Source organism: Perognathus longimembris, chromosome 11 (genome assembly GCF_023159225.1).
Source record: "Perognathus longimembris pacificus isolate PPM17 chromosome 11, ASM2315922v1, whole genome shotgun sequence".
Classification (NCBI taxonomy): Eukaryota; Metazoa; Chordata; class Mammalia; order Rodentia; family Heteromyidae; genus Perognathus; species Perognathus longimembris.
Window position 1 is genome coordinate 21,703,238 of NC_063171.1, and position 287,829 is coordinate 21,991,066.

Here is a 287,829-nt window from a genome sequence, read left to right on the forward strand (position 1 = left end):
TAACATGTAGATCTTAAAAGCAAGGACATTCTCTTACATTATTGCAATGAAATATTGAGACAAGGTTATCATCTAATTTAAGAACAGTAGTACAGTTTTTACAATGGATACCAGTAATGTCCTTTATGAGTCCAGAATTCAATCTAGGATCACACAATTAATTTGGTTGTCATATCTCTCTATCTCTTTTAATTTGTGGAAGTATCTCAGTCTTTCCTTGTTTTGCATTTTTCAAAGAATACAGCCAATTCTTTTGTAAAATATTCATCAAATTGGGCTTGTTTGATGTTTCCTCATGTTTGAGTTTAGGTCATACATTTTGGCCAGAACACTACAGAGTAATATTTTGTTCTCAGAGGTCATTTTATCCCCATTACTGGTGCTATTAAATTTGGTTACTTAGTTAAGATAATTTTTGATAAGTTTCACTACAGAAAAGTTAATTAGTAAGTGTTTAGTTCTCATTAGTAAGGAATTGCTAAGTATATTATAAATATCCTTTCTCATCAAATTTTCATCTACTAATTTTTTAAATCATTGAGGGTTTCTGCCTCAATCAATTTTCATCAAGATGACTGACAAAAGCATGATTTTCTAATTCCATTATTCTTTTTATATTATTATTTGGCTTATATTGTGGGATAGAATTTTCTCATATATGTATATTTCATTTATTTATTCATGTAAACATATTTGTATTACTATGGACCATTAGTCATAGCAGATAATACCATTTTTATATTGATGTTGATACTTAATTATCTTCTATATGGCCTATGTATATATGTCCCTATATCCTTCTGACCTGTCTTTAGCATTCTTGAGTACTACCTTATTTTTTTTGTAAAACAAGAAGGTCTAGGCTCAACTTACACATTCCCTACCCCCAGCCTGTATATTAGCTTCCTAGGACTACTGTCACAAATGATCACAAGTTCAGTGGTTTAGAAGAACAGAAATGTACTCTCAAAACATTGGAACTAGCTGGGCTGGGAATGTGGCCTAGTGGCAAGAGTGCTTGCCTCGTATACATGAAACCCTGGGTTTGATTCCCAAGCACCACATATATAGAAAAGGCCAGAAGTGGTGCTGTGGCTCAAGTTAGCAGAGTGCTAGCCTTGAGCAAAAAGAAGCGAGGGACAGTGCTCAGGCTCTGAGTCCAAGGCCCAGGACTGTCAAAAAAAAAAAAATTGGAACTAGCATCACTGAGCTGGCATTTAGGCATTGGCAGGAGCATGCTCCCTGCCAAGGGTTTAGGGAAAACTTGTTCTTTCTCTCTACCAGCTTGGAGCCACTGCCACATTCTTAGACTTATGGCGGAATGACTTCAACCTCCATATGCATATTTGTAGTGATTCTACCTCTTTTGTCTAGATTCTCCTCTGTCCTCTTATAAGGACACTTATAAGGACATTTAGAAAGAGACGGGATAATCTCTTCATTTTGAAACTGTTAACTCAATCATTTCTGCAAAGATCCTTTTTTCTAAGTATAGTTTCATTTACAAGGTTCAGGGATTCAGACCTGGATGTCGTTGAGTGGACCAGTTAAAAAGCCGACCACACCTGGAATCTGCCATGTCTTAAAGGAGTCCTATCTCCTTTTCCTATGGTGAATGACAGCTAAAAGAAGGTAAGGTGTGCATTCTGGGTATGCTCATTGATAGTTTTCTGTCTTTATTTGCAGGGTCTCTGTGCAGATAGAGCTAAGAACTTAAATAATAGATGGCAGATACAGCTACCTGTAATAATGTGTGTATATCTAAATATATCACATGCATAAGAATAAATGTGTAAATTTATGTTGAATTACCTAATCACATTAAAAATAAGAAGTTCCTTTCACACTGATGCCTTTAATTCTAATGCAACACCATACAGTTTATTCCAAACTTTCTCAATTTTTCTAGTTCTAACTCAGCTGTAGATCTCTCCAACAGTGAAACATGATGACTCCTATTACTCTCAATGTTTATTATTTGTTCAATTTTCTGATACCCAGTGTCCTAACCTACCACTAAGTCCACTTTGTCCTGTTACTACCAACCATACTGACAGTGGGGATGAATCTCATCAGCCCCAGAAAAAGGGAAGGCAGACAGTACATTCTAGTGTAAAGAAGAAAGAAAGATCTCCTCAGGTCTAGAGATGTCTAGAGATGAGAGAAGGACTTTCTTAATCCAACATCCTCAAGAGCTTCCATTGTGAAGGCTTCAACAAGACAGTGAGAGGCTCTAGCATCCCCTGCAAGCATACATATTCATATTTCATGCTGCATTTTCTCATCTTTTAACAAACTGTGAATTCCTAGACATGCTGAATTTTAAATTGCTTATAGACATAAAATGTTTTCAGTTGGATGAACACCTTTATACTTAAAAACCCCAGGAGAGCCTGGGGGAAGCAATTTTAAAAACCACTTCGAGATAATAACAGATGGCTTTGCCCCTCACTAACTCCCTTTCTGATGCTGTTCATGGGAGGAAGGGTGGAGTTCAGCCATATCATTTAAATTATTCCAGGCAAACGCTGAATTTCTATTTCTATTGTAGAATATCATTGTCTAAGCCCTGAAGTAGTTTTCCTATGGGAAAATAAGAGACTAGAGAAATAGAAACAGCATGGTGGGGTATCCAGCAGAAAGAAATTAATTGATAGAATATATTCAGATGACCCTCTGAGGTAATATTCTCTTTGCTTTCTAGATTGAAGAAGCATGAGGGGCGGGTGCAGGGAGTGTGGCTCTCTATCTTGGCTGTTGCAATCCCTGGGCTGCTTAAGCATTAATATCATTCCAGAAATGCAACAGACTTTGTTTTTACTGCTATGGTGTATGCCAGGCATCTGGGGTGAGATGAGGAAAATGGAACCTGAAAGCCCCTGAAACCTGCAAGAATCAGACAAGCTTCTGTTAGCAGGGACTGAATGTAATTTTCCTGTGTCAATTACAAGGATTCAGAATTTAAAGGGAGGAAATGAACAAAGGGAAAATGTGTCTCTGATTACCAGACACCAGTGTTCAAAAAGGGAAGACATGTATCTGAATCGGGAAGTGAACAGGCAGATTTGCAACAATTCAAGACATTTTTCCAGGGTACCATGTATGTGTGGTGGTAAAAACAAAGGGCATTTCTCTAACACCAGTTTATTGAAACATTCCAAGGAGTGGAATCCACTTCAAAGTGACCACCCAGCAAACTCTTGCACAATTCCAAGGACAGTGGGTCCTTTGGAACATTTTAGAAATATCTTTTGGAGTTAACTTCAGAGTCACTTAATGAACTGCAAGCAATTTTAGGCTCGTGACTATAGCAACGATTTCCCCCTCCTAAAATTAAAATTGTCAACCCTTTATTACCCACTTTTACACTCCCGATTTGACTTTAAAAGAATTAGAATTTTTATTTAAAAAATCACTCACAAAGATCTTTCAGTGCAATTCAAAGAGGACATATCCTGAGTAATAGTTATTAAAGTAATGAGTAGTGGCTGGGCTATCTGAAGTGTGGAAAGATTCTGCATTCATTTTCTCTTGCTCTCTTTCTTATTTTTCCAACTAGAAAACTAAGGTTTAGGAAAGGGTTAAGCACTTGGTCAAAGAAATAACCATCTAAAAGTGACAAAACTTTGTATCAGGTCAGATACCTCCAAGATTGATGCTTTCTTTATTTTCATACACTAAAAAGGCTTCCCAGGATTTATTTCAACAACATTATTAGTCCTTGAAGTGTGCTTTGACCCGGCCACCCCCAACTGCTCTGTAACAAAACCATTTCAAGGAACAGTACTCATTTGCTACATAAATTGCTGTTTTGTTTGTTTAAAGCCTACACCATTCTTTCATTGGTCACAGCCCATATTTTATTTCACAGGGAAAATGTTTACAACCCCAAATGCAAATGGAAAATTACCCATGAGTGACTGTGGTAAATGTTAATATTACCATTTAGAACAATGATTCTCGGAATTGGAGTTTGGACATCCATGTACACACACTCCAGAATCTTAAGGTGGGGCAAGCTCAGGGGCCTGGCTTGAGAACAAAGGAATTCTTTCTTTTTTGTGCTTTCTGCCTCCTGATATTTAATTTATGTTGAATTTCAGAATATGAAAGGAAAGCATAGGATGTCTGAAAGTTTCTCAAAGGACACTGGGGTTTTAAAAGTTGTAAAATACAATATTCTTACACAATCTGCCTTAGTGTTATACATCTCTTTGCCTTGGTTACAAGAAGACTCTAGTTAGTAAAAGCTAAAAGTACCAAGGTCAAAGAAAATGTAGCGTGGAATGCGCATTGTTTAATAATTCAATGCAAACCCTCCTTATTGTGCTTCAAAAGATCATTACTGTTCAGAGAGGAGAGCTGGGGAGAAAAGTTGCTGCCTCTGGGCACAGACTGGAGACGCAGCATGAGAGGCCGCAGGAGCCCACAGACTCTGAACCTGCTCTTGTCTTGACAGCAACGCTGGCTGTGAGACACTGTGCTCCGGCGCAGCTGTTCCATACACATTTGTGAATGGTGGAGATGCTTTCTGATTGGTAGCTACCATGTAAACAGTTGGGTGAAATGGCTCCATTTGCGCCAGCCTATTGTTTGATTAAGGAATGTGAGCGTGTGGCCTTGTACCTTAGGAAGGTCAGGGGCACTGCTTGCTGGCAGAGTGAAAGGCTATGTTTAAAAAGCACTGGGCCTTCAGGTGCTTGAATCTCACTCATTCTCTTCAAGTATTTCTACCCATTTTCCTCCTTATTGTTGTGGTTTTCAATTCTTTGTGACAAGCTGTTAAGATTCATAGGCTCTGGGGACCTCATCTGTTTGATTGTCTGTGGACACTGGTAGCAGCACAGAACATGGCACATGGTTGCTACTCAGTGAAGCCAAAAGCTCTGGCTGTATCCTGCTGGGGCTCTGAGCTGTGGACATTGCCCAAAGGCCATCTGAGTTCACTGGGTTGAATTACAAAGGGAGCTGGAGAGACTGTTGTCAGTGATGTGTAGGGAGTGCCTTTCCAGGCACTTCTGACTACTATGTGGAAGCAAACCACTGCTCGTCCCTTCTGCTGCCCATCCACAGAGCCGTCCCAGCTGGGTGGGAGGAGATTGGCACTGACACATAACCCTGGAATGATTTACCAGTCCCTCCTCTTAGCAAGCAAAATGTGGGGTTTTCTCCTATAGCAACATGCCTGGAGCTTGGCACTTCCTCCAGCCCCACTCCACCACGAGGGCAGAAGCCAAAAAGAAGTGGAACCCTGAATAGCAGCCAAGACCACCAGGATGGCTTGTAGAGGCAGTTCTCCAAGGGCAAGGATGCCAGCTACTGCAAGAAGGAGCCAGTTGACAATGGGGACTGATGTGCTGTGGGTGAAGAGTAGGAGAAAGGAATGCCAATGTTATAGACTCATGGAGCAAAAGGAGGCAGGATAGATCCAGCCAGCATGAGACAAGGTCCTGGATGGACAAAGAACCCTTCCTATCCATGCAAGCATTCTAGCAGGGAACATGCTCCAATCCTATTTTCTGAAGTGTAAGGTATACTGTAGGGAAAGTATATTTGAAGGACAGAAATCAAGAAAGCTGAACTGGGGCCACTGGTGTCAGAGTGAGGGCAGAGGACCATGGTTCTCTTTAGAATGTGCAAATCACTTAGGGGCTTTTGAAACCAATGGAGGCCAGAGCCCATCCCTAGAGGTCCCCATTTAATTAGTCTGGAGGAAGGCCCAAGTACCAGTGGTTTTTCAGATTCCCAGGTGATTCTAATGGCAGACAAAGGTTAGAACTATTGGCTTGGAGCGCCAAGCAAAGGTGAATGAATGTCAAGCCTGAGTAAGATGTATTCACTTGGTTGGCTCCCTGTCCCCCAACAAAGACTTATCTGCTGGCTCAGCTCATTCCATATCCTGGACTCTGGCCCTGCCTCTTTGTAGTCCAAAGAACTTTAAAGAAGCTGATTTTAGTAGCTTGAATAACTAAGCTAATTGAAACATCTCTCTCCTCTTCCTAGTTTTGACAACCAGACTATGCCCTAAGTCAGTTCAAGATGGAAAACATTACATAGTAAAAATGATGCTTTATTTTATTATTTTTAAGTAGTTGTACAAAGGGGTTGCCATTTAAGAAAGCAGTTTATATATCTTGATCAATGTCACCCTTTTAACCATCCCTCCCCACTCACCCCTTTCTTCACTCTTCTTAATTTTATAGGATATACATTGGATTCTTGACTGCATTTTCCTCCTTGTCTCCCCTTCATTTGTCTTTTTCTTTATCTTTTCCTTTGTCTTTTTCTTCCTAGGAGTACTGAGGTTTCAACTCAGAGCCTTGTGCTTGCTAGGCAGGTGATCTACCATTTGAGCCATGCCTTCAACCCCTTAGGAAAAATTTAAATTTCAACAAACAATGAAAAGACAATTTTGTTTTGGTGGAACTTGGGTTTGAACTCAGCGCTATGTTTGCTAGACAAGCCCTCTATCACCTAAGCTATACCCCATCACTTTTTTTGCTTTAGTTTATTTTTGGGGTAGAATGCCCTATTTGGTCTTGTGAATTTGGTCTTCCTGCTTCAGCCTCTCTAGTTGCTAGGATTGTAGATATGAACTATCACAGCAGGCTTGTTTTTCCTGGGAGTGTCTTGCTAACTTTTTCGCCCTTGACCTTACATCATCTCATTTCTACTTCCTGGTAGCTGGAATTACACTCAAGCATCATCACTCCTCAAAACAATGACATTTTTAAATATTTTTTTTGGTGCTAGTATTGGGGCTTGAATTTAGGGCCTGGGTACTGTACTTTAGCTTTTTGTTCAAGGCTAGCACTCTACCACTTGAGCTGCAGTTCCACTTCTGGCTTTTTGGTGGTTAATTGCAAATGGAAGACTCACAGACTTTCCTGCCTGGACTGTGATCGTCAGATATTAGCTTTTATTGTATCCTGATTTGCACTCTTTTAGATAGATGCCCAAGAGTGGTATTTTGAAAAACTACTCAAATATGGTGTTTGAATTTAAGAACATGAATACTTTGAAAAAACAGAGTAATTGGAAGGATTGACTCACTGTCTGAGCTGGGGGCGGGACATACATCTTCATTGTCCAGAGGTGTACAGTTAACACTTGTTTCACTAACAGCACTCTCAAATGTGCTCAGTTTGAATGGTAAATAATGTAGTCATCCTGTATATGATGACGCAGACTGTGGATGCATCATTAATCCTCAAAAAGAGTCTTAGTAGTTTTCATACTAGAAACCTAAGGTTTCCTGGGTTCTTCCTGTTAAACTGTTGTAACTTGCTGGCTTGAACTTCCCTTCTCTGAATCGAGGAGGGGGCCCAGGCTGGCCAGAGGCCAGCAAGAAGCTGGAATGGCAAATCCTCTCTCGTTCAGAAACATGCTCACTCTGATGGGAGTGGCAAGTACTGTAAGCCTTCTCTCTTTGGGGTTAGGGGACTCCCCTTATTTATACACCAGGGACTAAGGGACACAGCATTGAGGCACAGCTTGCATTGGCTGCTGACTGTTGACTTTAATCTAAGGGACTACTTAGCTAGAAAATAAAAAAGGCTGCTCTCTCAATTCCATTTTGGGAATGGGAAAGGAATCTATCATCAGATAAAAATATAAATATTTAGTCCTAGATTGACTCTGGGTTTCATTCCATTTGTTCACTCTGTCTGTCACAGGCTGTCCATTACTTAGAAACATGTACTCCCTTTAGGTCTCTTTGGACACTCAGTCCCTAGTCTCAGCCTCTCAGTTGCTCCTGGCTTTGGTCACCAGACTTTCTTCTCTGGTTAATACAACTTGCCCCTCCCCACTTTACCTAGTCCTCTGATTTAGGACTATTTGTAGATCCCTGAGCTATGGCATTCTCAAAGTTTTAAGAGGCAGATGAGATATTTTCTTCCTTATCTGTGGTCCCACATAACACCTGAGTCCTCAGTGCTCTAGTTCCCTTCTGTCATGCAATTGGGTACAACATTCTGTCTGGGTAATGTCATTCCCAGCATCACCATATTACTCAAGCGTTGCAGACCTCACCAGCTTTTGAGCACCCTATATAGTAATAGCATTCAGGTCTGCTTCCCTGTCAGGTGCATCAGCCTCCTGAATGAGAATATGAACTCTGATGAGTCCTTGCAGGCCACTTTCTATACCTTCAGATCTCCACACCACACAGACAGCCTTTTTGCCATGGTTAAAGAGACAAATGGGCTTGCTGTTGACACATGGGTAGTCTAGGAAAGCCAAAGCCAGAGGGAAAGAACCCTCATTCAGTAAGGAAATAAGTTATTATATCTATACCCATTTGCTGGTTTTTTATTTACTGAACTGACTTGTGATTTCATCTTTCTCCTTGGCCATGGGGGCCACCTGCAGCTCCTCATAATTCTGGAGGACAATGACAGGGAAGGACATCTCAGAAAACTTCCACCAGGCTGAGTACCCTACAATTTCATGTGGTCTGTGCAGAGCTCCTGCATTGAGCTGCCAATCAACTTGATGCTGACAACTTTCGACATGTCTGGATCTCCATGGATCTCTATTCCCCAAAGCCCTGCTGTTTACTTCACCCACCTTCTGCTACACCACCTGTTACCCTGGCTAGATTATCCTGATAGTGAATATTAGATCCCTGGGGCCCACTGCATTCTCTGTGATCAAGGAGACAGTCTAATGTGATCTTGTTCCTTGCCATGCCTGCAGCAGGAACTGACACTAAGAACCTGATCACCACTGAAGTTTAGGTGTGGCCTTGCAAATATCCCTTAGCCAAACACCTTCTGAACTCCCATTTCAGCAGTATGCTGGAGGAGGGGACAGAAGAGAAGAGCAAGACAGATAGGAAAGAGGAGGAGCAACAGCCAGAGGAGAGCAGAGCGGATATACTAGATAACCTTGGCTCCTGATAATCTCCCCTCTGCCCTTTCTTCTTGTTACCAGTTCATTGAACCTGGAACACGATAACTCCAACTTCTTCGTAGAAATGGAAATAGGAAAGCTAATACACATTTTTCTGGCCTCAAGTTGATTCACAAAATTAAGCCTTAAAAAATTAAACATTGGGGCTGAGAATATGGCCTAGTGAGAAGAGTGCTTACCTCCTACACATGAAGCTCTCCGTTCGATTCCCCAGCACCACATATATGGAAAATGGCCAGAAGGGGCGCTGTGGCTCAGGTGGCAGAGTGCTAGCCTTGAGCTGGAAGAAGCCAGGGATGGTGCTCAGGCCCTGAGTCCAAGGCCCAGGACTGGCAAAAAATAAAAAAATTAAAAAAAATTAAACCTTAAGTTTTTTCATTTCACTCAAGAGCTGAGTTGGACTAGGTACATATTTAAAATATAACAATTTACCAAAATGTTAGTATACACACTTTCAAAAAGGACCTTAACTCTGAAAGCTAGCTACTAGTCTAACTTGTTAGAGAGCAGAATTATATCTTGTGAGATAAGTAAATGGAAAGTTTAGTGAGAAGAATGTCCGTTCTGTATTCATTGGGCCTATATTCTGAATTCAGACAACAACAAATGCTGGTGGGGATGTGGAGAAAGAGGAACCCTACTGCACTGCTGGTGGGAATGCAAACTAGTACAACCACTCTGGAAAGCAGTATGGAGGTTCCTCAAAAAACTAAACATGACATACTCTATGATCCAGCCATACCACTCCTAGGGATCTATCCTGAACAACAGGAACCAGCATATGACAAGGACACCTGCACCTTTGTGTCCATTGATGCACTATTCACAATAGCCAAGATATGCAAACAACCGAGAAGCCCCACTACAGATGAATGGATTTTTAAAAATGTGGTACCTTTATACAATGGAATTTTACACTAAGATTAGAAAAGACAAAATAATGGAAAATGGATGGAACTAGAACAAATCATGCTGAGTGAGACAAGCCAAGAACAGAGACAAACATCATATGTTCTCCCTGATATGCGGGTGTTAGAATTAAAATGCAAAGGGATAGAACGAAGTAAACAGGTCTAAAGATACCAAAATACAAAAAAAAGAAAAGAGGACACAGAATGAGTGGAAAGTGTGTGAGAAAAGTAATAATAACAACAACAACAATAATATAGTAGAGGGGACCATCGCTACATTGGACACAGATGAAAGGGAACTAAGCAGTCATGGGTGGGAATAGGAAGGAAAGAATGAGTGAAGGAGGGAACAGATGTTGCTAAACAAAAGGAAAGTAACATACATATTATCCAAAATGGAGAAAGTAGTTTTATTGTTAAAGTTTATAGATTTCATAAGCTATGTAGAGTAGAATGACAATTTTCATCATTGTGAAAGTTAAAATGTATACTGTGAAATATATGTAATAACTTAGACCCAATATAAAAACAAAATGATTCTGATGTATGTCAGCCATGCATAACTAAAAAATGAAATCATTTCAGTAGTTGTTGGGCCATGAAAGAGCATACCTTAATTTCTTTCAGACTCCGAAGTATATAGCCTAATATCCAAATGCCAGTTATATGTAAATGTAACTTCCAGTATTTCTTTTCTTTTCTTACATGCTGGTACTTGGGCTCAAATTTAGAGTCTCAGGATCTTGAACTCGCACTCAATTATCTTGCTCATAACAGGCTAGTTAGTACTCCACCACTTGAACTTGCCTCCAGTCCAGAACTGTGCTGGTTGCTTGGAGACAGGATCTCAGACTTTTTTGTCCAGACTGGCTTCAAGCCATGATCATCTGAACTCAGCCTCTTGAGTATCTAGGATTATAAGTCACTGTGCCCAGCTCTAGTATTTTTTCTTCTTGGTACAGACCTAGAGGAGCACCAGGCCACACTAACCCATATCTACTTTCTGCACAGTCAAAATAGGTGAGTCAAACGCTCACATGACAATAATCATTGCCTTGGAATCTTTCTTTGATGGTGTCACTAAAGTTAGAAATTCTACCCAAGCATTAAGTCTTGGTTTTATTTTACTATTCTGGTAAAGAATGGATACTCTGAGATACTCTAATTAATTTATTATAATAGCCAACACTCCATCTGCCAGGAAGCCAATGTGACTTCTGTCAGTAGCCTAGCACCTCTACTCCAACTAAACATTCAGGAAGTTGGAGAATAACTACATGGGAGTAGGTATCCAAAAGCCTTCTAAGCTCATTCCAGGACAGATCTGGTGAAAATATCCTTTACTGCCTGACCTCCATAAATAACCCTGGTGAGTTTTTGTGTCTTCAGGGACTCACATCAAGTTGGAGTCAATATTAATTTCCTAGTGTTGACATAAAAAATTACAATTGATTAGGTAACTCTAAACAATAGAAAGATATTTTCTCATAATTCTGGAGGCTAACAATCCAAAATTAAGGTATTAGCAAGACTACTCTCCAACTGAAGGCTCTAGGAGCCTTCCTAGGAGCCTTCAGTTTTCTTCTTCACCTTTTTCTAGCTTCTATTGGCTCCTTGACTCCTGGTGCTCCTTGGTATGTGACTGTATAACTCCAGCCTGCACCTCCATCTTTACATAGTATTCTTCTCTATGTCTTATAAGGACATTTCGACTGTTGGGTTCCATCCCAACCTAATATGAGCTCATCTTCATCCTTCCCTTATAGTTACATCTGCACAAAATCAATTTCCAAATAGGTCACATTCTGAGATTTCAGATGACTGTGAAGGTAGGGGGATATATATCCAATATCTTACACTGTAGTGTCTCATAAGCCCATGAAATTGTGGCTTTTTCCATTTTTCATATGTACAGACAATCTAGTAAATAAATGTACATTCTTTATGGAAGGCTTACAGGCAGATTTATAGTACCTCTTTGTTGCAGTACTGTAGTGTTCTTTGAAAGGGCTTGATCTCACTTTCACGCCAAGATACTATGGGCCTTTGAATTGGTTTAGATAGGGAACTGACTGAGGAAGCTTATAAATCAACTCTGTGGGACCAAACACTAAATAACTGTAACATGCATCTAAATGACCTTGAAAAGGAATTTTCTTTAACACAAGCCTGCAGAGTTTCCCGGTATACTTTACTGTGATCATGTTAGCTACCATTTTTGGTATGAAAAAGATACAGGTACAAAAAAAAACCAGAATAGTTAAAACAGCATTAGAAAAAAATGAAAACAATAACAGAAGCAAAAACAAGACGATAGTTCTTTGGTCCCATTCTGACCTCCCAATTACAATTTCCTTTATCCTGATCAAAATCTGGATTAAGGAGTGTACCAGCTGGGTAGATGCCCAGGACATCAATTAATAAGTAGGCAGTAAGACATCAATAGAATACATTGCCTATATGGTGTCAATTAATGCAAATCTCCACAAGGAAATTATCTATAGAACTGGCTAAAATGTGATGTAGTTGTGCTCTCATCAAACTAGATAGTCTCAGATGGGAATTTTAAAACATTCTTTTCCCACTAGATATACACAGGATAAATATTTAAAGAGTATTGGTTTGAAGAAGGGCTAAATTATTAGCCTTCCTGACCTGTCTTGGACTAATCCTGCCTACCTATCTTTGTCCATACCATGGCTCTCAACTGATTTTCTCTTTGTCTCAGCTAACAGCAAATTTCCTCCGAGTTTATCTCTTTTTCATTTTCTATCTTAGTTAATAGCAAAGAGATATTTTAAACTAACAGGGTATAAAACACGGAAGTAGATGAATTGAGCACCCTCCTCACTTTCTAATTAATTTGCTTGCAGTTATCTCATGGGCTCAATCACCTGCTTTAGGACGGGCACAAAAAATAAAGAGTTTATGTTTCTAGGGTTTTATTTGTTTGTTTGTTTGTTTTTGTCAGTCTTGGGGCTTGAACTCAGGGCTTGGACACTGTCCCTGAGCATGTTTGGCTCAAGGTGAGCACTCTACCACTTTGAGCCATAGCACCTCTTCTGGTTTTCTGGTGGTTAATTGGAGGTGAGAGTCACACAGTCTTTCTTGCCCAGCCTGGCTTTGAACTGTGATCTTCAGATTTCAGCCCTGTTAGTAGCTAGGATTGCAAGTGTGAGCCACCAGCACCTGACATTAAGTTTCTTTAACCCTATCATTCTATGTTATATTTTGGGGTGTTTACTTGTACTTAAAGTTGACAAATTGTGAACTAGGATAACTGCAAGCTATAATGCTGTTAATAGTAAAAATTTTAGTTCAGGCACAAAGCTTATTACTGATCTTGAATATTTGTACATCTAATACACTTTTTATTTTTTATTATTTTAAAACTTAAAGATGAAATATGATAGCAAAAAGTACATTTTTGCTTTATGTCAGTAGTTGCCTCAATTGGATTTTTGTAAATTAATAAAAAGTGAAGTTTTATTACTAGTCAGTCACTATTTATCAGACATTAGTTACTTCACTTATTAGTTACTGTACATAAAATAATATCATATCAGACTGTAACCAAAGGATCAAAGGTCAAACTGCTAGGAAGATATAAACACTATAGAATAAATAAATTATGTCTTTATCCTTTCTAGGACTATATTTATTTATCTTAACTAATTACTTTTTGAGATGGAATTTGATCATCTTGTCCAAATTGGCCTTGAACTTCTAGATTCAAGAGATTTCCCCTGTTTCAGACCCCAGAGTACCTAGGTGGATCATGCCACTATACCCTGCCTTTTTTCTTTTACTTCATAATTATATGTAGGAGGGACTGGGAATATGGCCTAATGGCAAGAGTGCTTGCCTCATATACATGAAGCCCTGGGTTCAATTACTCAGCACCACGTATATAGAAAATGACCAGAAGTGGCTCTGTGGCTCAAGTGGTAGAGTGCTAGCCTCGAGCAAAAAGAAGCCTGGGACCGTGCTCATGCCCTGAGTTCAAGGCCCAGGACTGGCAAAAATAAATAAATAAAAGTAATTAAGTGGGGCTGGGAATATGGCCTAGTGGTAAAAGTGCTTGTCTCGTATACATGAAGCCCTGGGTTCGATTCCTCAGTACCACATATATAGAAAAAGCCAGAGGTGGCGCTGTGGCTCAAGTGGCAGAGTGCTAGACTTGAGCAAAAAGAGGCCAGGGACAGTGCTCAGGCCCTGAGTTCAAGCCCCATTACTGGCAAAAACAAACAAACAAACAAAAGTAATTAAGTAATTATATATAGAAAATACTTTTTCCTATATATACTTGATATTGAACCCTGGACCTCAAGCATGCTAGGTAAGCTCTTTACCATTAAGATACATTACCAATCCTGTTTCAGTTTTGTTTGATTTTTTGTTTACTTTGTTCTTGAACTGGGGCTTAAACTCAGGGAGTGAGCACTGTCCCTTAGCTTTTTCATTTAAAGCTGGTGGTCTACCACTTGAGCCACAGCTCAAGTCAATTAGAGGTAAGAGTCTCATGAACTTTCTTTCCCAGGCTCGATTTGAACTTCAGTTCTCAGATCTCAACATCCTGAGTAGCTAGGATTATAGGCATGAGCCATCAGTGCCTGACTCTGTTTAGGTTTATGAGGTAGTATCTAATTGTAGATACCCAGGCTGGTCTTAACTCAAGATTCTCCTGCCTCAGACTCCTAAGTACTGATATTATAGATATCCACCACCATTCTCAGCTTATATATATGAAGTTCAACAAAAGAAAATTTCACCTTAAGCATTTCTATTGTGACCATGATTACTTTCATTTCACAAGTATAAGCAAAACTATCGTTGAAGAAAATAAATTTTTAAATTTGATATTCAAATATAGTTTGACATCAAATAAATTGAAATGAGTAAGACTTGATGATAGCTACTAGGGGTTTTAACATATTATCCTATCTATTTCTATAAATTTTTCCATAATAAGTTGTTTAAAAGAAGTGATAAATGTCTGAATGATGAACACACTAGTTACCCTTTCTAGTCTTTTTGTAGTGAGGTTTGAACACAAGGCCTCACAATTGCTAGGTAGAAACTTTACCACTGAACCAGTCTGGTTTGATCATTATACATTGTATATATGTATTGAAATATTGTGTTCCACCCCATAAATCTGTACAATGACTAGAAGTCAAATATAATATGTGTGTGTGTGTGTGTGTGTGTGTGTGTGTGTGTGTGTGTGTGTATACATACATATTCTGTACTGGGGCTTGAAGTTGAACCCAAGTCTTGATACTTGTTGGCATCCTGCCACTTGAGCCACAGCTCAAGAGGCATACCACTTCTAACTGTAATCCTTAGATCTCAGCCTCCTCTGTGGCTCGGATTACATTTGAAATGGTGAAACTTACATGCAAAACATAACATGCTTGTATCTGGAAGGATTGGAGGCTTAGGATTATAAAGGTAGCCAGTATGGGATGAAAGAGAAAACAAAGATTGGACAGGTGTACGTAAATTCCTGTACAGGAGTCACTTCATGGACCCACTTAAGTGTAGCAATGTGAAGATAGCCACATTCATAGGCTCAGGGATGGGACAGACAGGGAAATTCATAATAATCAACACGAATTTTAAACAGCAAAATAGCTTTCAGATCTTTACTGCTATTGTGCATTCCCTTGGGGACCCTACAATAAAAGAATGTAAAATAGACTATATACTGTTATTTTCCTTTGTGGACTATATTCAAGAAATTAATTGGGGTAAAGGGAATAGCAATAATTGAGGTCCATGAGTAACAGCAGGAACTAGAGTTCTCGTGGTAAATAATCTTTCTCTAGAGCCTGCTTCAGTTAATAAGATTCTTTATTATCATTGGAGTTATCCAGTCCTGGGAAAGTAGAATTCCTGGATCTCTAAATGAAAGAAGGACAAGGATGTAGACATCAGAGTAAAGGTGAAGGCCCATCCAAGACCAGTGAGATGTTTCTCCTTCTCTGCATTTTCTTATTTTGTGTGTGCCTATTCTGGGCTTGAAGTCAGGCCTGGGTACTGTCTCTGAGCTTTTTTGCTCAAGGTTAGCACTTTACCACTTGAGCCACAACTCCACTTCTGGCTTTTAGGGTGGTTAATTGGAGATAAGAGTCCCATGGGGCTTCCTGCCCATGCTGGCTTTGAACAGCAATCCTCAGATCTCAGCCTCCTGAGCAGCTAGGATTATAGGCATGAGCCATCAACATCTGGCCTTCTCTGCATTTTTTAAGTGCATTTGGGATGTGGTCATAACTTCCAAGATTGTGCAACACTTGTTTGCTAGATTCAAGGTTCCTCATTGAGAGCTATAGAAGTGTAATATTTTTTCAGGAGAGGACCAGGAGAGAGGAAATGAGGTATTTGTGAATAGGTTTAATTTAATGGGTTTTTGAGTGGCTTTCTAAGGAACTACTTTCTAATGTTATATTTTTTGACTTTATGGTTGTCTTTCCTCCATGAGGTTTGTGGTCAAAGAAGTCATTTGGTCATTGGCCAGCCCTTTGAGCATCTCCTCCTGGCCACTTTTCCTCTCTGAGTCCCACTTGGACCTTTCTTTGTATCTTTTCTTTTCCCATTTTCCTCACTGCTTAGCACTCTCTTATTGTGTGCTAAAACTATGCTTTAGAGCTAATTTCACATAACCCTTTCATTTGACAGATGAGGAAACAGAAGTCCTGTGAGGTGGAGCAATTTGCCTGACACATCCCAGCAAGGCCATGGCAGACAGAGCTGGGCCTGGAAATGAGCTTTTTGCCTCCTAATCCAGGACTCTTGCATGAAACTATGCTGTTGCTATGGCTGTATTGGGAGAAAGTCAGACAGATCTGATGAGCTTCTGGGTGGATGAATGTAAAGCACTAAACAATAGCTCTCATGATGAAAAGAAAACCTGGCTGGTAATTGAGCCCTCTCAACCACAAGAGTGAAAGAAGCAAAAAGACACTGTAGATTGCTGTCCAGCTTGGGGAGGGGATACTCAAGGTAGAGAGTGGCTAGACAGAGACTTGGGTGTGGACCTGGCTCCACTGTGTCCCAGATGGATCATGTGGGAAGTTCTTTGGATGACACTGTTGTAGGCACTCTGTGGATTTTACATCACCCATAGCTATAAATGGTTTTGCATGAGGAAAAAAAATTACAGGTCTCCCACAGCCCACAAAAATATGCTCCACCTAAAAAGAAGCCCATAATTTGGCTGCATCCAGCTGGGTTAAACAAAATTAGAGCCAAGGTTGCCCAGTATTGTCCTGAGAGGTGGCCTAGTGTTAGCAGGAATGAAAGAAATGTGAAATTGCTCACAATGGGCTAGATTCTCTTCATCGAGAAAGCTCTAACAGCTACACAGTAAGACCTTGGCATCAACTAGGCTGGGTTTTCTACCTACGTTAAAATCACTTTGCAGCTATTATTTATAATTTTATAGTAGCTCACATTTGCAAATTGCCTAGTGATGAATTGAAGCCATTTCTTACAATTCTGAGTAGGAGGCTGAGAATTTTAACTCTTCTTTAACTATCACCTAAAGAAATTGAGACAGGTAATGTACAGAAATCAATTTTTAAAATAACAATAGACAGTCTATTTATTTTGACGATGGCCAGAGATCTATGACATGGTTCACTTTCGATTTAGTTTACCTGCAATGGAGGGGTTTCCTGGGACATGGGATTTTCAGGGCTAAAATCTAGATAGTCCTGGGTAAGGCAATTGGTAGCCCTCCAACCTGTGCATCCTGCTAATTTTTTTATGACTTCTCTCTAAGATATTAAATTAGTATAGCTCCTCTCCTTAAAAAAAATCCTAGTTTGGTTTTTCTTTTGTTTTTTGTTTTTTATTTTTTGGTTTTTTTGCCAGTCCTGGGCCTTGGACTCAGGGCCTGAGCACTGTCCCTGGTTTCTTTTTGCTCAAGGCTAGCACTCTGCCAGTTGAGCCACAGCGCCACTTCTGGCTGTTTTCTATATATGTGGTGCTGGGGAACCAAACCCAGGGCTTCATGTATATAAGGCAGGCGCTCTTGCTACTAGGCCATATTCCCAGCCCCCCTAGTCTGTTTTAACTTGCTGTATTTTAGAACACAGAGCCTAAAACTGAACTTTGTATTGTGCTTTCATATAAGAATCCTCCAAACCAGAATTTATTAGCTGACTATTCACCTTTGTCCCATTTCAAGGAATTTAAATGCCTCCTACTGACTTCTGAAATGTTTTTCAGTAGTATGTGTCCAAAAGGTTGCTTAAAGCAAAATACGAGTAAGAGAATATGATTTTCCTTTTATATGAAGTAATCAACAGATACTATGGTCTATTTCCCCAGTATACTAGGCCAAAGGTCACACTTTCTATCTAGTTTATTTTATTTAACAGGAGAGCATTTACCCATATAAGATTTAGATGGCCATCAGGACAGATAAAATGAAACAATTTGCCTCTGGCTAAGAAATTCCTTGTGTCAAAATCATTCCCAGCTAGAATCACTGATTATTTTATCACCAGTCCAGAGGATAAGAAAGCATCATGCCAGCCAACATGTTTATAGGAGGATGTCATAAATCGGTTAAAGCTTTCACTAGCCTTAAGGGATTAAAAATCCAGAAGGGTCTAAGTAAGGCAGTAGAACCACAGAGTCTCATTATCCAAGGCCTCAAAAGACAAGTCAGTGGACAGGCACGCTCCAAACACACTACAGGTAGCAGTGACAATTGCAGATTGGCTTTATCTTCAGAGTACTCTTATTAATACATTCCATTGCCCTCTGGTGAGAGATAGTATGACCTATTTAAAGAAGGTTGAGGAAACCCAAGGGCACAAAGGAGAAATCACACAAATGCAGAGCTCGATTAATGAGCCGGCCAGAGAGTGGCTTGGGTACCAATTTCTAAACAGTACTTCCAAGAATAAAACAGCAATATGGTGCCAGATAAGTTCAACCTAAGTCTCCCCATAGAACTGGTGAAAGTGTATACCGACTTTACTCCAGGGAAAGACTACATCTTTCAGCAAAAATAAAGTAGCACCCTTCCAATTGTCACCTCCCACCAGCTCTAGGCCAATTTGAAAGGCACTAAATTCCCAACCCAACTGGGATGCCCACACTTCTTGTTCTTCTTCATTGTATTTTTTTTTTTTTCGCCAGTCCTGGGCCTTGGACTCAGGGCCTGAGCACTGTCCCTGGCTTCTTCCCGCTCAAGGCTAGCACTCTGCCATTTGAGCCACAGAGCCGCTTCTGGCCGTTTTCTGTATATGTGGTGCTGGGGAATCGAACCTAGGGCCTTGTGTATCCGAGGCAGGCACTCTTGCCACTAGGCTATATCCCCAGCCCTCTTCATTGTATTTTTAACATCAAATACATGCTGGTCTGATGTACCCTTCCTCCACCTCTGGACAACAGGTTGTCTCTCATGGAATTTATTTTCTGAAGCATTCACATCTCATATAAATAATGGAGATAAACACTGTGGGCCTTACGAGAGGTAGTTAAAAGTTGTGACAGCCTAACCCAAGTCTGGAGGTGACTACAGGTCATTGTTGTCCTCTCTGGTTTTGTCCCTCCAAGGGTAGTATTTCTTACCCTGGGGATTAATATGAGTCTCTTCATGATCTGTCAAGGCCAATCAGAGTTACATTACCCTAAGGAGCTTTAGGTCTTGACACAGAACTCAGATCTCCAGCCCCAAGCTGACTCTGTCCTGGGAAGTTTTTCTTTACAGACTGTATAGTAGTAACAAATTGGTTTTTTTTTTCTATATCCACACTGAACACAGAACACTTCTGATAATAGATTCTGAGATTTTTCTTTCCTACACCAACCAATTCCACATTTCTCAGCAGTCACTGAATGTCACTCAATTCTAGTACTACCTACCTGGAGTTAGCACCAGATCATACACATTAATAGCTTGGGACTGCTCTCTGCTTTAGATGCCATTTCCAAATGGTAGATAGATCCCAGGGCACCTACAACTTCAGACTGACTTGGCTACAAATCAGAGTTTCCCATGACCCAGTCTGAATCATTTGTTATAATACCTTGAATAACTCAGGAAAATAGCTTGCTTATTAAATTACTCTATATTTGAAAGGACTGTATTAAAGAATATAAATGTATGGCCACATAAAGAGACACACAAAGCAAAGTCTGGAAAGGATCCCGAGCATAAGAGATTTGTCTCAGTGAAGTTTGGGCTGTGCCACTCTCCTCAGTACACTAGTGCATTTTTCTTTCCTTCCCTTTCCTTCCCTTCCCTTTCCTTTCCTTTCTTTTTTTTTTTTTTTTTTTTTTTTTTTTGGCAGTTGTGGGGCTTGAACTCAGAGCCTGGGTTCTGTCCTTGAGCTCTTTGGTTCAAGGCTAGTACTCTACCACTTTGAGCCACGGCTCTTCTTCCTATGAATGCATTCTTGTTCATTAAGCCCTTCAAACCTCACATTTCAGTCATTTTTTATGGAGACTTCATCCTCTAAGAATGACTGACCATTAGCACAGTCTTATGCTCTTCTTTCTTCTCCTCCCTTGAGGATGGGGTGTGGGGCTGACAGTTCTAACTTTATAATCATGGATGGGCAACAGAGATTACTTATATGCTCTTTGCAAGTCGTTCTCTTCTCAGATGGATTTATTTATCCTTCCTTTCTCACAGCCCCAGAAATATTGTATGAGGCTAGTTTTGACAAACCACAGGAGGTTCCACTTCTCTGGAGCTTTGACTATGCTCTGATTAACATAGGACCCAGGCAGGGAAGCCCTCAGGATATAACTGCCCTGATTGGACATGAGGAGTGTGACTGTATCTAGAAGCCAGGACAGGGCTCATAGCATCAGGGATCTGAACCAGAAAGAACATTGCTGCCAAGAAAACTGGCCCTGTGAGATTGGGCAGTGCCAGCTTTGGACAGCCTGCTTACATTGTTTGCCTCCTTTGGAACTAATGACAATAGTCAAAATAATAATGCATATGCCCTGACCAACTTGACTACTATGATTGGCAGCTCCCTCAGGACCTGGAAGATAAAGAAAGATGAATCTCTAAAACAAAGACTAGGGACCTTGACCATGCACAAGGCCTTAATTCCATCTTCAGTACCACAAAATTAACTAACTTCTACTTCTGGGTGAAGTCTTACCCTTTTAATGTTCTCTTACTGCCTACATAATAGATGAGCATTTTTTCAAGATTCCCATTTCTTGTAGCCAGGGTGATTTGTTCCTCCTTGTTTCATGTAAACATTAGCATTATTTTACTACAGCTCACTTGGAATGCTGTTCTGCTGAACTTCTAGTAGAAATACAACCAGCTTTTCTGTAAACAGCTACTGAGTCAGAATATAATAGAAATGACTAATATAGAAAGAAGACTGAATTACTCCATGCTTCTCAAAACCAAGTGATTTATGGGATAGATAACTAAAGAAAATAGGTAAAGAAAATGGCCATCATTCCTGTTACATATAAAGATGTCTTTGAGCCCAGCACTAGTGTTTCATGCCTGTAATCCTAGCTACTCAGGAAGATGAGATCTGAGGATCATGCTCCAAAGCCAGCCCGGGAAGGAAAGTCCATGAAACTCTTATCTCCAAGTAAATCATTAGAAAACCAGAAGTGGAGTTGTAGCTCAAAGTAATAGAGTGCCAGCTTTGCTCAAAAAAGAGATCGGAGACAGTACCCAAACCCCATGTTCAAGCCCCATGATTGACAAAAAAATGTCTTTGTCTGGGGAAGCTAGTATAATTGCTATTTTATTGTTATTTTTTTTAATTTCCAGGTTTGGCAAAGGTAAATGCAGAAGTATTTCTCTTTCTCAATACATTTCAGAAATTCAGGAACTGGGGCAAAGGTGGCACCTTTGATTCTTGGTTGCTATAAAAAATGGATGCATTTGACATTGCCCTCCAAGAGAGAAAAGGCACTTGGGAAGCCTAAGTCACAAATGAACTCTTTAAATAGTGTTATTTTTCCTTTTCTCTTCTTTCTTTCTCTCCTCCCTCCCTCCTTCCCTCCCTCCCTCCCCCTCCTTCCCTTCCTCCCTCGATCACTCCCCTCTCCTTCCCTCCCTCCCTCCCTCCCCCCCACTCCTTCCCTCCCTAGCCCCCCCCCCCCCTTTCTTTCACTAGTACTGGGACTTAAACTCAGAGCCTTGCACTTTTACTTGGCCTTTCCACTCAAAGCTATGTTGCTCTATCACTTGAGCCAGGCCTCCAAATGATGTGTATGTGTGCCCATTCTGGGGATTGGATTCTGAGTCTGTGCAAATTCCCTTAGCTTTTCTACCCAAGGCTGGCACTTTAGCACTTAAGCCATGCCTGCCTTGAAATCTTAGTGTTGTCTGAATGTGGCTGCTCTCTCTAGCCACTGCCATTTATCCAGTAGACTTAGCCACACAATACTCAGACACATTTTGAAGAAAATTTGTAAGTTTGTCTTCAACTTCTCAGTGCCAGGACCCCACCTCCCCCCGCCGCCCCCCCCCCCCCACACACACTGCTGTTTCTTTTCCCCAGCAAGAGAAGGAAGAATGTAGTTTGGGGCTTTTTCTACTTTGTGTTAAATGAATTGTAGTCACAACCTGAGGATTTTAACTGTAAATGTAACTCTAAAGACAGGAAGAGCTTGGCCTTCTTATAATTTGGGATAGAAAGAGAGGGAGGGGAACCTCTGCAGGAGTGGAGACAGCTTGTCTTGGTCTCCCACAGTCACACTATGCCTATACCCAAAAGGCATTGTTAAGGGAATCTTGTTATTGCAGGGCATATGAACTTAGGGGGAAGCAATAATTGCTAATTTTTCTCCCTATGTATTTTCCAGAGAAAAGACTAGTCAAAGACTCATCCCACTCTGCTACCAAGAGCCTAGCACATTCCTAGAAATAGCTGGGTGACAGCAGCCTCAATGCCACCTGCAATCTCCTATCTCTTTCCCTATCCCTTACTATACTGCCGAACTACTCTCTTCAGCAATCTAGAATTCAGTCTCAGCAAAACTTCTCACTACCTGCAACCCTAGGATTTTTCTTCTGGTGCAGGTTTCAACCATTTTTTACTGCACCTTGTGCTAGCTGCTCTTATGCCCAAAGCTGCTTCATCTGCAGTTGCTTTACCTATGGCATCTCCATCCATAGATCCTCCATCTATAGCTGTAGCACCTATGGATTCTCCATCCCTAGCTCATCCATCTATCCATGGCTGCTACATCCATGGCTCCTACACCCCATCTATGGCTACTCCAATTATGGCTGCTCCATCATGGGTCCTCCATCTTCTGTTCATAGACTCACAGCACTGGACTTCCACATTCAGCAACAACATTTTATGCCTGAAGGCCAACTCAGTAGTGAAAACAATATAATAAACCCACATTCAATAACTAACAAGTATTTACTACATTGGTGACATAGCTCCTTCACCCTTCTTGTTTTTATTTGCTGAGATGCTTTCAAACCAATCCTAGACTTATTATTTCACCTCCAAATCTCTGAAAATATTGACATTTAATAAGACATAACCATAACACTATCATCACACCTAACAAAATTAACAACAGTATTTTGGCATCATTGACTACTCAGTCTATAATTAAGTTTCCCTGATTATCTCCAAACTATATTTCAATAGTTGATTTTCTTCTATCAGGAACCCAAACAAGCTCCCCACAATATATTTGATGAGCACTGGGATTTAATATCAATTTCCCTATCCCTGCATAGTTTTGTTTTGAGCTCCCTTTGAAAAGCAACCTAAATAACATACCAGGGCAATGTTTGATTAAATGCTTGGTGTGTGTAGGGGGAGGGGGGTTCATTGTGGTGAGACCAGGTGGGGTGTCTGGCAAAGGGAAGGGAATAAGGTATTAGCATCTGAGGAGACAAAGGACGCTGGCTCAGAGAGAAACATAATGTTTATAGCTAGTCCATCCAATGATTAGCAGATGCCAGGTATTATTCTCAGGCTTTACATGTAATTTTCTCATTTTTAAAGGATAACTTCATTGAGAGATTATTGAGTACTGGGAAACAGAAATGAACTGGTAGAGATAGATAGATAGATAGATAGATAGATAGATAGATAGATAGATAGATAGATAGATTTTTTTTTTCAGTATAGGAGGAAAGGAGGGGGGAACGTTATCTAAATGGGTCACAGAGCTTGCAATTGTGTCAGGCAGCCAGCTGAATTGTCTCCTCGGCTGCCAAATATGAATAATGGGGAGGGGGGTTGTGGCTGTCACTGTCTCAGGAGGGGAAAAGTACTGGTGACCCTCTCTTTCTTTGTTCTGGGCAAGTCTATGTCTTTCTCTCTCCCGTGCCCTAAGTCACATGTGCATCATCTCGAAATGCCACGTTGCTGGCGGTGGCCTCTGATTCATCCACGGTGGTGGCAGCAGAAGCCTGCTTGGAGTTACCGGGCCCCGCAGCTCCTGTAAGTGGGACTATTACTCATCGGCTGAAACAGTTTTGGTTTCTGATCCCTGAAATGGGATTGCAGGGCATATTGCAAAGCTTGGAAGGCTCCGTGTTGTTAAATATTGCTTTTTACACTCAAGGTGCTTCCAAGTCTGACCTTGAAAAGATAGATGATGAATAGACAGCATTGCCTGAGATGCTTTACCGACTCCAGACAGAAGCACGGTGGGAGATGGGCATGCGCACAGAAAAGCTCTGAGATTGAAGTGCATCAGGGTAAAGAGTTTATGGGGAACACTGACTAGTAAGATACTATGGATATAAAGCTAGGGACAGACTGACTGGTGCTCAGAAAATGTGGGGGCTGGGTGGCAGAATGTCTAGACTTTGAAACCAAAGTAGAGGTGAGATACTACAAAGTCTGATATCTGCTTAAATTTGAATCTCACCTATAATATATCAAGGTATGTCTGAGAACCAAGCTGGAAGATATTAAGAAGATCAGACATAAGATGGCTACAGTGGCTCATGCTCGTAATCTCACGAGACTGAGATAAGGACTATAATCTGAGGCCAACCTGGAAAAATTGGTAAGGAGACTCCTGGGAATGGTGCTATGTGCCTGACATCCCAACTATGCTGGAGGCTATCTCAGGCAAAATCCAAGATTCTAACCAGAAAAGCAGTCTGCAACAACAACAACAACAACAAAAGGCTGGGTGTACAGCTTAAGGGGTAAGAATATCTGCCTAGCAAGCATGAGGCTTTGAGCTCAAATCCTAGTACCCCACCATAGCATATATAGTTTAAATTCTCCTCTATTTGGGCCTTGTTGTAAACCAGAGGAGCTGATGCCATAGTGAGTGTACATCTACGTTAAAGGTCATGAATCAGTGGCTTCCTCATCGAACTGCCTTTACCAAGCCTCCCACTGCCACCTACTCTTGCTCTAAATGTCTAAATGGAGCTGAACGTTGCAGTGTGCCCTAGTGGCTGAATATGAAGGAAGAGTGCTTCCTTAAGGCAGTCCCAGTCACCTTTAATAACTGAGAAATAAAACAGAGTCATTCATTAGGTAAAATATTTGTCTATGAACTTTCACCACTTATTGCTGCTCTAGTTAATCTATTTAAATATTTGGAAAACATAGTGTGATGTGTGTGTGTGTGTGTGTGTGTGTGTGTGTGTGCTGGGACTTGAACTCAGAGCTTGAGTGCTGTACTTTAGTGCTCTACCTCTTGAACTGCAGCTCCACTTTTGGGTTTTTGCTGGTTAACTGGAGATAAGAGTTTCACAGACTTCAAACCATGGTCTTCATATCTCAGCCTCCTGAGTAGCTAGGATACCAGGCATGAGCCACCAGCTCCAAGAAGAAAACATACGTTTTTAAGATTCACTGGGCTAGGGATGTAGTTCAGTGATGGAATACTTGGCTGGTATATATAAGGCCCTTGGTTCAATCCCCAGCACAACACACAGACACATAAACACACATCACAAATGCCATTATCTCCTTTTCTGCATTAGGTACACAAATCTATTATATAGAGACCCACAGCCAAAATAAATAGAAATTTAAATCCAGTGGGCTTGCCCCCACTAATGACCTCCTTCAGTGGTAGAAATGTTTAATGATAGTGCAGGTTATGGAAACCCCAGCGACCAGGTTCCAAACAGTCTCAACTGGGAAACCTACATCTTTTTCTTTTGGAAATTCTCAATGACAGGTTTGCAAAGCAGCTGATAAAACAGTTAATTACAGTGAGGTGCTTGACTCCTCTGTAACATACACTTTCTCCTACTCTATGATTGGAGCCTCTTGTCCTGTACCCTGAGCAAGGCTTGCTAATGCTACTATCCATCCTCCACTTTGGACAAGAGCCTCCGTAAATTACAGCATAGGTAGAACTAAGCATCAAAATGCAAAATCTAGCATGAGAGCATTCAGGTGGGCATTCCAGGGCCTCACCTCCTTTACTCCTCTCCCCCTGGCTCATTTCATGATGGCCTGGCATATTTGGCAAAACAAAACAAAACAAAACACCCAAAAAACTAGACCTTTACTCTAGCTCAGAGGATCTCCAATCTTAGGGAACATCACAATGCTCAATAGGCTGTGGAACTACTGGAACCACAAGAATTGTAAATGGATATTTACAATGGATATTCATTTTAAAAATATTCCTTCAAAGTGGAGCTATGGCTCCAAGTGGTAGAGCACTAGCCTTGAGCACAAAAGCTTTGGGACAGTGCCCAGGCCCTGAGGTCAAGCCCCATGACCAACAAAATAATAATAATAATAAAACTATTCACAGCTGATGCTATTGCTACTGGGAGAACCCACACTTTGAGAACTACCATTCTAGCTATATTTAGCTAGCTATATATAGCCCAGATCTCTGTCTGCTTGACTCACTCCATTTAGCCTTTGTGCAAATGTTACCTTGCCAATATAGCCACCTGCAGCCACACTCAATACCTTATCCTCTATCTTTTTCCATAGTACGTGTTGTCTTCTAACTTTCCATATAATTTATCAACTTACTTTACCGATCAGCAGTCTCACTCACTAGAAATAACCCCCTTAACTTTATGTGTGTCTGTGTGTCTGCTCATATGGGACTTGAACACAGGGCCTTGTTTTCTTGCTTGACTTTTTCACTTAAGGGTGAAGTTCTACCATTTGAGCCACAGCTCCAATTTCAGCTTTTTGGTGGTGAATTGGAGATAAGAGTCTCATGTACTTTTCAGCCATGGTTGGCTTTGATCATGGGATCCTTAGGTCTCAGCTTTCTGAGTAGCTAGAATTACAGGTGTGAGCCACCAGCACCTGGCAAGCTCAACTTTTCAACTTGCTCACAAATATATACCAGCACCTGGAACCAGTGCCTGGCACACGGAAGAACTCTGAATATTTGCTGTGTGCATAGTTCAGTACTTCATGTTCCTGTAAATTACAAGGCAAGAAGCCTAACTTTTTTTTATAGGCTTCAAAAATATTTTTTCCTGCTTCAGTTCCTATTTTCTGCCTCTGTTCCTATTTTCTGCCTCTGCTCCTTTTTCCTTTATATAAAGCATTCCCTCTTTTCTATCTGTTCACCTTAAGTCCATCTCTTAAGAAAGTGTGTTCTAACTCCTTTCTAGTATAATGGCAGTTCAGTGTTTTCTATTCCTGATAATTTCCTGGGGGTTATTTTTGTGTCCAAGATTATAAAGCCATATTCTGAAGAAATAGTAAAGTAGGGGAACCTGAATAAATGCTTGTGGAATGATTTAAATGTTCTTTTCACCCTGTAACAAAGAAGGTGCTTCATTAGAGAATAGCTATTAAATTCACATTTGCAAGAAAATTGACAATTTGCAAAGTCCTTTCACATTAAATCCTTATAATCCTCATAAGAATTCTTTTAGCTAAGTAGGAAAGGTATTATTATGTTCATTCACATCTGAGAAAAATGAATTTAGGATAAATTTCAGTATCTGAAGCTGTTTCACTAAGATTAAATGATAAAGTCCAGGAAGTTTCTGACACAAAGCTGGAACTCAAGGTATGTTAGCTCCCCCTACCTAAGAGAAGAAAGCCACTGAAATTATTTAATTTCAATAAATAAACTGCTTATTGTATTCCTATACTCTGCCAAGAACTTAACAAACCTTAAGCTCTGCGTCACTAAATCTTAATGTATCATCTTATGAAGCATTCTCTTACTGAGGTAAGATACTCAGAAAATCAAAGAAAGTTTCACAAAGTCACCCAGCTAGTAAGTGGTAAAGTCTAGATTTGAATTCATCTCCAAAATCATGTTTTTTTCTACCTCTGTAGACACAATGCCAACCCTCTATTACTGTGACAAGATCCATTAGATAAACAGTGTTTTTAAAACGGAAAGATTTTGTGTTAGGGGTCTGTAGAGGAACAGAACTAATAGAATATACATGAATATATCTGTTTATATATTTATAAAAGGTTATTTATTGAATTGCTTATATGATGAGAGGCTGGACTGTTTAGCAGTGGCCACCTGCAGCTGGAGAGCCAGAGAACCCAGTAACTGCTTAGTTTAAAAAACTGTAAACCTCAGAACAAGAGGACCAATGATATAGTCACAGTCTGAGGCTGAAGGCCTGGAGGCTCCCTGGAGTGTAAGTAGCTGGTGGCAGTTCCTGTTGAAATGCTAACAGAAGCTGGTGATTAATGACAGAAACAGCAATAGACATACTGGCTGGGGGGGGGGGATGGAGCATGTATGAACTGGCTGGCTTTCTCTTTTTCTACTTTTAGTCCATCTGAGTCTCTGGTCTATTGGATGATGATGCTCATATTAGGGGTGGACCTTTCTCCCTCAGTTTCAACTCCACCTGTCAATCCTCTCTGAAAATGCTCTCACAGATGCACCCAGCAGTGTGCTTTATTAATCTCTTAGGCATCTCTCAATTCAGCCAAGTACAGATGACAATCATGATTAACCATCACAGGTTTGTTTTGTTTCACGATGGCCAAGATTTCAGTCCATGCTCACTTGGCCCCAGTTGCATTGGGCCTGTAGCAAAGCAGTACATGTATGGGAAAGGGAGCTACTCATATCATGGTGGTCAGGAAGCAAAGAGAAACTGACAGGAAGATCCAGGGTCCCACTAGCTCCTTCATGGGCACACTCCCAAAGATTTACTTCTTTAGACTAGGCCTTACCTCCTAAAAGTTTGCCACCTCCCAATAATCCCTCAGCCTGGAGACCAAATCTTCAATTCCCAGGCCTTGGAGCACGTTTGGGATCCAAACCACAATAGGTGGTTTAGAACTCATGTCTTTTGATCCCAGGACTTCTCGGTGTACTTACTTATTATTACACTGCCCCTTTACTAATTGCCTGAAAACTATTAACATTGATTTTCTTGGTTTGGCTTTTACATACACAGAATCCTAAAAGTTAGAGCTGAAATGGACATTATAAGTGATTTATCCTATCTTTAAAAAAAAAGAAAAAAAGAAAGTAAGGTTTACTTTTGTTTTCTTCTAGGTAGAGCAAAGCAGAGGATTGCACAGAAAGGGAGGGAGGGTAACAAATGTAATCATGCTATTCAGTATACACCTATGTAACTTGTGGACAGGGATGGGAAGGAGAAACTGGGGGAAAGTAAAAGAAGAATGACATTGTCCAAAAAAAAAAAAAGGAATGTACTCATTACCTGACTTATGAAATGGTATCCCCTCTGTACAACACCTGGCCAATTACAATAAAATCATTTCTTAACAAAAGAAAATAAGGGGGAAAATGAGGGAAGAGGTAACAAGTTGGATAAGAAATGTACTCACTGCCTTACATATGAAACTGTAACCCCTCTGTACATCACTTTGACAATAAAAAGGAAAATAAGAAAGGAAGGCCCAAAGAAGCACGTTTTGTTCTCTGGGTAGAACTTTCTCTTTCAGGGTGCTTTTTGAAAGCTGGAGAGCAAAGGTGCATGGTCGCCTTTGTGGGGCTCTCATGTAAAGTTGCTGGGCACTGCTGGTGTGTGTAGCAACTGAAACCCTTGCTTTTTCCTTGGTCAGTGGCTGCTGCAGCTTCTGTAATCTTCTGTCATAATTGCTCCACGATGGTGAACAGCTCTGGATCTGCATCATAGGACAAAGCTCATGCCTGGAGTACAGATGACTGGAATAGTCAAGTCACTCATAGAGTGAAGGATCAAGACCAGAGACCACAAGCTCTCCTGCAGATGGTTTCATTTGAGAGGAAACGCCTAAGACTTTAAGGTGTTCATAGAGGAGTGGCTCCTGGAGGTATAGCCAAGGACACAGAAGCCACAACCGTGATGCTAAGGATATTTCAGTTATTCAGATTGCATAGTATAGACAATGGTTAATGTACCTCCTATTGACCTAGCCATTTCACACACTGAAATGAAATTAATGAGACTTAGAGCAAGTCCTAGTTTGTAGAATAAGTCAAATGCCTAATTTGTCAAAAATCTGAGATGGATACTTCCACATCTGTCCTATCCTTTAAAAAAAATCCTGTGAATATTTCCATTAGTGACTTGAAACAATTGTACTTAATCCAAACTTTCACACTGAGTAGGACCTTGGCAACAGTTTTCAAAGTAGGTGCCCCCACATTCCATTTGCATTTTGGTCTGACCTTGATGCTGTCAATAAGCTGTGGTTACAAAGCTATTTCCTTACATTGTCATATCAGTCCTATAATTTGGAGCCTTGAAGCTTGCCATGTATTCCTACTGAGTTGAGTAAAAGCTCAATATGCATTTGTTAAACAACTTCTATTATAAATGGCTTCCTTATTTGAAATGGAAGCATTATTAAAGGCACATTTATCTCTTATTCTCTTAGGCGCTCAGTGTTGAGTATAAAGAAACAGAGTACATTTTGATGGTTAATAAATGGGTTATGGATACAGAAGAATCAGCCATGAGTACAGCCTGGCTCTCACAGGTCTGTGTTCCTCTGCTGTGTCTTCCCTCCCCACTGAGAAATTCACATATCACATCCACCTTTAACATACACCCTCTGCCATCTACCCTGTGTCCTGGCACAGTAAAGGCAATCTGAGTCTTTTTTCAACGTGGATTCTTCCAAGGGCAAATCTCTGCCAAATAATTACTTTCCAGGAACCATACGATTCTGTTCTGTTTCTGTAACACAGCCAGGGTGAAGTGCCAAAGAGCTATGTGAAATGATAGATCTTACTCATTCCATGCCATTGTATCTGAAAAAATTCACCATTGGGCTGTTTGCCCATTAATTAAATTGCCTAGTGAGGATGGAAGGGAGGGGAAAGGATCTCTACAAGCTGTTTGTTCCCATGTTTAAATGAATTTATATTAAACTTTGAAAGAACATTACGTTTTTTCCCTTCCTTTAGGTTGAAATCATTTTATGAGTAGAAAGAGGAAAATAAATGTGATTATGTGATTTCCTTTTCTATCAAATTATTTTTAGTGCTATTTGTCATTTTGATGTCTTCATTAAAAGATGACCAGCCTTCAGAATAAAGGCTGGATCTTATTTCAGGATAATTAGAAGAAAGAGCACTGGCCAAGAAGCAAACGACCTGCCATTTCAGAGCTATTACAGGTTGAAACATGGAATTCATCCTCCTAAGCCATGGTGTCTGTGCTAAGAATTTTGATGGTCTTGTCAGCCCTTCTACCTTCTGAGGTACTATGTCCCAGTCTTCTTGTGAAACTGCAATGCAAGATTTTATTTCCAATGTACTTTTTTAAAAATGAGGCTCTTTGCCTTACTTTTGAGAAATTACTGAGATTAGTCATGAGCATTCTATCATAAGAAAGGCCAGAAACCAGGCCACTAACCGTAACAATTCTGTGTAGAGAAAGCTGAGAGGAAAATGGTGAAGGAAAGGGAAGGAGGCACTAGTCTGCCCCCAAGTGGCAACAAATGCGTGTTGCCTGCATAGTGGTGGGAGGTGAAGACTGCTAGTGTGACTTATAGTGTGTGTGGGGGGTGGGGGGGGAACAATCTAGGAAGAGGTCATATTCATCATAAGCATTTAAATACCATCAAGAAAACCAGAAAATAATGACATATTTCACACAGTCCAATTGTACTCCAAGTCACCAGCTTCCCTTTTAAAGCTTTGCCACTTTATATTCAATTCACTGCTCCAGTGAACACAATGAAGTGTTTAGATTCCATTAAGAAACCTCAAGGAAAACAAACCTCAAGCCTTCAGAGTTAGCAGGAAAGCACTTTAAAAAGCTTCACACAAGTTATCATTGAGCATTCAGAAAACCATTAGGACTTCCTCTTTTGGAAATGTGTGATTCTTTACCTCCTAATTTTAAACATTAATATTTTCTTCCAGTGACCCTTACACTCAGAACAGATTTCTCTCGCCTCATCAGACAATGCAATCAATTTCTAGGATACGGAGATGTGGACTGGACTTACAATAATAAAGGGACACATCTGAGGGGAGGAAAATTGGAGTCAGTTTGGCAAAGTGAGGTGCCTATCTATCCTGAACCCTTAGAATAAAGTAGGACACAAGGGCTTTGGTAGGACCACAGTGCTAAGAAAGGTGTTCACCAGCTACGGAGAAGACCAAACTGAGACACTGCAACTCTGAAGAAATGCAACATGGGGCATGCAATAGCAGAAGCATGTGTCCTAACCCCAGCTCCTTCCTTGCTGCATGAACTCAGGAAGCCAGAGATTAGTGTCTCCAGTAGTCCCAAGAGCAAAATTCAAATCTACTCATAGCATATTCCACAATCATCTAGTTAGCAAACCTGATGTTCCTTTCTCTAGCCATCATGCCTGCCTGTATTTACTAAATTCATGTATGGGTTTGCCTTCCATGTTCCCCTTGTAAAGGAGAAAGTAAGTTTATACGTGTAGATGGGAGGAGTGTGAGCTTTGGAGGCAAACTGCCAGGGTTCAAATGCCAGTCTCACCACCTGCTCACTATGTGGCCTGTCTGTCTAAGCCTGTTTCTTCATCTGTATTTAGCACAGAGTAAGTACTAGATTCATGGAATTTATTATTTTCATCCTTGATACTTGAGACATGATATTCTGGTGTCTGGTCAAGTTGAGCAAGAATAGGGTGTTGAAACATCACTTGGGGTTGAAAATATAACTCAGTGGTAGAGAACTTATCCAGCATGTGTGAGTTCAATCTCTGGCATAACAATGAAACCATTACTTGTATGAAGATTTCCATCAGAGATCTTTTGGCTGGGTACCTAGTAGCAGCCTCTCAGGAGGCTGAGGTCTGAGGATCACCATTGAAAGCCAGCAGATAAATCCTCAAGACTTTTATCTCCAATTAATATGCAAAAAGCTAGAAGTGGAGATTTGGGTCAAGGTAGAAGAGTGCCAGCCAAAAGCAAAATAGATGAAAGCATGAGGCCTGGAGTTCATACATATAAAAAAAATTAAAGTCTTCGAAATGTAGCATTTCGAATCACAAGGAGATACATAATATTACACAATAAAAATAAATCCATATATGAAAAATATATATGTATATGCCGTTGGGCTTCCCCATAGTACTGTGTCCTGGACTTCAATTCCCTTTGTTTCCCTTTGTTGTTGGTATGACAGGCATGTGCCATTGTACCCAGTCACTATTATATTTCTCTCTCTCTCTCTCTTTCGCTCTCTCTCTCCCCCACCCCCCACTTCTTCCTTCCTTCTGTATTTTTCAGGGACCAGGATTTGAACTCAGGGCCTCATACGTGCTTATTTGGTGTTCCACTACTTAAGACACTCCTCCAGCTCAGTTTCTTACTAGTTAATTGAAGATAGGTAGTCTCAAAGACTTTTCTACCCTAGCTGACAGCAAATCTTGATTCTTTGGATCTCAGCTACCTGAGTAGCTGGATTACATGAGCCATCAGTGCCTGACATCAGTTGTTTTGGGGTGGGGTTTTTTGATGGATTTTTAAAAATATATTTTTAAAATATATATTATTGAGGAACCCTACAAGTAGATACAGTTTTACTCTTCTATTTCTTCCTATTTCTCACATTTAAGTTACAATTATTGTGTGTATTTGTTTCTAGTGAGATTATAAATTCCTAGGGAACAAAGATATGTATATTTAATCTGTTTCCCACAATAGTAAACAAATGTCTAACAAATAAATCATTAAAATAATATTTTTATTTTATATGACTGTAAGAGCTATATTCTTAGCATATTGTGTCCATGTAACTGCCACTTGGTTAGCAGACTGAGAATGTTCAGAGATAAGTTTAAGTAAGTAGTTGCTCAGAGCCTAATACCAGTGCCTCATGCCTGTAATCTGGGCTACTCAGGAGAGTAAAATCCAGAGGATCATGGTTTGAAGCCAGCTCAAGCAGAAAAGTCTGTGAGAGTCCATCTCCAAAATATGACCAGCAAAAAACAGGGCTATAGGAGTGACTCAAGTGGTGAAGCGCTAGCCAAGCAAGCAAGATGAGCAAGCATGAGGATCTATACTGCCAGAAAGGTAGAAAGGAAGGAAGGGAGGGAGGGAGGGAGGGAGGGAGGGAGAAAAGGAGGGAGGGAGGGAGGGAGAGAGGGAGGGAGGGAGGGAAGGAGGAAAAGAAAAGAAAGGACAGGAAAGGAAAAAGAAAGGTAGTTGTTCAGGTCACGTCCATAAGAAATACAGCGTCATTGGCCTTAAAACACATTTCTTTTTGTTCATTTTTTGTTGTTGTCATTGTTTGCTTTTGGTGGTGCTGGGGGTTGTATTTATGGCCTTGCATGTGCTAAACAAGCAATCTACCATTAAGCTACACATCCTGCCCTTGGTCTTCAGAATTAGAATCTCATTATGTAACCTAGGCTGGTTTCAAACTCTTGATCCTCCTTGCCTCAGCCTCCTAGATGCTGGGATTACATTGGAGTGCCCCAGGCCAGGCTCTAGCTTTGAAGATTTCAATAAATGCCACCAAACTCATCAAACACATCAGGCTTTATCCAAAGGTTGCTTATGAGGAGTAGGAGACATAGGAATGTGTCTCAACCTTACTTGTAGCCATTGTTGGCAAAAATCCCTCTCCAATAAAAGCTTCCTTCTCCATTTTTTTTTTAAATAGAAAACTCAGCCTTAGGACTTTCACTGATGATCATAAAGAACCAGGGCCTGGGTATGAGATCCGGCAGTGAGAGGTGAGTGAGGGGAATGGAGAAAGTAGCAGTTGGGCATCTCACTGCCCTCCTGACTCTCCATTGGCACATCACAGTTCCTTCACATACACAGTCAAAGGGAATTTCTGGGATGATTTTGCTCTTGGTTTGCTAGGAATTCTGCATATGACATCTCACAACTGTGTGACAAGATATCAGAAATTGTCATAGGCAATGTTCATGGCTAGGGTTAAAATTGAGCTTCCTACATATAGACAAGGGCAACTAACTGTTCATTAATATTGAAAGGTAGTTGAGAAATAGTTCATTTAGCAAGATGAGATCCTAGTTGAAACGTATTAGAATCAACTGTTTTAAGACATTTGCTTCAGATGGCAATGAGTTAGAAATGATGCCCAGGGTGGGAACAGAGAGCTGTTGAACATCTAGGGCATGTTACACTTTAGGCAGCAGAGGCAGTTATTGAGAAATTGTGGTATCGACTTTGCCTTGAAGGCTCCCTCTTTTCCTGAATAACAACAGATCATGGCTTTCTTAGAAAAGTACAGTGCAACATTCTTATTGATCAGCCTTCAAAAGAGAGCCAAGTGTTGGATAATGGGGGGGGGGGGGCAGTCTCTCCCCTCAGTACTTTAGGCCAGGCAGAAGCAGACATCTCCCCAGGCAGGATGGAGACTTGCCAAGTGTTCCATTTACCTGGAAGGGAGGCTCCTGACAGATCCAGCTACAGTTCCAAGGTAACCAGTATGGCTGTCTGATACAGTTCTCCTAGTCAGCTATTCTCAATCTTTCCTCCTTCTCCTACACATTTCCCCTCCACTTCTCCTCCAGCTGACTTCCTTCAACATCCTTGACTTCCTTCTCTTCTGTGAAAAACAAAGTATTGTAAGTATAATGCATTTAGAATACGCAAACAAAATGTGTTCCACTGGCATACTAGAGGTAGAGCAGAGAAAAGCCTTTGTCTCAGCACAGAAGACACTTAGAAAGGTCTCATCCCATTATCTCCCAGGGGATTTGTCTTTTAAATACTTTTCCTCCATGGAGAGAATTCCATATGACAAATCCAAAGAGATATATTTCATTTGGAGGGCAGTAATAATGGAAGAGCATATTCTATGGTGTTAATTAATGTTCCTCTAATTGCTGAATCTGAATCCCATTAAAAAGGTGGATATTGAAGTGACTTTTTACAAGGAAGCTTTGCCCCTGTGGTCCCTTTAAGTGTTATAGGAAAAAATCCTACAAGCTAGGAACCTTTGCTCATGCCTGTAATTCTAACTACTTAGGCTAAGATCTGAGGATGATGGTTCAAAGCCAGCCTGTGCAGGAAAGTCTATGAGACTTTTATCTCCAAGTAACTGCCAAAAAGCCAGAAGTGAAGGTGTTGCCCAAGTGATAGAGTGCCAACCTCAAGCTAAGGGACAGTATCCAGGCCCTGAATTCAAGCCCCAGTACCAGCACAATGACAGAGAGAGAGAGAGAGAGAGAGAGAGAGAGAGAGAGAGAGAGAGAGAGAGAGAGAGAGAGAGAGAGAGAGACCATATAGTCATGGGGCTTGAACTCAGGTTCAACTGTTACTGTCCCTGAGCTTTTTTGCTCAAGGCTAGCACTAGCTCTCTACAGCTTTGAGCCATAGTTCCCCTTCTGGGTTTCTGGAGGTTAATTGGAGGTAAGAGTCTCGTGGACTTTCTTTTCTCCAGCTGGCTTCAAACCACAATCCTCAGATCTCTGCCTCCTGAATAGCTAGGATTACAGGTGTTGCCTGGCCACAAAGTGCTTTTTTACGGTCATTTTGTACTAAGACACAATAGGTATCTATGTCCTCCTCATTTTCTAAATGACCTTGCATTGAAGTCAGGCGACTTGTTCAAGGTCACTAGCTTCCTGAAGCCCAGATTTGCTCCCCAAAATTCTGTTGTATGCATGTCCATAGCTACATGTTGTGCTCCATTGTTTAAAACAAAAGAAAAACAGCGTATTACCCTGGGCACCCTTTTGTGGCTAGTTTATACTTGGCTTAGCTTTGCACCTAGGCACCCTTTGAAATGTGATTCGGAGCTGGGGAAAAAGGCTATTTTAATACCCCCAAGGGAGGCTTAGGTGAATTTTTCCTAGTATGTGCCTGTGACTAAGAGAACACAGTGTCTCCAGTAGTTGTTCCCTCAGTGCACTGATTATATTTGTTTTGCTTTTTTATTTTGCCAAAATTATGAAGTAAAAAATAATTACCTTTCTAAGTATACTGAAAATACATAGTAATCATGTTGAAAAGTTAGGTGGGTTAGACTTGTTTTGTTTTAAAATATAATGTCATTGTTATCATTAAGGTGTTGTACAGAGTGGTTACCATTTCACGATTCCAGCTATGCATACATTTCTCTTTTGGACAATGTCATCCCTTCTTTTAGAGTTTTTTTTTAAATGATAGGGAATAAACAAGTGCTTCTATAAATTTTGAGCTAGAAGCAGCTAGTATTCTTTAGTAGAAAAAAAAAACTACTGCACTTTAATTTTTTTTTTAATAGCAGAAAAGTGAAAAGCCTTTCTGCTTCTATCCTAGAGATAGAACTGTCTCAGGCTGTCGGACAAGCTACTATAAATGCATATCAGGACATTTGGGAAGACAAGTAGAACACATCATCAACAACACTAATCCTCAGGAAATGCACACACACACACACACACACACACACACACTGCTGATGTGAAATCACTAAGACATTTGTGTAGCAATATTACCAGGATTTGTTTCCGCAGGGAGACATTTCCTGGCTCCAGATAGCTCTCAAGTATTTAAGAGAGTGGAAAAGTTTTTGATCAATTATGACAGTGTCCAAGTCATGGCTGACACTGGGCTTAGTAATGGAGGCAAGTTCTGACCAGGTTATTTTTAGGTTCTTCAACGAGCAGAATCCTGTTCAACAATGGAGTTTCCAGCCCACAGGGTGAGAATTTCCCCCCGGGCTTGGGTTCACCCTGGCCTGAGGAATTCTCACTTCTTCAGTCACTGAGTGCTGACATCACATGCATAGTTTCTAAATTGAGAATTTCTGCCTTGGGATTTATTTTTGAGGTCTTAAAAAAAAAGAGAAAACAATAATCACTTGTTATATGCCTACTATTATGAGGCAGCTGTGGAGCCCAGAAAGACAGGCAGGGTGACTCACTGCCCTGTGAACACATCGTTGGCATTCTGACCCCACACTGTTGCTTCTGCCATTCTCCATGCCATGCCTTCTTTGCCTGGCCTACTGGAAGGTTCTGAGCAGGCAGCCTCAACTCAGGCCAGAGCTCTGTCTCCTACAGCCAGCTCAAGGCCTGCTCCTCCTTGGAATTCCATGTGTCCTCACTGCCTCTCCAATACATCACAACTTAGCATCTCCTCTCATTTTTTTTCCAGTCCCTCTATTGCTTAGCACAGGCTTTAGGTTCACTAGTACAGGCATACACACACACACACACACACACACACACACACACACACACATCACACACATCATAAACATTGATCTTTCTCTTCTTTCCCTTCTTCTTCTCCTCCTTCTTTTCTTCTTCTTCTCCTTCTTTTCTTCTTCTCCTCCTTCTCCTTCTCCTTCTCCTTCTCCTTCTCCTTCTCCTTCTCCTTCTCCTTCTCCTTCTCCTTCTCCTTCTTCTTCTTCTTCTTCTTCTTCTTCTTCTTCTTCTTCTTCTTCTTCTTCTTCTTCTTCTTCTTCTTCTTCTTCTTCTCCTTCTTCTTCCTCATGCATGTAGTATGTGATATGTGTGTGTACCAGTACTATGACTTGAACTCAGGACCTTGCAATCTTACTTGGCTTTTTCTGCTCAAGACTGGTCCTCTACCACTTGAACTTCACTTCCACTTCCAGCTTTTTGTGGGTTAAATAACAGTCTCCTGGATATATCTGCACAGTCTGGCTTCAAATCATGACCCTCAGATCTTAGCCTTCTGGGTAGCTAGGATTACAACCATGAGCCACCAGCACTTGGCTCCTTTCTCCTTTATTTAAAACAAAGGGGGGGAAAGCAACTTAAAAACATAATTCCCTGAAGTTAGGCACTGGTAGCTTGTAACTGTAACTCTATCTACTCAAAAGGCTGAGATGTGAGGAGTGTGGTACAAAGCTGGCCTAGGCAGGAAAGTCCATGAGAGTCATTTCTAATTAGCTTCAGAAAGAAAAAGAAAAGCCAGAAGTGTAGCTGTAGCTCAAAAGCTAAGAAACAGTGACCAGGCCCTGAGTTCAGGCCCCAGAACTGGCACAAAAACAAACAAACAAACAAAATAATTTCCTGGGTTGTTCACCTTGTACCAACCTATCTGTTGAAAGTTTCATGCATCTCTGGATGCTTAAAGAGAGGAAGTAGTCAGGGTCATAGAACAGTTGCTTCCCACTACTCTTGGCTTAAGGTCTCTGTCAACAGAGGATTCCAGTCCTTACCAAGTCTCCTAGCAAGGGCAGGCAGGAGAAACAGTGTTTATTTTGTAACTCCATTTAAATGGTTCCCTCTTATCTGTGGCTATTCTTCCCCCCAGTGTCAAGGACATAATTAAGAAATATGAGGCTTCAGGAAGGCTGAACATCTTGGCTTAATGGAGTGCCAAGCCCAGCTCCAAGAAGTCCAGGGTGATAAAGAGGATGGAAACACAGCTTCTGGGTGGGGAAGACCCTCCTTTCTTCCCACTCTTCCCCAAAAAAACACACCAGAGAGACTCATTATGGAATCAAATATCCTGTTGTTGCCTTGTGGAGGGGGCTTGAGTCACCTACCTCAAGAGGAAAGGAGAGCAAGTAGGTCTTAGTGCTTGGTATTAAATGTGGCTCTTCCCTAGAAGAGCTGACAAAGCAGACCCGAGGGATGGGACGCCGGGGAGTGGGGAGACAGAGACAGCAGAATGTTATCTAGAAGAGTCTGGGGGAGAGACTACTCTGGAAAGAAGATCAGAGCTGATGTGAATGTTATCTCAGGAGGGAGGGCCTCTCTTTTGTAAGAGAGCTCTTAGAGAAAGGATTCAATTGCATGGGAGAAAATGTTAGGGGAATTTTTGCCTGAGTCTACAGAAAACTTTGCTGAGTTAAGGGGTAAGGAATAGATCTGGATTCTGATGACCTAAGGAGTACAGGAAGACTGGGGCTGCACAAGGACGCAGCAAGTGCAACAGTCAGGAGATGGGCCTGGATTAGAAGGAGCAGAGTTCAAATCTGTCCTCTGTGTCTCTGGCCAACTTATTATCTCTGACTCAGTTTCCTCATCTGCAGCGACTATAGGGCAAATGGAAAGGATGAGGTAGCATAGTATAAGTGCTTACTGTAGTCTCTGGCACTTTCTAAGTGGGAACCCCATTCACGTCAGATATATGGGATATTTCTATCTTTTTATTAGACAGTTTGGCTTTGGAGTGCCCTGGGCAGAGCATGAAGGATATAGAAAGAAATTCCTGTGTGTGCTGCTGGCTCACACCTGTCATCCTACCTACTCAGGAGGCTGAGATCTAAGGATTTCAGTTTGAAGCCTGCCTGCTCAGAAAAGTTTGTGAGACTCTTCTCCAGTTTGTCATGAAAAAGTGGAGGTGTAGCTCAAGTGGAAGAGTGTCAGCCTTGAGAGAAAAAGCTAAGGGACAGCCCCTATGCCCTGAGTTCAGGGCCGGGGGAATTGGGGTACAAGGCAAGAAAAGAAAAGAAATTCCTTGTGGAGAGAACAGCCACGTCTGAGGTTCCATTTGAAATTACTTTCTTCTTCAGGCAATACTAACTCTGCCTGTTCTTATTAGCTACATCTTTGGAAAAGTCTGTTAGGTACAGCTGCTTTGTGTTAGTGTCGCTATCCAACAGAAAGGAGGCAGGTTGTGTCCTTGCTCTGTCTACATCAAGTGGGAAGGAAGAAGTGAGCAGAGGACTGAGAAGGAAGCAGGATATCAGAGACAGAGGTGATGGACCCCTTAAAGAGAAGCAACCATGTGCTCAGTGCTAAGTAAAGGCAAGCGGCCTCCTAAAGGAAATGGACCTAGTGACTCATAGCCCATGTACCCAGCACTGTCACAACTGGCAGAGGTAGAAGACATTGGGAAATCCCTTGAGTCACTGAGCCAATCAGCTCAGAGCTGACTTGCTCAGGAAGGCTTTCTTGGGCCATCTGCCAAGTGGCAGTTTATCCATTCTGATTACCGTAGGTGACTCACCTGAGCCGCTCTAGCACATTCTAGGTAGTGTGTATCTGCTGGTAGATAAAGTTAACATCAGAGTGGGCTGTGACTTTTCCCCTGCGTGACAGAAGGTTTTTTCCAGGTGACTAGCTTCAAGAACAGGCTGGATGCAAATTAAAAACAGCACAAACATGATTTGGTTCAAAATAGGATGTGATTCTTAGGATGACTCACAGTTTGTGTTGAGTCCTATACGGCAATGCTGACTCCTCCAGCACAGGCCACAGGAAAATAATTCACAAGAGCCCTGATGATGCCTCTGCCACTTTGCTTGCTCTGGATCAGCACCCTCAACACACAGCCTGCCTTTGCCTGTGGCCACTCTCCCATCCAACAGGAACAGGAACAGGAACAGGCTTCCTGCTCTTCTCAGGCTCTTGTCATCTGGTATGGTCAACTCTCCCACTGTGTCCATGGTCTTCTCCAAGCTAAGTCAAGAGCTGGGTTGCTGTTCCATCATGTCCTGTCTGCTCATCCTCAAATGTGACTTGAAAGACTCTGCAGGCCTCTGCTCAGTCTCTAGAGCTGCTCCAGACCATCCCCCACTTGTTCACTCCACTCCTTATATCTGTTATTCTCCCTTTCCTACTTCTCCTCCTCCCCAATTTTGATTCTATATCTTCTGTTCTGGCTAGAAGTGACCCCAATACCCATTTGGTCAGAGCCCCAGCTTTCCTTTTCCTCAAACACCTAGTGCTGGATGCAAACCTGGGCAACTAAGTAATGAAACAATTAAATTTAAGTTAAAAATCATAACCTAGTGCTGGATGCAAACCTGGGCAACTAAGTAATTAAACAATTAAATTTAAGTTAAAAATCATAACATAAATGTCAGCACCCGGCTGGGAATATGGCCTAGTGGCCAGTGTTCGCCTCGTATACATGAAGCCCTGGGTTCGATTCCTCAGCACCACAAACATAGAAAAAGCCGGAAGTGGCGCTGTGGCTCAAGTGGTGGCATGCTAGCCTTGAGCAAAAAGAAGCCAGAGACAGTGCTCAGGCCTTGAGATCAAGCCCCAAGACTGGCATAAATAAATAAATAAATAAATGCCAGCACCAACAAATCAATCAATTTAATGTTTTTGTTTTGAGCTGTCAAATGTGTGTGTGTGTTGCTGACCCGGCACTCATGATCCTTCTGAGTTCCTCATAAGTGTCTCCCTAGGAGCTGGTGGTATTAAAAGCATGTGCCACCATGCCTGCTTGCCCAAATTTTGTGTGTGTGTGTGTGTGTACATGCGCATGCACCTCCCTGTCCTACACTTTACTGCCCTATGGGCAGTGAGGACACATCAGCTACTGTGGCCTGGTTCAGCCTTCCTGGTAGGACACAGCCAGTAGACTTACCACTGGTCTTGTTTCCTGCTTCTTTCCCCTCAGCAAACCCACCTCTTTTCTTCCCTCCCATTCATCTGATACACTGCATGTCTGCTTTGTCTCTTCTGCTCACTGTCACTGAAGTGATTGCTATTCATTGCTCTTTTTGACAAAGATGACTAATGCATCGAGTGACAATCACTGCACTAGAGGTAGGTGTTGACTGCACCAAACATCACCCCTGCCTTAGCCAGGCACAACCCTCCTGCTCTGACACTAGGGCTAGAGAGAGCAATTTAAGCAACAGGCCGAGACAATTGTTCTGAACCCAAACAAATTACACGGGTTACCAGCACATCCATCATTTCTCACTGCAAGTGTTTGAATGCCAGTGAAGACAGTTATGCATAATTTATCATCTAATCAATGTGACCAAAGGCCACGAGGGAAATTGCAGGCCACACAGAAGGGCTCTATCTCTTTCTTCCTCTTCCCCCTCCTCTGTTTCTTCTTTCCCTTTAATCAAAGCACATTCAAACATGCATTCATTTTTCATTTTTATTTATTCATTTTTATTGGCTTAGATTAGTTATAGAAAGGAGGATTTCATTTTTATAGCTCCACACATTTTACATTGTATTTCAAGCCATCTCACCCTCTCTGTCACACTCTCTGCTCCCTCAAATAGCAACCCCCAACATTTTTCCGTTTCATTGTAATAGTTGCAAATAATCTATTCCAACATATTCAACTATCTCCCCCCCACCCCCACCAGCACATTCCATCCCCCTAGTCGTCACTACAGATACAGTCTATGCTCTTCCTTCTCATTTTCCTTGGGCACATTGGCTTTTGTTGACTTTCTTTATGCTAATAGGCTTGTTTTTATATATAATTCAAAGCCCTTTTTTCATGACTTCATTCTTAATCTTTTTGCAGTATTGGGGATTGAATTTAGGAACTCAAGTTTGCTACCTCCATACCTCCAGTCTTTTTCCTGACTTCATTCTTGGTGGCTCAGTCCTTCCTAAGCAACTTCCCAGACCTGCTTTTCAATCAGGTGGAATGATTGGCCTGTTGAGGGCTCTATCTTTATTGATGAATGATTCCTACTGCAAGCAGCTTCCTCGTGATGGTCCCAGAAACACAGAGGAAGCTTCCTTGCTGAGAATCCCATGAAGATGACTGCTTACCTGATGTAGCCTTTCCCAGATCCCTCACACTGTCTGTTCCGCTCTTTTGTGTTCTTGGCTTCCCCTCTTTGTTCTCCATCTGAGTATCAATGTCCCAGATACCCCTGCTCAACTTACTTGATTGACTCACTCATTTGATCTCTTCTAACTAGCCAGTGGTACCTTTGTGGTAGTCTCAAAATTCCCTGTCTGTTCCTCCATACCCGTGCCACAAGCAAAAGAAACAATGAGCCAGGTTAGCATTCTGAAGAGGATTTAGAGATTTTAACTGGTAAGAAATGTTTTAATTGTATCATGATATGGAATTGTCAGATGGACAAAGGGATTGGATCACATAGAGGAACTAAAACATGGATATGAGAAATATATCAGCTCCGCCATGCTGCTATCACAACTGAATGGCTTTAAATAACAGAAATTTATCATTTCACAGATCTGGAGGCTCTAAAACCCACAGGAGAATTCTTTCTGGCCTCTACTAGATTCTGGTGTTTTTCTGGCCATCTTTATTACTCCCTGGCTGTAGCTACAATCTCTGCCTGCAGTATCACATGTTCTTGAGTGTTTCTGTTTTCACATGGCTATTTTCTTATAAAGACACCATTACATTGGATTAGAGTTCATCCCAATCCACTATGATCACATTTGAAATCATTATATGAACCAGCTTCCAAATAATGCTCAAATAATTCTGAAGGGCTAGGAATTCTGACTTTCATGTAATTTTGAAAATGAAATATTTTATTAGCATTACTTATACAAGGGGGCGATTCCTTGTGACATTCCCACACATGTGCACAATGTATTCCAACCAATCTCACCGCCTCTGTGTTTTGAAGGACACAATTCAACTCATAGCAAGGATTAGCTATCCTAGGGATAGTGAATAGGTCAATTTGACTGGAAAGTTGGGAATGAGCTGGGATTAAGGAGAGATATAAACCATTTCACAGATAAAATAATCAGAGAGCAAAACTATAGACTTACTGGTTAAGTTAATGTGGTAGAGATATTTGTATGTCTCATTCTAGTCCAGGAAGTAGTTTACAATCTTTTTGCCATTGGTCAGAAAAAAGATAATTTCCACACAGATGAGCCAATAAAGTTTGTATATCTGTCATCCATTGGATTATATATATTGAGAACCAAGTACCAGGACCAATCTCATATAATAGGGGTTCAGTGACAAGATACATACGACTTCTTTTCCTTTTTTGTGGTCTTCCTAGTCTTCAGCCATGTTCCCTACCAACAGGTAATCATGTTTCCAAAATATAATCAGACAGGTGGAAACATTGCTAAAAAAAAAAAAAAAAGCAGGGAATCATCTTAAAATCAGAAAGCAAGTCAACAAGCACCCGGGTGGGTGGCAAGCCTGTGCAAGGCTGTTCCTATGTGGAGGCCAGCGCCCTTAGTATCAGATAACTCACTCCTCCAAACTTCTAAGGCATGCTTGTCATTCCCATAATAAAAACAGAAAACCCTCATGACCCTGCTGGAGGGAACAGGAGAGTTAGTACAGGGCCCAGTACTCAGCCAGTTGCCTAAGTTCAAGAACCATACTGGGAAATTCTCAGCTACTTCCCCCCAGCATTAGAGATAATTGAACCATGCCTGGACAAGCACAAGCCATCCAGGCAGCACACTTGTTGGTAATTTGCAACATGTCTCATGTTTCCATGGGGAAAAAAGGGCGCTACTGACATGTGACTCTGTGCAATTATAGTTACTAAAGTTCATATTTTCCATAAACTACAGATGGTCTCTGAATTGGACTGTATTTGCAGGAATTATGTTCCAGTTTATAAAATACTGCAAAGAATTCATTTGCAATGTAATAAGCAATTTCCAAGTAACAATATGCATGAGGCAGCCCATCTCTTATTCAGCAAGTGACCCTGTCCTGAGTGAGGGTATTCTACTAAATCACATAGGATGTTTTCACAATTATCAGGGGAGCAGGAGGGGCAAAAAGGAAAGGATGGCATGAACATCACTTAGGGATGTTCACGAACATTCTGGCTTTCCTCACTTTGCAGCACAGTAGGACTGCACATCCCTGTCCTATTTGGAGCTGAGGATGATTGTGTCACTTTGGCTAACAAAATGTGTGTTTGTGACCAATATCATAATCTGTTGCTACACACTTTATGACATTCTGCTTCATTGCTGCCTTTGAGATGGAGGTGGCAGGTGTCAAGATGGGTTCTGCCAGCATGGTGAGGTCCCCCAGGGACTCTACTTGGGCAGGAGAGTATGGGTAAATTTCAGACATTTATGGGGTTAAGTTGTTGAAATTCAGCAGAGGGGGCTTTGTTAACACCAAATGGCCTGACCTGTCTTGACTGGTATCCGCTGTGAATTCTTCATGTTAACTCCTATTAAACAACACCCTAACACATTCAGTTTTCACTAATAGTGATCATTGGAGAAATTCTCAAAAGGACCCAAGGACAGTAAGGCCATGGCTTAGCTCCAGCTAGGTTATAAAGGTTATAGTAGGGAGCTACTAGAATACACATACCTGTCCTTCCTTTCCTTTGCTCCTCCTCCTCCTTGTCCTCCTTGTCGTCGTCGTCCTCCTCCTCCCTTTTCTCCTCTCTTTCTGGTATCCGGGCTTGAACTCAGGGCCTTGTGCTTGCTAAGCTAGTACAGTATCTCTAAGCCCTATTTTCTTTTTGGTTATTTTTTGCTTTTTGGTTATTTTTTGTTCTGACTGTACAACCAGATAGACATCTGAGCCTTGCTCCTCCTACTTTTAGGATTTTCCTCATCTGTGGGATCACTGGTGCTCACCATTGCATCCAGCTTCCCTCTATGGAGACAATCTTGAGAACTTTTCTGCCCAGGCTTGCCTTGCTCCACATCCATCTCAATCTCAGCTAGGATTATAGGCATGAGCTACTTGCTCCTTGGCCTAATTTGCAGTCTGAAACTGTAGCAAACATGCCAAGTATAGATGATAAAGATTTAATATTTCATTGTATATTTTAGAACGTTAATTTCAAATTTAAAGTTCTCTGAATGTTTGGGGATGGTAGAAATGTTAACTCACAAATAAGAAATGAACATCCAAATAGAAGCAAACACCAAATAATCCAAAAGGGGTAATGACATAGATTTGTAGCTAAGTTTATGTCATTCATCATTAGGTAACCCTTATATCTTATTGTGACATTCAGAATAACTAGATTTGCCTCAACATTTATTTTAGCCGCACATATCTTAAAAGGCCTGTGATCTTCACTCTCAGTTCTTGGGAGGATAAGTGTAAAGAAATAATAAAATTGGGATTTGCCTGCTGTTTAAATAACAATATAGTTACATGAACAATTGTTCCATTTACTGTACCATACAAAATACAAGGTTTGTGTCTTTCCTTAGCAAAGGACCTAAAAGACAAAATAATCCATCTAGCCCTTCACCGCAAAACACAAATATAGCTCTATGTCTCCATCATGTGGCCAATTTGGGTTTACACTTCTACTTCACCTGTTCCCAGCTAGATGTTGGCTATCTGGAATTTTGAACAAGCCAATGAGGGGTTCTATTTCTTATAAAAGAGATTATGTTTTCTGATGGCACAATGAATTCATTATACTTCTACTTTATGTACTCTTTGTTCTTCAAATCAGTAACTGAAATTATAACAGATTATAAAAATAGATAAGATTTTGTTTCTTAGCTTCAAGTTTGGAGGTATTTTCTCTAAAGATCTTTACTTTTTCTTTGTTTTAAGATATAATCTCAGGGCTGGGAATATGGCTTAGTGGTAGAGTGCTTGCCTTGCATGCATGAAGCCCTGGTTTCAATTCCTCATTACCGCATAAACAGAAGAAAGCCAGAAGTGGCGCTGTGGCTCAAGTGGTAGAGTGCTAGCCTTGAGCAAAAGAAGCCAGGGACAGTGAGTGCTCAGGCCCTTGAGTGCAAGCCCCAGGACTGGCAAAAAACAAAACAAAAGATATAATCTCAGTGTGTGTGTGTGTGTGTGTGTGTGTGTGTGTGTGTGTGTACTGAGGATATAGATAGATAGATAGATAGATATAGATATCCTCAAAGATATGATCATCCCATTTCAGCTTCTTCAGTGCTGGAATTACAGGCATGTGAAACCATTCCTGGCTAAAAATCTTTACTTCTAATGCACCAGAAAAAATTCAATATTAGCTTCTTCCAACTGACTGATAGTTCACCTTCCATTTCATGACTCCTTTTCTTGTTAGTAGATATAAAGGACACAAATACCTCACATGATCTGGCCATTAGATCCACTTTGTCACTCACTTTTAAAAAGTCATAAAGAAAGTCACTTAATATTTAGAGGACTCTGTTTGGAAAATAATAGGCTCACTACTGAGGACTTTTATAAAGAAAGTGTCCAGCTTTAAAAACCCACTCATTTTTTTACTTCAGTGCACCCTAAAGACTTACCATTTACTTTTGCTGTTTTCAATTATTTTAAAAGTACTAACTTTGTTTTCCCACGTCAGATTTAAAGTCATGTGATGACAAGACTGATATCAGTCTCCAAAGCCAGAGTACCTTTTTACTGCATTACATTATCCAATAGATTAATGAGTTAACATTTAATAAGATATTATAGATTAATTTTAGCAAGTCAAACGTGAAAATTTAAAGATAGTTCAAATTTGCTTATAAGCCATAAGTATTGTATTAACAATAAGCCATAGGTATTGTATTATCAATGACAAAAATAAACTAGGTGTGGTGACTCATACTTGAAATCCTAAATACTCAGGGGGCGGGGATTAGGAAAATCACAGTTTGCTAGCTGGTCAGAGAGCTTGTAAGACCACCTTCTCAGAAACGTCTTACCCAGCTATGGTGGAAAGGACAAAATAGAAGAACTGCAATTCAGACACAGACCTAGGTAAAAAACAGTGATCACTGATCTCCAAATAACAAGTCCATAAAATGACTGGAAGTGTGGCTCAAGAGTAGAGCCCATGCCTAGCAAGCATGCAGCCCTGACTTCAAAACTGAGTGCTGCTTAAAACAACAATGGTTGCAGATATAAGCAGGAGTTGGCTGCTGCTATACCTTTAATGGAGTCTGTTGATTTGTCTGGCTGCTCAGTGTGTGCCAGATTTATCCATCAGAATGCATTCGCTTCAGGACTGGTATCTATGAATATGCTAGGCTTTTATTACCTAATCTTATTTTGCTTTGCAGCATACATTCGCTCCTATATTTGTATCCATGTGAAGATAAATAACATTATTCAATATTTTCATGTAAAGTCAGATTCTAAACCCATGAACCCATTCCCTTGAAGTGTCTGTTACTTGTTTGGGGCTAAGATGTCCATTGTTATTTAGTAGTATCTGCTGAAATAGTCTCAGAGCTACTCATATTTTGTTCTTCATATTTTTAGTAGGAAATACTTAACTTTTCCTGAAATCCTGAAGATGTGATTATTTTTTCCAACTAAAACTTTTCCCAGTGAAATCATTAGGATTTCAGAAACTTCAAAGGTATAGCTGTGATTTTTTTCCTGTTGTGATTCCTTTTGCATGTGTATAAAATTCTGCCAATTATTTTATTGGAAGGTGGTAGTCATAGGAACTTCAAGATTATGCAAAGTAGATAATACTATCTAATATCTCTACCTGCTTATCTGCCTGTATGCTGAAGCCCTGTTAATATGCTTAAGGACTTGGATTAAAGGCTATTATTTCTTAGAAGATTATGTCATAGGCAAATACTGCTAATTTATTTAGTGCTCTAAAATAAGCCAGTGAAAGTGAAGGAGTGGCTCCAGGTGTAGAGTTCCAGCTTGAGCAAAAAAGCCAAATGAGAGCACGAGGCCTAGAGTTCAAGCCCCAGTACCTGTATACACACACACACACACACACACACACACACACACACAAATTTCAATGATAAAAGTAAGCTACTGAGCTGTAATAGCTATTCTTTTAAATATTTGCAATATATTGTATGCAATATATGCATATATAAATGTAACACATTATATAATATGTACACATATATTATAAATTATATATTTTATATAATATGGGTATATTATATAAAATATGAATCTATTATATATTACATATACAATGTATTATATAACACATTGCATATATCTATATATAATGACTTTTTTCCTTGTTAGCAGCAGGTTGACATACCTTATAATGTTTAGATTATGAGTAAGAGGAAAACGAACAGCTAAGTACATTTCTGCAGTTTGCTCATCAAACCTTATTAATGAAGTGAAAAACATATAAGGCTGCTTACTTGTTTTCACCAATGTGCCTTTATCTGAGCCATTCCTCTGTCTTGTGCCTTTTTCTGCATCATTTGCAATGGTTACTGCTCGTGTACATTTACCCTTTATAAAATCTTACAGAATGATGACAATGTCATTTATACATTTACTCATTTATTGATTCATTGAAGGGTTAACTATGTGTCCTCTGTGGGGAATGCAGCACTTATTTTTTTTAAAAATCCCCACCCTCATGGAACTTATACCGATGAATGTAATAAATGACAAGGTGTACTTAATGTTAGAGGTGACAGTGCTGAGGAGAGAGTGGGTGAAGGAAGGATCACAGATTGTAGTAGGATGCTCAAGGAATTTTAGACTAATATGACAACCAAGGTAGGAAAGTCATGAGACTCTTATCTCCAGTGAATCACTGGAGCAAGAAGTGGAGCTATGGCTCAAGTAATAGATGACCCGGCCCTGATTTCAAGCCACAGGACACACACACACACACACACACACACACACACACACACACACACACAGAGCAGGAATTTGCTCTACATCTGCATGCTGTGAGACAATTAGGACAGTTTTGTGATTGGATGTCTCGATCCTATCCATAGAGAGAAAAGACTAACATGAAACAAAAATTGTAACTTGTAGAGAAGCAGTAATCAGGGCTGGGAATATAGCCTAGTGGTAAAGTGCTTGCCTCGTATACATAAAGCCCTGGGTTTGATTCCTCAGCACCACATATATAGAAAAAGCCAGAAGTGGCACTGTGGCTCAAGTGGCAGGGTGCTAGCCTTGAGCAAAAAGAAGCCAGGGACAATGCTTAGGCCCTGAGTTCAAGCCCCAAGACTGGCAAAAAAAAGGGGGTGGGGTGGGGAGAGAAGCAGTAATCACTCTTTTGACCAAGAAAACAGGGTGTTAGTGTTTCGTACTTTGCTGAGTGACCTTGTCTCCATTTTGCTTAGACAAACTTCATGAAGTGCTCTGCTTTGTATCATTTCTTCCAGCTTCAGAGTAACTAACTAAAGTGGATCTTTTGTGAGCTTATTTTTATCTCTTAGAAGAACATATAGCCTCACTGGAAATATCAGGCCAGTTTCTGAAGACCAGGAGTTCTTTGTTTTGTCCTCTCATGAAGTATTTAAAATTATTTTCATTTAAACTACATTATTGTGCCTACAGAAAACACAGAATTGAAATGAAGTTTCCTAAAGTGAACACAGCTGTGTAATTTGAGTTCAGCTCAAGAAAAAGAATGCCATTGATACCCAAAATCCCTCTTCATGTGTCCTTCAGGTTAAATGACCCCTGTCCCCTAGCCACACCTTGTTTGATTTCTAAAATCACAAATTAGTTTTACGTAATTTTGAATTTTGTATTCATGGACATGCACAGCATGTATCCTTATGGTCCAGGCTTCCTGGTCTCAGCATCATGTCCGTGGGATTTATTCATGCTCATTATGTTTCAATTTAATTAGTTCATCATCACTGCTGAATAGTATTCTACTGTCTAAACAGTCACCACAGTTTGTCCATTGCACTGTGGGTGAACAGTCATTTGGCAGTTCCCAGTTTGGCAATTGGAATTGGGCCGTTATGCACATTCTATTTGTGGCTTCTGGAAAAATTATGCATTCATTCTAGCTTATGGGGAGAAGGGCTGTGTGTTTATTTTTAGCTTTCACAGGTAGTGCCAAACATTGCCCCACATGGTACCAATTTACAATGCACATCTTTCAGCCAAAGCCTCCAGCAACAGATCTCTAGTTTAGCAAGTTGGAAGTCTCACTTGGATCAGGAGTATAAGAGAATCCTGCTTTCTCAGTTTCCCAAAACAGAAAAAGAGGAAAAATTCTGAATGCATTCTACAAGGCAACTATTATCCTGACACCAAACTGAAAAAGAGTAGAAAAGGAAATGCCACTCTATGCCACTCTAAACAGAGATGGAAAGATACTAAAGAAAATAGGAACAAACTGAACCTACAAATATTTTTACAACAAAAGTAGGGCCAGATTATCAAGAAAACTAACAATAACAAATGTTGGAGGGGATGTGGCCAAAAAGGAACCCTACTTTATTGTTGGTGGGAATGTAAACTTGTTCAGCCACTCTGGAAAGCAGTATGGAGATTCCTCAGAAGGCTAAACACAGAGCGCTCCTATGACCCAGCAGCCCCACTTTTGGGCATCTACCCACAAGATTACAAACAAGAACATACTAAAGCCACCCCAGCATAACAATGTTCATCGCAGCACAATTTGTCATAGCTAAAATATCTAACCAACCCAGATGCCCCTCAGTTGATGAATGGATCAGGAAAATGTCGTACATATACACAATGGAATTTTATGCCTCTATCAGAAAGAATGACATCGTAAGGAAATGGAAGAACTTGGGAAAAAATTATACTAAGTGAAGTGAGCCAGACCCAAAGAAACAAGGACTCTATGGTTTCCCTCATAGGGAATAATTAGCACAGGTTTAGGCTAGTCACAGCAGAGGATCACAAGAGCCTAATAGCTATGCCCTTAAGAGCACATAAGATGATGCTAAGTGAAATGAACTCCATTTTATGGAAACGAGTGTTTTATCACTGTTGTAATTACTTTCAACATGCCATGTGAAACCGTAGCTTCTTTTGTTGATGATCCTTTTGTATCCCCTTCCTGTGGTTGTCCCCATGCGATCACTGTATCTCATCTGAGTACCCTGGATACTGTATATACTGGTATTAGAACTAGGGAAGTAAAAGAGAATATCAAAATTGAGAGACAAAGGACACGAAGACAAAGGAATCCAAAAGCAATACTTGCAAAACCATTTGGTGTAAACCAACTGAACAACTCATGGGGGGAGAGGGTAAGGGGGAGGGAGGAGTGAGGGAGGAGGTAACAAATAGTACAAGAAATGTACCCATGGCCTTACATATGAAACTATAACCCCTCTGTACATCACTTTGACAATAAATAAGTAATTATTATTTTAAAAGGTAGGGCCAGATAGGTCTTTTCCTAGTGATTTTGATATATCATGTATTAATAAACTGTCTAGTTTTGAACTAGAATTTAATAAATAAAATTTGTATTACATTAGTTATTATGTTTTTATAAATTCACTAAATACCTGTTAGTTAATTGGCATTGTTGGTAATATAATTCAGTAAAATATAAATTATGAATACAATTTTTCAGATATCAAAGAAAAAAATCTTTAGGTTTTAGGTAAAAAATCTTTACAAAATCCAGAGCTTCCAGAAAAGCAGCTGTTAATATCTTACTTCTGATAAGTAAATAAATCTTAGAAATGGAGAGATATAAAAGTCCATGCAGTCTCAGCTGGGCAACAGTGGCTCATGCCTGTAATCTTAGCTGCTCATGAGGCTCAGATTGGAAGGATCTTGGTTCAAAGCCAGCCTGGGCATTTCATCCACCAGACTCTACCTGCAATTAATCAGGAATAAAAATGAGGGCTTAAGACAAGTGGTGCAGCATAAGCTGAGCAAGAGCGAGAGATCTTGAGAGCCCCAGTACTGGCATAGAAACAAATCAAAGCCAGAGCATCTCCCCTTCAATTTAGTTTTCAGGCTCATCCTTTATGATTGCTGTACATGCAGGCTCTGATGCACAGCTTTGACATTTCCCTTGCCTCCTGTACCTAGTACGTATCCAGGCATGGGTAAGTTGTGTAACCACTTGGTGCTGGTATAATGAAAATTACAGTCTCTACTTTTTAAAGAAAGGATTCAGTTCATTAGATATTAAGAGATTCAATGAATTATTTTTATCACATTGTCATTACACATATTTGGACACTAGACATCCCAGAGAGGTAGGACTAATAGTGAAACCATTCTTAGTACTCCAGGAATTTTTGTTGAATCCAGAACCAAATTTTCTCACCTTCCTTGCTTTCCACACCTGCAGACCCTTCATCTTCCCAGGGCTGAGAAAACACTGTCTCTCCCTCTCCCTTTTCTTAAGCACCATCTCCTGACAATCTTTGTTGCTGTGCTTTATAACACCTTGAAGTGAAACAAAAAAGTTCAACCACGTAGCTTCCCTAAGAAACTAATAGATCTTTTGTATTTCTAGAATGATGTTAAATCTCCAGCAGATAACAAAAAAATATATGCTCACAAACCTCCTTACACCTAGCCATTAATCAGGCACATTTGCCCTCAGATTTTGGAGAAGGCTGTTTTATACCTTCTCCCCTACAGGTAATTGTGGGTCTTAGCTAGCAGGGCACTTCTTGGACAAATTGCCTACAGTCATTGGGTGTAGAATGGTTCTCCTTATTTTTCCATTGTTCCTCTGTCCACCCTTTTGTCTACCTATCTAAAGCTTAACCCCAAATAATAAATATTCTTTGTAGGCACCCCTTGTATTTTGGTAGTGCTTTCTGTAGTGTTTTGGTGCTAACGAGTGTGTGTGTATGTGTGTGTGTGTGTGTGTTATGTGTTGTCAGTCGTTGGGCTTGGCCTAGGTGCTGTCCCTGAACTCTTTTTTTCTGGTCAGTCCTGGGGGTTGAACTCACGGCAGAGCACTGTCCCTGGCTTCTTTTTGCTCATGGCTAGCACTCTCCCAACTTGAGCCACAGCGCCACTTCTGGTCTTTTCTATATATGTGGTGCTGAGGAATCTAACACAGGGCTTCATGTATGCAAAGCAAGCACTCTACTGCTAAGCCATATTCCCAGCCCGCCCCTGAACTCTTTTACTCTTAGGCTAGCACTCTACCACTTTGAGCCACAGCTCTGCTTCCGCTTTCTGAGTAGTTAATTTGAGATAAGAGTTTGCTCAAGGGTACTTTTCTGCCTGGGCTGGCTTTGAACCGCGATCTTCAGATTTTAGCCTCCTGAGTAGCTAGGATTATAGGTGAGAGCCTCCAGGCTTGTGCGTTTTTAAATGTTTAGGTTACAAAGGCAACTCAGAAATGTTAAGTCTTCCCATATTGTTATAGATAGTCACCCCAGGGAGTAAAGGCAGTCCAAGAAGTATTCTGCTGGAAGAATTCACCAATTCCTGTATGAAAGGTGCATGGTTAAGGGCCACGTGTAAGGAAGTTTGTGTTTTTTGATCATCTGTTGGTCATTGAGCATGTAAACATGTTAGTTCCTGTAGAGCACAGCTATGTCGTACTTTTGGGTTTAAGATGTAGCCCAAGACAGGAGCGGATGCCAAGCCAAGTGTGTGGGGGTAAGGCTTCAAGAACTTAGCCCTAGCGAGATGGAGTCTGCGGGTGCAGAGGGCAGACACAGAGAAGAGCAATTACATGATGGCTGGGCCCGGGCCCCCGTAATCACCGCTATTCTGAACAGAGTGCAGCAGCCGGGCCCCGGGTTCGAACGCGGGCCCACTCCGGCGCCCGGGGTCCCACCGGGTGGGTGCGGGCAGGCGGAACCTGAGGCTTCAACTCTGTTTCCCGCGACTCGGTCCCTAAGGCTGCACAACCGAGCGGTGAGCGCCTTCCTCCCACCCCCTCCCCACTCCCACCCCCCCACCCCCTGTGATAGCCTATGCCGATACCGGGCTCCAGAGTTTGTGATAACTAATCTCAACCAAACGACTAACGGACAGCCCAACGACTCAGGGTAGTTCTCCAAAGCACGGGGGTCCCCGACGATATCCCGCGAGGCACCGCTGGGCGAGGGAGGGCGTTCCACACCAGCGCCGCCCGCACCGCCCCCTGCCTGAGCGGAGCAGGCGCAGTGGAGTCGCGCGGCGCGAGCGGGAGCGCGTGCGCGTGCGCGTGCCCCGGCGTGTGCGCGCCGCCCCGCTCTCACCCCTCCGGCTCGGGCCGCAGCAGGCCGGCGCTCGTCGCATGCCTCCCGACCGCATCGCTTCGCGACGCCTTGCCCAGTTCAGAGCGAGAGCCTGAGGAGAAACGGGGACCTCTGGGGAGGCCGCGGCGGCGAGCGGAGCGAGGCGGCCGAGTTCCGTGAGGGGACGCGTAGCGAGTGGGCTGGGGTCCCCCTCGAGCTGGCCGGGCCCGCGAGCCTGTTACCACTCGATCTCAAGACCGAGCGGGCTGTGAGGGACCGGTGGCGGACCGAGCCCAGAGACATGGCCTCACCGTTCCTGCCCGCCGGGGCCTCCACGGTCGACAGTGGCGGAGAGCTGAGCTCCGGGGACGACTCTGGGGATATGGAGTGTCTCCAGAGCCCCGAGGGCGACCCGTCCCGGAGCCTGGCGGAGCTGTTTGAGAAGGCGGCCGCGCACCTCCAAGGCCTCATTCAGGTGGCCAGCCGGGAGCAGCTGTTGTACCTGTATGCCAGGTACAAGCAGGTAACGTGGGGAGGGTGTGTGTGTGTGCATGCGCGCCAGAGACATTGGCCTCTCCTTCACTGTAAGCAGACGTGCACGGTCAATGACTTGGGGCAGTGAAGTGTGTATGTGTGTGTGTATGTGTGTGTGTGTGTTGTTGTTGACTGTCTCCTGACCATTTAGCATCGTTCTGGACCTGGAAAAGATGTGTCTTCCTGTCCAAAAGTGGCATCTATTTAGCTAGACATTGAATGACAGTTTTTCCTGTGTCTTCTCTGACTTACTCAGAGTGTGCACTTTACCCAACTCAGAAGCTTTTACAAAATGAGGATGCTGAGGTAAGATTGATAGGGTATTTACTCTTGTCAAAGGGTCCTATGGAAGTATACATGGTAATCAAGGTAGTTTAAGATCTAAGAAAATAATGCGATTGTAATAAGAGATCCTTGATTTATGGCTGGATATGTTTATCTATTTATGGCTGGATATTTTTCTGTTACGTATCATCAAAGTTTTTCTTGTTATACCCCAGAAAATACTCGAAGTGTTCTTTTTGAAACATGCACACAAAAGAATTAGAACTAGTAAAACTCCAGATGAAATAATCCTTACTCCCCCCCGCCCCCAAAAAAGATGGCTCTCTATATTGTCTAGTCTGGTGTAAAATTCTGAACTCAATTGATTCTGCCTCATCTTCCTGCACGTTTTTTTTTTTTTTTTTTTTTTTTTGGCCAGTCAGGCTTGGACTCAGAGCCTGAGCACTGTCCCTGGCTTCTTTTTTTTCAAGGCTAGCACTCTACCACTCGAGCCACAGCACCACTTCTGGCTTTTTCTATATATGTGGTGATGAGGAATCAAACCCAGGGCTTCGTGTATGCGAGGCAAGCACTCTACCACTAGGCCATATTCCCAGGCCCTTTTTGTTTTATAAAAACAATAAAACCAGAGTAAGCAACTTGCCTAGAATCACATACGAGTCAGAGCGGGACTGTACTTCTGACTGTCTGAGGCTTTGAACTTTACCTGGAAGTATGGAAATGTATGCTTTTTGTTACCTACATAAACCACATTTATCATTCTAGGGGTCATTAGTTAGATACAAGAAGGAAAAATGCTTTATCCGAATCAGCAAATATTGATCAGCATCTTTGCTAAACATTTGAGTGCTTTGTACAGAGAGTTCATGAAGGAAAAACATTGTGGATGACACTTGCTCTTGGGAGGCTTGTAAGGTAATTGAGGAATATAGATTTAAATATGCATGTACAGTGATATAAATTATAATGGTCAATGAAAATTGTCCTCAAATTGACCTTGGAATTAGTTTTCTTGCAAAAGTTCTGGATGCCAAGTTTCTTTTGGTCACTTAATATATTCTAATAACAAAAGGAAGTTTTTCAATATTTAAAAATATTTAATTATTTTGCCAGGATCTTAGAATGTCTGACAGATGATTCTCTGGGCAGAGTAAAATGGATTTTCCCCAAATTCCCTAGAGAACATTATTTTCTTTGTTTGAGCATATCTTTATTATTAGTGTCACCGTTATTAAGCATCTGTTTCCAAGTCATAAGTGAACTACAGTCACCTGTCAGCAACCATCTGTCTAAAGTATATTTACTTCATCTTAGAGAGTCTATAGGAGGATTTAACAGTGTGTAGAGGTTATATCTAAGCTAAAATTCAAATTAGATAATAGTATGCTTGCTTAGGGCCACAGTTTTCCATAAATCTCTCCTTGTTTATTTGTAACTTTATTTTTGGCAGTAATAATTTGAACTCACTAGGCAGGTACTCTATCACAAGCTGTCAGCCCCTAAAGTTTATTTTGGTAAAATAATGAAGTTGAAAGTCCAAATAATGCCTGTGTAATAGACTAAATTTTCTCATAAAATTTAAACTTTCTTGGCAGGAAGATGATCAGTATCTAGGATCATAGCTCTTCTAGTCTAGACAAACATATGCCTTCAAAATCATCTTTTAAAGTGACATTTCAAATAGTATTAAGCCAGTTAACAGTTTTTTGCTTTTTCTGTGTATTCTTCCACTTGCCAAGCAGAAGATAACTGACACTTGTGTAAACAGTGCAGCAATGAAAAATTGAAATTCCTATTGTGTGTTTATTGTATAAGAGGTCTTTACCACTACCACAACTGAAGATATTCTGTATATCCTCCTAATTTAACTCAGCACACTTGATTTTCTGACACTTTGGTAACCTTCGTTGAAATACTTTGTTTCAAGGACTCTTGACTTTTTAAAATCTAAATCTACCTATCTCCCTACCTATTTGTCTGACTCTGGGGCTAAACTCAGGGCCTGAGCACTATCCCTGGCTTCTTTTTGCTCAAGGCTAACACCCTGCCAACTTGAGCCACAGTGCCACTTCTGGCCTTTTCTGTGTATGTGGTGCTGAGGAATTGAACCTAGGGCTTCACGTATACAAGGCAAGCACTCTTGCCACTAGGCCATATTCCCAGCCCCTAGATGGTCTTTTAAAGAAGTCTATACCTCTGTTTCATTGTTTATGATTCATGGTCTAATGATTCATGTCTCCCCAAATCTTCACTTTTGTTTTCACAGTTTTCTAGCAGAACGACTTTAAACTTAGGAAGCTTCTGTGTTAGGATTCAGAGTTGTCTTTTAAACCTTTATTGTCATCTCACACAATGATCTGGCCTGGGAGATGATGTAGAGCTTATAGGGTGGCACTGCTGCCCTATCCTCAGGGATCTACTCTAAGATCATCTAGGCACCTATACTTTTTGTCTTGTAGCAAACTATCCCCTAAGGCAACAGTTTTCAAGTGGTAGTCCATGGACCCCTGTGAATCCCTGAGTCTTCTAAGGGATCCATAAGTCAAAAGTTATTTTTTGTTTGTTTGTTTTTTACCAGTCCTGGGGCTTGAACTCAGGGCCTGAGCACTGTCCCTGGCTTCTTTTTACTCAAGGCTAGCACTCTACCACTTGAGCCACAGCACTATTTCTGGGTTTTTCTATATATGTGGTGCTGAGGAATCGAATCCAGGGTTTCATGTATACGAGGCAAGAACTCTACCTCTAGGCCATATTCCCAGCCCCCCAAAAGTATTTTCATAACATTACTAAGACAGTGTTTTTCCTTGTCTGTTTTAGTGGCAAAATTACTCATGCTTTAGCATGAATCAAAGTATGAGTAGTTCATATATTGTTTTTAACTATTGCATACTCAGAATAAAAATTTCTAATGCCAATTTCACTTAAAATATGTTGAAGCGACAAAAATGATTTTTATTAAATATTACTGAGTACAAGGCATTTTAACTTGGAACATGGAGGAGAAATACTGCCAGACATTCCTGCTACATACTGACATTGTGACTATTTTGAGGGAAAGCACTTAGATAATTTCTGAATGGCAAACTCACCAATCTTCTTTTTCCATGGACAATTTTTACTCAACAGAACAACTTATAAATACTGTATATGTTTAGATTTGAGTATTTGGCAGGTAATTTCTTGAGAAAGGGAAGAAGTGAACTTGTTTCTTAATAAAGTAAATCAACTGTAAACATTTGAGCCTTGTATCTGATACCATGAGATTTTTTTTCAGCTTCTCAGTACTTAAAAATTTTTTTAAAATAAGATACGTAATGAAGGGCCTGAGTCCAAGGCCCAAGACTGGCAAAATAAATAAATAAAAATAAAAAATAACATTATGGGGTCTGGGAATATGGCCTAGTGGCAAGAGTGCTCACCTCATATACTTGAAGCCCTGGATCGTTTCCCCAGCACCACATATGTAGAAAATGGCCAGAAGTGGCACTGTGGGTCAAGTGGTAGAGTGCTAGCCTTGAGCAAAAAGAAGCCAGGGACAGTGCTCAGGCCCTGAGTTTAAGGCCCAGGACTGGACAAAAAAAAAAAAAAAAAAAAAAAAAGATACGTAATGACAGTAATGGTGCAAACATGGTAAATGTATAATGAAATATGTCAACATTTGGAAAATGTGTAACTCTGAATTGTGTTTTCTAAATATTTCATGAGGTAATGTTGCAAATCATCTGTAACAGATCCATTCAGAGTATGTAACAGTACGAAAATTCATTGATGTTAGTTACTGTTCCACATTGCACTGCTAGATATCTCCACTGGATAAAGCACACCCTACTCTTCCATCTAGAGGGGAGAAAAGGTTTAATGCCAGCAAGACTGGCAGGCTGACTCCATTCAGACAGAGAGCAGCAACTGCCATTAAGTTAAAGAGGGGTATTTATAGGAAGGGAGCCTGCAAGATGTGTGGCTGCATTGTGAACAGGAGGCAGGTTAACATTAGTGGCCAGGCCAGGTGGTCAGGGCAACCTTGAGACACAGACACCCAGGCAGAACCTTGGCCACTGGAATGCCAGCCCTCACAGAATGACTTCACCCCAACTTATAGCCACTAATCTAAAAAACTACCATTTGTTGAGTTTTAGTATAGTAGCAAGGAAGAATATCTCCAATTAATACTATAAAAGTAGTTTATATTCTCTCTCCCGTTTCTTTTTCTCTGGAAGTACTGTGGATTGAACTCAAGCCTCAAGTTTTCTAGAAAGGTTCTGAACCACTTGAACCATGTCATCAGCTTTTTTTACTTTCATACACCCTACCCCCCATAAGGGTTCACTGCTTTGCTTGAAGGGTGGGCCTCAGACCATAATCTTTCTACCTCTGCCGCTCATCTCCATCTTTTGAGTAGTTGGCATTATAAGCAAGTGCCACGATGTCTGTCTTGTTTTTTAAGAGAGGATTTTGCTAACATCTTTCTTCCTTCCCCTCTCTCTCTCTCTCTTTTTAAGCCAGGCTGACCTAAAACCACTGTACTCCTGGCTATACCTCCAGCTATTTTTTCCCCTCTCTGCTCTGCTCTTTTAACATGGTTGTGTGAAGCCAAATTTCTTCAAGTACATCAACCAAAGCAACATACAGTAATAGACTGGATGCACAAGTTAAGTATGACAATACAGATGGGTCAGACATTAAAGAGATTTACAAAGTATGAAATAGTGCCAAGTTTCTCACTGAATTTTTTTCAGTTTAGAATATGTGGTCAATGGACCCAGATGTGATGGTACGTATCTGCAATCCTATCTGTTTGGAAAGGAGAGTTGGGAGAATTGTAGCTGTAGACTGGCCCAGGCAAAGTTAGCAAAATCCTGTCTGAGAAACTAAAAGCAAAGTACTAGGGGAGTGATTGGGATCCTGGGCTTAATTCTCAATGCTAGAGAAGAATATCTTTCATAAAACATAGTTATTTATGTTCACAATAATATCTTTGTTGCTATTTTCAAGTGAATTAGTACATAGTTTAAAATACCTCTTCTCAACTTTAATATGTATATTTAGTATATATTGACATATCTATATATATTTAATAATGGATTGATAGATATGATCTACATATGCAGAAACTTTGGGGTGCTTAATTTCTAAGTGTATAAAGGGAGGATAGGCCCCAAAACTTTGAGAATTGTTTCAGATTTCTTTTTCAGGGCTAGAGAGTCTTATCACCATATTCATAGTCTAGCCAGGGCAAAGAAAAATGGGAGGATGAATCCCTTAAAGAAGATGTTTCATGGCTTTCACACACATTGAATCCTGAGAACCTGGACAGAAATTGTGTATCCTCATGTACTGTTGAGTTGGATGACCATGCACCTACTTTGGACTATTACTTGAGGAGAAATAGAGAACAGATTCTGACATTTGTTTCTACTACTGGCTGGTGTCTGGACCAAAACAACAACTGCTATTTTTATAATATCTTATTTTGTACAGTATGTCTCATTATATTTCTAACCATCTAGTAGTTCATCTGATTTCACAGATGTCAGAACTGAAGCCTAGCTTCTGAATAGCTTGAAAAGCAGAATGATATAGTGGAGGACTATTAGGCTTAGAAAGAATATTAGAATTAGATCTGAATCAAACAGGCCTAGGATCAAATTTTGATTGTTAATTTAGGGCCTATTAATGTATGAACTGTGACACCTCTTGGGCATCTTTATCCTCATTATCCTCATTTATAAAATGACCTTGTAATGACATACCTCACAGGATTATTGTGTGCCTTATTTGAGATAACATGTGGAGCTTTTCTAGTGGTGGTTGAAGAAACATAGTGCCTTTTCTCTCAGCTTTTCTTCCCTCCATTATAACAAGACTGCTCCTAAAGAAGTAACATTTTAATAACAACCGAAGGACCATGAAATTAATTGCTCAGGAAGTGATTTTTTAAAATATAGTCAGAGGTGGAGGAAATCATTGTAGACAAAGTGTTCCTAGATCATGACTTAGATTGAGTCTAGACAGAGGTATAGTATTTTGACAAGCTGAGGGAAGAAGAGAAGGCATTTGAGGTGAGTATAATAATATGAACAAAACACAACTGAAAACCTCTAAGGTAAAAGTAGATCAGATGATTAGATGAAAGCATCAGTTTGATTTTAGCAAAGTTCAAGTAGGCAAGAGTAATGGGAAGGTTCCTGAGAAGTAGATAGGTGCTGTGGGTGAGTTAAGAACAGTTTCTTTGAGGCTCTGATCTCTAATAGATAAGACATTCTAAAGTAAGGTAGAAGATGTGACAAGAGACATACAGAATAAGTGCTATTAATAGTTCGTAAAAAAAGGATCTTTCTTCTGGAAGTGGCAATTAGAGAATTCAGTGAATTCTGCATTACCTTAAGCTGCATTTATGTGTAGCCACAATGAAAATAACTGTACTTACCAAAAATATAATTTGAGGTATTGACCACAGATCAGAGAAGATTATTGTGGAACAGGTAGAATTTGTATTGTTGCGAATCCTTGAATTTTTTTTCTTGCTTTTTGTCATCTAAATTTATGTTGATGAGTTTCATAGCAAGGAACTTTTAAAATAGTATACTTTATCCCAGAATCTGAGAGAACTAAAATGCTACTACTGCCAACATGAAGAAACAGTGTATCAGCTTTGAAAAACTGAACTTTAAAGATTAGTAATTGCATGTTTAAAAGATCTTCTATATTAACTGGCGCCAGTGGCTCATGCCTATAATTCTAGCTACTCAGGAGGCTGAGATCTAAGGATTGTGTTTTGAAGCCAGCTCAGGCAGGAAAACCTGTGAGACTTACTGCAATTAAACTACCCCCCCCCACACACCTACCTTCATTATTTTGAAGACAATAAAGACTATCATCTATGTTTATAATTTGTCTTATAGTTAGTCTATTTTAGAAATTAACTATCACCCGTACTTTTTCTGTAGCATATTATTTTTTAGATAATATTTTTTAAATATTTTTATCTTTAGTACAAAAGGGTTTCAATTCTGCACATCAGTTTATGAGGACAATGTATCTTGGTCAGTGTTACCCCTTCCATCATTCTTTCCTATCTCTCCCAACCTCACAGAGCCCTCAAGTTACCTGGTTCCATTTTCACATATGTACATTGAATATTATAATTTAAATAACAATTGTTTTTTCCATAAGCTAAAACTGCCTGTATTTAAGACTTGGTTTGTTTGCTTTTGCAAAAAGTCATTTTGTTATTCTGCATAGATGAAACTTATAATTACTAAGTATGCATAATCTGAAAAGAAAATATTTTTAGATAATTACTGGAATAATAAGGTTCTTTATTTTTTTCTGTTCACTTCATTTAGGTCAAAGTTGGAAATTGCAATACTCCTAAACCAAGCTTCTTTGATTTTGAAGGGAAGCAAAAATGGTAAGCAATTCTTAGAATGTTTAATGAAGTTGCTGGAAATGAGGTGTTTAGGAATTAGATAGTAGTGAGCAGATTAAAGTATTTTTTATATTAATCTCTGTTGTAGTCTGTGCTAATGGCAGGCAATTGGGAAAGGGATTTAAAGAACCAGCTTTCAGCTAAGTCTCTTCTTATGCAATGATGTTGGTATGTAAGTAGTTCACAACAGATATGCATTTCTTTTAAAGTATGTCTGGGAGTACCCACAGAGATATTGCTTGAAGGTTTTTCTTGTCTACTATATAGCTCCTAAAGCCTCACTACTTCTCTCTGGAAATATCTTCAAGAGAAAACCAAGAGGATGGAGGGAGAACAGGATAAATCCCCATTTTTATACTCTCTTCCTCTGCCCCAAGTTGATCTTGATGTGGCACTATTCTATTCTTTGCTCTACCCACACTATAGGAAATAAATCATTATAATAACTTCTTGGGAATAAGATAGAGACTCAAATACTCACTTCAATTCTCTGAATAGGGAAGGATTAGTTTCTTCCCAAATTTTACTTATAGAAATTCTGGCATATCATTTATAGGGCCTTTTTATCCTCATGCATTTTTTTATTGTTATTATAAAGGTGATATATAGAGAGGTTACAGTTATATATGTCAGATAAGGAGTACATTCCTTTTTGAACAGTGTTTCCTTTTCCCTCACTCTCTCCTAGAGTTTCCCTCTCGTACCCATCCACAAATTGTATAGTTCATTTTCAACATAATGTCTATTGAGTATTACTGTTGCATTTGTTCACCCTTTGTCCCATTATTTTTGTGCCCCCATTTACCCTCCCAAAGACAAATAAATGGAGAAACAAGACAAAAGGAAAAGAAAACAAAAATAGCAACAAAGAAAAAAATCCTTTTGTTTCCATTTCCTGTAATTAATTTCAATAAGCATTATTTTATATGCTCACATAGGCCTTATTTTTCTTATGTAGTTTAAGTGAAAACGGGGGAAAAACATGTTCTCTATACAATAGAGAACATTAGTTACTAAAGAGGGAAGATTTTAGAGCATCAACACTGGAATTAAATGAATAATTTAAGTATTGAAGGTGTAGTTTAATTTTTTTATTGTTATTATAAAGGTGATGTACAGAGTGGTTGCAGTTACATAAGTCAGGTAATGAACACATTTCTTTTGGGACAGTGTTACCCCTTCCTTGCTCTCTTCCAGTTTTTCCTTCTCATCCCACCCACAAGTTGTATAGTTCATTTTCATTGTAGCATCCAGTACGTATCACTGCTGCATTTGTTCACACTTGAGGGATTTGAAGGTATCTTTTTTTTTTGGCCAGTCCTGGGGCTTGAACTCAAGACCTGGGCACTGTCCTTGAGCTTCTTTTGCTCAAGACTAGCACTCAGCCACCTGAGCCACAATGCTTCCAGCTTTTTCTCATTATGTGGTACTTAGGGGGCTGGGAATGTGGCCTAGTGGTAGAGTGCTTGCCTAGCATACATGAAGCCCTGGGTTCAATTCCTCAGCACCAAATAAATAGAAAAGGCCAGAAGTGGTGCTGTGGCTCAAGTGGTAGAGTGCTAACCTTGAGCAAAAAGAAGCCAGGGACAGTGCTAGGCCTTGAGTTCAAGCCCCAGGATTGGCAAATAAATAAATAACTGTGGTACTGAGGAATCGAACTTGGCCTCATGCATGCTAGGCAAGTATCTACCACTAAGCCACATTCCCAGCCTGAGGTATATCACTTTTTAAAAAGAGGAAATATGGTTGCAGGGAGAGGAAATGCTAAAAGATGGGTTCTGGGTCAGCTGTGTTCAGCTATTCAGGAGGTAAGGATCCAGAAGATTATAGTTTGAGGTCAGCCTGGGCAAAAATTTACAAGATCCACTTCAAACAATAAAGCCAGATGTGGCTGCATACATTTGTTTTCTCAGCTATGTGGGAGGCTATAGATAGGAGGAGCTCAGTCAAAACTGTTACTCGGGGTGGCGGGGGGTGGGGGAGTGGGTAGTGAAGCCCTATCTGAAGAAATAATCTAAAGCAAAAAGGGCTGACAGTATGGCTCAAGTGATACAGTACATGAAAAAAAGGTAGATTATAACCCTTTATTCTAACATAGCCCTGTATAATATGCAGTTGCCTGAACAAGTGATCTGTCTGCCAGCCATTTGTTGCCCAGCTGTAAGAGGGAACTGAGCTTGAATCAGGATCTCAATTCCTATGTCACTAACCATTCTAGTTTAGCTGCCGTGTGTGTGTGTGTGTGTGTGTGTGTGTGTGTGTGTGTACATATTTCTTTAAAATAGGATATTTTCAGTGAAAAAAACCACATTGCTTTAATTTACATTCTGGTTCAAGTTTTTAATTTTTCTTGCTATGACAAATAGTTCTCTGGTATTTTATTACTGTTCTAGATTACCTGATTTGGGGGAAGGGGCAATGCTGAGAGAACACAGCCTTTTACTTGTCTAGCCACATCCCCAGCCCTTTGATTATTTTTAGCTATTTTTTTTTTCAGATAAAGTCTCACATTTTTAATCCAGTCTGCCCTCAGACCATGATCCCCTAGCCTATTTCTCTCGTAGCTGAAATTATAGGTGTGTACCATCATGTAATACTTGTTTGTTCAAATGACATGAGGTCTCACTCACTTTTAGAACTATAATCTTTCCAATCTCTGCTTCCCAAGTAGCTAGAACTACAGAAGTGGGCCACTGTACTAAGCCTCCTGATGTTTGAACTCTGGGACCTTATGCTTTCTAGGCAGGTATTTTACCACTTGAGCTATCCTTTTTGTGTTGCTTTACTATTATTATTATTATTACTAATTGTGTATTGAACGCAGTAAGAGGTTCCCTGACACAAAATAAACCAGTTCTGAGATTTTCTCAAGATAAATTTAGTAGCTCCAGCTTCTTCAGTGTTTATCAAAATACAAAAGAAAAAAGTAGAGGTCATCTTTTTCCATGGTAAATAGGATCCTTGCAGGCTGAGGGAGGAAGCTACTTCACACATGGAGCTGGAGGTGCTCTGGGACTGGGTCTGGAATGGACCAACCCTCCCAGCTTGCACAGATTCCTGCTAGTTAGACCCAGGCCTCCTGCCAGCACTTGGAACAGGCACATGAACTGGGAACACAGGCTGCTTTTAGGCCACAGGCCCATCAAGGATGAAGCTATGCCCTGATAAGTGACCATGTGAGCATGAGTGCAAGCACAATGCTATGGAATGCAGATGGTCCAAAGACAGGTGAATCTTAGGGGCTCTACTGTGACCATGCAGCAGATGGTGGTTTGTTCATCACCATCTCTCCTGTTCCCATAGTGGAACAGCTAGCTGATCTGATGGACTATCACTCAAGTGGTTACTCAAAACACTACACTAGGGATAGTCTCCCTTCTATATGTTCAAGTGTTCTGCTTGTATTTTTAACTATTTTAAAAAATGCACTGAGTTCAGGTTAAAAACCAACCACCAAATAGATTCCAATACTGATATACAGCCCATTGGCTCCTGGAAACCAGTTGCCCACATGTCCAAATCTCTTCTCAGTACTGACAGTAAGTTAATCCTCCCTCCCTCCCTCCCTCCCTCCCTCCCTCCCTCCCTCCCTCCCTCCCTTCCTCCCTCCCTCCCTCCCTCCCTTCCTTCCTTTCCCCCCCCTCCCTTCCTTCCCCCCCCTTCCTTCCCCCCCCTCCCTTCCTTCCCCCCCTCCCTCTCTGCCAGTCCTGGGGCTTGAACTCAGGACCTGGCACTGTACCTGAGCTTCTTTTGCTCAAGGCTAGCACTCTACCACTTGAGCCACAGCACCAATTCTGGCCTTTTCTGTTTATGTAGTACTGAGGAATCGAACCTAGGGCTTCATACATATTAGGCAAGCACTCTATGACTAAGCCACATGCCCAGCCCTGATTCTCTTTTTGCAGTAAAAACAAACAAACAAACAAAAAAAAAACCAAAAAACCAAAAAACTGAGAAATACTGTATAGGAGTACCAGACACTGCCTCAGTGGAAACAGAAACTATTTACATTAAATAAAAACCTGACTGCAGGCTGCATCTGCACATGTATAACATGGTGTGATGCACACGGTGACCAACCCATGGAGACAGCTTCTGGAACTCAGGACCACAGAGTTGCATGTTTGCCACATGAGAGGAAAGCGGAGGGTGGAGAGGAAGAAGTGAGGGGGAGGGGAAGTCCTGGTTCATTTCTGGTTCCAGAGCTGATTGAACAGCCAGTCCAGTTCTTCAAAGAGCCCGTCCCTGCTGGTGGCACAGGTGGCCTGAATGTACCAGTTCCTATAGTGTAGAAAGTGCAACTCCAGCTTGTCTGTGATTTCTTCAGCATTCATGGCACTAGGGAGGTCCTACTTGTTGTCTTCTACCAGGGGAATAGCATCCACGTAAGGTTTTCACAGGCCTCGTTGACACTCTGTCATTGCTGTCCACCACAAAGGTCAAGCCTTTGGTGTTCCGGAAGTAGTGGACTGCAGTGGCTGAATCTTGTCCTGGCCACCTACGTCCCACACAGTGAAGCTGATGTTCTTGTATTCAACAGTCTCTACATTGAAACCTATGGTGGAAATGATGGTCACAATTTCACCCAGCTTCAGTTTGTACAGAATTTTCATATTCCAGCAGCATCTAGGCCCACCATCAGGATGTGCATTTCATTTTTGCCAAAAAGGCCCTTGAAGAGGTTTGCAAAGATAGTCCCCATGCTTGTGGACAGGTGGAAGTGATACTGGCTAAAGACCTCAGCAGCAGCTCCTCCCAGTCAGGCATTGATTTTATTCCCTGTCTTGCTTGTTTTTGAGACAGGGTCTTACTTTATAGCCAGCCCCTCCTGGAGTGCCATCCTCCTGCTTATTTCCCACTGCATTGTTGGGATGAGAGGTGCATATCACTGCACCTAGCTGTTGATTGAGATGAAGTCTTGTGGAATTTTTTTTTTTTTTTTTTTTTTTGGCCAGTCCTGGGCCTTGGACTCAGGGCCTGAGCACCATCCCTGGCTTCTTTTTGCCACCTGAGCCACAGCGCCCCTTCTGGCCGTTTTCCATATATGTGGTGCTGGGGAATCGAACCGAGAGCTTCATGTGTAGGAGGCAAGCACTCTTGCCACTAGGCCATATTCCCAGCCCCTGTGGAATTTTTTTTTTTTTTGACCTGTGCTCACTTCAAATTGTGATCTCCTCATCTCTGCCTCCCAAGTAGATAAGGTTACAGGCTAGAGCAACCGCATCCAGCTTACTGTAAGATTCTTTGTTTAATTTATAAATTTATAAGACTTCATTATTATTTTCCTCTAGGATTTACCCATTTTTCAATTGTTTGTAGCAGTTATGTAAGTTTAGATTTTATAGCCACCTAAAATAATTCCTTATTATTAGGCAAGAATGAATATTGAAGGTCAAAACATTAAGTCTATCAATCACCATAATGACTGCACGTAGCAAAATCATGTCCCCCCGATAGTGTACATATAAAGGACATGCCCTCTCCATATTACTTAAACATTTTACTTGTTTTTAATCATGATTAATTATTTTGGCAAGAATACTATGTAAGCTAAGAAACAATTAGACAAATCCAAGTTGAAGAGAATTTCGTAAAACAATTGGTTTTCACTTGTCAAAAGGGTCAGTATCATGGAAAACAAAGTCAAAAGATACTTTGTCTAGGAAATCAAGAAAATCTGACCATTTGGTGCCTATATTATAATATTGATATATTGATGATAAGTTTCCTAAGCTTGATTTAAATTGATGAATTTAAGGGTGAAGTGTTATATACAAGTAACCTTCAAGAGTTACAATAAAAATAAATTCAGAAAGCCTCAGAATGATGTCATTTTCATGGAGGAGTAGGAAGATTGCAAAAAATTCTGTTTTACAGTGAATAGAGAAACTTGGTTAGCAGTAGGAAGAGTTGACAGTGAAAAACCAAGGAGGTCTGGCCAACAGCCTGAAGAGAAAAAGAAAGGGTCAGCTCAAAACTGGGCACAGGACTAAAATGTTACTCTTGGTATTCATACCTGAAATTCCTCCCTCCTTCCTCATTAGAATACTTGATTCCACGCTCACCAACCCTTAACTTTGAAGATCAAATTCTAGCTACCATTGGGTTTACAGATGGCATGACAGCAGAAAAGGAAGATGGAATTCTCTTACCTTAAGAGAGAAGTGTGGTTCATTTTTTCAGGAAATACTGTTTCTTCTGTGATGATTAGTTTCCATACTACCAAAATGTCATGAAGATTGTTAATTTGCAATATGGAAATTACCTCTATTAATATGTTGGGTCTTTCTCATAGGGTCAGTCAAAAATTTAGTTTAGAAGTGATTAATGCCTTTTATTATGATGGTTGTGATCTTCCAGAATTTAACAGGTATCATCATATTATTAAAAGTTCTGTGACTCAGAATGCCTGCCTAGTAAGTATAAGGCCCTGAGTTCAAACCCTGGTACTGCCAAAAATAAAATCATAAGAGAAAATTTACAAAGTGGATCCTTAAGTGGAGTGATAAGGTTTACACTTTTGTAGTTCAGCTTAAGAGCAAAAAAGAGCAAAAAAGGGCTGGGGATATGGCCTAGTGGCAAGAGCGCTTGCCTCGTATACATGAGGCCCTGGGTTCAATTCCCCAGCACCACATATACAGAAAATGGCCAGAAGTGGCGCTGTGGCTCAAGTGACAGAGTGCAAAAAAAAGAGCAAAAAAGATTGATAGCTTATTTTGGTATTCCCAGGCTGAATGCAGTACTTTAATAATAAAAATAAATATGCTATTAATGTTATTTACATAGTTATGGATAGGCTTTTTTTTTAATCTTCTATAGGGAAGCATGGAAAGCACTTGGTGACTCAAGCCCCAACCAAGCAATGCAGGAATATATTGCAGCAGTTAAAAAATTAGATCCAGGTTGGAATCCTCAGGTAAGATTTAGGATTGTACATAATACTTCCCAAAATGTTATCTTTCAGACAAGTGTTTTAAGCTAAAGTTTGGCTCAAGAAATATGCTTTGAGTTTTGCCTTCCTCAAAACTCTATAGTTATAAAAAGTCTGCAGTATTTATCTGAGAATGCCATTGCTTAAACATAACCTAATCACCTATTCTTATTGGGAATTTCTCGAAATTGTAGAGAATGTTTAGAAGTATAATAATTTGAATAACTTGTAAGTAAATATATTGGGTAGTATGAAAGTGCATGCAAATATATTAATGGAAATACATTAGATTCAAGGGAGAACCCAAGCCTGTAATTCCTTCCAAAGACAAACTCAAAGTTAAGCAAAATAAAACACCAGGAAGTAGGTACTTAAAAGGGATGAGGTCAAGGGGAAAGGAGTGGACAATTGAAGAGAAGGGGAAGAATACAGTCAAGAATCCAATATATATTCTACAAAATTAAGAAGAGTGAGGGAAGGGTGGGGAGGGGAGAGATGGGTGAGAAGGTTGAAAGGTTGAAAGCAGTGACACTGATCAAGATATACTGAATTCATAAACTGCTTTGGTAAGTAACAACTTCTTTGTACAACTACTTAAAAAGGAAATAATAATTAAAAAAACAAATGCTGGCTAGGATGCCGAGGAAAAGGAACCATGAAGGGTCAGATCGTACCCTACTACTGTTTATTAGATGTTTGCAGTAGGCACAAGATGCTTGGGTTACCCAAAAGTATGTGCTTCATGGCATGGCAGATTCATAGCTTTGTTTGGCTTACATTGATTTCTCAGGTTCACCAAGTCCCACAGGAATGACACAGGTGGGTCTGTTGGATTCTTGCATATGCCGTGGGTTATATTATAGGGAAGAAGTACTAAACTATGAGGGCTTACATTTTTATAGCAAATGGAAGCAAGCCTGTTCTTTGTTAAGGGCTAGAGAGATGTTATCTTGACCCTGAAAATGACTTGCTGCCCAGCAATCCTGAGAAATGGCTTAGGTAGACAGTGGTCAGGGCCTGGTCTACTGAACAAGATTGTCTAGGGATAATAATTTCATATGTACATATTTATGTCAGTTGAGAATCATGGATTTCTGTTTTATTCAGTGGAGAATCCACTAAAATCATTTAATTGACCACTAGGAGCCACTTCAAGGTGTCATTTTTATGTGTCTTCATTGTTCTTGGGATTAAAGCCATGAGCTATTATGCTCAGCTTCCATTTTTTCACTTTCTGACACAAGATGTTCCAAGTTATATTAATATGCTAGGAGAGTTGTAAAAAATTGATACTTTGTTGTTTAAAACAACAGAAGTTGATTCACAGTTCTGTAGGGTAAAAGTCTAAAAGAAGGTACTAGCAGTCATGTTCCCTTTGAAGATTATAAAGAAGAATCTTTCCTTGGCTCTTCCAATTTCTTGAGGCAGTCCTTGGTTTGGGATAGCCCAACTTCATCTCTGCTTTTGTCACCTAATTGTCTTCTTATGTCTGTATCTAAATCTCCCTCACCTTTCTCTCATATCAGCATTAGTCACTGGGTTCATTGGATTTAGAACCTCCTCCAATCCAACATGTCTATCTGCAAAGACTTTCCTAGTAAGGTCCCACTTACAGGTACCTAGGTCTAGGACTTGGACATACTTTCTTTTCTTTTTTCTTTTCTTTCTTTCTTTCTTTTTTTTTTTTTTTTGCCAGTCTTGGGGCTTGAACTCAGGGCTTGAGCACTGTCCTGGCTTCTTTTTGCTCAAGGCTAGCACTCTCCCAACTTGAGCCACAGCGCCACTTCTGGCCTTTTCTATATATGTGGTGCTGAGGAATCGAATCTAGGGCTTCATGTATATGAGGCAAGCACTCTATATATATATAGCCACTAGGCTATATTCCCAGCCGCTGGACATAGTTTCTTGGAGGACACAATTCAGTCCACTACATTGGTTCATATGATACTTTTCTCCTAATAGAGAATGATACTTATAAACCAAGGTCTGGATGTTAGGTACAGTTATTGATACTGGGCTTACATTGTTTCTAGGCCCTCTCAGCAGACAGACAATACATACACTCAAATGTATGTGTGTGTGTATATATATATATATGTGTGTGTGTGTGTGTATGTGTTTTTATGTATATAAATGTATACACTCATGTATATATGGATTCATATACTTATGCTCTCTATATATGAATGTAAATATTTGTAAAACACGTAAAAACTTGGACACAGACATGTATGTATACATACAAACTGCCATAATCTATCCTATATAAATATTTATATATTTAAAACCACAAGTTCATACTGAAGCATTTAAATTCCAGATTAGCACTATAATATGCATTTTAGTCTTCCTTCTTCCACTTCTTTCTAACTCCTTTTTTCAGTAGGACTCTCGCTCTTAGTCTCCTCAGTATACTAATTTGTTTGCTCTAGCCTCAGGTAGAAAGAAGTAGCTTCACTATTGCTAATCTATGTCACTGAAAAGTAAAGTTTGAACTAAAGTTCCTATTCATAGGAGTTTTATTTTTAGGTAAAGTTTTTTTTTAATTTTTATCTTTTAAGTAAAATTTATATACACAAAACTTATATATACATTGTGAAATACACAAATCTTAACTGTATAATTTGATGAGTTTTGAGGAATAAGTAAAGCAGTTTTGTAAAACTGTGAAATTGGAAAATAATTGCATCTTAGACACCTTGTGTTTTCAATTAATTGACTCATTGGCCACTTGGGAAATTGAGATTGTTTTTATGTGGATGCCCTGAATCATAAGTAACACTGTTCTGAAGTGGCTGCCTTGCATGTAAATAAATAACATTGACATGTGATGTAAGACTACTACACTCTTAAATTCTGTAGAAATGTTAATGTATTTTTCCACTTTGGACAAAAAAGGTATTTTTATGGCCTGATAAATATATTAACAATTCTGGAAGGTGGTGTTTTCTAAATGAAAGACTGGTTTTTCTATAACTCCTAAATTTTTCCCATGGCTCTTTTAAAGAGTTTCTTGTGGCTGGGGATATGGCCTAGTGACAAGAGTGCTTGCCCTGTATACATGAAGCCCTGGGTTCAATTCCCCAGCAACACATATACAGAAAACAGCCAGAAGTGGCGCTGTGGCTCAAGTGGCAGAGTGCTAGCCTTGAGCAAAAAGAAGCCAGGGACAGTACTCAGGCTCTGAGTCCAAGCCCCAGGACTGGCAAAAAAAAAAAAAAAAAAGAAAGAAAGAAAGAAAAAGAAAAAAGAGTTTCTTGTTCTAAGGTATGTAGTATGATAGGTACTGTTTCTTATGAGTACCATGCAAAAGATTTTGAGTACTGATAGCAGAATGAGGAAATTTGATCTTTAATAATACCTCATTGATTAATAAAAGTATTTTGATATATAATTAAAACTTATCCTAGTATGTAAAAGATTGCTATTTCATGATGAACCAAATATAAATATAAAAGGATACATTCTGTTCTTTTATTATTGTTGTTATTGTTGTTGTACTTGGGATTGAATTCAAGGCCTTGTGCTTGTTGAAACACTTTGCCACCTTATTTATTGCTATTACCTCTCTGGCTTCCCTTCAGGTTTTTTTGTTTGTTTTTTGAGGTGGGGGTTCTCCCTATCTTGCCTGGCTGGCCTTAAATTTAGTATTGACCTATATTTGCCTTCAGAGTAGTTGGGATTGTAAGTGTGTGCCACCATGCCTCACTTTAGAAGATTTTATTTTGGTAGTATTACCATTTGAATTCAGGACTTCACACTTGCTAAGTAGGCACTCTATTCAACCACTTGAGCCACATCTTCAGCCTTTTTTGCTTTGAAAGCTCTTAATTGCCTTTATTTGAGTCCTAGAATCAGACTTATTTTTTGCCACAGTCCTGGGGCTTGAACTCAGGACCTGAGCACTGTCCCTGACTTCTTTTGCTCAAGGCTAGCACTCTGCCACTTGAGCCACAGCGCCACTTCTGGCCATTTTCTATATATGTGATGCTGAGGAATTGAACCCAGGGCTTCATGTATACAAGGCAAACACTCTTGCCACTAGGCCATATTCCCAGCCCAGACTCTTATTTATTCCATAAAAATGCAGTATAAGTGTCTTTGTCATAGTCTTCTTTCTTTTTTCTTCCCTTCTCTTCTTCTTCCTCCTCCTTTTCCTCCTCCTTCTTTTTGTTGGTCATGGAGCTTGAACTCAGGTCTTGGGCACTGTCCCTAAGCGTATTGTCCCTGAGCGTATTGGCTCACTAGCACTCTACTACTTTGAGCCACGGCACCACTTCCAGTTTTTTGGTGGTTAATTGGAGATAAGAGTCTCATGGACTTTCTTGCCCAGGCTGGTTTTAAACTGTGATTCTCAGATCTTTGCCTCCTGAGTAGTTAGAATTACAGGCATGAGAGCTGGGGATATGGCCTAGTGGCAAGAGTGCCTGTCTCATATACATGAGGCCCTGGGTTCAATTCCCCAGCACCACATATACAGAAAATGGCCAGAAGTGGCGCAGTGGCTCAAGTGGCAGAGTGCTAGCCTTGAGCAAAAAGAAGCCAGGGACAGTGCTCAGGCCCTGAGTCCAAGCCCCAGGACTGGCCAAAAAAAAAGAATTACAGGCATGAGCCACCAGTGCCAGCTTGTGTCGTCGTCCTCATCGTCCTCCTCCTCCTCCTCCTCCTCCTCCTCCTCCTCCTCCTCCTCCTCCTCCTCCTCCTCCCCCTCCTCCCCCTCCTCCTCCTCCTTCTCCTCCTCCCCCACCCTCCCTCCTCCCTCCTCCTCCTGAGTGGCTAAGATCACAGGCATCAATGACCAGTAAACTATGCTATTCACATTGCTTAATAAATACTTTATGAAATCAGCAAGGCCTCTGTAAATAAAAATTAAACAATATAGAAAAGTTTAAGATGATACTTTAAAAGTCCCTTGCCCCTCACACTCATACATTCCTATTTCTTTTTTTTAATGTAATTTATTTATTTATTAAACACAATTTTTTTGACAAGGTGTTGTGCAAAAAGGGTACAGTTACATAGTAGGGCAGTGTGTACATTTCTTGTGATATCTTACGCCCTGTTTTTTTTTTCCCTTCTCTAGGTCAGGTAGACATACATACAATATACAGTGTATCAAGAACATACGCAGTAGCCACGTGGCCAAGCCCAAGAAAATTCGCCTAGGGCTTTAAATGTAATGTCGACATTAGACAATATGTCGACAGTAGTCTTATATGAATGTACATACATAGCTTTTGAGCTATTGTATTCCACTGAGAGGTCGATTTTTGACCTTTATATGTTGAATAGTTGTTTGGTTTTAGTTACATACTGTTGGGTCGCTGCCCCAATCCTGTGGGAAATACCATTTGACAAGCAGTTTTTGTTTTCACAGACCTGGTCTCTACTGTCTCTCCGTCTCCCTTTCTTAACAGTCATATATCAGGGAGATCATGCCCCTTTGTTTTCTGTGTTCTAGGCTTGTCTCGCTCAACATTATTTGTTCGAGTTCTGACCATTTCCCTGCGAATAACTATTGTACCATTCCTAATCACTATGTAGTATTCCATTGTGTAAAGGTACCATATTTTTTGGATCCATTCATCTGTGGAGGGGCATCTGGGTTGTTTCCATATTTTGGCTATTGTGAATTGTGCAGCAATAAACATGGAAGTACAAATGTCTTTTTGATATCTTGGGACTTGATGTTTAGGATAGATGCCTAGGAGTGGTATGGCTGGGTCATAGGGTAGGTCTATATTGAGCTTTTTGAGAAACCTCTATACTGTTCTCCAAAGTGGTTGTACTAATTTGCACTCCCACCAACAATGGAGAAGGGTTCCTCTTTCCCCGCACCCCCTCCAGCATTTGTTGTTGCCTGAGTTCAGAGTATAGGCCGTTCTAACTGGGGAGAGGTGGTATCTCAGGGTTGTTTTTATTTGCATTTCCTTTACTACCGGGGTTGTTGAACATTTCCTCATATGTTTCTTTGCCATTTTTATTTCTTCTCTTGTGAAGTCTCTCTTTAGCTCCTTTGCCCATTTCCTAATTGGTTTATTGGGCTTGGAGGGGCTTAGTTTTTTGAGTTCTCTGTAGATGACAGATATTAGGCCTTTGTCTGTTGCTGTGCTGGTAAAGATCCTTTCCCATATGGTTGGCTGTCTTTCTGTTTTGGTGGCTATGTCGTTAGCTGTGCAGAAACTTTTTAATTTGTAGTAGTCCCATTTGTCGAGTCTCTCCCCTATTTGTTGTGCTCCTGGGACTCTATTCAGGAAGTTCCTTCCTGTGCCTATAAGTTCTAGCGTCTTTCCTACTCTGTCCTTCAGTAGTTTCAAGGATTCAGGTCTGATATTGAGGTCCTTGATCCATTTTGAGTTGATCTTGGTGCATGGTGATAGGCTTGGGTCTACTTTGAGTTTTCTGCATATAGCTGCCCAGTTCTCCCAGCACCAGTAGTTGAAGAGGCTATGTTTATTCCATTGTATGTCTTTAGCTCCTTTGTCGAATATCAGTTGACTGTAAGACTGCAGTTTTATTTCTGGATCTTCAATTCTAATCCATTGGTCTTCCGATCTGTTTCTATACCAATACCATGCTGTTTTTGTTATGATGGCCTTGTAGTAGAGCTTTGAAGTCTGGTATTGTAATACCTCCTGCACTGCTTTTTTTGCCTAGAATTGCTTTGGCTATTCTAGGTCTTTTGCTGTTCCATGTGAATTTACGGATTGCTTTCTCTATTTCAGTGAAGAATGTGACTGGGATTTTGATAGGGATTGCATTGAATTTGTATAACAATTTGGGCAATATGGCCATTTTCACTATATTGATTCTGCCTACCCATGAGCATGGGAGGTCTTTCCATCTCCTTGTGTCTTCCTTGATTTCCCTTATTAGATTTTTATAGTTTTCATTAAATAGGTCTGTCACGTCCTTGGTTAAGTTGATCCCTAGGTACTTTATTCTTTTTTTGGCTACTGTAAATGGAATTGTTTCCAAAATTTCCTTTTCTGCTTGTACATTGCTGGTGTACAGAAAAGCTGCTGACTTTTGTGGATTGATTTTGTATCCTGCTACTTTGCCAAAATGGTTTATTAGGTGTAGGAGTTTGGGGACTGAGGTTTTTGGGTCCTTCAGATATAAGATCATGTAGTCTGCGAACAGGAATAACTTGATTTCCTTGCCGATGTGGATCCCTTTGATGTCCTCCTCTTGCCTTATTGCTATGGCTAGGGATTCCAGCACTATGTTGAAAAGAAGTGGGGAGAGTGGACATCCTTGTCTTGTTCCTGAGTTTAGGGGGAATGATTTAAGTTTCTCTCAATTTAATATGATGTTAGCAGTTGGTCTGCTGTATATGGCTTTTATTGTTTTGAGGAATGTTCCATCTATTCCTGTTCTCTCCAAAGCTTTTAATAAGTATGGATGTTGTATTTTGTCAAAGGCTTTTTGGGCATCTACTGAGATAACAATGTGATTCTTGATTTTAGTTCTGTTTATGTGGTGAATTACGTTGATTGATTTACAGATGTTGAACCATCCTTTTGACTGTGGGATGAAGCCTACTTGGTCATGATGTATGCTTTTCTTGATCAGTTTCTGGATCCTGTTAGCTAATATTTTACTGAGGAGCTTTGCGTCTGTGTTCATTAATGCTATTGGTCTGTAGTTCTCTTTTTTTGTTGGGTCTTTGCCTGGTTTGGGAATGCGTATGATATTAGCTTCATAGAATGAGTTTGGGATTTCTCCCTCTGTTTCTATTTCGCGGAAGAGTTTGAGGAGTATTGGTATTAGCTCCTCACTGAAGGTTTTGTAGAATTCGTTGGTGAATCCATCTGGTCCTGGGCTTTTCTTTGTTGGGAGGTTCTTGATTACCTCTTGTATCTCACTGTAAGTTATTGGTTTATTTAGTTGATTTATTTCTTCTTGGTTCAGTTTGGGCAGTTTATATTTCTCTAAGAATTGATCCATTTCTGTAAAATTATTGTTTTTTACTGAATAGAGGTTCTGGAAATAGCTCCTTATGATTGTTTGAATATTGTGTGTACTTGTTGTAATTTTTCTGGTGGAGTCCCTGATTTTATGTATGAGTCTCTTCTCTTCTTTTTTTTATAAATCTTGTGAGGGGTCTGTCAATTTTATTTATTTTCTCAAAGAACCAGCTTTTAGTCTTATTTATTTGTTGAATGGTCTTTCTATTTTCAATCAAATTTATCTCTTCTTTAATCTTTGCGATCTCTCTCCTCCTGGTCATTTTAGATTCGGTTATTTCTTGTTTCTCCAGTTGTTTTAGGTTCATCGTGAGGTTATTCACCTGCTCTGCTTCCATTCTTTTAATGTGGGTGCTGAGGGCAATGATCTTGCCCCTCAATACTGCCTTAGCTATGTCCCATAGGTTTCTTTGTGATGTGTTTTCATTGTCATTGTGGGTTATGAATTCGTTGATTTCATCTTTAATTTGGTCTGTGGCCCATGTGTTGGATAACAGTGTGGGGTTTAGCCTCTGAGAATGTGTATAGCCTCTGTGGTAACCGTTGTTATTGAGGGTTACCTTTAATCCACTGTGATCAGATATAATACATGGCATGATGTCAATACTTTAGTATTTGCTGAAGTTCTTTGTGTGGGCTATGACATGGTCTGTTTTGGAGTATGATCCATGTGCTGCTGAGAAGAAGGTGTATTGGGTCTCTGTAGGGTGGAAGGTTCTGCATAGATCTGTCAGGTCCATTTGGGATATGGTGTTACTTAGGTCCTCAGCTCCCTTGCTGATCCTCTGGGTGTTGGATCTGTCTCTTGGAGAGAGTGGGGTATTTAAGTCTCCCACTATGATTGTGTTTGCGTCTATCTTGTTCTGTAATTCTGTGAGAATTTGCTTGACATATGTGGGGCCTCTTTTGTTTGGTGAGTATACATTTATCACCGTGATGTCTTGATTCTGGATTTTTCCTTGTATTAAAATGTAGTGTCCTTCTTTGTCTTTTTGAGTTGATTTTAATGAAAAGTCCAGCTTGTCTAAGATCAGGATGGCTACACCTGCCGTTTTGGGAGGTACGTTTGGTTGGAAGACCTTGCTTCATCCTTTCATTAGGAGCCTGTTTTTGTCCCTTGCTGTAAGGTGGGTCTCTTGTAGACAACAGATGGCAACTTTTTGTTTGCGGATCCATTCTGCCAGTCTGCTCCTCTTTATTGGAGAGTTTATACCATTTATATTCAAAGAGATCAAAGATAAGAGTGTTTTTTCTCCTTCCATTTTCTTGTTGGGCTGTTTTTTCCTCTTTTTTTTTCTTTTCTTGTCTTTAGTGAGCTAATGTTTCTATTTCTGTGTGTCCTGTACGATCTCTGTTGGGTGGGATCCCCTCTTAGAATTCGCTGTAGGGCTGGTTTTTTTATTCACATACTCCTTTAGATCCTCTTTGCTATGGAAAGATCTGGTTTTCCCTTCGAATGTGAACTCCAATTTCGCTGGATATTTAATCCTAGGTTGCATATTGTTGGCCTGTAGAACTTGGATGGTGTTCTTCCACTCACTTCGCGCTTGGTAGGTTTGTGTGGAGAGGTCTGCTGTTATTCGGATCCTCTTTCCATTGTAGAAAATTTCTTTCTTCGTTTTGACTGCATTCAGAATTTGCTCTTTATTCTTGAGATCTGAAATCTTGAATATTATGTGCCTTGGGGTGGCTTTTCCGGGGTCTGGCCTTCCAGGTGTCCTATAGGCTTTGGTTACCTGGATGGGCTCCCTTGTGAGATTGGGGAAGTTTTCTGCAATAACGTTATTGAAAATATGATGAAGCCCTCTGCTCTGGTACTCGGCTCCTTCTTCTATTCCAATTATGCGCAGATTCTATCTCTTGTCTTTGTCCATTAGTTCCTGGATTAGTCTTCCCTGAAGCTTCACCCTTTCATGGAGTGTGGTAATTTTCTGGTTGTTGTCGGCTCCTTCATCATCCAAGAGAGAGATTCTGGATTCCATATGGTCAATTCTTTGTGCTGTGGATTCAATCGAGGAGTTTATGTATGTCAGAGAGCTATTTATGGTTGTCAGATCAGCTCTGATCGTGGAAATTTCTTCCTTTAAAGAGTTGTATTTTAAATCTATTTTTTCATGCATTTCACTTCTCAGGATGTTAAGGTCTTCTTTAACAGAGGTTTGCATTGTATCCATTTTTGCTTCCATTTCTTTCTTGGCTTCCTGGATGTCCTTCAAGACTTCCACTCTAAACTCCTGGAATTGTTTTCTGATTTTGTTTCTGACGCTTTCCATCATTTCTGTTAACATGGCCTCATTTGCTTTTTTATTCTCCATCTCCTCTTCAGTCGTGCTGGTTTTTGGAGCTGGCGAGTTGGCTTGCCCTTTGATGAACTGTGTTATATTTCTTTGTGATTTGTGCATCTGTAGATCTGTGGGTGGCTTCCCTGGTTTGGTTTTGTGCTGGCTCCCACTGGTCCGTCAGTGGGAGCCTTGTGCCCTGGTGTCCTGGCTCTGGGTTTGGGTTTGGCTGTAGGACCTTGCTTCCCATTGGGTGAGCCGTGACTGTCTCGGTTGTTGCTGAGGTAGTCACTCTCCCTGCCCTTGGGGGCCGGTAGGTTCTGTGTCTTTCTCTGCGGGACAGTGTCCTGCTGCTGTGCTGTGCTGAACCTAGCGTGCCCCTGTTGGGGGTTTGTTGGTCGCTAATTCAGCGACCTTTGGTTCTTTTTTCCACTCTGTAGCTTGGTCAGAGCTCACCTCTCAGGCAGTTCGTCTTCCTATGTGGACTGCTCCGGGGCCGGTGTTGTTGGGGTGCGGCCCCACCCACTTGTGTGAAATGAGCCAAACTGAGTGGGCACGGGCTGATGGAGAGCTCTGCCCTCCTGTGTAGGCGCGCCTACCAGGGCAAGCGCTGCTGCTGTGGCCCCGCCTACCTGAGCGGGGTACGCCTACCAGAGCGGGCGCTGTCGCCAGGGGCCCCGCCCACCTGTGCGCTGTGTGCCTACTACAACGGGCACTGTTGCTGTGGTCCTGCTCACCTGAGTGGGGTATGCCTACCAGAGTGGGCGCTCTCGCCGGGGGCCCTGCCCACCTTTGCGCTGTGCGCCCACTTCAACGGGTGCTGCCACTGTGGCCCCGTCCACCTGAGTGGGGTACACCTACCAGAGTGAGCCCCGGGTTGTTGGGTTATGCTTGCGTCCTCCCGCGAGTCTGCTGTGGGGGGCGGTATGTGTGAGGCCCAGTGGGATCAACTGTCCAGGCGCGGGTTAGCGCCCTCAGACTGCGCCTCCGCTGCAAGGGGGGGTTGTGATCAGGCCCAGGTTTCCCTGCTGTGCTGGTATTGCCCACCAGTGCCTGTGATTTTAGTTGTAAAGGTCCGTGAGGTCCAGGCGCCTCTGGTGGGGCTTGCACTGCCAGCCCGTCCCCCGGCCCCTGTTGGGAAGGGGGCAGGGCTGGTTCGGCTCCTGGGCGGCCTTGAGGCTGCTCCGCCCTTCCCCTGCTAAACTCCTGTGACTTCCCAGCACCTGATGGGAGCGTCCCGCCTGATTTGGGGGTTCTTTGTTCCCTTGGGGTGGGGAGGGGGAGGGAGGGAGATCTAGCTTCTTTGTAGGGCTTGGGTCTCTGATAGCTGGTCTCCCGTTGGGGGAGGGGGTAATGGGGGACTCACTGGTCCTGGATTGTGTGTGTGTCCCGCGCCGCGGTTGGTCCTTCAGGTGTGGCGAAAGGTTGTGGTGGCGTCCCCGGCTCTCCCCTTCTTCACCGCTGGGTTCCCCAGCCACTTATGTCTGTTCCCGGCGTGGACCCGAACTTCCCGTAGCCGCCATCACCGTGTGTCTTGGTCCACACTCTCCCTGGTGTCCGTGAAGTCCCGCTGTCTGGACTCTGCGCTCCCGGCAGTCGGTCTGCCGATCGCCGGGTCCCCTTTTCCAGCCTGGCCCTATTCGGGCCAGGGTCGGCTGGTGTGGGGAGGGTGCCCCGTAGATTCTCCGCCTCCGTGTAGGTTTTCAGCTCTTCCTTTTTGCTCCTTTTTGTTTTCCTGCGTTTCTCCACTGCTTCTGGCTGCTGGTTTTGCTGGGTTCTTGATGGGGTGTTGGGTGCTGGAGTTCCCAGCTCGCTATTCAGTTGGAGCGAGTCGGGGTGCCTCCGTACTGTGGCGGCGCCATCTTCCCTCCTACATTCCTATTTCTTAGAGGTATCTTTCCATTTGTCCTATAATTCTGCAAAGCTACCTCCATAACACTCAACTCAAATTATTATTTTAAACTAGTCTTGTGGCTAGGAATATGGCTTAGTGGTAGAGTGCTTGTTTAGCATACACGAAGCCTTGGGTTCGATTCCTCAGCACCACATAAACAGAAAAGGCTGGAAGTGGCGCTGTGTCTGAGGTGGTAGAGTGCTAGTCTTGAGCAAAAGAAGCTCAATGACAGTGCCAAGACCCTGAGTTGAAGCCCCAGGACTGGCAAAAAAGTAATCTCTGTAAATTGAACATTTATTTGGTGTATAGATGTTCAAACTGTTAAATTCCTGCTTTATTTGTCTTTGTCCTTTACTTCCATTTCTACTCTCCTCTTTTGACCACTAGAGGGAGCAACGTTCATTATAAATATAGGACAGTTTTATTCTCAGAAGTTACTAGTGCTTTCTGTGTGTTTCAGTGATATTATTAATGCCTTAGTTTTCACTGATTGTTCCCTTGCTTTTTCTTTTTTATTTTTTAAGCTCTTTAGATTGTAAAATCTTTTATATTTACTCAAAATCTTATTAATAATATTTCTCTTTACCGTCTTGTGCTAGAACCCATTGAATTTTCCAGGAAGATAAATAGAATAGATGGATGACTGACACTACTTATTTTAATAGACAAGTAAGTGGTTGTCTAGTTGTCAGTAGCTATCTAATCTTTTGCAAAATCTGTTATTGTTTATCTGTTTCTGTGTGTGTGTGTGTGTGTGTGTGTGTGTGTGTGTGTGTGTGTGTGTGCTTGAACTAAGAGCTTGGGCTTTTTTTGCTCAAAACTAATACTCTACCGCTTGAGCCACAGCTCCACTTGGGGTGTTCTGGTGATTAATTGGAGATAAGAGTCTCATGGACTTGTCTGCCCTGGGCTGGCTTCAAACTGCAGTCTTCAGATCTCAGCTTCCTGAGTAACTAGGATAACAGGTGTGAGCCACCAGCGCCCAGCCTGTTTCTCTGCCTTTTATAGCATCATCTATTTAATTTTTAATAAATAAAAATTTCCTGAAAGAGTAGATAAATTTATATAATATATACTTACCTATAAAGATGGGATTTGGAGGATTGAGGTTTGAACCCATTTCTGCCCCCCCAATGTCTGTGAGACTGACTATATTTCCAATTAACCAACAAAATGCTATATTGGAGCTCCAGAAATAGAGTGCCAGACACAATCAAGAAAGCCAAATGAGAGTATAAGACCCTGAACTTAAGCTCTGACTGGCACAATCAACACCAAATACTCAGAATTTCTGTTTGAAAAGTAATTAGGCAATTGTATTTATTTTGTCAAAATCTTTTATTTTTATCACTCATACTTAAGTCTTATTGATCATCAGGTATTAGTATTGAATTAGGTTTTTTTTTTCTGTTAACTTAGAATAGTCATCTTCATACTTTCTGCCTCTCTCTGCCTGCCTGCTTGTCTGTCTCTATCCCTTTGTCTATCTTGTCTACATCTGTAGAAGTACAGATGTTTGAATTCAGGAACTCCCAATTGCTTAGCAAGGAAGCACTCTACTGCTTGACCCATATCCCCACTGCTTCTTGTTTTAGTTTATTTCTCTGGTAGAATCTCTCATATTTTTGCCTGGGGCCAGTCTTGAACTTTGATACTCCTACCTCTGCCATTGGGACCACATCTGTGTATGAATCACAACACCCATCTTATTGAGATACAGTCTCATTAACAGTTTTTTTGGTCCTGTTGGCCTCAAGCAACAATTCTTCTATCTCTTTCTCCCTAATAGCTGGTATCACAGGCATTGTGCCACCATGCCTAGCTTTAGAGAATCATTCTTTATGTTTTCTCATGCATTAAATTTTTCATCTCAGAAAGAACCTATCTGTTAAAATGGACAGTGCTGTCTCCAGTCTATAAGCTCATCAAAGCGAAAGGCAAATTGGAATTCCTTTTCGTATTCCTACCATATACCTACAAGGTTTAGCACAAGGCCATACCATTAGGTACACAATAAATTGTCATTAGGATATTCTAATTTTCTACTTTTTCTGGAACAAATAACCAATCCCTTTACATTTCACTCTTAGGATATATTTAACTCTCTTCTGAGTATTCTTTTTGTTTCCTCACGTTCCAAGGCATAATTTTTGCACAGCATAGGAGATTGCTTTACTTCAACTAGCAACAGAATGTTAGTTTGATAATTCTTGAAAGTCCTACCTGTATTTGGAAAATTATGCATTTGGCATTAGGGATATAGTGTATTACAGAGTGTAAGAATTTTGCTTCAGGAATAACACAGGAAAATCCAGAATTCTTTAACTGCATTGTATTGTGTAAATCCAATGGTCATTTAATTCACTGTCATTTAAAACAGTGTCCTACAGAGGGCAGTGTTTCACATTTAAAGTTACTGTGATTTGTCTGAAATATACTGTATTGCTTATTTATTTGTTTCACTTATAACTGTAAGACTAGAAGTTTAATTGTAAATTTGTATTTAATCAAAATACAGCATTTTGATGAAAGATTAAGGTGATTTTAGGAAGGAATATATTTTTCTATGTAAAATTTATAGCCTTGGACTAATAGGTGAATACTGAAACTGAGGATAACTCTTAATTTTGTGTTCAGCTAATATAGACAAGTAAAATAAACTTCACTTTGTAGTTTAAATTTATTAGGCAAATCTAAAATTTATTAGAAAAATCTAGTATCCTGTGTAATTTAGATTATTTATTTGCAAAAGGACTCATAAGACTTTCTTATTTGTGCTATAGAAGTGGGTATCTCCCTTCCTTTTCCATTTTTTTTTCCTTTCCCAGTACTAGGATTTGACATTTTGTTGCTTGAGCCACACCTGTCCTCGTTTTGTTTTTAGGTCATTTTTCAGATATGGCCTCAGGTTTTTTGCCTGAGTCAGCTTTGGATAGCACTCCTCCCATCTGTGTCTTCTGCATAGCTGGGACTATAGATGTGTACAACCACACCTGATCTAGAATAGGATTTTTCAGTAAAATAATTACACATTTGAGAAGAGCAATTAAATTATGTTAAAGCCATAGTCCAAAGAAATAGTATAGGAATATTTTTTTCCTGATTATTTTCGTAATTTAAAATAACTTTTTTTTTCCCTTTTAGTCATACTGGAGTTTGAACCTAGAGTTTTCACACATACCAGGTAGTCATTCTACCACTTGAGCCATTCCTCTAGCTCTTTTTCCTTCAGTTATCTTCAAGATAACTAGATTTTTGTTCTTTGCCCAGGCTGGCTTCCCACATAGCTGAGATGACAGATGTGTGTCACCATACCTATCTTCTTTTGAAGTGATGTCTTGTTAACTTTTTGCCTGGGCTGGTCATAAACTGAAATCCTTCCAGTTTCAGCTAGTGACATGAGCCATTGTGCCTGACTGTTTTTATTTTGTGAGATAGGGTCTCCTATGTAGCCCAGACTGGTCTCAAACTCATAAGTCCTCTTCTGTCTCCCAGATGCTGGAATTACAGCTGTGTACCACTACCTTCAGCTAACATCCTGGAGTGTGTGTGTGTGTGTGTGTGTGTGTGTGAGAGAGAGAGAGAGAGAGAGAGAGAGAGAGAGAGAGAGAGAGAGAGAGAGAGAGAGAGAGAGATTGTGTGTTTGTCCTGGAGTTTGAACTCAGGACCTGGGTGCTGTCCTTGAGCCTTTTGTTTGCTCAAGGCTTGCACTCTACCACTTTAGCTACAGCCTCTACTCTTGGCTTTTTTCAATAGTTTATTGGAAATAAGAATATTGTGGACTTTCCTGCCTAGGCTGGCTTTGAATCAAGATCCTCAGATCTCAGCCTCCTGAGTAGCTAGGATTACAGAAGTGAGTCACCAGTATCCTGCAGAGTATTTTAATTAGAAATTATAGTTGCATTTTATCTAGCTTCTAAATTGTAAAGCGATTATTTTCTCTATTAAAAAAAACCTTTATGTTAATAGCATGCTTCACTTATAACATCTTTTATAATTAGCGTGAGTTGAATATATTTTTGGTCAAATTTATTCACCTCCCTAATATAGATATTTCTAATAGCGTGGTGGATTACTAAACACATAAAATGTTCTGCCTAATTGGCTTTATAAAGGTTTACAATATTTAGGAACCATGAAAGTTTTAATACTCTGTGTATATGTGTTTGTAATTGCTTATTTAAGCCAGTATTGCTATTTACAGTTTAAAAACACCTAATGTTTTGTTTAGCTTCAGAGGTAACTTGCAAATAGACTTTATCTGATATAGTCACTGAGTATTTTCACATACCTTTCAGGAACTTTGGGTGAGCCCAGGGCAGAAATCTCTTCCTTATTCCTTGAACCATAATGAATAGGGAAAGTACATGCTTCTACTGAAAACCGACCTAGAGATTTTGAGTTTTCCCATTTTATTTGCTTATTTGTATTTTACATTTTTTTTCTCTTTTTCCAACTGAAGAGAGAAAGTCGGTCCATGTGTGTATCAATGTATAAATGTTTTAGTGGCAACTTCATAAAAAATAATGTAGTGATTTAACTTAAAATTTATAAATGCTTTTAGACCCTCAATTATATCTTTAAGTAACATCATAGTTTTGTACTAGGTTGATTCTCATGTAATTTTAGTTTGGGTTGAACTTGTAGTTTTCATATTTTTATTGATACTTGTGAGGTAAGAATATATCAGAACCAAATTCTGATTTTAGTATTTGGTAGTTGTGATTAGATATTTCTTTTAGACATAATAAGTACCTAATGACATACATAATAAGTGTTGTCAATTTTTTAAAAAATTTTCTCCCTAGGCTGAATTTTAAATATAATAAAAGCGTTAGCAAAACTCTTTTTTTTTTTTTTGGCCAGTCCTGGGCCTTGGACTCAGTGGCCTGAGCACCGTCCCTGGCTTCTTCCCGCTCAAGGCTAGCACTCCGCCACTTGAGCCACAGCGCCGCTTCTGGCCGTTTTCCGTATATGTGGTGCTGGGGAATTGAACCTAGGGCCTCGTGTATCCGAGGCAGGCACTCTTGCCACTAGGCTATATCCCCAGCCCAGCAAAACTCTTAATGATGGGTAATTTCTGTTGAAAAGGGAAAAAACTTAAGAAAAATAATAAATAATACTTTTTTCTTTTAAAATAAGATGTGCTCCATGTACTCATTTTATTTTGATTATCCTAGCAAAAAAGATCGCATTTTTCTCCTAGCATTTTTTTCATCATATAGTAATTACAACACTGGGTTATTTTAAATATAGTTACAAGTCCAGTAAAGTAAAATTTTATTCTTCATTTATTTAAAAATATAAATGTCAATGAAATTATACGCTACAGTGAATTATTCCTAATCTGCACCTAGATAGTATAAATCTTTTATGTGAATTTATTTCTAGATGCATGTATATATGCATAAAATCCAGTGTTAAAGATTTTATTAGTATCATTTAGTCATCCAACAACTCTATAGGGTAGGTATTGTTATTACTTCCTTACAGATGATTAAACTAAGACTCATAGATTAAGTAGTGTAACGTTTTGGTTAGTTTGAGGGGAACTGGTATATAGAGGCTGAGTAACCAGCCCATAGTCCAAAAGCAAGACTTCAAACCTGGGCTTACCTGATTAGGTCCCTGGGTTATTTATGGCACATCATATTATTTAACATATCTGGCAAGACATTTTTTTTAAATTTAGGAGTATTTCATAGGTCTATTTCTTTAGGTATCACTTGCTGATACTGAGGTATTTGACTCAGTTGCCCTGATATTTTTCTAGGGTCATATTTCCTTTTTTTTTTTTTTTTTTCAAATTTTTATTATCAAACTGATGTACAGAGAGGTTACAGTTTCATACGTTAGGCATTGGATACATTACTTGTACTGTTTGTTACCTCATCCCTCATACCTCCCTCCCCCCCATATGTCCTTTTTTTGTTTGCCAGTCCTTGGCCTTGTACTCAGGGCCTGAGCAGTGTCCCTGACTTCTTTTTGCTCAAGGCTAGTACTCTACCACTTGAGCTACAGCGCCACATCTGGCTTTTTCTTTATATGTGATGCTAAGGAGTTGAACCCAGGGCTTCAAGTACTCTACCACTAGGCCACATTCCCAGCCCCTGTTTCTTCTTATATCACTGGATATAACTGAACATTAGCAGAATCATTAATAAATCATAAATTATGAAAGAGTAGGAATGTAGTCTGTTTATATTTTATTCTAAACATAAATTCTTTAATGTTTTCCAAAATGTATAATCTATGTAAGTATTTAGAAGTATTACCTTTATATTTAGATTTACATTGAGGGGAAATCAACATGGAATGAATAGTACAGTTTTACAACTTTAACCTTATTATATAGCAGTATGATTGGGTGATACATACATATAATAAACATACACACATACACAATATGGACATTACTTAACCTTTTAGTGTACGTAAATGGTTTAAGAAACATTTTAATGACTATTTTGGTGTTTCTGGTAGTTGCTTGCTAAAGTGTATGTTTAATCTCTGTCCTATCACCTACTATCATGTAGCACTCAACATTATCACTATGCAAAGGGAATTGATGATACTATGAAAAAATTAGGTACATTAAAACCTAAGAGAAAACAAAGCTATGTCTGTATATTATTAACATGACATTCCACATGCTTCTATTTCTGTTAATTGTGTGTGTATATGTGTGTGCACAAGTGCCAGTCCGGGGGCTGGGACTTGAAATCAGAGCCTGGCCACTGTCCTGAGCCTTTTTGCTCAAGGCTAGTGCTCTACTGCTGGAGCCACAGCTTCACTTCTACCACCACCACCCCTTTTTTTTGGTAGTTAATAGAGATAAGAGTTTCTTAGGGGCTGGGGATATGGCCTAGTGGCATGAGTGCTTGCCTCGTATACATGAAGCCCTGGGTTCGATTCCCCAGCACCACATATATAGAAAATGGCCAGAAGTGGCGCTGTGGCTCAACTGGCAGAGTGCTAGCCTTGAGCAAAAGGAAGCCAGGGACAGTGCTCAGGCCCTGAGTCCAAGGCCCAGGACTGGCAAAAAAAAAAAGAGTTTCTTAGGCTTTCCTGCACAGACTGGCTTTGAACGTGGATTCTCAAATCTCAGTCTCCTGAGTAACAAGATTACAGGCATGCGCCATGGTGCCTTGATCATTACTTAAAGTTTTAAAGTGCTTTGTGAATTTAGTAAATCTTTCTCTAACATTTTTCTTAATATTAACATTTTGTATTACAATCCTAGATGGAAAAGCTTGGAGATTGATTTTCCTCCTTTACCTACCACTCAAATTTGGTTCATCTGAAAAAGTCTTATACAGTGAGTTTTTTTAATGTCCAATATTTGTACAATAACAGATTTAGTCTTTTTATCACTATTTTACTCTTTAGTATTTCTACATTTTTATAGTTCACAATGCATTTCTCTTATGTGAATTATTCTGTATTTTTTATTTTTAGTTTTTTGTAGTCTTCGATTTCTTTATTTCTACATACTACAGTTTTTGCTTTTATACCTATTTCTGTGGTAAAATTGAGGATGACTTAATTTGTCCTTTGAGAATCCATTCAATTAAGATATATTGAACCTCTTCAAGCTGCATTAATTAAAATAAACTAATGTTGTAATCCCACTGAAATCTTATGGTAATAATAATTGATTATAAATTATTTTCTGAAATTTTTAAAGAATTAATGTATGTGATTTTCATAGTAGACTGAATGTTCCAAATTACTCAGTTGCTAGCTCTTTCTTACTAGCATTTCTACTTAATGCAAAATCATGAAATCATACAATTCAGTTATATTGCTGTTGACTATGGCTTTATAAAACTGAATTAGAATATGCTGTGATTTGTTTTACATGTGCAAAGACGAGGACACACATACACACATACCCTCTGTCTCTGTGCTTATAGAAATACGAATTTTAAATTGAAGAACATTCTCTTTAGACTAACAACTAACCTCCTTTGGCTTTATCATTGGATGTTTCTAGGGGTGCCTAATGTGCTTCAGCTGAGTCTGTTCTGAGTCATGAAACTATTATCTTCTAGTGTCTAAGTCATAATTGTCTGTTACTGGGGTGGCACTCCTTTTATTTTTTCTTCTCTTCTTTTCTTTTGAGTGTCCAGGATTTGAGCTTGAACTCAAGGCTTGAGTACTGCCCCTTAGCTTTTTGTGCTCAAGGCCTGTGTTCTCCCATTTGAGCCACAGCCCTACCTCCAGCTTTTTGCTGTTTAATTGGAGATGGGTCTCATAGACATTCATTCCTGTTCTGGCTTCGAACTACAATCCTCAGATGTTATACGCCTGAATAGCTAGGATTACAGACGTGGGCCTGTAATTTTCTACACCCTCGTTTGTTTGTTTTTTTGCCAGAAGTCACCTAATCATATCTATTAAATTTTAGTCATAAAGCAATTGAATAATTAACATATTTAGTACCCAAAGGACCTCAGCAGAAAATCACTTAACTTAAAGTATTTGAGACTATGATGATGATTTGATATTGGCCGAGATAGTTATAACCAAGATATTTTGAAAGAAATTCCTCAAGTCAAGGCTTTTGCCCTAAGCATAAGTTTTTAAAATTTCAGCACATCAGAAATATCATTATATAATTAATACTATTAATAAGAGATGTAAATATTTTCCTGTGTTTTTAATATGTGTGCATGGGTGTGAGAGTTATAATCACAGGTTAATGCAATAAGTTGTGAAATTTTTTCACACTGAGATTGTACTTCAAATAATATTATTTTTGTTGTTTTGAGGTATGAGTGTCATTTTATACTCAAACTGACGACAAACTTTCTATCCCCTGTCCTCACCTGAGCACTAGGATAGTAGATATGTGCCATCATACCCACGTTTGATTAACACTTTTTAAGAAATGAATTTATCTTGACCAAAAAACTTAAACTCAGGGCCTGTATGCTATGTTCCTGAACTCTTTTTGCTCAATTCTAGTGCTCTACCACTTGAGCCACAGCTCTACTTTTGGCTTCTTTTGGTCCTTATTTGGAGATAAGAATCTCATGGACTTTCCTGCCTAGGCTGGCATTGAACCACAATCCTCTGATCTCAGCCTCTTGAGTAGCTAGGATTACAATTATGAGCCTCTGGCGCCAAGCTGGCATTTGGTTTCAAATGCCATTTTAATCTTGTACTTTAAAAATCAATTCAGCTTAAATTTTGTATGTGTGTGCCAGTTTTTAACTCAGGGCCTGGACACTGTCCCTGTACTTCTTTTGTTCAAGGCTAGTTCTCTGCCACTGAGTCAAATCGCAGCTTTTGGCTTTTTCTCTGAGTAATTTGTTAGAGATAAGAATCTCATGAACATTCCTTCAGGCTGGCTTTGAACCATGATCCTCAGATTTCAGCTTCCTGAATAGCCACCCACATCTGGCTTAATTTATATTCTTTAAAAATTACTTTATAGTAGGTACAAGCAAAATAATACAATAGGATGTAGATGTAGTTCTTGCTTGTATGAAAATAGTGAAAATCTTTGGTATTTTTTTCGATAGATCTGGAAAATAGTCTGTACTTGGGAGTTTTTTGTCGGCTGTGTGAATATAGAATTACAGAAGGGTTGAGATCTAGGCATTTGAAATGTTGTAATGTATCCCGTAGTTTAAGTGTGTGCTGTTTTACAGACCATCCTCATTTCATTCAGCATCCTGTATTTAAATAACTCACATCATTGCTATTCTAAGTAGTGCTTTTGCAGTCAGACATCTGAGAAGTGATTGACTTTTTTCCCATAGCTCCATAATTTATAAGAAAAACATAAAATGAAGAGACTAGACTAAGATGACTTTGGTACATGGTTGTAATCTTAAAAACAGTGTTCAGAACAGACTGGTCAACTAACTGATCAGCTGGAATTTCATATATTAACTTCTTTTCATTGTTTTGTTTCATTGTTTGTGGGCTGATTTTCCTCACTTAATTTGTTAGTGTTTGCTGTCTTTGATTTTATGTCTCTTGAGAAATTTATGATCTGGTGCTTTCTTTATTTATGACATTGTAGTTTCAGCTTTGGCAATTGATTGAAATACAATATATGGAAATTCAGTATGCATTTTTAAAAGCTCAAATAGTGAAATTGAAACAACAGTGCTAATGTGGAGTTGTCTTAGAACAAGGTAAAAAGGGCATAAAAGGTTAATTTCTTTACATTTCTATTAGTTTTTATTGTTGAAATCTTATCTACAGTATTTGACATTCTAAGGTTAGCAGTTTATTGTTATGTTTTAAAGTTACAAAAGGAGATTTTAATTTATAAAAATTAAATATGTAGGAAGCAGTTTATAAACTGTAGAGAACAATGCAAATAGAACATTTTTATTAGTCTATCTAGATACTTAATGGAGGCAAGAATTTTATTAATATTCTACAAAAATACATGAGATACAATGTTAAATGTTGCTCATTATATTGAGTGATAATATGGCACACAGTAGGCTGTTTTGAGTAAATGACTAGAAAGAGCTCTTCAGAGAGAAAAGCAAATAAATACATTTTCTTTGGGTGGCTATTCTCTAGCAAAATTTATTGGTATAGGACTTAGTTAAGTCTAAGTCATATTTCTTTAATTTAGAATGGGAAAATAGAGTTTTTCTGCATTAGATTTTATTAACTAAATTAAAAAGTGAGTGTGTTCACTCTTTTAAAATTGCAATCTTGGATTTTAAAACAGAATAGTGTATTTTACTGCAGTTTTATTTACTTTGCATTGTACATAGATTTAGCATTTTAAGCTATTTTTGAAGCCAAAAATAACTAATTTTTTACAGCTGTGTAGTCAGAGCTACCATATATTTGTTACACTTTCAGTTTTTTGAGAAAGACAAAGATGGGGAGAGAGGAAATAGGTTGAGTATTGGACATACTTTTTGAAAAGTAAAGGACAGGGGAAAAACTTTGTGTCTGAATTTCTCAGTACTTATCTTGGTATGAAAAACCTTTCTCTATTGGTAAAGATGATTTTCTTTTGATCAAAACTCTAGTGATGAGGGCTGGGGATATAGCCTAGTGGCAAGAGTGCCTGCCTCATATACACGAGGCCCTAGGTTCGATTCCCCAGCACCACATATACAGAAAACGGCCAGAAGCGGCGCTGTGGCTCAAGTGGCAGAGTGCTAGCCTTGAGCGGGAAGAAGCCAGGGACAGTGCTCAGCCTCTGAGTCCAAGGCCCATGACTGGCAAAAAAAAAAAAAAAAAAAAAAAACTCTAGTGATGAAATAAATTTGAGTTGGATAATTAGTGCATGTTGATTGGTTTGCAGAGAGAGGTAATGGCAAGCAGGTATCACTGTTCTGGTTAATAATGAAGACTGTTTTGAGATTGAGACATAAGGAAAACTGTAGAAGTGCACATTTTTTGGACAAAAACTTTTCATTGCAAAATGAGATGATAGAAACTCCCCAGTTTCCATAGGTGTATTAGGTGGTTATTGATAACCATTGTGAACGTGGCATCATATTAATAAATCAGAACTTATCTCTAGTAAAATTTTTGGCTGCTGTGAACTAAAGTTGATTCATACCAAAGGGTGGAAATGATATCTGAATAATTGTATAGTATTTGAAAGGAAAAAGATGAAATTTAAAATTATGTAGTTTGTATATTTTTGTCTATAATACTTACCTACTTATATCATTATTAACTATTTACTTAACCCCTCTTTTCTGTACTAGATTTTTAAGCTACATAAGGATAAAGAATTAGAGTTGGGAATCTATCTTAGTGGTAGAGTGCTTTCCTTGCATGCATGAAGCCCTGGGTTCAATTGCTTAGCACCACATATATAGAAAAGGCCAGAAGTGGCGCTATGTCTCAAGTGGTAGAGTGCTAGCCTTGAGCAAAAGAAGCTCAGGAAGTGCTCAGGCCCTGAGTTCAAGCCCCAGGACTGACCAAAAAAAAAAAAAAAAGAACAAAGAATTAAGAAAACTTATCTGTCTGGGTCGTCACTGTACTCCCAGTTAGGAGCCAGTAACCATTTGTTGAGTTATTCAATAAATAGGGTAATACATATATACGGTGAAGTGCTTCATTTTTTTCCAAAGCTGCTTATGGAACCTTAGCTACCAAGCTTTATAAAGGATATATGTTAAGATGGTGCTAAAAATAGTGTTTTCAGAGTACATGGGGAAAACTCATAGTCTCAATTTATTTAATTAAACTATTATTTTATGTGTCTATACTGTTTCATAAAGCAAGATGGTAAAGCATCATTCTGTTCCCACATTATGCATCCCAATCATAAACACAAGGTCAGACCTCTATACTGGGAAGCAGCAGTCCAATAAATCAGTATTACAAATGATGTGCCCCAAAGGAGTATTTACCGGTTACTTTGGCCAACTTACAAATGAATAGCTTAAGACCACAAGTAATTAGATAGGGTCTGGAGTAAAAAATACCTATAAAATTGATGGCAAATTTCTTCCTAGTCTTTGAGGGGTGTTACTTTGATTTGTCTTCTGAATTATCATTGGTAGTCTCTGTAAATAGTTTCAACTTACAACTTTCAATAATAAATCTAAACTTGATTATAATTACTAGAAAACAAAAAAGCAGCAAGTTTTCTGAACCAATTAGGAGTTAATTTAGAAACTTTTGGCATCTATGAGCTCTTTAATAAACATTTTGTGCCCAAGCAAACTATTGGTTAAAATATATTTAACAAAGACTTAAAATTGTCTTAGTAATAAGAGAAAGTATTTTAAAATTTTAATACCTAGTTAATTTGTTCAAGTCAAGAACACCAGCAAATGTTGGGACAGTGTTGAGCTCTTGTTGAAAAATTAAACTGCCAAACTACCTACAAATGCTAAATACTTACTATGTTGTTTTAAATAGAAATACCATGATAAATAACCCTAAGGTATCCCTATCAAATATTCTATAGTTGCATTCCATATTCTTGGTTTATTGCTTTCAAATTGAATAAAATTAGAAAATATAACATACTAATAATTTTATATTTTGAGTCAAAGCTTAGATACATGCAATTTACTGGCTTTAAGTGTTTGATTTTTACATTTGTGAAATGTGATAGTAATGTATAAATGCAGCTAGCTTAAATAACAACCTTTTCCCTGTATAAAGCATCCCTCATTTAGTAGAATTTGGAGAAAAGATTTAATGATTTTATAAGAATTTGTGGGATGAATAACAAATTGACTTTTCTTCTTTGTAAACTGGAAAAATGACATTGTGTGTATACATACATAGATATACATATATACACATGTATATACATACATAGATATACACATGCTTTTGGTAGGTAAAATGCCAAACTTTTGCTGTCTGTGTTATATTTAAAACAAAGTAAATACAATATGTAAGAACACATATTAAATTTACTAATGGCCATTAGTGAGATCCCTAATCCATAGTAAACAAGCTTTTTTTTATTAGAAGTAGAATAGTCACAGAGGACCAGTGTTTTCCTTTTGCCTTCCATCAACAGGATATTTGTGAGCCGAGGCCTACCTAATTTGAGCTCTAAGTCTCATTAGCTAAGCTACAATTGAATATTCCAGTCTCTTGATTTTATGAACTTGCTGTTCACATGCAAGAATACCTTTAATAAATTGTTAAAGATTGTAATTGGAGGGCTGGGGATATAGCCTAGTGGCAAGAGTGCCTGCCTCGGATACACGAGGCCCTAGGTTCGATTCCCCAGCACCACATATACAGAAAAACAGCCAGAAGCGGCGCTGTGGCTCAAGTGGCGGAGTGCTAGCCTTGAGCGGGAAGAAGCCAGGGACAGTGCTCAGGCCCTGAGTCCAAGGCCCAGGACTGGCCAAAAAAAAAAAAAGATTGTAATTGGAAGGAAAGGTTATTAAATAGAACAGTAAATTGAAGTTATTGAGAAAGCACAAAAAAGTTTCATTTATTATGATATTATGATATCCAAATTAATTTTAAGGTGAGCTAGAACCACATTACTAAATCTTAAGAGATTTCTCTTGAATAACTAGGCTATTTTAAGCACTTCATTAAGACTACTAGTGGCCTAATAAAGTTGTCCCTTTGAGCATCTTAATATTATGAATAACTTTGGTGTGTTATGGTGTGAATTTTTCTTTGTGCCATCCTGGGGCTTAAACTCAGGGTGTGGGTCCTGTCCCAGAGCTTCTTTTTTGCTCATGGCTCATCTCTACCACTTGATCTACAACTCCACATGTGGCTTTTTGGTAGTTTATTGGAGGTAAGAGTTTCACAGACTTTCCTGCCCAGGCTGGTTTCAAACCATAGTCCTTAGATCTTAGCATCCTGAGTAGCTAGGATTACAGGCTTGAGCCACCAGTGCCCAGCTGTAATGTGAACTGTTTTTAATGCTTTAGACTATGCAAGTCTTGAAAGGAACATTTTTAATTAGAACTGTGAGTTCTAAAGAAGCTTATAATAAAATATTTTAACAGAACTTTGAAGAAAACATGTTTTTATGTACACTATAATTGTGAATTTATTATATACAAAGATGCATAATTTTATACTACAGAACATGATATTTTATAGAGAAACTTTTAAAAGTGACACAGTTAGTTTTATGCTAAACTTAAGATATCATTAGGGCTGGGGATATAGCCTAGTGGCAAGAGTGCCTGCCTCGGATACACGAGGCCCTAGGTTCGATTCCCCAGCACCACATATACAGAAAACGGCCAGAAGCGGCGCTGTGGCTCAAGTGGCAGAGTGCTAGCCTTGAGCGGGAAGAAGCCAGGGACAGTGCTCAGGCCCTGAGTCCAAGGCCCAGGACTGGCCAAAAAAAAAAAAAAAAAAAAAAAAAGATATCATTAGCTTAAATCTTAAAGTTTTAAATTCTTACTCTTTTTTTTTTTTTGGCCAGTCCTGGGCCTTGAACTCAGGGCCTGAGCACTGTCCCTGGCTTCTTCCCGCTCAAGGCTAGCACTCTGCCACTTGAGCCACAGCGCCGCTTCTGGCCGTTTTCTGTATATGTGGTGCTGGGGAATCGAACCTAGGGCCTCGTGTATCCGAGGCAGGCACTCTTGCCACTAGGCTATATCCCCAGCCCCTAAATTCTTACTCTTAAGGTCCTTAGTAACCTGCATTTTTTTCTCCATTGTTATTATCCAGACTTATTTCTGACTATATTATGCACTGCAAATTTGACTTCAATTTGACTTGACTCCTCTTGTTCCTCAAATACAGTGGATTTAGTGTGTGTGTGTGTGTGTGTGTGTGTGTGTGTGTGTGTGTGTGTGTGTGGTTAAGTATTGGGGTTTTGAACTCAGGGCTTTTCACTTGTTAGGCAGGTACTCTACTGCTGAGCAATGGCTCTAGTCCTGTTTTTTGCTTGTTATTTTTTAGGTAATCTCATTTCCTGCTCAAGTGTGCACAATCCACAATCCACCTATTTTAGGCTTCCTCTACTTGCTGGGAACACAAGCATGCACCACTAAGTCTGTTAAGAGAAATGCCTTACTCTCTACTTGTGGTTTTTGTTTTTGTATTTTGCAGTTTGAACTAAGGTCCTTATGCTTGCTACACAGGCTCTACCTATGCTTTTTGTTTCTTTAGCCATGGATAATTCTCCTTTACTCTATGAAGCCACCAGTTCAGTTGATTTCTTCTTTCAATTACGTTTATTTTTATGGTGTAAGTTTTAATATTTGACCTTATTTGTCTTTTGTTCCCCTCTGTTTTATGTGGCAACATATCCTAAACACCTGGGCTGGGAATATGGCCTAGTGGTAGAGTGCTTGCCTCATATCCTAAACACCTGATGATATTCAGTGTCTGGATAACTAGTACCTTGATTGTGTTTAAGAAAGTAAGTACTTAAAAGTAAGCACTTAAAAAGGACTTGTTGAATTGAGTTGAACTGAAATAAGCTCAATAAATTTAATAACATAAATGCCCCATATTGGAACATCAAAAGGGAGAGACAAAGGGTAAAAGATGAACCAATACAATAGCAATACTTACAAAACTATATACTGTAATCCAACTGTACAACTCATTGGGGAGGGGAAGGGAGTTGGGGAGGGGGAAGGGGCAGGAGGGAGAAAAATGAGGGAGGAGGTAACAAGTTTGATAAGAAATGTACTCACTGCCTTACATATGAAACTGTAACCCCTCTGAATCACTTTGACAATAAATTAATAAAATTTAAAATGTTCCATATTATAATATGAATATTTTAAAATATAGTTCTAATAAAAATGCTTTTCCTTATATTCATTTTTTTGGCTTTTTGTTGGGGGGGTGAAGAACCTACCATGTAGCCTAAGCTACTTTGGAACTTGAGATCTTCCTTTCTCAGTCTCCTGAGTGGTAGGGTTACAGCTGTGTACCATAATTTCCTTGTCATTTTGAAAACCTTGTAGTTGTTGAATTATGCTTATTGACTGGAGACTATAGGAGAGATATATCAAACTGTGTTATCAATATTGTTAAAAAGTTAATATTGGTAATATAATAGACTTATTGAATAATGAATGTAGTGTTATATAGGCCTGTAGGCATATATCTTTATTACATAAAAATTGTCTTCTGAGAACTTCCTAGCTTCTTACTCTCCTTAAATGGTTGTAATTTTTTTCTGCATATTTATTCTGGTTTCCATAGCAGGAGATTTAGCTATTGAGGTTTTTTGAGTACTAGTAGTTGACAGCAGAGAAAGATAGTTTTGGATTAGTCTAGTAAGCTCTAGTGTACTAACAACCTCTGATATGTCTATTTAGATGAGGTGAAGTAAGAGAAGTTTTTGTTTTCTTAGGATTCCAGATGAATGACAAAAAAAAAATAGGTTCTTCTCTAACAGAGAATGAAGACCATTCAGTCTACCAGGATGGTTTAGAGCTACTAAAACAAGCAGGCTTCATCATGAATTAAAATCATATAGGGAATATGGCAAGTGTGTTCCCTCTTACTTCTAAAGGTGTCTTCCTTCAGTAAGTGGTTAGGCCTGCAGATTTAGATTTAATTGTCAGAGTTAATTTCTATCCTTACTTTTGGGCCTGTGGACCTCTTGGCCTTGTATACATGCTCTCCCTTAGGTACACAATTTCTTCAGGATTGTTTTTAGTCATCCAGTTGCTGTAGTCTAGAAGCCGTACTGAAGAATAGAAACCATGGATATACAGTTAGTCTGCCTTTTTATTACTTTTTTTAGGAAAAGTTTATTGTCTTACTGTTATTTCTAGATTTCTAGATCCTTTATTCACCATAATGCTTGAATACAAGTGTTTCTTATAGTGTCATATAATAAAACATATTTTATTTGGTCCCTTACTGAAGACCAGCATTTGTTCTCACTTACTATGTTTTTCTGAATTAGAAAGGTAGAACTTCATACTGAATTAGAAGGTAGAACCCTTTTAGTGTTACATACTAGTTGCTCCTCTTTTGTGCTTTATCTGCTTCTCATCAAAGGAATGTTCTGTGTGCCTTCTGTGGATATAATCTTGTATTCATGCTTTCCTTCTGCTTTCCTAGAGTTGAGTTCCTTGCACTAACTGCATCCTAGGTAAAGTTTGCTATGGCTTCTCCCCAGCTGACCTTCAGTAGTAACAGAAAATACCAGAATAATTACTGCATTCACAATAATGGTCTTCTAATGCTCAACTTTATATGGCATTGCTGCTGTCAAATATAATTACTGTCCAACTGTTTCTTTCCCTGTGGGCAGTTGTTCTGTGCCTTGACAGAGAGTTAGAAATTAAGAGAGTTTCTGAAACTTTTTCTAAGTTTTGCTTACAAGCCTGTCTCCTTTGAAACTTTAAACTATAAAATTACATTGCCTTTTGAATTTTTTGTAAGACTGGCCAAATAAGTCTGACAGTAATAAGAGAATAGCAAGAAAGATCTGAAGGTTCATTGATTGTAATTATATTTCAGAAGAAGTAATTACTGACACAATTCCTTTCTGGATTTGTGTCATATTGATCACAATTCAAGAAATGTAATTCTAATGTAATACTACTTTTTTTTTGTGATACTGGGATTTGAACTCAGTATTTTACACTTGCTAAGCTGACTCTCTACTGTTTGACCCACATCTCTAGCCTTTTTTGCTCTGGTTATTTTTGAGAAGGGGGTCTCAGTTTTTCCCTGAGTCATCCTAGATTGAAACTCTCCTATTTAGACTTTCTGTAGTCTAAGACAATAGATTTGTCACTGATTTTTTTCTGTTAAGAGGGGTCTTGTGTACTTTTTGGCTCAAAATAACCTGGAACTACAGTCCTCCCAAGCTCAGCCTCCCATGTAGCTGACATGAGAGATGTGGCCCACTACACCCAGCTATTGGTTGAAATGGAGTCTCATGAGCATTTTCCCAGAATGGCCTCTAATTGCCATTTCCCCAGTCCTCACCTTCTAGTACCTAGGATTACAGATATGAACCACCAATGCCCAGCCCTCATGCCACCTATTTTCTTTTTTTGCCAAATTTGTAATTCGGTTTTGTGGTTATGATGGACAAGACCTTAATTTAGTAGTTCTGGATTGAGGATTACCTATTATAGGAATGCCTTCTTTACTCTTGATTTGGAAAACAATCCTCTGTTGCTTAACAATAGTGATACAGTATAAAAAATACATTATATGGGGCTGGGAATATGGCCTAGTGGTAGAGTGCTTGCCTAGCATGCATGAAGCCCTGGGCGATTCCTCTGCACCGCATATATAGAAAACGGCCAGAAGTGGCGCTGTGGCTCAAGTGGTAGAGTGCTAGCCTTGAGCAAAAAGAAGCCAGGGCCAGTGCTCAGGCCCCGAGTTCAAGCCCCAGGAGTGGCAAAAAAAACAAAAACCAAACCAAAAAATACATTATATGACATTGTGATTATGTGATCATAATAGTATACTTACCAAAGCTATGACAGTTATGACACTAGGTAAAGTAATCTTATAATTTTGTATGTGGTACATTACTGACTGAAAATGTATGGTGTGCTTGACTATGTTCAACACAAATGAATTTTGCCCTTTTAAATATTTCATTTTTTAAAAAAATTTATTGTCAAACTGATGTACAGAGAGGTTACAGTTTCATATGTTAGGCATTGGATACATTTCTTGTAAATATTTCATTTTTTTGGTGCCAGTTCTGGGGTTTGAACTCAGGGTCTGGGCACTGACCTTGAACTTTTGTGCCCAATGCTAGTGCAATGTAGCACCTTTGACCCATAGTGCCATTTCCTGCCCAGGCTGGTTTTGAACCTTCATCCTCAGATCTCAGCTTCCTGAATAGCTAGGATTACAGATGTGAGCCACTGACATCGCTACCTTTTTTCATTATTAAATGAAAACTTTCTAAGGCTGTCTTAGGTTTACTACCTTTTATTTCTTTGTCTCAGCAAAGCAAAATTTACTTCTGCAGAAGAGTGCACCATCAGCCAAAAATCTGGCAATCAAGCACACAGAGCAACAGGCTATTCCCCTATTTATCTCTAAGGCAGCAAGCCCTACTGCTCAGATTGGTTGAGCTCAGGTTGGCCATGTGTTTGTAATTGGCTAGTTTGAATCAGGTAAAATGTATTTATATAAGGTTACTTTGAAATAATATTAACAGTTTCCAAGTAATCTCCAAATATACCCCCACCCTCTGGTATTTCTTGAACAAACTGAGGTGAGTCTTAATTCTATCTAAAAAAAGAAATCAGTTTAAGACAAAACTACATTTCAAAAATCCTTCCTTATCCCAAAGCAATTCCTCTTTAAAATACGTTAACTGAACATTTTTTTTCATTTTCTTTACCTCCAGCATTATCATTATATTTACTAATTGCTAAGATGGCAAGTGCACTGAGCCTTATAGGCTAATTAGGTTATTTATTGATTGACTATTACTTTAACTGTTTTATCTAAACCTTGTATTCTTTTGGGGTGCCAAATGTAACATACAGCTCACTGATTTAAGTGTATAATTCATTGACTTTTTTTAGTATAGTCACAAAGTTGTACAACCATCATTACAATCCATTTTAGAACATTTTCAAACAGAATTCCATGACTTTTAGCTATCCATTTCATTCTCATTTTTCTAGCCCTAAATAAACACTAGTCTACTTTCTGTTTTAATAGATTAGTCTATTCTTATAAACCAAATGAAATAAAATAAATGATTTTTTGTGACAGACTGCTTTCACTGACGTGTTTTAAGATTCTTCTGTGTAGGTAACAAGTTGAACAAGAAATGTATTCACTGTCTCACATATGAAACTGTAACCCCTCTGTACTTCACTTTGACAATAGAGGGAAAAAATGAAAAAAAAATACAATGTTGCAATTGCAATAAATTCCACTAAATTGTAAACAAAAAAAAGATTCTTCTATGTGCAGCAAGTATTCACACTTGATTACATTTGTATTCACACTTGATTGCAGTAATTTTATGTTGAATAATACTCTGTTATGGACGTACTACATTTTGTACCTGTTCATTAGTTGTTGGACTATTGGATTCTTTCCACTTTTCACTTTTTTAAATAGTGCTATTATGAATATTTGTGTGCAGGTTTCTATGTGGACATATATCTTCATTTCTAATGGGTATTTATCCATTAGGAATGGTGTGGGTTTTAAAGTCAAATGTTCATCGTAGTCAAGGACACAATCTCAGATATTAAAATTTTGAAAGATCAAGATCCCTAAAGTTGAAAATCTTTAAAGGTCACCATTTCAAAAGATTAAAATCCCCAATGCTGAAATCCTGAAGGACAAAATTCTGAAAATGAAATTGCCATTGAAGAGTAAAAGGCTGTCTAAGACTAGTAGAAGCTGATATCTGGGGAAAGGATTGATATGTTTCTGGTTGGTTGCAAGATATTTGCTGTTATTTAATGGTATACTACTTCTGTTCCTTTATACATAGTACTATGTTTACCTTCAAAAGTACCATCAGAGGGCTGGGGATATAGCCTAGTGGCAAGAGTGCCTGCCTCGGATACACGAGGCCCTAGGTTCGATTCCCCAGCACCACATATACAGAAAACGGCCAGAAGCGGCGCTGTGGCTCAAGTGGCGGAGTGCTAGTCTTGAGCGGGAAGAAGCCAGGGACAGTGCTCAGGCCCTGAGTCCAAGGCCCAGGACTGGCCAAAAAAAAAAAAAAAGAGAGAGAATAAAAGGAATTTGTTGAGTTCAGTGACCTTTTGAACTAAAGACACTTGCTGATATAGATTCCTCCTATGTTACAAAACACAAACTATTTTTAGCTAGAGATTTGACTATTAAAGAAGATAGAATTCTTATATTTACCACTAAATCTGACATAGGAACATGAGTAATACTTCACTTTGACTAATAGAAGGCACTTTCAGTACTATCCTCACTTTTCTTTTTTCTTTTTTTCAAATTTTTATTATCAAACTGATGTACAGAGAGGTTACAGTTTCATACGTTAGGCTTTGGATACATTTCTTGTACTGTTTGTTACCTTGTCCCTCATACCCCTTTTCCACCTCCCCCTTTCCCTTTCCCCCCATGAGGTGTTCAGTTCACTTACACCAAACAGTTTTGCAAGTATTGCTTTTGTAATTGTTTGTCTTTTTTTACCCTGTGTCTCTCAATTTTGGTATTCCCTTTCAATTTCCTAGTTCTAATACCAGTATACACGGTTTCCAATATACTCAGATTTCTTTTTCAGATATAACTTTTTAATGCTCTTGTTGGATTCAAAAACTAAGAACTCATTCAGTCTAATCATTTATATGTTAGTGACTGGAAATAATGAAGCATTATATTTATTTATTTATTTGGAGATTTGGTAGACTTTTCAGAAGAAAATGGATCTCAACTGATCAAGACTTCTAAAAGAGGATTTCAAAAAGTTATTGATAAAGCTTATTCTATTTCTTTTTTGTCATTCAGCTCAGTATATTTGATAGGAATTTCAGATGAATGGATTGGCCACAAAATAGGACAATGACAAAAAAAATTGTTTTACAGTACATCATTTATCTGTGTTAGCATTCCCTCTAGCTTTAAATTCCAAGAACATTTATTTTAAATAGATGATATAGGAATTTGAACCCAGGACTTCCTGATTGCTAGATAAGCTCTGTACCACTTAAACCACATGTATTTCCCATTTTGCTTTAGTTATGTTTCAGGTGGGTCTTGTGTTCCCACCCATACCCCACATTCTCCAGTGTTCTGGCCACGTTATGGCTTCCTTCATAGCTGGGATGACAGATGTGCTTTACCACATCCAGATTATTGGTGCAGATGGCACCTTGCTAATTTTTTGTCCTGGCTGACCCCAAACTACCATCCTGATCTCTGCCTCCTGAGTAACAAGACATTTTAACCTCATTTATTTCATTGGTTTGAAAATAATTGCAAACATAATAAAGACATTTTTAATGTTGTTGTTTGCTCAGTAACATTATTTATGACAAATTCGTAGTCTGTGTATGAGTACATGTGGTATGGATTTCGATTACCAGTTATATAGAAACGTGGCATGGAAGAGAAGATGGGCAAAGTTAACCCAAAAAAATAGGTGTTGTTTTAAATCATAAGAGAACTTGATAAAGAAAACACTTCGTAGAAAAATGAATGAAAATTTATTCTCCAAGGAGAACCATGTCCCAAAAGGGTGAAGGTAGAGGTGGGAACATCTATTCACTGCAATTTAGGACTTCAAAACACAAAGTTAATGGTAGTGGAATTTGGATAGCCCTTATGGACTACTGCCGTGCAACTGTCTGCAATCTATTATTATAGTGCACTTGTTTCCTTTTTTAAAATTTCAGCCTTTTTTTAGTCTAATGGGTTTTGGTTTTTGGTATTTGGTTTTACTCTAAATTGTTGGCAATATTTTTCATAATTTTGGTAATTACATATGATAATTTATGTTTTCCACAAAAATGACTCTCCAAAAGTAAATTATCACTGTGTTGACCTTGTATGTAAGAACTGCACATGTACATAAAAACATTGAAAATTCCTCATCAAATGAAGAGATAGGCGTTTTTTTAACATCTTCATTTGTGAAACATGAAATTTCTTGGTAGCTCTTTGAGTGACTACATACCATAGTAGTCCATGGCAGTTTTTGTTGAAAATTTCATCATAGTATTTTCATATATACATAAATATACTTTGATCATAATTACCCCTTCATTCTTTTTTCCTCTTACTTCCTCTTCTCTTTTCTTCCCCTTCTACCTCCCTAGTAGTCCTCTTCTATTATATGGATGTGCTTTTGGTTTTGTTTGCTCCCTACTTTCCACAAATGCGGGAAAATTCACAATACTTGTCTTTGTGGGATTGGCTTATGTCACTTAACATAGTGATCTCCACTTCCGTGTTTTCTGACAAATGACATTCTTAATGGCTGAGTAAAACTCAACCATTGTTTATACACAAACCCCCATTTTATTTATCCATTCATCAAGTGATGAGCAAATTATGACTTATACTATAATTTGGCTATTGTGAATAGTGCTATAATAAACTTGGGTATGCAGGTGTCTCTTTGGTTATATATTTAGAAGTGATATGACTGGATCATATGGGAGTTCTATTTATAATTTGTTTAGGAACCTCCACTCTGATTTCCATAGTATCTGAGCAAAATTACACTCCTAGCAGTAGTAAATAATAATTCCTTCTCATCCCTATCATTACCATGATTTGTTATTTTTCATGATGATAGACATTTTGACTGAGATGCAATATACTGTCAATGTAGTTTTGATTTGCATTTGTCTGATAAGTATATTGAGCATTTTTCTTGTATTTATTTACCGTTTGTTACTTCATCATGTGAAAAGTGCTCAACTTATTTACCCATTTTTTGATTGGACTGTTCATTTGATGCTTAGATTTTTTTAGTTCTTTTTATATTACAAATATTAATCTTTTAGTGCCAAAGATTCTCATTCTGTAGTCTGTCTCTTCACTCCATTGTTACTGTATAGAAGCTTTTAAAATTTGGAACACTCTTATTCACCAATTTTTATTTATTTTTTCAGTGGTGTTAGGATTTGCACTCAGGACCATGTATTTACGTGGGTTTCTTGCTCTGCTAGTACTCTGCCATTTGAGCCACATATCCAGCCTGGCATTTTGCTGTTTATTTTGATAATAGAATGTCATGGACTTCTTGTTTGAGCTGGCACCCAAACCATGATTCTCCCAGTCTTAGCCTCCTAAGTAGCTGGTTTTGTAGGGTAATCTCCCAGCCCCTGGCACTATTTGTCATACTTGTTTTTGTTTCCTAAACTACTGGAGTCATTCAAAAAGTCCTTGCCTATGCTTGTATCTTAAAGTGTTTTCTCTATTTTTCCCTCTAGTAGTTTAAAAGTTTTACATTTTATGTAAGATCTTCAATTCATTTTTAGTTGATTTTTATACAGGGCAAGACCAAGATCTACTTTGTCTTCTACATATATATCAGTTTTTCCAGATGCTATCTTTTTTGCAGTGTATGTTTTTGGTACCTTTGTCAAGAAACAGATAGAAATACCTTCTTAGGCTTGTTTGTTTCCCCATCTTCTGTTGTATTACATTAACCTTTATATCTTTTTGTGTCCAGTAACATGGCTTTTGTTACTGTGGCTCTCAATTATAGTTTGAAATCAGGTATTGTGTTACCTTTGTGCTCTTTGTGCTCAGGATTCCCTTAGTTGTTTGGGGTCTTTTTTGTTTCCATATGAATTTCAGGACTGATTTTTCTGTTTCTGAAAAATGACATTAAAGTTTTTAATTGATATTATATTGAATGTGTAGATCAGCTTTGGAAATAATAGTCATTTTTTACAGTATTAATTCTGCAGATCCATGAACATAGAAGGTCTTTCTATCCTCTAGTATCTTCTACAATCTTTGGTTATAATTTTGCTCAAGTACTTTTTTTAGGCTATTGTGATTATTTTTCTAACTTTAAGTGAATTTGTTGTTGGTATATGGAAAAGTTACTGTTAATGTTTTGGGCTGGTTACTTTAAACATTGAGTTTCTTGTACTTTTCTGAACAGGCAAGCCTTGAAACTTAATCCTCCATATGTATGTATCAGCCTCCTGAGTAGCTAGCATTACAGACAGGAGCTACCACCTATATTTTAGTTTTTTGAGAAATTTCTATACTGATTTTCAATACTAATTTACATTGCCACCAACAATATTCCTTCATATTTTTACCATCTGTTGATGTTTGTTCTTCATTATAGCCATTCTGATTGAGGTAAGATAAAGTCTCAGTATTGTTTTGATTTGCATTTCCCTTATGTCTAAGGATGTTGAATGTTTCTTCTTGTACTTACTGGCCATTTGTATTACTTAGGACAATTGTTTTTTCAATTCTTTATCCTATTTATTAATTGGTTTGTGAGGTCTTTTTAGAGTTTAGTTTTTGGCTCCCTGTATATTCCTATGAATCCATATCAATAGCTAGCAGTTTTTCTCCCATTCTGTAGGCTATCTCTTGATTCTAAGGAGTGTTTCCTTTGCTCTGCAGAATCTTTAGTTTGATTAAATACTGTTTGCCAATCTTATTTTGTGAGCTGTTGTCATGAATTAGGCAATTAAGTTTTCCAAGACCTTTGCCAGTAAATTTTGTTTCATTTTATTTTGTTATATGTATTTACAAAATTATATAAATTCCATTGGGATTGTATTGATTTTTGTATTTTCCCAAAATAATACTTTGGATTGATAGTCCTTTATTCAGTGTCTTAGCAATAGTATCTATAATGCTCATCCAAAAAAAGTAGGAAGTGATTGTCTGCTATACTACACATTAATATCTTCCTTTCACAGTATTACACTTTTGTTTAACTAGAGCACACCTACGAGCCAAAGTTTGTAAACACAATTAACGTAGTTTGCGGACGGAGTATTTCAACACCATTTATAGTTCCCTTCCTTCCACTAGTTCTGCGCACATGATCTTTGTTCCTTTCTTCCCCCAATTAAAAAAGAGAAAAAAAATCCTAGATCTTGTCAGTAAAGTCTAATTTATAGCAAATATATAAGATTAAATTATTTTCATAATTATGTCAATTGAATTTGGTAAACATCCTTGTAATTGTGTAATAAGGCAATTGCAGTTTTTGAAGCATAAAGGCTCATGTTAACTTTAAACATTGCCTTGTGTTTCAAGACATTTCTATGTGTAATTGATTGGGGGAAAGTTGTCCATGTGTCTCAACAAAGAAAAATAATATGTAGATATGATTGGCTAAAGTTAGGGGTTATACTCTCCCTCTGTAGATGACATGATCCTGTATTAAAAAAACCCCATAGACTTCTCTCCCAAGTAATTCAAGCTGACCCAAAACTTTGACAAAGTAGCAGGGTATAAAATTAACCTGCAAAAACCAGCATCTTGGGGCTGGGAATATGGCCTAGTGATAGAGTGCTTGTCTAGCCTTTATGAAGCCCTCGGTTCAATTTCTCAGTACCACATAAACAGAAAAGGCCAAAAGTAGTGCTGTGGCCCAAGTGGTACAGTACTAGCCTTGAGTAAAAAGAAGGCACAGACAGTGCTCAGGCCCTGAGTTCAAGCCTCAGGACTGGAAAAAAAAAATCAGTAACTTTTCTCTATGCTAACAATGAGAAGAGAGAGGCTGAAATCAGAAAAGCAACTCATTTTTAATAGCCTCAAAAAAAGAAGTAGGAATTAATTTAACCAAAGAGGTAAAGGACCTCTAAAATGAAAACTTTAAAAACCTGAAAGGGGAAATTAAAGCAGATTTAAGGAAGTGGAAAAACCTCTCAATGCTCCTGGACTGGGAGGATTGACATGAAAATGGCAATACTGCCCAAAGCTATCTACAAAATCAATGCAATACCTATCAATATCCCAACAACATTCTTTAATGAAATAGAAGAAGCAATCCAAAAATTCATTCGGAATAACAGAAGACCCTGAATAGCAAAAACAATCCTTAACAGGAAAAAACAGTGGTAGAGGATTATTGATACTAAACTTCAAACTCTATTATAAAGCCGTAGTTATAAAAACAGCTTGGTACTGGCACAAGCACAGTCCTGGTGACCAATGGAATAGAATTGGAAGACCCAGAAATTATCCCACAGACTTACAGCCACCTAATCTTTGATAAAGGAGACAAAATGATCAGATGGAAGAAAGATAACCTCTTCAACAAATGGTGCTGGCAGAATTGGTTATACACGTGTGGAAAACTGAAGTTAGAACTTTATATATCACCCTGAACAAGAATCAACTCCAAATGGATCAAAGATCTCTAGAGCAGATACCCTGAAAATATTACAGGAAGGGATAGAGGATACACTAGGGCTCCTGGGCACAGGTTGAAACTTCCTAAAGATCCAGAAACACAACAGATGAAAGAAAGGCTGAATAAATGGGATCGTATTAAAATGCAGAGCTTCTGCATGGCAAAGGACATAGCTAGCAAGATAAATAGAAAGCCCACAGATTGGGAGATCCTCACTAGCTATACAACGGACAAGGACCTCATATCAGAAATATTCCTAGAGCTAAAAAATATTAACCTTCCCTAAAAGTAAATCCTCAAAGAAACAACCACCCCATTAATAAGTGGGCTAAAGAATTATAAAGAAACTTCCCTGGAGAGGAAATAAGAATAGCGAATAGACACATGAAGAAATGTTCATCATCTCTGGCCATAAAAGAAATGCAAATCAAAACTATGTTGAGATTCTACCTCACCCCAGTTAGAATGGCCATTATCAAAAAAAACAAATAATAACAGATGCTGGCAGGGATGTGGCCAAAAGGGAATGGATACTTCTACACTGTTGGTGGGAATGTAAACTTGGTCAGCCATTCTGGAAAGCAGTATGGAAGTTCCTCAAAAGACTAAACATAGAGATCAGCTATGATCCAGCAACCCCACTCCTAGATATTTAACCAAATGATCACCAAAAAGGCCACACTAAAGCTATCAGCACAACCATGTTCATTGCAGCATTATTTACCATAGCTAAGAAATAGAATCAAACCAGATGCCTCTCCGCAGATGATTGGATCAAATGGATCAATTGGATTGGATCAATGGGATTTTATGCTTCCATCAGAAAGAATGACATCACCCCATTAGTAAGGAAATGAAAGACTTGGAAAAAATTATATTAAGTGAAGTAAGCCAGATCCAAAGAAACATAAGCTCCATGGTTTCCCTCATTTGTACTAATTAGTATATGTCTAGGATAGTCCTTAGCAGAGAATTGCAATAGCTCAATAGCTCTGTACATATGACAATATAAAATGATGCTAATAGGGCTGGGGATATGGCCTAGTGGCAAAAGCACTTGCCTCGTATACATGAGGCCCTGGGTTCAATTCCCCAGCACCACATATACAGAAAACAGCCAGAAGTGGCGCTGTGGCTCAAGCGGCAGAGTGCTAGCCTTGAGCAAAAAGAAAGCCAGGGACAGTGCTCAGGCCCTGAGTCCAAGCCCCAGGACTGCCCCCCCCCCAAAAAATGATGCTAATAGAAATGAACTCCAAGATATGGAAACAAGAGGAGGTTTTTTGTTTGCTTTTGTTTTTTAATGGACCGTGTGAAGTTATTTCTCTTTTTACCCCTTTGGTTTATCCCCTGTTGTCACTATTTTTTATTTTGGTACCCTGTGTCTTGTATATATGTTTATCTGATTTGGGAAAGGGAAGGGGAATAACAAACTGGTTAGACAAAGAATTGAACCAATATAACAGTCATAATCATAAGACACTAATGTTGGAAATGAACTTTACAACTTTGGGATAGGGGATGGAGCTGGGGGCAGGGCAGATTTATCAGTTGTGTTTGTGTAACTTTGTTTCTAGTTTATCAAACATTGTAAAAGTCATTTGTAATTTATTAAATTGTTTTCTATGATGTTATACATAGCAAATTGAAGTTTGTTTTTTATTGAGTATATTGTTTGACAAAAAACAGTCCTGTTCAGGAAATTATTGATATGCATTAAGATTTTTGATCCACTTTGCATTGATTTTAGTATAAAATTTAGAGACAGAAGTCTGGTTTCAGTCTTCTACATGGTGTCTGTCTTCTTTTCCCAACACTGTTGAAGAAGCTGTCTTTTGTCTAACATATGTTTTTGGCACTTTTGTTAAAAAGCACCTGGCTTAACTGTGTGGGCTTATTTCTGGAACTTTGGTTATATTCCATTGGTCTAAACATGTTTTTGTAACCATACCATGCTATTTTTGTTACCATGGCCTTGTAGTATAGTTTGAAGTCAGGTATTATGATACCTCCACCATTGTTCTTTTTGTCAGAATTGCTTTGGCTATTTGAGATCTTTTTTTATTTCCATTTAAAATTTAGGATTGCTTTTTCCACCTAGGCGAAGAATGTCATTAGACTTTTGACAGGGAATGCATTGAATATATAGATTGCTTTCTGTGTAATACATTTACATAGTTGATTCTGCTGATCTGTGAACATGAAAAGTCTTAACATCTTCTAGTGTCTTCTTTGATTTCTTCTCTTCAGTGTTTTATAGTTTTCATTTAAGAAAGTCTTTCACCTTCTTAAATTTATTTGTAGTTTTTTTTCTTAGAAGCTATTGTGAATGGGATTGGGAATTGCTTACCCAATTTATTTCTTTGCCTGTTCATTGTTGGTATATTGAAAAGTTGCTGATTTTTGTATATTGATTTTGTTTCCTGGCACTTTGTTGAAAGGGTGTATGAAATTTAAGAGGTTTTTGTTGTTGTTGTTAATGAGAGTATGTGTGCGGGGGGGGGGGGGTGGTGGTGTAGAGTCTTTAGGTATAGGCTCAATCTAAAAATAAGAAAATTTGACTTTCTCCTATGTTATTGGCCTGGATAGGAATTTCAGTATTATTAGAGAGAGGGACTACTCTTGTCTTATTCCTGACTTTGGAGGAAATTGTTTTGTTTTCCCCCACTTAGTATGATGTTGGCTATAGATTTGTCACATATTGCCTTTATTATGTTAGGTACATTCCTGCTATACCCAATTCTCCATTTTATTTACTTCTCCTCTAATTTTTATAATTCTTTTCCATCTATTGATTTTTGGATTGGCTTTTTTCTTTCTAAGAGCTTGAAATGTCTCTAATTCGTAATGTGGTCACTTATAGCATAAACTTCTCCCTTTGTACCGTTTTTGCTGTGTTCTAAGGTTTGGTTAAGTTTCATTTGAATTTAGGAATTTCTACATTTCTTTTCTAATTTCTTCAGGGACCCTTTGATCATTTAAAAGCAGGTTGTTGAACTAGTTACTTGTGGCTCACATCTGTATTTCTAGCTACTAAGGAAGTCGAGATCTAAAGGGTCACAGTTTGAAGCAAGCCTAGGCAGAAAAATCTTCAAACAAGCAAGAAGCCAGGGTGGAGGTGTGGCTAAAGTGGTAGCATGCCAGTCATGCAAGTATGAAACTGAGTTTAAGTTTAATACTGGCTAAAAAAAAAAAAGCATTTTGTTCAATCTCCCTGTGCTTCAGTAGCTTTTGTAGTGTTCCTTACAACTCATTTTTAATTTTGATCTCATTATGAGCTATTAAGTTAAAGGAAATTATTTCCGTTTTCTTATATGTGTCAGGACTAGCTTTATGACCTAAGATATGATGTGTTTTGGAAAGAATTTGCAATCTGCTACTGAAGGATGGAATAGTCTATAGTTCATTTCATCTAAGTTCATTTCATCAATGGTGGTGTTGAGTTCTGAAATATCTTTGTTGATTTTTTTTGGTCTGGGTGTTTTCTCTTATTAATGAAAGTAAGGTGTTGAGATCACTCATTACTATACTATATCTGGATTTATCTCTTTATGTTGAGTAATATTAGTTCTGTGAACTTGGGGACACCCATGTTAGATGTACTGAGTGTGTGTGGGGGGTGGGGGGGTGGGTGGTGTATACTCATATGTATGTGTGTATATACACACACACATATATATAATCATTTTATCTCCTTGATGGACTGTTCCCTTTATTAATAGGTGTGGGCTTTTTTATCTCCTCTGTTTTTGCTTGCAAAATGCCTTCTTCAATTGAATATAGCTATTCCTGCCTGCTTTTGATCTCACTTGTTCCATGTATCCTATTTTTTTCCAACCTTTTGCTTTTAGCCTGTGAGTCTTTTCTTGTGAGGTGTGTTTTTGTAGCATCCTTTATCTACCTGTCTATCTACCTTCCTACCTACCTATCTATTTATTTTGGAATGTAAGGATTGAACTCAGGGCCTCTTGAGTGCTAGGCAACTACTAACTGTATCACTTGAACAACACATCTAGCCCCTGTTGCTTGGTAATTTCTGAAGTAAGGTCTCATTTGATGTCCTAGCTGAGTTTCTCCTACTTGTGCTTCCTTGAGTCACTGGGGATGACAAGTGTGTGCCATTATACCCCAGCCGTTATGTTTCCCATATAGGTAGGGTGACAGGCTCTCACCACTGTGCCCAGCCATTGAGTGAGTCTTAAAAACTTCTATGCTCAGGCTGGCCTTGAACCGCATTCCTTTCATCTCCATCTCCCAAGTGGCCAGGGTTACATACAGGTTTGCAGCATGATATGCTGAGGGTTCTGGTTTCTCTGCATCCTTGCCAAAACTTGTTTTCTTCTTTCTTTGTTTTTTAAATTATATCCATCCTAGTGAGTGTGAAATGCTATCTTACTAAGGTTTTGGTTTGCATTTCCCTGGTTTGAATTTGTGCTATTGAGAATCTTTTCATGGGCTTATTGGCTATTTCTATTTGTCTTTTGAAAAATAAATCCTATTTCTCTTTGCTTTTTTATTTTAGGCTGTAATCCTATTGTCAGAACTTTAGTTGTTATTTAGACTGATTTTCTGTCTCCAGATTATTCCAGTATACAGTCCTTTAGCTTCTCTTGGAAAACTCATAATGATGGGAAATTTACTCTTTGTGAAATGTTGGCACTATTATTGAACCATACCAATTATTAGAAGCTTCTTTTTGTGTTAGACCAAAATCTATTTCACTGTTTTGTTCTTTATTTTTCTGTTACATTTTTTTGCCTGTAGGCCAATTAGAGTAAATCTAATTCCTCATCTACATAAGAGATATTTTAAGATAGTATTGAAGTCCTCTTTTCTTCAAGCCAGATGTCCTCAATTTCTAAACGTTCTCCATCCTCATCACAGTCAAGTCCTGTCACTATCCCAATCAGTCATTCCTGTGTGAACAAATTTCAGTTTCCAAACACCTCTTTTACAAGTGAACAAACTATTACTACTTGAGATATAATGTAATTAATATATAATAGTAATTTTCATTTGAACATTGTACTGCTGATGTAATTTAAAATTAACATATCTGACATCTTTATTTCAATATGAATTCTTTAATTTTCAGTGATAGACATAATGCGCTGTGCTGATATGCAAATGGCTCATCATTTAATACTAATTTGTGTGTGTGTGTGTGTGTGTGTGTGTGTTTGGCCAGTCCTGGGCCTTGAACTCAGGGCCTGAGCACAGTCCCTGACTTCTTTTGCTCAAGGCTAGCACTCTACCACTTGAGCCACAGCACCACTTCTGGCTGTTTTCTATATATGTGGTGCTGAGGAATCGAACCCAGGGCTTCATGTATACGAGGCAAGCACTCTTGCCACTAGGCCATATTCCCAGCCCTTAATACTAATTTTGTAACTTATCATTAAACCTTTTTGAGGCAAAAAAAATTTCCAAGTCTTTTTTATATACTTGGTTACACAATTTCCATTGTATACTAAGTTCAGTACTTCATATAAATCCATATTAAATTCCATCTTAGAGTCTTTAACTCTCATTTCCCGCATAAGGTGCAGGAAATATTTCTCACATATTTCTCCATACTTGAGCCATGTTATACTAAAACCCTTACTAAAACTTTTGTGTGGTACTGGGGCTTTAACTCAGGACCTCATACTCTCAATTGGCTTTTTCTTTCAAAGCTGGTGTTCTAGAACAGAGCCATAACTCCACTTCTGCTATTTTGCTGGTTAATTGGAGACAAGTTTAACAAGAAATGCATTCACTACCTTATGTATGTAACTGTAATCCCTCTGTACATCACCTTGACAATTAAATTAAATTTTTAAAAAAAGAGTCCCAGGGATTTTTTTTTCTGCCTTAGCTGCCTTCAAACTGCACTCTTCACATACCAGCCTCCTGACTAGCTCAGATTATAAGCATGAGCTAATAGTAGTAGTGCCCAGCTGCAAAAACGTTTTTTATCCATTTTATTTCATTTGAGACATTCTAGCATTACAATTTTAAAAGTTTGTGTGTTATCTAATATGTAAACTATCTCTCATTGACCCTGCCATTAGGAAATTTGATTAATATGTTTTCCTGTTCCTTAAATCAGTCATTGATGAAGCTTTATTGAATCAAAGACTGATTTTGCCACTGGAAACAAGTGGAGATTAATACTGATCCATTTTATACATGCTTTGGTTAAAGTATTAAGCAATAATAAAATAGCTATTAGATTTATTTACTGAACTTTATGTGCCATATATTGTGATAAATGTATTAGATACATTATTCTATTTCATCCTTGCCATGGCTTTATAAAAACATACTATTATTTGCATTTCCCAGATAAAAACCTGAAGCTTAGGTAGATGACTAATATAGTCTGAAGTAACACAGTTAATGACATAGAATTTGAATGCGGTCTAATTCTAAAATTCATATTCAACTAAAATTAACTTGTATAAAATCCACTGTATTTGAAATTATTTTATTTTTAATTTATATGTATATTCAACAAGTATTTATTAAGATTATTCTCTTGCCGGGCACTATTCCTAAGATACATTAAAGAAATAAACATACAAAAAAAATTTACACTTGTAGAGTTAAGGTTTTACCACAACAAAGTGAGTGAAGTAGGTATTGGCTTACACTTTTAAATAAAACAGTATGATTAGGTTTCAGTTAGCAAGGGAATAAATTACTCAGATAGCTGAAAGATTCATGTTTAGTCCTCCTTAAAGTTATTCCATGTTTATGAGGCCCCAAGATTCAGTTACTATAGGCAATCTGTCTGGGGAAACGCTGCTTTTTAAAAATCTCTCCCTATACCACATCTTGTAGTTTTGACATAAACTTTCCCTATCTTATATTTAAATAAGTGGAAAAGTGTTATTTAGGCCAAAGAAAATTTCATTTTGAGCCCTTTCTTCCTATTTAACTTCCTGTTTGATGAAACAAGAACATTTCTCCCTCTCCTTTTCTCTCTCTGATTGTCTCTGTCTCTTCTGTCTTTGTCTGTCTGTCTCACTCACTCTTGAGCTCTGACTCTCCCACATAGAAAGCCAGAGACTGCACTAAAAATAAAATTAAGAACATTTCTGAATATTTGTCCCCAGGAAATTTTCTTTTGAATAATTTAAAATACCCAAGAAGGCATGCTTTAAGCTTCCATGTCAAGCATTCACAAAGATGAAGGAAAACAGAAAAAGAAGAAACATTTCCATGTTCTTTTAATGAGTCTAGAATCAGTTTGACACAGTATTTGTCAAAAATGACATAGACACAAAAGGAAAATACACATCAGTTATTCTTATTAAAATAAGTGAAAAGCCTAGCCAGTTGTGATGGCACACACCTGTAATTCCAGCTTCTTGGGAGGCAGAGATCAGATCATTACAGTCCAAAACCAACCCAGTCAGTTAGAGTAAGATCCTGTCTCAAAAACAAACTTAGAGCAAATGGGCTGGGTTAGGATATCAAGTGGTTGAGCACTTGCCTAATATGTTTAAGGCCCTGAATTCAATCCCCAGTACCCTGCACACCTAGGAAAAAAAAAAAAAGTGAAAAACTCCTTTGATACATTAGAAAATCCAACAAATAAATACAATAGCATTCTGATGTATTACTGAATTAATTTCAAGAATGTAAGGCTGATTTAATCTTGTAATTTGTGATACTAACAGAAAAAAATCTATGACTATTTCTAAAGGGAAGAAAAAATACCTATTCGATTAAAACTTGAATAGCTACTAGTAGGAAAGTTTCTTAATAGAGCAAATACTGTAGCAAACATCAAACTCAAATAAATTTAATATTTCTACATTTTAAAAATGTTTTCAGCTCAGTTTTTACCTAATAAGTTTATAACTATATTTTAAGTAGTAATCACAAAGCTACAGATAGAATATTAAAAGAGCTATCTAAAAGATAACATTGATTTCCATTTGTCAATTTTTTATCGCATTAATACTTCCTTCTATACTTAAATATAAATTCAAGTAAGTTTGTCTTTCTTGTAATAAACACTTATTTTATTGCATGGATCTTACCAAACCCAATTCCAAGCTGTGAAGAAATGTGACTTGTTTTGAGTTAATGATACAGTGCTCCATTGTATATTTAAGTGGGTGGTTTATACATCTAGTTGAATTCTAAATGAAAGGGCCTGTATTTTGTTGCTGCAAGGGAACCTGGGAATAAGATTATTAAGAATTTTTTGAGAAGTTCACAATATGGGAAGCTAGTAAAATGTTGAGATATAATAGTATTCAGAAGTCTGGTAAGTCACAAGTTACATGTTATTGAACTCGTGCTTTACTAATCTTTGTACATCTGTCTTTTATAAAATCAGGCATTCTAATACATTGTTGTATGGTGACAAAATTAGTGGAAGAATAAATTGAATACTAGTTTAACAATGCTAATTCATGTGTTTCATTCATGCTATCAAAAAATCTGTCATTTTCAAAATTCTAGCAAGATGGTAGTGACTACAGCATAGTTTTAAATTCATCCCAATTACTTTCTTAACAGAATAGGGTAACCTAACAAAAGTTTCTTGACTAATACCTGTAATAAAAGTTGTTAATCAAAGAACATAGATAGATCACTAACAGAAATACCTTTTGTAAGGTTGTGTGGTAGTGTCTTTAGGAGAAAGTAGGATACAGTAGGGAACCTTACTGTAAAGAGAATGGCAGAAACCTGTACTAGCCAAGTAAAGCTTAATTAAAGAGATAAATGTACAGGGCACACAGCAAGATTTACTACAGTGCTCCAAGCTTCCAGAATTACTAACCAGCCAAACCAGAAAACCTAATACAAAACAAACTTGGTGAGTTAACCAAAGCTAGTACACTAATGTTGGAGAAGAAAGAAAAAAAAGAAAAACTAGATGAAGGTGAAAGAGGGAACCAGAGCCAAGTGATTTTGAAAGCAGCCTAGGGGGCAAATTTTTAAATATGTAAATGAAAACAAAAGGGAAAGAAAAAAATCTAGAAGTCTTGATTTTTGTTTTTGCCTTAAAATTTCAAGAACATTCATTTCAAATAAAAATGAGTGACAGGATTGCAATTAAGTCCCATGTAGTGTTATTATAGTTAAGGATTGCATTTCTCTTATAATATCCAGAATCTCTACTATTGGTGAAATGAATGAAAGTGTACTAATATTTTCTAGGTAGGATCATTGTATGCTGTCCAAGACCATTAACTTAGTACCTATTTAACTACAGTCTTGATGTGTCTTAAAATTGATGGTATCATTTAACCTTTTTTCTCACCATTATAGAAAATAATGGTGTCTTTTATAATTGTCAGTGTCTTAGATTGAATGAAATATAGTAATAATACCAGCTTTATGAAATTATTTTGAAGTTTAAATTGTATAATATAAGTATGTGGAAGATACTCCTTAAATTATTTATTGATTTATTTTGTTGTTTATGGGGCTTGAACTCGGCCTGGGCGCTATACCTGAGCTCTTCCGCTCAAGTCTAGCACTCTACCACTTGGAGCCATGGCACCACTTCCTGTTCTTCTGGTGGTTAATTGGAGATAAGAATCCCATGGACTTTCCTGCCTGGGCTGGCTTTGAATGGTGATCCTCAGATTGAGATCTCAGCCTCTTGAATAGCTTAATAATACAGCATGAACCGTGGGTGCCTGCCCTTAAATAATTTATGTTTCCTTTTAGTAATCGACATGTGCTTATTTTTCTTGATTTTTTGGGGGATTTGCAGTTGTTTTGACAGGAGAATCAGAAGTTTTAGAGCTGATAGATAAAGATTCATAGCAATGTAGTTTAAGCCTACATATCCATATTGCTGAAACACTTTTGCTTTAGAAAAATGACCATATTTGGGCTAATAATCATTATATCCGCTAATTTATATTTACCTCATGCTAGACACTTCTATTTATATATGTATTTTAAGTCTTTGAAATGATCATGAGGTAAGTATGGTTTCCATTTTTACAAATATGGAAAGTTAGGCAGGAAGTTTAATTAATTTGCACAGAGCCTTACTGTCAAAACCTACAAACAAATTAAACAAGCCAGTAGAAAAGAATAATGAATTTTTAAAATACTGAAAAAGAATATTTAAAAGGAAAAACAAAAAACCTTACCATTCTCTTTATATGTGTTAGGTTGTTAATTGTGGAATAGGTACTTTTTCAGATAGAAAAAAAATTTGTGTAAGTTTTAATCTTGACCCTAAAGAAAGATGAAATCTGAATCAGGTGATAGACATTGGGACCTCCATTTATCCTTTCTCTCTTTTTGTAAAGGAGCTTTTAGTGTCTCATATAATATAGCCTGAGGCAATTTTAAGAATTGGCAAGTTTTGTCTTATTGGCTGCCAAATTTAGAATATACTTGTTTACCTGATGATGCTACATAAAAATAACTTAGTAGATTTTGCATCGAGAGGAATGGAGTCAACTTCTAAGCCTTTGTGAGAAATATTTCATCAGCAGACATCAAGAGAGTAAGGCAGCCAAAGTTTACCACCTGTTAGATGAAATAAATGGAAAGGGCAACTAATGTGTTTTGGGTATCTTTATTCTGATTCAATCTAATAATAGCAAATTGTTTTTAAATATTTGTGCCTAAGGTATGCCCTAGAATTAAAGCATTCTAAGAAGTTATAGTATTCTAATACACACACACACTCTCTCTTTCTCTCTCTCTCCCTCTCTCTCCCTCCCTCTCTCTCTCTCTCTTTCTTTTTAGAAAGAGGAACAATACTAAGAAGGGGGACTAGATTTAGAATAAGCCATAATCGAATTCTGGGGTAAGTTTTTCCCAAAAGATTTTTTTTTGTTGTTGGCTGGTTGGTTAGTTTTGGGGCTTGAACTTGGGTCTCTGAGCTCTTCAACTCAAGGCTAGTACTCTACCACTTTGAGCCACAGCACCACTTCTGGTTTTGTAGTGGTTAATTGGAGATAAGAGTTTCGCAGGCTTTCCAGCCTGAGCTGGCTGTGAACCACAATCCTAAGATCTCAGCCTCCTGAGTAGCTAAGATTACAGGTGTGAGCCCATATCATTCCTTATACATTCAATATTTATCATATCTTTGTTTATAAGTGAAAGGTAAGAATAACTTAAGTAGTGGAGCTGTCAGATTGTGATTGGCATATTTTATTACAGCATGGAATGCTATGCAGCTTTAAAATTCATTTTGGAGTCCTCCTCTTTGCCTCCAAATGGTGAAAATTTAGAGAGCGAGAAAGAGAAAAAGATAGGCAAGTAACAAGATATCTGGCTGAAAGAAAATACTAAATAAAACAATAATTTTTTTTTTGGCCAGTCCTGGGCCTTGGACTCAGGGCCTGAGCACTGTCCCTGGCTTCTTCCCGCTCAAGGCTAGCACTCTGCCACTTGAGCCACAGCGCCACTTCTGGCCGCTTTCTGTATATGTGGTGCTGGGGAATCGAACCTAGGGCCTCGTGTATCAGAGGCAGGCACTCTTGCCACTAGGCTATATCCCCAGCTCAACATTAATTTTTTTTTAAATTCTATTACAAGCAGCGTAAATTACAAGCAGAGAATGGAAACAAACAATAAAAGACCCAAATGGATCTGGATATTCCAGTACTTTAGAGACTAAGAGGCTAGCCTAGGAAAACAATCTTTAGTAAGACCTCATGTCAATCAATAAAAAGCTAGGTATGATGGTATATGCCTGTTATCTCAGCTGCTCAGGAAGCATAAATAGAAGAACAGTGGCTCAGGCTGGCCCAGACAGAAAGTGAGATCATATTTGAAAAATAATGAAAGACAAAGGGGCTAGGGGAATGGCTCAAGTGGGTAGAGCTCCTCCTTAACAAATAAAAGACTGTGAGTTCAAACCCCAATACTCCCCCCAACAAAAAAATAATAATAAAAAGACCCAACTGGAAATTGACAAAATAGAGATGGAAATATATAGTATTTGAAGTAAAGTCATAAAATATATTGGATAGGACTAACAGCATATTAAGCACTGAATAACAAAATATCCTGGAATTGGGATGATTGAGAGAGAGAAAAAAAATACTCCTTGTTGAGAATTATTGTCTCAAGCCCAAAGATCCCTTTGTCATTAAAGAAATGAAAAAAAAAAAAAGCCCACTGATCCAAGGAGATCAAAGAACCTCTGATGGAAGAAACTTATTAAGACTGTATCAAATACATATCATCAAGATCATGAAAAAGAGGGAAAAATTATTTTGGGTTTTTCGGTGCTGGTAGTGGAGCTTGAACTCAGAGCCTTGCCACTCTCTACTAGCTTTTTCTCTCAAGTTTGGTATTCTATCACTTGAACCATACATCCGCTTCCAAGAGAAAAGTCTTAAAAGCATCCAAACTGAAAATTGAATGCAGAGGAACAAAGGTAGAAAAAAGTGAGGGCTGGGGATATGGCCTAGTGGCAAGAGTGCTTGCCTTGTATACATGAAGCCCTGGGGTTCAATTCCCCAGCACCACATATACCGAAAACGGCCAGAAGTGGCGCTGTGGCTCAGGTGGCAGAGTGCTAGCCTTGAGCAAAAAAAGAAGCCAGGGACAGGACAGTGCTCAGGCCCTGAGTCCAAGCATCACAATTGGCAAAAAAAAAAAGAAAGAAAGAAAGAAAAAAAGTGAGACTTCTTTTTAGAATTCTGAAGTCAACAGGTTGGTGCTGGAAGGAAAAGACTAACCTAACCTATCACTCTATGCCAACTTAAGATAGCTTTCAAAAATGAAGAGGAAGTTTACGTAACATGAAAGTAGACATTTAGGAAAATCTAAAGATAACATGATACTTGTGATGAAAGATTAAAACTTCCCCTCTAAGATCAGCAATAAAACAGGAGTCTTTGCTTTTATTATTGCTGCTCAACAGTGTATTGTAAATTCCAGCCATAGATTTAGATAAGAAAAACAAATAGCATAAATTGGAAGGGCAGAAGTGGAAGCTATCTCTGTTCACAGATGACCTGTTCTATATGTAGAAAATTCAAAGGTACCATTTTAAAATCCACTCATCTACTGAAAGACTTTGCATTTAAATCATCCTAAAGGATCTTTGCCAGACCATGCAAAAATATGTTACCAAAATGTGCTGGGGGGGGGCTGGGGATATAGCCTAGTGGCAAGAGTGCCTGCCTCGGATACACGAGGCCCTAGGTTCGATTCCCCAGCACCACATATACAGAAAACGGCCAGAAGCGGCGCTGTGGCTCAAGTGGCAGAGTGCTAGCCTTGAGCGGGAAGAAGCCAGGGACAGTGCTCAGGCCCTGAGTCCAAAGCCCAGGACTGGCAAAAAAAAAAAAAAAATGTGCTGGGAATGGTGGTATATGTTTGAAATACTAGTGTAAAAAGGGCTCATAGTCTGAGATCAGCCCTTGTAAAAAACAATATCCTACCTGAAAAATAACCTAAAGAAAATGGGCTAGAGCTGTAGCTCAAGTGGTAGAATGCTTGAAGTTTCTGAGATTAAACCCCCTGTATGGCCCCTGAACAACAACAACAAAAATGCTTTGAATATTTTGGATACCAGTTTTAGTTAGCTAAGAATTTTACCAAGACTTTCTTCCAGTTTGTGGCTTATCACTTCATTGTCTGAATTAAATTTAAATGGAGACCAATTTTGCTTTTGGTGTCTAAAAACCAGGCCATCTAGATTTTTTTTCTTGTCTTACCTTCTAGGAGTCAGTTCTCTTGAAAGAAGTGGTATTTAACACTCCATACTAGGTCCTATTTCTATTTATCTTTTCATTGGTACCCAGTTTTCTCATTTTTAGCGTTATTATTTATTTACTAAGCATTTCTTTTTTTTTTTTTTTTTTTTTTTTGGCCAGTCCTGGGCCTTGGACTCAGGGCCTGAGCACTGTCCCTGGCTTCTTCCCGCTCAAGGCTAGCACTCTGCCACTTGAGCCACAGTGCCGCTTCTGGCCGTTTTCTGTATATGTGGTGCTGGGGAATCGAACCTAGGGCCTCGTGTATCCTAGGCAGGCACTCTTGCCACTAGGCTATATCCCCAGCCCCCTACTAAGCATTTCTTGAACACCAGTATATTTCAAGTTTATCCTACCAATAGAGCATATATTTAAAATATAATTAGATTAAATAAACTCGTAACTTTCTCTTGCATTTAGAAAAACATTTTTGTCTCAAAATTCTTTTCAGCATGTATTAAGACTGTGCCTCATGCTGCTATACTTTATATGCTTTGTCATTGAGTTACATCAGTACTTGTTTGTGATTTTATAACTTTCTATTATTATACGAGAATTCAATTGCAAGAAACAGAGAAGTCAAGTTTTGAAAGGTGGAATCCGTAATATTTATTAGAAAGCCAGTGACTGCAGGAGGACACATGTCCCCAGAAAACTTGGAGCCTCAAATACACTTAACACTGTTAGAAAACTGAGGCATGAGGGCAGTAAAGCAAAGAAAGAGCATGGAAAGAATCCCAGCATACCCAATCAACTCTAATGGAGAGTTTAAGAGGGACACCATGGTGACCTAAGGAGAGTCAGCAGACACAGGCAAGGTACAAAATGGTGCCTGAGCTGGTTGGGGGCCTAAATAGGGTCCTGGACAGGGGCCAGGGTCAGAGAGAGCTCAAGAGTCCAGCAAGTTCATGGCACAGGATTGGCAGGTCCAGTAACCTATTGTCCAAGTCCCTACCCCTACCTCTAGAAATTCAGCCCCAGGGTCGGACTTCATCTTCCTCCATCATAAAGATGAGATGGCACCAGTTAAATCTATAAGTTAAACTCTATCATCCACTAGGTGAGCAAGATGGCGCAGGCACCATGATGGTGCCCATTAGACCCAGTATCCTCATTTCACTATAATAAATTTATTCATTTTCAAAATTTCTACCCTTTCTCAAAACTTAGTTTTCTCAGCTTTGTAAATAACTGATAGAATATGCTATCACTAGTATTTTTTCCTCAACACAGTGGTTTGATTGTGAGATTGGATCAAACAATAACTAACATCAATAAAACAAAAATCCCTTCTTTAAATAATGGGGGAAAAGATTGGGAAAATGTATATGGGTTTGTAGTCAAGCAATGTCACAATAATTTTTATTCTTAAGTATTATTTATGTTTAGAGGTTAACTGCAGGGTCCTGGCCTAAAACCTCAATTCTATCAGAAGATATAGGCATCTGTAGCAATTGCAGTTTGATGATTTCAGACACTAATGTCCAAGTACATTGCTTCCATATTACATGTTTTAGAAGAATCTTATTTCTAAATTAATCTTAATGGTTTATGTTTTACATGCTAGGGCCTATTGAATCTTTGTAGAAAATTATTTTATGGTAGAGTCATTTTTTTTAGTTTAAGATCTGAACTTCTTTCCTCTCTCCTACCTTCCCTTCTTTCTCCCTGAAAACATTTGTTTTTCTTTGTGATTGAATTCAAAGTTGTACATGTGAATTTATTTCTCATTTAGAAACTTTTTATAAATCTACAATGGTTTTACTTATCACATTTATGTTTACTTTTTCTTTTTTTATGTTTACTTTTTCATCCTCACATTTTCATGCTAACTTTCATATTATCCACATAGAATATTATCTCATAGTCAGTTAAGAATATTGCTTTTAGGTAGCTCTTCTGTTATTGAGATGACCCAAGAGTCCTGTCTGGCACTACCTTAAAATTGTGACTAGGGTTTGAAGAGTACAATTTCAGTGTTTGCTAGAAAATTAATGTTTTAATTGCATGTTGCTTTAACCTATATGTTGTTATATCATAAATTATCCGAAAAGCCACATATTGGAGGATCGAATCTTGGAATTTTATTAGAGCATTAGCAGTCTGCAGGCAGCCAGTTATTACAAAGGCGTGCAGCCCACAAATACACTTAACACTATCAGGAAACAGGCCAGAAAGGAAAGATAGAACAAAAACAATACCAACAAACCAATTCAGCTCCAATGGAGAGCCATGGTGAATGGAGATGAACCAGGAGACAGGACACTGGACGCGAACAGGGAGACATGTGGCATGGCATAATGGCACCTCTGCTAATCTGACCCTAAATAGGGTCCCAGTCCCAAGCTTGGGACTGACAAGTTTAATTACCTATAGGCCATGTGCCCACCTCTGTTTTTGGATTCAGTAACACCCATCACCTGGGGATGGGACTTCCCTTCCTCTAGGAATCCAGTCATAACCATCAAGACAAGGTGCCAGATAGTACAGCTTGCCATGTGGCCCATGATGGCATTGGCCAGATCTGATGTCTTTTTTTTTAAATTTTTTATTATCAAACTGATGTACAGAGAGGTTACAGTTTCATACATTAGGCATTGAATACATTTCTTTTTTTTTTTTTTTTTTTTTTTTTTTTTTGGCCAGTCCTGGGCCTTGGACTCAGGGCCTGAGCACTGTCCCTGGCTTCTTCCCGCTCAAGGCTAGCACTCTGCCACTTGAGCCACAGCGCCGCTTCTGGCCGTTTTCTGTATATGTGGTGCTGGGGAATCGAACCTAGGGCCTCGTGTATCCGAGGCAGGCACTCTTGCCACTAGGCTATATCCCCAGCCCCTGAATACATTTCTTGTACTGTTTGTTATCTCCTCCCTTTTTCCCCCCTCCCCCTTCCCCCATGAGTTGTTCAGTTGATTTACACCAAATGGTTTTGCAAGTATTGCTTTTGGAGTCGTTTGTCTTTTTACCCTGTGTCTCTCAATTTTGGTATTCCCTTTCAGTTTCCTAGTTCTAATACCATTATACACGGTTTCCAATGTACTCAGATGAGATACAAAGATAGTGCAGATACAACCACAGGAAGGGGATACAAGAGGATCATCAGTAATAGAAGCTATGGTTTCACATCACATGTTGAAAGTAATTACAACAGTGATATAACAGTCATTTCCATAGTATGGAGTTCATTTCACTTAGCATCATCTTATGTGTTCATAAGGGTATGGCTATTGGGCTCTTGTGATCTTCTGCTGTGACTAGCCCAAACCTGTGCTAATTATTCCCTATGAGGGAGGCCATAGAGTCCATGTTTCTTTGGGTCTGGCTCATTTCACTTAGTATAATTTTTTCCAAGTCCTTCCATTTCCTTATGAATGGGGCAATGTCATTCTTTCTGATAGAGGCATAAAATTTCATTGTGTATATGTACCACATTTTCCTGATCCATTCGTCTACTGAGGAGTATCTGGGTTGGTTCCATATTCCAGGTATGACAAATTGTGCTGCGATGAACATTGTTGTGCTGGTGCCTTTAGTGTGTTCTTGTTTGTGGTCTTTGGGGTAGATGCCCAAAAGTGGGGCTGCTGGGTCATAGGGGAGCTCTATGTTTAGCCTTCTGAGGAATCTCCATACCATTTGCCAGAGTGGCTGAACCAGTTTACATTCCCACCAACAATGAAGTAGGGTTCCCTTTTGGCCACATCCCTCCAACATTTGTTATTGTTAGTTTTCTTGATATAGGACATTCTTACTGGGGTGAGATGGAATCTCAATGTTGTTTTGATTTGTATTTCTTTTATGGCCAATGATGTAGAGCACTTTTTCATATGTCTCTTGGCCATTCTCATTTCCTCATCAGAGAAGTCTCTTTGCACAGAACGGAACTTCCTTAACAAAGACCCTGAAATGCTACAAATCAAAGAAAGGAGGGACAAATGGGACTACATCAAACTGCAGAGCTTCTGCTGGGCAAAGGACATAGCTCGCAAGATAAACAGAAAGCCCACAGATTGGGAAAAGATCTTTACTGGCCATACAACGGACAAAGGCCTCATATCTAAAATATATGCGGAACTAAAAAAATTACATTTCCCCAAAACAAAACCGTAAAGAACCAATAGTCCCCTCAACAAATGGGCTAAAGACTTTAAAAAAAAAAAAAGATCTGATGTCATTTTTCCATCTTCTTTTTTCCTCCTATAGATACCAGAGAAGAAAGAAAAAGAAGCAAAGAGTGGTTTTGGTGGGCCAGTTGTTAGTTCTCTGTATCATGAAGAAACCATCAGGTAATTTCTCTTCTGATTTTTATTAATATAAATATGTACAACTATATCATTAAATATATTTATATAATATGCACATATGACATGTGTAACATCAGCCCCTGGGAGGGTTCCATGCAGATTCCTTCCCTCCTCCCCCCTACCCACTCACCCCTATCTACCCTCTTTTTAAATCTCTGCCCAGTACCTGTGTTACCTAGGTAAATGGCACACCTGGCAGTTACCTCCCCTTTCTCTGAGGTCACATCTGACTCCACCTGGCTACACCTCCCTACCTCTGCGCTAAATAAGGCATGGCCCAGCAGTGTTTTAACCCTTCTCCAGCCAGTTGTTATCTCAGCCATAGGCCAGCAGTTCAGAAATAAACTTTTCTTTCCTGCCTGAATATCAAGTGGTGTTCTCTTTCATCTACCTTTAAGAACTCTTATGTATGCGCATGTACATATGTTGCATGCACATACACATATTGTGAAATAGATATGTATCTTGAAATCTGCACCTTTCCTTAATAGAAACTGTTATGGTGTTTTCTCTAGTAGGACTGGAAAGTATATAATCTTTTAAAATTAATAAGTATCAGAATCAGGGGCTGGGAATATGGCCTAGTGGCAAGAGTGCTTGCCTCAAATACATGAAGCCCTGGTTTCGATTCCTCAGCACCACATATATAGAAAAGGCCAGAAGTGGTGCTGTGGCTCAAGTGGTAGAGTGCTACTAGCCTTGAGCAAAAAGAAGCCAGGGGCTGGGAATATGGCCTAGTGGCAAGAGTGCTTGCCTCCTACACATGAAGCTCTCGATTCTATTCCCCAGCACCACATATATGGAAAACGGCCAGAAGGGGCGCTGTGGGAGGTGGCAGAGTGCTAGCCATGAGCAAAAAGAAGCCAGGGACAGTGCTCAGGCCCTGAGTCCAAGCCCTAAAAGAAGCCAGGGACAGTGCTCAGGCCACTGAGTCTAAGCCCCAGGACTGGCAAAAACAAAACAAAACAACAACAACCAAAAAAACCAGAATCAGTTCCAAAGTATCTAAATATGTGAATATAGTCGTATATCAGTCATTATCAAGGTCAAGTCACTACATTTCTTACACATAAATGTTGATAGAACAAGGTTTTATGTTTTAGACAAGCTAGAGTTTAATAGATTTTTGTGTTTTTCTCAAAATACCACTGTATTTTAAAGATTCTAATTGTAATAATTTCTTTACTCTAAAAATTAATTAGAAGTCTTTTTGGAGTATAAAATGGTACAACCAATATTAAAAACTGGAGTTTCCTCAAAAAATAGAAATAGAATATAATTTAGCAATGGTATTTCTGGGTCTATATATCCAAAGGAATTGAAAGCAGAATCTCAAAGGCTTATTTGCACAGCACTGTTCATAGCAGCATGATTTACAATAGTCAAAAGGTGAAAGCAACAAAAGTGTCCATTGGTGAATGATTAAACAAAATGTACTGTCTGTAATAGTGGAATGTTATAAATGTGCTGTATTTAATAATAGAATTGCCTTGAAAATGAAATTGTGACATATGCCTACAATATGAATTTTGAGGACATTATACTAAGTGAAATGAACTAGCCACAAAAAGACACATACTGTAAAAGTATGCTTAAACAGTGTATCTAAAGTAGTAAAAAAAAAAATCTTTGAAAGTATGTAGTGGGGAATTGTTTAATGGGATAGAGATGAAAAAGTTCTGGAGATTGGTTGTACAATGATATGAATATACTTTGCATTTCTGTACTGTGTACTTACAAATGGTTAAGATGATAAATTTTGTTATATAGAGGATTTTTGCTGTAATTATTAAAAATGAAAGAGTATTTTATATTATTTGACAAAACATTGTTTTGGTTTTATGTGCAGAATTTTTTTTAATAATCCTTCTAGTCCTGTATGTGTGTAAATCAGAACAGTTCTTTGCTTCTTTAATTAAGGAGTCCTATGACATATTCATCTAAGATAGTTACTTTACAAACTAAACAAGAAAGGGAACCTTTAATATTCTGAATTGCTTTAGTTCTAGTATTGCTTTACTTATTAAAATGTAATAAATAGTTCAAATGGAAAAATAGCTTTACCCAAATTTATCAAAGGGAAATATCTATCTTAAAATGAAGAGGAAATTGTATAAAAGAAATTTATACTTCACTCTTCCAGGAAAGGGTTTTATTAACATCCCACATAAAGAAGTAGCTTATACTGAACTACAAGGAAGTGCTGTGAAAGGAAAGTTATTGACACCTCTAGGAATCAAAACTTTCTTGAAAGCCCAGAGTTTCTATTTGTTGGCTAGGCTATCAGTTAATGCAGAGAGGACCCGTCTCTCTCTCTCTTTTTCCAAAACAAATACACTATTTTTACTTAGATTATATGTTTCCTTGAGGTGAGACAGGGACGGTTAATAGGGCTAGAAATACCCGTTAGTGCTATACCTGGCCTGGAATACATTTGTCACCCCAATCTCTGTGATAGAACCTTGATGAAAATTTTAAGGAAGCACAGTTTAAAAACATTTTTTAGAATTTAACTTTTCCCTCAATTTTTATATATTCAGAAAGTACTTGTGGGTTTTTCTTTCATATGTTCTGACTTCAGAGTCTTCTCAAAAATGACATTTTAGAACCTTAACTCTATTAAAGTTTATTTAACATTCCAATCAAGTCAGGAAACTTTAAGGACTATTTTTCTAGGTAATAGGAAAGGTGGCAGTAATTTCTTTTCTGTTTCATTATAACTCTTTGTTAATACTTTTGTTACAGCATTTCATATTATATATATATACATTGAATTCTAATTTTTTAAAAAATCCTATTCACTAAGCTTTTAGTTGCTGACATCAAGAATTATGTCTTATTCATTTTCTATCCTCATTTTCCGAGGAAGGTCCCCAAACTTGGTAAAGTATACAATAAAAGTGTCCTGAACTGTATACTGTATACTACAACTTCTTTTCTCAAGGAACTGATCGTTTATAGACTATCAGTATGCAGTAGTATTAGCTTGATGACCCCACCATAAAAGAGAGCAGCTGGTTTGGTGTTCCCACTGTATGCCAATCCTCTTTTCCTAAACGATCAAATGAATTTATAGGCTATCGTTCTTTCCTAGCTAGATAAGTCAGTTCCTTCACTTTGCTCTTTAAAAAAGATTACTAAGCTTGACTTACTAACATTATCAGTCATTTATCTGTAAATAATAATAGTTTTTCTTTTAATGTGCTAATTTGCTTAAGGGATATTAGATTCTAGTATTTTCCAAAATGACATGCTGAGTAGTTGCTTTTAGAATGTTCAGGGACATGACTGAGCATAGTAACTTTATGGAACATGAAGCTAATCAAACAATCCCCAGTTGAAATGAGAGTAGGAATCTGGGTAAGAGTATTACTGAGATAAATTATTTTCAGAGTTCTTCTATTCCACTTCCCCCACCCACTCCTTAGTGAAATGACTTTTAGATTTAATCCAGTACTTAGAACTTTTATCATTAGGAAAAATAGCAAAGAATAAAGTATAAAATAGAGATTTTAATTTAGCTCAACATGTTTATTATGAATCTACAATGAGATATAACTGGACATTTATACTCAGCTGCTTTCCTTTTGAATAGTATAAGTCTTAACATTTTAATTTTCATGCATAATAAATATTACTTGAGTGAAATAGAAACCTTAGCATTGGGCAGAACTGGGTAGTCTTTGGCCTAGTCTCATTAAATCATTTTACTCTTCTGATGGTAAAGTCCAAGTCTTCATATTCTGGAATATATTGTTAAAATATGAAACAGAAACATGAAATGTGAAATATTGACTTTTACAAAACAACTTATTTTAAATAGTTGTATAAAGGAGTTTCAATTGCAGACGTCAGATTATGAGTATAATGCATTTTTATAAACATCACCCTCCTGTTGTTCTTTCCCAACATAGAACGCCTTTTAACTGTCACAAACAGTAATTTTATTAATGTTTATATAGAGCAGAAATCACAATTAGTCAAATCCTTATATTGGGAAAATCATTTTATTGTGTAACAGAATTTCATTATAACAAACTAGATTATAATAAAATTATCCTATACTGAAACATTGGATTATTCCAGTAAAGGACTTTATATAGTCCCTGTGATTTCTGAAGAAATATCATAATATAGTTTCCACAATGAAAAGAGATTATTTCCTGACATTTATTTAATCAGATTTTGCTTGTACTGTTTTAAAAAGGTCATCAAACAAAGTATTTTGAGGATCTATTTGGAATACTTTAATATATAAACTTCTAATTGTTTTCACACTTGTAAAGATGAGGAAAATAATTGTCTAATAAATTCATTTGATTAGACTTGAGCTCCAGTATTGGGGCAGCTTTCCTGACTAATTTGTATAATAGGTGATGAATTCTGAACCTGGTTTTTTTAGAACTCAAGAATTTTTTTTTTTGTTTCTGTCGATCACAGGGCTTGCAACTCAAGGCCTGTTTGCTCAAGGTTAGTGCTCTACCACTTTGAGCCACAGCTCCACTTCCAGCCCATTTTTTGGTGGTTAATTGGATATAAGAGTCTTGAAGGCTTTCCTGCCCCAGCTGGCTTCTAACCAAGGTCCTCAGATTTCGGTATCCTTGAGCAGTTAGGATTACAGACAGGGGCCACAGCACCTGGCCTGAAATGTTCTGAGTGAAGGGTTGCTGGATTCAATTCTTCCTGCTTTTTTATGATTTTAATTTTCATTCTAATTTTTAAAAAGATGATATTATGTTGTAGGTATAAGACCCTCTAGTAATATCCCAGAGACCTAACACCAGTTTCTCTTTCTGAAGTGAGTTAATAATTCTGTAATACAGAAAGGCATTAGTGTGAGTCAAAGTTAAGCCCAAAATATGGATCCAGATCAAAGGTATTAATACGTTGATTCTACGACTCCTTAGCTGTTCCCTTATTTACTGTAAAATGGGGATAATGATAGTACCCATTTTTCATGTTATTTAACTTGGTTAACTCTAAAATTTTGTTAGTATTGTTACTTAGCATAGGGAGTCCATAAGAAGAGACCAAGGGCTGATGTTAGGAGCTAAAATTATAGGTTAGACTGGTTGTAAATAACAAATTATTCTGCTTGTATGAAAGAAATTGAAAAAGGGAAAGCTAATGCTATCAGATCTGTGTTTGGAACTGTAGCAGTAAATGTCCCAAATCTAAGTCAAGTTACCTATAATTTTGAGATTGACTGTGTTTCATTTGTACTGCAGGTGAACAAAACACTGTAGTAAGCATATTGCCAATTACATATTACAGTAACATATTACAAATTACATGTTGCAAGGAGTATAGTATTAGGAAAATAGAGGAGAAAGGATGGAAATAGGAGGGACTTGATCTTCCACAGGTGGGGACTGTTGATTGAAGAACAGTGAGGGACAGCAAGGAGGATCGGAGGTTGTGCAAGGAGGTGGATTTTGGGGTCTGGCTTATATGGGTCTTAAAGGAGTAAAAATCAGTCTGCAGTTACTCAGGAGTTAGGGGCAAGTACTTTCAGCTAGGCCTACAGTGAAATGTTCAGCCTAGGGTGTCTGGGACTTGGAGGCCAGGCCAGGCCTGGAATGATCTACCTATGGTCAGACATGGGGTCAAGCATGTTTGTGTTCACCTGGTGTTTTGTTTGACCTAAGGAAATAAGGTGAGAACCAATCCTTCATGTATTACATATTTTGGTGACTTGCATACTTAGATTTGATCTTAGTGCTGACATTACTGCTGAAATTAGGAGACTAATTTAAAGTACAATAAATGAAATGCGCACAGTACCCATACCACCCTGCAATAAAATTTAGTCTTTGTTATATTTTTTGGTTGATACCATAGAATCTATCAGAGTTTTATTAATTCTACTTACACAGGCAGCCATCTAGACCTTCTCTCTGCAAGACTAGAATAGAATACAACTGAAATGATTGATGGGTTCTAGAATTGATTAGTTGTTCTATGAGACAAATGAACTGTTTTGGCAGAAAATACCAGAGATCCCTGCTTGTGGTCAGACAAAGCCTGTAGAATTTTAAAGAGATGGTTTCTTTGACTTAAAAAGTTACAATTTTCTAAACAGTGATAGGTTTTAGAAATATTTTTAAATATCTTTTCATTAGTTGCTTGCTCATTAGTCCTATTAAGTGGATGAATGTGAGTAAAAAACTAGAATGAAAGTGTTTGTCTTATGTTTTAATATTATATTGTGATAAAAAATATAAACTAGAATGAAAATAGCATAAAAGCCTATCACTCCCACATAAATGGTCCTCTAAGATTTTCCTAAAGAGATTTGATTGGATAGAAAGATACAGAGCACTTATGGTTTTATTGTATATCGTTTATAAAAATCAGATGATATAAATTCTTATTTATTCATAACTTTACAGTCTTAGATAGTAACTTATTTTTAACAAATCTGTTTAAAGGCTAAGGAACTGCACACATTTGTGTTAAGCATATTTTTTGTTTTACAAATTGAATACTTGGATTTTTGTGTTTTTAACAGCTCAGCCATGGTAATACCAGTATCCCAAAGATGCCACTGCCCTTAGAACTAAGAACTTCCCTCATCTGTTTGGTCAGTGGTAGTATAATCTTTTTCTATTTCACTGTTGCTTCTGATCAACATTGTTGTTAACACTTTGATGATAGTCATAAATTAGATGACATACGTCTTGTTACATTTTGGTTATTCTTTAAGGACTACAGAAGTATGTATAGGCAAGTGGGCAACTCCCCCTTGAGGATCTGACTGCTCAGAATGAACTTGAGTTATGGATTTATTCAGCCTGTAAAACCTCAGCTGGCATAAATAATTGAGAAAGCAAAGGTTTGTCTGTGGTGCATACCTCAGGGACTCCTGGCTCTTTTCCTCCTCTCTACCTCCCTTTCTTATGAAAATGATCCCAGTTGCACTCCTAGATAATAACACACCAAGCAATTAAAAGCCATGGGTGGCTGGAGAGAGGAGAAAAGGTTTAGTTAATGAGCTTTTCCTCTTTCAGTGCCCATGAGAGCCTCAGGAATGACAAGGCGATTAAAGCTAAGAGATAATTATAGATTATGTGAAAATAGGTCCCTTGGGACAAGCAGGTCTTGACATAAACAGTAAGTGTTGTAAGAGTCTCCTGGCTCACATATTCACCCTTTCTAATGTGCTTCACTTAGCTCCTCTGTGCTCAGTATCATGATGCCATCAACCAAGCATATAAGCAAATCACCTATTTGTAGATCAACAGTCTTTTCTGGATTAAAGACAATTCATCAGATAAAGCTACCACTTGTTTTTCTCTCCTCTATTATTCCTATTTTTCTTATTCTTCTTCCTTTTCCCCCTTTATTTTATTTTCATTTCATTTTATTTTTTGGTGTTGGTCCTTGGGCTTGGACTCAGACTCGAGGCCTGGGTGCTGTCTCTGAGCTTTTGTGCTCAAGGCCAGTGCTCTGCCACTTGAACCACAGTTCCACTTCTGAATTTTTGTGTTTAATTGGAGATAAGAGTTTCAAGGACTTCTTCTGCCTGGGCTGGCTTTGAACCACAATCTGCAGATCTCAGCTTCCTGAGTAACTAGGATTATAGATGTGAGCCACCAGTAGGTACCTGGCTTCACTTTATTTTACCTCTTCTAATCTTTTCTTTTCTCCTGTATCCTTGTCTGATTGTATCTGTGAACTGCTAGTCATATAGATTTACAAAATTTGATATGCACATGTACATATATACATTTGATAAATGTAGTTATGAGTATGTCATATCTAATATGATAGTTATATATCTTTGGTCTTGTCTTCATGAGTGTGCCTGAAGTCCTAGAGGAAGAAAAGTCCCACCCCCAGGTGATGGGTGTTCTTGAATCCCTGGGGTGTGGGGGGGACACATGGCCTATGGGTTACTGAACCTGTCAGTCCCAAGCTTGGGACTGGCAGCTTCCTGTGACCCTGTCCCCTGACCAGACCTTATTTAGGGTCAGACCAGCTCAGGTGCCATGCCACATGTCTCCCTGTTTGCATTCTGTGACCTGTCTCCTGGCTCATCTCCGGTCTTCATGGCATCCCAAGTCAGCTCTCCATTGGAACTGAATTGGCTTGTTCTTTCTTTCCTCCTTGGCCTGTTTCCTAACAGTATTAAGGTTATTTGTGGGCTGCAGGCCTTTGTTAACAACTGGCTGCCTGCAGACTGCTAATGCTCTAATAAAGACTCCTTCAGAATGAACAAGGAGCCATTACCTTCTCTTCTAATGCCAGATTTCCTTACCCTTTTGTTGACACTGCTCAGACCACATTGCTTATTTTTATTTCTTGGTTTAATTAATAGTTGGTAAATTAACTTATGACAGTTGTTAGGTTCAGGTATAAGAAGTGACTCCAGCTTATAGCATATGGTATATTCTCAAGATAATAATGATAGCTAATATGTATTGATTGTGTATTATATGTTTGTACATATAGTTAGTAACTGCTCTTAATTACTATGCATACTGGTTTCTAAAATGTTTGTGGAATCATTGTAATTTCTAGTTAAATAAAATTGAATTTGATGGTTGTTTTTATATTAATACACTGAATATCTTCAGTTTTAAATTTTAAATTAAGTCCCTTTTCCACTTAGTGTCCCTAAAAGTATGCTTTACTGGTAAAATTAGTGTCTAGCTTTTCATTTATCACTATACTGATGATTATGTTTCCTTTTGATTAATTGTTTTATTGATTTTAGACCTACCTTAGTGTTGAGAATGTAATTCAGATCTGTAGAGAAACCCTTTAGCAAAGCAGATCTATAAGACTTTCCTAGTGTAGTTACTGATTTTCCAGGGGACTGATCAGAATTGAAATACATTTTATCTTAAAGCCTTTAAAATATCAGCTATTTTTAATTAACTATATTTAAACTTAAGCAGACTTGAAGAGTTAAAAATAAATTTTCACTAGTCACTTCTTTTGGGGGGCTGGGTACAATTTTCATTTAGATTTGTACCATACGACAAAGTAAATATTGCTGCTCATCCAACAAATACTCATGGATTATTTTGCTTTATGTAGAAATTTGTTTTGTTTTGGTAGAATGAACCCTACCTCCTTTTAGAAGTTTAGCTGTTTGCTATATACCTGTCATTTAATCCTCCCAAACTGTATACTTCTCTTAACACTCTTCTGGACAATTTTGTCTCCCAGGAGAGAACTAGCCCATGGGTCCAGTTTCCTAGCATGCAGTCTGGAACTCCTTTTCTTTTCTTTTCTTCTCTTTTCTTTTGCCAGTCCTGGGGCTTGAACTCAGGGCCTGAGCACTGTCCCTGTCTTCTTTTTGCTCAAGGCTAGTACTCTACCACTTGAGCCACAGCACTACTTCTGACTTTTTCTGTATATGTGGTACTGAGGAATCAAACCTAGGACTTCATGCATGCTAGGCAAGCACTCTACCACTAGGCCACATTCCCCAGTAAAGAAACTCAAGGTATATCTGGAAAATACTTAAAGCAAAAATAAAGTAACCTCCTAATCTTGGAGAATGTATAAACTTTGTTCTCAAGGTAACTTGATTATTACTTTGCTAAAATCTGTCATTTGTTGTCTTACCTATCCATCTGCATTACTCCCCAATAATGACTAATTATTCATAGTTCTCTGAACATCTTTGTTTAGCCATTCTTTTTGTTTTTCTGAATCTTTCAATAATTCATTGTGGTTGTTATCTTTTTCCCCCCTCAGTACCAAGGTTTGAACTCAGAGCTTTGCTTGACTTTCTCATTCACATTGGTGAGCAAGGTCATTGGTGCCTTTCACTTGAAGTTCAGTCCAGCCTTTTGCTAGTTAATTGAAGATGGAATCTCACAGACTTCCCTGCCCCAACTGGCTTCAAACTATGATCCTCCAGATCTCATTCTCCTAAGTAGCTAGGATTACAGATGTGAGCCACTGACACTCAGCTCATTTTCTAGTGCTTCCTTTGACCATCCTTACTGTTGTTTTTTAATTTATTTTAATTGGCAAATACTAGTGTCCTATATTTATAGAGTACAGTGGGATATTATTTATGGAGTGCAATGAGATATCTTGGTATCTTGGTCTGTATACACTTAATAGAAAGATTCAATCAAGCCAGGCACTGGTGGCTCAGGCCTGTAATCTTACCTGCTCAGGAGGCTGAGATCTAAGGATCATGGTTCAAAGCCAGCCCAGGCAGGAAAGTCTGTGAGACTCTTTTCTCCAATTTAAAACCAGAAAACCAGAAGTGGTATTGTGACTCGAAGTGGTAGAGTGCTCGCCTTGAGCTGAAGAGCTCAAGGAGAGCACCTGGGCCCAGAGTTTAAGCCCCAAGACCGACCAAAAAAAAAAAAAGAAAGAAAGATTCAGCCAAGTTATCATTTCACCAATTTATCTGTTTTGGTCATGAGAACTAAAAAATTCAGTTGTAGCAACTTTATCATGTAAAACATATTATTGTTAACAGTAATTACTGAAGAGTACAGTAGATCACTAGAATGTACTCCTGTATTCCTCAAGTCTAACTAAAACTTGGTATTCTTTGATCAACATCTTCCCTTTATCAAATGTTCCTGCTCCTTCTCCCTTCTGCTAGTCTAATAACTACTTTTCTTACTCTGTTTATATGAAATTGACCTTTTAGATTCCACAAAAAAACTGAGATCACACAGTATTTGTCTTTCTGTGTTGGCTTATTTTCCCTAGCATAATGTCCTCCAGTTCCAACTAAACAGAATTTTCATTTTAAAGCATATAATACTCCATTGTATGTATATATATTGTGTTTTTGTTATTAATTTCTTGATGAACACAGGTTGCTTTATGTCTTAGATATTGTGAATGAGCATAGTATTGCAAATATCTCTTCACCATACTGATTTCAATTACTTCAGGTATTTTACCCAGAAGTGTGATGGAATACACAGTAATTCTATATTTTGTCTTTTGAGGAAACACCATAATTTTTCAAATGACTTTACTACTAGTAATATAAAAGATTTTTTGCCCTATCAACACTTGTGAGCATAATAATGGCCTGTTTTTTTTTTTTTTTAAGTAATAGCCAATCTAACAGGCCTGAAGCTATCTCATTGTGGTTTTCTTTAGATTTCTCTTGTGATAAGAGTTTTTGAGCAGTTTTTTTCATATATTTGTTGATCATCTCTTTTTTTCAATGTCTGCTTTGGTGGTCTGGTTTGTCTTTTTTCAATGCTAGGGACTAATCTTTGCCACTCAAACCATACGTCTAGCCCCTTTTTTCCATTTCCAAGTTGGAGTTGCACTTTAGGCCTGTGTCTGATCCTCCCACTTTTGCTCCTGTGTCACAAAGGATAACAGGTATATACAACCGTGCTCAGCTATTGGCATTTCCTGTAAATGGGATAACAGGTGCCTACTACTCAGTCTAGCCATGGTTGACTTGGAGTCTCATGAACTTTTATGTCCAAGCTGGCCTCCAACCATGATCTCACAATCTCTGCTTCCGGTGTTAGCTAGGATTATGCACTTGAGCTAAATTGCTCCTTTGGCCTTTTTAAATTGGGCTCTTTGTTATTTTGCTGTTGAATAGGTTGAGATCCTTATATACTTTGGTTACTGATATACTTCGTCAGATATACAGTTTGTAACTCCTTGTTTGAGTAGGCCACTTCTTGCTTTTGGTCTCTGCATGGAATATTAGGTTAGAATGGGGCCTTCAAAAACCCTTTTTGTAGTCCCTAAGAATTTTATAACACTGTGTTCCCTCTTATATTTTACATAACACCCAAAAATTTTCATTAAATAGTTAAATAATTGTAAAGGATTTAACTTCAATCATTTTGTAATAATTCAATTCTTAAATAAGCAGATCAGTCTTTTAATAGGTATCTAAGGAATACAAATAATATACTGATAACTTTTAAAATCATGAACTTGTTACCCTTCAGAGAAACTAAGTAGCAAAAGCACAAGTTCAAATATGTTTCTGATCTTTATTTTTACCTTTTGTCTTGTATGTAAATTTATCTGATTTGGGGAGGGAAAGGGGAAGCACAGTAAAGGTGGGACAAAGGGTGAGCTAATTCAGCAGTGATACTCACTAGACACTATGTTGAAAATGAACTGTACAACTTGGAGGTGAGTGGGGAGGATGGGAAAAACTTGGAGAAAAAGAGGGAGGAGTGCCACTGTTCAAAAAGAAATGTACTCAATACCTGACTTATGTAACTGTAACCCCTCTGTACATCGCCTGTACAGTAAAAACTAAATTTTAAAAAGTACACAAGTGAGATAGGGTTTTGTTGTTGTTTTATTTGTTTATTGTTATTATAAAGGTGCTGTTCAAACAGTTTATGGTTACATGTGTGGTTCCATGTCTAGCATCAAGAAGCACATGTGACAAGATATGAGCTTCAATGGGAGGCCCCACCTCTCTAGCCTTGTTGGATTTCATTGCAGACATTCTGCACATCTCTTAATTTCCTGGTGTCTACTGAAGCTTTTGCTTTACTTTCATAGCTTTTCACATCACCTTCTCTGATCCTGCCACCCACTGCCTGGGTTCACAGGCATTCCTTTGAATCTGGATAGAAGTACCCATGATCTTATAATGCTTGCATTCTGCATGCCAATATTAGCACTATATGGATAATGCCTAGCTCTCCTACCAGCAAAAAATAGAGGTGGGGCCCTTTGGGCATGGCTATAGCAGCCTTTGAGTGCCTGCATGGCTGACCCCATAGGACAGGATTTGTAGGGAGATAATTAACTAGGTGGTCCTGTGTAAGCAAGAACTCACATGGAACTCCTCTCACATGAAAGGTTTATACTTTACATCATTGAGTCTGCAGTGAGTAAAATCTGGCCAGTTACTAAGATATCCTCGAGACATCTTTCTTATTGTCCTGGTACAAAGAGTGTGTGTGTACACGTGTACACATGTGTGTATATACATACATATGTGCCCAAAGCTCAGGTCTTCAAACTTGCTGGCAAGCATTCTACTACTTGAGCAATGCCCCCAGGTTTTGTTTTGTTTTTCGCTCCTTTTTTTTGGGGGGTGGGGGGGGTTGGCTTGTCCTGGGCTTGGACTCAGGGCCTGAGCACTGTCCCTGGCCTCTCTTTGCTCAAGGCTAGCACTCTGCCACTTGAGCCACAGCGCCACTTCTGGCCATTTTCCATATATGTGGTGCTGGGGAATTGAACCCAGGGCTTCATGTATAGGAGGCAAGCACTCTTGCCACTAGGCCATATTCCCAGCCCTTCGCTCCTTGTTTTTCAAAGAGATTGTAGTGCTTTGTGCAATCTAACCTTAAACTGTGATCATCCCATAGTCATCCTGTAACATGTAAGAATGGGCATGTGCCACCATGCCTGCTTATCTTTTGTTTTGTTTTGTTTTTGTGGGGGTTTTTTGTTTTTTGGATTTATTGTTTGGGCTTTGTTTAATTTCAGTTTTTGAGACAAGGTCTTGCTATGTAGCCCAGGTTGATCTGAAACTCCATAAAATCCATACTGCCCTCAGATTCTCTTGCCTCAGCCTCCTGATGTTGAGATTACAATCATCACTATACTTGCCTCTTGTTTTCTTTTCTGTGTGTACATGTGCACTTGGGCTGGTCCTGGGGCTTGAAGTCAGGGCCTGGGTGCTGTCTAAGAACTTTTGTGCTCAAGGCTCACCTTTCTACCACTTGAGTAACAACAGCTCCAATTATGCTTTTTTGTGATTATTTGGAGATAAGAATCTCATGGACTTTCCTGCCTGTGTTCCTCTTGTTAAACAACAATCCTCAGACATCAGCATTATGAATAGCTAGGACTACAGGTGTGAGTCACCAGCACCTAGCTGTTTTTTATTATGATTACTATCAAAGGAGTTGCCATTTAACAAAGCAGTTTATGAATATACTGCATCTTGATCAGTGTTACTCCTTTCAACATTCTCTCTTCAGCAGCCATACCTTTCTTGGATCCAACTTTACACATACCTTTTTTAGCCAGACTAGTTTTCAAATTTTTCATCTGTGTCCTTCCTAATCCCCGTTATTTTCAAGTTCAAAACAACTGGTGCATAGTGTTTTTTTGTTATGACTCAAAACAGCCATGGTCATTTCTCTCATGGTTACCTGTTAATGAAAATTGGTTCCATTCCTACACTGAAAAGCTAAATGCACTCTTTAACAGAAAGTGTTTTTGATGGTGGGTAAAGTAGTTTTAGATGGAGCTTTGATTTTAAAAATAAGATTTCTCCTTTCCTGGATTTTGGTCTCAGTCTTTCATATGTTATTTACAGAATGAATAACCAGGAAGCATGATTTCACATTGGCAAAATAGAACATCTTCAAGTTAAAATGATGTCTTCCTTAACCTGACTTCAACTTCTCCAACTTGGGGCAGACTATTTCTCTTCTGTGCTATTATAGTCCTTTTTGAAAGATCAAGTCTTGCCTTATATTAATGATATATAAATTTTATTAGACCAACTATACTGTTTGTGTGTTGAAGGCAATAATTCTTTCTTTGCCTTATATCTGTTACTAGAAGAATCTTGCACAATGCCTTGTACATAGCAGCTCAGATGATTGATACTAAAATAATATAGTTGGGGCTGGGGATGTAGCCCAGTGGCAAGAGTGCCTGCCTCGGATACACGAGGCCCTAGGTTCAATTCCCCAGCACCACATATACAGAAAACGGCCAGAAGCGGCGCTGTGGCTCAAGTGGCAGAGTGCTAGCCTTGAGCGGGAAGAAGCCAGGGACAGTGCTCAGGCCCTGAGTCCAAGGCCCAGGACTGGCCAAAAAAAAAAATAAAAAAATAATAATAATAATATAATTAAGCCAATTAGCTTTTGTTTTTTGATGGTTGCTCTGACCTTCTAGTTTAGCTGGGCACTGGTAATGCTAACTACTCAAGAAGTTGAGATCGAAGGATCATGGTTTGAAGTACCACAATCTTCCTGGGAAGAAAAATCTCTGAGATTCCAATTAACCAGCAAAAAAGCCAGAAGTGAGGCTGGGGATGTGGCTTAGTGGTAGAGTGTTTGTCTAGCATGCATGAAGCCCTGGGTTTGATTCCTCAGTACCACATAAACAGAAAAAGCCAGAAGTGGAAGAAGAAGGCGAAGGAGGGGGAGGGGGAGGGGGGAGGAGGGAGGAGGGAGGAGGGAAGAAGAAGCAGCCAGAAGTGGTATGGTTCAAGTGGTAGAGTGACAACCTGGAATGAAAAAGCTAAGCAAGAGCTCCAGACCCTGAGTTCATCAGAGGCTCAGTATGGTACTCCCCCAAAATATATTTGTATGTATGTAAGTATGTGTATATATATATATATACACGTGTATATACATATGCATATATATATATATATTAGTGTGTATCTATGCATATAGTTTAACATGTTTGTAGTGGCTTAAGCCTGTGTAATAATCCTGGCTACTTAGGAGGGCAGAGATCCAGGATTGTGGTTTCAAGCTAGCACTATCATAAAAGTTTATAACCAGTGGTTGGGTTCAGTAACACACATCTGTCATCCTAACAAGTAATAAGCAGGAATATCGAATTTTAGGCCAGCCTGATCATAAAGTCAGACCCTGCCTCAAAAATAGCCAATGCCAAAAAGAAGCTAGAGTTGTGGCTTAGTGGTAGAATTCTACATAGCAATTGCAAATCACTGAGTTCAAGCCCCAGTGCTGCCAAAATAAAATAATACTGCTTTAATTTTTGGAACTCAAAATATATTCTTCTTTACCTATTCACAAGATTGAGTCCATATTACTGAAGTAAACTGCCCAAAATTGAGAAAAAAGAAAGATTTAGTCCATATATGAGAAAGCTTTGTTATAGCATTCCAAAACACTGATTTTTTTTTTTTTTTGAGTCAAGGATCCTTTTGAAAATCTGGTTGAAGATATTCCTGCCTCTTCCCCAAACCCAGAAAAAATGCACATCATCAAAAGGATAATTGTGAATACTATTTTAGAAAGTTCATAGACTTCATGTTAAGAGCATCTGTATTTAGTCTTTCCTTGCCTATCGAGTGAAGTCAAATTAAAGATTAAGTAAATGAGCACATGCAGTTATACTTCAGATAGTGCTGGACACATAATGTGCCTCCCAGTTTTTGTTCCCAGTCCTTAATTCTACTGCCTTATAAAACATTTCTGAATCATAATACCTTCTTTAATCTTTTCTTTAAGAAAATTGCTTTAGGGGCTGGAAGAGTGCTTGCCTTGCATGCATGAAGCCCTGGGTTTGATTTCTCAGCACTACATAAACAGAAAAAGCTGGAAGTGGCCATGTGGCTTAAGTGGTAGAGTGCTAGTAGCCTTGAGCAAAAAGAAGCCAGGGACAGTGCTCAGGCCCTGAGTCCAAGTCCAAGGACTGGCAAAAAAAAAAAAAAAAAAAAAAGTTGCTTTAGGGGCAGGGGATGTGGCTTAGCATGCATGTGGCTTAGCCTAGCATGCATGAAGCCCTGGGTTCAATTCCTCAGCACCACATAAACAGAAAAGGCCAGAAGTGGCGCTGTGACTCAAGTGGTAGAGTGCTAGCCTTGAGCAAATGAAAGCCAGGGACAGTGCTCAGGACCTGAGTTCAAGCCCTAGGACTTGGCAAAAAGAAAATTGCTGTATGTATATATATACACATACATATATACGTACATACACATACATACATATATACACATATATATGTATAAATATATATGTATAAAGCTGAGTAGCAGTTTATTCTGTTAGCCTGTAAGACACGTTGGAAGCTACATCTTGATCTTTTGGTACCCTTCTATAGACATAGTAAATAAGGTACCCCAAACTCCCCCCTTACTGTGATACTCTAATTGAAAAATCTGTCAGAGAAAATGTGTACTAATGAGTTTATAAAAGTAATTAGAGTAAAGGTATAAGAAAGCCTACAGTATTGATTGGGTATACTAGTGTAACTTGTTAAAGCAGAGGTGGTTTTTGTCTTTTATAACCATAGTTACTAAACTTGACATTGGGTCTACTCTACTACAAATCTATAATTATAGTTGCCTGGAACTTGTCTTATTGGATGTTGAATATATATCTAGTACAAATCTGTTCTTCATGTAAATTCTTTTTTTAAAAAATCAGATCCTATTATTTTAGCAGCAAAGAGGTTTTGTTAAAATTTTGTTTTATCCTGTGAGCCTAACACTTTATTTTTTATTCTAATTAGGGAAGAAGACAAAAATATATTTGATTACTGCAGGGAAAACAATATTGACCATATAACCAAAGCCATCAAATCGAAAAATGTGGAAGTGAATATGAGAGATGAAGAGGTATGAAATCATGCTCTATTATTTTGATTTCTGATAAATGCTACATCCTTGTAGGTTATAAAAATACACTAGTTTCTTTTGTCCTATAGTTTGTTGTTCCTCCCCAGTCACTTTTTCTAAATGGTAAATCCTTGAACTATAACCCAAAATACATTATAGTGGAAAGTATATTAGAATATCTGTATGAGATAATGTCACTCATTGAAGATACTTTGTGCATCTATATCTAACTCATTTCTGCCTATGTTGTAAAATTACCAGCTAAAACTTGACCACAATGAAATAACTTCATTTTGGGGGTGGGCAGGGGTACTAGAATTTGAACTCAGGAGCTCATGCTCCTGAGGCCGGTCCTCTACCACCAAGCCATACCTCCAGTGTTTTTTGTTTGCCCTGATTGTTTTGAAATATGAACGCACTTTTTGCCTGTACCTGTGCCTGCACTCAAATACACTGGAGCTTTCCTGCCATATGTGAGATGACAGGCATATACCACCACACCCAGCTTATTAAGTAATATCATATCTTCTTCTCTTGCCTGGATTTCCTTATTTCTAGATCACATATCCTTGTCTTGCAGTGTTTACTTCTCTATTTTGATGGAGTATCTTTCTTTCTTACTGTTTATTTCCTTGTTTGGGAGGGACCATCTCCTCTAGTAGCTTTCTGAAAATGGTAAATGTTTTGAGATCTTTGTTGAAAAATCTTTGTCAGAGTTCTTGGCACATGCCATATATTCACTAAATGTTTAATTAATCAATGAATAAATAGAAAAAGTGTAGTATAATAGTAAAGGACTGGAGTACATGAATTCAAGTCCAAACACAATTACTTCCTGTGTGACCTTTATCAAGTTTACTCTGTGTCTCAGTTCCCTAATATGTCAGTGGAGGCAATAATAGTACTTCAGGATCATTTTGGGGATAAATGAGTTAATATATACAAATCATACATGAATTATACATGCACAATAAGCAATTGTTAAATTTCAGTTTCTTTGGTTATTCTTTTTTTAAGTATTTTATTATCTTTAAGTAGTTGTGCAAAGGAGTTGCCATTTGTCAGTTATGATTATTAATATGAATGAAATAATGATAATATACTGAAGAAAGTCCCTTTTCAAGGTCTGGTTTTTCACTGGCAAGTATCAGGAAGGTACTGTGTGATCCCTAATTATATTGATATATATGACTTTTAAGTAACAAAAGCTTTACAAAGCATGTTTTATATTTTAGAGAGCACTTTTACTTACTACTCTGTTATTTTCACAATAAGCCTTTAAAGTAGATAGTATTCTCATTTTACAGATGAGAGCTAAAATTCAGATATATACATCTACTTCCTCAAACACATATATAAGTATATGTCTGCCAAGTGTAAGTCAAGTCTGGTAGAGTATTTTGGCCAGTAGATTTAAGAAGGAAAAAGCAAGACTAAAGAAGGAGGATTAGCACTTTTCATATGCTTTTATTATGCTCTAGTTTGTAACTTTTCTTTCATAAAATTGTCCTAAAAGTCAAATCATATGCAACCTCTACAAAGTTCCTCTGATAGTAGTAGTAAGGATGTAATAAGTTTCGAGAACACAAATAGCTTACAGTAAATAGCACCATTTTTAAAAATAAAAAGAGCACTTACAAAATTTATTGTTCCTAGCATTAAGTACTTCGATGTAGTACTGCTTCCCAGATCTTCCACTTTGTTGCCCATGCAGCTACTTTTACCCACAGCCTGCCAGAACATTGTGTTTCCATGAACAGATGAAGTACTTACACATTCATAGACTGAGACGCCAAGAATTCAGTTGGGTTCTCTTTCTGCTCCAAGCAGATTTCTGCCCTCTCAGCCATGACAACTTGGGCTAGGCTTTGAATACTGATGGCAAGCCCTTTTATTATTAATCAGGCATTTGTATGAATTAATTTAAGAACATAAGGGAAATAGGAGCTTAAAATTAGAATCAAACTTTACATCCTAAATAAAAATAAATGATACTGCTCCATGACATTTAAAGCTTTAGCAAATAATTCGGTAAGTCTTGATGATGAACTGAAACTATATAGCCTCAAAAGTAAATTTCTCGTTAAATATTTTTAGTTTTTTATGAATAGAATGGCATTTCCTTTTATGAGTTAGGTAATAGTTTTAGTTTTCAAAGACATTCAGTTCTTTATGTTTGTCTGATATTCAAACTTAAGATACTCCATAATAATTGCATTGTTTCTTGAGATAATATGTTTTTGTTTAATGTGTTTCTCCAGAAAATGTAGCTTTACTTTGCTCTTATGTGACTAAAACTTACATTTATTGTACCTAAAATTTGCTGTGAGCACATAAAGCAATTAACATTTATTACAGTCAGAAAATAATAAAAATGCATAATGTACAATAATTTCTTATACTAAATTATAAGTTTATAATTCAGAAATGATTTTGCATGAAATACAGATATTTAGATCTAATAATGTTTATAACATGAAAAAATAATGAAAATGCTTTTAAAGAACATTTATTATCTAATAAATAGCAAACTTATTACACATAAATATAATTGTGTGTACATGTTTTATTCATTGAAGTTGTATTTGCTGATAATATAGTAAAGTCTGTAATTCTCTTTTTATTCCAGTCCTGGTAATCAAATCCAGGGCCTTTTTTATACTACAAATATGATCTACCACCTTATTTTGCATAAGAGAAAAAAGTTTTATAGTTACACTTACTATTCAGAAACTTATTTATATATCAGATGATTCAAGGCGCACAGCAACATGGTGTGATATGTAAATTACATCTCTTGTTATACTTTTTTTTTTTTTTTTGGCCAGTCCTGGGCCTTGGACTCAGGGCCTGAGCACTGTCCCTGGCTTCTTCCCGCTCAAGGCTAGCACTCTGCCACTTGAGCCACAGTGCCGCTTCTGGCCATTTTCTGTATATGTGGTGCTGGGGAATCGAACCTAGGGCCTCATGTATCCGAGGCAGGCACTCTTGCCACTAGGCTATATCCCCAGCCCCTCTTGTTATACTTTTAACCATTTGCCTATGCTTGAAAATTTGAGGTAGAGAATATGAAAAGTAAAGACAAAGATCTTAAAGCCTATTTTTAAAATGTTGGTTCAATGCTTATCTTTGAGTCATATTACTACAGCTCTTTATAGATCACAAGTATTTGCAATTTACTCCCCCCTCTCCCAAAAAACATTTCTTTTTTTCCCCCCAGATTTATGACTTGAACTCAGGACTTTACACTTGGCTAGGCAGGTGCTCTACCACTTGAATCATTCAGCCATCCCTCTTTGATATTTTTAAGTTATTTTTCTACAGGAAATTGAATCTTGGGTACCTGCAAAAATAATAAATAATTATCTCAATGCAAATTTCCAACCAGAGTATTCATACACAATTAATTGGTTTTCTGTGAATACACTCCTTTCACTGAGCTGCTGCTTAGTTATGATTGTTCATTTCTAATTTTTTTTCTGTTTGTTTTGTTTTGTTTGTGCCAGTCTTGGTTCAGGGCCTGGGTGCTATCCTTGGTCTTTTTTACTTAAGGCTAGTGCTCTACCACTTGAGCCACAGTCCCACTTTTGGCTTTTTCAGCGCTTAATTGGAGATGAGAGTCTCAAAGTCTCATGGACTTGATTCCTCGCCTGGCTTCAAACTGCAGTCCTCAGATCTCAGCCTCTTGAGTAGCTAGGATTTCAGGCATGAGCCACCAGTGCTCAGCTCATTTCTGTTAAAGCAATAATTATTATCATTTAACTGTTTTCCATATGTTTATTAATTCAGATATTTGAGAAAGAGATCATCTTCCTCTTGACTATTTTTCTTGTTTTGTTTTCAATCTCCAGCTCATGATTTTGGACTTTAGAAACTATTTGAAAACTGGTGAAACAGTATTAAGCAGAGAAGCAAGAGATTTATGAGTCAGGGTCAGTATACAAAGGCTAAAATTTATGCTTTTATTGAAGATTTGAGAAACAAAGAAAAAATCAACTTTAAATGTTAAATAATTGGTATTTTGTTTGAGTAGGTAATAGGTAGAACATTAATTTGAAGAAATTGTGTTTATTCACCAATTATCTAGAAATATATTACAAACTGTCTATCTTCATGTGTCTTGATGCAGACAAGACCATTTTAAAAAATCACTGGCCATACTTTACATTGGAAAAAAAATAATCTGGGGCTGGGGATATAGCCTAGTGGCAAGAGTGCCTGCCTCGGATACACGAGGCCCTAGGTTCGATTCCCCAGCACCACATATACAGAAAACGGCCAGAAGCGGCGCTGTGGCTCAAGTGGCAGAGTGCTAGCCTTGAGCGGGAAGAAGCCAGGGACAGTGCTCAGGCCCTGAGTCCAAGGCCCAAGACTGGCCAAAAAAAATAAATAAATAAAATAAAAAATAATAATAATAATCTGTAGTCATACTTTACATCAGAAACTCATACTTAATACATAAACAGAAGATGGTAAAAATAGTTTAAATCTTATCACCATGACAACTTTTTGTTTTCTTAATTATAGATTTATAATTTTAATCATTTTAAGTGCAGTTCTGTGGCAGTAAGAATATTAGAGCTGTTAGACAACCTTTACCATCATCCATCTTCAGAAGGTTTTCAGCTTCCTCATCTGTAACTCAGTATATGTTTAACATTACTTTTTTTCCTTTTCAATGCTCCCTGGTGTTTTGGTGAATTAGGCTGCTTACATACTTTATATCATTGGATTCATATTGTACTTGCCCTTTTTTTTTTTTGCGGTCCTGAGACTTGAACTCAAGGCCTGGGCATGGCCCCTAAGCTTTTTCTCTCAAGGCTAGCACTCTACCACTTGAGCCACAGCTCGACTTCCAGCTTTTTATTGTTAATTGGAGGTAAGAGTCTCACAGACTTTCCTGCCAGAATTGTTCATTGGAGGTAAGAGTCTTACAGACTCCTATCCAGGCTTGCTTTGAACCACAGTCCTTAGATCTCACTCTCCTGAGGAGCTAAGATTATAGGTATGAGCCATCAGTGCCCAGCTGTATTTATCTTTTTGACTGGCTTATTTCACTAACGTCTTCAAGGTTAATTATGTACAAGCCTATATCATAATTTTCTTCCCTTTCATAATTAATGTCCTCTGTATTTATCACATTTTGTTTGTTCAGATATCTATTGTTGAATACTTGGCTTTCTTTTTTTTTTTTTACCTTTTTTTTTCCCCAAAAAATTTTATTGGGGGAAAACTACAAAACATTTACAGTACAATGTTTACAGTCACAATTTGTAGTGAACTAATTCCCCAAAATATATTACAACTCAAGTTGACTTATCTTGTTACATTCAAAACCTACTTCTGTCAAAGTAGTCCAGAGAATACATACATAATAGTGCTCCAACTGTACCTACAAACCTAAGCTACTGCTCATTCATCTGCTGTCCAGGAAAGCTTCAGACATTCTTGCCTTTCTACATGGAAAAAAAAAAGAAACTGTCCAAGTTTTGGAATTTTCTGTTATGAAACAAGGCATTTTCATGTTCTGCAAACACCATAGCACTATGAGGTGGCCTCTCTATAGCTATATAGGAATACTTGGCTTTCTTTCTTACCTTTTGACTTACAAATAATGAGTCTATCAACATGAGTATATATGTTTTGATTTGATTTTCAACAATGGATTTAGAAAAATGTTATACATTCTCATCACCTACACTCTGTCACTAACATTTTACTGTTTTTCAGACCATTTCTGTATCCATCCATCAATATGTCTGTCTGATGGTTGATGCCCTTTAGAGTACATCAGCTCTAAATAAACAAGATTACAACATAACACTTCTTTCTAGTTACTTCAGTATGCATATAATTAATTATAATTCCGGATTCTGTTAGTGTTTTGTTTAAAATTACATATGTTGTGTTTATGAAATGTACAAATCTTAAATCCATCCAATTAATTTTGATAAAGGCATATACCTATGTAAGCATACTCCTGACTAGATATAAAACACTACCATAACCCCATAAAGTTATCTCATATTCCTCCTAAGACAGTCCTTTCTCCTTATTTCAAAAAAAAACACAACTTCTAAGCCAGGAGCTGGGTGTCAGTGGCTCACACCTGTAATCGTAACTGCTCAGGAGACTGAGGTCTTGACAGTAAAATTTGAAGCCAATCTGAGCAGAAAAATACACAAGATTTCATCTCCAAAGTAACCAGCAAAAATCCAGAATCCAGGCTGGAGGTATGCCTCAGAGTCAAAAGCATGCAGGCAGAGCAAATGAGAGGCCCTGAGTTCAAACCTTGGTACTTGGGGGAGTGGGAGAGAGGGAAAGGAACCCTCTGTTGAAATTTTCTTTACTTTAAATTAGTTGTAGATCTTTTCTTTTCTTTTCTTTCTTTTTTTTTTTTTTTTGCCAGTCCTGGGAATTGAACTCAGTGCCTAGACACTGTCCCTGAGCTTCTTTAGCTCAAGTCTAGCACTCTACCACGAGTCACAGTGCCACTTCCAGCTTTTTCTGTGTATATGGTACTGAGGAATCAAACCCAGACCTTCATATATGCTTAGCAAGCACTCTGCCACTAAGCCATATTCCCAGCCCCTAGTTGTAGATCTTTTTGTTAAGTTGGTATGCATATAGATACTGTTCTGTCCAAAGTTAGTTTTGTTCAGCATAATAGTTTTGAGATTTATCCGGGTTGTTGTAGCTTATTGCTAAGTAGTGTTCCATAATATTGAGTATACCACTATTTATCCATTGCCTTATGATGGATATTCTGATTTTGGTTTATCTGAGACTTCCTACTATTATTATTTGGCATTATTACCTAATTTATGCATGATTAGGAAATATCTCCCTTGCTTATTTCTTCACACTTAAGTCACTAACATTATATTTTAGTAAGTGCTTATAGAGAGATTTTTTTTAAGTGTACTTAAAAAGTGTTCTCTATTTTGTGAAAGCTTTGCACATCCTTCCTCCTTACCCTAGGTCTTAGCCAGTGAAAGAAATCAAATAGTTTCTGATTTCATTATTCAGTTTGTTCAATTTCAGCTCTGGGGATTGAACTCAAGACCCACATGCATGCTAGGCAAGTGTTCTACCACTGATACATACCTCCAGCCCCTGGTTTTCTTTTTTTTTTTTTTTTTTTTGGCCAGTCCTGGGCCTTGGACTCCGGGCCTGAGCACTGTCCCTGGCTTCTTCCCGCTCAAGGCTAGCACTCCGCCACTTGAGCCACAGCGCCGCTTCTGGCCGTTTTCTGTATATGTGGTGCTGGGGAATCGAACCTAGGGCCTCGTGTATCCGAGGCAGGCACTCTTGCCACTAGGCTATATCCCCAGCCCCCTGGTTTTCTTTTTTAATACTAGTAAATAAATTATCCTCAAGAAACAGTGGCTCTTATTTATATCTTAAGATAGTAAACTATTTCCCAATCTTCCTCCTTTCTGAGTTTCACTATGAAGAATAGAAATAGAAAGTATTGTATGATTTCTGGTGGTTGTGGGTAGGAAAATTCCCACTGTGGCCTACTATCTGCAGCAGCTGCAAAAAATTCAAGCTAGGGATAGAATAGAGAAAACAGACACATTATAGGTTATTGGTAACTGAAGTCAATCTTTATTGCAGTTGTAAATGGAAATGCAGTTTTTGCTGAGGGAAATTTACGTCACTTATTTGTGATATTTTATATATTAATTAGACTGCACCATATCACAGATCTTTGATAAAATAACAAAAGTGACAACTATCAGAAATTTAAACGTAACAACTTTGCCATATTTTTATTTACTATGTATATGGGACATATGCTTTGTATCTGATCTCAAATACCATAAAAACATCAAAACTCACTTTATAATAGAAAGTCTTTTTACTGTGATATCAAGGAGAAAATCTGATTTTTAAAAAATTCAACATAGCTTAAAGACAAGTATTCGGATATCAAAAAAGCATTTAAAATATTAAGATCCACTCTCTGTTTTCTTGAAGGCATGAAAGTAATATCACTTAATAGGTTAGTTGCTTCTATGCACTTTCAAAGCACTTTAGAGTCATTTGTCTGTCTGAGGTAGGACATAATTAATATTATTGGCTAATAGATGAGAGCTGCCCTACCCTGTTCCTGTATTTTACTGTATTTGCGTTCTAGAATTTATCTTGAGCTCTCCAAGTAGTGCCTTTCAATGGCCTTACACCTCTACACACCATCTCCTAAGTACTTCTGGCATATTTTTCCAGAAGGGCTTTAAAAACTAGAAACAAGAACTGCCTTGTTTTGTAGTCACAGTACAAATATATTTAACTTGAAAAATTCATTAGGCATTATATGTCTCACAGAAAATGATTGTATATTCAATTAGGTAAAATATTTCACAAATGGATAAAATTTTTAAGCAAATATAGTTTTACTGGTTTATATCTAATTCATTGTTTTCTTCTAGGGAAGATTATAGAATTCTACACCTAAAATTATTTAGTAACTTCATTGTATTGGTCTAGATATGTTTACACTTAACAAAGAGAAAGGAAAGAAACCTAGGTGTTTATAATTTGTTACGAGAGTAACACCTCTTTCAGTCCTAAGGCCTGGTCCTGGGTTGAAGCCTAAGGCTAAGGTTTGAGGCTTAAGGTTTGGGCCTAGGTTGATTGCTGCTTATTAGTTGACCAGTGATCATAATTTGAAGAAAAGTCTAAACTAGTGGTATACTAGTATAGACTGTGCTAGTCATTTAAATACAGAACACCATGAAGGTAAAAATTCCACAGCCCAAATTTGTTTTATCTTTATTTACATGTGTATTTAATCCAGTTCTTATTTTTGAACTTTTTAATACTGCACAAAGTACTAAATCATTAAGTGTTCTTAATGTAGGTATCTTCAGCACTTCTATAGAAAGTCATTGTCAGAATTTATTCTAATTCAAGGTTAATTAGTGTACCATTAAAATAATGTGTTACAAAAATTAATTACATTGCAGGTCAAAATACCTGTTAAAAAGCATAGTGTAAATGTCGGAGAGCATGCCATCCTTCTTAAAACATTGCTGTATGTGTGCCACCTTCTGGGAAAATATATCCAAAGTGAAAATCACTACTAAGGTCCAGTCATAGGTGTTTCCTCTAAAGTAAAATTTTGGCACCACATATGACAAATATAAAATATAACTACCATTAACAGTGAAATGTGTTGCTTATCTGCTTTCCCATTGAAACAGCTAATGATTTATATTTTAGCATTAGTTGATTTAACCCTTTTGGATAAAATCTAAGAAAAAAATCAAGAACCTAGCTGAGAAGTAGACATTATCTGTACATTTTATGGTAAAAGTATTAGATATATTAATGTTTTGTTTTCCTACTCACTACTAGGTAGTAACCTATGTAAATATATCACAGATCATCTTAACGATGTAGTAATATTTGTTAATTGCTTAAGTTAGTAGCATAAAATTTACACTGAAAATTGGAATTTAAAATATTTTGAAATTTTACTTGGTTTTATTAGTGTAAGAACTATGAACTGATTACACTGAACTATAGGATGCTTTTATACATTGATATTCATTCAAAAAGTCTAATTAAAATGCCCATCTTGAGGATTTTTTAGTTAGTGCCCTAGTGACAGCAGGTCAGTAGACATTACAGCTATAAGAAATACTGCTCTAGTACTAACCAACATATATGTATATTAAAAGTCCAGTTTTCAAGTATGTATATATTTATATATATATGAGAATATGGATGTTTCCTCTTTTTAAAAAAAGTTTGTGGGGGCTGGCTGGAAATATGCCTTGTGGTAGAATGCTTTCCTCATATACATGAAGCCCTGGGTTTGATTCCTCAGCACCACATATATAGAAAAAAAAGCCGGAAGTGGCACTGTGGCTCAAGTGGTAGAGTGCTAGCCTTGAGCCAAAAGAAGCCAAGGACAATGCTCAGGCCCTGAGTTCAAGCCCCAGGACTGGCAAAAAGAAACCAAAAAAAACCCAAAAAACCCAACAACAATTAAAAAAAAAAAGTTTGTAGGCCTTGAGTCAGGCATAAAAAGTAATTTTGTGTGATGACTCACACCTGTAATCCTAGCTACTCAGGAGGCTGAGACCTGAGGATCATGGTTCAAAGCCAGCCCAGACAAAAGTCTCCATAAGACTCTTTTTTTTTTCATAAGACTCTTATCTCCAATTAACCACTCAAAAATCAGAAGTGGCACTGTGGCTCCAAATGGTAGAGCACTAACCTTAAGCACATAGAGGCTCAGGAACAGCCCTAAGTTGAAGCCTTATAACTGACAATAATAATAATTTTGCTTCTATAGCAAATTATGAATTATTTGCCCACATTTCCAAATTTTGTTTCCTTCCTTTTTAGGATTTTATATTAGCCTACTAGAAAAATAGATATTCACAGGTAAATGAAAGCAAAGAGTAGAAGGAATGACAGTGATCAAGGAGCATTATACATGTAAATGAATATGTTAATTGAAATTCCTTTGTACAGCTATTTGGAGATAATTTTTTAAGCAGAGACAACAAAAAAGGATAACAATAAAGGAAGATGTTATCCTACCCTGTTTTTGTTGTTGTTTAACAAATATATCTGGTTTAATTCATTGAACTAACAGATAAAATTGCCTAAAAGATAACAAGAGTGTCAGCAGGTTTAGATAAATCTCCCTTGACAAGGGTAATGTTTAGAGGGCTGGATATTATGATGCACATACCTGTAACCTCAACTGTGGGAGGATTTCAGTCTTAACTCCAGTAAAAGTGAGACCCTGTGTGAAAAATCCCTGAAGGCAAAAAGGACTGTATGCCTCATGTAAGAGAGCACCTGCTGAGCGAGTGCAAGACCCAGTGCTCCCCCAAAATAAAAGAAATATCTTTAGGGGGCTGGGGATATGGCCTAGTGGCAAGAGCGCTTGCCTCGTATACATGAAGCCCTCGGTTCGATTCCCCAGCACCACATATACGGAAAATGGCCAGAAGTGGTGCTGCGGCTCAAGTGGCAGAGTGCTAGCCTTGAGCAAAAAGAAGCCAGGGACAGGGCTCAGGCCCTGAGTCCAAGGCCCAGGACTGGCAAAAAAAAAAAATCTTTAAATAGTCATCCCCCCACCAGCTTACATCCATTTAAGTCATTTCTACAAAAAAATAAAGCGAAGATTTCAACTTACTGTTGAAAAGTATTCCATTCTTTATAAATGAGAACATCATTACACCCTCAGAAAGTAAAATTAAGCCATACATCACTAATTTCTTCAGAAAATCCCTGACTTTTGGGGAGATTTTATTTATTCTTTGGATTAGTAGGCTTCTTCCATAGGCATACTAAGATTAGCAGTCAAAACTACAAATAACACAATAATAGTAACTTTAAGTCTTTTATAGACTAGGATAAGTTAATATTTAGTGCTTTATCTCTTAATAATTAATCACCTATTCTGTTTTAGAATTGCTTTTTATTGCTGTTTGATAATAGACATTAGTAGATTTTACAAGTATTTTTCAGAGTATAAATCTGCAATATGTAAGAACTATAGTTACTTTTTTTTACTGTATTTTTTTTTTTTTTGGTCTTTTCTTTTTTGGTACTCGGTATCAAACCCATGACATTGCACTTGCTAAGCAAGCACTTTGCCACTGAGCTACATCCCAGCCCTCTTTTTTTTTTTTTTTTTTTTTTTTGGCCAGTCCTGGGGCTTGGACTCAGGGCCTTAGCACTGTCCCTGGCTTCTTTTTGCTCAAGGCTAGCACTCTGCCACTTGAGTCACAGCGCCACTTCTGGCCATTTTCTATATATGTCGTGCTGGGGAATTGAACCCAGGGCCTCATGTATACGGGGCAAGCACTCTTGCCACTAGGCCATATCCCCAGCCCCCCCCCCCCCCCAGCCCTCTTTTATATTTCAGTAAACTTAAAAATATTAGTTATGGGGGCTGGGAATATGGCCTAGTGGTAGAGTGTTTGCCTCGCATACATGAAGCCCTGGGGTTGATTTCTCAGCACCACATATATATGTAGAAAAAGCCAGAAGTGGTACATGGCTCAAGTGATAGAGTGCTAGCCTTGAGCAAAAAGAAGCCAAGAACAGTGCTCAGGCTGAGTTCAAGCCCCAGGACTGGCCAAAAAAAAAAAACTTAAGACTTAAAATATTAAATCTATTACATGGCCCCACAACTGGATTAATTATTTATCTTTCTGATTTTAGGGCAGAGCTCTTCTCCATTGGGCATGTGATCGAGGACATAAGGAACTAGTCACAGTCTTGCTACAGTATAAAGCTGACATTAATTGTCAGGTAAGTGATAAAGAGGTAGCTGATTTTTATAGGTTTTGGTTTGTTTGTTTGTTTTTAAGTAAAACTCATGCAGGAAAATTCAGTTAACCTGGAGGACGAAATCAGAGGGATCATGGTTCTAGGCCAGCCTTGGAAAAAAGAGCTCATGAGACTCTACCTCAGCAGAAAAAGCTGGACATGGTGACAAGATTGTCATTCTAGCTACAGTAAGAAGCATAAAATAGGAGGATTGCAGTCCAGGCTGGACTAATCAAAACATGAGCTCCTATTTGAAAAATAACAAAAACACAGAAGGCCAAAGGTGTGGCTCAAGCGGTAGATCATCTACCTCACAAGGGCAGAGCCCTGGGGAAAAAAAGTATGTAAGGAAAAGGAAAAACTCAAAAAGTACAAAAGGCTGGCTCAAAAAATGCTCTTATACCTGTGTTTCTTAATGTATTAGTTCCTGTTATTAGATCTATATGTATCTTTATAGAATTTGTTGATGTCTTAATATATACAAGAAACAATGGTTTGTTTGCTCTATTTCAGTTTATCATGGAAGGTGTTATGTAATAGTACATATGTTGTTACCTATTCTTTTAAATCACCTCATTTTCCTTTATAGAAATATGTCCTAATTTAATTAGCTGGTACTATTTTAACTTTTACCAACAATGTATGTAAGCATTCTTATTCTCCACTCTTACTAAAATAGGTTGTCACAATCCTTTTTATGATACAACATCTTTTGTATTGTTTGTTTGCTAAGAGATACTGAGCATCTTTTTGAATAGTTAAAAACCATTAATATTTCTTTTTAGTAAATTTGTTATGTCTGTTGCCAATATTAATACTGGATTGATGAGGTTTTAACTAATTTATAAAAATATTTTGTATATTAAGAAAATATTGCACATTATATATTAAAACTTTTCTCCATGCTTCTAATACATTTATGCATGGATTTTTTTCCAGTGATTTCATGATTTCTTTGATTTATTTAGAATTATTTTGGGTATGTATGTTAATAGCAGTATGATTTTTATTTAGATGATGCCATCATTTTGGCCAGACTTCCCAGTTGTCCAATAACATTGAGTGAATAATGGGTATTTTCTCTTTTTTTTTTTTTCAGATGGCAAATGGGTATCATGTTTATTTTGTATTTTCATGCTAAGCCCTTCGGTACAATATGTATTCTACTCACCAAGGTGGTTTTAGGAAAAGCATAATGTGCTTGTTTATAAAGGTGCTTCAGCAATTTCTGAAAATGTGTAGTCAAAAATCCTTAAAATCAGATATAAGTAAAAATATGCTAGTTGCCTTATTTGCTAGTATTATAGTCAATACAAACACACACACAAAATATCTGGAACAATCATACTAGTAGCAACAAACATAGTACATTATTATAGTCTTGATGTAAATACTTCTAGTGTTTACAAAATTGTGCTTCTTGAATATATAACCATTTCTAACTTTGAAGCAGCAAATATACAAGGTGAACTTAGAACTTGTACCAGAAAGTTAAGGGAATTATGAAAGATTCTTAGGGTCAGTTCAAAAGAACTCAAGAGCAAACTTGAAGAAATTCTTGCTAGCAAAGCAAGCACCACAAGGACTGCATGATCTTACTGGACTGAGTTATGAAACCACTGTGATTGAACCTTTTACTGTGACAGTGCCTGTCTTATGAACTTGGCACTGTTCACATGTTGCTAAGCAGAGACCTTTGATGTGAAGTATGTAATGCCTTAAGTCATGATAACTACCTATGATTATGAGCTCTGAAGACAGATACTATTAATTCAACTACCATATTCCAGGCATAATGAAACAGGCCCAGAAAGATGATAGATCTTCAGAACAAAAGGGGTATTTTCTCTTGCAACTTGAAATATCTTCCTTCTCAAGTCTTCCTTGTATTCCAGTCTATACCTGGGCTTATTCTTCTATTCTATTACTATTTTTCTGTTTATGTCCTTGTGCCATGTTCTTTTAAGCTTCAAAATCTCTTAATTTCTACTGAGCAGATTACTACTCCTTCAGAGTCTTTACTACTCATTTAGAATTGTCTTCTTTTTCCTTCTTTCTCCTCCTCCTCCTCTTTTTTCTTCTCCTCCTTTTTATAAACTTCTGAAGTCATCTTTTCCACAGATGCTTTCCTGAACTACTATCTCCAGTAAGTTAAACAAAAACAATAAAAAATGCCATTGGCACCTTCACAGCTTTTTAAAAAATTAAGTTATTCAGGGTTATTTTGATGAAAATGTTCCCAAGTTCGTTGTTGTTTGAGATTTTTTGAGCAGTTTTTTGTATTCTATTTATTTGACTAGCATAAAGCAAACAATCCAAATAATTGTCTATGTGGCTTTTAGAATACTCTTTCCTAAACACTAGCTTTAATACAAAGAGTCCATCAGTTAGAATAATATTACCTGGCACAATGTTCCCTGTCCGTTTACATGACCATTTTATGTTGCTGTAGCCTTATTCTCAATTGTACTAACATTCATATTCTTATCTACATTAACTTGATAGCAAGACTTTTGACTTTGTTAGTTTGAGTTGATAACATACTTCCAAGTCTCTTGTAATTTCTTCTTTGGCTTTGTTATTGAAAAATCCTTTTCAAATATAGACAATACAAACGTAATAAATGGAAGGGGAGGTTTACTTCCCTCATGACTCAATCTTTCTTAAACAACATTATTATTGACTGGCCTATTGGTTGCCAAAAAGGAAAATCAATTATATTAGAACTATTTGCTTGGCCATGGATCTTGGTACTAACCCAGCACAGGCAGGCTGATCTTATCAGCTATCTGAAGAATAATTTTTACCATTAGTCTGAAATGAAGTCGTAATTAGAGATATTTCAAAGTCTGCTCTGTGTGTTCCTGTCATTTTTATCCTTCACTATATCTCATTCTTTTATTGTACTGCAAGTTTCTGCAGTCTGTGACTCTGATGTAATTGGACTTACAATCTTATCCCTTTCTAAAAAATCTTTATAGATTTAATCCAGGTGCTGGTGGCTCATATTAGTAATCTTGGCTACTCAGGAGGCTGAGATCTGAAGATTGTACAAAGCTTCAAGTCCAGCCCAGAAAAGAAAGTCCATGAGATTTCTCTCTACAGTTAACCACCAAAAAGCCAGAAATGGAGCTGTGGCTCAAGTGTTAGAGCACTAGTCTTGAGCAAAAAGAGCTCAGAGACAGTGCCCAGGACCTGAGTTCAAGCCCCAGGACTGGCACCAAAAAAGAAAAAGAAAGAAAGAAGGGAGGGGGCTGGGAATATGGCCTAGTGGCAAGAGTGCTTGCCTCGTATACGTGATGCCCTGGGTTCAATTCCTCAGCACCACATATATAGAAAAGACCAGAAATGGCGCTGTGGCTAGCCTTAGTGGCAGAGTGCTAGCCTTGAGCAAAAAAGAAGCCAAGGACAGTGGTCAGGCTCTGAGTTCAAGCCACAGGATTTTCAAAAAGAAAAAGAAAGGAGGGAGGGAGAGAGGGAAATGTTTTAGATTTAATTTGTTTCCTGGTAATAGGGCACATTTTGGTCTTTCATTCAATTCTAGAAGTTAAGGTTTTACAACATGTGAGATTAAGACATCTTATAAACCCATGTACCCCACCCACTCACCCAAACTCCTTTCTGACTACCTGAGTAAATTTGATGTGTATGATTCCTAGCTACTCAGGAGGCTGAAATCTGAGGATTGTGGTTCAAAGCCGGCCCAGGCAGGAAAGTCCACAAGATTCTTACCTCCAATTAACCACCAGAAAATTGGAAGTAGAGCTATGGTTCAAAGTGATAGAGTGCTATCATTGAGCAAATGAGCTCAAGGACAGAGCCTAGGCCTTGAGTTCAAGCCCCATGACCAACAAAAGAAAAAAGAAAATGTATGTGGATGCTGAAGCCTTATTGGTAGGTCTTCTCTGATTTGTTGTAAAGTAATATTAAGGCATAAATGAGGTGAGAAGCAGGAGAAACTGAGAATCTCTATGGTATGGATAAACTAGATTACTATAATCTTAGCTACTCAGGAAGCTGAGATCTAAGGATTGTAGTTCGAAGCCAGCCAAAGCAGAAAAGTCCCCATGAGACTCCAATTAACCACTCAAAAATCAGTAGTGGAGCTATGGCTCGAAATGATAAAGTGTTGGCCTTGAGCATAAAGAGCTAAGGGACAGCGCCACACCATGAGTTCAAGCCCCATGACCAATAACAGCAACAATAAAAAGTTTACTTGTAGTGGAGTGGAAATGTTTAAGGACTTTATAATTTATCAATTATATAAGCTATGGCTACCAAAACTGCATAGAGCAAAATGTTCTCTTAGTGTTCTCTGTAATAGAAAAGATTTCAAAACATGAGGAAAGTATAGTGTAGTAAGTAAACCCACCTGTAATCCCACTATATGATGTGTATTACAGGAGAAAGAGAACATTAACAGTTTTTCTGTACTTACTATATGTCATGCATTTTATTTGCATTGTCACTTTTAATTATCACACCTGTCTCATAACATACATGTATTACTGTATGTAACTCAGCTGTGAATTAAAGGAATTTAGAGAAGTCATAGAGACAGTAAGTGAAAAGTTCTAGATTTATCCATACTATTCTGAATCCAAAGCCCAAGCTTTTAACAATAGCCAGTCTTGCTGTGAGCAGTCTTGATTGACTATCCTGAGATCAGTGCTGTTCTCTTTTTCTCAATATCCTCTTTTTTCTAACTTTTGCCAAGTGTTGGGGAGACTCAACATCCACAGTGTTAATAACATTCTTATGTAATTTCTTTACATTTTCAAATAAGTTTTGTATCTAGGTATTGAGTTGTAATGTTGAAATAGTACAATATTTTTAGCAAATCTTTTTTTTTTTTTGCTAGTCCTGGGCCTTGGACTCCGGGCCTGAGTACTGTCCCTGGCTTCTTTTTGCTCAAGGCTAGCACTCTGCCATTTGAGCCGCAGCGCCACCTCTGGCCATTTTCTGTATATGTGGTGCTGGGGAATTGAATCCCCAACCTTAATGTATACGAGGCAAGCATTCTTGCCACTAGGCCATATCCCCAGCCCAGCAAATCTTAACTTACTGATTATTGTTGATAGCAATGTGATTTAGAATTTCCATTGCCCAATATGTCAGCTGTCTTAGTGGATTATGAGTTTAAATGTTTGCACATGTTTATTCTTATAAGGTTGGGTGTTTATTGCCTTTTTAGTTATATTCTATTTATTGGCTTTTTTTATCTTAACCAGTTGTATAAGAAAAGTACTTCAGTGAATGGCTGGTGTTCTTTTCCCTAGATGATGGGATTTTTTTTCTTGATGCTTTTAGATTGTTAAACGTTTTAGGTTACATTTTTTTTTTGTAAACAGTTTCCTTGGTTAAGTTATACAACAAAGTACTAAAATGGCAAATACTTTTATTTCACTATGCAAATAATGTGTTTCAAAAGCTGAAATAAAAGAAAAATTTCCTGTGAGTGAAAAATAAGTAAGTGAGGTAATCAGAATCAGAGAAATTGATATTGGCAGGTTCTGAATGATGATGTTCCTAGATAAGTAGTCTTTCAAAATACTTCTTGTACATTGCTATTCCTTTATTTATTATTAAAATAACATGATCCATGAAGAGCTTAGGGTGACTCTCAGCCTAGCTAATTCTAATTAATCCAGTCAGAAAGAGCAGTAGGGTAAGTGGAACAGTCTATCGGATTGAAATTCATAACTTAATTGAGGTCAGAGTCCCGGTCTAGGAGAACAAAAGTCTTTTGCTAGGACCAGGCAGATCAATAGCAATAAATATCTGGCTTGGATACAAGTAGCTTATAGTGACAGATTATTTGACACTGGCCACAGGTCTTGGTCCCGTTAAGGGCAAAGTCTTGAGCATGCCATGGTTCTTGCTGATGTTCATTTCATACCATGACACTTGGAAAGAAGTTTGTAATACTCTGAAGAACCCTAAGAAGCCGTATGGAAGCACAGTGTATAGAATTCGAAATGACTGTTGTCACTGTTGAATAAATTAATTTATTGCTAATAGATTAATTAAATTCTCTAATGATATATTTCTTTAAGGGGTGGAAACTTTTATCATCTTACTAATAAGATTCAGAGGATTTGCAAAGTTGATTAATCTTTAGAGCTGACTTTCCCACTAACAGTGTGTAGAAAGAACATTAAAAGGCAACGTTGTCTTGTTCTATATAACTGTAAAAGTGAAGAGAACATGTTACAAGGAGTTGGTGTTAACTCTTTGATGTAATAATTGCATTGTGTTTATATGAGAATATGTTCTTTGAGAAAATACTGGTATATTTAGGGACAAGAGTTCATGATGTATGTTATTTCTTTAATCTACTAAAACATATAAATATTGTAAATTGTTAAATCTGAATAGTGAACCTTTTTTCAGTATATAAAATAATTTCATAACAACAACACTAACAAGAGGGTTTTATGTACAACAAAATCATTAGGCTAGTATGCTACAAGGAAAGGGTTCCCTTTGTCCCATCCTGTTGATAATTCAGTTGCCAACTTACCAAAAGTTAGCTGTTGCATTTTATTATGTTTATCTTCATCATTATCACTTCATATTATCATTATAATTCTCTACTATAATTCCTGAATTAATACAACACTTTGACATCCCAGCTCTCATTTAATACTATTGCCACTGACTGAACCACTATATGACTATGAAAAAGGGGAACTCTTGAGATCTGCAGCTCCATACCCCTTATTTCACTCCTATTGCTATTTCTCTGCTCCAAACTATTACTTCTTCATGTGTGTATTATGGCAAATTCTTAGTTTTGATCCTACATTATTGTAACAAAGTTAGTCTTTCTTAATCTTTATTATCTAAATATACTTCAGTATATAAATGATTCTGTAATCCAAAACCTCTAGTGATTTTACTTATGGTTGAATCATTCTCAACCTAGATGATTGACTTTCAAATCTCTGCCTCCAGTAAACAAATATTTTTATCCAGTGTTCCTTACTTTAATGAAATTTGTAAGTGTTCTTTGTGCATATCAGCAGTTCTCAAATCTGGATAGCCAGAAGCAACTATATATCTTCTAAAACTAGGCCCCAGGTTTGAGAAAGAAGATTTTTGGAAGATGAGTCTCAAAATTATATTACATATATATGCAATTTTACATGTAATTGTCAGGTTTGTAATTCTAAACCCTGAATCATTGTTGGCGGGAATGCAAACTTGTTCAATCCCTCTGGAAAGCAGTGTGGAGGTTACTAAGAAGGCTAAACATAGAGCTCCCCTACAAACCAGCAGCCCTACTTTTGGGCATCTACCCAAAAGACTATAAGCAAGACCACACTAAAGCCACCAGCACAATTATGTTCATCGCAGCACAACACGTCATTGCTAAAACATGGAACCAACCAAGATGCCCCTCACTAGACGAGTAGATCAGGAAAATGTGGTACATATGCACAATGGAATTCTATGCCTCCATCAGAAGGAACGACACTGACCTACTCGTAAGGAAATGGAAGGACTTGGAAAAAATCATACTGAGTGAAGTCACCCAGACCCAAAGAAACCCTCTGGTGTCCCTCATAGGGAATAGCTAGTACATGATTAGGCTAATCATGGTAAAAGATCAAAATACCCCAATAGCTACAATCATGTGATCACATAAGATGATGCCAAGTGAAATGAACTCCAAGTTATGGAAATGAGTTATACCACAGTTGTAATTACTTTCAACATGCCATGTGAGCTCTTACTTTTCTTTTCTTTTTTTTTTTCCTTGTCTCTTTGATTGATTTGTTTAGTTTTGTTTCTCTTGTATTCCCTTCCTGCGATTGTACCCCTACTACCACTGTATCTCATCTGAGTACCCTGGATACTGTTTATACAGGTATTAGAAATGGGGAAGGGAGAGGGAATACCAAAATCGAGAGACAAAGAACAAAAAGACAAACCATTCAAAAAGCAACACTTACAAAACCATTTGGTGTAAACCAACTGCACACCTCTTGCGGAGAAGAGGGGGGAGAAATGAGGGAGGAGGTAACAAGTAGAACAAGAAATGTACTCACTGCCTTTCATATGAATCTGTAACCCCTCTGTACCACACTTTGACACTAAAGAAAAAAAATCTAACAGTTATTTTGAATTTTCATGTATAACTGCACATTTTTATACTGCTAATGTTTTTAATTCAGTGACTCATTGATTAAGCAGGTACTCTCCCACTTGAACCACCCCACCAATCCCTTTTTGAATTTTTTATTTTCAAGATAAAGTCTTGTTTTATGCCAAGGTCAGCCTGAATTGAGCTCCTCTTCTCTTCATGCTTCTCTTTGTTGGTGGGATAACAGGCATGTACAATAGCTAGTCTTTGAATGAGATCAAGGCTTGAGAACTTTTATGACTGAGCTGGTCTCAAACCATGATTCATTAGGCCTCATCTCCCGAATAGCTCATTAGGATTCGGCCACCATGACTAGTTTATAGTTGCTGTGTATGCGTATGTGCATGTGTGTGTGTGTTGGTCCTGGGGATTGAACTCAGGGCCTAGCCTATGTGCTGTCCTTGAGCTATTTTTGCTTAAGCCCAGTGCTCTATCACTTGAGCCACTTCTGGCTCTTTGGTGGTTAATTGGAAATAAGAGTCTCTAGGACTTTCCTGCCTGGGCAGGCTTCAAACCATGATCCTCAGATCTCAGCTTCCTAAGTAGCTAGGATAACAAATAAGCAGAAGCCACCAGCACCCAGTTTACAATTGCATTTTTAAGGAGTGTTGCAAAGATAGTCATAATCATATTGGTTGAGCACTTGTTTTCATTTTCTGTTTGTTTTGTTGTTGCTGTTTGGTGCCGGTCCTGGGGCTTGAACTCAGGTTTGGGGTACTGTCCCTGAGCTTTTTTGCTCAAGATTAGCACTTGAGCCACAGCTCCACTTCTGGCTTTTTGGTAATTAGTTAGAGATAAGAGCCTGTCTTCAAACCATAATCCTCAGATCTCAGCCTCTTGAGTAGTTAGCATTACAGGTACAAGCCACTCATGCCTGGCAACACTTGGTATTTTATTACTCAAGATGTTTTTTTCTTCATAATAATTTTGTGAAATGTGTTTTTTTTCCTATAATACTGCAAAGTCACAGAGCTACTGCAAAATCAAGATTCAAATTTGCGTTTCTAGTATCAGATATCTCTAGAAATTTCTAGTTCATGAAAATAAAATGAAAAAACTTTTTAGAGAAGGTTTTTTATGGAGATTTTTGTTTTGTTTTGTTAGTCATGGGGCTTAAAGTCAGGGCCTGAGAGCTGTCCCTGAGCTTTTTCACTCAAGGGTAGTGCTCTATCACTTTGAGCCACAGTACCACTTCCAATTTTCTGATGATTAATTGGAGATGAGATTCTCAGAGACTTTTCTGCCTGGGCTGGCTTTGAACTGCGATCCTCAGGTCTCAGCCTCCAGAGTAGCTAAGATTGCACATGTAAGTCACCAGTGCCCAGCTTAGAGAAAGGTATTTTTAAATATAACTATTAACTAGATAGTCCAGCATCAAGTCATTTTTCCAGGCCATTTATTCAGGTTGCTGCATAGTTTTTATAAGTTCACATACATGCCAAAATGGTAATAAAACAAAAATTCTTTTATAGCAAATTGGAGAAACAAAAGTAGAGTGTTAAAATACATAATTTAAGGGCCAAATCCAGGAGACTCTATCAACCCTGAGTTTGAGAAATGTGATAGAAACATTGTTAACCAAGTAAGTTTAAAAAAAAAAGGAACCTCAGCACTCAGAAAACCTTATAGGTACATCACAGAATTGTATAAAATAGAAGTTTGGAGAAATATGTTTGTAATTTATACACGGCAGTACTATATAGCACTGTTAGACTTCCTCTTTGCTATTCCTACAAAATCTCCTGTGTTGGGATTTATCATTCTTCACAGTAATTATCTTGGTCGAATATTAAATTGAGAATGAGAACTTTGCTGTGTTTCCTAACTTCTAACATTTTACTGTTACATGTTGGTATTAGCTAAGAATAAAGATCTAGAGTAGAAATAATGTATCAAGGAAATTATGCTTTGTATAAATTTATGAAAAGGAAAAAAGTTATTTGAATAATTAACAACTTTCTTGACACATAATACGCTTATTGTTTTATAGAGATTTCTTTGAGTGGTAGGCCTAAACAATTATATTGTCAGGCATTGTTGAGCAGTGGATGCTAAAGATTTTGTTCTAAAGATAATGTAAGTTTTTAATGAAGGTTATACAATGTTAAACCACAGTGCCCATGTTGAAATGACATTTCATGCAGCTGTTCCTTGCTTTTTTCCAAAAAATTCTCTTAAGTTTTAGAAACACAAATTCTTACCTCAATATTTTTAACCCTAAAATACAGGGAATCTTTAAGCTGTGGTAGACAATATTAAATCATGACTAGAATAGAAAGAAGAAAAAGCTGGATGGATAATGGATCATCCCCTTTTTCATTCCTCCTTTCCCAAAATGTAATATTGTTATTTTTTTCTTAATTATTTTTGCCAGTCCTGGGACTTGAACTCAGGGCCTGAGCACTGTCCCTGGCTTCTTTTTTGCTCAAGGACAGCACTCTACCACTTGAGCCACAGCACTTCTGTGTTGTTGTTTTTCTATAAATGTGGTGCTGAGGAATCAAACCCAGGGCTTTATGTATACAAGGCAAGCACTCTACCACTAGGCCATATCCCCAGACCCTATTATGTGATTTTTAAATACCTAAACAGAAATAGAGACCAACTCAAAATGGACAGCTTACCTCCAGAATCCATCAAGGGAAGCTCTCACTGTTTTCATATGTCCTTATGTGCTCAAAAGTTGGCCAAGGGACAAATGAATAAAAATTGTAGAAATGTTTTGAGTTTGGAGACATGAGTCAAAAATACACTCCACTGACTTACATGAAGGCCTTTTATGGTTGGAATGGAGCCAGGAGTACCCTCCTCGATTTGTACCCAGGTCTACACAGATATGAGATGTGTCAGTATCTCTTCTTTTTTACCAGTCCTGGGGCTTGAACTCAGGGCTTGAGCACTCTCCCTGGCTTTCTTTTGCTGAAGCCTAGCACTCTACCACTTGAGCTACAATGTCACTTCCGGCTTTTTCTATTTATGTGTGCTGAGGAATTGAATCCAGGGCTTCATGCATGCTATGCCAACACTCTACCAAAGCCACATTCCCAGCCCCTGTGTCAGTATCTTTACAGAGGTACCTAAAAGTTTCCTTCTCTTTTTCAACTTTTTCTTATTGATATTTGGAACTCTATAATGGATTATGAACTCTTTAGAGCTTGAGGTTATGAAGAAAGAAACCCTATGGTCTAGTCCTCATTGTGTCCAAGGTTTAGTAGTAGTAAGTCCCAGAGCTTTGGTGGCATTTTATAAATACTAACAAGATTAACTGAAAGTTTATTCATTTTATTATTTTTATATCTACCTTTGCAAAAGCATAAGCTGAATTTTCTTGCTTAACAAATATCAATGTCAGAGAAGTTTGAAAATTGTAGAGATGATTAAGCCAGTATTTAAAGACTGTACAGTTTTTCATTTTTCTATTCTACAAAATGCACATATATATATGTTTTGAGTATAGATTCCATACTTTTCTCCCTGCATAATGTTGTCATAATACTCTGTCATACTGTTTAGAATTAAGTCATAGTGTTTGTTATGAGCATATAGTACTAGCATATTTTGTGTCCTTTATATTTTCTCATTTATGTCAGTCTTGAGATAAGTATTCATTGGGGTGGGTTCCTCCTTAATAAGTTGTTGTTTTTTCTGTTATTTTTGTATTGAGTAGTCAATAACTTCTTTTGCTAAGTTTGTAAGTTGAAAATGAAGAACTGGCTCACAGCACACAGTGTGAATCAAATTCAAATTACTTTGAGTTCAGAGAACACCCAATGTCATGTTATTTTTACATCTAACTGAATTATAGGACACTGTCAAAGTGTTATGACCTGGTATAGTAAATTGCTCCTTCTTAATGGTCCCCTGGCTACATTCTCTCTTGCTAGTGCTATAAACCAGAAATTGTTGACACCTTACACATTGTAAGCTTGAAAACAAAAGAATTGGTTTTTATTTCCAAGTAGTAAGGTTTCTGAATATCTTAGCTACCTAGAGATGAATCGTAATATTTTGTAGCATTTAAAGTTAATTGTACCCTCAGAATTGTATTAATTGTCATTTCTGTGACTTTTTAAAAACTCAACTCTTCCTTGCTGAGCACAGAATGGACTCAATTTTTTGCCTTAAAAGAATTAATTTGTTTGAATGTTGCCATGATGGCTCATTGATGATTTCTTAGGTTCATTGTGTAAATGCATTTATATTTTCAAGTACATTTAGGTATGCTTATCGCTGCTGAGTTTAAAATGCCCTTCTAAATGTCGCATTATGAAAAAGAATTAAAGCTAAAAGAATTATATAAAGTTACCAAGAGCTCCCAAATAAACCTAAGCATTTGCTTAGTCGCTGTCCAGAATACATTCTAGAAATCACAAAATGGGCTTTCTTTTTTAGTGATCATTTTGATATACTTAGTAGAATAGTTAATAATGATTAAAAGATGAGAATAAAATACGTAAGGAAAATATTACTTTAAATAAAAGGTAACGAATGGGCTGGGATATAGCTCGGTGGCAAAGCTCTTGCCTAGCAAGTGCGATATCCTGGATTCAATCCCCAGTAACAAAGACAAAAATAAATAAGTAAAAGGTAATTGCCCATAAAATAAGTGCTATAGAATATTTGTGGACCATATTCAAATACTTATGTGCCATATTCATGTATACTTACATAGATATTGGTTATTCAAAGAGTTATCAGTAGAAAGTTTTATGATTTTTGTGGATAGAAATTGATTCTGCAATATAGTGTCAATCTTACGTAAAAAAACTTAATAACTGTTATTAATAGAAATATAATTTGTAAATGCCACAATAAGGTACTATTATATGCTTAGCACTTGAAGATAATAAATTAATTATAAAGCTTATGTTGATTTTTTCCTATTTCGATAAATATGAAAAATTGATAAATTTGGAGAATCTTCAGAAGGGTTTTTTTGTTTTTGTTTTTGGCCAGTCCTGGGCCTTGGACTCAGGGCCTGAGCACTGTCCCTGGCTTCTTTTTGCTCAAGGCTAGCACTCTGAGCCACAGCACCACGTTTTCTGTATATGTTGTGCTGGGGAATTGAACCCAGGGCTGCTTGTATAAGAGATAAGCACTCTTGCCACTAGGCCATATGCCTTGAGAAAGATTTTTTTTTTTCTCAAATTTTTATTTTCAAACTGACGTACAGAGAGGTTACAGTATCATACGTTGGGTTTGGATACATTTCTTGTACTGTTTGTTGCCTTGTCCCTCATGCCCCCCTCCCTCCCCCCCTTTCCCTCCCCCCCCCGCCCAGTTGTTCAGTTCACTTACACCAAACAGTTTTGCAAGTATTGCTTTTGTAGTTATTTCTCTTTTTTTACCCTGTGTCTCTCGAATTTGGTATTCCCTTTGAATTTCCTACTTCCAATACCAGTAAACACGGTTTCCGATATACTCAGATAAGATTACAGAGATAGTGTAGGTACAAACATAGGAAGGTGATACAAAACATCATCAATAATAGAAACTACACATACACATAGGACGTTGAAAGTAGTTATAACTGTGATATATCACTTGTTTCCATATCATGGAGTTCATTTCACTTAGCATCATCTTATGTGTTCCTAAGGGTATAGCTATTGGGCCTTGTGATGCTCTGCTATGGCTTGCCTAAACCTGTACTAATTATTCCCAATAAGGGAGGCCATAGAGTCCATGTTTCTTTGGGTCTGGCTCACTTCACTTAGTATAACTTTTTCCAAGTCCTTCCATTTCCTTACAAATGGAACAATGTCATTCTTTCTGATAGAGGCATAAAATTCCATTGTGTAAATGTACCACATTTTCCTGATCCATTCATCTATGGAGGGGCATCTGGGTTGGTTCCAGCTTCTCGCTATGACAAATTGTGCTGCGATGAACATTGTTGTGCTGGTGGCATTACTGTGATTTTGTTTGTGGTCTTTTGGATAGATACCCAACAATGGGGCTGCTGGGTCATAGGGGAGTTCTATATTGAGCCTTCTGAGGAATCTCCATACTGCTTGCCAGAGTGGCTGAACCAGTTTACATTCCCACCAACAATGAAGTAGGGTTCCCTTTTGGCCACATCCCCTCCAACAATTGTTATTATTAGTTTTCTTGATATATGACATTCTTGCTGGGGTGAGATGGAATCTCAATGTTGTTTTGATTTGCATTTCCTTTATGGCCAGTGATGTAGAGCATTTTTTCATATGTCTATTGGCCATTCTCATTTCCTCATCAGAGAAGTTTCTTTGTAAGTCTTTAGCCCACTTGATGAGGGGGCTGTTGGTTCTTTGCAGTTTTGTTTTGGAAGAAGGCAATTTTTTTAGTTCTGCATATATTTTAGAGATGAGGCCTTTGTCTGTTGAATGTCCGGTAAAGATTTTCTCCCAGTCTGTGGGCTTTCTGTTTATCTTGAGAGCTATGTCCTTTGCCGTGCAGAAGCTCTGGAGTTTGATGCAATCCCATTTGTCCAACCTTTCTTTGATTTGTAGCCTTTCAGGGTCTTTGTTAAGGAAGTTCTGTCCTGTGCCAAGGAGCCCAAGTGTTTCTCCTACTCCTTCCTTTAGTGTCTTCAGGGTGCCTGTTTTGATTTCAAGGTCTTTAATCCATTTGGAATTGATTTTGGTGCAGGGTGATATATAAGGATCTAGTTTTAGTTTGTTGCATGTGTTGAGCCAGTTTTGCCAGCACCACTTGTTAAAGAGGCTATCTTTCTTCCATACTATTGTTTTAGCTCCTTTATCAAAGATTAAGTAGGCATAGTTCTGTGGGTTTAATTCTGGGTCTTCAATTCTGTTCCATTGGTCTTCAGGCCTGTTCCGGTGCCAATACCAAGCTGTTTTCTTGAGAAAGATTTTTGAAAATAGTTTTGATAAGATATTTTTGAAGAAAAGTCTTACAGCTACACACTGTACACTGGCATGAGTCATGTGCAACCCAGAGATTTCTTTTTGTCTGACACACCTATGTTGTTGGCCCATAGTTCATTTAATGAACAGGCAATTCAACTACAGACATGAATATAGGATTTGATTATCTTTTTTCTGAATAATTATTTATTGTCAAAGTGATGTACAGAGGGGTTAGTTTCATACGTAGGGCAGTAAAAAATCTGAAAATATGGCAGACTCCTTCATGGCATCAGTCAGCTAGGGCTGAATAACTACTGCCCTCTTGTTGACTGGCTTTTAATTCTCCCAGTTCCCCATAACCCCACAGTTGCTTCCCAGACCCTGTTGACTACACTTTGGTATTTACTGCTTGAAGACATTTAATACGATTTGCTGTTGTTTCCTGAATTTCAGTTTCTGTTCTGGCACTCTGTTAGCTTGAATAAATCATAACAGTAAATCTTAAAAGTGGAAAATTTTTAAAATCATCTGATTCAAATCTGTCCACCTGGTGCAAGCACTCTCTCTGCTAAATTCCCCAAACAAATGGTTAATTCATAGAGCCTCTGCTTGAGCATTTCTTTTTTCTTTACAAAGTAGCCTGTTCCATTTTTAAAGCTCTAATTATTAAAAATTTCTCTTATATATGTAGTCCAAACCTGCCTATATATAATTCTTTGATTTTAATTCTTACTGTTAAAATTATTAAAAGAAGTCAGTTCTCACTTCTATATGATAACCATCCTGCTATTTGAATACAATAGCTATTTTCTTCCTTAGTCTCCTCAGGAGCCTCACCCTCATAGTTACACACTGAAACAAATGTCCCTTTTTAAATGTGTAATACTAAAATTGTTTAAGGTGTTTTATGAGTACAGAACAGACCAGAACTGTGATAACAGATGTTACATCAAAAGTTACAAAGATTTGCTCTTTTTAAAAGTGTAGTGAAGAGCACTAGGCCATCTTGGTGAATGGTTTTATAGCAAAGCATTTTACAGATGTAGCCATTATAATATTAGTCTGGTTTTAGTCAAACAAGTTATTTTAGAATTTCATTGAAGACTCTATACCCAGTTTTTATTGAGCCATTGTTTTTCTTTAATTTTTAAATTTTTATTGTAAAGATGATGTATAGAGGGTTGTAGTTACATAAGTCAGGTACTGAGCACATTTCCTTTACAACAGTGTCACCACCCCCCCCCCTTCATTCCCCTAGTTTTCTCCCTCCAACTCCCTTCCCCCTCAGGTTGTATAGTTCATTTCCAACATAATGTCTAGTGAATATCACTGGTGAATTGAGTTTAACCTTTGTCTGAAGCATTGTTTTTAATACCACCTTTTTTAAAAGAAAAGAAAGAAAAAAATAAATGGTTAAGAAATACATAAAAGAAAATATTTGAACACCTTATATTCTTGTCGGTATAATGGTATTTGTCAGTGTGCTCATACTTTTTAATTTTCTGGTACTTGCAGACTTAATCCCATGAGCTCACTTCTAGTATCAGCAAAGTGTATGAGCGGTCTATGTGGTTCAAGATGCCACTTGAGGGTTTCTTTTTTCGGTGGGGCATTCTAATGAAAGTCAAGGTTCTTTCTAAGGGTGAGCATTACAGAGTATTCCCAGGCTGCAGTGGGAGGAGGATGTGCACCATAGGTTCAAGGACACATGGAATTTAATGTGCACGAGCATGCTCCTGCTCCCACTCCTGTGCTGCTTGCTCTGATTGGCAAGGTTAACTCTGAGAGGCTGTAGCTTTTTAAAATGATTTGATTAGACCTACTACTTTATTCCTTTCACTTTTTTCTCTCCCATCCCCATCTTCAAGCACCAAACCACCACCCCCTTTGTCTTTGCAGTTTTGCTGTGCCAGTTATTTTCTCTCTTTTTTTCCTGTTCTTGTGTCAGCTCTTCAAATTGTGTGAAAGTCAGAAATTTAAAAATGAAATATACTTGCTTTATTGAAGTTTGACATAACCTTCATTTTTACTTATGACATAAGAAACACAGCATCATCACATACACTAGCAATTCCCTTAGATTCACAGGTGTCATCCACATATGTGGTTTGTGTATAACAAATTCCCTTCACAAAAAAATTTTTAAATACTTTTTAATTACAAAAGTATCAACAATGGCAAAAGAGACATTTATTATACAGGGGCTTTCATATATTTATCCAGTTTCAGCAGTTACCAACTTGTGACCAACCTTGTCTAACCTTCACTGTTCTCTCTCAACTGTAGTCTAACTCTTTTAGGAAAAGAAAAGCTGTGAACATTAAAGGGCAAAGGCATGAATGCAGAATTTTTGCAGTTTCAGTAAGTTTACATATTGTTTAAGCCCTTCCATGATAGCTAGGAATCTAATAAGAGTTTAGAGTAAGAATTCCTGCTTTCTAGCAAAGCATACAATTTTCATTTTTCTGTTCATCTAAATATCAGAATTTGAAGGTCCTTCATAGAAACCATGCTAAAATTAACCCAATGGCAGGTAATCTTTTTTTGTCTTAACACACTCCCTTCTGTGTTCAACTTACATTCTTCTTAGTGGCTAATTACTCCCTTTTTAATTTTCTCATGCATTTTTATTGCTGTTATAAAGCTGATGTACAGAGGGGTTACAATTATGTAAGTCGGATAAAGAGTACATCTCTTTTTGAACAGTGTCAACCCTTCCCTTGTTCTCTTTTATCAGTGTTGACAGATTGAAAGACTTTGAATATCTCAATGTTAAAGGCCTAACAATTTCAGATTTCAGTTAGTTTCTGACTTGTTATTGCTAATAGCTCAGAAAGAAAATCTACTTACATACATAAAGAATAGAATGGTTAATATGAGAAATATGTCAAGAATGTAAATAGTAGAACTGGAGTTTCACAAAAAAGATACTAATGTTTAAATTCTAATTCTTATTAAAGCATACTTACTGAAAGTATGAGGAAAGCTGATTTTACATTACAACAGGGTAATCTTACTTCTTCCCAGCCTACTTCATCTCCTTTGTCAGCCTCTGGAACAGCTGTTGTCATAGGGTAGCTTAAAAACACAATCCATAAAGCTAGGCATGATGGTGCATGCCTATAATTATACTCAGAAGGCTTTGTCATGAGGTTTGCAAGTTCCAAGCCTGTCTGAGCTACATAGTGAGACCCTGTCTCAAAACAACAATAACAACAAAGAAAAAAAAAAAGTAAAAAGCAGTGGTGCTAGCAACCTGAGGGATTCTTCTATAGAATTATTTCCTTGTTGAATGTCATTCCATCTGGACTGGATAGAAGCCAAAATTGTTTTTAAATGGATAATGAAAAAATAGTTGATACATTTTAATTATTTCATAATACTAGATATATTGTCTTTTGTCTTTGTCATGGTTTCCTTTCTCTTCCCCATCACCAGGTGGAAATCTAGGGAATCAATGTCTTTCGTGTGAGTCTGGTTAAAAATATTTCTGTTCAATGTAATAGCCCTATTTCTATAACAAAGTAGAATGATATTTTTTCTCAGTCCTCCATGTGGTAGTTCCCCTATAACATTTTGTCTTAGACAGACTTAATATTTTATGGAAGAGAAAGGAAATTAAAAACAAAAATCTCAATATTTAATGTCTTTATTCTGTGAATACATCAAAATAGATAATAGAAAATACATACAGACCACCTCATTATTATATTTCTAAAGATAAATGTATTCCCTGTAACATATAAACCAACCTGGTTTAATGTACCCACAGTATTTTTTTTTTAAGAAAGGTTTAGTTTTATCCCACTGTAGATGTCACTCATTTCCTGCATGGATTGTGAATACAGAATGTCTGTTTTTGTTTTGTAGTATCTCTTTCCATTGGAAAACTATTAAACACTTAACTTCAGTGTTCTTCTGTGGGATTGACTTTTGTTCAAGACCAAATTCCCTAAGTAATTGCTCAAGAAGCTAAACACAGAAGCATCACTAGAGAAACAATAATCATCACTCTCAAACACTTAAAAACATTTCCCTTTTAAAACTGTTCATAAAATTTGTTTCCAATATTTTAAAGATTCCTTTATGAGTCATATATTTGTTGTTTGCACTGAAAATGAGTTCTCTGCTATTTGAGAGTGTACTGACCTCTCAATATAAAGAAGCCTAAGCCTGTTTAAGCACCTGTTTGGGAGGAGGGGTAAAAAGTTGCTTCTAATGAAAACTATCCCCACCTACAATTTATTAAACCTTGACATACTGCATTACTTAAGAGTTCTCAGAGAAAATTAAAACCCTTTTGACTGGGTTTTGCAATGCAGGGAAATTTTTAGTGACATTTAAAAGGGTTCTCTTGTGTTCCTCTAATGGGATAAATAAAAAAGGCTTGTTTTAGCCCAGCAAATGGGGGAACAATCCAATTTCCTTGATTCCATCAAGACACTCTTAAAGCATTAGCTGTGCAGTAAAAAAAAAAAAAAAAAATCCAACTGACCCCCTTTGCCTGATGGCTTTGAAAATGTCCTGATGTGTATAGGTATTTGCCCAACACAGCATACTTGGTTATTGCTTTCTCAACACATCCGTTGATAGAAAAGTCTTATGTGAAGCTCCAATAAATGTCAGTTTATGTTATAGAACTATAAAAACATTGCACCAGACTATAATGGTCTCTCTTAAGGGCAGCCTTTCACTTAAAAAAATTAAACAAAATCCTGTCACATATTCATAAATTTGAAAATTAAGGAATAAGATAAATTGTTCAAAATAATGTTTTAAGAAAGTTTCTGTCAACTTTAGTTTAGTGGACTTGAGATTTACTTCTATGTACCCAAAAGATGGTGTTCATTTACAGAGAATATACTAGCATATGAAATTGGTTGCGAGATGCTTACTTAGAACTAACTAGAGTTTCTTACAACAATCTGGCCATACCCTGAGTTTTTGAGTGAGTAGGCCTGGAGTAGGACCCAAGAGCACCATTTAGGTCTCTAGTGAAGCTGGTAGTGCTGGTCTGGGGCTCACACATACAGAGAATCATTGACTTCAAAGATGTGTGAAAAGAGATATCCCATCTAGGTTGGTAGTCAAAATTTAAATCAAATAGTTAGAAATCATGATTCTTGTTTACCTGAGAGTTACTAAGATATGAACATAGGGCCATGCTCCAGTGGCTTATTCCTGTAACCCTAGCTACTCAGGAAGTTGAAATCTCAGGAACACAGTTCAAAGCCAGGCTGGGAAGGAAAGTCCGTGAGACACTTATCTCCAGTTGACAAGCAGAAAGCTGGAACTAGAGTTGTTGCTGAAGTGGTAGAGCACAAGAAGCCCAGATACAGTGCCTAGGACCGACAACAACATAAGATAAGAACATACTTTAATGTGTATGGAAAAATGTTTTAAGTGAATATCAGTACAATCTTGCATGGATAGACATATATGAGAAAGTACAAAACAGAATAAATGAGCCTCTTGTTTTATTTTTAAAAGAATAGAAACAGGCTAGGAATGTGGCTTAGTGGCAGAGTGCTTGCCTACATGCCTGAGACCCTGAGTTCAATTCCTCTGTACCACATAAAGTTTTTTTTAAAAAAGGATAGAAACTGAAATTGTTTTCTACTACAATTGCATTCTAGTAGAATGAAGCTGTTTTTAATGATATCCTGGTATCAAGGAACTTCTTGTTAAGAGTATATACCGTTAACCATACACAAACCCAAAGGCATTCAGTAATTACATTATTTAAGAAATCACATTCTCTAGCTATATCACCCATATATAGGTATTTGAAATACCTAAAATTGATCTAATGGTTTACTTTTACTCTATAATTTATGAAATTAGACACATTTATCATTAAAATGCAATTGTGAAATAGTAAAAATGAAAAAAATCATTATTGTTTGACAGGGATCATGGCAGAGATATTTGCTGACTTATCCAAAAGTCACAAAATAATAATGAAAGAAGCTTAAGAACTTTGAAAAGACTCTGCTAAAAGAAGTCTATTTGTTTTTTTTAATGAGGGACACATAGTATAATGAGTATATCTGTTGCTACACCTAAATGCTTGTAGAGATTCACAGTGTTCTTTTGTTTCACATTTCTGTTTTCTTCTGTCATCCAAGTAAATCCCATCCTAACAAATCTTTTTCATAAATGATATCAATATGTGTGCTTATATGCATATTTTCATCCCACTTTGTAATTGCATATACATGTATGTATATATGTTAAAGAATTATCCTGTTTGCTACCTTTGGGAGTTAGTATACTATCTGCATTGCTTGTAACTCAGTTTGAAAATGATTAAAGGTGACTTTGAGATTGCCATGGGTTAAATAAATGGAGTCAGGTAATCAGCACTTTTCTTGAGCCCTTTTGCATTTCCCTGGAGTCCTCTGAGCCCTATACTTTGTCATTTCCTTACAGCAACAACTTTATTATTTGTTTCTTTTTTCCTCATTTAAGGATAAAGTAAATCAAGTGAAATGGTCTTCCATATTGTACCAGGTATTTTTAAGGTACACTTTCCTTATGGTGCAGTGAGTGCTGAATGAGTCCGGAGAAGACTTCATAGACGAGGTCAGTGCAGAGTGGTAGCAGTTAATCTCTCTGCTGCTCTGATATCCGACAGCTGGTCTGACATGGGCCGGGTGCCAGCAGTGTCTTTACAGGCTTTGTAGCAGAGATTATTTAAAGGAGATTAATCTCTCTAAACCCCTTATATTTTAATTATTTCTGTATGTATTTATAAAACCTGCAGTCTGCTAGTTTCAAGACACAACTGCCTAAACCCTCATCTCTAACCTGGTTTCCACAATCAAACAAGTATGTTACCACTGAAGATACCCTGTTGATTTGATTTTCCTTATTATTAGTTGTTTTTATTTGGGAGTTGGTTTGTTTTGTTTCGTTGCAGTGCTAGAATCAAACCTATGCAATTGTTCATTGAGCTGCTCCCCAGCCATATTTGGAGTTTTTTGTTGGTTCAGATTATTTGAGTGACTGCTACCATTTCTGGTTTTGGGTATTTTTTTTCCTTTTTTTAAGATAACCAGTTATTGAGGCTTACTTTAGAATATATACTAAACTATTTTGTATTGCATGGTGGGAATTGTAAGTTATAGACATGCAGAATGTGAAAGCCTTTGGATATTATTTAAAAAACAACAGCAGTAGACCTTGCAAGATATTATGTGAAGACAGATTAGTAGCTATCCTTAGTGTGCTCTGTTATCCAGCATTCCAGGTAATTTTATGCATCCAGGTAATGTTCTACATCCAGGGCATGCAGAACAAAGATTTTAACATGTCCCATTTGTTACTAACATGAGGAGACACAGATTGAAAGAACAAAGAATTATAAAGAACTTAAAAAACACCCTCTACTGGCATTACAGCATTGGTATCTAGGTACCATGGAAATACTATCAAGTCTTTGTGTAGAGAAACAGTTTGCATCATCATACACTCTTTCCTTTTAATTGCGATACTGAGAAAAGACTTTTTGAGTATCTTCCCAAAGGTCTACAGCTTCTGGGGCACCCCTACTAGTACCTGTCTTGGTTACACTGTGGTTATGACATATTTGTATCTCCCAATACTTGTTTTATATCATATTGTTCTAACATGATTCTACCTTTTTTAGTTAAAAGACTACTTTCAGTCTTAATTGTTAACTGAGTGAACATATGTCACATATTTGAAGAACAGGTATGGGAAGGAATCTTAATTTTTTCTTGTGCTCTATAAGCAGAAATGGACATTAATATCTTAAAACTTGTCATTTCTTATTCCACTTGCACAGACAACGTAAATTTAAACTCCAGTTAAAATTTAAATTAGTAGTTTAGCTTACTATATTATTTTGAATAAGTTACTTAACACTGCTAGACTTGAGTTTTCTTATACGTAAAGTGAAGCTATGAATACCTACCCTAACTACTCTAGGGTATTAATATCACATAAATTGGCATATCTGAAAGTTTTCTGAAAAATATACAAGTGTAATTTGGGGGGGGGTGGTTGGTCAGTCCTGGAGCTTGGACTCAGGTCCTGAGCACTGTCCCCGGCTTCTTTTTGCTCAAGGCTAGCACTCTGCCACTTGAGCCATAGTGGCACTTTTGGCCGTTTTCTATATATGTGGTTCTGGGGAATCGAATCCAGGGCTTCATGTATACGAGGCAAGCACTCTTGCCACTAGGCCATATTCCCAGCCCAAGTGTAAATTTTTATTTTCTCAAAAGTACATTATATCAGAAAAAAGTTAGTACAGTGAAAAGTGTTTTATGCCATTTATATTGTGTGATTTTTCTTAAAATTACTGTTAGAGTTTTTATAAACTGCTTTATAATTGCTCATTTTTTAAAAATATCTTTCAACATAATGTCTAGCATAGAAACATAACAAAAAGTAAATCATAATCTAATGTAATATACCTAATGTAAATAGTCTATATTACTTAAACACTATATTCTTATATTTGAAATGTATGTGCATTGTTAGCTTAAAGCATCTTAGCAGTGTGCTAAAATCTAATGAAAGCTGGGGAAGTCCTCAGATATCTGACTTAAAGACAATTGGTAAACACTTCAAAGTTGCAAGTAGAAGAGGGCTATATTTAGGAAATTCCTTACAGAAGTGACAGGAGATCAGATAAATTATTGGGGTATTCTTATAGTTAGTGAAATAGGAGACTAGAGCCTAGACAGTTTATTACTGTAGAAAAAAAGGAGAAGTCAGAGATACAGTACAAAAGAACTCAGTCAATCTCCCTTGATGGAAGACAAATAAGAAAATTTTAAAGGAGTAGAAGCTGAATACTCTATAACTTCAAAGCCATGGACCATTTTCAGGTGCCATTGTTAGAGTCCCAAAGAAATAACCTAGAGGAAAAGTCAGTAGAAGATATTCATGCACACAAAAATGATTTTCCAGATCACTGACAGATTCTAAGAGAATGAATTATAATTTTAACACCTCAAAATACTGAGGAATCTTCACAAAACATGAAGATACACCAAGAAACACATGAACTCACAGTAGTGTTTTAAAAGTATAAGCTTTAGACCCAGAGACCTTGTCATTTGTAAGTCATGTGGCCTAGGAAAGTTTTTTAACCTGAACTTCACTTCTTCATTTGTGAAATGAGATAATTTAATAGTTCATAAGGTTGTCATGTGGATTAAATAAAGGTTCAATGAACAGCTTTACCCACTAGTGCCATTGTTTTTATCACAACTAGTGTGTAGTATACAATACTCAAAATGGTGTGTGAAATAAAGTGTTAAAGCCACCTGGGATAGGGCATGGGAAATAATGCAAATATCTTTGTTACAGAATTCTAATTTTCAAGCAACTTGAATGAGATGATTTGTTCTTATTTTAAAACTATATCGGAAATGAGACTTAAATTTGGCTCTTAGTTTTATAACTAAACACAAAAGTTATTAAATTACATATGGGATGGGAAGTAGCGGTGATGTGAAGAAATAAACTAAAACTAACATTTATTAAGAATTTGTTCCTTTTAATACATTCATTCATTCTATTCATTAAAATCACTCATTCTAGGAAAAATAGCCATAAATGTGTATAGGTTTTGTTACTTTGCTGTTCCTCAATCCCTGTCCTAGTTTATTGGGTCTTCAAAGCAGTTCATTTATTTCTGTAGTAAGCCCAGAAAAGAATAGACTGCAAGACTAACCTAGACAATGAAAATTAAATTACATCTTTGCTTGTTTTGTAAATACTTTTTTATTTCCCAGAGGAGAATGAAAGCTTATGGATGGCAATAAAACCACATTTGGTAATATTTGTAGGCAAATAGTTCTGAAGAAACTATGGTATTCAAAATGGATATTGTTGCTCAGAGGTACTTAGAGGGTTAAATCTCTGAGCTGTAGAAGCAGATTGTGTTTTCCTTTTGTGATCTAGGCTGACAAGACATCAGTATTCTATTCATCTGTTGGGAATTAGGCTGTTAATCCAATCAATGACTTGAGTGAGCTGTGGCCTACCTCCCCCACTGGGGAACAATCGGATCAAACTGCAGATTGTTTAAGAGCACTGTGCTGTCCTCATGTCAGGTGGAATTCTCAAACGTTCCCTGGTGAATTGGGGATAGGGGAAGCTGTCTTGGCCCATTTATCCTGCTCCTTAAATAACCAGGTATCTGCCTCATCCATACGAAAGCATTTGGCAGTAATGACAACAAGAATGCAATAGAAATCCATTAACTTTAACTCACAAAACTGGGTGAAAGGAAGAAATGTTTTCAAATGCCCCACAAAGCAACTTATATAAAAGTTTTTCACTTTATTAATATCTTTGTACTCCTTAAACCTTAAATCATTTTCCTGGGTGCACTCTTTTATTTATTGTTTTAATTTGTTTTATGTCATTGAATTTTCTAACCACCACAAGCCCTTTTTGTGTATTTACCCTACTCCACATGTATTTTTGTAAGTCAGCAGGATACAAATAAATTTTAATATAGATTATGGAAACACTAATTAAATAAAATCTTAATTTTAAAATATCTTTCTCTGAGGAATGCTAATTAAATAAAATTTTAATTTTAAAATATCTTAGTCTGAGCATACATAATTTTGACATCTTTTGCAGCCCAGCAAAATTTGATTTCTAATTACTGATTTAATAGTCCATTAAGTACATTTGGAAATTATTATTGAACTGATTAGATAGATATCCAGAGTTGCACTTATATTCTATAATTTGCTGTCCCAAATTTTTCCTGTTAACCAGTAAGGAGACACAAACTATCATAATGTGAAATGTCTAAACTAAGAAATTCTTAAGCAAGTTATTTACTATCCATATCTTAGTGGGAACAACCTAAAGAATAATTTTACTCTTTTCCAACTATACTACATAAGAGTATTCCAAAAGAATTTCTTTTAAGTATGCCAAAATTAGCCAGTCATTCTGTAAATATTTAAGTTATTGTCTTTTACATATCCAGACCTCTTCTGGGTACTCTTTTGGTGCATGCTATCTTCTAGTGAAGAAAACAAGTAAATGAATAGGATAAATAGAAATAAAATGGTTGTTTACTTTGAACAATGACTTCATTGAGAAGGCTTTATTGAGAAGGAAAGCTGAAAGCTTAATAAAGGAAAATCATGTTTAAAATCTCTGAAGCAGAAATGAATTTGATATACCAAGAACTAGTACTTATAATATAATACACAAATATTTATAGTATTTATACTGTTCTCTAATATAGTAAGGGTAGGCATTGGAAGCACATGAATTTTCTTAGAAACTTGATAAAAGGTATCTGAGCCTCAGTCTCTATAAATGCTAGTTCTACAGGACTTGATGGGATGAAGCCTTCTTAATAAATCTAAAGTGGTATCTTTTGCTATCAAAAAATTTGTATCTGACAAATAACTGACAGAAAACCCAGAATGAAAGGATAGCTAACAAATACAGGAAGTTATGGGATAACATAAAGGTATCTAGATTAAATTTTCATATTACTTTCAGTTTTGTATGGGAATAGATAAAATTCATCTATATTATTATTATTTATTTTTTTTTTTTTGGCCAGTCCTGGGCCTTGGACTCAGGGCCTGAGCACTGTCCCTGGCTTCCTTTTGCTCAAGGCTAGCACTCTGCCACTTGAGCCACAGTGCCACTTCTGGCCGTTTTCTGTATATGTGGTGCTAGGGAATCGAACCCTCATGTATACGAGGCAAGCTCTCTTGCCACTAGGCCATATCCCCAGCCCCAATTCATCTATATTATATTTCATGTGATTCCTTATCATAATTGAAAGAGTAATTACTAGAAATTTAGCATATACACTATTATAGAAACAAAGCCACGTATACAAAAATAAGAAAACTTGAAGACTTTTTTAGAGATCAAGGAAAGATTATGACTTAAGGAGATTATTAATGTCGAGTCAAGTATTTTTATTAAATATTTCTTGACCTGAATATGGTAAGACACAAGGAGACACAAAACAAGTATAAACCATGGTCTCTGCCCTGAGGTCACTCACTGTCTGACACAGTAAGAATCCCATTAAATAACTAACCAACAGTTAAAAGCCAGTGTATAATCAAGTGCCATAATGAGAGATACTCTGAAAGTGGGAAAGTGATTGGGAGATTTATGGGAACCATATAGTTAGAAACATCTTTTAGAGTGAACTGTGGCCTGGTAAGACAAGGTGATATTTGATCAATGCTGACATGAAGGTAGGATAGGTAGTAACAGGCTCAAGCAGACTGTGGGAGTGAAAGCCATAATTACTCATATTAAGGAATTTGGACTACTCTGCATTTTAAATGAATAGGTTATCCGATTTTTTAAAATTTAGCATGTTCGATTCCTCAGCACCACATATACAAAAAAAAAGCCAAAAGTGGCACTGTGGCTCAAATGGTAGAGTGCTAGCCTTGAGCAAAAAGAAGCCAGGAACAGTGAGTGCTCAGGCCCCAACTTCAAGCCCCAAGACTGGCAAAAAAAAAAAAAAAAAAAAAAATTAGAAAGTTCATCTTATGACAGTGTATTGTATCTAGGGAAAGGGAATTAGGAAGGAATATCAGTGAACACAGTTGTATTAATTCTAATGGGAACTGATAAAGTATATTTGGTTAAGGACAACTGGAAATATATATTGATTTACCAGATACTTGAATAGTCTCTTAACACATTGACTTAAGGAGTGCCAGAAGAATATTAAGTTGTTGGGGCTGGGGATATGGCCTAGTGGCAAGAGTGCCTGCCTCATATACATGAGGCCCTGGGTTCGATTCCCCAGCACCACATATACAGAAAATGGCCAGAAGTGGCGCTGTGGCTCAAGTGGCAGAGTGCTAGCCTTGAGCAAAAAGAAGCCAGGGACAGTGCTCAGGCCCAGAGTCCAAGCCCCAGGACTGGCCAAAAAAAAGAATATTAAGTTGTTACTGAAAAGGATTGAAACAACTTTAATGGAACCTACTGTTTTATAACCTAGTTTATATAAAAATTATGTGATATCAGAGAGAGAGAATAGGAAAATGCAAATAGAAAAATATTACATGTGGTTTTATTATTTAAAGACTTCAGGACTAAAGAAATAAAATCCACTTTTATAGCTACATTCAGAGAGAAAAGTTGAAGTACTTGTGAAGTACTTTTAAAACTTCATTAGGGATAGAGAAGGGAACCAAGAAGAAAAGGAATCATTTTTATTTCAGGGTAAAATTAGGTTAACAAGAAAAGCATTAGCAGAGCTAAAATCATACCTGTTCAGAAGGCTGAGATCTGAGGATCAAGATTCAAAGCTAGCCCAAACCAGAAAATCCGTGAGACTTTTATTTCCAATTAGCCACCAAAAAAGCAGGAAGTAGAGCTGTAGTTCAAGTCACTAGCTTGAGCAAAAAATCCTAGGGACAATACCTAGGTCCTGAGTTCAAGCCCTGAAAACTGGCACACACCACAAAAAAGTCGATCAAATGAACATGTAACAAAATCCATCAGGTAACTGAGGAATTAAACCCATTTTTTAAATTTTTAATTGTTATTATAAAGGTGATGTACAGAGGGTTACAATTACATAAGTCAGGTAAAGAGTACATTTCTTTTTGGACAGAGTCACCCCTTCCCTCTCTCTCTCTCCCACTTTTGCCTTCCTTTTTCTACCCACAAGTTATATAGTTCATTTTCAATATAGTGTCTTGTGTACCACTGCTGCATTTGACTACCTTTTGTCCCTCCATTTCTGTGCCCTTCAGAGACAGATAAACAAACAAGACAGATAAATGAAAACAAAAACAACAAAGAAAAAAACTCGTTTCCATATTCTGCATTTCAGGTTCTTTTATATGATTGGAGGCACATAGGCCTGTACCTTTATGTTTAAACCCATTTTTAAAAGCTGACTTCTGGGACTGGGAATGTGGCTTAGTGGTAGCTTGCTTGCCTAGCATGCATGAAGCCCGAATTCCATTCCTCAGCACCACATAAACAGAAAAAGCCAGAAGAGGCACTGTGGGCTTAAGTGCTAGCAATGAGCAAACAAAGCTTAGAGGTAGTTCCTAAGCCCTGAGTTCAAGCCTCAGGACTGGCAATAAATAAATAAATTATAAATGCTGACTTCTGCTGGGTGCCAGTGGCTCATCCCTGTAATCCTAGCTACTCTGGAGTTTGAAGCTAGCTTAGGCAGGAAACTCCATGAGGCTCTTATCTCTAATTAACCACCAAAAAGGCTGGAGGTGGTAGCTCAAGTAGTAGAGTGCTAGTCTTGAAAAAAAGCTGAAGAAAAAAAAAAAAAAAGGAAGAAATAAAAGCTCAGGGTCAGCACCCAAGCTCTGACTTCAAACCAGCACCCCCCCCAAAAAAAAAAAAAAAACCAATGGCTTCATAAGAAGAAAGAAGGTAAGTAAAAATAAATGAAAGATAAAGAACCAATAAAGCTCTGCCAATGTCCTAAAGCAAGTAAAAAAGAATCTTTTTTTTTAATTTTTCATCTGTGATATGAACATTTTAGTGAGTAAGCTTAAGTTACAAATGTATTACCCATAATGATACGTTGTTTTATTAACTTGAAAACAGAAAAAAAATTAAAGCAAACAGAAAACTTATTTGGATTTTATTTGTTGATATATTGTACACTAAGCATTTCATAAGTTTTTAGTAAAAGCAGTAGATTTAGAAAATAAATGTTTAGGAGGCTGTGGAATATAACAAAAAAAACATTTGCATACCAAATATTTATATCATTTAAAAATACAGCTTTTAATGCTGAATTTTTAATTAATTGAAGGCGCAGGCTTGGTTTCTCCCTCCAGTCTATGTTGTACCGTGTATTTTAGGCAGTTCACTCATGATGACACCTACTACTCCTACTCTTTTTTTGAGTCACTCAGCTAACAAAGGAAGCTAAGCGCTGAAAATTGCAGTTCAAAGCCAGCCCAGGCAGGAAATCTTATCTCCAGTTAATCACAAAAAAGCCAGAAGTAGAGCTGAAGTTCAAGTGTTAGAGCACTAGCCTTGAGCACAGGAGTCACAGTTGAGTGTACAGCACTTGCCTAACAATTAGGAGGCCCTGAGTTCAAACCCTAGTACTGAAACAAAAGGGGGTGAGGGAGAGAGAAGGCCTAACCACCAGTTTCTCAAATTTTATTTGCTTGAAAAAGTACAGTAATCACTTGAAACAGAAGTAAAAACAACATTTAAGGTTAGATATCTAAAGCTCATTAGTTAAGCGTAGAGCACTTGCCTAGCTGAGTTCAGTCCCTAGCACTGTTAAATTTAAATAAATATTTACATGTAGTCTTGAAGAGTAAGATTATTCAATCTCTGCATTTTTTAATTTTGAAATTATGGTAATAGGGACTACACAAACATATGTTGTATTTGAGACTTTAATCTCAGCCACGTAATGTCTTTATCCAGCAAAAATTCAAATTCTTAGTCATATTTCTCTTTATTTGTATTTGTATAGATTTCCCTTGCTCCGTTTCAGCAGCATGGTATAATACAGAAAGTAATGAGTTTTTTTTTTTTTTTTTTTTTTTTGGCCAGTCCTGGGCCTTGGACTCAGGGCCTGAGCACTGTCCCTGGCTTCTTCCCGCTCAAGGCTAGCACTCTGCCACTTGAGCCACAGCGCCGCTTCTGGCCGTTTTCTGTATATGTGGTGCTGGGGAATCGAACCTAGGGCCTCGTGTATCCGAGGCAGGCACTCTTGCCACTAGGCTATATCCCCAGCCCTGAAAGTAATGAGTTTTAATGTCAGAAGGTCTTGGGACATTGGGCAAAATATATAATGCCTCTTGCCCCCATTTTGTTCAGCTTATAGATGAGAATAATAAATTGGGCTCCAGTGGCTTATGCCTATAATCCCAATTTAGGAATCTAAGGTGTAGAGGATCACCATTCGAAGTCAGCCCAGGCCAAAGAAAAGTCTGAGAGAATTAATTTCCAACTAACCTGCAACAGTAGGGCCAAGTAGTAGTGTGACAGGGAAAACAACACCCCTTCCCACCATCAAAAACAAAACAATTAACAGAGTTGTTATGAAAATTAAGAAAAGAAATTATGCTTATAAGTGATGCTTATGGTACACACTAGGTACTTAAATGTTTCATTGTTTCCTTCGCTCTAATCTTAGTTATCTGGCACCTTTTGGAAGGATACATTCTAGATTTGTGTTGGTTTCAAAATAACTGAACAGGTACATTCTGCTTTTCTTTTCTTTTTATATAAAATCTTTTTCTTAAATGTATTCCGTACTTCATAGCTTCCTTCTCTTTGTACTGACTATGAGTATTTATAGATGGTGTGATACATAAGAGTAAGACTTCTCTTTCTCTCTGGAGATTGCTAAAATCTACTGGTTGGCATGCAGCCCAGTCCTCTTTGTGGTCATCTGTTCTCTGTGGTCTAAAATGTCTGCAACTTGTCACCTCTCTCCTATCTTCTAGTTTCTGCTGGCTGATATTATTGCTGCCCTTTTCCTTCTAATTACCATTAGGTTCTGCTAGCCTTCTTAACCATTCTTTATTCCTTGTTTTCTTCCTTCACTTCTCACTTTCCATGTCTTCTGCCTCCTATTGCTTCTAATGTTTCATAGACCAAACTGGCCTAGCATTCCTAAAGTAACTAGAGTTTTTCTATAAAGTGATCAAATAGTCACAATATGTTTACTATACGTGGTCCTGGTCACCATTTTTCCCCTAATACTTCAGGCTCTATACCAAGTACTTAATGCCAAAAATAAGAAACCAAACATGTTTGGGTTTTCTTACAAGTAGATTCTTTTTCTTTGCTCTTATTTAACTTTTATTATATGCAGAATTTTGTGCTGGGTAGAAAGCATAAAAGAAATAAGGATCTTTAGTATTATATTATGAAATAATCCTTGCATTTAAGGGAGCAAAAGAACACAGATATATTCACGAAAGTATAAATAGGGAAACAATGGAGGGGATAGGGAAATGTTTTAGGAAAAAGTTACAAAGATTTTTTTATGTGTTTCATTTTTTATTTCTCCCTACTTTAACACTATAATACTAAAATACTTCCTTGTTAAACCTTAAAAAGAGAGAGAGAGAGAGAAGAGATGATAATAATGATAGTGGTGGTGGTATTGATGGTACTCTTCGTAGTAGTGGTAGTGGTGACTGTTTTGGAACCCAGTCTCAGTCTCTAAGGACTGGATGGAAGAGACCTTGCATGATTCTCTGCCATCGTAAATGCAAAGAATGAGTCTATCCAGTGAGCAACTAGTCACAGTATGTTTATTTGTTTTTGTTGCCAGTCCTGGGGCGTGGACTCAGGGCCTGAGCACTGTCCCTGGCTTCTTTTTGCTCAAGGCCACTCTGCCACTTGAGCCACAGCGCCACTTCTGGCTTTTTCTATATATGTGGTGCTGAAGAATCAAACCCAGGGCTTCATGTATACGAGGTGAGCACTTTACCACTAGGCCATATTCCTAGCCCCACAGTATGTTTAGTATGGTCCTTATAAGCACTCTTCTCCATACGCTCTTTCATTTAAGACTCTGTGTTTAAGTTCCCCATGTTGCCACTCATTTATGTTCCTTTTATTAATATTTATTAATTTTATTAATATTTATTTGGAAACAGGATGTGGAAGATGTGTGTAGGTGCTTTTATCCTTTTGCCATTTGGATCTTAAGCACTGGTAAATTTTTTCTACATTTTAACTTTATTAGGTTATTTTATTTTTAATTCAACTGGGTATTTTTATTTTACCCTAATGTATAATCCCTTACAAAGATTTCAACATGTGACCAATTCTAATTTATTTGAATAGATTTGGCTGTTCTTTATAACTCATATTTATTAAATTTGAAAATTCCCTTTAAAAGAAAAGGCATAAATAACTATGACAAACAGCCTTTTTCTCATGTGGTCATTTGAAATGAAACAACCAAAAAATTTAATCAATTTAAATCCAGAAAAATTAGCTGATATGAGTTGTAAACCAGATGAGTAAAAGCTTTCACTTTTTCATTCCTGACATCCAATTCCATTTATTCTTTATAATATATTTTAAAATAGAATTTCTGTAAAGACTGAAGTTTTGAGTCCCATACTCTGAGGTTGCTGAGAAAAATGGTTAGTCATACTCGTGCTTCCATACAAAGTCTGTTTTAAATACACAAAGAGGAATAATAGAGATAAAGATTTATAGATATAAAATAGTGTTTTATTAAAGCATCATAATTATAGTGGATCATAATACAGTACTTGGTTTAAATTAGCTATTAAAACTGGATAGACTTTAATGAGCCATAATCATTTCAGGTTAATAAGTTTATTGTTGGAATGTGTCCTGAGTTCTCATTATTTGCTAGGTATACAAAAGCAGAATATGAGATGAAGTTATATTTGGATCCCTAAATAATTCTTCCCTCTGTTTTACCCAGATACCTAGCTTTTAGACATATCAAAGTGCTTAAACACACAAACAATTCAGAGCTAAAGAAAATTCTTGATGTATTTTTAAAAGACTGCTTCTTTTCTGTAGTACACTTGAAAGAAAATAGAATTACAAGACAAGCTTGGTTTCTATTCCCAACTTGCGAATCGATTCTGTGATTGGAGTCATGGTTCTTATGTTCATGTCTCTGCTCTAATTGATTTCTAGGTGGACATGCCCTAAGTTGAAAAATAAAATATCTCAATATTTCACATTAAGCACTAGAACACTTCAGCCCCACAGCATCTGAACACAAAAGCCCCAAATTAGGCATGGTGATCTAAGGAATATAGCAAACAAGAAATGGATTGGGAGGTGGTAGAAAAGCTATTTTGCCTACAATCCTGAAAGTCAAAAGTAACCTTTATTTTAATTAATTTGGTTAGTTTTAATTGGGAAGGACTTGTTAATATCTAATAGCTGAACGTTAATTTTGTATCTTTTTTTTTTTTTTTTTTTTTTTTGGCCAGTCTTGGGCCTTGGACTCAGGGCCTGAGCACTGTCCCTGGCTTCTTCTTGCTCAAGGCTAGCACTCTGCCACTTGAGTCACAGCGCCACTTCTGGCCATTTTCTGTATATGTGGTGCTGGGGAATCGAACCCAGGGCTTCAAGTATACGAGGCAAGCGCTCTTGCCACTAGGCCATATCCCCAGCCCGCTGAACGTTAATTTTGTGTACACATAAGTTGAACTCAAATTCAGAAAGTACAAATGTATTTTATAGTAGCTTTATTATAAAAGTATTATTAATTTTAGAAACTTTCACAATTATATATAAAAGAAAAAACTGTCATCCATAATATTATACTTGAGATAATCCCATCCTACTTTTTTTCTGTAGGTAAATACACATTTTTATCTGCAAAGTGGTAGGTATCATACTGTACATGCTGCTCCTTCCTTCCTTCCTTCCTTCCTTCCTTCCTTCCTTCCTTCCTTCCTCCCTTCCTTCCTTCCTTTCTTCCTTTCTCTCTCTTTCTTTCTCTCTCTTTCTTTCTTTCTTTCTTTCTTTTTCTTCAGTTCTTTCTTTCTTCTGCTGATCTTAGGGCTTGAACTTCAGGCCTGAGCATTTTTGGCTCAAGGCTCTAGTGCTTTACCAATTGAGTCCCAGTTCTACTTTTGGCCTCTTGATAGTTTATTGAAGAGTCTCACAGACTTTTCTGCTCAGGCTGGCTTCGAACTTCAATCCTTAAATCTCAGCTTCCTGAGTATCTAGGATTACAGATGTGAGCCAGGAGTACCCAACTATATGTGCTTTTTATCACTTTGTCTACTGAACTTATGAGTATCTTCTTATATCTATAGATACTGTTTTTAACATAATGTCTATTGGCTTCTTATTCCATTAGTATAATTGTATTTCATCATACAAATACACTGTAGTCATGCCAGTGTTAAGATATTTTAATTGTTTCTGTTTTGCAATATATAAGATAGATTGTAAATGTCAGGAAGAAAGTAGCAGAATTGGGATAAAATCTGTACCCATTCTACCCTTCCTCCCAGTGTTCCCTGTCTTTCTCTGTAACATCATCTAACATACTATTCATTTTACTTTCTTTTTTGTGTATGTTCCCCAGGCTCTCCCAGATAAAGCAGAGATTTGTTTCTGTGTTGTTTATTGTACTTTTAAGACAGTGCCTAGCACATAGTAAGTACTCAGTAAATATCTGTTGAATTTAAGCAATGAACATTCTTGAAGATAAATATTTGTATAAACCTTTGATTTATATATTGATGGGTTAATAAAACTTTTTGGGTACAGGGGGATCCATGAGGTCAGAAATATTTTATAATAATTCCAAGACATTATTTGCCATTTTCATACTCTTTCTCCTGTAAGCACACAGTGGCATTTTTCAAAGGCATGTCACAAATATCACAACATTGAATTTGAAAACATATGAATATTTGTTTTCTATTTATTGAGACATTAGATTTTTAAATATAAAACAATGCTATTCTTCCTCACTGTGTTTTCTTTTCTCATTTTTAATCTTTAAAATGTTATATATAATAACATGTAATGTTTTTCATGCTAGCTGCATCTGAATAAGATGAACCTAAGAGCACTTTGTGGACATAGGGCATAGCCATTCTTTAGTTTCAATTACTCATTTATGTTGTGCTTATTTTACTGCAGTCCTTTTGTCTTCAGCAATTTTCCTATGATGTAAAAGTCAATGCAGTCATTTTAGCTGCAGTTCTCAAAGCAAACTAGTTCTTAAGAACATTGTACAGATGTGAATCTATTTAGTTGCCTTAGAAGGATGAAGAATCAATAGATGCTAACTTCGAGTATTTTCCTTTCAGTAGTTTGCCTGTCCTGTTTACAGTAGTTATTTATCAATTTACATATCATCTGTTGAAGGCATCTCTTTCTGTTGCAATCCATTTGAAAATAGACTTTTCTGCAATGATAGTATAATGGCATAAAGTGTGGCACAGAACACTCAACTTTCCATTTAATTATAGATGTATAATTATTCATTCAGGGTGAAGTTTTTGTGTTTGAATTGATGTTTACCCAATGAGAAAAAAATTTCAGAAAATCAAATATTTTTATTTTTCTGTATTTTGTTGTCTTTTTAAAATATGTACCCCTTTTTTGTCTCAGAGAAACCCATTAAGAAAACTAGTTATATGAGCTAGTCAGAAGTTATCTTCAATTATCAATAATAAGTCAGTTCCATTTTTCTCTGGAAGATTAGAAAATGCCCAGAAACAGAGAGCCAGTAAAAAGTAACATCTAAGTTATTCAAAGATTTGTTATCCACCATCCTCAAGTCTCCAGAAAATGATTTTCAAACTGCACTGTGGGAGGCCCTCCAATGATATTAATCTATTTAAGCAAAAGCTCCTCTGGCATAAAGTAAATAAATTAGGATATACTCTAAAGCCAAGTTAAATTAACATGAAAATAATACACAGGTCTATGATAAAGCTTACTACAGATCTTCTTTCAAGACTTTTACAAATCACCACTCAGAAACTATTTTCTATTTTGAAACATAATTGAGCAACTTGTTTGTCTGAGGTACAGTCCTTAGCAGATGGGTAGAAAATGTAAAAAATTCAGGCATATTAACAGTAGTAAAGGTATAATGGATTGTTTTGTGGTTGAGGAAAACAACCTTTAAAAAAATGCTAAAGTTCCACCAAAACCAAAAAAAGTCCTAGAACTACATAGTGAAAGACCAAATTGTTTACAATAAATGACGTTTTGTTCACTCATTTAGTTGGTACAAGATATTGAAGAACACCATCCATTTAAATCAAGGAAAGGTTAAGTCATCTTCCATGACCTCATTGTACAGTGATAAGAAGTAAGATGCTCAAAGGTTAACATTCCAATTATTTTAAAAACTTGCTGGCACAATTGTAATCCTAGCTACTTAGAAGGCTGAGATATTAGGATTGCAATTTGAAGCCAACCCCAGCAGGAAAGTCTGAGACTCCTGTCTCCAATTAGCAACCTAAAAACCAGAGGGGAGCTGTAGCTCAGAGTGGTAGAATGCTAGCTTTGAGCAAAAGAAGCTCAGGAAGAGCACCCTGAGTTGGAGCCCCATGACCAAACAAACAAAAAAATCTGCTGGCATAAACTGCCTCATTCTCTAAAACTGCCAATCCAAAATGAGAATTGTCAACATTCAAGGTTAAACCTGTGCCCTCCTATGAGTAGGCGTATCCACCTGCATCATGTAAGCCCCGCCAAATCCATGTGCCAATTCTAACTAGAATGATAGGTTGGTTCAAATAGATACTATGAGATAGACTGTAACTCTATTTGCCACCTGTGTGCGGCCTAGCGTGCTCTGTAAGTATTGTATCCTCATTGGCCGCCTGCGTGTGGCAAGTTTGGCTCTGATGTTTGCCTTATAACCAGGCTGGAAGGTCACATGGGCACGCAGTTCCAGCTCCTGAGTCTGGGCTGCACACGTGCGGGTGGTTCCAGCTCCTGAGTCTGGGCCCTGATCCTGCACATGTGGTCGGCAGTTTCAGTTCCTGAGTCTGGGCTGCGACCAAAGCCAGTCGGTTCACTTTTTGTTCACTTTTTACTTCCCCAATAAATTCATCTTTTTGTTAGAAAAAAAAAATGAGAATTGTCATTTTTCCCCAAAAGAAGTTAGCCTAGAACCTTCAGCTGATGGACATTTATCTAGCAAATGACTTCAAAAACTGCTGTATGACTTTTTCAAACTTCTAAATTGTTTTAGTTATTATCCGTTTAGTCAAAGTGCCTGTAGAGCGGCGTAATACATTCTAACCATAGATATAATTTTTTTTCTCAAATTTTTATTATCAAACTGACGTACAGAGAGGTTACAGTATCATACGTTGGGCATTGGATACATTTCTTGTACTGTTTGTTGCCTTGTCCCTCATGCCCCCCTCCCTCCCCCCCTTTCCTTACCCCCCCCCAGGTGTTCAGTTCACTTACACCAAACAGTTTTGCAAGTATTGCTTTTGTAGTTATTTCTCTTTTTTTACCCTGTGTCTCTCGAATTTGGTATTCCCTTTGAATTTCCTACTTCCAATACCAGTAAACACGGTTTCCAATATACTCAGATAAGATTACAGAGATAGTGTAGGTACAAACATAGGAAGGTGATACAAAACATCATCAATAATAGAAACTACACATACACAAGTCCTGGGCCTTGGACTCAGGGCCTGAGCACTGTCCCTGGCTTCTTTTTGCTCAAGGCTAGCACTCTGCCACTTGAGCCACAGCGCCGCTTCTGGCCGTTTTCTGTATATGTGGTGCTGGGGAATCGAACCTAGGGCCTCGTGTATCCGAGGCAGGCACTCTTGCCACTAGGCTATATCCCCAGCCCAGATATAATATTTAAACTTGCTCAAAACTACATTTATTAACTCATAATTTTATCACTACTTTAAATTATTTGCAACCAGTTTGTTTGAGTGCTTTCCTTCTATGTATTTACTAGAAACACTTTTATTTTTTGCACCAGTTCTGGGGCTTGAACTCAGGGCCTGGGAACTACCCCTCAGCTTCTTTTTCCTATCTGTTGAGCCACAGCTCCATGTCTGGCTCTTTTTTTTAAAGTAGTTTATTGGAGATAAGAGTCTATGGACTTCCCTGCCTGGGCTAGCTTTGAACCATGATCCTCAGATCTCAGCCTCCTGAGTAGCTAAGAATACAGGCATGAGCCACCAGAACAACTATTTTTAAACAAAATTTGTATTTTAAGGGTCAAATTACTGGATAGGGAAAAAATTTTTCTCATTAGCCATGTCATGGAAAAATCCAAACCCTCTATGCAACCCTATATTACTTTTTATTTTTATTTTTTTTCTCAAATTTTTATTATCGAACTGATGTACAGAGAGGTTACAGTTTCATACGTTGGGCATTGGATACATTTCTTGTACTGTTTGTTACCTTGTCCCTCATGCCCTATATTACTTTTTAAACTACATCTTTACAACAAGCTTTAATAGAGATGGTGGTTCAAATGTGAAATAAATTAAAGCATCAGTCATTAGTTCATAAAGAAATCCAGTAACACTCAAAAGTTTTCTGTTATAGAAGACAATTTGAAAGCATGGTATCTCCATGTCTATTACACACACACACACACACACACACACACACACACACAGAGATATATGTATGTGTGTATATGCTATATATAACGGGGGGCGGGGGTGAGGCTGGCATCTGCATAAGGCATTGCCTAGGGCTGAAAGTCATCTGAAGCTAGAGCCCTCTAACAAGTTCACATGGCTTTTGGCAGAATCCATGTCCTCAACTAATAAACCAACTTGTTTATGGCATAAGATCAAAGTTCCTGATGTTTCCACAATAGTTCTCATTTCAATTATCACAAATATCAAAGCCAGGAACCTGTGCTCACACTTTATAATCCTAATGTAATCTCAGGAGTCTGAGATCTGAGGATTGTGGTTCAAAGCCAGCCAGGGCAGGAAAGTCCTTGCGACTCCTATCTCCAATTAAGCACCAAAAAGCCAGGAATGAGGCTGTGGTTCAAGTGATAGAACACTAACCTTGAAAAAAGCTCAGGAAGAGCACCCAGGCCCTGTTTTCAAGTCCCAGAACCAGCACCAAAAAAAAGTCAAAATTTGAAACATAAGAGAAGACATAATATTATCTTTGAAAAATTGGAGGGTAGTTTTTTTTTTCAGTTAGATCAAGAGCATTTCTATAGCTATGTGAGTCCAGATTAGTATTCTTACTGGGAATTGGCAGTCAATTAATTGGGAGATATATGAGCAAAAATTAAGTCATAAAATTGGGCTGTGTTCTGTGCTTGCAGGTGACAAAAAGATTACATTTGCCTAGGGACTATTTGTTGGTTTACCTATGAAAGACAGAGATATAGCTGGAAAGATGAAAAACCAGTCTCTATTTCTTACCACTACTTGGTTCTTTGTAAATGTTCTATTCTCTCCTACTGCAAAGGGGTTTTTCCCAAGTGAATGTTGCAGTTTAGAATTTATATCTTTTAGTTGTTCTTATGATAAAATATACTCAACAGAATTTATCCTTTTTGAACGTACAGTTCAGTAACATTTTATGCATTTGTACTGTTATGTAACCATCACTATCATCCTATCTACAACTGAAACTTTGCGTTGGTTAAACTAACTCATTTCCATGCTTCCTCCTACCCTGCCCACTCTGTTAACTATTTTACTTTCTTTCTCTATGAATTTGATTTCTCTGGGTATATCATATAGTGGAATCATATGTTTGTTCTTTTGGTTTCTGACTTTTTTCACTGTACTCTTTAGTTTTGTGCAAAGTAAAGGACCTTCTTATATATACAGTCCTATCCCATGGCTCCAATTTGAAAAATCTTGAGAGAAAACTAATTTTTAGTCATGGCTTTGGTAACAGACTTGCTTCTTCAAGTTCAAGATGGTAACAGATTCTGTGATCTGCTGTTTGAGTTACATAGCTCTTAAAAACTTTGTTGTTCCCCTGCTTTCACTAAAATAGCACCTCACACTACTCGAGTACCTTACTCTTATTTTTGTTGTTTTCTTACAGTGCATTCACCACTGAGTGTTGTTTTTCAGTTCTGTTTAAGATAAAGTCTCCTATGTTGCCTAGGCTGGTCTTGAAATCATGGGCTCAAGTGATTTTCCTGCCTCTGCTCCCAAGTAGTTAGAACTACAGGCACATATCATAGTGCCCAGCTCACTGCTTATTAGTAAATATATTTATTTACTGCTGCTCCCCTATAATATAAGATTTATAACCTCAGATATGTTGTCTGTGTTGCCAGTGCTTGGAACCACCATGACTGGGACATTATGGGAATTCACAATACATTTCTCATTAGAAATTGGGCTGGAGAATATGTACTTAGCGTTTATTGGTAAATGTGATCAAAAGAAAATAATCCAACTGCCAGTGATTCACACCTATAATCCTAATTACTATGTAGTAGACTGAGATCTAAGGATTGAGGTCTAAAGTGAGACCAGGCAGAAAACATTTTTTTTTTCTTTTTGCCAGTCCTGGGCCTTGGACTCAGAGCCTGAGCACTGTCCCTGGCTTCTTTTTGCTCAAGGCTAGCACTCTGCCACTTGAGCCACAGCGCCACTTCTGGCCATTTTCTATATATGTGGTGCTGAGAAATCGAACCCAGGGCTTCATGTATATGAGGCAAGCACTCTTGCCAATAGGCTAATATATTCCCAGCCCCCTTTTGTACACTTTTATAATGTATTATTTGTTTTTTTTACAGGACAATGAAGGCCAAACAGCTCTTCATTATGGTAAGATATTTGTCTCGATTTTATCCAACCTAGCAGAAATAATTTCTATTGATGACCTGTTAAAATCCTTACAGATGCAGTCATAGTAAATTAAGCATTTCTGTACCATCATCAGAAATGGAGATTCCTTCATTCCCCTGTTGAAAATTCATTGTTTTATGATTGATGTTGTTAGTGACATCTAAAATGCCAATCATTATCACTGTAGAATTTGTATCTCTCCTATGAGATACTTCCTTTTATGTACAGTAGCCCTTTATCTGTAAGTTGCTTTTATTTTTACAGTTTTAGCTACCCTTGATCAACTGTGGTCCAAAAATATTAAATGTTCTAAAAATTACATAAATAATTTTAAATACCACTCTGTTCTAAGTAGGATGATGAAATTCTACACCATTCTTCTCTACCAGCCTTGAAGATGAATCATTCCTTTGTCAGTCCATTCATGCTACATTTACACATTTGTTACCTAGTAGCGGTCTCAGTTAATAAGATCAGCTGATCACAATGCTTGTGTTCAATTGACCGTTTAATAGTAGTCTAATATATATCACAGTATCTAGGGCATTCCTATATCTTATCATACAGGCATTGTGTCATTTCATATCATCACAAGATAAATGATGAGTACAGGGTAATAAGATACTTGGAGATTTGTATAACTTCTTTATAATATTGTTATGCTTTATCAGTTATTGCTGTTAATCTCTTACTATTCCTAATTTATAAATTAAGCTTTGCCATAGGTATGTATATTAGGAAAAAGTGTACATATATAGGATTTGATATGATCTGAGGTTTCAGGAATCTACTGGAGAGCTTTGAAATACATGCCTGTAGACAAGAGGAAACTACAATAACTGAAGTAAAGGGAAAAAAATTGACTTTAACATATTTTCCCTACTTACTAATTAGCCTGGCTTAAGTAATCTTTAAACCATTTATAAAACGATAAAAATTATAGAAGTACTACTGTGGCTCTTAGTAATTGAATAAATTCAGTGAAATAAAAGATATTCTAGTATATCATGAATTGCAAAGTCTTGAATGTCTTGGTTAAATACTATAAAAGCCATCAATATTTAAACCAGACTAAAGATGAACCATCTTCACACATTTTGGGAAGGAATATTCTAGGCCATTTATCAGTCGTGACCATCTTATTCTACCATTTAGTACCAAGTGGCTCAGATGCCCTTGGATATCTTTATTCACTGCTTAGCATTTCTTTGGTTATCAGAACTCTCATTAGGTTACCTACTATCTAAACTGTAGGACTAGTTCTAATGCTACTGATATAAATCAACATAAAAATGAAGGTTGAAATGCTAGTAAAAGTCTGCCCCAATTATTTTATGACGTTTCTCTATTACAACCTAGTTACTTAAACTACCAAGATAAAACTTGTTCTGGAAGCTACTGGCTAACAGCTGTAATCCTAGCTACTCAGGAGGCTTAGATCTGAGGATTGCGGTTCAAAGCCAACCCAGGCAGGAAAATCCATGAGACTCCTGTCTCCAAATAACCACTAAAAGCCAGAAATGGAGCTTTAACTCAAGTAATAGAGGTAGTAGCCTTGAACAAAAAAGCTCAAGGGACAACACCCAGGCCCTGAGATTCAAGCCCCAGACCCTGAGATTCAAGCCCCAGGACTGGCACACAATAGAAAGAAGGAAAAGGAAATGAGGAAGGAAAGAAGGAAGAGAGGGAGGGAGAAATCAGACTCACTGTTGAACATAGGTGCAGATATCCTCATGAAAGTGTTAGCAGATGAAATTCATTAATGTATTTTTAAAAGAAAGCTATAAAACTGGGTGCAGTGGCTCATGCTTTGTAATCTAGGCATCACTCGTGCTTATTATCTACTCCGGAGGCTGAAGTTGTAGTTCAGGATGGACTTAGGCAAAACATTTGTCATACTCCATTTCAATAGAAAAGGGTAAACCACTAGGTTTTGAGTGGCATGTTATGCAACAACAGATAACCAGGACAATTTACCACACACATAAATCAATTTGCAATAGATTGAAGTTAAAAAAGAAAAAAGTTAAACTTTTTTAAAAAATATTGAATAAGAAATGTTTCTTGCCAGTGCACAAAAAGTACACACTATAAATTATGGTAACTTGACTATGTTTCAAACTTCTATAAAACAGAAAATAGTATAAGCAAAATAGAAGTGCAAGCTAAAGACAAGAAAATATTTATAATTCAAATAATCTACATAGGCTTAGTTTGTACAATATAAAGATGGCATCTACTCAGTTAATGACAGTAACAACTCATTAGAAAAATACCCCCCCAAAAAAAATCAGTGATCAATTAACAAATGAGAAGACCATGAACAACAAAAAATGATGCTTAACCTCATCTCTTACATATCAAGCATTAATAGTCTAAGTTACACCTACTTGCCAGCAATCAAATTAGCCCAACCTGGCTTCATGGTTGTTGGCAAGGGAGAAAAATTCTTGGATCAGACACTAAAACCTTATTCTCTATCTTACAACAAGCCAAATGAGCTTTTTTTTTTTTTTTTTTTGTCATTTGCATCCAAAGTCCCACAGGAGTGATACAAAGAGACTCAGGTAGACTCCACACATGTGTTGTAGTTTAGGAATTCTAATTCTAGGGAACACCAATCTTTCATCGTGAGCTGCAAGAAACCTGCCTGACTCTTGCCCTACAGGATGTATTTTTATTATGCTAGTCAATAGAGAAGCCTGCTTCTATTCTGGACAGAAACACTATCTCTTTTATGTGTATGTATGCAGATTCTCTACCACTTGAGCCACACTTTCACTTCTAACTTTTGGTGCTTTGTTAGAGATAAGAGTCTCATATACTTTGCTGCCCAGGCTAGCTTCCTCAGATCTCAGCCTACTGAGTAGCTAGGATTAGAGATGTGAGCCACCAGTGCCTCGCTGGAAACATTATCTCTTAATTGATTAAGGCTGTTTAATATGCAAACATCTTTGGAAAGATAGTCTAGAACAAAAGCTGCTGGCACTTCTGCTCATAAAATAAACAGAAACATGAGAGACACTTGGAGAACTATCTGCAAACAATATCAAGAAAATTAAGATTAAAATATTTAGATGCAATTTCCCATTAGCAACATGTAAACATCTAAAATACTAATTTTACATTACTATTAATATATTAATGGTAATGTTACCATATGTGAGAGATATAGATGTGTGTGTATATATGTGAAATAGCAACTGCTTTAAAGAACTATTAAAACATGTATGTAAAATGTGTATGTACATGACTAGGGACCCAAGATTCAAGCATGCACCACAAAAAAATGTATAAATACAATATAGTATAGACTAATCTTTAGGCTTCTGTCTATAAACAGCTGTCTATAAAGTAGATATTGTTGTTTCCATTTTATAAATCAGGAAACCAAAACCTAAGGGAATTAATAAACTTGCTTGGAAGAACCATAAATTCAAACCCACATCTCTAGATTTACTAGACATGAGACCCTTCCAGACCACCTTCCATAGAACTCATTCTTCAAACTTGTTTTTGTGGTATATCTGTCACGTAGCTCTTCTAACATTACAAAAAGCTGTCTGTTATAAACCTTAAGCTTTGACTCTGAAGGAAATATTTCTCAGCCACCCCCACATCTGTGATGGTATTCTGAGATAAACAGGCATAAGTCAGTGAGTCACAGAATCAGAAAAGAAACTCACTGATTGTGAGGCCTTCAGCACAAAATCCAGGGCTACTTTTTTCTCCTGACACCTTGCTTCAAGAAGTCTACTTCCTCTTACTCCAAATATGAGTTGTAAGGTCTGGAGGTCACCTCTTTGCTTACAAAGTCAAATCCCTACCATTGCACCCACATGTTCTAGAGTCATTTCTTATTTCATACCTTTCCTTCTTTCCTTCATTTAGACATTTTTTAATGCCTTCTCTGTGGTACATGGTGTGTTTTCTTTTACTTCTTCATTCCAGAAAGTGTCACAATAGCTAAACCAGAGAGTATGTGCCCATGAGAATCTAGATGAGTCATTCTGTCATTCCTAGCTAACCACAAGGGGGAAATGACTTTATGGATGTTGGAACATGTCCATTTAAGTTTGATATATGTAAAATGCATTTGTAGATAGCAACAGAGTAAGGTTTTTAATGTTTTTATTGTTATTAAAAAGGTGATTGTAGGAGCTGGGAATATGGCCTAGTGGCAAGAGTGCTTGCCTCGTATACATGAAGCTCTGGGTTCGATTCCCCAGCACCACATATATAGAAAACGTCCAGAAGTGGCACTGTGGCTCAAGTGGTAGAGTGCTAGCCTTGAGCAAAAAGAAGCCAGGGACAGTGCTCAGGCCCTGAGTCCAAGGCCCAGGACTGGCAAAAAAATTAAAATAAAATAAAAAGGTGATTATAGAGGGAGTACAATTGATATGTCAGATAAAAAGCACATTTCTTTCTGTACAATATCACTCCTTCCCTCACTCTCCCAGTTTTCCTTCCCATTCCTACCCACAAGTTGTATAGTTCATTTCCAACATAGTGTCTAGTAAGTACCACTATGCATTTGTTTACCCATTGTCCTTCCATTTCTGTGCCTCCCCTTACCCTCCCAAAGACAGATAATTGAACAAACAAGACAAAAAGAAAAGAAAATACAAACAGCAACAAAGGAAAAAAAACCTCATTTCCATTGCCTGGACAGAGTAGGTATTTTTTTAAGCCCTTTCTGACTGTTTTCAAAATAAGTTATATTTTCTGTGTAGTGACATTGAAAAAAATCTCTAAGATATATTACTGATTAAAAGAATTAAGACATAGAACAATATATACATAGTGAGTTACTATGACTATATACATATTCACTAATGGGTATGGAAGATATCCCTGGACAGATATACAAAAGGCCAGTAATATTGGTTGCCTAAGGAAAAAGAAGCCGTGGAACAATACAGCAATAATATAAAAGCTTTTTCCTGTCAACTTCTTTGCTAATTTCTATATTTTTGAGTTGTGTGTATTTATTTCCTATGTGAATTTAAAAACTTACCATGGGTGTGGGGGTTCTTTTGTCCTGTAATTATATTTATCCTTTTGGAATTTTATTTGGGAGAGGAACAGTACTTGGAATTGAACTCAAGGCTTGGGCTTGCTAGGCAGGCAGGCACTCTGCCATTTGAGCCATGCCTTCAGCTCATTTTGCTTTAGTTATTTTTGAGGTAAAGTATCACAGTATGCCCAACCTAGCCTGGGCTGTGATCTTCCTGTTTGTTCTTGCCTGCTGAGTATGACAGGTTTATACCACTACATCCAGCCTTTGTGCTTTCCTTGCAGGTGGATGAGCAAACATACATCACTGAGTCCAGCCATTTGTTGAGATAGTCTTTCAAACTTTTATGGCAGGGCTGACCTCAAACCTCCGTCCCCTGATCTCTGCCTCTCTAGTAGCCAGGATTACTGATTACAAGCTTGAACTATACCATGGTTAGTTTTGGGGAGTGAATGAGTTGCCTCAAGGACAGAGTCTCACTATGTAGCCCATATTGGCCTCACTCAAATTCTAATCCTCCTTCCTTAGACTCCAAAAGCTAGGGTTATATGAGTATTCCACCCTGCCAATTCTCTATTTTTTAATTATGCTTTATCCATTCAACAAATATTTATTGAATACTCACTTGCTTGGTAAAATACACCAACAATATCTTAGAAAAAAGTGATTACAAGAGAGTAAAACAGGCTCTGCTCAAGAATAGATATCAGGGAAGGGTTAATGGAGAGGAAATACTTTTATGCATATATGAAAATAGAATAATGAGCTGAATGACCATGGCTTAAATCTATATTCCTAGCTACTCAGGGGGCTGAGACCTTGAGGATCACAGTTTGGAGCCAGTCCAGGCCAGGAGATTCTCTCCAAAATAACCAGCAAAATGCCAGACTGGAGCCGTGGCATCTATTATATGCCACATATTCTGTGGGCATATTTTATCCATTTAGTCATTTAATACCATTTAATTCTTCCTTAGGAGATACTCAATAGTTCATTCATTTAATTTGATTTTAAGATCCTTACCCAGTCTTGGAACTTTCATAAAACTGGAAGTATAGTTAAATCCAGTGAGTGCAGACAGTATCGGGGAGGTCTTTGGGGGCTTAGCTATTATTTTTTATGAATTACGGCTCCGCTTGACAGCTGTCCTTGTGTTGACAGCTCTTCTGATTAGATCAGTTGTCAAACTCCATCCTTAAGCAGGTTGTAAATCCTGGTTTCTTTGGATTAAAACTGGGTCAGAGCCAATCACAGGTTAACTAGAGGCCAGCATTGTACTACCACATGTCCTTATTCATTCTAATGGTTTTTACACAGTAGCATATTTAAACTCTTATTTGCCTGTGCTTTATCTAAGCGTTTTGAATCTTCAGATACTAGCCTACATGTTATTTTGTGATTAAACATGGTCTTTGCTGATGTGTATATTGGTATAAGTGTGGTCTTCCTTAAAAATGGCCTGTTAGTCTTCCCCTCCTCTTCCTCCACTGGGAATACTAATATCATTGCATGTGTGTCTCCCAAGGGAAATCAAGGCTTTTTCTTACACGTTTGGTCATGTGATTACAGAGTGGGCAGGCTTTGTATCCTCACGAGCCCTTGGTCTTCCACGTAAAGCACCATCTGTTCTGTTCCCTCTACACTTACAGGGCAGTGGGAGGAGGCATTAGAGTGAAAATAAATAAAATAAAAAAGAAAGAAATTCATCATCAAAACCCTGAGGATTAATGGAGTCAGAAGGCTCACTGCTGTGAATGAGAATTCATCTTCACCTGTGCCAGTGTCAGGGCTGACTCTATGGCACTTGACAAATAGAGGTTCCCAGGGTACCATAAATTCAGCAACTGGACTACTCCCTGTAGACCTGCTCAAGCTTTTCTGAGATGGGCTTATGACTGGTTTTGTATTTCCCAGCACATGTGGGCACCGATATATTTCCTCATTAATTTGGTGAAATGTTAGCACTCTTTCCTTCTCATCCCTCTCTCATCATCTTTGCCTTTGATTTAAGGGGGTATGCAGCTTTTGCATTTCTGAAATACAACTCTACTTTGTGACTTGTACTTCACTGAGGATGCAGAGAAATCAATTAACATAGTTGAGCAAATGTCAAGTTGTTAGCACTGTGCTGAATGAAGAGAAGAATACAAAAGAGTATATACTCAAGTAGCTCACTATCTAACTGGAGGTACTAAGTGCATTTTCCAACAATCATTTGTTGAACGTTTTTGTGGACCAATTTCTCACAGGTACTGCATGTGCCTACCTCCTAGCAGAGTAAGATTCACTGGTATGGCTTAAAAGTAGGGACCCCATCATTCAAGTCAGTGTCTCTTTTTTTTTTGTCTGTACTACAACATCCTGCTTGTTTACATTTGCATGTGGGTCGACCTTTACATAAACCCAAGCACTTGTTAATAAAATTCCTTTAATATAAATATGATATCCCTTGCTTTGAAGTACTCTTTTGCAGCTCTTAATTCCAAATATAAATTTCACTTTATAGCTAAACTTCAGCTAAAATTTCATTCAGATCTGTCAAGCTAGAAAATTGTTATACAAGCACTGTCCAAATATACTCTCTCAGCCAGTCCACAGTTGTCACAGGACTGAAATGGGCAAGTCCTGCTTTTCTCTCATTTATCAGATAGTAGTTTCACATTTATAGTCCTAGTAACCATCTAAGAAATCCCATACCAGTGAAAGCAGAGATCGGGTTCTCAAGTGATCTAATTTTACCTCAGAAGATGTCTGCCCTCCACTTCTGAGGCCTGTGTATTTGGGGACTACACAGCTTGGTGCCTAAACTCATTGGGATACCTAATATAAACAATCACCAAAGCTACTCTAAATTTATAACCCACCACAGCTGCTTTCTACTGTTTTTCTCTTGCCTGTTTCACAGCATATAGCCAGCAAGCACTCAGCTGGAGGCACCCACTTGGAAGATGGCCAGAGAAGCCAGCAAAACACTTCATCTTTTACCAAAGTAGTGACAGAGAGCAAAAGAAGAAATTTTTTTACAAGTAAATCATTGAAAAACAGATTCTTGGAGAGTTTTACTTCCACTTAAGATGTAGGAGAAACAGTAAGAGAACTTGGCCCACACACTAACAAGCTACAAAAATCTTAACTTTTTATGAACTCCTAAGAGAACAGAGATTACAAGGCCCCCAAAAAGTGGCAGAACCCTAGAAAGACCAACAAACTATTTTTGCCTTGGAAGAACACCTGCCAAGGAAGCCACCATGAAAATCGGTTTTTAGGCTGGGAATGTGGCTTAGCGGTAGAGTGCTTGTCTAGCATGCATGAAGCCCTGGGTTCAATTCCTAAGTACCACATAAACGGAAAAAGCCAGAAGTGGTGCTGTGGCTCAAGTGGCAGAGTACTAGCCTTGAGCAAAAGAAACTTAGGAACCCAGGCCCTGAGTTCAAGCAAAAAATCAACAAAAAAGTAGATTTTTGTAAATAGCTAACAATAATACATTCTAAAGTGAGCTACCATAACATAACTAGAAGCCTGAGACCCAGCCAGAGTAGTCCTCACTCAGCGTACGTTTTTCATTAACTGGAATTTATGAGAAATCAAAAAGAGAACCCTCCTCAGTAACACAGTCATGGAACCCTTAGTTTTCCTGCTCTCTGAAAAAAAGAGCTTTTCAATTTTTATTTTTATTTTACCACTATTATTATACTTTGAGACAAGGTCTCACTATATAACCCAGATTGGCCTAGAATGTATGATTCCGCTGTCACCACCTACTAAATGCTGGATTACAGGTATGAAACACTATTCTTGGCCTTAAAAAATAATTTTTGACTTATAAAAATTGTACATATCATATACATGATGCTTTCAAGTATAGACATATCATGCATGCATTATTAATTCACATGCTTTTTATGTGTGGTGACAGTACTTAAAATCAACTCTCTTAGGCACTTCAAAAATATAGTACATTACTATTAACTATAATAACTATATTGTAAATCTTTCACCCATACTTTATACAAATCCTTAAGCCACTGAGGAAACAAATTCTTTTGTCCTTTCTTCCTATCTCTTGGCCAGTACTGGTTCGAGTCCCTACCACTAGGGGGCAGGGCAGAAAGCTCTACAGCCCCAAACACCTCTCTCCTCCCCCTCCCTTTCCTCTCCCCCCCCCTTCTCCACTCTCCTCTCCCCACTCTCCTGTCTCTTCCTCTCTCTAGTCCTTTCTCTCTTCTCTCCTCCTCTCTCTCTCTCCCTTCTCTTTCTCCTGTACCCTCCCCTCGTCTCTTCTCTCCTCTCTGTCCCCTCTGCTTTTCTCCTCCCCCCACCTTTTCCCTTTCCCTTCTCCCCGTCCCCTCTCTTTCTGTCTCTCTCTCTCCCTGTCCCTTTCTGCCTCTCCCTCCTTCTCTCTCTTCACCCCTCTCCCTTTCTCCCTCTCTCCTTCCTAATGCTTGAGGGATGGTAGAGAAGTGAAGGAGCCACTGAAAAATCCCCACCTTTGAGGACTAAGACCAGTACAGTGGGGGGAAAGAAAAACTCTCACATCCCATTCCTACCATGAATAGTAAGCAACAGAGGTTTGCTGATGGAGGAAAGCAAAAGCATAGAGAGACTTCCTCTGTGGCTCATACATACAGAGACTGCTAAAAGCCAAGGGTTAAAGAAGAATACTGATCCTATGCTAAGCATGGAAAAATTTGAAGACTATGCTGCCCTAAAGTTACCTATAGCAGTATCAACCCCAAGCTGAGTTCAAGTACTAACTAAATTGGCCCAAAACTCACACTAAAGCCAGACCCATGGTGGCGGGGTGGTGGAGGGGTGGTTGCTTCAGGTTCTGCTGCCCTACATTCAGTCAAAAATTATAGAACACAAAAAAAGCAAGAAGAAAACTTTTATCAAGCAGTGAATAAGGTTGACAGAGCAAGTGGACAAAAATTCAAGGATATAACAGGTTTGTTGTATAAGACTATACCTTCATGTAATTTTAATAGAACACTATATCTAATAAACGATACATGTTATTTTTTTTTCCAGTCCTGGGGCCTGAACTCAGGGCCTGAGCACTTTCCTTGCTTCTTTTTGCTCAAGGCTAACACTCTCCCACTTGAACCACAGCACCACTTCTGGCTTTTCTTTATATGTGGTGCTGAGGAATCAAACCCAGGGTTCCATGTATACAAGGCAAGCACTGTACCACTAGGCCATATTCCCAGCCTGATACATGTTATTTTAAGTGCACACCAGACTTTTGCCATGTTCCATGAGGTAGACCATACCATGGACTATTAAAAAATAAATAATAAAATTAACAAAAACTCCACAAGCCAGGCATAATACTATATTCCTATAACTCTCACATGGGAGACAGAAGCAGGGAAGACTGGACAGCCTAGGCTAAATAGTACAAAATTATTTCAATTAAAAAGAAAAAAAATTACGTCCTGAGAAGCAGAAATTTGAACTGTCTTAAATAAAAATTTTAAAAACCTCCTTCACAAATGTAAACTCATATAAAGAGACAAATTTTTGGAAGATATGCACTACCAAAGTCATCTCTGGGCTGGGAATGTGGCTTAGTGTCAGCCCCAGGACTGGCAAAAAAACAAAAAGTCCTCGCTCAAAAAGGAAACAGAAATCTGGATGGCCCTATATCTATTGAAGAGATTGAATTGGTCACTCAAAACTCCACAGTAACATTTACAAGTCTTCATTGCTTCTGATGATGAGTTCTATTAAATATTTAAAGAAGAAAGAATACTTTGCAACATAAAGCCAGCATTGCCTTGCTAACATATAAAGCATTGAAGAAAAAGAAAACTATATGAACATAGATGCAGAAATCTTCAGTAAGTTATTAGAACTCAGCAGCTATAATGTAAAAGCTTTAAAAATGTACCTACCATCTAGCTTAAGAAATAGAATATGGGGCTGGGAATATGGCCTAGTGGCAAGAGTGCTTGCCTCCTACACATGAAGCTCTCGGTTCGATTCCCCAGCACCACATATATGGAAAACGGTCAGAAGGGGCGCTGTGGCTCAGGTGGCAGAGTGCTAGCCTTGAGCGGGAAGAAGCCAGGGATGGTGCTCAGGCCCTGAGTCCAAGGCCCAGGACTGGCCAAAAAAAAAGAAATAGAATATGACCAGTAATTACCCTTGTAGCCCTCGTGTATGCCTCTCTCCCATGTGGCCCTCCCCTAGCACCAGAAATTGGCATTATCCCACATTATAAATCAATGAGTTTTCAATGTTGTATGGGACTTCTCTGTACAAGCAGTTACCATTTGGGGGCATTTGGGCTGTTTACATTTGAGGTCTATTATAAATATCTCCTGGAGAACTCATGCAGAGGATGTTCTGTAGAGCATAAAACTAGGAGAATCTTATGTTTGTTCAGGTTTAACCTGTAATGCCAAATTATTGTCTAAAGCAACTATACACCAATGTGTACTCCTACAAATCTGAAGTGGAGTTTCCTATGCTCTAGGCTTCGTCAGTATTTCACATTATCAAAGATTTTAACAAATTCAGCTGGGTATTAAATGATGTCTTGTAGTTTTAATTTTCATTTCTCTGATTAGTAAAGTGTTTGCACATTTTTTAGCCAACTACCATTTATGTTTAACTTTGTGTGAAATGTATTTTTTTGCCTTTCCAGCCCATGTGATTACTAGGCCTTTGTTCTTCACTGATTGATGTCAGCTTTGTCTTAGTCAAAGTTCTATAATTGTGCAGAATAGATGCCCTATCTAATTCTCAGCCCTATCATTTGGTCTCTTTGTCCATTCTGTGGAATGCCATGCCACCTTTGTAAAAGTCTTAATATCTACAGGCCATTTTCTCTTCCCTGTGTCTTACACTTGCCAGTGCTAATATTTCTACTTTATTAAAGTTTTACAGAGCAATGGATCCAATTAATAGACCAGCTGTTTCTCCTATTTTTAAAGCTCAGTTAGTAAAAACATTTACCCCATCCTAAAAAGCAAAAAAAAGTGTTTTTTCTAATAAAACACTTATAGCCTTTTGACATGGCCAGCACACCTATCATTTGGAAACAAAATTCAACATAAAGTATACTTAGATGATGTATTTTTTTATTCTTTACCATCATTCTATCCTTAAAGAATAGTCAACAAGCCTCACAACTTATATGTATGTATGTTTGTCTGTATATGTATATATGAATGTGTATTTGTGATGTATATTTCTGTTTTTAAGCAACTGAAAAAGTAAATTTGATTTTTGTAAGACTTCAAAATCCAGTGATGAGCCACAGTTCTCATTACAAGGCCTGATCATCCTTAAGCTACTATTGCTAGCTGCTCACTAGTCAGTCATCCTATTGCTCAGAACTTGCCTTTCCTGCTCAAGTGGAATCATTTCTCTGTCTCACTATAAACTTTTTATATTTGTCAATTTTCCTTTCAGCTGCTGCCTGTGAATTTTTGGATATTGTGGAGCTACTGCTCCAATCTGGCGCTGACCCCACTCTCCGAGACCAAGATGGCTGTCTCCCAGAAGAGGTGACAGGCTGCAAAGCAGTTTCTTTGGTGCTGCAGCGGTATACAGCTAGCAAGGCTTAATCAAAAGACTGGAAAACCACAGTCTGTGATAGGAGAGGGCTTCAGGGATGGAAGAAAAACCTGTAAAAATAATACTTCTTTTACCATGTATCTTTGGTATGCATTGACTAATAAAATTGGTTCTGAGGAACTGAAATTTTGAAGTCTCAGCAATTCATTGTGCATGCATACATTCTGAGGAGTACAGTTTTGGTGATGAACATGTGTACTGTGCATAATATAATCAGAATCTGCTGAGCATGCTCTCAAATTTATCACTGCTCTAGAGGGTGGGGAAAGGAGCAGACACATCATATTTCATAATATTAAACATGGCTGCTTAAAAAAAAACATACAGAAGCAAAATGTGCTCATCAGCACTACACTGACAATTAGAGAAGTTTTGTGAAATCACAATGTGGGGAGATCAGATGACTATAGCATTCTGTACAGCTAGTCTGAATAGGTAGCTAAAATATCTGTCCTTTTGACAACCAAACTTGACAATAAGAAAAAAGAGTGTTAAGAAAACAAAAGCAGTACCAGGCACTGGTGGCTCATGCCTATAGTCCTGGCTGTTGGGAAGTCTGAGATCTGAGGTTCATGGTTCAAAGCCAACCCCAGGAAGAAAAGTCCCTGTGAGACCCTTATCTCCAGTTAACCACTCAAAAACTGAAAGTGGGCAGAATTTTGTCACACTTTAAGGGCTATTTCAGTCATATCAACAATTAGTAACTGAACCCCTTAGAAACTTCGTGTGTTTTTTCTGGACCAGGATTTGAATTCAGGGCCTCCCACTTAATTTGGCTAGCCACTCGGCCACCTGAGGCATATCTCCAGCCAAGCATATTGCTTCTTATCTTGAAGAATGGAGTCTCATGGACTTTTCTAGTAGAGTTGGCTTTTACCTGAACTCTTCCACATCTCAGCCTTATAAATGGCTAGAATTACGGACCTAAACTACCAGTGCCTAGTGGACTAATTTTAATAATATTCAATAGCCTCACCCTAGCTTTGGAGAATTCATCAATTAGGTAAAGATTCCTCAAAGTCACCTTCACAAGAGGAAGAGGAATTAACCTAGAGCACTTAATTGGCTATACTGTCTCCATCATGTACATCATGTGAAAAAGCTGAGACCTGAACTGCTACTTCTGTTTGCTTCTACCTAATGTATTGTCATGGAGTTATTCCTGGATGCTGAAAGGGCTTCTATTTTGTGTTAGAAGAATAGATGAATGGGTAAGTATGCTTCCATTTTCATTTAAGATGGGCAAGTATGCCACTGTTGAATCTGGCTATTAGGCCTCAAGAAATTCTCTAAAAAAAAAAAAAAATCCTTGGCAATTATTATTATATAAGGAAAATAGATAATTGTCATAGGAAGAAAAACAAAATAAGAAATGAGTTGAAGTGCAAGCATAGCCTTTTGAAGGCTTTTTTTTTTAACAAATGTTACTATTATGATAAGTAGTAAACTTGCTTGGTGGAACCCACAAGTAGATAAGATTTCCTTCTATTAGTTTGAACTAACCTGTCCTTCTGAAATAAATCCCTCTACAACAGAAATGAGGCATAAGAATGCTACTTGTTTTGTAATTTTTTTCTCGACTCTCTTCTGCACTATTTTCTGACATGCTGACTCAAATTGCTCACCAAGACTGACTCATTTTTGAATAATTCATTTGGTAAGTGAAATACATATTGGTGGTTACTGAGGTGTTCCTGTAATTGCAGTTGAGGTTTCTTTCCATTATCTCTTCTTTCACCAAAATCCTCTACCTACTCTACAACCCATCTTTAGCCAAACTCTTTTATCTGTCTCTCTAATAGAGTATATCTTAAGAAACTTCAAGGTTGGTTACAGTAAAAGTGAACAATGTGCTGCATGCGGTTTTTAATTGATACCACTTTAAGCATTTTTAAGATACTAGCAAATCAAAGCCAGTTGTTGGTGGCTCATGCCTGTAATCCTAGCTACTTAGGAGACTGAGATCTGAGGATCTCAGTTCAAAGCCAGCCCAGGCAGGATAGTCTGTGAGTCTTTTATCTCCAATTAACCACCAGAAAACCAGAAGTGAAACTGTGACTCAAAGTAGTAGAACACTAGCCTTGAGCACAAAAGCTCAGACAGCATCCAAGCCCTGAATTCAAGTCCCATAACTGACAAAAATAAAGGATACTAGCAAGTCAAAAATGTTTTATTTCAAATTTATTAGTAACTATTTGAGCAAGAAGCTATACAGGAGCTCCTCTTGCCATCTATATCTTTTGTAACATGAGATTTGTATTTTTAGATGAAATTTTTTACCTGTTTTTGCTAAATTTAAAACTATAGAGGAGCTGAAATGGTGGCTTAGTGGTAGAGTGCATGCTTAGCATGCATGAAGCCCTGGGTTCAATTCCTCAGTACTATATAAGCAGAAAAGGCCAAATATGACACTGTGGCTCAAGTAGTAGAGTACTGGCCTTGAGCAAAAAGAAGATAAGGGACAGTGCTCGGGCCCTGAGTTCAAGCCCCAGAACTGGCAGAAAAAGGAAAAACTTAGCAGGGTGCTGGTAGCTCACACCTGTAATCCTATCTACTGAAGAGGCTGAGATCTGAAAATCACAGTTCAAAACCAGCCTGGCAGAAAAGTCCATGAAACTCTTAACCACTAAAAAGCCAAAAGTAGAGCTGTGGTTCAAGTGATAGAGCACTAGTCTTGGGGGTGGAAAAAAAAGCTCAGGAATAATGTCTAGGCCCTGTATCAAAGCCCCACCACCGATGGATGGATGGATAGATAGATTGATTGATTTTTGAGAGAAGGATGTGACTTTATTAATTTTATTTCAAACTTTTAATTTTTTTATTCAAAGCTATAGCTAAAACAATCAGTGATGTCAAGTGTGGTAGTATACTCCCAGTATAGCCAATACTCTAGCGACTGAGAAAGAAGAATCACAGTTTTCAGGCAAGCCTGGGCTAAATTAAAAGCCTTGGCTCAAAAATACATCAACAATCTTAGTATTTTGAAGTCAATTTTCAAAAGTTCTATAGTCACCAGTATATGAATTTTCAGAAACCTTTCTATTGTAATCTGTGGATTATTTCACTGTGTCTTGTAGGGGAGATTTCATCCATAAATGTGAGAGAACATTGGATCATGGTTTGTTTTCATTCCTTTTAAATTATTGAATTGTTATATCCCATGTTGGCCAGATTTTGAGTTCATTGCCAAAGGCTGCTGTAGATAAAGAACAAAATTTCCCAAAACAGAATGCCAGCTGACTTCTTCAGATATAAAGTGAAGCATATTTACATATTTTCTACTGGATAAAAGCACTAGATACTCTAACTTAATATAAATTCATTTCTGCTCTAATTTTTATTCCTGGACACATTAGTAATGTTCAGGACAATTAGTATTTGAAAATGTCATAGAAAACCTTTTATTATGGGTTCATTTTTTGTTACAAACCAAGAACTTCAAAATACTTGTTTAGCTTTTATTAGTCTTTAATATTTACTTGGGTTGGAATTCAGTTTACCTCATGTTTGACTCAAACTCTGTGATATTTTTGATGCATATGAGCATTTTAAAATTTGACTTGCAGAGCCTAGAACACAGAGAACAAAGGGGCATGATCTCCTTGATATATGCCTGTTAGGGGGAGGAGGGGAAACAGTACAGACCAGGTCTGCAAAATAACAAACTTCTTTCCAAATGGTATTTCCACATGTTTGGGTCAGTGACTTTACATTATGTATCTAAAACCAAACAACTACCAAACAAACATAAAAAGGTCTAGCATAGACCTATCAGTGGATCACAGTAGCTCAACAGCTATGTACACATGATCATATAAGACGAGGATAAGCAAAAAGAACTCCAAGAGAAGGACACAGGAGGATTCTATTGTTGTCCTGTTTAATATTCTAGGTGAATTTCCTTTGGCATACCCTACGTGGTTACTGTATATGATTTTGGTAAACTGGATATTGTATATTTGCCTACCTGAACTAGGGAAGGAAAAGAAAAATGAGGGTGTAACATATCACAAGAAATGTACTTACGGGCTGGGGATATGGGCTAGTGGCAAGAGTGCTTGCCTTGTATACATGAGGCCCTGGGTTCGATTCCCCAGCACCACATATACAGAAAATGGCCAGAAGTGGCACTGTAGCTCAAGTGGCAGAGTGCTAGCCTTGAGCAAAAAGAAGCCAGGGACAGTGCTCAGGCCCTGAGTTCAAGGCCCAGGACTGGCCAAAAAAAAAAAAAAAATGTACTTACTACCTTATGTAACTGCACCCCCCTTTGCACAACACCTTGTCAATAAAATTTAATTAATTAAAAAACTCTTATTAAAAAAATTGACTTGCGGGCTGGGAATATGGCCTAGTGGCAAGAATGCTTGCCTCATATACATGAAGCTCTGGGTTCCATTCCTCAGCACCACATATATAGAAAAGACCAGAAGTGGCACTGTGGCTCATATGGCAGAGTGCTAGCATTGAGCCAAAAGAAGCCAGGGACAATGCTTAGGCCCTGAGTCCAAGCTCCAGGACTAGCACAAAAAAAAGGCTTGCCACTGTTTTCCTTTACTATAAACTGGTTTGTAGGAGTGCTCAAGAAGTAGTGGGTAAGTAAGGACATTTGTGATTTCCTTACTGAGGATAATGTGATCAGGGCAACACTAATGACTCTAATTAATATGTATTAATATGTACTCATGGTCTTACTTTGTCCTCTTTCCACTGATCTTAGAGGCCCTAAGTGAAAAATGAGAAATAAAAAGAAAATCATGTAAGCAAGTATCAAAGAGAAGGCAAAGTATATGACTCGCTTTACCATCAGAACTCTAGCATGAATCTTTCTTTCCTCCATGTGTATGTGTGTGGTACTGGGATAGGACTCTGGATCTTAGGCATGCTAGGCAGGCAAGTCCTCTATCCATAAGCTATACCTCAGACTCTGCTTAAGTCTGTCTTCTAGCGTACTGCTCTTTACTCTTACAGAATTCCTCAGATCCTTTTGAAAAAACTGAATCCCCTTCTTAGAACAGTGTGACACATGGAATGCAGCAGAGGGAGGCTAAACATCAAAGCTTATCCCATGGATTCTCTGTGGGCTTGTAGATCTCAGAGTCCATTTTTCTGCTTATCACCAAACGAGAAACATCGTTGGTTAACCTAGTTTGCTGGTTTTAAGTGTCTCTACCAAATAGTTGGTGTATGTGATGTTGCCATGCTTATTGAAAGAACAGGAAAAGTGAATCTTTAAAATAAAAAAAAAACCATTGGTGTTTAACTTCCCTGAGTTTTCAGAATGTTTTCACGGGCATAATTTAATCTGTTATCCTCCACAGTAGCCCTATAAAATAGGTAGGATTGGGAGTTACCAAGGCTGCTTACATGAGGAAGAATTAGAGACACAACAAGTGAATTAAATTGCCCAAGATCACATCATTGTCAATAGAACCACTTCTATGACCAATTTATTGAATCCTAGACCTTCTTGTTGGACTACTAAACTACTTGAAGTTTTCAGGCTGTCATTCAATGCACTGAAATTGTTTTTTTTTATTGTTATATTTAAGTAGTTGTACAAAGGAGTTGCCATTTAACAAAGCAGTTTATGAATACAATATGTCTTGATCAATGTCACCCCTTTCAACATTCTCACCCATTCCTCCCCAACCCATTCCTTCCCTCCTCTTAGTTTTGTAGGATATACATTGGATTCTTATCTACATTTTCTCCTCCTCTCTTCTACCCTTTTCCCCTTGACCCCAGCCAACCCCTTTTGTATACCTGCTCCCTGGCTGTTTTATTTTGGTGAACTCTGATTTTATCTTTCTAAGGAATTACACACACTAGCATACTAAATGGGAAGGCATTGCTATAGGCCACTGATACCTTCTCCTATTAGCATAGATGTTTAGAATTAAACATGTCTCAAAATATCTTGAAAAGTCTCATAAAAAGTTAGGAATTACCCATGAGAAACTAACTAAACCTTTTAACCTATTATGTAACTTCTAATAAAAATTCCAGGAGTTAGCCAGCGGCCTACATACTGATACCTCTTATGCTTGTCAGGTAGCAGGGTAACAACCAAAGTATATCTGAAATTATATGTATTATATCTTTTTTTTAAATGTTTCAGCATTTTCCAACTAAAAGGTTGCTATAATCCAGTGAACCTTTCTATTAAATAAGTATTTCTTAGCTTCCTGCCAGGTTTAACTACTTGGCTATAGGTTATTATTCCATGTACAGCACATCATTGCTGAGATTAATGAGTGAGATAGGTGCCTGAGGCAGAGCTATGCTTGAATTGCAAAAAGGTTTAATGTCCATGCAAATATATGTTCTAGTTACAGACATATAAATGTTGATTTTTTTTTTTTTTTTGCCAATCCTGGGCCTTGAACTCAGGGCCTGAGCACTGTCCCTGGCTTCTTTTTGCTCAAGGCTAGCACTCGGCCACTTGAGCCACAATGCCACTTCTGGCCATTTTCTGTATATGTGGTGCTGGGGAATCGAACCCAGGGCTTCATGTATACAAGGCAAGCACTCTTGCCACTAGGCCATATTCCCAGCCCCTGATTTTTTTTTTTCATTGAAACAAAGGCTTCTTATGAATCTTCAAGACCTAAAAAAAACTCTTCATCAATGTAAATAACTAAATGGGGCACCCATTAACTCCAATTTAATGAAAATATTGAGGTTAAATATTTATGAATTTAAGTCTCAATTCCTGTGATGATTTGAGTGTTTTCATAGTAGTCATATACTTGATCAATTCTAAGTGTAGATTTTTATTCAGATTAACATATCCAAAATTAGATGCCTTTTACAAGCAACAGCATGTCATAGTATAATTGGTGATTTTTCTTGTTTTCTTTCTTTCTTTCTTTTGTCATGTCCTGGGGCTTGAACTGAGGGCCTGGGCACTGTCCCTGGCTTCTTTTTGCTCAAGGCTAGCACTCTACCACTTGAGCCACGGTGCCACTTCTGGCTTTTTCTGTTTATATGGTGCTGAGGAATCAACCAACCCAAGGCCTTGTGCATGCTAGGCAAGCACTCTACAACTAGGCCATATTCCCAGCCCCAGTGTTTTTTCTTAGTGATAAATAAACTAATGTACATAACCATTTCTCCACTGTAATGGTGTAATACCAATTACTCCAATTACAGGGCTTTATGTAAGAGTCTTAATTTAACTTTAGAATAAATGTAAAGGTTGAAGTAATTGCTATTTTCTCTGTTTTACAAATAAGGAAATTGAAGCTCAGGTTGCATCAACTAGGAACAGTAAAATGCCCAGTTTTTACATAGGCTTTATTATATATAAAGCACATCAATACACATAATCTTATTTATTCAGAATCAGGGGGATTATCTAAGAACTGATACCGAATCTGAAAGTTTTTCCCTGAACCATGTTATCAGGGTAAGCAAAAGCAATGAAAGCTGGCTTCAGAGGTGCATTTTCAGGCTCTCTCTCTCTCGCTCTCTCGCTCTCTCGCTCTCTCTCTCTCTTGCTCTCTTGCTCTCTCTTCAGGTAGTGTTAGAAAACTCAGGTTTGGACTATCTCTTTAGAATACAGAAATGTGATCTTTTGTAATCATTTGACTTGAAAACATTATCATTGTTAGAGCTTGACCTTGAGCAGATGTTCCTCTCTTACTATTTCCTCATCACCAAAGATATTTGGATTCCAAGATATTATTATATTCCAGAAAAAAATGCTTGTTACACTTATTAATGTTTATTGTGCACCAAGCATGATCAATTTTTTAAATTTACAGTATTTGGAATTACACTGAAGGACTGAATAGAAAAAGCTATTTAAAACTAGACTCACTTATCCATGAAATATTCTTGTTATGCTCCTCCCTGAAAAGCAGAACATAATAGCATGATTTCTGTGTGGTCACTGAAGTTCATGGCTTGTTTCTTAGTATTTCCTTTTTATCTGTGCATTCTTCATGTTTTTCTTTTTCTGTATGTGCCTGGTCCTGGGGCTTGAACTCAGGGCCTGGGCACTGTCCCTGAGCTTTTGTGCTTAAGATTAGTCCTCTACCACTTTGGGCCATGGCACTATTTCCTGCTTTTTACTAGTTAATTGGAGATAGTGTCACAAACATTCCTGCCTAGGCTGGTTTTGAGCCTCAATCCTCAGATTTTAGCCTCTGAAGTAGCTAGGATTATAAAACTGAGCCACCAATGCCCAGCCCGGTTTTTCTTTCCTGTGTTTTAACATGCTACTTTTTCTTGACTTCATCACTAAAGCCATTATTTTACATGCATTATTCTCTTTGTGGGGCTACATATGCTGAGTCAGTTCTGAGGTCAGTATTCCTCCTCAAGGAATACAAGCTTCCTAAAAGTCAGATCAAAGGGTTCCCAAGTATAGTCTGGTTTGTATTCAGGTCACTCTTTCTTGCTGATTTTCTTCACACATGTCTTAAAAAGAGTGAACATGAGTCAGCAATAGAGGTGAAAAACCAAATAGAAAACATAGGAAGATCTGCCTCCACAACACACTTTCTTCCTGGTTGGAACTTTGGCCCTTCAGCATGGATTTTTTTCTTCTAAGTGGAAAATGAACCTAAACCTACTGATGCCATAGCTGAGTGGGTGGGAAGATGAAGGCCTTAAGGAGCAAACAGGTGACTTTGACTGGGCTGCCCTAGGAAACAGCAAAAAAATTCATCATGTACACAGCACCCAGGATTTATTTTTCCTCTCACTTATGTAGCAATCTTAGTTTCCATTTTAATATTTAGAAGGTAAGTTCAGTTGATGGACACTTTGTATAATAAAAAGCTCTTAAAATATGTGCACACACCCGCACACAGGATAAAAAGTGGCACTGCCAGTGCCCATGGCTTTCACGGACTACATTTGTGAAGCCCAAAGCTTAGTCTCAGATATGTTTATAGCACTTTAGCTCTGTTTGTGAGTTTGGAACCCTTCCAGAAAAAGAAGAGAAAGACATATATTATTGTTTATAATCTGCTTTATTCCGCCAAACCTTGACTGAACAGACTTGTGGATTGCTGTTTAAATCCCTCAGTGCCTTTAACTACCGATACAGAGAGTGGTTAATGCGCATTCTAAACGAAGCTTGGCATCCACTCCAGGAAATCACTTTAATTGAGAAGCATTAAATGTTAAAATGATTTTTTAAAAAAAAGGAAAAGAAAGAAGCCAGCACACATATTGAGTATAAAAATCCTGCCCCACCAGTTCATATAGCTCCAGCCTGGGTGAGCTTTAAACCTTGTAGTTGACAGGTGTGGAAAATGTACCTTTAATTCCCTAGGTTACTATCTGTAGGCAGCCACCCATCAGCCGTCCAGAAAGCAGGCAACTCCAAGGACTCCACTCTAAAGGAGGGGTAAGAGCTGTCAATGTTATGGATGTTTGTTTTTCTGCAATAATAAACTAGCCCCAGGTGACTGAAATACGAGATTTAACCCCAAAGTCCTTGCCTGGGCTTCCTGTTGCAGTTCAGAAGCCATCTGTTGAAACCTATTTACCATTTTAATGGCCTTTAAAAAAAAAGAAACCTGCCTATTTCCAACTCAAAGTGTATGCCAAAACTACTTTTTTGGTCTATATTTTGTCCTTCATAAAACAGTTTATAGCCTTTCTCAAATCCTTTAGTTCTCCCCCCACCACCCCAGCCACAGGAGGTACTGGTCCAGAGTTGGCAAATGAGAGGAAGATATTTTTTACAACTCTATAGACAGTTCAGGCTCTTTCAGCCTTGTAGCTCTGGCCAGTTCAGTGATGTGCCAAGCAGCCCAAAAGGTCAGTCAAGAAGGAAATCCATTTTATGCTAGGAGCCCCTTCTGTTCTTAGTCATACCGTTTTAAGAGGGAGAATGGGTGTTCTGTCAAACAAAGCAAATGGCTTAATTGAATTACAAAATAACATAACAGCTTCTGTATATTTAAATTCAAGTTTTGTGTTTGAAGGGATGACCAAAGGAAAAAAATCACCAGAGCAAAAGCATTCTAAAGGAACATCCTGAAGTCATATTGGAAAATAATAAGAAAATGAGTGAAAAAAGCCATAGACAAATACTAATATGAAAGCTCTCCCCTATTTTCTCTGAATGGTTGGAACATTCCTCCTAGTACAGAGGCTGATCATTTCAAAGACCTTCATCTAATAGTTTGGGTGGTTTATTTTCATGCCTCTTCTTAGAAAATTATAAACAAAAATTCCTCTTTCCTAATCTGGCCTCATTTTATAAAGATGGTTTTTTGCCTCTTCTAATTCATAGTATTTCTCCAGCAGTAGTGACAGAATACTCTTTTATCTCCCTGCCACGGCCATGAACTAAATTACCCAAGCAGCTTGATCACTCTTGCTGCACAGCTAGGCAAAGGGACTTTATGAAGAAAGGTATTAAGGATTGTGAATAATGAAACTGAAAAAGCATTCTTCTAAGGGAATGTAGCAAAGGAATTGAACAATTTTCCTTTTGGACTATGAAGGGCAATTTTTAAACCATGTCTCCAAAGAATGCATTTCTAAAAACCATACATTCGGCTATGTTGAAGATCATTTCTCATGATTAAGCTTCAAGGTTTGTACTTGTTAGGATTCACAACATTGCATTTGATCTGCCTTTGTCCTTTTATAATTTCATCTGAGTACAATGCTGAGCCCATGAAGAAAGGACAGGTAGGGAAACAGTGGGAGCAACTGGCAGCTGAGCTCTCATTGTTCCCCTGAGTGGATTTTATTTAATGCTGTCTGGTCAGTGGTTTTATTCTTCTGGAAAGCAATTGTCACAGAATCCCACTGCTCAGGAGCTGCTTTCCAGTATCTAAACTGAAAAAAAAGTGGGGGGGAGGGGCAAGGGGAAGTAGAGTGGAAGGTGGGAGACCAGATCCTCTCCTTTGCAATCTGAGGTAATTCCAAAAGGCTACTAGGGTAGCATTGAGGTGGGAGCTATGTATACCACAGCAAGACTAGAAATGATCTCAAGAGTTCTCAGCCTACTAAGCTGAAGTAGTCTTTGAAAGCAAAGACTAAAGGTAGAGGGATTGATGATGAGGGAGTTTTAGAATGAAAGATGAATTAGGCTACCCAAGTCAGGGTATTGGCTGCAAATTCTCGGGCTAGAATACTCAGACCTGTTATTAGTGCCTCAGGAATATTTAAAGGGATCAAATTTAGTATCCACAGAACCTTTCACAGCCATGTTGTGAATCTCCCAACCCACCCAAGGGGATGCATTAGCAAAGGAGCAGCCCAAGGGCCAGAATCTCCTGTGTTCCCCTGCTGTGAGTTCAAACCCTAATACTGTTAAAAAAAAAAAAAAAAAGCGATCAGCTGATTTTTTTTCCATGCATTTTCTAAGTCTTGAGGCAGAGAATGATGCCCTAGGAAATTGCTATCAGAAATTGCTATACCTTTACCAGTCAATCTTTTATTGAATAGTTCTACTTATTTTGTGACTAAAAGTGAATCTGGCCTTCAGAATCGTACTTATTGTTTCCTTCTGGTGATGAAAAGATCCCATGTCAGCTCAGCTTTTCATTCAATTTATATCAAAAGCAAAAACCTCCAAATGAAAAGCAAGACACATAAACTTCTAAAGAATTTACATATTTATTTTACACGGTTAAACCATACATATCTCATGCCAACACACAGGAGGCATATACAAACAAACGCACCAGCTTTGCTCTCCAAAGTCACATGGCAATAAATAAGGAGTGTGGGTCTTTTTTTTTTTTTGTCTTTTTTTCTTTTATTTTTTTCCAGGAAACAAGACTTGATTTCTTTTTAACTGTACAAAATTTACACTGTGAAGGATGAGGGCAGCAATCCAGCAGAGGAGATCTGGGGCTTTGAGGTCTGATTGCAAGCTCTGAGCAGCTTCTGGGGTCCTGCAGCCCTGAACCTGCTCACAAGGCTGAGCCCAGTCCTCGAGTGGGAAAGTCCAGTGTGCTCCTCGCCTCTAGGTGGGCAACAGGTGAGAGCAGGTCCTTGGTCTGGCCACCTGTGCTCTGCCCTAAGCAAAGGAATGCTTGGTACACTTCCCAAACCTGCAGCTGTCTCCTCACCAGAGCTAGCAGCGTGAAACTGTGCTTTTAGTGTGGTCCTACCAAGCAGAGTGTGATGGGATGGCTTTGCTGAGCTCTCTCTTTTTGGCTCCAGTCACTGTGTTTGAGCAGTTGGAGCAACTACTGCAAAAAGGGCCAATTGACCAATCCAAGAAAGAGAGAGCCAGTGATGTGCTTTTATTTAGCTTTCAGCATGCCCAGAGCCCTTCAGCAGCAGGCAATAAAACAAAACTCATTTCCGCTTAATTGAATTTTTCTTCATCTCACTGTTCCAATTTTTAAAGTGCAATGTTCAAAAGTGAGCCTCCCCAGGCCTTCCAGACCCTGCTGGCTGAGGAGGTGTGGTCACTGTTTCCACGGTTGGAACCCAGGTGTCAGTGGTAGCATGGGGGAGTGGGGGCATGGAGGTGCAGGATGGTGGACTTGCACAAGGGTCAGAAGCCTGATCCTCTCCTCCCACAGGAAGTAGTCTGCAATAGCCCACTTTGAGCTTCAGAGATGGGAACGTCTTTTGTCTTACAGATTCCTTAATCCTCCTTACCAAGTGAATTTCATGATGAAGAATTAACAGCCTCTGCTTTTCTTTCTAAGTTTATGTTTTACAGTGACACAAAAATACTTTAAGGACACTGCCAAATGTTTTTCTTAATTTTGTTCTTTCCCTGTGGTTTTGCTTGCAGGTTTTATTTTCAGGAGCAATGTTATCATGTGGTAGTTGATGTTCACCTTAGATTATATTCACAACAGATAAGAAAGCACAAAGACTAAAAGGAATGTACCCAAGGCTACACAGCAAGTCCTTGAAGAGCTGGCAACTCCCCTTCCTAATAGTACCATTTGTCAGTCCAGTCAATTAGACATTAGATTTAAAATTTCTCCATGGTTTTATCACTTTTTAGCAAATACAGACTTTGGCATAACCACTCAGTTCTGTGTGTGTGTGTGTGTGTGTGTGTGTGTGTGTGTGTGTGTGTGTGTGATTACCATTGGAAAATGGAAACTTGAGGGGTTATTATTAATTTTGTTCCAGGATTCAGAATTCTGCCAGTCAGACTCTCTTAGAGTCAAGACAGGCCCAGATATTGTAAATGCTTCTAGAAGATCTGATTTCTTTTTTTCTTTTTTTTTTTTCCTTTTTGCCAGTCCTGGGGCTTGAGCTCAGGGCCTGAGCACTGTCCCTGGCTTCTAGCACTCTACCACTTGAGCCACAGCACCACTTCCAGCTTTTTCTATATATGTGGTGTTGAGGAATTGAACCCAGGGCTTCATGAATGCAAGGCAAGCACTCTATCTACCACTAGGCCATATTCCCAGTCCCCTGATTTCATTTTTTAAACATCCTTTAGGTGAGTAGGAGGAGGAAGTTACAGGCAGCATCTGGTGCTCTAATATTAGACTACTGAGCAGTGGAGACTGCCTCTAAAAGAATGTCTATTCTTCTCTATCTCCAACCACAGAAGAGCCAAGGAACAGTCTTGGCATGCAGTGCTCATCTGTGGCACTGGGCTGTCTGAAATGCAGACACAGCTTGAAGGGAGATCACTTAAAATCTGAGACCTGTCATAGCTATGCTTCTTAATGGGCAACAGAGTTACTCCACAGAGCAATGACTCTGGAGACAGAACTTAAAACAAGCTCTTGTGGCCTTCTTGCCAGTGCTCTGTTAAGGTCTTTTCCAGCTCACAACCCAAGTGAAATCACAACAGTCACTGTATTCATTGCCTACTGAGCTTCTCCAGAGACTCATTGTATTAGTGTAAATGAAGACACTCATCCCTTCTTATAACATTAGGTTGGGTTTATAATTAACTTATCGACAAACATGAAAACTGGTTTTTTAACAGATTTTCAGCAGTGCTACATGGAGTGGAGGAGATACTCTCTGCCCTTTGAGAGCCTGATGTCCCATAGTATGCTCAGAAAATAGAAAGTACCTTGAACCCTATGAGTATGAAGCCAATGGTCAAGCTGAAACAGCAGCTGGATGGAATAGCTTTTCAACTGGATTGCACAGCATTTCTCCTGTATGTTGTGAACACCTGCTGAGAATGGGTATTTAAGAATATAGCCTCCAAATAGACAGTGTCCCTATCCTTTACTTTTCATGGCATGTTATCTTACAATTGTGTATCCATCCATCCCCACCCTGACATTCATGTCATTAGAGAATTCCAATAGAATGGAATTGGATAGACTTAACACATCATCATCTATAAATATAAAACCTCAGGAAAAGAGCTTGCTTATATTTACAGATTTCTCAAGCAAAAAGGCCAGCCACTTGCAGCCAACCAAAAACCAAAGGTCACTACAAAACTGATCAGCAAAAAAGGCAACCTGAAGGCCAAGAATTTCAAGAGTTCAGTTGAACTGAGTTTGGTACTGGGAAAGGGCTTACAAAAGATGCAGCAGCCAGAAGAACAGTTTCTTCCTTTAGTCTGCCTGCAGGCCAGAATCTGCACAGTCCTCAAAACCAGGGTCCTGCACACCCTCCACTCAGGAGGAAGAGCCCTTGGGTTTTGGCTCCATTACTTCATGTAAAAGAAAGGCAATGCCTTCTCACCCTTCTCTATCTGCTGATTTTGCTTTTTTAAAAAAATGGGAAGCTTGAGGAAACAAACCAGTTTCCAAAAGTGGCAAAAATAAATCACAGCTGGCTAAATTCCCAGGTTGTGCATGGAGAGTTTTTTGGTGGCCTAAGATGGGATACAATAGGTGGCAGTTGCCACATCACGCAGGATTATCTCTCACAGAAGTGCAGCCTCTCCCAGGAGATGGCAGATGATAAAGCTGGTCTGGTCTTGTCCTTGCTGCAGATTTAGTAAAGTGCTATTGCAAACCTTCAAGCAGGAAGGCCCTGCACTGCCATTTTCTGGAGAGCTCTAGCTGCTTAAACACGAAACTGGAGCCTAGTGCATGGCCCAAGTCCAGCCAGCAACCCAGAGAGAGGCAGCCCAAGGGCCACTTAGAATCTTTTGGGCAATTTTAAGGACTGTGCCTCAAATTATTTCTCCAAATCAAGGTAAGCAAAAAAAAAAAAAAAAGGTTCCTGGAAGTGATCAAGACTGTCCTCCAACTGAGTCAAGCTAGTACAGCAAGAAAGCTTTTGTTTTTAAAGGGAAGGAATGGAGTCTGCAAGCTCATCTAAACCAACACCTCCCCCTCCCCCCCCAAGCAGAGCAGACTCTTGTAATTTCATTTCAACCCACAAGGACAGGGAACTCCAGGAGACTGGCATCTGCCCATGTGGCTAAACAGATGCACATTTGAATCCAAATGTATCTCAGGATGTTTTCACTGATTGTCGTTTTGGTATCTCCTGTTTAGCTTTGATCATTTCATAGGCTGTATGGCAAACAGCCTGTCTTGGGGAATAAATGATACAAGCAAATTGAAAAAGCACACTGCACCAAAGGGACTCATCAGGCAGTCTGTGAAGGTCCAGGGTCACTTGACTCCAGCCTCAGAGTCACCTGCAATAAAAACCACTTATTGCCATCAGGGAGTCAGTGCCATAGATTGATTTCTTAAAAACCAAAACTGATCAATAATCTCTTGTTTGCACTTTGGAGTAAGAAAGTCATATTTTTACAACAAACAAAAGCAGGGAGGAGGCCATATTTTAGTATCAAACTGTGGCCATCAATATTTTTACTGACCTTTAATAACTAACTTTTATTTTGAAAAGTAGTATCATCCAAAAATCATTATATGCAGGTGCCTCTGCTGCGGGAATCTCATTTTGGTGGGAGCAGTGGTTTGGGAGGTATGAGATGCACCAGATGGAACATAGTTCCCACCGGCCAGGTAGCCTGTTACAGTCACCTTGTGCTGTCAAAGCACTGAGCAGCCAAAGCCTCTAAGCAGGGTGGGAGAGGAGGAAGCCAACAAGCCAGCATCCCTAGAGCTCTAGAGTGTCCACCCCTGTGCTGTGGCTGAGATGAGTGCTACTCTTCCACCACCTCCCAAGAAAGCAATGCCCTAGTGTGGCCTCACAGACTTCTAAAATCAGAGGAAGACTTCCATTGAAAATAATGGAATTTCACATTGGCGCACCTTGATCCTTAAGAGGCAAGTCTCTTTTGATTCTTGAAGATATTCTCTCAAGCCAGATGGACAGGTATGGTAGGGAGAGGAGAAGTTTAAAAAGGAGGATGATCCATTTCATCGAGCCAAGAAGCTGGACTAGTTGGAAAGTCGGGATAGCCTACACTGCTTCCTGTGGAGATGTCAGAGGTGGGTCCCCCAGCCATGGCTCTCAGCGTCTGGCTTACTCCCTGCCCTGCATGTGCAATGATGCCCAGGTTAGTGTCCACCGTGTAATCCAGCCCATTGAGCAAAGGAGCGTGGGATGGCAGGGACGATATGGAGGATGGAGACTGGGGGATTCCATAGGGGCTCCCATCCCTCAAGTCCTGATAGGATTGTCCTGTCCCATCCATGGAGAAGCTCCCATTCATTAACTGTCCGCCTGTAACGTCCCCCACGTTGCCATAAATCCTATTGGTGTGGCCAAGTTCTGAGAGAATTTGATCCTCTGTGGACAAAAGAACGAAGATTTATTATCAGCTGCCAGGACTCCTGTGGTCCCTGCTTGTCACAAACAATAATACACATGACCAGAAAAGATGCCCACAGGCCATAGCTCCCTCACTGCCAATCACAGGTCAGACACATCAGCCGGGCATCCAGGGACCAACCCAGTCTAAAAGGTAAAACAAGAAACACTTGCAGGGACTGGATGTGTCTACATGGCTGGACACATGTTGATGAGCTTGTGGGTTCTCCATGACTCAGTTACTAAGTGTCTCTGGCTACACTGAGGAATATGGTTGTACCGGGTTTAGTGAGCTGTGTTATCCATGTCACAAGTGAAAACTACATGCTGACAGGATTTCCTCAGAAAGATTTCAACCCAAGAAAAGGGCTTGGTTTGGCTGTTTGGGAAACAAGCAAGCTCATAAGATTGGGGCAGCTAAATCCCACTTTTAGACTTAGGCATAAAATCCCAGTCTACCTGAAAAAGAGGTTCAAAACCAAAGAATTTGGTTTCTCTCTATATCTAGCAAGATCTTCCTTGGAGACCAAGAGTAACACAAGGCAAATGTACCTTCTTATGTCACTATGGGATCTAATGGTATCTTGTCACATGACAGAATTTGTATTTCCAATATAAGTGAAGTTTTGTCTTAAGAAATAGATTTCCTCTTACCCAGAGAGAACAATGATGTAACATCCCAGGACCAATTGCACACAACAGAATTGAGTACAAAACAAGATTTAGCAATCTTGTGTCTTCCAGGCATGGATTTCAGCAGCTCAAATGAGATTTAGTAACTTCCCCAATCCTGACAAGAGGCCCAGAAAGTGAGCAGAAGGCCTCTGTGCCCTGTGTACTGAGGAGACCTACATTTAGGTTCAGGAGACAGAGATCTCCTGAGCTCAGTCCTCTCAGGGTATTGTCCTGGCAGACAACCTCCAGGCTTGCACATCAATTCCTATGTAAGGCCTCAAGAGGCTAGACTTCAACCTCCCATCCCTTTGAGCACCCCATTCCACCCATGAAAATGTAGAAAAGAGAGGAGCTCATGCCTTCTTGGCCTTTTGCCTATACCTGCCATTGCCTGTGGCCAGCGCCCCTGTGAGCACCACAGCTTCTGTGGGGACAGTCACACTTTCCCCAGGCACATCCACAGCTAGCTGTGTTCATTGTGCATGCACCAAGATGGCCCTGTAAAGTGGGCAACAAGGTGTTCCTCCCCATTTATAGACTGGGAGACTGAGGCTTATAAAAAATGAATCATTTTGACAGAGCCATCTTGGAAACCAGCTTTCTGATCTCCAATTCAATCCCCTTCTCTTCTCCAATAGAAGACTTTCCTCATTTGAGGACTCAGTCATTGAGAACACTTCTGGTTATTTGCAAATAATCTGAGGATCCACATCATGCAGTAATTTGCAATTCTGCTGATGTACAAATTGGAACATAGCGCATGCTGCAAAGCTGTGTGCAGGATACAGGATGAAGTGCGTGGTGAGGGAAGGGATTGCAGAAGTGCAGTCAGTACCCATCTCACATGCTCTCACAGTATTGATTTCCTAGGGAAAGGCCTGTTGAGCAGGTCTTCTGCCACCAGGCTAGGTGGGGCAGCAGGAGGCCCATCAGGGCTGGGGCAAAGGCTGAAGCACAGCCATCTGTTTACAGCCACATGACCTGCTGAGGCCACCTCCATCAGCAGGAAAGGAGGCCACGGGGCCATAGGGCAGAACCAGGGCCAGGCTGGGTCCTGAAGAAACCAGCCTCCATATTTCAGCAGCCTTTTGTTTGCTTGTCCTCTTATTTTCTACTCGTCCCTTTTGGAAAAAGCTGCTAGCCCCATCCCTACCCTTTGTTGCATACCTATGCTCAAGGGAGTGTCAAGCTAGATTCCTACTATGTGTCAGGGCTTACCGGTCCCCAGGAGACTCTACCAAGGCCTCAGCCTCAGTCCCTCCAGCCCTGCTCACCTCGGAAGCTCAGCTCACTGTCACTAACCCCACAGTCCTCTGCAGAGCTCTCCTTCTCCTGCTTGCTGCCTCCCCGGCTCCTCTTGACACTCTTATAGAACTGTCCCCACCGGTGCCGCCCTGCATCCTTCTTCAGGCGCTTCTCCTTGGCCCTTCTGTTCTGAAACCAAACCTGCCACAAAGCACAGTGACATTCAGAGGGTATCTACCACAACTCCAGAGTCCCCCAAATTCCCAAGCAAGGTGGCTAGAAATGGACTGAAGCCTTGGTAGAGGAGCGCAGGACCAAGGTGTAATGTGCCTATTGCCTCTCACTTGGACCTCAGGACTGGCCACCTGGCAAATGCCTGAGAGTCATGGCCCAGAGCCCAGCTACCCATAGGGAGCAGAGCCACCACTCTGACCTCAGGTGAGAGGCACAGACACGGGGCTCCACTCCATGTCCATCCCTCCCTGACCCCCAGAGGGCAAAGCCGGCTGGCATCTCACCTGTACCACCCTCATGTCCAGGCCTGTCTCAGAGGAAAGCTGCTCCCGCACATGCCGGGCAGGCTTGGGGGAGTTCTTGTAGGCATTTTTTAGTGTCTCCAGCTGCTTTGCTGTAATGGTAGTCCGTGGCCGCTTAGCTCCAGCCTCTGAGTCATCTGCAATGAAACCAGCCTTACTGGGGTCAGCCAAACTGAGATCATTGGGCTGCTACCCCTGCCTTTCCCAGTTGGGCTTCCAGCTCAGTGGGAGGAGCAGGGAACATCACTGAAGCTGGTCACCCATCCCGGGGAGCTGACCCTAGCACACATTCGCACATGGTAAGTGATGCTCACTGTTCCACCTCTCCTCAGAAAACTCTCTCCCTTCATAGCCAGTCTAGCCCCACAGGCGTGGCCACACTTCCTGTCATGGCAAGCTCACTGATGAGACATCCTTGGGAGCCAATAGGGCTATGAGATGAAGAAGCCAGAGTGAAGCTGGTCCTGAGCTGTTCCCCAGGATCCACTCCTCCCATGGGGAGCCTGCCGTTCTCCCCCTCCCCACTACAGCCAGCATGTTACCCCTGTCTTGGCTTCCTGGGGCTCATAACTAGGGGAAGCCTCTACCTCACATATCATCCAAGCAATGTTGATCATTGGTGGATCAGAACCCACAGGTGGGTTGTTAAGGAATTCAGTAGGAAGCCAGGTGCTGGTGACTCACACCTGTAATCCTAGCTACTCAGGAGGCTGAGATCTGAGGATCACAGTTCAAAAGCAGCCCGGGCAGGAAAGTCCATGAGACTTTTATCTCCAATTAACCACCAAAAAAACCACAAGTAGCACTGTGGCTCAAGTGGTAGAGTGCTAGCCTTGAGCTGAAGAGCTCAGGGACAGCGCCCAGGCCCAGAGTTCAAGCCCCACAACTGACCAAAAAAAAAAAAAATACTGAGATCAGAGGACTGAAGTTCAAAGCCGGCCTTGGCAGAAAAGTCCAAAAGACTCTATCTCCAACTGACCAGCAAAAAGCTGGGCTGGAGGCATGACTCAAGTAGTGGAGTACCAGCCACACAAGGAATCTGAGTAAGCAAGAGGCCCTGAATTCAAGCCACAGTAACACACACACACACACACACACACACACACACACACACACAGTAAAAAATAAACCTAAAAGAATGAGTAGGATAAGGCAAACATTGTTTCATAAAATATGTCCTGACTTGTTTGTTTTGTCATTGTTTTTGTTTTGTTTTGGCCATGCTGGCCTTGCAAATACTAGGCAAGCCCTCTAACTCTAAGCTATGGCCTCACTCTACAATTCGTTTCTTGTGATGGATCATCAAAGTTTTTGGAAAGCACTGGGCTAAAGAGTGACCAAGGCAACACATTGGTCAAGTCCTTAATGGTGTTTTGTTTTGTCACGGCACTCAAGGCCTTGCACTTGCCAGGCTTGTGCTCTACTGCTTCAGCTCTACTGTGCTCTACTGCTTTAGCTCTGCCCCTAGTCCTTCAATGGGTTTTAAGCCAACAGCCTGAAGTTCTTGTTAATGTTGGTTTGTCAGCTCAGAGTCAAGCACAGAAAGCTCCCCCTGAGTGTTCAGTGAGGTAGGCAGGGGTAAACAGCTGCTTCCTCCCCCAGCAGTCCCAATCCCCTCTGTGCAGAGCAGGGGCGGAAGGTGGGTCCTCTCACCTTCTCTGAGTTCCCTCACTTGCACTGCTACATCCCTGCCTTCCTCTTTGCCTTTCCTCTCACTCCATTCAAGAAAACCTTCTGTGAGGAGCAACAATAATAACCAATAAGGACTAAGCACCTACTATGTGCCAGGTTCACTAAGAGCATTATGTGCCTTTAGTCCTCACGGTTCTGAAGGTTTTCTGTGGAGTCAGAAGATGTGGGTCCAGCCTTCCAGTGAGTGAGTGAGTGGCTGGGTGTGCAGCCTCACCTCTCTGAAGCTAGGATGCCATGGGAATTAAGTCGTGGTGCAGCTCAGCCCCATACTCCACCCATTCTCATGGCCATCCAGTCTCCTCCAACAAGCCACAGCATCCTGGGACAGCTCTCACCCAACTCTCTCCCTGCTGGAGTCCAGGAGCAAAAGGGAGCTAAAGGAGAGTTCCTTGGCAGTCAGTACAACTTAGTGAGGAAAACCTCTGCAATGCTTTCCTTTAAATTCTTAAGGAAGGGTTGGTCCCTCCTGCTCAGATGACAGTTTCATACAAACTTGAATTGTGAAAATATGAAATGATGTCCATTTAAATATTCAGTCTTTGTGTATAAAATTTTAAATTACTGAGCTATCAAAAACATGTGAGTTGGGCATGGTAGTGCACACTGTAGTACCAGCACTGGGAGACTGAGGCAGGAGGATCACAAGTTCAAACACCAGTCTAGGTTGCATAGAGAGACCTTCTATCAAAAACAAAGTTTTAAATAATAGAGAATAATTTAATTTCAAAACAGGTTGGCCTAGTGAATTAGAAACTATTTTTGCCCCAGCCAGATGGCAGTGCCCCGGGGTATACCTGTCACCCTGGCTTGTAGCCCAGTGGTGCCATACCATTGCTTACATACTGAGAAAGTTCTTCGTGTGACTATGGGGATGATTATGCTGTTATTTTAACATTCACTGTTATTATAATTTAAAATCTTTTTTATATCCTATAACAATGTCATCCAAGTATTCATTAAGTAGCGATGGCAGTGCTCATGCTGAAAAATGTACCTAAAAATCAATAACTTTGGTGCGGAAGTTAAATGTGATAAAACGCAATGAGGAAGGCCAAGCAAGCCCATGATGCCCTGAGCTGTTAATTTAGGAGAGAGCACTTGGTGAGGGGGCTGGAGATAATGCTGAGAAAATAAAAAGTAGCATTAAGGTGGAATACACTTCACTGGTTATGGATTTGTGTGCAGAACACACCCTCCCCCCTACTTTTTACATTAATTCCCATGGAAAAAATTAGTCTTAGCATATGTTACTTTTGAATTATGCAGAGCCTCCTAGAACTTGTCCCTGGCATACAGTGCGACCTCATTTGACTGCAAATGCAAAAGTCCAAAGGAGATGGGACAAATGAACAAAATCCTTCTCATTAAGGAGCAAACTGCTGGTATTAGATTCTTTGTGTAGCCCAAGGGATGGAATTACAAGCCTGAAAGAAGGTTTAGCATAGCAAGGAGGAATGAAAACAAATGAAAAGATAGACAAACATCCTATAACAAACAAAGATCACTGATTGTACAAGATGGAGACATCCCTGTCGCGTTGATGCCAGAGACTGGAGACTCCTGGAGAACATGCTGGAAGTACCAATGTTCTTGGCCCCAGCACACCTTCCTTCCTGTCTACATATCTCTTCCACGTGGGTCTCAATCATCTCTGGCATCCCATGTCACGTGCTTCTCCCTACTTAAATCCCAGACAGAAGCCCAGAGTGACAGCGTCATTTTACCCCCATAGGTAGCTAAGAAGCTAAGACTCCGCCCCTTATGCAGCTTTCCAGGGAAGGTCCAGGTTCATAGGGACACCCACCGACCACTGACACTCAATCCAGTCTTTCCATTCTCCTCCTGGTTAACTACAGGGAAAATCTTTTTCTGTAAAATTTACAGATCCCCACCACCATGCTTGCTTCCCCGACAACGTTACCACTGGTCCACTGGAGCCACCCACAGTGCCAGGAGACACTGGGCTGAGAGCACCTGGGATCTGAAGGAGGTCTCTGACGATGACACTCTGGGAAGGACTCTGAGGAGGTGGTGTGGTGCTCTTTGGTAAGGAGGATCCGCACTTGTTCCTAAGGTACAGTGGCTCTCTGAGTCCATCTTGTGCCCAAAGAGCCCTCCCACTCTTCTGTAATGTCCCAGTGCTCTCCAAAGCAAGGTGGTGTTTTGAGAAGTATGTGAGCCCAGGAATGATCTGGAAGGATATACATGAACTTGTCTGTCTCTCTGTCTCTCTCGATCTCTTCTCTTCTTCACTCTTCTCCCCACCTCTCTCTGTGTGTATGTATTTCTCTGTGTCTCTCTGTCTCTTTGTTTCTGTCTGTCTCTCTGTCTCTGTCTCTCTGTTTCTCTGTCTCTCTGTCTCTGTCTCTCTCTGTCTCTCTGTCTCTCTCTGTCTGTCTCTTTCTCTGTCTCTCTCTTTCTCTCTCTCCTGTGTCTCTTTCTCTTCTCTGAGATTCCTAGGTTGAGTTTGACCAAATCCCAAATTCAGATCCTGAGCATCACACACACATACACACACACACACACACACACACACACACACGGACCGCTGAGCAAGCCAGGCTTAGGAACGTATGGATCTGAGCCCTGTGTGGGCAGTGAAAAGCTCTACAGCTGCCCAAGAACATGGCATGGAGAGCAAGAAGAGCTGCTGCCCATGCTGCATGGGTGAATCTGGGTTTCCAGGTGTGGCTATGCTATGCTGGGGCCTTGCTTCAGCCTGTGCCCAGTCTGGGAGCTCCTACTGTGCCTTAGAGCAGAGTTGGGGTAAGTCATGTTGCTGAAATGCCTTCAATGTGGCCTGTGACACACTGGGCTCCTGCTCCAACACCTGACTTCAGAAGCCTAAGGCGTCAGAGCTCTCAGTGGGAAAGGAGAACAGAGACAACTAAAAGCCGAGCTGCTTCAAAGTGCTGTGGCTCTCACTGCCCGCAGCATTCAGGGCATGGAGTGCCCAGGTGATTGTGCACCCCACTGTACAAAACTCAAAAGCTGCCCCAGGACACGCTGCAGACAGAGCTCCCAGCCCTGCCAGGCAAGGCAAACAGTGAGATCATGGCCACTCTCAATCCCCCCATCTGGTGTGGCAGGCAGCTTCTGCTGCCCACTGAAGCCCAGAGTGCTAACAGGTTGGGGGGATCAAAGGTGACTCTCATGGTAGAGCTTGGGGACACTTCTCAGAGGAGAGCCCTGCTGAGCAGAGCTCAGAGGCTGGTTAGGTACAAAACTGGGGATTGGGCCCCTTAGAAGCACAGCCTGTGAAAGGCCTGGCAGGTCCACACTGCTTACCGTTCTGTTTGGCTGTCTCGTAGTCTTCCTTGCACACCAGCCGCCCATCCTCCATGAGGTAGAACTCATCCCCCGTGGCCAGCTGCCGGTTGCAGATGATGCAGGCAAAGCAGTGCAGGTGGTAGACGAAGTCCTGGGCTTTGCGGACCACCTGTGTCGGGGGGATGCCCTGCTGGCAGGCCGTGCATTTTGTGCCAAAGCGCCTGTGGAAGCATAATGATTAGACCAAGCTGGTGTATGCTGGACAGTGTCTTCTATCACCTATCCTCCTCAACCCATTTCATGGCCACAGCCTCAGCCCCCCAGGCCCCCCAGAACTGCCCTCTAGGCTTCCGACTAGCCTCACTCCTTTGTGTCTGAGGCTCCTTTGCCACAAATGAAAGTGTTGAGTCAGAACCAGAGTCTCCAGTCCCCTTCCCAAAGCTGACATCCCAGGGGTCCTACTGCCTGCCTGCCACCCTTCAATGTATGGAGGGCTTCTAAATCCCCTGTGGAACCTGCTGTCACCCTGCCTCCTTCCAGGTGCTACACAGAAGACCAGTCCCTCGGGACACTGTGCAGGCCCTGGGGCTGCTGTGTATAAAGCACCCAGCAGCCCACCTCTGCCCAGCTCCCCTGGGCACCCTCCCTGCATGGCAGGGTGTCAGCACTTGCCTGCGTCCACACGGGCACTCTGGAGGAAACATACTTCATCAACAGAGCTCCTGACAGCTCATCCCTCTGTTCCTCCTCCATTTCGCCCTCCCCTCCATATGGCACAAGGGAAAGTCCCCACCCCCACCCCATGGACAAATGGCCCGAAATGAGCCCAGGAAGCCACACTTTCAAGCTGTGGTGACATTTCCAGGATGAGATGTCTGCAGATTGCAGTTTGGAAAATGCTGCGGTATGGCTTCCTGGGCTGGCAAGACAAGAGGAAATTACCCATGGCCAACGTGTGCCAGGGCTCGAAGGAGGAGATAGATTCATTGACAAGAGCATCCAGCAAGGCCCTGGCAGCCACACCGGTGGTCACAGGGCTAACACAGCCCTGGACAATGAATGCGAGGCTTTGCTGCAGGTGTGCTCTCCACACTTTGGGAGGGAGGAAGCCAGGAGGGGCCCGGGAAGCAAGGGCAGAGTTTAAAACAGCAATCAACCTAATTATTCATGACACTTCACACAGCAGAACTTTATCTTCTTCAGGATGAAAGACTTCGCCTAATGGATCTGGGGAAGGTTTGATTTTAATGGTCCTTTTAACTAATGCTTATAGGCAGCCTGATTTCCCCTGAAAGGACAGTACATATTTCATCCACATTAATACCAAATAAATTAATTATGGTCATGGCTATCATGATGAATCCCAGATTAATGCGGATTGATGGGTCTCTTATGCAGTAATGATACCTGCTGAGGGGCTGCAGGAGCCTGTGACAGTGCCATAGCCAACTGCCACTTCAGAACCCCCTGCCAAGGACAGGGTGTGCCAGAGAGAAGTGGGGGTCTCCACCTCCACATGAGTAGCTCCCCAAGAGCCAGCAGTGTGTGGTTGAGGAATGGCTCTTCTGAGGCCAATATGGGAATGTTGGCTTGCAAAGAGATATCTTCTGCATTCCGTGTATGCATGCACCTTAGTTGTGGGGGAGTGCTAGATGGGCTTTGTGACACCCTGTCCCCAAGATGTTCAGAATCCTGCCTCAGGATGACCTGGAATTTTGTCCAATTTTCAAAGGGATGTAGGACCCAGAGATTAAAGACTTATCAAATAGTGAAATTGTTCGATAAAGAACTATGATTTTAGAAAGTGAAGAAGATAACTAAACCCAAGGGTGGAGAACAAAGTACGTTTGCAGGAACATAGGGAAAGAAAGCCCATGTGTGTGTCCCTAGAGCATTTTCCAAAGCCTGTGCTGTCAGGCACCAGTGTAATCCTAGCTACTCAGAAGGCTGAGATCCTAGGATCAAGGTTCAAGACCAGCCTGACACAGGAAAGTCAGTGACACTCTTATTTCCAATTAACCACCCAAAAACCCAGAAGTGGAGCTGTGGCTCAAGTGATAGCCTTGAGCAGGTAAAGCTCAGGGACAGGGCTCAGTCCCTGAGTTGAAGTCCCAGGACCTGCGCACGGGATGGGGGGGGCGGGGGTGCAGGGGGCTCTGATCTCCCACATGGTCAATCCACTAAATAGATACTAAAATGAACAGTGCCCCACCCACTATGCTCACAGCAAACCCTTCCAAGGCAACCCTGAATGCAGAGGGGGAATCCACTTTGCTAAAGATAGTGGGCCAGGAGCTGCTCTGGAGACAACCCAGACTTTTCTAAAAGCAAATCCTGCCCTAAGAGCCCAGAGGAGGACAGAGGCCTGAGGAGAGGAGGATTGAGGGAGAGTCCAGAGCAGAGCAGAGCCCCTCCTGTGGCCTCTTGCACAAGAGGTCCACATCTCGGTACCTCACAAAAGCAGACAGGGCTTTCAGCGGCCAGAAGCCCAGCTGACACCAGAGCACCCGAGACATGAAAGATAACGGGGATATAAATTTAATCTACATCCCGACAGTGATTCATGCACGAGGGTGGCAAGTGCACAAGAAAAATGAAAAATAAATGGACTTTTCCAGCATTTTTTAGCAATTGAAGCAATTTTCCTGATTGCGGGATTTATACCAATGCTAAGTGGAAGTTGTTCCTCATTACCTTACCCCCCACACTGCATTCCCCCCCCGCAGCAGAGCTAATGGGACACTTGCTAGGGAAAGGGGGAACACTTCATGTACCGTTATAGTCCCCAGAGTTCCCCTGGCCTCTCCCAGCCCCAAGTGGCACCCCCCTACCCCACATCTACTCAGAACCAGTAGACCCAGAATAAGGTGCCACTCCATGGAGGTGGGAGTGAAGACACAGCCCTCCCCTACCCCCCAGTTCCAGAGACCTCAGACCAGAGTCACAGATGAGAAAGGCCTGGCAGACCACACGATTGTCCTGTGACCACCCAACCATTGGTAAAAGTCCTGGGCTGTTACACTGAGAACTAACTACTCTGACCAATGGTGAAGGAGGCTGGGTAAAAAAGTGGGGACCACCAGCCCAGGAAATCAGCTTCTGAGGAGTTTCCAGGCAGCACCCTCTCAATGCCATCCCTAAGTACCTACTATGTGCAAAGCCTGCACACTTGGCACATTGTGTCCACTGGCCTAACGCCTCAGAAAGACATTCTGGCCAGGCCTCCAAGGACAGCCAGCCTCCCAGGAGAGACAGGTGTAAGTGATCCACAATGACCCTACAATGCAAGAAAGGATGTTGGGGTATACTTGCGGCAGTGGGCAGAGTGCTTATCTAGCATGCACAAGACCCTGGGTTTGCTCCCAACATAGCAAAAACAAAATAAAAAATCTGAGGAAGTCCTTGCTAATGGCTCATGATGTTATTTACTCCTCTGATTGATGCCACTGGGAACTCCCTATAATCCCTGCCTACCACACTTTAGGCAAGCAACAAAAACTCACTGAAGGAGCATAGCAGGAAAGGAATGGAGTCCAGCCTGCATGAGGCTGTGGTTTGTGAAAACATAACACTGACTTTCCAATCCACAATGCTCTCATCCCATAATGTTCCCAGAGTGAAAGGAAGGGCTCGTGATGCCTCATAACAGGTGAGAAACAAGCTCAGCAAAGCGAGGGGCCGCCCCAGGTTGTACCAGCAGTGAGTAAGAACAGGGATTGCATTAGGTGCTCTTAAGACAACTCAGCTGACAACTGCAGGCAATAAAGCGACCCCTATCTCAGGCTAGAACTTGAGTACTTTCATGTCTCCATCAGCTTTGAGGGCCCCACCCTGCAGTACAGGAGCTGAGTTGCGTGCTCACTCTGACCCCACTTGGCTGGTGTTGAGAGGGTCTGGGGAAGTGCTGTCAGCTCTGCCAGTTCTCAGGGCCCATTCTTGAACTCACCATCTGCTCTAGTGCTTGGCCTGAGCCCCTGCCTCCACCTGCTGCCATAGATGGGCCTTGCTGAGCCACTCAACCAGGGCAGGGACACACAGACTTCTGGCACATCGCTGATTTGATGTGCTGTTCTTGGTCAAACCTGTGAGATGCTACTAATGAAGGTCACTGAGCTCCTAATCATCGCTCCTACTGTGCCCTGGGAGCCCTGTGCTGTGTCCTCTTATCCTCCTTGTGACAGTCACTGCCACACTAGCATCACCCCATTCGGCCCTCAATGACTTCAGCTAGGCCTGGTTCAGCACCACTCTGCCATACCACACAGACCATTCTTCTGCTCTGTCCTTTGACCTCTGCTCCTGAAGGTCACAGTCTCCACCCTTCCTCGGCTGTTCACTCATGCTCTGTCCCCAGTAATGCCAAAATCCAGCAATAACTTCCAGTCCCACTCCCTGTGGGACCACCACCTCCTGTCCACTGGGCATGCTCCCTCCAGAGGGCCCTGCGGTGAGCTAATTCCAACCACTCATGGACTGTTTCTCCTTGCCTACCCTTGTCCCTCATTCCTCCAGTGGTCTCACTCTCCTTCTTACCCAGAAAAGGTTCCATGGACCATCTTACTAATCCTCCCTCCCCTTGACTCTCTACTTTCCCTACTCCAGTGCTGATCTACTAAGGACAGCTGAGGAAAAATACCTTGCCGATGTTGAGGTGATATGTAGGGTGGGGCATGATCTCAGCACTCAGAAGGAAAATCAACAGTTTAAGGCCAGTCTGACCTCTAAGTAAAACCCTATTTCATAAAGCCAGAGAGAGAGAGAGGGAGAGAGAGAGAGAGAGAGCCAGAAATCATACTTCCCTAGGCTGTTTCTCTCTTCCCTCACAACCTCTTCTCTACAGTCTCCACTCTGGGTGTCAGCTGGTGGACAAGTTCCTATTTCCTGGAGAATGAGCTGCTCTAGAAAGATCTTCCATGTGTCCCCACTGTCCCACTGCCTGCCTCCCACCATAGCTAGGATACTTGCCTGGCCCCAGGTGGCCAACCCTGCCCTGTTCACAGTCCGCCACCATCCTCACACAGAGTACCTGCCTTCTGACCCACCACGGTTCCTTCAGCCCTGTGCCCTCCACATCATCTGTGTGCCCTGCCCGTGCACATGCATGCTTTTATTGCTGTCATTTGAAAAACCCTCTCTGAATTCCATTATGAAGAAAAATCCTCAGGAGGTTCTCAAAGCAAGGACCCCGATACACCTCGCCCAGGTTTCTCTTGAATTCATCTAGTGTGCTGCCTCACTAGCCAGCCAAGACTGTACTTGGCAGGTCGTAGGAGAGCTGGCATAGCTACCAGCAGCAGCTGCCATCTTTCCTGACCTTGTAGCCACAGGGGCTCACCTGGCCTCAGGACCCTGCTCCCCTGGCTAAGCCCTCTCACTCCCCAGAGCCCTCCTTCCCCCTCTACCCTAGACCCCTGAAAATGGGAGGTCCTGATGCCCCAGCACCTTCCTCAGCTGTTTCTGATCTTCCTCAGAATCCTCATTGTAGACTGCTGAAACTTCGTTCTCCCAATTGCTCAGGCCCAGGACTTGGACTCAACCATTGGATCTGTCAGCAAATCCTGTTGGCCTGGCCCAAAAGTGCTGGGCTGCTTCTCACTTCCATTCCTCTGTCCACCTCCCTGGTTCTAATGGCCACCATCCTCCCCTACTGCTACCCTTGTGTCTCCACACAGTAGCCATAGTAACTGAAGCCACACACACTACCCTCCATGCTCAACCCCTCCCCCACTGCCACCCTGGCTCCTCCCTCAAAGTCAAAGCCAAAGCCATTCCTAATGGCTGATGATCTACTCCTATTCCACCCCTAGCCTTCTGACCTCAATTCCTTCCTCACACCCACACTCTACCCTGCTCACCTCCCCACCCCCCACTGCAGGCTCCTAGGGCCCTCTGCAGGGGAACACACTTCCCCCAACACCTGCCTGGCTCACTCCTGCCCTTCCTACAGGTCTCCTCGTAAATATGACCTCTTCCTTGATCACTCCCAGCACTTCCTTTCTCCTCTCGAGAGCACTCAGCTCAAGAGCTGCCCTGAGCATTGTTCTTTATCCTCTTTCCCCCTCTACTGAACCGAGCACCCCAGCAAAGCAGATCATGTTGTGTAAATGATAGAGCGGCCTGCCCCTGTGGCTTGCGGTCCCCCTGCTCCCGTTTACACATGCGGAACAAGTTCAGAGAGGGTGTAGAAACCTGCCCAGGCCTCAGCTGTGATGGCATAGCTAGGGTTTAAACACAGAGCTCTTCCTCAGGCTTAGCCATTGCAAGGCAGAAGGTAGGGAGCAACCCAGACTCCAAGCCAGCCTCTCCTGTGTGGGAGCTGCCACTGCGCGATGTGCCGTCCCAGGGAAACAAAATACTGCATAACTTGATTTTATGCTTTAATTGCTCAGTGGTGATTTACTGCAGGCTGTATATTTTTTTCCAAGCTGACACTTCCCTACATGTATTTCTTTTATCTATCACCGCATTTGACAGGTAAGTTGCTGATATTTACTGTTACTGTAGGTACCAGCATTTCCAACATATATCACCACCCACTCTAAGGCCACAGCCATGTCACCCGCACATAAAGCTCCGCCCAAGCGGAGATGTGTGGTCACATCTGGATAATGGTAGAGTCTTGAGGATGGGACATGGTCCCTGCCAAGTGCACACCATCACACATACACCTGCCTATTCCACCAGAGTTGCCCCCCAGACACAGCTTTATACCCAGGCAATGGGGTTAGTTTGTTAGTTATTGGCAGTACTGGGATGACTATGATCAAAGTGCACTGTGCACACAAATGAACATGTTAAATTGAAGTTACTCTGTACACCTATTTGAAGATAATAAGAAGTGGGTGGAGAGGGCCGCTGATAGCTCATACCTGTAATCCTTGCTGCTCAGGAGGCTACTCAGATCCTAGCTATTCCGATTCTCACATCTGAGGATCGCAGTTGAAAACTAGCCTGGACAGGAAAGTCCATGAGACTATAATCTCCAATTAACCATCAGAAAACTGGAAGTGGAGCTGTGGCTTAAAGTGGTAGAATACCAGCCTTGAACAAAAAAGCTCAAGCACAGTGGCCAGGCCTTGAGTTCAAGCCCCATGGCTGACCAAAAAAAAAGTGAGGGAGAATACTGGAACTTAGTACCTCTCACTTTCTAGGCAAGTACTCTACCACTTGAGATAGACACTTCCAGCTCTTCTTTGTTTCATAAAATTTCAGGTAGGTCTTAGGCTTTTTGCCTAGAGCTGGCCTCAAAGTACAATTCTCCTCCTTTCAGTCTCCCTCATAGTTTGGATACAGAAGCATGACATCATACCCAATTAACTAATTGAGATGAGTGTCTCACTAGCTTTCAATCACAATCCTCCCAGCCTCTGCCTTCTGCATTTACAAGAACAAGTCACAGTGTCCAGCGTTCAGAGTAACATTTTATTTATTTATTTATTTATTTATTTATTTATTTATTTATTTATTTATTGGAAGTACTGGGATTTGAACTTGGGCCCTATGCTTGCTAGGTGGGAATCTCTGTTGCTTGTGCCATGCCTCCAGTACTTTTTACTCTTAAGGCAGGATCTCACTTTTTGCCTGTGCTAGCCTGGATCATGATCCTCTTACCTCACACTTCCCATCATACTGAGATGAAAGTCACATGCAATGGTGACCATGATTGAAATGAGGTCTCAAGAAAAATTTTCCCAAGCTTGCTTGGAACCATGATCCTCCTGATCTCAGTCTCCCAAGGAGCTAGGGTCACAAGTGTGAGTCATCTGTGCCCAGATTTTTTTTTATTTTTTTTTAACCAGTCCTGGGGCTTGGACTCAGGGCCTGAGCACTGTCCCTGGCTTCTTTTTGGTCAAGGCTAGCACTCTACCACTTGCGCCACAGCGTCACTTTTGGCTTTTTCTGTATTTGTAGTGCTGAGGAATTAAAACCTGGGTTTCATGCATGCTAGGCAAGCACTCTGCCACTAAGCCACATTCCCAGCACCACCTAGCTATTTTTTAAAGAACACTTGCTATCATCATTTTGAGTTGAAAACTACCGAAGAAGCCATAGAAACACCAACCTGATCAAACCTCTTTCTTTAGCAGGGGAAGAAACTGGAGCCAAAGAAAGATAATAATTGGCCTAAGGTTACACCACTCAGTTAGTGGGGAAAAGTAGTTAAATCCCAACTCTCCCTCCCTTCCATTTGGGCACACATCCTCTCTATTTCATCTGGGGAAGGCTTTGCCCCCAAAAGACAGTGGGACTGTAGAACCTGACCCTTCTACAGAGTCCAGACCAGTCCCTGCATTTTTGTAAACACACATCAAGCATGGAATTTGTACAAGGGAAGTCTTGCCATCTATCTCATTTAAAGCACAGAACAGCCCTCAGAGGGCTGAGTTCTTATTTACTTTACCCAGATGGCAACAGGCTGGGAGCAGTCAGCTGGCTGGCCCAAGCTCACTGTCACCAGCAGATGATACTTATCTCTCCCAGCACTTAATAAGCCCTCCTCACTCCAGGTTAATCGGCCTCAGCCACAGCATCAGCTCAAGCCGTAAGCAAGCCAGCCTGAACAGGAGACTCAGCTAGGATGTCTGCTTCATGCTCCTGCTTTAAAGTAGGAGAACCACCCCAGGCTCCAGCCATCTAAAACAAGTAACATAGCTGGCCCTGCCCAGTTGTGCATGGACCTCTCTAAGGGTCCTGAGTAACTTACACTCAGTATGGAGCTAAACTCCTTCCAGATCTAGGGTCTCACTCTCCACAATGGTATGGGAGGCATTAACAGACAGACAGAGGGGCACTCAGGGACAGAATGCCTACCCAGCTTACCAGGCTAGCCTGCCACACTCACCTACAACACTGGTCACTGGTGTGGACCAGGGCCCCACAGGACAGAGGCAGCAGGAATGACAAGAAAACTTTCCAGGGACAGGGGTGAAGGGAATAAGAAAGGGCTTGCCACTGCTGACTGGAATGTTTTCCCCAAGAATTCCGCTCACTTCCCCCTCCTTGCTCAGAGGCCCTGCTTCCACAGCCCAGGTACCAGGTGATTTGCAACTATTTGGGTTCCAGCTAGATTCCTCTCCCCCCTGACATATAGTCTCCACAGATGTCAGGAGACTGTCACTCCAGGCCAGGCTTCAGGAAGCTGCCCACTGGGCGCAGCTGAACGAGAGCAGGAGAGAGAGGAGAGAGAGAGAGCGGGGGAGCTCAGGGCGGGCAGACGGGTAATCCTGGGCTCATCACCGCGTGATATATGGCCGCTGGTCCCTGGGGGATCTGCTGGGCTAAGTAATTGCTTCTGCCTTGATTACAGTCCGTCACAAATGACTGTGACTGCTCCACCAGCGTGTCTGAATCTTACAAATGTCCACACACACAGCCACTATCTGGACCATCTGATCGTTACCTTAAAAGGTTTAATTTGCTTAGGGAGGGAATTAGACTATAAACTATTCAGAAATTATGGAAAGCAACACGTCAAAGAGACCCTCCCCCTGTGGGTTCCTCTGAACAGTTTGCTAGAGATATAGGTGGGGGGAGGTTGTAGTTATCAGAAATAAAAAGTGGCTGAGCAAAAACCCAGCCCTAGATCAGATCCACAACCAACAACTAATCCCACTTCCGGAGATAATGGGGACACAGGGCACTGCAGGCCACCCTGTAGCCACCCAGGCCTGTTTGCACCCCTGCCAGGATCAGGCGCCCGCTTTGTGAAGCAAAGGGCAAGGGTTGTGGTTGCTGCCCCAAGTTCTAGGCCTCACAAGAAGAGTCAGCATTGTGTGAGGGGACACTCAGGATGGCTTCCCACTCGCCCCCACATTAAGGTGTGGACATTGGCTCTAATCACCTGCCATACTTGCTACCCAGCCTCACCACACACCTGCACCCCCATCTTTCTGCCCTTTCTAAGGCCATGTCACTCCCAACCTCTGGTCAGGAATCTCCTTCTCTCTTCATTGCACCCCACACGTGGATGTCCCATCCCCACCCTGAGAATAGCCACCAATAGCAACTACTGAGCATGGACATCATCTAATTCATTCTTCACAGTAACTCAAAGCAAAGAGTTGCCACTTTTCTTCCCACTATAGAGCAGGGACAGCACTTTATATGCGGATCTGAGCCTCAATCCACAAGGATCTTGAATTCAAGTCCATCCCTTGTATGACATTCCCCTGCCTTCCCCATATGAACCATGTCCTGCAGGCCTCTGCCCACTGCCCAGTTGAAGAATAGAGGTCACCCAGAGCCAGACTCAGGTTACTAGGGAAGATCCGTGCACAGCCATCCTGTGACAGCCTAACAGCTGGGCTGGCTAAGCCGAAACACACTGTCCTAGACTGCAGGAATAAATCACAGCAGGCCCAAGGACGTTGCCTACCTGCCCTCAGCTGACAGGCCCGAGATTGACGGACTGGAGGAGGGACCCACAAAGCAGCCCACACCCTCTCCCTCCCAGACTCCCTCCATCAGGCTCGGGTGCCCTCGCTGCTGCACTCAGCTCTGCCGGCCCAGCAGGGGGGAGGGTGCCAGAGACAGAGACACCCAGAGAAGAGAGGGGAGAGGCTTCAGACAGGAATCCCGAGTGGGAGGCCCCATTGTAGCCTGAAGCTCCCACAGCCTAGAATGTCCTGAAAGCTTTTCATCTCACCTGAACCTGCCGTGAACCTCTCTGTCTTCCAACTCTATAACAGTGATTGTGTGCCTGTCATAATAATCAATGGTTTGTCTCCTGGTCTTCATGTAAGTCAATGTGGCTTGTCTGTCCTGTGGTTCAATCCCTACCACACTACCAGTGAACCTCCCACTCAGCCAGGCTGCTCTGAGCAGCACAAGGCAGTTCAAGGCAGTCATGTCTACTGGAAGCTGTGAACGCTGAGGGAGGCCAGAGCAGGCTGCATCCAGGGCAGCTGCTCCTGGGGGCAGCTGGCTAGGTGGAACTTGTCAGAGCCAGATACCCAGAAATATCCAAAAGGCACCTGGCATTGTGCTGGCCTCAGTCACCCACTGTCTTCTCCCCACCTCTATGGCTCCATGGGAACTCCCCTTCACGACAAAAGAAGGTCTCATTACTTGCTTGTTTAGGGACCAGCAGTATCTTTGCTGAAACCTAGCACAGGAATTCAATGAAGCTCCTCTTGGATTCACCTAACTACTGTTCTTAACAACTCATAAGGGGGCTGGGAATGTGGCTTAGTGGTAGAGCACTTGCCTAGTGTGCATGAAGCCCTGGGTTCAATTCCTCAGCACCACATAAACAGAAAAAGCCAGAAGTGGCGCTGTGGCTCAAGTGGTAGAGTGCTAGCCTTAAGCAAAAAGAAGCCAGGGACAGTGCTCAGGCCCTGAGTTCAATACCCAAGACTGGCAAAAAAAAAAAAACCCAAAACCTCATAAGAACAACTTTACAAAATGTTCCTGTGTGTCAGTCCTCCTTTAATGCAGGCACTTCAGAGTTGCTGTCTTTTCCTAAAGAGGAAACAGAAGTTCAGAGAGGCTAAGGACTTTGCTTAGATGCCCAGCTGGCCACTGAGAGTCAAGACTTGAATCCAGCACTTGGAGCAGAGAATCCATTCTGTTGCAATGTGCTTCAGAGTTAGAGAGTGGCCCAGGATCCTTGCAAAATCTAATTGGGGATAGGAAGTGGCCCAGAGCCCTACTCCCAAATACTTCCCCAAGCCCTGTCCCTTTTGCAAGCAGGAGCCTGTGATATACTGGACTTTTGGTCCAGAAAGGACCTGCCTAACAAATGCAACTCAATGGAATATCTGCTATATGGTAAGGAGTGGGTTCTCCTAATGTTTAAAGATCCCAACCCTGGGCTCAGAGCAAATCACAGCAGATCACATTGCACTAGCCAGCCCACAATGTGCTTCTCCTCTTGGGCCTCAGAATTTCACTTCCTTTGGGAAAGGAAAACAAAGCCTCAAGAAGCAAAAATAACAAACAATGGCAAATATCACTCCATGCTACCAAGCAAAGCAAGAGTTTGCAGTTAGCATGTTATCCTAGCTACTCAAGAGGCTTAAATTGGGAGGATAGTGGTTTCAGCCCAGCCTGGGCAAAAGAGTTAGCCAGATCCTATCTCACTAAATAAGCCATGCATCACAGTGCATGCCTGTAATCATAGGTACTCAAGAGGCTGTAGGTAGAATTGTTTACAAAATCAAAATAAAGCAAAAAAGAAAAGGGGCTGGAGGTGCAGAACCCCTGCCTAGCAAGCATAAGACCTCAAGTTTAAAAGTAGAACAAAAGAAAGGGAAGGAAATTAAATATGTTTAGCATTCCCCAAAGAAAAATGTAGCAACCACAAAGTACAGCCTCCCAACAATATTTTTTTTTCTTTGTCTGGGTATAAACAAACATCGCCCTCTGCTGCTCATCACCAATATTACCACAGCCCCTGGCTGAAACCTTAACTTCTGGCTTTTCTTTTCCAAGAGCTCTCTGAATAGGGGCACAATTCACATCATCACTGTAATTTGTGAAATTGCACAGCAAGAGGATACCCTTGGGATTGTGCATAGCAGTGGCCTTGGCCCTGGCCCTGGCCCTTGTTATGGGCAAAGAGATGAAAATATCCATCGGGACTCAGACCCACAGGGCTGGTAAGTGAAGCCAGTGTCTCTGTAGTTGCCTCTGAACAGAGCTTTTTCCTTTTTCTGTTTCTTCAAGTAGCATGGAGAAAGGATTCTCCCTGGCTCAGACCAGTGCCTTCCAACCCCCACCTCAGAAAGCTATGAGCAGATTCAAATATAAGGCACCCACCCCAGTTGAGACTCCTCCCACGGCCAAGTGTGAGACCAGGGAGGGACCTGGGACCAGAGACTGTCCTACCATCCTACCCCCAAGGCTCTCTCAGTCACCACTACATGTGTCCTGTCTGGAAACAACTACAGGAGACATGTAGTGAGCTGTAGTGGGAATCAGACTATACCTGAGGCCCTAGGACCCTGAGAATGGGAAGGAAGACATTCCTACCTGGACAAAATGTTCCCTGCCCTTACCTAGAACAGAGCCTGCATTTATGATTTCTTGTCCAAGCAGTCATGTCCCAAACACCTGGGTGGCACCTGCAAACCCACTGTCCTTTGTTTTTTGTTGTTGTTTATGCCAATACTATGGCTTGAACTCAGGGTCTGAGTGCTGTCCTCTAGCCTCTTTTCTCAATGCTCTACCACTTGATCCACACCTTTACTTCCAGCTTTTTTGCTGGTTCTTTGGCAATAAGAGTCGCAGACTTTTCTTCCCTGGCTGTCTTTGAACCATAATCCTCACATCTCAGCCTCCTGAATAGACAGGATAACAGGCATGAGCCACCAGCACCCAGACTCTCTCCAGGCTTTGAGGGACCCAGTCATCACCTGAATTGGCCCTCCATTGGCAAAGAAGAGAATCACCTCAGCTTTAAGTTCCCTCCACACAGCCCTTGTCACAGAGCTAATGACCTGACTCAGCCCCAAACCTGTGGCCAGCTCCTTGCATGCTGACCCTGACAAGTCATCTTGTGAAGGAAACAGAACCAGAGGAATAATCATGACTACCACTTAAGGGTCCATGCATCCCTCAGCCTGGCTTGCAAGTGACCTAGCACCACACAGTAGAAAGTGGTCACCAAAGCCCTTGTAAATGCATTGTGCAATTTACTCCTTGTTGCTCAAACCCAGCAACAGCCTGTGGGCAAGCTCAGGATCCAGTGCTTATGTGGACAAAGAAATGAATAACACATAGGTCCTTTTCTCTAGCCAACAAGAAGGATAAAAACAAGGGCACGAAGAATAAGCAAAGCAGCTTGGCCTGACTCATGCTTGAGAGAGAATGAAGGGAGGGGTGTGATGACTCTAGGGTAGCCCACACTGCACAGAGATTGGACTTTTTGAGCCATGTGAATGAATAAAGACTGTGGCAGGGGAGCTATCCTTCTTGAAAGAGGAAACCGCCTAAGCCAAGTGTGAAGGCAGGAAATGCAATACATGCCACTTATATGGTGGTAGTAGGTATCATGCACCTGAGGAAAGCAATCAGCAAGGACCAGAAGGAAGCCCAAGCCAGGAGGCTCTAATGGCATTGTAAATATATCTGGAATGTTCTGTGCACATCAAAGCCCTTTGGAGGAGTTAGCCGGATGAGAACATGAGGTCTAGTAAGAGCTCTTCATTTAAATTCTGAGAGCTCTCAGGAATTCAGATGCATAGTTGGGAAGACCTGGGAGAAATGGTACTCTACAACTGGGGATCTCCTTTCTCTACATCCTCCTGTCTCCAGAATACTCACCCTCCAGAACTCAGCCATAAAATGGGGCTGCTGAGCTTAGTTCCCTTCTCCTTGGGTGTGATGGCTTGGATAGGTCAACCCTGTAATGTTCTTAGGGTCAGTCACTGATGCTGAAGGCTTCAGACCTTAGCAGCCTCCTGGGCAGCCTGCTGAGCTCATGGCCGCCATGTCTGAGCACAACCCAGAGTCACAGAGCAGACACCACAGCTTTGTCATGGCTGGCTGGCTGGTCTCCATTGGCTAAGGCACCGGTATATGTGCCTCGGATAATGGATCCTTGGAGGGAAATCCTAAACTAAATGACATGGAAAATAAATTTTAGGTCATCTCACATTGACCTATACCTCTGAAAGGATTTTTGAGATGGACCTACGCCTGGAATTTAAAGCCCAGGAGAGTCTTTGGAACCAATCCTCAGGTAACAGCTCACCAAAGAACTTCACAAGGTCAACCTATTAGTGCTAGCAACAACCCTAATGAAGTGGGAACTATTATTAACAGCCCTGTTTTACAGATAACTTGAGACACAGAGAAGATAGGTAATTGCCCAAGAATACACAGCCAGTAAGTGGGTTCTATCCAGGCAGAGTCTGGACACTTAACCATCACATGAGACTGCCTTTTCATCCTGTTTCCATTTAAGGTTATGTCAATGACTGAGCTGGCTCAACTCCGGCTGGGAACAGCCCTTCCCAGCCTCCTGGAAACAGCCTGGGAAACACGGCCACAGACAATCCTCCTGTGTGGGACACAGCTGAGAAAGTCTTTGGCATGATACAGCCAGGTGCCCCCAGCCCATTTCACATAGACAGAAAGAGCACCTCCTTTAAGAAATGGCAGAGATTCTCTGCCCCATCCTGATGAAGCCTGGCCCACCCTCTTAGCTGTTTTTTCCCCCTTGCTTGCTTCCTGCAGTGCTCAAGTGAGACACATGAAGACGCTGGCCTGCAGGTGGTGATGGGTGGGTGATAAGAAAGGAGACCTCAGTAAGGAGCAACCTGCCATCACCAGGATTCAGTCATCCCCTAAGGAGGCCAAGGGTTCCCCCTTCCTCACTGTCTACTACTGAGGGAAAGACCAAAGCAGCTGAGGACATGCCATGATTCCACTCACTTGAAGAAATCCTCCTTGCAGTAGACACTCCCGGCCCTGGAGAAGCACCTGTCTGCCAACTGCATCTGGCAGTCTGCACACTTGAGGCAGGAGCTATGCCAGTGTCTGTCCAGAACCTTCAGGATGAACTTGTCCAGGATGTGCTGGTTACAGCCAGCACACTGTGGGATCTCTGTGGGAGAGGAAAGAGATACAGTGTGAACCTTCCACACAGCCGAATGACCACTCCATGCCCTTCCCGTTCTGCCTGGGGTGGGAATAGACAGGACCCAGATGCCCAGACTACCACATCTTCACACCTGGGTGAGAGCTGTGCCAGAAGCATCAGCCCCACAAAGTGAACTCTGCCTTAGCCTGGACTGAGGCCATCTGCCCTTAAAAGCAAATGACTAGCTTGGAGTGGTGAGATAGGGGTGGAGCAAAGTCTAGGTCTCAAGGTTTTCATGCAAAGATGCCATGATTGGCTTCATCAGTATCCCCACCTGGTGATTCCTCTTCTTCCTGTGCTACAGGCAGGAAAGCTACACTGATTTCCTGACTCCCTTGCAGCTCCAGTTCTAACTATGGCTGAGAGTCCACCAATCAGAGGCACTTAGCAAGAGCTTAATGCAGAACCACTCTAAAGGAGGGAAGAAGGGGTAGGGGCAGGCTTCCTTCTACTGCTGTGGACCATGGCAGCGGTGATGAAGTGCTGTGGTTGAAATGTCCTGACCAGTTCTGGCAAAGTCAATGAAATTCAGGAGGGATGCAGAGGGGGTGTGGTGCTTGGTAGAGTTATTCCCAGAACTCATCTAGAGGTGTCAGCACTGAGGTAAAACAAAACAAAACAAAACAAAAAAACACCTCATCAGTAGATCACCTTCCACTTCAGTAGTGAAAAGGGGTTCTGTTGTCTGCCCCTCTCACCCCCGCAATGCTAACCACTGCCTCCACCCTATTCCTGACCTAGATGATTTCTTCAACAAATCTGTTCCTCGAACATTCATCTTTTATCAATGAATTGCTTGGAGGGGTGATAGTATCTTAGCTCACTGAATATTTCAAAACTCTACAAAATGGTCAAGATTAGATGATTAGATAAACAAATAGTGCCAAAGTCTTTAGTCTTTTGTTTTCCTGTATTCCAACCACCACACACGCGCGGAAAACATAACAAATATGAAAGCCAAAAGTGTGCAAGTGCAAGTACTAGCTGTCTATGGCAAAGTATTCATGAGCCTCACAACTCAGTGATCTCCAGATCTTTTATAAAATAAAACCTTGGTAATTGAGAGAGAGAGAGAGAGAAAGAGAGAGAGAGGAAGGAAGGAAGGAAGGAAGGAAGGAAGGAAGGAAGGAAGGAAGGAAGGAAGGAAGGAAGGAAGGAAGGAAGGAAGGAGCAGAGCCAAGATGCAAACAACCTAGGCAGTCTGGCCTCAGAATCCACATCTTACCCTACGTCCTACCTCTCCCCTTATAAAAATGGACATTGTGGTGCTAACCTTGAGCAAAAGAAGCTCAGGACAGAGCCCAGGCCCAGAGTTCAGGACTGGTAAAAAAAAAAAAAAAAATGGACATTGCTAGGCCAAGTGCCAATGGCTCACTCCTATAGTCCTAACTACTCAGGAGGCTGAGATCTGAGGATCTCAGCTTAAAGCCAGTCTGGGCTGGGCAGGAAAGTCCATGAGACTCTTATTCCCAGTAAACAACCAAAAAGCCAGACGCTGTCTTAGAATGCTAGCCTTGAGAACAATAGCTCAGGGATAGCATCCAGGTCAAGCCCCAGGACCAGCAGGCTCCATCACACACACACACACACACACACACACACACACACACACACACACACACACTTGTATTTAGGACAGTCTGTTCTTTCTTGTTTTCTTTTCTTTAATTATTTGAGACAAATTACTTAGCTCTCTGCTCCACACCTCACCTGTAAAAATGGAAGTGATGTTGCCAATATTGTCTTATAGGGTTATTGGAAGGAAAAAATAAGTATGTGGAAAATTGTTATGTCAGGACTGAGTATACAATATGTGCTTCATGGGGATTCTCTGTGACTAGGAGATGGGATGAACTACACCAAAGGAAAGTTAGGCACCCATGTTTATGGGCTCCATCAGCATCCTGTAGCTAAGTTGTGGCCTTCCCTCCAGGGGAGGCACAGAGACCGCCATCACACACAACCTTGCCTGGGTCCCAACAGGTGAGCAGCCAGTACCCTTTGCCCTTTCTCAAGGAGCCACAGCATCACTGGCAGGGTAGACCCCTGAGAAGGGAGAGTCCCCAGGATGCTGAGCCGCCAGCTGGAGAAGAGGTGGGAAGGCTATGAGAAGCCAGGGCGTGCACAACCCAGAGACCTGCTCTGCTAAGGGGTGTGATTCTGGGACAAAGGGTGCAGAGCCTGCGGGAGGCTGGATAAGCAGAGGAAGGGTCACACAGCCATTGTGGACCTTGGTGTTTTCTGCAAGCAAGCAAACCGCTGGATTGGAGGAGGAGGGGATTGGTACCAAGGGAGGCCAGCTGTGATAGAAGCGGCTCCCTCACCATCTGCTCCTGGGCCACCAGGGCCCCAGTTGGGTTTTTTTTCTTTCCCCTCAGGTAAGAATAGGGCTGTCTTACTCCTCCCAGCCACAAATGCCCGGGATGAGGGTGAGGATGTATGCCCATAAAATCTATTTCCAGGACAGTATTTGCGGGAGACTTAATATGATGAGTATTGGAGAGAGAATACATTAGGGCTAATGTATGCAGGGAGCGCTGCAGGGAGCTGGGGGCTGTGAGCATAGGCTTGGCCTTGAGGAGAACATGAGGCACAGACCGCCATTTCAGCCCAGCGCTGGGGAAGACTGGGAGGCCACAGCTAGAGGTACACAGGAGAGGTTTAAGCGCCAAGCTGAACCCTGGGGCTTGGCACAAATCAAAGAGATACACTAAGGGTGTCCCTTAGGTTAAAAAAAAAAAATGGAGGGCTGGGAATGTGGCTTAGTGGTAGAGTGTTTGCTTAGCATGCCTGAAGCCCTGGGTTCAATTCCTCAGTGCCACATAAACAGAAAAGGCTGGAAGTGGTGCAGTGGCTCAAGTGGTAGAGTGCTAGCCTTGAGCAAGAAGCTCAGGGACAGTACCCAGGCACTGAGTTCAAACCCTAGGACTGGCAGAAAAAGGAAAAACTTAGCTGGGTGCTGGTAGCTCACACCTGTAATCCTAGCTCCTCAGGAGGCTGATATCTGAGGATGTGATTCAAAGCCAGCCTGGGCAGGAAAGTATTTGAGATTCTTATCTTTGATAAAGCACCAGAAAACCGAAAGTGGTACTGTGGCTCAGAGTGGTAGAACACTAGCCTTCAGGAAAAAAAAAAAACTCGGGACAGTGCCTGGGTGCCTGAGTTCAAGCCCTATGACCACCACCAACAACAACAACAACAAAAAAGGAAGAATGAGGAGGAGAAAAGAAAGGAAGAAAGAAAGAGAAAATCTTTCCCAATTTAGAGACAGACATGGAAAAACGTAATTTTCATGTGTGCCAGTACAGGAGCTTGAACTCAAGGCCTAGGCATTATCCTTGAGATGGTGTGTGTGTGTGTGTGTGTGTGTGTGTGTGTGTGTGTGTGTGTGTGTGTGTGTGTGTGTGTGTGTAATTGGAGAAAAGCGTTTTAGAGACTTTCCTGCCTGGGCTGGCTTCAAACCTTAGTGCTCAGATCTCAGCCTCCTGAGTAGCTAGGATTACATGTATGAGCCCCCAGCACCCAGTCTTATCACCATTATTTTACAGACCAGGAAATGGAGCCTGCAGAAGTCCGGCAGGTGCCCAAAGTCCTTGGGGTCAGGGAATAGGAATGTGAATAATAGCCTGTGCTGCTGCCCCGCTTCAGCCAGGCAAACCCCAGCAGAGTACTCATGGGGCCTGAGCCATCACTTTACCTGGATTGACCCTGTCATTTCATATGAGGGAAATGGAGGCAGTCTTAATGCTGCTCCATGTTCAGGGTGACAGGAGTAGATGAACCGCCAGCCTCTGTGCGCACATGGAAACATTTGGTGTTTGATGTTTCCCTTATTCTGCCCAGAGAGAATATGAGATGAATGCACAATTCCCACGGAAGAGCTGCAGGCAATTTTCCTTGTCGACCAGCTGCAAGGTGCTGGCTTGTGGATGGCATCTGTCAAGCTCAGATTGTCTCTGCCTGTGTGGAGGTGGAGACCTGTGAACTCAGGCCTGAGTCTCAGACTAAACACTCCAGGTGATTCTTAGAGCACTCAGCTGAGAATTTTCCAGAGAGCAACAACATAACTCTTTTTTGGCTGTCACGAATAGTTATTGTTATTTTATGACTTGGAAACCCTTAACAGGACAGAGGTTATATGGATTTCCTACCAGAAATAATTATAATCAAAACTTCCAAGAGACAAGAGAATTGCCAAATCTCTGATAGGCTAAATTTAGTGGTATCATGGAATCCTTTAAAAGCTGGAATTGCTCAAGCACCTGTGGCTCATGCCTGTAATCTTAGCCACTCAGGAGGCTGAGATCTGAGGCTTGAGGTTTGAAGCCAGCCCAGGCAGGAAAACTTCATGAGATTCTTATCTTCAACTAGCCACCAAATTTCTGGAAGTGGAGCTGTGATTCAAGTGGTAGAGCACTAGCCTTGAGCTAAAATGCTTAGGGACAGCACCTAGATCCTGAGTTCAAGCCTAGGGCCTGAAAAATAAAATAAAACTGGAATTGATGAAGAACTATGGAGTAACTAAAGATAGAATGTGACCTTCAAACTTAGTACCCAATATGATGAATCATTTAGCTTAATATGGATTCTTTTCTCTTAGCTGCACATAGTGTTCTGTGGTGATACTCTGGGCTGGAGCACTGGAGAAGATAACCTCAGGCAGCAAAAGACAGCAACAGCCCAGAATAGTCAAGGAATCTGCACTGATGCTGAAGCACATAAGAAAACACACTTCTCCTCCCAGTCCCCATCCACCAGAGACTCCCTTGTCCAGCAATGCTGTGCCACAAGATAGTCCTAGGCACTAAGGGAGAAATCCTGTTGTATACATAGATGTCTCACTATCCACACACACACACACCCTCATACACATTCATACATGTAATACACATACACATATTCACACACATACTTACAGAGAAACACATCACAAATAAACAAAGATTACAGCCTAAGACACACACACACACACACACACACACACATTTATATCTTACCTGGCTTAACCTTGTCATTTTTATAGAAGGAAATGGAAGCAGAGATGTCATCTCAAAGTCACTCCTTGCAGAATAACATGGACTTAGTATTCAAGAGTCACATACACCATACTCATACATGTGCTCATAAGTAGGCACACACATGGAACACAGGCACATACACAAGTAACTTATACACCATAAGTACACATGCATGCATACATGTGCGCACACACATACACACATACACACCTTTCTGAAATCAAACTCCATAGAAAGGAAGCCATGCCTGAACCAGGGAGCTTCCCCTCTCTGAAGCAGTGGTGAGAGCTGGCACTGAGTAACACAGAAGGCATGGAGAAAATAGAAACATTTATTCACGTGTGTGTGTGTGCCGGTGTGTGTGCATGTGTGTGTCCACGTGCATGCACCAATACTAGAGCTTGGGTTCAGGGCCTGTGTGCTGTTCCTTAGCTTTTTTGCACAAGGCTGGTGCTTTACCTCTTGAGCCACACCTCCACTTTTGGCTTTTTGCTGGCTAATTAGAGTCTCATGGACTTTTCTTCCTGGGCTGGCTTTGAACAGTGATCCTCAGATCACAACCTCCTCAATAGCTAGAATTTATTGCAGGCATGAGCCACTAGCCCCTGAGTCTTTAAGCATTTTCTAGAAAGGGTTCAAAAATATAGAATGAATTGGAAAGTTTTCAATTCTGTGTAGAATCTTTAGTTTTGCTAAATTGCTCACAGATTAGAGTCAGACCAGTACTCAGACCTTGAATGTCATCTTGGGTAAATTACTGAACTTCTTTGAGGCTTGCCTAGAAAATGGGGTAATAATATCTGTCTGTTCTTGTTGTGTTGTGATCACATTAGCAAACAAGTGCCGGTACCCAAGTGGCCAGCTCCTTTCTCCACTGATAGTATCAACAAGATGGATTTATATATTTAATTTACATCAATATTATCTCAAAAGGTCGGAGGTATAGCTTAAGTAATAGGATGTCTGCCTAGCAAGTACAAGGTCCTTGTTCACACAAGGAGTTCAAATCCCAGTAACACACATACACACACACACACACAATTATTTTTATTGTTTCTATTTCCCCAAATATCCCTTCCTCCTCTCACCTTATCAAATACTGAGAGTTCTTCTCCAACCTCTTAATTCTAAAACAGCTCCATGTATACCCCATACTAATTATTATCCTAGAGTATGAACAGCAAATAATACATTACAAAAGTTCAGTCACTTTGGAATAAACTAATCTAGTACTCAAGCCTGTAATTCCAGCAATTCAGGAGGCTGAGATCTGAGGATCAAGTTTCACAGCCAACCTAGGCTGAAAATTCTGTGACTATTATCTCCAATTAATCAGCAAACAGCTGAAAGTGGAGGTGTGGCTAAGTGGTAGAGCACCAGCCTTGAGCGCAAAAGGTGAGTACAAGGCTCTAAGTTCAAGCAGATTCCTCCTTCTAGAGCAAATTTGCCTATGAATGGTGACAGCATTTGCAAGTCTCCCACACGCCCAGCCTCCTTCATCATTGTTATCATGTATCTAAGAAAGAGTAAATTAGGTTCAAATTAATGCTTGAAGTCTATAGTTTTCTAGACATCTAAATATGGTTACAGACAACTAAATGTTTTCCTCTAGACACTTAGATGTCTAGAGGAAAACAACCATTTTTTTTCCTTTTTTTTTTTGTCAGCTGTGGGGCTTGAGCTCTTTCACTCAAGGCTAGCACTCTACCACTTTGAACCACAGCACCACTTCCAGTTTCCTGGTGGTTAACTGGAGATCAGAGTCTCACAGACTTTCCTGCCCTGCAAGGTTTTAAACAGTGAAACCTCAGACTCAGATCTCAGCCTCCTGAGTAGCTAGGATTACAGGAATGAGCCACCAGCACCCACCCAGCTAACAACCTTTTTTTTTTTTTTTTTACTTGATAAGATATAGCTATACATCATCCTTCACTGGTAGCAATACTCTATTTCTTCATCTAGGAAGCTAATCAGACTCACAGAGCTGCTCTCAGTACACCTGCAATACTGTGGTTGGCAAATGCCAGTTTTATTTTTCAGACTGGCGCACCAGAAAAAAAAAAAAAAAAAGGTTCCACTTTTACACCTCCAACTCTTCTATCAGAAGGTTCAGAAAGCTAGGACACAGAAGAAAGGAAAAGGTCTGATGTTGTCTGTGACAGAGCAAATGCCACACCTCTCTGGTGATAACCAATATGTTCTGAGAATTTTATTCCCCACTCATGTTGCTTCATTTCCAAGAAACTGCTCTCCGTGAACTAGGGGCCACCAAGAAACATTTCACACAGGGCTTATGTTTCTTTGATCGATTTTAATTCTTTGAAAAATGGTATTTTCTATCTCCTTGGTCACAATAGATCAACGGGGGGGGGGAGTTATATCCACTAAAGAGTCTACTAGAACCAACACATCTGGCTATAACTTCCAAAATGCATTTAAGAAAGTGTACCTGTCTGGAAAACAAATCACAATTTTGAATATTTCTACTGCAATCATAATACAAATGTGTGACATTAATATTTTAACTAAGTTATTTTGTATGGACAGGAATAACATGCATGGACTATGCTCCAAGACTAGATTGATTTTCTGAGAAATTTGAACTTTGATGTACACCTTGGGGTCCTGTGAAGCACTGCTTTTTAACTCTTTGGGACAAATTGATTTCCTTTTCTTCATAATGTGCATTGACAGCCTGATGTTTAGGACAGGATTTTCCTTGCTGCTTTCAGAAAAGGAATCCTCCACCGTGTAACTTGTGGCTAGGATGGGAGGGGGGAAATGAGGGAAAGTGAAGGAAGGGCTGAAAATGCTCAAGAAACATTATACTCATAACCTGACGTATGAAATTGCAAGCCCTTTGTACAACACCTTAGAAAAACCAAAATTTGAAATCTTTTTGTTTGTTTGGTTGGTTGGTTTTTGCCAGTTGTGGGGCTTGAACTCAGGGCCTGAGCACTGTGCCTGACTTCTTTTGGCTCAAGGCTAGCACTCTACCACTTGAGCCACAGCACCACTTCTGGCTTTTTCTGTGTATGTGGTGCTGAGGAATCAAACCCAGGGCTTTATGCATGCTAGGCAAGCACTCTACCACTAAGGCACATTCCCAGCCCCTTTAAATCTTTTTTTTTTTTTTTTTTTAAGGATCCTTTAGAGTTTCCTGATGTAGACCCCATAGACTCTTGCTCACTGAGATTGGCTGTTTTCTTGGGACACCAAAGAGCACTCCAGCTCACCCTGTCTGCAGAGTGGAGTGATGACCCACGCATTATGAGTGTCTTAAGATGGCTAGCACGCTTAACTTAGCCAAGTACTTTCAAATCAGCATACTCAAGTTGTTTTCCAGCCACTCTGTGAAGTGGTTAGGGAAGGCTATGAGAACAAAGAGTTTCCCTAAGGCTACACAGTTAGGGGTGTTCAGGATATAAATTTCCTTTTTCTCTGGGGTTCTAAATACCGGAAGCTACCTGGATACCAGCTCACCAAAGCCACCTCTTTTGGAGACATTTTTTTTTAACCTCCAATCCTTTCGCAGGTGCCTTCACCTGAGTAGTTGGCTGATATTTTTTATGTTTCCAAAACCACTTCAGTTTATTAATTTACATTTTTCTACTGACCTCTAAATTGTTTTTTAGGGAATATATAGGCAGAGAAATGAAATATTGTGCACATGTTTTTGTTTTGGATTTTCCATCAACAATCAAACACAGATGAAACTCCCCCATTGACTCAGGTTCCCTAGTACAAAAGCAAGAGGCTTTTTTGTTTGTTGGTTTGTTTTTAACAGGAGGCTTGGGAAATACTCCCGTGGGGGGAGAGGCCTTATTGATTTGGTCTCCTGATGACTAATAATTCTAAAGTGTAGTCTAAGGTCTAAGGTCACAGGATCTACCAAGTCACAGCACACCTGCCTAACTCATACCTGTGATCTGAAATACTCAGCTTTGAGAACTGAGATTTCGTTAAATTAGAATTAAAGTTGCATGGATCCAAAACTGTTGCCAAAAGAAATCTTTCCAATTCCAAGGTGCCATAATCACTGCTGACAACAAAAGTCCTGTGTTCTGGCCACAGGTCCCCTTTTTAATCCCCTAATAACGTGACTTGAGGAATGAGGGCTGATTCAGCACACACTCTGGTGCAGAACACCGGGGGGCTGCAGCACCCAGCAAAGAGTGACAAGATGGGCACCCTGTGTTCCACCCCTTCTGGTACACGCTATAGTTTTCTCTTTTATATTTTTGCCTATTCTAAACCAATGTGTTTGAGGAAACAACATCATTTTCTCAAATATTTTATAAAATTTCTCATAATCTAGTTAAGAAATAATCACAAAGCAACACTGCTAAAACATCAAGTATAAAGAGAAAGGCACATTGTGGTGTTTCATGACATAGACAGCAGCATGGTGACAGAGAGAGCTAAGAGGCCATCCACAAAAAATACTGGAGAAATCAAATCTATTAGAAATTGGCATCACATTTAAGTTAAACCGTATTGTCTATGCTAGTCATATGCACTGACATCCTTTAAAATACGTTGCTGTACGACATCTTGCTATCTAATTTCTAGTTTGTCTCTGACAAATGTCTAACAAGCTGAAGAACATCATAAAACCCTTTTGGTATCAGAAACGGTCATTTCTAAAGTTGTCTTTCCCCTCCATTCCCTTTGAATCCTTTCCACCCTTTGCACCGCAGTCCTACTTATCTTACTTTGTGATTTGAGGTCCCTCTGAAAATTCTCCTTTGTTCTTTTTCTGCTTAACCATTGCAAAAATAGTAACCTCTCTAATTATTTTTTTAAAAGCAGATTAAAAAATGTCCTGGAGGTAATGTTGATGTTACCACCTTAAGGCTGTAATCTGGATAAATTTTTGTTAGAAATAGTTTGGCAGCAAATGGAATACAGAATGTCAACATGCATTGCAGGGACCGATGAGATGTTGTCATAGGATGGGCATCATACCTTCAGTATGATATTGAGTAGTCTCAATAACTGCAAATGAAACCGAAAATTACATGAAACAATCCATAACACATCTCTTTCCACTCCATCCTCACATTTAATCATTGCTCCGTCTCTACAACATATTTTTCTGATGTCTCATTCTGTAGCAGTATTCCATATGTTTGGCAACCTCTCCCTCATAAGAAGAAACTTTCAATTAATTTGGCTTCAAGTTTTGCTCTATTAAGCGATTCCCAAAACGAATCCCTTAACCCCCTAACATTATAATTAAAGCAAATCATATTTTATAGAGATTTGGAGAGGTGAGATCCCACAGTCAAATATCTTCACTTAAACACAGACTGACAGAGGTAAGGAATGGAGAGAAATTCGCCAAAAGAACATGAGAGTTAGGACTCCCTTCCCACATGATTGTCCAGCTAAGCTAAGCAAATTTTCCAAGGGGGAATCAGTTGCAGTTTTGCCAGTTAAATTCCACCTGCCCACCTACCCCTAACAACAGTGCCTCAAAATGTTTTGCACTCCATTTAGATCAGGGCTCCTCTAAAACTGAGAATTAAAAAAAGGGGGGGGGGTTAAACCTCACAGAATCATTCATTTGCTATTGCTACTAATTTCTTCCGACCACAAATAGCAATGGTAGCCCAGGTCCAGGGTGGCTTCTGTCCCACACCTGACACCTGGGCTTCCTTCCCAGGGTGAGAGAGAGATGGGTCCTGTCACTAGAGTGAAAGGGCACTAAAATCCCAAGGTGGACAAAAACGCCCTCTGAGGAAACGCTGAGATTCCAGTCCAATCCCACCTTCCCACAAGGCTGTGGAGGAAGCTGAGGAGGGGAGGGAGAGAGACTTGCAAACAGTAAACCATTTGCTGTACTGTGGACATTGCTAAGATTGGAGAACCGGCAGAAAATCATTAGAGAAGTAACCCCCTCTCCTGACCCAGCCACCTCCAAACCCAGCAATGTGTGAGGCAATGTATCTTGTGCTGCCATAGCAAACTGCTGTTTCTCTATCCTCTGTTTTCCCAAAGTGGGTGAGATCACTCCTTTCCTCCTCTCCTCAGCTAGACTGGTTCCAAGTTTCTGTGTTCCAAAGCTTCTCAGCTCTGTTCCTGATAAATGTCCCTAATTGAAATAAATGGCACAGGTCCCTTCACCCCAACTCCACTCACCCTCCCTCATCCACAACCCTTCAAATGGAAGAGGACACACGTTTACCAGCCAGGGAAATCCACCGAATACCCACCATTCCTGTCCCCAAACAAGGGGCTCAAAGGAGATTTCTTATCAAAGCAATTGAAAGAACCAGTTAATTCTCATTAACTGGTTGTGGGTTCCGGCGGGACCACAAGGCCTCTGCCTGCCCTGGCTCTGCTCGCTGCGCAGCCCCGGGCTTCCCTCTGGGTTGTCTGGTAATGCGGTGTTAAGTAATCACTAATTGACTGTAACGCAGAGTGAAAGGGCACTAAAATCCCAAGCAAATGGGAAGTCAGGACAATGCAAATATTTAGGACTTGAGGCTGTCTACACCTGGTCTAGGGGGTCATCAGGTCACTGTTCAGAATTGAAGAGGTCCCGTGACCCGCGTTTTTGTCTGCTCAATGGGAAGAAATTGCTTTGTTGGTTTCCCACCTCCCCGGACTCTCACCTCACCTGCGGGAGGACTTGGTTTCTAAATCACCCGGGTATTTGAAGTCAGGTAGGCGGTCTCCAGGACGTGTGGAGGGAGCTAGTAGCCCTAATCCCCCGCAGCATTCAGCCTACATTCTTGCTTCTGCCTCCTTTGTTCCAGGAAGGTACGCTCCGCTCGGGTCTCCCTCCCTTTAAATTTACCGCTCCCCGCTATACCTTGCCCCAGAGTCCCAACTCCTTTCTCTCCTCCCTTAATTTCACCTTGTAGATCTCTTTTAAAATACAGTCTACCCGATGTCTAATATATATATATATATATATATATAATATATATATATACATATATATGTATATATATGATTTTAAAAAATGGTTCCATCCTGGGAAAAAGCCAATCCATGGATGACCAGGGATGAAGCCGGGACCTGAAGATCTGCCCCAGGCCAGCCTTAGGCCAGCCCAGGGCCTTAGTGATAAAAGGCGGCGCCCCTTCTCCTTCACGGGCGCGCGGGGTCACCGGCTCCCTCCCTGTGATGGAATGTAATTCACATCACCGGCCGCCCAGGTAGCGATCCAATCTCTTTTTGTTTCCCCGTCACCCTGGGGACACAGTGGGCAACACCTGGGCAGAACTCGGGGCAGGCGCGGCCCGCTGCTGGCGGCTTCCCTGCCGGCAAGAGAAGAATCTGGTTCCAAATTTGGGAGCGCCCCTTTCCAAAAAAAAAAAAAAAAAAAAAAAAAAGCTACGGAAAGGCTGGAGCCGCCGGCGCTGGGGTTAGGGTTGTCCTTCCAACGTTGGTGCAAACTGGGCACCGAAAAGAAGGGAGACTCCAGCCCGGCTTTTGCTCGACGCGCCGTCCCCGCTCGAGCCTGCCCGTCTCTCCTCGCGGAAAAAGTCCCTGTCCTCGCTCTACAGAGTGGTCCCAGGCTTGGCTAGTGCCGCTCCGGTGGGATTTCAGGCCTGCTCGGGAGTAAGGCCGGAAAATAAGCCGATGAAAGGCACGAAGTGCATGGAAAGAAAGCAACAAGGCACCGGGCTACGCCCCCACCCCCCACCCCCCGGGCCTGGCTCCGTCCCTTCCCTTCCTCATTTCGAATCAGGACCGCCCGACGGGACGCGCGGGACACAAAGCGAGCTGTCTCCCGGAGCTCTGTCCCGTTCCTGTCGCCCTCCACCGGTCAGCTCCCCCAACCCCAAGGCAGCACGTCGAGCCAGCGCGCACGACCCGCCCGCAGCTGCGCAGCTGCGGATCACTGAAGGAACTCGTGGACTGTCCCCCGGCCACCCAGACCTGAGGCCGCCCGCGGGGAAGGAGCCCGGGCGGCTTGCGGGGGGGGGGGGGGTCGTGCAGGTCGCGCTCCCAGACGCCCGTCCACCCCTCTCTGCCTCAGCTACACCTGCTTCTGGTTTGTCACAATTTTGGACTGCAGCCAAGAGAGCAAATAAGCTTTCCTCTTCTGGGTCGCGATTTCCCCATTTCCCGGGGCGTGGAAGGCGGCTCAGTGCAGACCGCCCTCACCCGTTCCGAAGCCCGCTAACACGTCCAGGTCTCATTGCACAGCTGGGAGCCCTGAGCCCGCGGCTTCCCAAACTGCCCTATGCGATCGAGCCCACCAGAAAGAGGAAAGTAGACGGGGTCCCACTCGGCCACCCGTCTCCTCAATCTGTGCGCTGTCTCGATCACCCAGGTTTCTCCAAACTCCTGAGTCGTCTTCAGCTTTGGCCAGTGGCTAAGGCGGGATCCAGGCGAGCAGGGAATCCAAGCCTGCCAGCCGCCCTCGGGGATCGCCTGCCTGACCCTGAAAAATTGGCTGAGGATATTTTGGCGAGGCCGGGAGGGACCCCGGGGCGCCCCGACGCCGCTGACGGAGATTCTGTATCCGAATCAGATAGAACCTCCTTCCCTCCCCCCCCCGAATATTATATTATCCTGGGATTTTTTTCCTTGCACCCGGAGACATGGAGAAAAAGGAAATGTGCTCAGCCCTAGTCTGAGACATGTCTGAGCCTAGAAAATGGGCCTGCAAGAAGTCCCAGAGCAGGAGACTTTCCCCATGTACCCCGAAAAGAAAAGCCCAGGAAAGGGCAATGAGCCATCCCAAAGAAGTCCTTCGCCCAGAGCCTACCAAACACAAAGCAAGTCGCCTCTTTCCACAGCTTCGGGATTCGTAGGAGCTTGCAGTGGTTTTGAGCGAGAAGGCGCGGGAGACGCCCCGTCTATCCTGCTTTCCTTTGCCGCCCCCACGCCGACCTGGTCGGTGTCTACTTTAGCCTGAGTGGGGTTGCCCTACTCTCCACCAGTAATCTGGGAGCCGTGGGTGTCCACTGTGCTTTTCCTGAGTGTCCGGAAAGATTACGTGGGAGATGGAGCGAACCCGAGGGTAAAGTTGGGATAAAATGTACTATACATTCAGCACGATTCGGGGTCTCCGCCGGCAGGTGAACCTACAGGAGCCAGGTGCGTGGAGGGGTCCAACCGCTGATTTCTAAGCTGAAAGTTTCTGAAACACCTCGGAAGTCGCTCGCTGCTCCCAACACCAGTCCAGATCTTTTAGGACCCCCGGGACCTAAATCCCCAAACCCCACACACCCGTCCTCCAGAAAGAAAGACTCGGACTCCGTTCAAAGGGGCTCTTTGCGCCTTCTAACCGGGACCAGCGAGTGCGGCCGCCGACGGCGCCGTCCTTCACCTAGGCAAGGAGCGGGTGATTTCAGTTCTTTAGGAGGCGCCGGTGCGAGGCGGAAGCCTCAGATCAAATGGAGATCTAAGCCAGGGCAGCCCTACTTCTCTCAGATTGCTCTTAGGATCGCTGCCGATCTCTCGCCTCTCTATTCTTTCCAACTTCTGCTGGGGCCAACACCCGAAAGTCAGTCCTGAAGCTGCGACTAGCCAGAGCAGCCAGGTGACTGGACCCGCAGCCCCAGGCTGTCAGAGCCCCGATGCCCACACCCGGGGCGCCGACCTTTGCGAGGTGGAGCACGGAGAGGGCGCGGGCGCCACTGAGGAGTGCACTAGAGGCTAGTGGAGTCGGGAGGTGGGTGGGGAGATAGAAGTAAAAGGTAAAAGGGGCAGAGTTTCCCGAAGGAGAGAAATTATATTCCTTGGTAACTTTTCCTGAAGCTCATGCATTTTACTCGTCCTCAAATAGGTAAAAGAATATACCCATGGCTGCAGAAACAAAGTGGGTTTGAAGTCTTTCAAATACCCTGTAGAGGCAGGCACCCCGGGGGTCATCGAGGTTGGGGATTCCTAGATGGCGCCCCCAAGTGCTCCATTCCCGGTGTTTTCAAGTGAAGGAAGCAAGGAACGCCTGGGTGGGGAGGGGGGAATGCAACCTCAACCTTCTGCGTGAGAGATTGGAGGGACCCCAGTGGGGGAGCCTTTCAGTTAACCTCCCTCCCCCAGGGTCACAGCCCTGGATTACCTTCCCTTCCTGGCTGTTGCCCACTAGAGTGCTCCTACCCCCCTCACACACACAAATCTTAGACCACTGGGCCAGTGTCCTAAGGAAGAAAGGAAGGGTAATGTATTAATTAGCAAGGGGACCCTGTGCCCCCTGTCCCCAAGTACCAAGAGCCTAATAGCCAGCAGCCAGGTCTGCTGTGAGGGAAGGAACTAGCCATACACATTCCAAAAGGAAGAGGTTGTCTGAAACCTGCAGAGATTCTGCCCCTCCATTTGGGCTCACATCTCCTCCAACATGACAAGAGAGAGGGCCACCTGCCCTCTTGCTTGGCATTGCCTGGGCAAGCCACCTCCGATGAGAGTTCCTTTCTTTTTCCATCGTTTGAACCCAGACTATGGGGGTGAGTCCTGTAATTCTAGGTGAGTTCTGGACATTTTAGGAAAGCAACTTCCTGAGTCCAAGAAAAACAAAAATGGAAACAATCTGGGACACTCCCCCCCCCAAAAAAAATAAAACCCCATCAGCTATCAGAGGAGATACCAGGGTCCTTAAGTTGCTGTCTTAACAGTGCAAGACACCTGCCATTAGAGTTTATCATCCAGTGACCACAGCCATTACAGTCCAACACACACTGGATATGTGGGATAAGAAGCACTCACATGCACACACTTCCCCTCACACGCAGCTACAAGCATCTCAAGGACTTGTGCACCGGCCTTTGCCAGGGTTTGGCTTTCTGTTTATGCCGGAGCTAAGGACCCTCTCTGTCTCTCGCTGTGGAGAGCGGTAAGAGCAGTAAATCATCAACGCCTTCGACAGACTATCTTAGCAGTGAGTGTTCTAATGGATTTCTAAGCAAATGTGAAACTGTTTGCCATCTGCCGACACCATAACTGTGGGATATTTCAAGAAAACAACCTAAAGAGGCTTGGATGAAGCTAGACTCTTTCACTTCCTTCCCCCAAACTTCCCAGCGAAGCCCGCGGTGCTCCTCGTCCGCTCGCCCCAGACAGCACTGCGATGGAGAGCCGGGGCGCAGGAGGGCGCGCTCGTGCGCCCTAGGTTGTAGGTAATCTCCCTCCCTGGGTGAGCTGATTCTTACTTAAAATAAACTCGCAGGACATAGCTACCGTCCTTGAAGAAGTGGTAGGCAGTGTACAGCTCCTACAAAAGTGGAATTAGGAAACCTTACATCTTTGCCTGGTGCTCAGAGGCTTCTAGCAAATGCTGGCGCCGGCGGAGCCGGACTTAATCGGCGCCTGCTGCGCGCGCACTACAGTAAAAACCCTGTTGTGCTCCACTCCCTCCCTCTGAGGCGAACTCTCCGTTCCCGAGTCTGCGACGGAGACAGATCCCCTCCGGGGAAACCGTTGTGTAGACCTCGGGACAAGCACATTCCTAGCTCGAGTTTCCCGGCTAATTTCAGGCACGGGAGGAAAGGGAGAGGGCGACCCAGGCGCCCACCCAGGAGCCCTTCCCCTTGGTCCCCAAGCCTGAGCAAAGGATAAGCCCCAAGTTCATAACTTCGTCCCCGTGCTTCTCCCACCTCGGGTTTCTGGAGTGTGGGAAGCAGATTCTCACCCTGGGAGCCCAGGGTTTCTGGCGGCGCAGGTGGTAGGCGCCGCAGGGCAGGAGCCGCTGGAGAGTCCCCGGGCGCGCGCGCGCGCGCGGGACCGTGGGCACCGAGTGTGTGTCCGCGGGGCTTCCCCGCCGCCAGTCCCTGGGGGTCGGGGGACACACTCTCCAACTTCCCGCCCAGCTGGGGTGAAGTTCACTCATGGTCCCGCGAGCTCTGGTCGCCACCCCGGGAGAAAACATTATTTAAAGGACCACAGTCTCCCTAGGGCCTGGCCTGCAGCTCATACCCCACTTAAGCTCCCAAACACCACTTCTCTCCCAAGGTTCCCAGAAAAGCCAAGGGCCGGAGATGTGGGTTTCCATACCCTCGGCCCCTTCAGGAGCAAGATGCAGGGAGCTTTGCTATCGTGCCCCCAGGAGTCAAGAGCCAGGCCCTTCGTTCCAACGCACTCTGGCCGGTGCCCCTGCCCTGTGACCGCCTCTGCGCCCCGGCTCCCGGCCCCTCCAGGCCTGGGCCGTGAGCAGCAGTCCGGCCTGTTCGCTGTCTTGCGATCGAATTAAATCAGCGAGAAAGGGGGTTGTCTTACGTTGCATCGGCACACCGAGCATCTCCGGGAGCCCCTTGACAGCCCCCTCCGCGGGGACAGCCGCGCTCTGCATCATCTCGGAGCGAGAGCCAGTGAGTCGCAGTCTACGGAGATCCCTCGCTCTCTCTCCCTCTAGCTGGATTCAGAAATTTGAAAATAATAAACCCAAGCAGGCCGCTGAAGTCACCGCGGACGCCGGGCCGTCCGCCTCTCCGGGAGGACTCCACAGGCTGGCCGGCCCCCTCCCCCGCCAGTCCCCAGTCCCTTTCAAATCCCTTTGATCTCGCTCTCCGGGGCTGCTGCACACCCCGGGTAGAGGAGACGCCGCCGCTCGCCGCAGCTCTGGCTTTTTCCCCTCCTCCCTCCCATCCTCCCCCCTCCCTCCCTCCGCCGCCGCGCCCCCCTCCCCCCTCCACCCTTCGCGCGCCGGCCGGCCGCCGGAGGCCGCGGTCACTCAGGCATTTTGATTCATTCACACTGCGGGAGCGGCCGTGACGTCGCCCTCCGCAGGGAAGCCCGCCCCCCTCGGCCGGGGTCCCCACCGGGCCGCCCAGGCGGCCGGTTGTGGCCACAGTGGGGGGCCCGGGCGCCCCAAGTGAGGCCTGCTTGAGGTGCGAGAGGGCGGGGCCGCGCGGGGCGGGGCCCGGCGCCCCCCGCTATAAATACTGCGGTGGGCCGAGCCGCGGCAGCAGGTGGCCGGGGCTGCGGCGCGGCCCCTCTAGCTCGGGGCTCCTTGGTTTTTGCTGGTTCTTCTGAGGTTCCGGGCCGGCGGCTCCAGTCCTCAGCGTCCCTCCGGTCAGACAAGGGGCCGAGCAGGGCAGACCCTCCTCCAGCTTGGGCCGCGGGGCCGTGTCCTCCCCGCCCTCCCCCCCCCCCCCGCGCTCTCGCGGTCCCCGCTTCTCTCTGCCCAGACCGAGCGCTCTCGGGAACCAGTGGATTCCACGCATCCATCCTCCTTTCTCTTCTCGGGCCAACTCCTTTCCCTCTGGCCCTTCCCAGCCCCGACTCGCCCTCCGCCCCGAGTCTGGCAGAGGCCGTAGACCGGGAACTGCGGGTACTCCGCCGGGAACGCCAGTCACACGGTGGCCGCGGCGGGCTGAGCCCCGGCGGAAGGCGGCCCCGGCCCTGCGCGGGGGTGGCGGGGCTCGGGCCCCTCGTGCGCGCCCCCCGCACGCCTGCAGCCAGCCCAGCGTCCGTGCTCGACCGGCCCCACCGCGCCGCACCGCGGCGGGGCCTCCCGGGCCTCGGGCCCGTGTCCACCCCGATCGGTCCCCTTTGGCCCTCCGAGAGCGCTCTGCCTCTCCAGCTGCAACGGCGGGCGCTTTGAACGACTCCTGACCACGTGTGTGCACACGGTCACCGGAGGCCAGCCCGCCACGGGGCTTGTGTGGCTATTGTATTTGTAAGACATACACTTACACGCTAGCACTAGCACACACACACACACACACACACACACACACACACACACACACACAGGCATGCGCCCTTCAAACGAATTCTCAATGCTGGTTCCTGGTGGAAATAAAACAAGGCCCAGCCACTGGAACGAAGTCTCCAAGGAAGTCACCCAACGCTTCCTCGGGTACTCAGCGCCACGCGACCGCAGGAGAAGCTCCGCCCTCCAGCCCAGCGCCCGGCCTCTCTCCACGGGGGTTCAAACCCAGCGACCTCACCACCCAGAATTTCCTTCCAGAGAGGAAGACAGGTGTATCCTCCCAGCCTAGTGGAAACCCGACTAGGCAAGAAGACTTTGTCCCCTTCTAGTCTTTCCGAGCACTTCCAGATCTTCTAGTGTGGTCCCCAAGCCCCAACGCCCCCCCCCCACCTTTCAGAGTTGGTGAAGGAGAAGCTGGGGTGGGGGGTGCCTTGGCTGTCGGTGCACTCTGAATTTTTCTCCAGTGAAGTCACAGTGTCTTCTAGGTGTCCCGGTACTAGGCTAGCTTCCGATGTCTTCTGCTTACCTGAGAGCTGACTCCAGAACTCCAGATAGAATTGTGTACAGGGAGGAAAAAAAAAAATCTGGTGACATTTTTAGGGTTTACATAAAACGTGTCTAGAGAAATATCCCTGAGAAACACGTGGAAATGCCAGTTTCATTAGCAGGCACAGACATGCATGTAAATGAAAGCAACATAGTCTCTACCTCTGTTTGTTAAATGACCAACTCAGGGAAAAATCGAGTGTTCAGGACTGGTGAAGGCTCCTGGAAACGGTTACTCTCACGAATGCTGCTGAAACGAGTACAAACTCCCAGTATCCGTTTGGAAAGCAATTTAGCTTTTAGTGTATCAGACCCATAAATATTTCCTACCCTCTAGCTCATTGCATTTTAGTAATTCCACTTTCGAGTGTTTATTCCACAAAATTAATTTAGAATTTTTAAAAGCTTTCTGTATGAAAAAAATATATAAACAGTATTATATTTAGAGGAAATTAACCTAAATATCCAAGGAAAGAACATGATTTGGAGTTTATTAAATTTGCTTGGTAATATCTTTTCTTTTACTATCATTGGAAATAATGATAGCCTGATTACATACATGGGGATGCATGTGAAATTTTCTAAAAGCAGGGTGCAACAGAGTATAATTACAAGTGCAGTTTATGTAAAAAAAAAAATAAGTTCTTGTAAAGGCTACCTATGCTCCTACCAATTGTTGGTTAGGGAAAATTAGGGGGGAAATCAAGGTGTGGAAGCAAAAAATAAAATATCCTCTAAAGGGCAATTTAGAAAAAAAGTTGTTTATTTGTTTATGGTGGGGGTGGAATCCAGGGACCTACAATGCTAGATGGATAGTTAGGTGTTAGATATAGCTCCACCTCTGACTGGCATCTCTAGCCCTTGACAATGTTTTACAGCCTGAAAGTGTAATGGGTTTGACCTAATCCATGTAGAAATGTGTCCAAAGAAACTAATAAAAATATTTATAAATATGTAAAGATGCTTGTAATATTTTCAAAACAGGACAACTTATGATTTTGGGGAGTGTCATTCAGTGATAGATCACATAAGGCCCTGGGATTGATCCCTAGCACACTCTTTCAAGAAAGGAGAGAACAGGAAGGGAGGAAGGGAAGAAAAAAAGGAAGAAAAGATGGAAGGAAGAAAGGAAGCCCAACAATAAGAGATCATTGAATAAACTGGAATAAAAGAATGTTATAATGTAAGTAGAAATAACATAACAAGAGTATTTAACAATGTACAAAAAGGAGAACAGGAAATAGGAAAAAGAATATGAAACAGTGTAAACTTTAAGAGAATTTTTAAAAAGTATGCATAGAAAAAGAATATGCTAAAATGTAAATGTGAATATCTGTAAAATAAATATATTTTTTTCTTTTCCTTTTTCCATTTTTCCCAATAAGCACATCATTTTACAAAGTAGGGAAACTAATGAATTTTTTTAAACATTGGGAAAAGCAAACAGAAGGAAATGTACCAAAAGGTTATTCAAAGTATATTTTTGAAGCATATTAAGTAAATGTATTATGTAAGTATTTTTTACTTTTTTCTTTTTCCAGATTCTCCGTAAAGTGGTTATCGTTTTCAGCAGTTTCATAAAAGATAATCTATGTGGTGAAATGTGGAGCAGATGTTGTAATTAATTTTGTAATTCAAGATTACACCTCACCTTTCCCATTTGTTATTATCAAGGTAATGTAGAGAGGGGTTACCATTTCATAAATCAGATAATGAGTACATTTCTTTTTGGGCAATGTCACCCCTTCCTTCACTCTCTCAATTTTTCCCTCCTGTCCATGCCCACAAGTTGTGTAGTTCATTTTCAACATAGTGTCTACTGAATCCCACAGCTGCACTTGCTCATCCTCAAGATTATATTTTTACAATATTCCCTGCAGCTCCTGCTTCCTGGCATAAACCTGTTAGGGTCTTGCTGGCCTCCAGGGAGGGAGGGGCTAGCACTTCTGGGAGAGAGGGTAGTACTACTGAGGTGGGGAATATCCTGTGCTGGGGCCGATGCAGGGGTGCCAGTTTTACCTCTATCCCTTGGCAGATGAGCTTTGAGAAATTCCTGAGCCCCTGACCCTGTGAGCAGCAGCTCTCCAACCTCACCCCTGCTTCTCCTCACCCCATCTCTAACCATTCTCTCTCATTCCAAACTCTCCTTCACCATTTGCACATTGAACCTCACCCACCCACACCCACACACATGCAATGCAGCTTGGCCAGTAGATGCCCATTCCCCAGGCATCTGCACCTGGCATGACCCGAGTGCCAGTGCCAATGTCTTCCAAAACTATCTGCACCGTCCAACCCATGTCACCTTCCTCCTGATGCTTCACCTTTCCCATTTGCTAAAAGGAAAATCTTAGTTTGAAAAAAAAAAGCCAAAAATACTGAGAGACAGCAAAGGAAGGGGTGACATTGTCCAGAAAGCAATGTACCATTACCTGACTTATGAAATTGTAACCCCTCTCTTCATCACCTTTATAATAACAATAAAAAGCCTTTTTAAATTAAATTTTATTGACAAGGTGTTGTGCAAAAGGGGTACAGTTACATAATAAGGCAGTGAGTACATTTCTTGTGATATCTTACATCCTCGTTTTTCTTTCCCTTTCCTAGATCAGGTAGGCATATATACAATACACAGTGTACCAAAATCATATACAGTAACCACGTAAGGTACGCCAAAGGAAATTCACCTAGAACTTTAAATGTAACGTCAGCAATAGAATAAAATGCCTTTTAACATGGAATAGTTTAGTGTTTACTGATGCTTAACAGTTATAATACTAGCAAAAGAACATGATAACATTGACTGAAAGTTTATAACTGTACCAAACCCCAAGGTGCTTATACTGCCCATGCACTCATCACTGTGATCTGATGGGTATTGTTATGCCCACTTGGTGGATGGTGAAATAGGCTAGGAGAAGGTACGCTAGTCTCTGCTCCCAGAGAACTAGAGAATGACTGACTCCTATCCCCCTGCCTCCCCTACCTGTAGAATGGACAGAAAGACCCTGGCTGGACTCAGTATGGATTTAAGTCTCTCAGCTGACTCAGCTGAGCTTTTCCTCACCAAGTACAGCCAGGGATGGGTGGTGACCTCCCAGGAATGATGGCCTGGGAGTCACCTGACATGAGACCTCCTTGGGCTAGGACACCGCAGCAGGCATCAGAAGATGGGTCAGAGGAGGTGTGGCTTCCTTCAGATCAGAGAAACTGCTCAGTAGCCAGTACAAATGATCAATGATCAGCTATGTTGGAGCTGTTTATACCTGTCTGGCAACCAAACCCAACTTCTCAATGAATCCAGTTCTCAGCAGAGAAATCCAGTTTAGGAAAATGATTTTAGCATACACTTATATAGTACTTTACCTTTTATAAAGCTCCTCCACATATTTTATCTTAGGTGATCTTTATTATTATGTGTAAACATGGTATGGTGATCAGGAATGAGAGAGGTTAAGTGGTTTGCCTAAGGTCACACAGCTAATAAGTTGCAGAGCTGACTAGAAATTAAATTTAGCCTTTTTGACTCCCAATCTGGTGCACTTTCCACATTGCTAAGCAGTCTTGCCTGTTTTCTAACCTTTACATTTTAAGAGCTTCACAGAATGAACAGATTCACCCTTAGAGGCTACGAATCCTGAACTCCAGCCTCTTTCTCCTGAGCAAAGAGCCTCACCACCTCTGCTCCTCCATCACCATCTCTAATCATCTCCTCCTTGTCCTCACTCCTCTCAAACCCTCTTCTCTCATTTGCATTTTGAAACTGTTTCCTTAATTATTGTCTTGCCATGGAAACCTGCTCTCTCTGGCTTTGTGGCATCCTTTGATTTATCTCTGTCTGGGTAACAGCGCCCCAATTCTCCTTGGGGAATTCAATTTTCATTCATTTTTCTGCGGGGCTAGATTGATATAGACCCTCTGCCCTGGTCCATATTACTCATCCCAACAGAGAGGACCAGGGAACCCACCCCGCAGCCGGGCCCCTGGGGAGCTTCTGTCTTGTTTAAGGAGCCACAAGGAGTTCTCCAATAAAAGGACAGGGGCCTTTGCTCTCCTCCATCTGTCCACCCAGTCCTTCCAGTCATTTGTCACAGGCCCCTTTCATGGACCCACCACTTTGTCATTTGTCTCCTTCTCTTCCCAGAACCTTGCAGGGATCCATCCCCGCCAGGACGCTACTCAGAAGGCGTCACTGCTCCTTAACCTGCCATGTCCTTGAAAATGGAATTTGAGGGACATAGAAAAGGAACAGCATGCACATGAGCATTTAAGCCAGCAGGAGGGAAGGGTGAAGGGCGGGAAGACCCTTCGAGGTGATGGAGAGTTACAACGGCTTGGGGTCTCCAGCACCGTTTGATGTTCTGAATATATTGCCATGTATTTCTCACAAATCCTCCCAGGCCCATTCTCTTTTTCTCCTTCCTCTACAGATGAGAAAAGGGAGGCACAGAGAGGTCAGGTGATAGACTCAACACTGCACAGGTGGAAAGCATAAAAATATGCTTACAGATAGTCTAGTTCTATGCTCGCCAGCACCACCAGCACTATCAAATAACACTTAATTGGAGATTCCTGGGCATAGCCAGGCAATCCATCTGATCCATCCATGCATGCAGAGTTCACAACCCAGTGAGGCTGTCTGTCCTCTGTAGTCCATCTGTGAGCTACCTCATTGCATGGGCTGGGGTGTAGAGGGAGCAAAGAATACATCTGGGAATCAGTTTTGTTCTAATTTCAGGATTAATTCTCTGCCACAGTACTCAGACCATGCCTTACTTAGAGCATTTATTAAGCATTTATTATATACCAGCTACATGATTGGCCCTGGAGGCAATGGTGGGAAGTGTCAAAGTCCATGGTTTACTTTGCTACAGCCCAGAAGTATTTCTGTGAGAGCTAAAAGTCAGCAAAATGGTCCACTTGCTTTCCTTGCCTGGGGAGCCGGGTGGCAAAGAGGAGTTGGAGAACTGGTTTAGATGGGGCTCAGGTGCCTGGCATTCAGACCCATACTTGGCTATATTTGTGGAAGAAATCAAGAGACAAGAAACTAACCTGGATGCTTTTAAGCAAAGACTAGAGTTCGGGACCTCATCTTTTCTAGGAATACAGTTGGGACAAAGACCCAGGGTCATGGGTAATCTTTGCATTTCCCCTTTAGGGGTGAAATCTGGCAATCTAATTCAGTCACAGCTAAAGAATTGCTCTTTGGGTGAAATTTTTGCTAGACTAGGAAAAGGCCCGATTTTGTTATGAAAATAACCATCTTCCCTTTGCTTGGTACAAAGGGGACAGGCAAGTATACGTAGGTTGGTTCTATATCTTCTCTTCTGGACCTACTCCCTCATAGCACCTTGCAACTGTGCTCTTTTTGTTGTTTGTTTTTCAGTGTTGGGAATTGAACCCAGGGTCTCTTGCAAGCACTCTACCACTCGAGCATTGCTCAAGTAGTAGTAGTTTGCTTTTAAGATAGGGACTTGCTGCACTGGCCTCAAACTTTTTGTTTCCCTTTTTTTTTTTTCCAGTTGTGGAGCTTGAACTCAGGGTCTGGGCACTATCCCTGAGCTCTTCTCAAGACTAGCCCTCTACCACTTGAGCCACAGCACCACTTCTGGTTTTTGAGTGGTTAATTGGAGGTAAGAATCTCACGAGGACTTGTCTGCCCAGACTGGCCTCAAACCTCCATTCTCAGATCTCAGCCTCCTGAGCAGCTGGAATTACCAGCATGAGTCACCAGCACCCTGCAGCCTCAAACTTTTGATCCTCTTGCCTCTACTTCCCAAGTGACTAAAATTACAGGCATGAAACACCATGCCCAGCTTCATTGCCTGTTTTCCGACTGTATCTTCAAATTTATTTAAATAATTAAGAAACAGATGGCCTCAAGCTGGGCCTTCCTTCCCTCTTAATTTCCCTTGCTTACCTCCAGAGGACCTGAATCCAGCAACGCTGCTAGGAACCAACATTTGTGCAGAGATAGACACTCAGCTAAGTGTCTCACATCCCTTTTCTTGCTTCAACCTGGTAGGGCAGGTACAACATACCCTAGATTCACCTCTTTCTAGAGAAGACCTTCATGCAAGAAGATCAATTATCTGCACTGCTAACCCTGGGCTCTGTCCCAGAGCTTCGAACCAGAACCAGACAATCCATTTCCTCAGCTCCTAGGGAGGATGCTGTATAAGAAGGAGGAGGAGAAAGAGCCGCAGGAGGAGGAGAAGGAAGAGGAGGAGGAAGGAGAGGGGGTGAGGGGAGGGGGAGCAGGGAGAGGAGGTAGAAGAGGAAGAAAGTCTAGCCTGGGTCTGTTTGAAATAGCTGCAGGTGTCAAAGCTAATCTATAAAACAATTCCAGCATCGTGTTGCTGAAAGATTTTTACTGGAGGAGCTTAACTCAGCAGTTTCCCCTCAGGAACTGACTTACAACCAGGAAATGTAGATGTGTTAGATGTGGGCCAAGGTGACAGGAGAAAGACCTGGAAGGTTTGTGGGAGGAGGAGCAAGCAGCAAGGCAGGGACTAGACTTCAGGTTCTAAACCAGGAAGACTCCAGCCCATGCTGGCTCTGCTGGAATGTGACCCACATGAGCCTCTACTTACCTCTTTGAACAATGGGGTAATAATGGCTTCCAACTGACAAATATGGGCAAAGGAGGGACAAAGCTGGGATATGACCCAGCAAGGCTGCCTTCTGAGTTGTCTCATCCTGTAGGCTGATCCCAAGAGGGTACAGGGATAAATCTGGGAATTAGTCTTGTTTAATTTCAAAAAAATTTAGGGCTGGGATGTAGCTCAGTGACAAAGTGGTTTCCTAGCAAGAACAATGTTCTGGGTTTGATCCCCAGTACCAAAAAAGAAAAGACAAAAAAAAAAAAAAGAAAGAAAGGTTTAGAGTGCCTACATCATTCCTTAAGTCATGCATTTATTGAGTGCCTAATATATGTCAGCACAGGCCTAGTGCATACTAAGCTGCCCATATGTAAATGTTAAGTATCTTTAGTGTATAGGACAAAGCACTCAGTACCCTCCTGTGGCTTGGCCTTCTCTTTCCACAGCCCTGGCTCACTGAGATCGCCCTTAGCCACTAACCTTTCTGCTTTAAAACACTGACATGCAGAAAAGGGACAGGACACTGGAACTTGGGTAGCCTTTGGTGGTCAAGAAGAAAATACTGAGAGTTTTGGGGGTTGGAGAGGGCAAAAGATTTCCCCCAAGGAAGTATTCTGCAGAAGATCTAAGTCCTCTCCATCTCTAGGTTCATCTGAGTTTTATGGTTATGGGAAGTCAAACTCACAGCCTCTGATTTCCTTGGTTTGAATAAGGATGTTAATTCTCAGCTAAGTCTCCTGAGAAAGTGTTGATAGGATATCATGAGAGATCCAATATGAAAATATCCTAAGGCAAATGCTCCACAAGTACTCCCAATTCCTCCTCATCTCCTCTCCAACAACTCCTCAGTCCTTTCTATGCATACAATTACCGGGGTGGGGGTGGAGTTGTTCAAGGTCTACAGAATCTAGCTTCATAGGTCTGGGACCTGGAGTTGTGCATTTCTAGTGGTTTTCTGGGAGATGCCCCACTGAGTGTGATGAGCTGCAGGATTGGCGACCACTGGCCACACCGGGTATGGCACACACACAGCCTTGTAGCTGGTCAGAATTGAGACATACTGCAAGTGTAAATTACACATTGGATATTTGAAGGCTTAATATGCAGAAGAGAATGAAACATCTCATACAAATTTGTCTTTTTTATGCATGGTGTGAATATTTTGGATAGATTGGGTTAAATAAATTAGTGTCATTCATTTCAGGTATTTCTTTTAGTGTGGCTGTAGGAATCACAAGATTACCTAAGTAACAGATATGGTCCTTTTAGGGAGCAGTGCTTTCCTAGAGCTTTCGGACTTAGATGGGACTGTACACACACACACACACACACACACACACACACACACACACACACACACACGTTGTAGTCCCAGCATTTAGCACAGTTCTTGGTACTAAATGAGGGTGTTAAAAGCATCTGCTGGGGAGGTGAAAGGGTGGATACCAGCAAACACAGCCCCAGGAGCAATGGGCCCCCCACAGTGCTGAGGAGACCTCAGCTGCATAAGCTGGGCAGGTGGCTGAGCCTGAAGAATGACCACCTCCCTCTGGCAGTTGACCCTGACCTGCTACCCATCTATTCACTGTCATCTTCAGCTCCACCCTCTGCTCTTTTCAAGGTTTTGACAGCCAAGAAAAAGGAATTCTGGAGCTCACTCCCTAGGGCTCCCAGAAAAGAGCACAGGGCTGGAAAGGGACCAGTTGGGGACTACTTGAAGTTGAGGGCACAACTGTTCCCTGCCGGGCTTCCTGTATCCCGGAAAGGCCAGCCAACCTCATGGGCCCTGGCTGTCACTGCTACCCACTCCCCCATCCACACCAGGTCATGTCACCCCCTTGGCTTCTCTCTATGGTCCTGTCCTACCCCTGCCATGGCCCGGAAGCCCATGATCCAGGGGGCTTAGGCCCGCAGGAACCTTCCCAGACCTCTGTGAGCCCATTACCCAGGGGACAGGAGGAAGGGGGGGGGCACAGGCTGTCACTTTCAAGGGGTCTCAAAGAAGGAGAGGGAAAGAGGCTTCTGAAGATGCACCACCTCCCATCCTGCACTCCATCAGCAGACGTCTAGCCCAGAGCCCCGATTTCCTCTGCTTCCAAGCCTCTCAGAGATCTGACTCCCAGAGACTCCCTGAGTCAAGTTTCTGGACATGGGGAAATGGGAGGCAGGGGTTGGCTAGAGAGAAAGCCAACTCCAAGAAAGACTGGGGGCACTAGGAGAGTCCCCAGGGTGCTGGGGAGCTGAGCTGTACCCGGAATTGCAGGATACTGAGCATGTATAAGGAGGCTCACACCCTCCCACCTCCTTGTCCATTCCCTCTCCCCAAGCCTTAGCAGGACAAAGAGAATTCTGGAAGCATATAACTTACCAGAGGCCTGAGGAATCTGCCTTCATGTTAAGGATGGGAGGGAGGAGCTGCTCTCTTAGCTCGGCTGCTGTGGAGAAAAGTGGAGTCTGGGAGGCAAAGCCCCCCATCCAGAGAGGGAACAGAGTGGGGTATGAGGGTGGGGGGCTGCAGAATGCAGGACAGAGCCCAGAGCAAGCCTTCTCCTCTTTTCTCTGAGAGAAGGCACTCTGCTCCCCTTTGGAAGCTGGGGAAAGCTGGGTCTGCCTAGGGGGAGGGTAGCAGAGGGGCTGGAGACCGCCTCAGAGAAAATTAAATTGCACTTGAGGGCAAATTCTATTAGGGAATAGAGCCTGTCTCTCAACAGCCTGCGTCCATTTAGGTGATTAGCTCGGCCCAGCACCTCCACCCAGGGTCTGGCCAACTCTGTCCCACTGCTTAGGGAGCCAGGTGGTAACCTCTGGTGGCTTAGCCATCCGGCTTTCCTCCTGGTCCTCACCCACTATGGGAGTGCACTCTCTCCCCACCTGCAGCCCCCTAAGTCCCCTTTGAGTGAGCAAGGGCAGGCAGGAGGTGGAGCTGGGTTATACTGCAGGCCTAGAGCAGGGATGGATGGAGGGGTCAGAGGTTTAAGGGGAGAGATCACTGAGTGGTCTAGAGGGCTAGACTGCAGGGGGCTGTGAGAGTGGAGGGAGGTGGAAAGGTAGAGAGGGCAGGAAGGAAAGTGAGGAGATGGGCAAGAACAGAAGGAATCAGCAGGACTTAGAAGGAGTGAGTGGGTTCAGAGAAATATAGTAGCTGACATTCAGAGAATGGAATGCATAGTGGTAATGAAAGTGAGCCTAACAATGAATGGTGAAATAACTTCATCTATGAAATGGGCTTGATAATAATTTAGGCACTTCGTGGGCTGTTCCACTACTCCTGCACATGAATGAAGAGCAACAGACACTAGGGACTTGGGCTGAAGGCATACTCCAATTGTTAGGAGTGCTTGCCTAGCATGCACAAAGCCCCCAGTTCAAATCCCAGTACCCAAAACCCAAACCATAACAACAGACATTGGGGGCTATTGCTAGCTACTCAGTGTATGGTGTATATGCTGTCCACGCTTTGTCAGCTGCTTCTAGATTCAAAGCCCTTTGAGACCGTTTGAGGCCCATGCTGACCTCCTATTTCAAAGCATCACTATCACCCCTGGTGGGTGGGCACTCCCCTGGACCCTGCTGTCATCTGTGCCACAAAAAGATGACTTTTTGTCCAGTGACCAATAAGTCTGCTTGTTTCCCTCATCTATGGCTATTAAACTGCTTGATTTTCTTAATAAAAATGTATTAGAACACCCGCAGTGTATTCTGAAGAGACCCTTGCACAGTTTCCAGAGCTAGGAGAAATATAAGCATATACAAAATGAGTTCTGAGAACACACAGAGCATAGTCTTTGACCATGTGCATGAAGAATCTGGTTTATTGGACCCTCCTCTCACAGGCCACCTATGGCCACCTATGCGCCCTGGGGCCACAGAATTTCAGCCCTTGGTAAGTTTAACCTTTAAACCAAGGCCTAAACCCTGCTCTTATTGCTGGGGTGGTTGCACTCACCCCAAAAAGAAGGGATTAGTGTTGGGGGTAGGGAAGGGGACACTCAGAGTGTGGAGGAGGGAGGAGGGGGGGGACATAGAGACACAAGAGTCTCCAGGTTGCAGGTTAGGATGCTTCAGGCTGTGGCCTGAAGAAAGAAGCCCAGGCCTGTTCTTCCTGCCCCCTGCACTTTGGAGTCTCTTGTAGGGGAACGCTTCTCCCCAGCGATAGGTTCCAGTGAGCCCCAACTCAACCCTTGACACCTTCCCAATTTTCAGGGTGTAGATTTAGCATCTGAAGGTCCTGTAAGTCATGAGACCTGGCTGGTGTGGCAGATATCCAGGTACCCTCTTGTGGGGACTGTTCCAGTTGCCCAGGATCTAGGCTTTGAAAATGAAGTGTTGACAAGTCCCCTATTCTCCAAGTATACAGTCACATGGTGGGTGTGAGTATAGGCTCAGCTGTCATCATGACAAGAATATCCCTAATCACACATCACTTGGTGGGACTTGGGTACCCCCAACCTCGTCCCAGTCGTCTATGCATGAGGACTCCTCCAGGTGGCTTTGAGAAGGCTGATTCTTGTTTCACTCTGCGAGGCCATCAGCACAGCAGTCCTGGGCACCCACCATGTACCAACTGCAAGAGCTTCAGCAAGGCATTCAACCATGCAGATGCACATGCCTCTTGGTCCTGGCTTCTTCAGAGCCATCATGGAATCGTTGTGCTCCATGCCCACCCTGAGGAAGTGCTCCACAGAGTGGAGTGCTGGGCATCTTCCTCCACCCCTTTCTGCTGGCTGAATCAAAATGGCCTTGTTTACCTTTCTAATTCTAGCTCTCTACACAGGACTCAGCACAGTAGGGCTTCTTAGGAAGTATTGGTACACAAAGGGAAAGAGTGAATAAGTTTGTAAATAATTCACTGCTACAGTCCAAGAACGAGGAGAAAATCAAGCACTTCCTCCTAGGGTCGGTCAGCGAGGCTGGGAAGGGACACCTGCTCTCCACAGCAGCTGAGCCGCAATGGTGGCTCTGTCAAGCCTGGTTAGATTATTGGCCCTGTTATTAGTGTGGTCAGCTGGCTAGATACTCGCAGTGATGCGGCTGTCAGGGTCCCACTTACCTCTCATCTGTAATGGTCCCTGGCTTTTTATGTACTTCCTGCTCTCCTGTGGCACTCTATGGACTTTATTACATTCACCACATGGTCTCCTGTGATGGGAGCTAAAGTAGAAGGAAGGCTGGGAGAACAGTCCAGAAATGGAAGCACCAGCCTTCTACATCAGCCACTGGTGACTGGGGTAAGCCTGGGGGTTCCTGCATGTGTGCTTTCAGTATATGCCCCAGGCCAAGGGTGCACACCCTGCTTCTGCCTGCTTTCCACAGACCTTCCTTTAGTCAGGCCCCAGGAACTCAGTCTTGATTCTATTGCCAGACTGTAAGGCATTTTAGAAGTCTCCAAGCCCAACTGCCTAGCCAGGCAAATGTAATGACTGCAGCATCCTAGGTGACTGTTTTCTGCCTCAGTGTGGACACAAAATTCAGAGGCTTAGAGCAGTTAGAGGGGGCTCCATGGCAGTATGGTACACAGGTGGCCCCAGTGAACCACACCTCTGGTATTTGTGTCTTTGTAGAGTCCCGCTTCTTGATTCTGGGTTGGGCTTTTGACTTGCTTAACCAAATGAAATGCGGCATAAGTGACAGTCAGTTCTGAGACTGAGCTATAGGAAGCATGGCATTCCCTCCACCCACCCTGCCACTGGGCTTGAGTTTTATTTAATTATTATAAAAGTGATGTACAAAGCGGCTATCATTTCAGGCATGACATTCTGAGTAGCTTTGATCCCCCTCCCCCCCAGTCCTGTAAGAAGCCCAACTAGTTTAACTGAGAGACAGAGAAAGGTAGATGGAAGTGAGCGTGGGTGAAGACAGAGAGAGGAGTGAGCCAGCTAGCTTAGTTTCAGCAAAGCCCAATCCTCCATTTGCCCACCAGCTGAACACAGCCACATTAACAACCCTGGCAAGACCTGCAGGAGAGCTGCCAAGTGAAAACTAGCCCAGACTGCAGAGTTGTGCCCAAAGAAAATGGGTGTTGTTTGAAGCCGCATTTCGGAGGTGGTTTGTCCGACAGTGATGGGTAAAGGAAATAAACCAGAACATGACTCCCGAAACCTTGATGGCAGAGCAGAACCATAATAGATGGCAGTAGGATCTAATGTTTTACAATAACATCATCTAGAACATGTAGACTCTTTAGTGACTGGTACAGAGGAAGAGAAGCTGTGGAGACTTGGGTCCCTTGGTACAGAGATGACTTACATCATTTCCTTCCTCATCCCATTGGTTGGAACTAGTCATGAGGCCCCAGCTCCCTGCTCAGGGCTGGAAAATTGAGGAGCAAATGACTGCCTGGTGAGCATTACTGCCTCTCCCTTTGTTTTTAGACTTAATATTCAAATTTCAAACATCTGTGAGTGACATGCAAATGATTTGATAGGCAGTCATTTTAGTCATTTTGCTGAAGTAGAACTTCTTCCCATTTTTTAATCATGTTGATCCATATGCATCTCAAGAGTTCAAAGATGCACTATGGTAACAAATGATTAACACTTGAACCCAAGCAAGAGTTTGGCAGTGAATAAGGGTTCTTGAAACCTGCAGAAGTCATAAATCTCAGTGGAGACCCAGGTGCCTGTCAGGGTGGCCAGAGGGACAATTGGAGAAATAGACAAGCTTCAGAACACCAAGGTCTCAAAATGTTGCAGGTTGAGGAAAACTTGGGCTTTTAGGCTGTGACATCTTCCTAAGAAATACTTCAGGCTGTGCCCTGCCCTGCTGAATAGCTGCATTCCCCCCCACCCGCCCCTGCCAAAAAAAAAAAAAAAAAAAAAACCATCAAAACAAAACTTCTGCCTACAGGATCTGGTCCAAATCTCCAGGCTGTCCTTCATCCTAGGATATGGCTGCTTACTCTTAGCATCTCAGCTCTACTCTCCTCCTCTGTTCCTCCCTACCCTACAACTCATGTGAATTTCCCATGAACACTCTACTCCTGCTATAGGATCACCCCTCAACTCACTGTGCCACGAGGAGGAGGTGACTGCTCACACCCACAAGGATTGTCACTGTGTACATTCCAAATGAGGTGTATGAAACTCTCTACAGGTCAATCTCCTGGCTATGAACATTACTTCCTCCATCTTCTCTTTTCCCTCTGGAGAAGACTGCCTGAAGCTCTCCTCTGGAAGGGGGCACCTCTTCTTGTGTCCCACTGAATCTGCAATTATGGCTTCTGGTAGTGATTTTCAAAACATGTCTATAATTCTTAAACACCTCCTCCAAACACAGCCACAATATGGAGTCAGTCTTTTTAGTCACAGAGACAAGACAGTGGTGACAAGAAGTGTTGCTCTGGCCACAGGCTGGACACAGAAAGGTATTCTTCCAGAAAGAGAATGAGCGCCACTTCCTCCCTCTGATCTGAGAGGTGACAGCTTCCTTTAGGCTGCTAATCCACCATGAAAGCTGTGTTTCACACTTGAGCTCTGGAGTGGGCCTGCAGGGAATTGTTCCAGGGAGAGTAAAAATTGGAATCCATCAGGGTAATTTGTCCATTTTACCACACACGATGCCATTCAGGGCTGGTGCTCAAGGCCTGAGCTGGGCCTACTATGATTAAAACTGGTCTCAGAGAGATGAGTGCTGGACTTGGTTACCCTTGGTTCAGTGAGGGCTTGGCCAGCTGACCAGCAAGTCTGGCCACTGGTCCTGGCATGCTATTCACCTGCTGTGTCATCCCAGCTATGCATCTCATTGCTCTGCTCCTCCCAGATCAAGGGCAAGATCCTGCCAAGCCTGTTGGGCAGATTTGTCCTTGGGTCTAACAAGGGAGATGGAAGCTGGGGTCTTACATATTGCAAGTACTTTCTTTTTTCTTTTCTTCTTTCTTTCTTTCTTTTTTGAGATAGCCTCTTCAACTTCCTCCCAGTTTGTGGTCTCTTATTTACTTTCCCATGGAAGGAAATTCTTCATTGAGAGGTAAGCCCATTGATACTTTACCTTATGGTTTCAGCTTTGCACTTCCTGTGTAAGAGGTACTTTATCTACCACTCTACTTTAGTAGTGTACTCTCATATTTTCTTTTATTGGCTTTATAATGTTTCATATTTATGTATCTAAACCTGAACCATCCATCTTTGGTATAAAGCATGTATAAAGCCAGCTTTGTATCAGCAGTTACTAATTCATTGATTTATGTAGTCACCTGTATTATATATCATGTTTTCATAGATATTCCTTTAAATCTTTTTTTTTTTTTGCCAGTCCTGAGGCTTGAACTGAGGGTCTGAGCATTGTCCCTAAGCTTTTGGGCTTAAGCCTAGCACTGTACCACTTGAGTCACAGTTCCACTTCTAGTTTTTGGCGATTAATTGGAGATCAGAGTGGACTTTCTTACCTAGGCTGGGTCTGAACGGCAATCCTAAAATCTTAGCTTTCTGAGTAGCTAGGATTACAAGCATGAGCCATTCATGCCCAGCTCCTTTGGACTTTTTATCATAAGCCAGTCATCCCTTTATTGGTTACAGTTCTTTTTTCTACCATTACTCTTAAACTCAGGGCCTGGTGCTCTCGTTTAGCCTTTTTCTCCAAGACTGGTATTCTATGACTTGAGCCACATCTCTACATCTGGTTTTTTGCTAGTTAATTGGAGATAAGAGTCTCATGGATTTTTCTGACTGGGCTGGCTTCAAACCTTAATCCTCAGATCTCAGCCTCTTGAGAAGCTAGCTTTTTAGGGGCCATTTATGAAGAGCTCCATCACTACTATGACAAATGAGGGGAGGGATGGATTCTTTCCACTCAGTGCCTCAGCTGAGTCCTTCATAGTGGTACCTGCTGAGCTAACTTAAGGTTGTTACCTGAAGGCACAGTGCCAGAATCCCTTATGTGAATGGCACAGCAGAGTCCCTTGAGTTTGTGTGAGATAAGACAGGATGCTGGCATGAAGTGTGCTGCCATCATTAAGCACTTATTGTTTGCCATCATGGCACAATAGTCTGGTGAATTAGGCAGCTTATCTCCACTCATGCACAAAGACAAGGGGACTTCAAGAATCAGATTAACTTGCTCAAAGTCACACAGCTGGGAAGTTGAAACTTGTTCAGATTCAGACATCAGATTCCAAGTTCACTATCTTTAAGACTAGACTTAACTCCTCAATCCAGCCCAACCTAGATATAAGGGCTTCCTTTGGGCCTCCTGGGTAGGCTGCCCCTGGGCTCTCCCACTACCTGCCAAGGCTGTTTGACCCCTCCTTAGGCCTCTAAGAATAGGGACTAGAGCAGCCCTTTGGCTCTCCACCCTCTACTTCTTGGCTTTGAATCTCAGGTCCAGGATAAGCCCCTGGACCCGCTCCTTGCTGGTCTCCATCCTCAGGGAGCACTCATCTCCATTTGCACCTTTTATCTCATTTTCCTTTTTGCCTGTCTTTACTTGTAAAATTTATTTCCAGACAGCAGGGAATATGTCTCCTCTATTTTCTTCAGCTTCTAACCCAAGGCAACATCAAGGAAATCCTGAACACTAAAATGTTCTTTGCTTAGGAATTCTAATGCTCACTAGTCTGCTTCATTGGACTGAGTATATACTTTCTCCTCTGCCTGTGATAGATCTCTCTCATTTTCCTTGCTGATGCCTACTATCTTTCACCTCCTGAATCCTTGACAGGTAACATGCCACACATAAGCAGGTCTTTCTAGCCCCAGAAAAAAGAAAGAAAAAAAAAAAAAAGAAAAAGCACGGCCTTCTCTCCAGACTCTGTTTTGCCACAGGAGCCTTCCACAGGTCAGAGAAACAAGGCAGGAAGGACTGCAAGGCACAGCAAGCCCCAGCGCCCAGCCTGGCAGCCTGGTGGGGGAGGGGAGCAGCTGGTGGGCAGGCTGGCTTATCAAAGCTGTGGACCAGAGCCCTGGGGAAATCAAGGTGAAAGGCAGCAGTCCTGCAAAGGAGGCCCACCCTGCCTATCAATCAGAGGGGCTGGGACAGGGCAAAATGAAGCCTGCTGTAAGGAGGGAAATCCACGCTAAAAAGGCCCCTGAATAAGACTTTACCTCCCTCTCTGGTCCTGTGGATAGACCCTATTGAGCCAGAGCAGCCCATGACAGCAATTCTAGCTGAGTTCCAATCCTAAACACCCAGGTCTTATACTGGAAAAGATGGTCACTGAAGCCTAACAGGAGTTGCTGACACAAATCCTCTGCATTTAACATTGTGTAAGAAACCAGGTGGTGGGGAGCAGGTACCCCAGTGGTATTGGCTGGAGGCCTTGAGCACTGGCTCTGACCCCCCTGACCTGCTTGCTGAATGTGCTGACCTGTCAGCTTCTCAGACTCCAGCCAGGGCCCACCCAGCACAAGCTGCCCAGGAGGATGGAGGGAGCAGGTGGGTGGCTTAGGCTGAAGCACAGAGAAGGAAACTGTCCGAGATGCTAAAGAGGTCAAATGACACCAGCAAGGATGGGAGGAGGGAGCCTTGCCTTCCCCATCCCCCCACCCCAGCTGTCCCTATACAAGGGGTGTCTGACCTGAGTGAAGATGTCAGAGAAAACCCCAAATCGGATTGAGGCTCCTGCCCCCCTTAATGAGGTTCATTATCAGCTGCTCTTATCCCTGTAAAACCCAGCAGGCTGGATTAGGGACAAGCACTCTAATCCGGGTGACTTCCTGCTGAGCAGCAGCCAGGCTTGCTTGGACAAGCAAGCCCTTCATCCTGGAAGAACTAAGGCCCGAAGGTGCAGATGGCTTCTCCAGATACACTCAAGCAGGAGTTCTGGGGAGATGGGAGAGAAGAGGTGGCAAGGCCACATATAATAAAGCCAGTCTCAACTGCATATAGAAACTGAAGGCTTTGCCAGGTGCTGGTGGCTCACACCTGTAATCCTAGCTACTCAGGAGGCTGAGATCTGAGGATCCAGGTTCAAA

The 287,829-nt window shown here is 40.3% G+C and overlaps 2 protein-coding genes, 1 long non-coding RNA gene and 1 pseudogene across 4 annotated transcripts; 2 read left to right on the top strand and 2 right to left on the bottom strand.

Annotated features, from left to right (window-relative positions):
• The first annotated feature begins 55,683 nt into the window (after positions 1-55,683).
• Positions 55,684-211,652, top strand: Acbd6 (acyl-CoA binding domain containing 6). Of its 2 annotated transcripts, XM_048356489.1 has the most exons (8): positions 55,684-56,117; positions 63,760-63,824; positions 70,662-70,758; positions 127,992-128,074; positions 145,256-145,361; positions 157,560-157,649; positions 198,877-198,907; positions 211,365-211,652. In XM_048356489.1, exons 1-8 carry the CDS (start codon positions 55,896-55,898, stop codon positions 211,517-211,519), a joined length of 849 nt encoding a protein of 282 aa, XP_048212446.1. In that variant the 5' UTR covers positions 55,684-55,895; the 3' UTR covers positions 211,520-211,652. The 2 variants fall into 2 exon arrangements, with proteins under 2 accessions (XP_048212446.1, XP_048212447.1); XM_048356490.1 differs by lacking the exons at positions 127,992-128,074; positions 145,256-145,361; positions 157,560-157,649; positions 198,877-198,907; positions 211,365-211,652 and adding an exon at positions 119,272-119,334.
• On the bottom strand, positions 67,973-68,773 carry LOC125359035 (annotated as a pseudogene).
• Positions 170,606-172,855, top strand: LOC125359036. Its single transcript, XR_007212476.1, has 2 exons — positions 170,606-170,746; positions 172,669-172,855. It is a non-coding gene; the product is annotated as an uncharacterized LOC125359036 (long non-coding RNA).
• Positions 211,653-227,205: 15,553 nt separating the features above from the next.
• Lhx4 (LIM homeobox 4) lies at positions 227,206-268,558 on the bottom strand. Its single transcript, XM_048357097.1, has 6 exons — positions 268,337-268,558; positions 250,934-251,105; positions 235,574-235,776; positions 230,576-230,730; positions 230,087-230,258; positions 227,206-228,116 (listed from the first exon to the last, which is right to left on the bottom strand). Exons 1-6 carry the CDS (start codon positions 268,410-268,412, stop codon positions 227,722-227,724), a joined length of 1,173 nt encoding a protein of 390 aa, XP_048213054.1. The 5' UTR covers positions 268,413-268,558; the 3' UTR covers positions 227,206-227,721.
• Positions 268,559-287,829: the final 19,271 nt, after the last annotated feature.

Bases quoted from the DNA above. Each gene is read 5' to 3' on its own strand.
- Lhx4 (XM_048357097.1), bottom strand. From the start codon at position 268,412: ATGATGCAGAGCGCGGCTGTCCCCGCGGAGGGGGCTGTCAAGGGGCTC. The intron at 251,106-268,336 runs GTAAGACAACCC...CCTCTCCCACAG, and splicing joins GCTCGGTGTGCCGATGCAAC to AGATCCCACAGTGTGCTGGC. The intron at 230,731-235,573 runs GTAAGCAGTGTG...GTTTCATTGCAG, and splicing joins CGAGACAGCCAAACAGAACG to ATGACTCAGAGGCTGGAGCT.
- Acbd6 (XM_048356489.1), top strand. From the start codon at position 55,896: ATGGCCTCACCGTTCCTGCCCGCCGGGGCCTCCACGGTCGACAGTGGC. The intron at 56,118-63,759 runs GTAACGTGGGGA...CACTTCATTTAG, and splicing joins TGTATGCCAGGTACAAGCAG to GTCAAAGTTGGAAATTGCAA. The intron at 128,075-145,255 runs GTAATTTCTCTT...TATTCTAATTAG, and splicing joins TATCATGAAGAAACCATCAG to GGAAGAAGACAAAAATATAT.